Consider the following 243,793-nt stretch of genomic DNA (forward strand, 5'->3'; position numbering starts at 1 on the left):
ATGTTAAATATTAGAAGAGTGGTATACAAATATATTCAACCCAGATGGGAGGGTCTGACATAGAATATCTGCCCAGACAGTTGTCTAACAATTTCAAAAATAACTGTCATATTTGTCAGTAAGTTTTTTTCAATAAATTTGGAACAGTCCAGTCAGCCATTCCAGCTTTAATTGGACAGATGTGAATGTGATCAGCATTTACTTTGGATGCTGTATTGACTTCTTTTGTTTTGTTGACATAGATGTTGCTACAAAAACAACAGAAAGGAATATGGTGTCTCCAGACACTCTGATTTGGCAATCTAATAGGAAAGGGCAGCTAGCTGATATAAGGCAGGTGGGTCAGAATTGCCTCTTTGTGTGGAATGTTTTGGTTTTATTAAATTAAATGTCTGAAAGAGTTGCTAGCTAGGAACAATATCTTTCAGTTCATATTCTATAAATTATGTAATGAATTAAAATCAGACAATTAGTGTAAGAAACATACATTTAATAGGTATACATATTATAGATACACAAATCATACTTAACCTAAATATGGTTGATACTTAGTTTTTAATAGTTATCTAAAATGAAGTGTTATTTTAATTTGCAAATGAAATTGTGTTGTTTGCAGTGATTAATTTGACAACATTATTAGCAAAATAATAACATAACTAATAATTAGGTATCAAGCTGCGCCACATTCTAAAGTGAAAAAAGCTAGATATTGTGGAAAACAAGTAAAACAAAAAATAATGGAAAAGGTCAGGGAGGATCTGTGGAGAGGGAAACAGAATTAATGTTTCAGATTGATTACCTTTCTTCAGAACCATTCAATTAATTCAAACTGTGATACTTTTTCAGGTGAGCCAAGAATTAAGCAGATCTCTGTAATTAAATTGGATATGTGGGATCATCTGAAACAAATTATTAATTGACCCACTGTGTCACACAACCCGTAAACTTTGGAAAATAAATTATTTATAATATGCATTATTGTAATGCCTTTTAATTAACACACAGTGCCTAAATATTCTCTTTTCCAGGAGAGTAATATGACAAGTAGTCAAATGATAATTGACCTTACAAAAGGCGATGAACAATCAAAGTAGGAAAAGAGGTACATCTGGCTTTTTTATGATTCAAAGCAGTAACTGAAAATTGATTTCTTATCTGGGGAATGTTGTCTTCTAATTTGTTGGTCTATTTTAATGTGAAAAATGCATAATTGAGTAAATAAATAATGTGAATATTCATATGATAAATCTGCTCCACACAAGCAACAAAAAATGTCATTGCTCATAGTTAATCAAGCGCATGTAATTTCAAACATGATGTTTTGTTTGAGGGCAGATGTGTAACAATATGTATTGCCCAGCTTAAAGTCATATATTCTATGCAAATTGCACAAAGTCATGTTTCCCCAACATCTTCATGCCTTCTGAACTGCTAGTAAATGATGAGGTCACTGCAGTGGTGAGGAATGATATGGGCTCAGAAGCTCAAGATGGAGAATCAGTCTGGATAGAGATAGAACTATTCAGGGTAAGAAGTCATTGGTGGGAGCAATACATATTACTAACAGTAACTATACTATAGGCAGACAATAAATCATGAAATAATAGACATGAAAGATACTACAATAATTATGGATGATTTTAAGCACTCTGAATTGAACAAATCAAATTGACAAGGGCAGCCTTGTAGATTTATTTGTAGAGTGTGTTCAGGATAGCTTATTAGAGCAATACAGTCAGGAAGTCAACCAGGGAGCAAACTATTTTAATCTGATATTATGTAAAGAAGAGGATTAATTAATGATCTCATCATAAAGGATCCCCCAGGAAAGAGTGATCATAGCATGTTAGAATTTCAAGGCCATTTTGTGAGTGAGAAACGTATGTCTGAAGCAAGTGTCCTAAAGTGAAATAAAAGCATTTACGATGCTATGATAACCGAGTTGAGATTTCTGAAATAACTATCTCAACGTTTACAATGTTGATCTACTGTTTTATTCTTTAATCTATTTTCCCAGTCCACTTCAGCTAACTCTGTTATCATTCTATTGTAAATGCTTTTATTTCAGTTTAGGACACTCATCAACCCTGCAAAGTTCTCTGTAAAAGTACCTGGGTTCTGGTGCCATTAGCAAAGAGCTGTCCCACATGCTAGTCAAACTATTGCCTCATGTAGATATGCTAATGAAATCATACCTTTTTGCCAATATCCCAGACTGTTTCATCATCATCCCTTGATATCTTGTGCCCCACTGGCAATATAATAGATTAAGGCTATGTTGTTGTGGCTTTGGGAGCCCTCAATCTTGACTCCAAACCCATGAATTCTCATGGTAGTAGGTCAACCATGGACAATGATTATCATCTATTACTCTACTTCAATTAAAAAACTATTTGGAAGAAGTAATGTGAGAAGCAAGAACACAGAATGTATATTAGGTAAGAGATTTCAATATCTATTGCCAAGTGATTCCATAGTACCTTATTGGCTAAGTTCCAAAGAACAGAGCTGCAATACTGTGTCTGTGGCAGTAATGAAAGAACTAAGAGGTGATATGAGATACAGTATTGGTAAGAATGACCACCACACCAGCTTTGTAGAGACAAAATCCTATCTGCACACGGCATCCTTCGAATTGTATGGCACTATCATCATGTTAAATGAGATTGTTTCAGAGCAGTAATAGTAGTTCAAAGGTGTTGTACACAAATGCAGTAGAATTATATTCCACCACCATCTGTAATTTCTTAACCTGTCATATCTCTCACTCTACCAATCAGTCTTTAATCGAGAGCACACAAGCAATGAATCAAATTTAATTTCTGCAGTACTGCCACATCAATCATGAATGGTGGTGAACAACTAAATAGCTAATAAGAAGAGGTTGCTGCAAAAACATTCCCATCCTTAACAATGGTGGGGTCCACCATTTTAGTGCAAAAGTCACGGTAGAAATATTTCAAGCATCTTTGCGAGCCAAAATACTGAGTGGATGATCCATCTTGGCTTTTTCCTGAGAGCATTACAGAAGCTAATTCATTCACTCCCCATGATATCAAGAAATGGCCGATGGTACTGAATACAGAAAAGACTCAAGTTAGACTTATCCACAATCAAGTACTTAAGTCTTGATTCCAGGGCTAGCCATGTTTCTGTCCAAGGTATTCTGGTAAAGTTACAATAATGGCATATGCAAAATTGCTCAAGTTAGACTTGTCCACAAAAAAGGTGGTCAAATGCAAGCCTCCTAATCAATGTGTTCTCAGTGCAGCAGACCATATGATTGCACTATCTTTAGACTGATGACGTCGCAGTCACATTGCTCTGGAAATGATTACATATTACCCAGTGTGAGGTTGATTACTTCTCACAATTCTAATCCCATACTGTAGTAATGGTTATCATGTCCACCACTGAGGGAAGGACCCCCATGAAAGGCAGAGATATACAACAGAAGTCGCATGCTGAGATGAAACATATGCTCTTACATTGTCACTTCTCCAGGAACCACTGGTTTTGTAGAGGATAGAAAGCAACATAATTAAGTTAGGGAATGTTAATGAAAATTGATGGTTTTTGCAGACAAACATCACACTGCATTGATCAGATCCATTTGTGATCCGAATGAAATGCAATGCTTCTGCCAATGAACTGTCAATGCATCCATTGTACGTCTTGAAATGATCAACTGTTGTAACTTACAATGAACCTCATTTAGGGTTTCAGAAGGAATTTTTCACTATTAATGATTGTGGAATTTTATTGGCTTGAAAAATTAGCACATCAATGTATCTTCTGAAATGAGCACAATTTTACCTCCTGCCCATGGTCCACAACCCACCCTGAGCCATGGCCATAATGATGCTTCCAATAATGGAGTGTTGCCAGTAGTGTCATTGCTGAAGCACCCATTGAATGAGCATCTCAACAGCTAAGTGCTGAAAAAAAGCACAATGAACTTTGGAAGGTTTTTGAGTGAGCTGTAAAGAGTACTAAAAATGTCCAGTCAGGTTTCCCAGTATCAACAAGAAAGCCAACAAAATAGTGAAAATTTTAAAAAACTGCAGTTGCTGGAAATCTGAAATAAAAACAAAAAATGCTGGAAATACTCAGTGGATTAGGTTGCATGAAGATTCTTCGACCTGAAACATTAACTCTGTTTGACTTCCCACAGATATGGATTGACCTGCTGAGTATTTCCAGCACGTTGTTTTTATTTTAGAAAACTAACAGACCAGCACAATGGGTTCTTAGTTGTACACCAAAATAAATTGTGTTTGGAAGTGCCAGTTCCATTTCACATCTGGTACAATTGCACTTGGAAATATCTCCAGTGAAATCTACTTTGGGTCCGCAATCCAAGGTCTAGGCTAGTGTCTCCATATAAAGTATTCTGCTGAAAAGAAGACTCAGTTTTCCAGAGCAGATCTTTTTTGGAACTGTTTAAGAATTAAGTTGTCAAGATGTTCTCTGTAGAAAATAATGAGTGTTGATTTGGCTGCCCCACCCTTTGGACATTTTCAATCAGACTGATTAATCTCACTGATACGTAACCAAAGAAGGTGTGTTTTTCTAGGAATAACCCTTGTCATCACCCTGTAGGCTGTTGGAAAATTAAGCTAAATCTTGGACAGAAATGTTTCACACCTATCCCACTATATTGCAACAAGAGATAAATTCTTAGAAGAAGCCATTTGATCTGTTATGCCTGTCAGCTTTCTGAAATCACCACCAATTATGTAGAATCATAGAGAGATACAGCACAGCTCACAGATTCCTCAACAAATATCAACCACCATTCAGTCCAATTTAACTTTCCTTTCCCCGTAATCATGCAGATTTTTCTTTTGAAATAGCTGCCAATGAATCTGATTTCATACTACAACTAACAATGATTCCAAATCAATATATTGAATAAGAAATGCTCTCATCCTCTCCCTCTGCCTATCCTCTTCTTCAGGAGTTGAATGGAGATAGGAGATACCACATATTTCAGTTTGTTACTGGAAACACAAGAGACTGTAGATGCTGGAATCTGGAGCAAAAAGCAAGCTGCTGGAGGAACTCAGTGGATCAGGCAGCACCTGTAGAGAGAAATGGACAGTCAATGTTTCGGGTCGAGACCCTTCATCTGGACTGATCGAGTAGACGGGAGATAGCCAGTATAAAGAGGTGAGGGGCAAGGGTGGGACAAGAGCTGGCAAGCAATGCGGATCTAGATGAAGAGGAGTTGATTGGCAGATGGAGTCGGGGAGAAGGGGAGGATGGAGATATGATTGAGGCTGGGAGGTGACTGGTAGTGGCATCATGTTGTAGGTGGCAGAAATGTCAAAGAAGGCATCCAGCATATCATTCTTCAATATTTCCACCAGCTACAACATGATCCTACCACCAGTCACATCTTCCCCTCCCTACCCCTTTCTGCTTTCCACATGGACCACTCTCTATGTGATTCCCTTCACTCATCCCTCCACACCCATCCTTCCCCCTCTTCCGCTACATCAGTGAAACCAAGTGTAGACTAGGTAACCACTTTGCTGAGCATCTGCGCTCCATCCGCCATGGCCATCTGGAGCTTTGGGTTGCAGGCCATTTTAATTCCCATTCCCATTCACACACCAACTCCTTGTCCTCTGCCTCCTCCACTGCAAGGGTGAGGCCAGACACAAACTAGAAGAACAGCAACTCATATTCCGCCTGGGTAGTCTACAACCTAATGGTATGAACATCAAATTCTCCAATTTCAGGTAATCTGCTCCCCATCTGTCCTTTTCACTTTCTTTCTGATCTACCCAGGCCCTCTCGCATACACCCTTCATTGCAAGCATCCCAGCCCCTCATCTCCCAGTTTCTTTCCCCTCTGCCACCTACTTCATTTGCCCATCAGCCACACACTCCTCCCAAGTGGATCCCATCCCCCCCACTGTTCCCATCTTCATCCCATGCCTCCCTTATTTGGTTCCTCTTCACCTTCCTTTCTTATCAGATTCCATAACCTGCACCCTTTGTTGCCTTTACCTCCCAGCCTCTATCACCATCTCTATCACTATCTCCACCCTTCCCTTCCCCATCTGTGTCCATCTGCCAATCAACCCTTCCTCACCTGCATTCACCTATTGCTTGCCAGCTCTTGCCCCATCCCCCCTCCTCCTCACCTCTTTATATTTATACTAGGTATCTCCCATCTATACTTTTGGTCCAGATGAAGGGTCTTGACACAAAACATTGTCACTCCATTTCCCTCTAAAGATGCTGCCTGACCCACTGAGTTTCTCCAGCAGTTCATTTATTCTTCATCAATTTATCACTTACAGATCTCACTGAAATGTAATTTTGATCAGTGGGGAGCATTAGATGCAAACATTGGCACACCTTGTGTCCATAGTTCATTGCACTTGCTGCATCTAAAGAAGTTAAAAGGCTCTGAAATTGAGAGGCTTTGGTGCTGATATTCCTTTGAGGTTGTTCTGTTTTACCAAAACTTTGGTGGTAAACTAGAAGAGATTTTTCAAAATGTAAAGGGAATGATATCAACTGAGGTCAAAAAATGAAAGCAGAGTGGGAAGATAAACTTCTGGGTTGTTTGAACCCATGGATGTGTTACAAAAACAAGCAGAGATCACCCTTTCAACTGTTGCATGATATTTGAAATTTTTAAAAAAGGAACAAAGATGGAATATGATTGAAATACTGCATACTAGAACACTTGTGAATTCAAATAAATAACTTCATATAATTCTATATTTATGTAGGTTACCATTCAATCTGTAGTTCCTACTACAATATGTAAGACAATTTCAACATCAGATCTACCTTCTGAAGCTGATAACTCAAGCCCTCCCAGAAGCCAGCACTAAATCCAACACGTATGAAAAAGAAATTGCACTCTCTTGTAATGTTACAGATGTTGGACAGACACAGTTACGGGATATATCCAAACCATAAAGACCGTAGAAGTACCTATCACAATGGAAAATATTTGAAAAGGCAAAACCTCTTCCTCTTCCAGTCACTTGCACTTTGTTTCAGTTTGTACTTGAAAGCAAATATTATTCTATTAGTTCAAGCAAAAGACATTGTCGTTTTGGCCTTTTTTGTGAATCACAAGCTATTTGTTTATTAGAACCTAAGGACTATGCTGAAGAAATACCTATCAATAGTCTTTAATTGTTGTATTGATTATGCGAAAATACTAAAAGCAGTAGCAACTCTACTGTGAACTGTTCTTGATGGATTAATTACTGAGCAAATCTGGGTCTTCTTCTAACTCTAAGTTAGTTAAAGGCAAGTGTGTTTTGATATTTGTCAATGTGGTGTTCATTTTTGAATAGAAGTAAATTTGTGTTTATATCTGAACATAAAACTCATCCCATTAAACTTGAAATATAGTTTCTACTTCTTGGTTAAGCGTTATTGCAACCAAATAACTTTCCCAAGTTATGTGTGCATTAAAATGTCAGATACCAAAGTGCTACCTATTTAATGTTACTACTTTATATATTTTAGTTTATTCAGGAATCAAGGATTAAACTCATACCAAGATTTTTTTTTGATCACCTTTTGCATTGTGTTATCTGCAACCACAAGGATAGACAAAAGCTTTCAGCCCTCTAATTGGCATTGATGAAGAAAACATGTGGGAATACCTCAGGGTATTTCTCTTACGACCTTTTCTCAATGTTTTTGGCTAACTATTGAAAAATCCTATTGGTTACGTCTCCATCATTGACATTTTTCCTTAATATATTGGCCATTATAGCCTTATAATTACATAGAACATTACAGCACAGTACAGGCCCTTCGGCCCACAATGTTGTGCCAACATTTTATCCTGCTCTAAGATCTATCTAACCCTTCCCTCCCACATAGCCCTCCATTTCTCTATCATTTATGTGTCTATCTAAGAGTCTCTTAAGTGTCCCCGAAGTACCTGCCCCCACAACCTCTGCCGGCAGTGCATTCCACGCACCCACCATTCTCTGCATTAAAAAAACTCACCCCTGACATCCCCCTTGTATCTTCCTCCAATTACCTTAAAATTATGCCCCCTCGTGTTAGCCATTGTCACCCTGGGAAAAAGTCTCTTGACTGTCCACTCGATCTATGCCTCATCATCTTGTACACTTCTATCAGATCACCTCTCATCCTTCTTCTCTCCAAAGAGGAAAGCCGTAGCTCACTCAACCTATCCTCATAATTAGTTTCCTATTTTGTTTATTGTGCAACTTGGTTTTCCTGGTACTTTGGGAACATTTGAAATTTGAAAGCTACATTCCAAGAAGAGGGCATCCTGGAGGCCCTAAAACCTATCAGTGGATTTTTTTTTTAAATATAAAATTCAATAGTTTTAAATTACAAAGTACAATAAAATAATTCTGATGAATTGTAGGCATTAAATATAATGGGACCTTAAAATTCTAGGTACTGTCAAGAGGAAACAAATTAGATTTTACCATACAGACCATCCCCATGTTACAAATGCTCAACCTGTGGACACCCCTACATATGAACAACCTCCTATAATATCACTAAATTCAAAATTCCAAGTACATACATCCGTTCCTATGAATGGCAGAACTAGTTTCCTCTTTCTCTCTCCACTTTTAATAATTGTTCCTTCTAATCAGTCTTATGTGCTTTTGTTGCCATTCGTTACAATACTGTGGAGGTTTGGTTAACATAACAAGTGATTTTTGTGTATTTTCTGACTAATGAACAAAATCAACTTAAGGACATCAGCAAAAATGGAATCCATTATCCAGGGACGGCTTTAGTTCATTAGACATTGAACAGTCCAATCTGAACACCTGAATGAGCAGTTATAAACTACAAAATACCACTTCCATCAAATAGGTCATTAAAAATGTTTTATTAGTTTTAATTAACAGAAATTTTGTACACTTTAGAATAAGTAGGAAAAGTAATTATGAAGTACTATGTTTATATTTTTGCAGACACTTATAGTAGATTTTGTTTGGAAAAGCTAGAAATTGAGTCACTTAAAGTTGCTCATCCACTTTAGCAAGAGGCTAAATTTTGTAAATATAATCAAGTCTGTAGTTCATCACATGGCCATTCTGACAGACAATGTTGTGTGTTTGTGTAAAAATCGAGATACGAGCAAAGATATGATGAAGCCCATGTGAGGTGTGAACAGTTCAGAAAATACTGTTACAACAGAGTCTAAGTTGGAAACCAGGTTTCTGCATTTTAATCCAAAGTGCCTAAATATTCCTTTTTTTTATATTTTATATATAAGAGGATGTATTAAAATACACGTGAAATCAATTGTGCTAATGTAAACTGAAGACTTTTAATTTGCCTTTCACATAATGACAGGATCCAGAACAGTTGAAATGTTAATCTGAAAGTTGTAAATGTGATTTGTAACAACAAATTTAGTTGATTGTTAGAAAGTAATTGCATGAAGTATGCTACCGTAGGAGTCTGTTACATTATGCAAGTTGGCAGTTCTTTTCATTTATTTTGCAATTAAATATTATCCACTTTCTCTATTTCTCATACTATTGGTCCAACTTATAATTTACAATCTTGCATAAAAATGCAAGGGATCATGAAAAACATTTCATACAACTGTTTAAAAATTGCTCATGCAATGTGTCATGCTGTTGCTAACCTAGAAAAATAGAGAAAAAAATAAGTCTGACCAAATATTCAAGTGTGTTAAGTTTGCCTTTCTGCCTGTAATTTGGAGCACTTTTAAAAATTGCAGGATGGTTTAATAGCTAGTAGTTGTAAAGGCATTACTTGTACAAATGTACAAAACCCTGTTTTATTTTGAACCATACAGCTGATTAAACCACAGTTCTTATTGAAGAAAACTGTGAAAATGATTCCATTGGTCTTCAAGTTACATTCTTTATAAATTTAAGCCATTTAACATAAACTAGACAGTATTTATCAGATTTTCTTCCATTGCAGCATGACTAGAACTTTCATTCCAGTAGTAAAAATCACTTTAGCAAATTGTTGTGCTTTGTAAATTGTGCATGACCTATCTCAAATGATGTAATTTATGTTCATAGAATATTAGAGGACCATATTCCATTATTTTTCTTATTGATAAATGTTACTCTGGACACGTTAATATTCTTATGTTTTAAACAATGTGTTGGTGGAAATAGCTGTGGCACTTATGGAATAAATATAATTATCTTTCATTTCATCCACTACATCTTTTAAGAATCATATTGCTGGCTCAGGAAGGCAGTTTGGTTGTCAATATATCTCGAGTTGGTTAATACTATTTTTTTAAGTGAATACTTGGGTAAATTATTGTCACTTCCCCTTTCCACTGTTTGTTTTCTCACCTCTCCAGTTCTGATGAATGATCACTGACATAAAATGTTAATTTTCTCTCTCCATAGATGCTGCCTGACCTACAGACTATTCCCAGCATTTCGTGTGTCTTTTTTTAAAAAGAATAATAGTTTGCATGGTCATCATCAACCAATCTGTCATAAACAGCAGACCATGACAGCACTAGCAAGAGTAGCCACCTCTTCTTCCTTATGAAAACTAATAATTCACCATAAGGCAATGCTCCATTAGCTAGTGTTACACTACTGTTGGTTGTTGTTATACAGGTAAATGGACATCTATGAGGCATTTTAGGAGCCTAGCTAAAACATAATTTATATCTTCAACACTGACTCGTATCAGCATCATGGCACATCTAACATAAATACTAACTGAATAGCATCTGCATAAGGCTACAGCCAGCTAAGTGGCCCTACAATGAACAGATCTCTATAGCGTTCACAAACCCTACTAAGTCCAGTTAACAATGTTGGTGGTCAGTAAACAACCAATAAGGATATATAAATATCCCTATCCTGAGCATTAGTGGTGCACATCTGAAGGCAAGGGGGAACCTAAAATGTTTATAAATGTCTTCAGATCATATGCAGTTCTAAAAGCTACTTTCCAGCCAACTCAGGCTACACCAGTGATGCATTGAGACTAACATCCATCTAAAGTAGAAGAAAGCATAGGTCTTGGCTTTTGCAAAAAGGCAGCAAAATCTAAGCCAGCCAAACAACATCCTATCAAGCACCTCCTAAACATTTAAAGGCATTGAATGTACTATCAAGCAATGACAATTTATCAGCAACAATGCCCTGTAGATCCCCACCCTCCAAAAAGAAATCAAAGATCAGTTGTATTTCCACCAGAATCACATGGCTATAGATTTAATTACAACTGAAAACAGACATGGGTATAAGATTAATGGCAGAGTAGCAGCTGTTCTTAAAATGTGATGAGCATTCAAATAAGCCTGAAGAAATCAAATCCCAGATTGATGTCCTTAATTTAGGGTTACAGCAATGAGGACAAAGAAACTTGGAAGGTACAGGGAAAAAAAAGTACTGGAAGGATTCAAGAGAGGGGGCATTCCAATTAAGTCTATAGATTTGGGTAGTTCTCACAATAAAGATGAGGTAATAGGACTTCCCAATTGATCTGTGAAATTGCCAGCACATACAGTATATGATGAGCAAAATGCTGTAGTTTAGGATTCCATTCCATTGCCTGGGACTTTCATTGATGTTGCATTAAAGTTATGACCAAGAAATTCTATTCCCTTAGCAGCAAATTTTTTTTGAAACAGATCGTGAAATATTTCAAGAAAGAAAATAAAGATTCTGACTTAAAGTTCCATTCCAGATCTTAAGAGTTTCCAAAGCAGTTTTCCCTGAAGGACCTTATGTAGACACCATTATAATTTAAGATACATGGCTGTCAATTTCTGCACTGACGATGAATGCGAAGTTAATTACTTCACACCATGTGATAATGACTAATTATGAATATCATTAAAACAGATTGTGATTAGTATTGCTAGGAATCCAGGAATAATACTTGCTTTTCTTCAAAATGGTGCCATATGATCTTATACAATGACCAAGAGGGCTATTCATTTCTCAATCAAAAGAACAAACTCAATATAACACTTGCAGTCTTGAAATTGGCCCAGATTTTTGTCTCTCTGAGGAGGTGCTTGAACTTGCAACATTTTGACTCCAAAGTAAGAATGTTAGCCCAAAACCTGTAACTGACATTCCAAAGAGTTCTCTAACTTAAATATTCTCAAAAGGACTTGGGGGGAAAAAAAACATTGGCTCCAAATATTAATTATCCACAGATACTACCCAATCCAAGTACTCATGGTATTTTCAGTTTTACTTCAGATTTCCAGCATCCACAGTATTTTGCTTCTGATTAAATATTCACAACTACAGGTGATTTGTTAAAACACAGGTATCTTATACTAAAGATTTAGTGTTTCCTCTCAGGGCATGAGAGGAGAGTAACAAAAATGGGATTAATGTAGGATCATGTGAATGGATGGTTGATCTGGACTGGGGAGGGTGGGGGTGCTAAAGGGCTCATTTCTGTACTATAGGAATATTTGACTTGTGGCTGGATTCCTCTTTTATGGGGATTAGAAAGATGGTAGATGTGGATTTAAATACAAAGTTTGTAACAGCAGGACATCCAAAACACTTCAAAGCTATTTAATGTTTAAAAGTGTGCATACTTTGGATTCTCTGACTTGTGTTTCCCTTGACATCAGATGACTGAACACATGTTGATGCACACATGTAGACCACGAGGAGGCAAGAGCCAAGAACATCGCACTTCAGACAGGCTGGACTCATTTCTGTTATATATCAGGGGCTCACAAATATTTGGACAGTATAAACAAATTAGTAATTTGCTAGGCAGTACTTTATTACACATACAAAATACAGATAATTATCAATTATTTCTTATATTTTGGATTTCTATACCAACAGAGTCTATATTACATTATTGTAGAATCATGGTAACAACACTAAACAAAAATGCCAAGTTAAAAACAATCCCACTACTATTAAGACACTCAACCTGGCAATTTTTTTTTTAAACTATATATTGAAAAGGGGAAGAAAATATTTTCTAAAAAAATGTCTTTGAAAACAAACTCTAATCAATATGGTAGATTACATCCAAAGGAAGAAGTAACTAATTGAAACTAATATTTAAAAACCCTAACTCTTTATGGCCTTCTTAATCCATCGGATCCAGGTTCACCACATACAAGAGGACTGTTGGACTATATACAAGATCACGATTTCAACTGTTTTATTTAAAATATAGGATCTACATACATAATTACGTTTTTCAGTTTTAAAATTCTGCTCTCTTTTGTTTGAAATCAGTTCTAGATCATTTGTCAACTATTAAAGTATTTAACAATGCAAAAAATCAAAGAAATTTGTGCTAAAATCCATGAAATGCAAACTTTGAAACAAATCTAATTCGTGTAATAAACCACATCATTCAACGACAGAAGATAAATTGACTCGGGAGCTATGGCCAGTAAGTCTAATTATTGCAAATCTTTCAATGTTCACAATGCAGAAATATATCTAGAAAGTGTCCCACCCCTTACAATCTTTTCAGTAATTTTTATCCCTCTGTCTCATAAGTTCAGCAGAAAATGGGTTAAATTGTTATCTGTGACATTGCATGAGAAAAGCCATTTTATTATGCACGAGGTATAAATGCAAATTTATATTGGGTATGAGTATTAACTTGTTTCACTGTGCACAATATCACTAGAGTAAAAAGCACTGATAACAAATTAGCATGCAATAAATACATTACAAAAATAAGACCTTAATATATTGTGGTAGAGAAAACACCAACTTCAGAACTAGTGGTTACTCCAACACCACTCAAATAAGATGTCCTTTAAGTGGAACTTCAAAAAAAAATTTTGTTTGTAGGCTATTAGAATTTTATTTAGGACTGACTAATATCAAAAAGCACTCCTTTATTACTTCATTGCTTATGCAATGGAACCCAGTTGCAAAAATGAAATCGTGAACCTATGAAAACGACTGTGGTGTCCTCCACAAACCTGTGCAATTGCTGTTAACAAATTACCAGTTCTCTTATTGCTTCCATTGACTGCTGCTGAGTTATCAAAAAAAATGTACCCCTAACATTTCATATAAAAGGAAATAATTGCTCACTAAACTATAAATATGACTACGCTGGCAGTTTTAAGTCATGGCTTTCATAGACAATACATTAAAGAAAATATTTGAAAAAGCAAGTTATTAACTAGTTATTTGACAGTACGTTCATTCTGCCACTAGAAGTCACAACAATGTGTTGCAACCATTTTACACTGTTGTAACAATGGTCATTATTCTGGAAGTGGATCTGTAGTGGCATTTCCTACATTGAGTTATTAAGATTTATTTGCAAGTTAAAATTGATTTGTTAAGTAATATTCAGTTCTCTGGAATGGAAGTTCTTTGAGAGACAAGATATTCCTTTGCTAGGAGGTTGAATGCAAGGTTTCAGTGCAATTATATTATTTTCAATTTATGTTGATCCTAATTCTCTGATTATAAAAACAAGTGCGGGAATGGAAAACATTGAGAGCAAAAAGCAGCTGTGCAACAAGTTCTGTCTGATGTTTGGATTTCAAAGCCTCTGCAATCATAATGCAGTCCAGCTAATCAGGAAGAAAACAAGCAGCACCAACATACTAATGCTGAATTCAAGTATTCGTTTACAGCAGTATTTTCTGTTTCCACAAATGCTAGGGTGGTCAAGACTCTTTTGTCAAGGGTTTCTTATTTAGTTTCTGGGAAAACCTCATGTTTGATTTAGCTTAATAATGGGGGAAATCTCTGCTGGCAGTGCTCAGGTCAGTGTTTTATAGAGTCAGTAATAATCACAGTAAATTGATTAAAAGTATCCCGATTACTAAAATGCAAAGGTTTAAAAATTACTCCTGGGACATCTAGCAGCAGAAAATCTATAACTGAGAATTTTGTGTTGCAGGATGCAAGTTTTTCAGTGGGTGATACATAAAACAATTCCTCCCAAGCACAAAAGGAATCTGCACACACAAAAAGCCTAGTTTTCACATCTGTGGAATCAGAAATGAACTTTAAAATCAGTCTGATGCCATGAATCTCAGATGGGAAGAATTATAAAATAAAAATTTCAATACAGCTTTGCTTCACCTACTTATATTATGCCAAAAATTAAATTAAATCAGATCAACCCATTACTATTTCACTTAGAAATGACTTTGCAGTGTTTCAGGAAATCAGATACTCACTTCCAGTGGTTTACACTTCAGGAGATGGTTTATATAATGCCAATAAATAACATGTACAAATAGGCCACGACATCAAATGTATTCTTTCTCCAAGGTCAAAGACTATCAATTCTAAGCATTTACATTAATTTTCCCATTAGCCAACATAAAAAGATACTCAATAACTTGAAAGGGGAGGGTGTGGTCTTATGTTTTTTTATGAGTCTCTGCCCAGAATGTAATTATTTCCATTTACTTACTTTTCATATTTTCTTATGACTTAGGAGGCAGCTATTTGACCCATCAAGTCCATGCTTACTCTCAGAATGTTCCCATCAGTCCCATTCCTCCAGTTATTTTCCCGGTAACCCATTGTCTCTTACAACATATCTGTACAGGCAACTCCCGTATTACAGTAGTGGAAATTTGCCCATACAAAATTCACACATCACTACCCAAAAATTTGAGGTATGAAAATTCGCTCCAAACAAAATTTGTGAATAAAAGTAAATAAGTAGAACAAAATTTATTTTTTCCCATCTCGCATTTCTTGACAGATGACACAGCTTTGCATTATGGAAAATTGCAATAGGGACTTTTTCTAGGAATGCATCTCCACCCCTCACCAATAACGCAGGGGCTACCTGTATATAGTTTTCTGCTATAGACAAATATAAAGTACTTTTCTAAGCATTTTTTTTGTTACTGTAGACTTCAAACCTTTCAGGGTATTTTATCCTAAATGACTGATATGTAGTTTTAAGAATTTGTATATCCAGTAAAATTGTAATTTTGGTAAGTAAAAATGTCTAGCTAAGGTAAGCCAACTCTGAGAAGACTTGGGAAACAAGTACGAGGCCACTAGCTTAACAAAAAAAAAACCATCTTGTGAACAACATGGAGCTCATTTTATTGAAGCTTTAAATGCTTAAACCACCTCCTGCATGTGTAAACATTTCATATTGACTGGCTGTAACAATAATACAGAAAAGGTGCCTGCCACTGGAAAAGAAAACTTTTCAATTTATCTTAACATAGACTAAAGAATAATGTTTACTCCTGATTAAAACTGTGCCAAACTGATCTTTAAAGAACTTGTAACTACTAAAAAGGCTTCAAAACAGTTGCAAAATTAGCTATTATGTTTTTGCTTTATTTGATAATTACTGTACAAAAAGGTTTATTTTATTTGCAGGAGATCATTATGAAATTCACCCAGAAACAAAACTTCTCTGCAGTGGTACACGAAGGGGTTAGGTCAATCCAAGCCTCTATTTACGTTTTCGTAAAACGATGTACATCACACCACTGATAAAAGTGAGAGCAAAAGCGATCCAGGCTAGAATGAAGGAATATCCATAGTCTCCTGCATGCATATTTTGATGGAAGTTTTGTTCCTGGTCTGTGTAGATGGAGGCTGCGATCATTACACAGAGACCTACAAAATAAGAGAAAATTATTTGTCACTGGGATTCATTCTCCAACACAGACTTGTGGCCTTCCAGGAAGAAATCACTGATTAATTTTTTTTGCAGGCAACTAAATGTAAAAGCTCAACCAGGGTTCAGTGGAAGGAAAAGTTCATTTTCTTTTTATATGTTGTCTTTATCTCTACATTTTCACATGTGATGCAATGCTGCAAATTTAACATCAACCCATTTTGCTGAGACATTTTGACATCCTTATTGCTAATTATTGGACTGTTAACAAGTAATAAACAATTTACATTTTAATAGAAATTCTACTTAAGAAATATATAAAAGACACTTTAAACTTTATTTACATAGCACAGTAACTTTAAGCTTTATTTACACAGGGAAAATAGACAAAAGTGCAGACAGGAAAGGTGACCAAAGTATTGAACAAAGAAATATTTTGTCCAGCTTTTAAAAAGGTGAAGAGGAAGGGAAAAAACAGTCACTTAGGCAGAGAATGTCTGAATGACTGGCAAGGCATCTGTAGATGTTACAGATGGAGCTAAAGAACACACAGGAGACCACATTCAGAGAACAACAAAAGGTGTGGGGGGAGACACAAAGTTATGACAGATTAAGGAACTTGAAGAGGAAGATATGAATCTTAGATTCAACACTTCTTGACCCAAGACCAGTGGAGGTCAGTGATAGCTTGGGTAGGATAAAGGACTTGGTGTCTATGAAGGGAGAGAGGAGCAAGCCAGAAAATCTGAAAGGTAACAAAAATGAATGAAAGAGAGGAAAGGCAGGTAGTGATGCACAAGGTGGCAGCGGACTTAGTATTGGATAGAATGTGATTGGGCAAATTCAGTGTCAATTTGGACTTTCAGATTGACACAGTCCAGCTGTAAAGGTATTGATATTGGGCCTTATCATAAACCAGAAGGCTTCAGCCTTCTCAAATAAAAACAGCAAAAGCTGGAACTACTCAGCAAGTCAGCATCTGTGGAAAGAAAAGTTCCAGATCAAAGACCCTTCATCAGAACTGAGAGACAGAAAAAGCAAATAGCTGGTCTAGGTAGCTGAGAAGCTGAAAGAGAGCAATGGATGAAACAAAGGGAATATGTGCCATAGGGTGAAATGATGAAGCCATTAAATGGACAGTTAAGCTCCTTTGTGTAACGTGTTGCTAAGGTTGTGAAATCTAGATGATGTATATTCTGGTTTACTGAGATAAAGGACCAGGGACCCAGACTTTGCGACCAACAAGCCACAAAGGGAGCAGTCCCTTAGAAAAGCTAAAATAGGAGCCTTCTCATGTTCACTTCGAGGAAGTGACTTCTCACTAGAGTGCCTGATGAGAATCACATTAATCTGACATTGCAGGGGTAAAAGGCAAGTGGCAGAAAGATGCAGCAGCAGAGATCAGCATCAGTGGCAGAGATGAGCGACACGGTAGTGTAGCGGTTAGCATAACACTATTACAGCGCCAGTGACCCGGGTTCAATTCCTGCCGCTGTCTGTAAAGGAGTTTGTATGTCCTCCCCATGTTTGCATGGGTTTCCTCTGGGTGCTCCGGTTTCCTCCCACATTCCAAAGATGTACGTGTTAGGAAGTTGTGGGCATGCTATGTTGGTGCTGGAAACGTGGCAACACTTGCGAGCTGCCCCCAAAACACCCGTGCAAAAGATGCATATCACTGTGTGTTTCAATATACATATGACTAATAAAGATATCTTATATACCTGAAAGCTGACATCATGCCCGTAACTGATGTCTTAAATGTTTCATATCCCTGGAGGTCTCATGAAGGCAAGTATGCAGAAGAGAAGAGGATCCCAAGAGTGATGCAGCAGCAGGAGTGGGATCAAAGAAGGGGATGCACAACACTGGATCATCTACAAATACAGAGTGGTCCAGCCAAACCGGAGAGGTTGAGAAGGACAAGCAGGGACCCCACTTCATGATCACAAATCAGAAAGGACATCATTAGTGATCCATTCAGTCTGTCTTCCACCCTTCTAATAGCTGAGCTTTCAAGCAAGCACTTTTATTGTACATACGCATGAACACACTTACTAGAAAGTAGTTGAAGGGTTCCAGCAATGTAAAATCGCTGACCCTTCTGCAGCCGGAACAGTTGAACAACAAACACAATGAATGAAATACAGCAGAAGATCACCGACAGACACATGGTCGCCTGTATTGCCTTGATGCAATCTGCAGAAGAGAAGATAAAAGTAATCACAGGGATTGGCTTTTGGCCCAAAATTGTAAGAGAATCTCAGACACAAATCTAATTCTTGATCTTAAAAAGTCCTCACCATTTTTCTTTACTACTTGTTAAATTGTTGGCAATTTTAGAAGTGCATTTCAGATTTCCACACCACACACACCCCTCCCAACCCCATCTTTGGGTTCTCCACACAATCCTTCATCTCAGCAAGTAAAGGCAAAACATCAACACCAATGCATAGGCACCCACCTAATCTGCCAACTAGTTAATTTATTTATTTATTTACAGCATGCTAACAGGCCCTTACGGCCCAACGAGTCCTCGCCGCCCATTTTAAACCCAAATTAACCTACCCATACGTCTTTGGAATGTGGGAGGAAACCGGAGCACCCAGAGGAAACCCATGCAGACATGGGAGAACGTACAAACTCCTTACAGACAGCGATGGGAATCGAACCCCGATCACTGGCTCTGTAGTAGCGTCGCACTAACCGCTATACTACCGTGCTGCCCACTGTTAATGCCCCTGTTACTTTCTCTGCCAATATGTGGGAAAGTCTTTAGCTTAGCAACTCCCCAGGAAGTCTACTCTACCTTTAAAACAAACCAATTAAAAAGCTGGATGTAACCCAAATCCAATCATTAGCTTCTCTTCTGTATGGAGTGCTACGGAAAATGCAAACCTTCCTTTGCTTGTTATCTGGCAGGTAGATGATTCATGTTCCTTCTCAGTTTGGGATGACTAGCTGAGATTGACACGAGATAAATTGGCCATCTTGTATTGTTTAGTAAAGCATTTGTATCATTTAGTATACCCCAAACTTCCTTTACAGTCCAGATGTTCTTGGGGCAAAACAGAGTAGAACTCTTATGCCACATCTCCACCCCATTTAACCAGGATAAGAGTTTACTTGGGCAGAGGGATATCAAAGAAAGACAGTACTGTAGGAATGGTATCATCTGCTAGAAATATCAACAATTCCATCCCTGGTAGCCAACCAAACCAGCAACATGATTTATAGAGTGTTTTTAGCAAACTAACCAAGGTAGTTCATAGGTTATGAAAACTGAACAAGTCACACAAGGAGACTAAAAAAGGACAGACTGTGAAAGACACAGGTTTTCAGGAGGACTTTTGAAGGAAGAGAGAGTGACAAATGCTCGGAGGGAGTGAGGGAATTCCAGAGTTAAGGGAGGGATATGATCAAATAGATGTTTAAGATCGAGGGAAGGGCAAACCAGGAACCAATGCTAACACAGGAGTGCTGAAAGAACAGGAAATGTGTGCTCAATAGAGCTTTTGGAGAACAGAAGATGGCAGTCTAGCCAGGAGAGCACTGGAATAAAGTCTAGAGGAAACAGAAGCACGGATGGTGGTTTGAGTAACACAGGAGCAGGGGAACTGACTGATTCAGGCAATGCAGAGAGATGGAAAAAGAGGGATTGGTGATTTGTGGAAGCTTCTCTCTGGTAAAACGAGGTTGTAAGAATCTGGTTTGGCCTCACCTAAGGGAGGGTAGGGAGGACACAATGGGCACCTAAAGAACAATGTGGATGGCAGGGTCCAAAGACATGGAGTTGTTTTTTTAAAAAATACAGCCCACCTAGGGCAGGAAAGGTCAGTTCCAATGCAATCTTAAGTAAACTTCCAGACCCAAGGAATTACATTGGGGTCAGAGACAATTGTCTGGCACAGATGACCCCCTCTGCCATTGTTACAATGGCAATATTTGCATGGGGATTTCTGGCCCCTCACGCCTCTAGGGTCACATGAGAATAGTGGCCAAGCAAAAGAGGTACCAGACTGAAACCAGCACCAATCCTACCGCAATACAACAGTGCTTTAAAAAATATTTTAAAATGTTAAAACTTTCCAGTTTAATTATTTCTTCTCATCACCACTCCGGCCGAGAACCTTAAGATTAAGTCTATTCAGGCATTTGTGTCATGTTGTGCAAACACTTACCTCCATAACCAGAAATATATTCGTCGTTGCATACAGATCCATTGTAGTAGCACGTTTGCCATATATCAGTGCTGCTGATGTCATTTTTCCACCAGGCCTATGGCAAATGAAATATTTTGGAAAATTAAGTAAATGGATGAAATGCATTTCCCTTCAAATGTTGTTTGTAGTTTGAAACTGGAATACCTGAAATTTCTGTTCTGTCTTTACTAGTTATTTAGATTTCACAGCCTCATTTTAAGCATTTATTTTGTTGGTCAATCTAAATTATTAAACAGCAGTGAAGGAGGCCATTCAACTCATCACACCTACATCATTGGCCATATGGTAATGTTAGCCTAATAATCCCAAACCCCACCCCATCCTATAACCCAATTTATGTTATGTTGCAGCTTTATAAAACTCTAGTTAGGCCACATCTGGAACATTGCATTCAATTCTGGTCACCCCATTGTAGGAAGGATATGGAGGCTTTGGAGAGGGTGCAGAGGAGGTTTACCAGGATGCTGCCTGGATTAGAGGGCATGTGCTGTAAGGAAAGGTTAGACAAACTTGGATTGTTTTCTCTGGAGTGGCAGTGGCTGAGGGGAGACCTGATAGAAGTTTATGAGATTATGAGAAGCATAGGTATTCAGCTGGTACCTTGTTTCCCCAGGGTCGAAATACCGGTCACTAGAGGGCATGCATTTAAGATGAGAGGGGGCAATTTCAAAGGAGATGTACATGGCAAGTTTCTTTCTAAAATATATAGAGAGAGTGATGGATGCCTGAAATGCACTGCCAGGGGTGGTAGTGGAGACAAATACAATAGAGGCACTTGAGAGGGTCTTAGATAGGCACATGAATGTGCAGAGAATGAAGGGATATGGACATTATGTAGGCAGAAGGCAAAAGGCCTGTTCCTGTGTTGAACTGTTCTATATTCTATTATCCAAATAGTGACTGAAAGTTTCCCTTGAATCTATTTTTATCTGAATCTACTTCTTTGGTTACTGAGAAATGGTTCACCCAAGTTACTCTATCAACACCATAAGTGGGTAGAAATATTGTAGGATTCCCAGACATAGGGTCCAAGAACCAAATGATTTCAGTAGGGATTCTAGACCTGTACACTGGGAAATGAGAGGGAAGGGAAGTTACCTTAAAACTAAAATAATGTTTTTAATCATTGGCATTTTCTGATTTTTAGGCATTTTAGTTTTTTTTAAATTATTTGCTTCAGTTTTAATAGTTTGTGTATTCAGAAATATTTAAAATTATAAGCACCAAATTGCTTTGACAGGTGAAAGCACCACGTGCAGCTTTGACTCCATCAGAGGGTGTCAGGCTTGTTTTTGAGATGAGGGTGGGGGGCACGGTGAGCCGACACATTAAAGAGCCTGAGGCCAAGTTGCCATGCAGACCTCACCAGCTAAATTCAAGGGTGCAGAAAGCCAGCAGGATTTTCCCCCTGAATCCAGTCCAGGTAAGTGCAATCATGCTGCACAAATCCCAGCCTGTGATTTTGAAAACCTCTGTCAGAAGTGCTCTTAATCATCACTTCTCCATGGAAGAGAACCCAGAGTCTCCATAATCAATGCTGCCCCCATCCCTGGCACCATGTTAGAAACCCTCCTCAGCACACTCTCTAATACCCAAGCACCTTAAAGTACAATCCCCAGAAGTCAACAAAATACTCCAGATGAGGCCTAAATGTTTTTAAAAGGTTTGTTTTTATATATATATATATATATATATATATATATATATATATATATATATATATATATATATATATATACACACACACACACACACACACACCTTAAGTCAGGGATGTCATATGTTTTATTTAAAATATAGCCAGTTCTCATTTTAAAAAATTAACTTGCATCACATCTCCGATTCCTTGCACCCTTTTAACATTTAATACTTATTGCCCTTCTCTCCAAAATAAAATCACTTCAAATTTCTCTGCATTAAAGTTATCATCTTTTGGCTGCTGATTCCATCAGTTTATTTGTCCTGAAATTTATTCACCATTTAACTGATTTCCCTGTTTTGTATCATACTACATGATGGCATCTTCAAATCTAAGTCATTACAATACATCAAAGAGACCAATGATCCCAGTACCACTCTTTGGGAACACAATGATAATTTCCCACCGGTCCAGAAATAATCCATTCACCTCTTCACCACTTTCCATTCCTTAAACAATTTCATATCTACAGTGTTGTCCATTTAATCCCATTGACTTTAAATTTTTCTTACAAACTAACTTTGAGTCATTCCATGTCAGAGACAATTATTTTATGTGATTCTAGACTACACCTTAGAGCCAAAGGTTAGAATCACATAAATTAAAAGGCATAGAAAATTACATAATAAGCTTTCCAAAACAAAATCGTACAAACTAAGAACAGATGTTAGCCACTGGCACTCTCCCCCAACATCTGCTCTGCCATTTTTTTTAAATCTACCTCTGCCTTAAATATATTCAAAGACTCTCTTTATTGAAAGGATAACAAAAGTAGAGTTTCAAAGACGTACTAAAAAAAAACAATTCTGAGAAGTTTATTTCACATAACTAAACTATTCCAAACTACATCATCAATTACATTACATATTGCTGTTTGACAACACAGAGGCTGGCTTGGTAAAGCACTGAATTCATTGAAACTTAGAAGAGTGAGAGGAGACCGGATTGAAACAAGAAGGATGCTGTGGTAAGGAAGTCTTGATAAAGCAGTTGTGAAGAGGATATTTTCTCCTGTGGGATATAGAACTAAAAAAAAGTGTTTAAAAATAAGTGGTTGCCCACTTGAGACAGACAAGACAAACCTTTGAGGGTTGAGTGTCTTTGGAACTCTACTTCCATTGTCCTTTGATCAAGAAAGTCTTTGAATTTTTTTTATTATCATCTATCTCTGCCTTAAAAAAAGAACAATTTTATTGAATGGTGGAGCACAATCAAGAAACCTTGTCTTGCTCCTAATTCATATTTGTAGACTCAACCATTTCAGATTATACTGTAAAGGACACAGTTTGTCCAAGAACATAAATAGCTACTACTAAAATCCATTCATTTTAAAATATAACAATAATGGCTGACATTACATAGTCAGTTAGGCAAACCACATGTTGCAAAGTGTTTTGCTTATGTTTGCAAAAGCTAAGCCGAATGGGCACATCTAAAAATACTTATAATCATCCATAGGGAAGATGTAACCAAACTTTGTATCATCCTTCCTTGATAACCATTTTCTTGCTTAACGTTTGATTGTTTTCTTCAAGCCTCTATGAAGAGTCCAGAGATGTTAGCCTTTTGTGTAAATAGGAGTTGTTACTGCTATATCTGGAAGACAAACTCAAACTCTTAAGGAGGGAAGTTCAGCCAGAGTTCTTTCCACATGAAGTACAGCTCATCTCATCCCTTCCACAACATCCACAAGTATTGGCTTTCTGATCTGCAATTTACCAAAAATCTGGTAAATTATGTCACATGCACCTCTGCAGAACTAAAAAGTCTCGGGAAAGTCTACTCACATTATCTATTGTGGCAATGAACAGCAGTGCTGCTGTTGCTATGTGGAAGGCAAGAATAAATCCCAGAAGCACCAACATCTTAACTTGTTACTTCAAGGTACAAACGTTTGCTGAAAAAACAAAAAAGGACAAATTAAGTTTTCACAATTATTCTTTTATACATAGCAATAAACAAACTATGTGTGGTGCAGCATGATTGAAAATACAAGCTCGCAGAATTCATGAGAAAATATTTGTGGAAGGAACAGACATTAAATTTGGATCCAAACACATATGGCATAACCATTAATTTAAATATTTCTCACATAATATGCCTGTTTAACCATTTTTAAATCTAGACAGTCAGTTCTTCCATTCACAGCCCCATTCAACCCAGCAAAAGAAATAAGCTGGAACTCTGGTAAGGTGATGTTTAACCGATTAGATGCAAAACTTCCCTACCAATTTAAAAATTAACTCTGGTGAACCAATTTTTCTTAATGGTGATGATGGAGACAGATCAACTCATCTTTGCCTCCTTCAGGTATGCAGAGAATGTTATCCTTTGTGCTCCTGGTTTTTTTTTAAATCTAATAACACAATCAGAACTCCAAAAGTAGACTCTGGCTGCTAACTGAACTAGGATTGGCACTGGGTAATTAAGAGCCATGGTTCTTCCTCTAACTGGTTGTCACAATGATGTCACAAGTGTTTAGTATGAAATATAACATCTCACCAGAACATTGGACCTCTTGGTGGGCAATATACTAAATTACTATCAACTTGGAAAACGGAAGCTCATCAGCAACAAAATTTTCTTCCAGGTCTTGTTGGGAATCTACTTTTCAGTTCAAATGTAATTGCTCAGAGTTCAGTTGTTCCCTAAATACAAAAATACTTTAACCTATGACCCACATTTCATTTTTGGAATGTTCAACAACATCCAGCTAGTTTTAAATGTTTGAAGAGGAATTTTTTACTTCATCTATAAATGAATGCAAGTTATTCAAATGAGTAAGAAATAAAGTTTTGGTAAGTGTTGCATGAACAGTGGAAAATATTTTTAAATTATTCAATTCAAACTTTTGCAAATTAAAATTTACTTAGTATTTCAGATTGAATCGCTAAAAATTGAGAATTCAAACCCTCTCAAATAAATTACAACCTCTGTGTCCCACACTTACATAACATCCTTGTTGAGGGACTTCAATGATAACAAGATAAATTTGCAAATCCCTGTTGGACAGGTGCAAACTCAAATCATCACCAAAATGAATAGAATTACAAGTAAGTGGCTCTATATTTTAGCACTACTCTAAATAAATGTCAGTAATCAGTTTGAAATAATACTTCAGTCACAGAATCCAAGAATTTCAATTCAAAATTAGTAAATTTAAAATGGACTTTCAGGATATAGCCCTTGCCTACATATTTAAAATTATAATCTGCTCATGTTAGTAATCCCAGTATGCAAAACTGCAACCTCTCTCATTGCTCTCAAAGATCATGGTTGATTTGAAGCATGCAGTTTAGAGCACAAGTAAATCAAGTCACTAACAGTAACTCCTCCCTCCCAACTATGAACAATTGTCCCTTTTGTTCACAAACTGCTAAGAACGTATTCAACACTCAGTCAAAATCTAAACCACTTTGTACCTCCTACACAAGCTCTCTCACCACCCCACCCACAAATCCAGACCCTGGAACAAATCCCCTTCCTCCACCCAAAACAAAAACAAAACAAAAGCATTGACAAAGATCTGAATGTCAATGAGCATAAAGCAAATGTCACTAAAGATTCAACTGATCCACAATCAAATGTTGCGCTGATGGATCCTTTTCTAACCAGCTCTGGGTGTGGTCCACAGTAAAATATGCAAACTAAACTGACTCATTCCTGCTGCAGTGCCAAGTGCTCCTTCAATGTGTGCGGGTGTTCTTCATTATATCCTCCACCAACTCAATTAGAAATAGAACAAAAGAGAGTCAGACTGAAGAGCTATTTGAAGATTTATTTTATGGAAAAGAGCCAATATCACACCAGTCTGTTACAAGAGATAAAACTGGTTTTACAAACACCTATGAAATGTTGGATTATTTTATAAAGGTTCCAAAGGTTTACATGTTAGAATGCAGACCCACAAACTTACTTCCCAGTTCAAAGACATGCAGATAAAGTGTTTGTTGCCAGCACTAGCAACAAGTTGGAGGCAGGGTATGCAGGACACACACACACACACACACACACACACCACTTAAAGAGCAGACAAAACTAATTAAATAGCCTGTACCAGAAGGGGAGGAGGTAAAATGGTCTCCAGGAAATTAAGGATGGTTACATATACCTTTAGAGTCAGAGTCCTACAGTGTGAAGCAGGTCCCAGGTCTGTGTTGGTCAAGTTCCTCATAATATTAATCCCATTTTCTACAACTTGGCCTGCACCCTTGTAAACCATGACATTTCAAGTGCTCATCTAAATACTTCTTAAATGAGGGATTACCCGCCTTCACCACACCCTCAAGCAGTGCATTCCAGAAGTTATTGGTATTGGTTTATTATCGTCACTTGTACCGAGGTAGTGAAAAACTTGTCTTGCATACCGTTCATACAGATCAATTCATTACACAGTGCAGATACATTGAGTTATTACAGAGTGCATTGAGGTAGTACAGTGTTAAAAACAATAACAGAGTAAAGTGTCACAGCTACAGGGAAATGCATTGCAGGTAGACAATAAGGTGCAAGGTCATAACAAGGTAGATTGTGAGGTCAAGAGTCCATCTCATCGTATGAGGGAACCGTTCAATAGTCTTATCACAGTAGGATAGAAGCTGACCTTGAGCCTGGTGGTATGTGCACTCAGGCTCCTGTATCTTCTGCCTGATGGGAGAGGAGAGAAAGAGACAATGACCCCGGTAGGTGGGGTCTTTGATTATGCTGGCTGCTTCACCAAGGCAGCAAGAAGTATAGACAGAGTCCATGGAGGGGAGGCTGGTTTTTGTGACGCACTGGGCTGTGTCCAAAATAAGTACATAAATACGGCAATATGGTCAACAATCTTGAATGACAGGGTTATTACCCAATCGTCTCCACTCTGGCTGGTCATAGTTGCCACTATACACAGCCTCAGCTGAAGTTGTTTGCATATTTGGCCCTCTAGTGCACTTCAGTTAGATTGCCAATTCTCATGGTACCTTACAGCATAAAAGCAGAAAGATAAGTCCCAACAACATCAGAGCTGGGATGAATTTAATAATTTAAAGTCAATGCCAGATATTTGCTATCTTTTCATCATTGTAGCATCAGCATGCCAAGCACAATAAAGATAGAACAGACAGAACATGAACAAAACTGTAATAAAAGGATCTGAAAAGGTGCGCAGCATTCCTTCAGTGGTAAACCCTACTTTTAAGGCTGCAGATTAATGAAAATGTTAAGCACCATGCGATTCCACTATGATCTATGTGTACTTTATGCCATAAACTAAATTTACTAGCTTATACAGGCACTCAAGGGTATCTCTAATTGGCAAAGCTCCAAATGGCTTGAGAACTGATAGAATATTTCATTGATTCCACTTATACAGATATTGCTGCACAAAAATTTTATTACAGAAATCTCACTTCCCATCCATCCAGATCTCAACTGGCACAGTGGTGTAGCAGTTAGCCTAATGCTTTACAGCGCCAGCGACCGAGTTCAATTCCGGCCACTGTCTGGAAGGGGTTTGTACGTTCTCCCAGTGTCTGCGTGGGTTTCCTCCAGGTGCTCCGGTTTCCTCCCACATTCCAAAAGACGTACAGTTTAGGAAGTTGTGGACGTGCTATGTTGGCGCCAGAAGCGTGGCGACACTTGTGGGCTGCCCCCAGGACACTATGCAAAAGATGTATTTCACTGTGTGTTTCGATGTACATGTGACTAATAAAGATATCTTATCTTATCATCCCCATTCTGCATGTAGATCCCCCCCAACAATAGTCTTCCAATGATTACTCAAGGTCTTTCTGACCTGTGCAAATACTTTAGCTAAAGTCTGACTCACTCATCATGATATGATCAGCACACAGGCCATTGTATGCCGTTTTGCTATTTGGCAAATAACTACATACTATTAACTAATTGAGGCAAGGTGGTTTTTCACACCACCATACCCTGCTTGCCATTCCTCTTGGCAGCTATGGAATCCAAATTCAGTAGTTAAGCAAATTCACTTATCAATAACAGCAAAGCTACCAGATTCTGTAAAAACCTATTGTCTTTGTGGAAAAGAAATCTGGTCCTTTTGAGAGTCCAGACCCACAGCATGGTGTGGGACTGTTAACTGCCCTTCTCTAATGGAGAGCAAGTCACTTAGCTCAAGCGTAACTAAGAATGGGGAATTAATGCAGCCCTTGCCACCAACATGAATGAATCCAAATCAAAAGCCGGAACCACAAGAGACTGTAGATGCTGGAATCTGAAGCAAAAACAAAACCAAACTGCTGGAGCAACTCAGCAACTTTCCCTCCATAGATGCTGCTCGACCTGCTGAGTTCCTCCAACAGTTTTGCTCTTAAAACTAAAGCTTTGACTCCCTCCTCCTCCTCCCAACCAACCCTACTTCCTTCACCACCCACCCCCCCCCCCCGCCGCCCTCCCCATCCTGCTTCATCAAGCATGTCTAGAGGACAGAGTACATCAGAAGACAAATCTACAGCACCACTCTTGGCGAAGTCAAGAAAGCAATTGAATGGCATTGGTTGGATTACAATCAAATGAATGAATGGATATAGAAGAATCTGGAGGATGTGTGTGCATTGGTCTAAAGAGTCACACAACACTGCATCACCAAATTAGATAAGAAACATTTTTTCTTGACAGCAGTCACATAGATGATCTAAACCATGAAAAACAAGAATCCATAATATATGCAGTAGTTTAGGATTGACAGGGTATAGTTGCATAAAAGCAGACCAGACGAGGAGGTAGAATAAAAACATGACTACTCACACACACACAGTCATCAGTTTTAAAACTAGTTGTCTGTTCTTTAGTGGCAAGTTTTGGCTCTATGGTCAGCTGAGTGTTGGGCAGCAAAATGTGCAAATAATAACAACAAGGAGAATTGCTTCCATATTTAACTTGCAAACATTGAAATAAGCTCTGCAACTGCCATTTTGAAACATTCCCATTTCAAAATAATGTGAGCAGAGCAGACATATGGGATTACACTGCACAGTTCAATTTGAAATTAATGTTTACAGCATTTCACTTCAGTAATTCAATGTTTAGCCTTAGGTTTATTACACATTTTTAGCTGGAATACGCCAACACACAGCAATTCTGGCCTTTGGACAAACCATATGGCCAAGATTACAGGGCCAAACCTTTTGCACACAATTACTGTAATAGATGAGGCTCCACTAAAACCTTACATCAACCAGAATCTATATTTGGATTTGATTCTTGCTTTCCCTCTTTCTGGACAAGATGGATTTCTTCAAACGCTTCTTACCATGTGGCAACCAACAACATGCGTAACCTTTAGTAGTTCAACTTACAAGACAGGAATGGCAGGTTACCAAAACCAGGATTTTCTAATCTTGCATTTGGTGCGTGTAATATTAATTGTCAGCAAATGATTGTTACCTTAAGGTCGTCACTTCTTAAGGATTGTATTTTGTGACTAACTACTCTCAGCGCTGCAATGTTTTTGGAAGTACCACATTCAGTGTGTTAAGAGCCCTCGAATAAACTACACACACCTTGTTCAAGCTCTTGTGTTTTCCTTTATCAGTCTGTACACTCTGTAATGAATTACAGGAGGTTAAGAACCCACTGAGCCATAGTAATCGAGTTGTACAGCACAGAAACAGGCCCTTCAGCCCAACTCTTCCATCCTCACCAAGTCGACTACCTTAGCTAGTCCCATTTGCCTTCAGTTGGCCCATATCCCTCTAAACCTTTCCTCTCCATGTACCTTTCCAAATGTCTTTTAAACATAATAATTGTACCCATCTCTACCACTTCCCACTCAAACACTTCACACTGCACTTTAAATGTGAATGGAAAGGTAGATCATGATCTGGCAAATGGAATCCTCCAGTCTTGGAACTGAATCAATCAAAACTGGCCAAATGTAGGCAAATGAAAAGAGATCCAAATAAGTTCAAGTTGGATATATTTTCAATTTGTAGGAATTTTAAGAGTGGTAGCACACCCAGTCAACAAAACCATCTTTGTTATTTAAGAGAGTTAAATAGCATTAAATGACAGCAATGACAACCTGCCAAGAGCTATCTATTTACACTGTGGATACAGTACTTGAAAACTGCACCTCTTGCACCAGGTTTGTGGTACAACAGTATGTTTAATAACCTGACGGTCAGTCGGTGTTGATAGCTTGAATTTCCTTTACATTGTCAACCAAACATCCTTTGCAGTGCATCATCCTAAGGACTGTTCCTACGGGTTGCAAAGTCATTACTCTATTAGAGGGAATAGTCATACTCTAGAACAGTTTCCTCCACACAACTGTTAGAAGATAAAATCAGTAGCAGATGAAACAAATGTTAGAAATACACAGTGATGTGTCAGGAGGAACAATGTTACACAATATTCTCTCTCCCACATCTCCCAGACACAAGAGATCTCAAGTTACTGGTGTAAAGTGAATGTGTCTATAGATCACCTTTCAGCCTTGTGGTTTCCTGGGGAAAGCATGTGGTGTACTGGAATCCAGAGCTGAAGTGAGATGACCAGAGAGAGCAGAAAACATACTCCTACTTAATCAGTAACAAGTGTTCCTTTACAGCATGCTTGTTATAATGCCACCCATTAAGCTTGAGAGTTAGTTGTGGCGAATTTATCCTGGAGCAATTCCAGTTTCACTAACCACAGAAACTGTTGCTTGCATTCCATCTACCTGTACTTCACAATGCCAACCTTGCCAGTGCACCCTGAATATGTCATGCATTGTACCACCAAGTTAGATCATGGTTGGCCCTGCCCACACTTCCTCTGCCCATACTCTCCCTTCCTCAGCACTGCACCACCTCAACCCTCTCTCTCCTTCACCTCTGAAAGTCCACCGGCCCAATCAAACAAGGCCTCATTAATCACAGCCATCCCGCAAGAAATTGGGCTTCAGGAGCACCACAGCCCCGGCCTTTGAACACCCTGACGGTCATTGTTGCCATTTACCTGTCATTCAAAATAGACAAGAGCACAGAGTTTCTAGGGCACCAATTACTGTTTTCCTATATTGCAATGATGACTCTTCATGATGCCCATGAAAGATATTGGAAAGTGAAGCCAAAATTCAAACAGGGTCTGCACAGAGAAGGGGAAGGAGTCAAAGTATTATGGGAAAAAGGAGAAGGATCACTTGTACTGCAATCCCAGAAATAGGCTGGAACAGGAACAGAATCAAAAGGAAAATACAGTAATGGGAGGACACTTGCATGACTCTGTTTTCTCCCTCTATTATCTAAACCATTGAAAAGATATCATGGCTTTTTCTCTCATACTCTGCTGGACTACATTTAGGATAATGTGATTGGCCTCAGCACTTGTTATTTTAGAAAGGACAGGCATGTGGAGGACAATCAAGGTTTTCATTCCTCTACCTCTGTCCAATCACCTCTGGAAGGTGTATTTTGCACAAGGACAGGATCCATTTTGCATACAACATAGTTGATTAAATAGATGTATGGATTCATGAATACACAACTGGGCAAAACACCAGAGGGAGTAGGCAATTCAACTCCACCATCCACAGGCTACTCTGACAGCACCTCCCAAACTCTATACTGCTAAGAAGGAAAAGGACAACGGATGTGTGAAAGCACCATCACCCACAGGCTTCCCTCCAAGTCACACTCTAAGCCGCACTGTCACAGTCCTCCTGCATCCTGACTTGGAAATATATCCCCAGTCCTTCATTGTCATTGGGAAAGATCCCAGAATCTCTTATCAACACTGTGGGAATACCATCCCCACTCTAACTGCAGTGGTTCAAGAGATGGCCCTCCACCTCCAAGGGCAGATAAGAATTGGCAGTAAATGCTGGCCTTGCCAACAACACCCACATCCCAAGAAATGAATAGGTTAAAAATAAGTAGCAGCTCATAGCTGACCTACATTTTATCTCCATCAATGGTTTCCTGTGCCTTACAACAACGAAAATCTACATTACTAAATCTAAACTTAATGGAAATGAGAAAGAGAAATTTGGAATATTGGTTTTAATTAGCTAATGTTACAAGTTGGGAAAGATGGAGATACTCTGAGAATTTGGCACTCATGTGATCAGACCAGCAAAACACTGCTGTTACAGAACACAGCAGAATGTTTGTGCTTAGAATGGTAATTAAATCTAATTTTACACAACAGTTCAATTTGAAAAAAACAACATAGAACGGAGAAGAGTTTTGAGCTTTTTACAGAGCTCTGCCCACTCACTCACTGAACTTATAAAACATACATCAGCAGATTCTGACACAACCAATCTGACAGCCAGATAGACTTGAGGGGAGAAAGGCTGCGGAACACTAGAAAACATCTTCTCAGGATGAAAATAAATCTTTCAAACCTTGCATGTGAAGAAACTGTCCCAGCAGTAATTGCCAGATGAGCGTCAGTTAGATGCCAATTTTTTTTACTTTGGAACATTCATTTTTATTTTTGGTTTGAGCACAAGGGTCAGTACACATGTGGGTGGGTGGGGAAAAGGATTGTGCCCTTTTAAACTTCAATGTACTGCTACAGGATGCTTTGTATCTTTCATTGTATCCCCTTTACCTTTAGAATTAACATTTACAGCTAGACTTTGCAAAACTGATTTCAAATGAAATAAGGGCAAGGACCCCAAAGCTTTCAACAATTTTGTTATACTTAATGGTGAATAAGGAGAGTTGGAGACACAAATTTTGAAGGCAATGCTCAAATGAGGAATGTCAAATTTGCCACGTGGCTTAGGTTTTGCATTGAATTGTTTCTACAAACTTAGACAGGTTAAATCATGTCATTGTTGTTCAATGGAAATGTAAGGAATTAATCACAGTTTCAAGATTCAACTCCACTTGGAAAATTACTGATCAAGTGTGTGGGGCTGTCCTAAGATGGAGCAAAACTGTCTTATATTCACTGGAGTTTGGAAGCAGAGGTGATATTTTTGAGACATACAAGATGTCCAAAGGGATTGAACTGAGAGGCTGTTCCCCCAGGCTGGAGAATCTGGAAGTAGGGATCATAGTCATAGGAGGAGGGATTAGCCATTTTGGATACAGACGGTGAAACTTCCTTGCTCAGAGGACTATAAATCTTTGGGAATATCTATAGCAGAAGACTCTAGATGCTCAATCCTCAAGGATTTTCAAGAAAAAGATCAATTTTTTTTTAATAAAACACTTGGGGGAAAAAATCGAGGCATGGAGAGAACCAGCGAGATGGAGAAAGCTGCAGGTGGGTGAAGCTGGGATAACTGATCAACCATGACATTACAAAGTTGTGGAACAGGCTTGAGAGACCACTCAGCCAACCCCTGCACTTATTTCTTGTGTCCTTCTGAAATAACCCACAGTTTATCACTGTTTACTCTCTTCAACAGTGTATGATAGATTGTGCATCCACTGACTGATGGGGTTGCTTCTGTGCAATTTTTACCTAGCAGCTTAACATTTTGCAATGTACTATTCAGAAAATTCAGGAACATAAATTACAAGGATCAGCCATTCAGTCCTGCAATCCTGCTCCACCATTTAAATAATTCATGGCTTTTCTGTACCTTAACTCCAGCTACTAGTCCTAGTTCCATATCTCTTGGTTACTCTTACTTGACAACTTATTATTTGACCCCCAGCTTCTCAACATCATCCAAGCACTGGCTCTAAATAGGCTACATCTTGGGAAAAAAAATACATTGCATACATTTTGCAGTAGGAAGTCCCTTCATGGGTTGAAGTCAATAGTTAAGTTTATTTAATTTTTTTTCCAATAAATTTTATAATCAAGGCATGTTTGCACAGCTTCCCCTGCCCAGACCCCTCTTTCCTATTTAACCAAGCAAAGGATTTTACAAAACTATCCAAACCTTGTCTTGCAAGGTAGCCAAGTACAAGCTAATAACACATGGTGTAACCCTAAATGTTGCATCTGTGGGTTTCTTTAGTGTCGCTACAAATTCGCCTGATGAACTGCTGCAACATCTCCCAAAGATCAACTGTGTCTTTCTGAACCTTTGGAACGTGGCAACTGGATTTAGTTTGTCCAAGCTTACCATATGCAGGTTTTACTTCTGAAGAAGAAATTAAGTTGCCAACCATATTTCCCGTGGTTTCTGAAATACACCTTCTACTCATTGAAACATACTTTGCAAATCTTCAATCTCATGTTTCCTCAGATAGGCTCTTGACAGCCATAGACTTATTGTCACATAGCCAGTTTGTTCAAGTGGCAACCTTAAATACTTGTCCACAAGGGTTCACCTTAGCAGAAAAAATATAGAACAACAGAACATTTTCTAAATAGCAAGGGGTTTTTTTTTTACACTGTTATTGCTCTTCAGAGTGACCCAAGTCTCCTTGGACACAAAAATCAAATTTGACATGTAGGCACAGCAAGTAATTCAGAAGGCAAACAGCACATTGGCCTTTACTGCATGAAGTTTTCAGTGCAAGAGAGAAGATATCTTGCTCCAATTACACAAGACCCGAATGGCAATGCATCTGAAATACTGTGTCCAGGTCTAGTCTCCCGACCTAAAAAACAATAAACTTGCAATATAGGAACATAGTGAATGTTCCCAGGAACCAATCCGGTGACGTACAGAGGTGGTGGGGAGGGGAGAGGGTACACATACGAGGAAAGATTCAGACTGAGCACACATTCTTCAGTTTAGAAGAATGAGAGGTAATCTCGTTGACACATACTAAATTCCAAGCATATATGCAGAGATGATGTTTTCCAAAGCTGGGCTACCTAGTGTGGTAGAAGGTAATGAGCTTCTGGAAAGAGAGAACTGTGACTGAATATCTTGGGATATGGAATTAGCACAGGAAAGTTTCGTTGAGGTAAATTTTTCAGCCATTTTACTGAATGGCCAAGCTGGTGAGATGACTAAATGGCCTACCATTTCTTAGATCCTTATCTTGCAACAGTAAACTGGAGCTCATAAAGCACAAAATCTTACCTTATTAATTGGCTCATACACCAGAGCAAGCAGCAGAGGAACATTATTTGCAAAGACTGATTTTAAACTAGCCTTCTGCACGATTATACCCACAGCACCCAATTTCTGCTGGGAGCAAACTCTTACTTAATATAAATGTTTCTGTCGATAATATTACAGTGTTCATGCATCCCAAAATGTCCCCAGCCTGATTAAGTAGGTTAATTTACCACTGAAAACTTCCCTTCATGTGTAGATTGGTGATGGAATCTGGGGGAGTTGATGAGAATGTGGGAAGAATAAAACTCCCCACATTAAACTCTATTTGCCAGTCTTTTGCCCACTCAGATCCTATTGCAGAATCACAGTATCCTTATCACAACATGCCCTTTCACCTATTTTCATACCATTGACAAATTTGGAAACCTTAGGCACTTATGTAAATAGTGAACAATTATGACCAAGAACTAATCCCTGAAGTACTCCACTAGTTACTTCCTTCCAATCTGAAAAAGACTCCTTTATTCCAACTGTTTTCTAGGAGGCAGTCAGTTTTCAATTCATTTTAACATACTTCCTCTGATACCACTGGCTTTAAATTTGGCACCAGCCTCTTATGTGGTATTTTGGAAATCCAAATACACTACATCTACAGGTTCCCCTCTGTCAACTCTCCATGTTACATCCTCAGAGTTTGAGCAAATTTGTCAAATGTGATTTAACTTCCATAAAACTATGCTGACTAGGTTTAATCATAATCAGTTTCCCTAAATGATTAGCTATTTCCCCTTTGATTACTGAGTATCTTGGCAATAATAGCTGTTAAACTGACTGGCCTGTAGTTGCCTGCCTTCTGTCCTTCTTTGAACAAGGGAGTCACATTGGGTCTCTGTTTCTGTGCTGTGTGATTCTATGACCCAATGAATGTCCTTGCCCAACGACGACAGAATTAAACAGATAAAATTGATTAAGAGCTGTTAAATATCCTGCCTAGAATCCTGCTGCATGAAGCTTACTTACTCATTGGGTTATGGGCCTTGTGACTTTTCTTTTGTTTTATTGGCTAGGCTGGAATTCTTGCTCGAGATGTTTTCTCCATGCAGGCTGTTAGATCAAGTAGTTCACTGGGTTCTCAGCTTCTTTTACTGGTACTAGAAAATACACAAAAATACCATGTCCCCTCATCCTTCCTCTCTAGAGCCCCATCAAGAAAGCAAACAACAATATATAATTCATGTTAAGAAGAATCATGGATATCCTCAGATGGTGCTTTTAACATAAAAATTATCAAAAGCGATCAATTCCATAATCTTGAACTGCTCCCTTTTCATTTATTCCTTCAGCAGTACCTCATCAGAAAATATCAGCTCCGGTTATTAGCTTTTTTAATGACACAAAATTACCTTTCTCAACACCTTGAATAAACAGGAAGTTGATATAGAAGGATACCACTATGCAAATTTGACAGATCAAATCAAATTTTATTCCCCAACTATTGTAATAGATTCTTTAATTAAAGTGTTTTTTTTCTGTTTACTATCAGTGAAATAGTGAAGAATCAGGTAGGGAATATTGATCCTTTCCAAACTAGGGTACCGTCCCTTTAAAAAAAAACCTCCTTACCATTTCAGTCAGTATGAACAGAATACAACTTGTGATATACACGACTAGCTTCATGCAATACTAATCATTAGTATGGTCACAAGATTTTTACATATCCCATCCATATGAAAAAACAGCAACAGTTACCCAAGAGTGCATAGAGTCGTTTTGGAGCAGATTCTAACCAAACACCATGTGATGTTTTCAAAATTCTTGTTTTTTTTTATAATCAATTTTACTGAAAATACCAAAAATGAAGCAGCAGACAACAGCAGCAAAGAACCAGTGCCAGTGTTCCTGAAGCATGAAAATGTTTTTGGAACTGCAAGCACAACAGTAATAGTGGCACACTCAGCGCAATAAAACATCCATTTACCTCATTACCCTTTCTTCATTTTATTTGCCGTCTGAAGATCCTTCCCTTCTCATCACTAATCTATGGCTGGTAAGTGTTCTCGCCTACACAATTAGTGCAAGAGAAACATCTCCTGCTTGTGAGTACCAAACTTCCATCTAGATGACCTTCATTCTTTTATACATGGCATTGAGTTGTTGAACACAAACTGCACGCTTTAACATATTACATTCTATTTATTCAATATTTATCATAGAAATATGGAAACCTATAGTGAAAATCTTATTAAAATTTAGTCCAATTTTCCAAGTAACCTCTGGTGATATTGAAGCAGACTGTTTGCATGCCACAATAAATACCAGTTGAGCCATATAAGCACAGGGCAATGACCACATCCCTTTGATATTCAGCAATATTACCATCCCTACATCCCATCAACATTTTCAGTCAGTACTGACCAGACTCTTCACTGGTTGGATGAGGGATTGGTTATTTTGTGACTCACCTTCAGAATCCCTAAAATCTCCCACCATCTACAAAGCATATATCAAGGAACTATCAATGAGTGAACACTTTCTATTTGCTTGAATGAGTATAGCTGCAAAACACTTAAGTTTGAAACCATCCAGGGCAAAGCAAACTACTTTACAGATGCTCCTTAAATAATTCTTCCCATCACCACTGATCACCAAAGTTACAGTGTGAACCATCTACAAGATACACTGCAGATCTCTGCAACAGCACCTTCCAAATAACCCAAGCCCAACAGGTATGCTGGTTTCAAGTTTCCCTCTGAGTCATGCATCCCCTTGATGTAGAAATATATTCACTGTTGTTTCACCGTTGCTTGGTCCAAATTCCTGGAACTCCCTACCTAATCACCCTATGGGAGTACCTTTTGAAGGTATAATTGTATCATTGTGGAGTCAGTGCATCACAGAGATTAGGGCTAAATGGGTGTACAGTAAAGACCAAATATAAATTCTGAGAAACATTACTGTGAACAGAACCCAAAAAATTGATGCAGACAGTAAACTCTCTCAAGCAAACTAGATTAATGACCTTCCTGCCATGGTGAAATTATAACCATCACAGAATGAAAGCTCAGACACTAACTTTCATTGTTTAAACTAGTGCCTCCAGTTATGAAGTGCCTGATCTCCGTGCATTGAGATTTCCACTGAACTCATGCATATGAAAGACTTCGTTTTAGTATAACTCCCGAAAACAGCTCAGATTTCAGATAGTGACATTTGTTTTTACAGACTATTGCAGTCAGGCCTATGCCAAACTAGGTTTATAATCTAAAGAAACAGCAAGTTTAGTAGATTGAAGTTCAACTGCAGTTCAAGAACATCTCAGAATCACTAGTGCCAATGTGTTTGACTGAACACAGACAGCGAATTGCAACTCTTGTTTTCTCAGTTGTAAAGTTCAGTGAAGTTGGCCTCTTTCAAGTTTTACATGCAATGCAGTACACATCAAATTTTCCACTGAAGTTTAAAAAGCTATAGAGAGACCAGGAAAATGTATTTCTGGGTTTTAATGTCACTTCAGCAATGTCCCAAGACCAAAATTCAAAGATCAATGAATTAAGAGCTTTTTTTCTCCTGAAATATCAGTTTATAATCAAGACAGTAGATGCTGTTTTTCCAAAGAGAAAAGCTTTTGCTGGGTTGCTGGATATGAATGCAAAGTCTCACAAAAGTAGTCAGATCACAAGGTTTAACCTCTCTCCAGTGTGTACAGCACCACTTTCAGTGCAATCCCCCAAATGCTGCCCCATGAGAAGATGTTTCCCATCCCCAGAGGCCTTTTAAACTGGTTACACTCAAGTTGATAACTACCCTTTGAAATGGTCAATGGTTGAAGTCTGAATTCACATATGGGGAAAATTGAATGACAATAAGAAATAGATGGAGTAGGAGGTTACTGACCCCCTCATGCTTGTTCCACCATTTAATTAGATCAAGGACCACAAATTTCCTTCCTGAGAGGATATTCAGATGCATCAGTTTTTTAAAAAAATGATGGCTTCTTAGTCAATATTATAGACAGTTTTTTTAATTAATTGTTTACCAAACTCAAAATTCCCATCTGCTGTTTAGAGATTTAAAGTCGTGGTTTGAGCTTACTAGTCCAATAACTTGATCAGAAAGCGACCATTCCCCAAAATATAGCCCCAAACCAAGAACCACTGTTCCAGATGATTTATAAAACATTAGGTGCTACCTTAGAAACTTGCACAATTCTTCTGCAAACTATGAGTTGCCATAGTAACACAGGAACCACAATATTGTACGCATGACCACAACCCCACCCAACGTAGAACAGAGTCATTTCATACTTCATGTGGGTGAATTTACTACTGGGCTATCCCATATAAATGGGTAACCCCCAGTTTCACGTCACAGATGATAAATGACAAGGCAACCAAAAATGCAGTGTAATATAATATTTTAATCCCAAAATAGCAATATACTAATAGATAAATGATCTACAAATCTGTTGCTGCGTTACAATGCTTGCAAACCTACAGTAGTGGATGTGGCCATCTTTCGCAGTGATTGATAGAGGTTTATTGCAACAACAAATTTGAGATTACCTGGAATTTTAGACAAAGGGGCCTGGCTAGTAACAGTAACCACAAAACTACTGCTTTGTTGTAAAGAAAAACCAAAGCCTGGCAACCCAACCCGAGACTAGCAACAATAACTGGATCACATGAATGTGCTCTTGGATGACTCCGGCTGGTATAGAGGGAGGGACAGGCTGGGAAAGCCACTTTGGCACTCCTGGCACTAGGCAAGTCATAGACAATAAATTATCAGCTGCATCTAGACAGGAAGGGAACCTGCATAAGATAGGCACCAAGCCTCAAAAGGATTTGGAAAGCATTTCCATCAAGCAAATTATAAATCATATCTTTTCACTATTCTCTGGTCTATCCCTAAAGGCATCCATAGCTCAGTCAGCAATTCCAACCATTGCAGCCTACAGACACTGAATATTACTCTTATTCAGCTTACTGGAATCGTATAGCAAGGGAGACATTGGAAACCACAGCTCTTCCCTTCCTCAGCCAAGGTAACAGAAATTAATCCCTTAGGTGAAAAAGAAAGTGGAATCTGGAATTCAGGTATATTATGCAAGTGAACTATTTTACACAGTATTAATTCCCCTGAATAGACCTTTTAGCACCAATTTATTTGTGGACGAACTCAATGCATTCATAAATCTTGTTATGTGTACCCCACCTTCACATTCAACCTCAATTGTTGCATGTGATTATGCATTAGTGTTTCCATCTTCATCCAGATGTATAGTAGAAAACATGGTTGCCCTGAATTTCATCCCTTCATTATAGCCCCTGAAATTTACATCACTGGCTTCAAAGAACTGAACATTAGGGTCACAGTATAATGCACAGACATGAATATATAACACACTTGGCATCAAGAATGAATTTCTAAGGCTGGCGTCTTTCTGAATAAAATCCTGCCAAAACTGGATTCTTATGAATAGTTTTCCTACATGCTACTAAGTCTGTTTACCCCCAACTCATGGACACTAATAGCATCAGTGGCAGGCACAAAAGAAAGGATTAATTGTGCTTGGACCTATTTTCATTTCCCCCCCAAGTTCAGCACCACTATGGAATACCCTGCAGCAATGATAGATTACCATTAAAATAATGCTTTCCTTCAAACCCTCTAACAAAGTTCTTGCTTCTTTGAAAGGGTAGCCCCAACTTATTTTTATTTTAAGTTTAGTAACTCACCTTGTGCTCAAATGGAATAGCAACATCACAGAAGTACATTTATCTAGCTGAAAGGTTTCCCGCAAGAAGCTTGCTTGCAGATATGCTACACTGCTCAAATCCAGCCCACTTTTGCTCCCAAATTATGCTCACCTCTACACAGATACTCATTCCCCCTTCACCCCACCACTATGCCACCTCCAAAACCATCTCAATCCCATTCTGCAATTGACTTTTGCACCTTGGGATAACATTTTAATTGTGATTATCTTGTGTAATGCCAGTTGCAAGTATGGATACATTTGTGGTACAAATATAACCAAATGCAAATAGTAAAGCATGCAGAGTATGCCGTACAAGTAATTAATAGTTAACTGCTAGAAAGTGTGATCAAACCCTCATGCTTCGAAGTTTTATAATAAACAGTTCTAGAAAAATTCACTCCACGATGATAGAAGAGCAAAATGCAGAAATTGGGAAAGAGTGCCCGTGGGGGGGGGGGGGGCGTTGCAAAGTTTCTGAGATAGAAAAGAATGGAAGAATATGTTGAGATGATGAAACTCAGTCAACAGAATTAGAGATAGAACGTGAGGAACTCGTTGAATGGTCAGTTTCCATACTTGCAATGTCAGCTTATAGGTTGGCACCTACAGTAGGAGGTAAAGGTCATTTGATAAACTGTGCTATAGCACAGAGTTCCTGCATAGTTTTTTTGGCAAATCAGTTACAGATCAGCACCAGTAGAGTTCACATCACCTGAAGGAAAAGAGGAAAATAACAAAGAACACAGTTTTAAAAGCTTGCTCTAGAGCATCATATGCTTTTTCTAAAATAGTTTATCAGTTCCTAAGAGTTCCTTCCTAAGTTCCTATGAGCACCCTTCCTAAGAGTTTCCATAAATATCCATGCTAATGAAAGATGTTCATTGGAAGCATTAATCCAATTATCTGGTCATTTGTTTCATTGCTGTTTGTCAGAGTTTGCACGACAGAAAGTTGCCACTGCGTTTCTTATATTGCAGCAATGTAGTACTTCAAATGTATTAACATGCTTTGGGCTAACCTTAAAGTATGAAAAGGTGCCATATAAACATACATATTTCCTTTTGCTTGAACCCTCTATAGAAGGTGCTAAACCTGCTTTGTGTTTGCAGTATTTTCCGTTTTAAATATTGTTGCTAGGCATTTGAGATTCTACCCACAGCATCTGTGTTGTTCACAATCCATCTGCGTTTTCATCACATGTACCTAAATCAGAGAGCGTGTATATATAAACACCATCACCTTTTCTGAACATTCCAAAGCACTTTACCACCAGTAACACTCGAGTGAAAAACAGAAGCTGTAGTCATATAACCAGGGTTGGATTCAATTAACAGTTCAATGAGTGCAGTTTTCTATTGCTGCAAAAAAAAAAGCACCAAGAGATTTATGTAAATAATTTTTTTATTAGCAGATGGGAGTCTGTCATTTCCCAGGAGATCTACAATGTCAAGTGTGGGTGGTTTTCAAGGCAATGAATTACTGAGGAATAAGCACCAGTGCACAAAAATAGGCCATTCAGCCCAAATCCATGCTGGCATTTTATGGTCTACTTGAACTTCTTCTCACTTTCCCCATCTAAATCTATAACACAGCACTCCATTCCCTTCTCCCTCATACACCTTCAGCCTCCTCTAATGTATCATTCACTTCAACCACTTTCTATGATAGCAAGTTCCACATTCTTACCATTCCTTGAGTACAACAGTTTCTTCTGGACTCCCTATTGGATTAGTAAAGACTATCTTGTATTTCTGTTCTAATTGTGCTCTTCCCTACAACTGGATTTTTTTTTCCTCTGCATCCACTCTATCAAAATCTCTCATTAAGTGATCTCTGCCAGATCAGCCTTTAGCCACCTTTGCTCAACAGAAAAGAGGCCCAGTCTATCTATCTCTTCCTTCTATGTGAATGCTTGCATTTTCATTCTGGTAACCCTCTCTGGCACTCTTTATCTACCATATAAATACAGCAACCTTAACTGCATGCAATACCCAAAGTATGATCTAACCAAAATTCAATACAGGTGTAGCATGGTTTCTCTTTCAGTTTTATCCCTCTGGAAGTAAACCCTAGTGCTTGGTTTGTCTTTTTTTTTAATGAAGCTTTGATAATCTGTTGTGCAACTGTTGGTAATTAGCATATTTGAACTCTAAGATTCCATTGTTCCTATACCCCACCTGGATTTACACCTCCAAGAAATAATTGACCATTCTATTCCTCCTGCTATGATATACTACCTCACATTTTAGTTTTGAGCCTCATTTGGCCATTATTTGCCCTTTCTGCATGCTTTTACTGTAATTTGCTGCACATCACCCCCCCCCCCCCAGTACTGACCACCAGCAGCCCTGTCCTCCCCTCCCCCCCCCAACTCCACTCCCCTCAGCCAGCACCACATTTGTGATTATGTTTTTGATTCCAGAGTCTAAAGTGTTAATGAAAATGATGAACAGCAGCGGTCCAAGTTCTGATCCTTGTGGAATTCACTACCCACCCTCTTCCACTGTGGAAAGCTATCCTTTCCTCCCACTCTTTGCTTTCTGTCCAAAAGCCAGCTAGCAACCCATTCTGCTGCTTGTCCCTCAAGTCCACAGTCATTAGTCTATTGTGGGGCTCCATATCAAAGGCCTTTTGAAAATGTAAATGAATTACATTTAATGCATTACCACCTACTCTCTTTGTTATCTCTGCAAAAAATCCAATAAAATTGGTCAGGACAGATTTCCCTTTTTGAAATTCATGCTGTCTTTGTATCCATTTCCTCTATTTGTAGGGATTTCACAACTCCTCTACCACCACCATTAGACCATGATATGTTTGATCAGCTTTCTTAAAAATAGGTATTATGTTAGATATCTGCTAATTTTCTGGCATTAGGCTTTTTCTTAAAATATTAAATATGTGTAGCATTGCCTCACCTATCTTTTCCATAGATTATTAGAGAGAGAGAGAGAGAGAGAGAGAGAGAGAGAGAGAGATGAATGAGGACTAAAGATTTTGCAAATCTTGTCTTTCAATCAAACCATTGTTGAAATTACATCAGTCATATTGATTGAGACCTCTCTAATATTAGCTACAGACCATAATAAATCTAGAATGTTAAAATAAATTTCAGATACAAATTAGACATTGAAGCTTTTCTCAAATTCTCCCTACCAGCAAAGCACCAACACTAAAGATGTAATAAGAACAATTAGTTGCCCACTTTCAAAAGTTAATTTCCACCCTCGAAGCAAACATTGAAATGATGGAACCGCTGAAGTGGGATGCACTGGCCACACAACCTGCTGCCTACCATAATCGGCTGAAGTGAAGCAGAGAAGTTTCCTAAATTGTGTTTGCGTTTTATTTTCACTGGAGGAGGTGTCAGACGATGGTCTCCTGACGGAATTTGGTATTTGCTTCCTAACCTTCCACAGCAGCAACACTGGATCTAGCATCAACATTAAACCATTTCCACTAACAGGACAATAGCATATTTTAAATATTGAACTAAATGACCACTTAAAAGCTACAGCTCAAACCTAATTCTCTATCACCTCTATTTCATAACAAAATCATACTTTGCTCCTAGCCACCAACTCCTGCCTATTAAGAGTAGAAATTGCTTTTGCTCTGATGCATGTATAATGTAAAAAGAGGCAGGGAGGGGAAGATTGCCCAATGTGAGGATTAACATTGCTGATAAACAAAATATACACACATTATTTGCACTTGGACAAGTAAAATTGCCTTCAAATGACCACAAACTGCATCCAGAGTTGTTAAATTAGATTCAGTTTCCTTTGTGAAGTCAGCTACACCCAGTATGGTTTGATTAAAAATCATCCAGGTTTCTTTTGCATCAGACATGTGGTTCTACAGAGAGCAGTCTAAACCAGTTCAACAAAGCCAGTGTATCTCCTTACTACAGAGGATGCGTTCCCATGAACAAGAGTGCTAAAAGGAGTCATTACAGCATCCTACACAGAGGTGTATTGACACAAGCACACTACAAATCTGGGAACCTGGCACAAGTCCAGCAATGAAAACACCCCACGGCTCAGTGTGGAGAGCCACCTGTTAAGCTCGTCGAATCTCTGGGCTAGGGAGAACAGTGCAGAGGAACAGAGAGGAGGAGATAGCAGCTCCCATCACATTCAACAGGAGGCGACGAGGAAGACCCCAGAACCTGGGCAGTCTGTCAGTTGTCAACACATGAAACAGGTGCTGGCAGTCCCCAGCAAATGGCCCGCCCTCATCCTGAGCCCTCCATTCAGCAGTGAGCAGCCACACTGCTCGTCCTGACCTGCCTGACACCAGCTTCACAAGCATCCTCTCCCAAGTGTGCCATAGTGACTCAGCACTCTGCAGGGAACCAGTGTACTGAAACTCTATGCATGGGATTTGTGCTATTATAGAATGGAAATCCAAAACCAAGTGAAGGGTGCCTTCTGCACCAGGCAGCTCAGAAAGACATGGATCTTTACTAATGGGAAGAGCAGTACAATCCTATCTGGGTGGCCAAACACTCCACTGATTCTCAAACACAACAAATGTCAGGCCACAAGATCCATGCCATTGGACTGGGCTCAAATTATCATCATCATGATAGTTTCCCTTGTGAAGCCTCACTGGAGTTTAGAAGAATGAGAGGTGATCTTATTAAGAGATGGGATGTTCAGGGGCTTTGACAGGGCATGTGCCTTTCAAAGGGGAAGCTAACCCCAATGGAATGGCTCATCCATTTAGGGCAAATGAGAAATTCCTTCCACAAGGATTGTGAATATTTGGAATTCTCTACCCAAGGATGGTAACAGCTGTCACTAAAAATATTCCATGTCAAATAAACAGATTTTTGGACAATCCAGTGTCAAGGTTTATGGAGATCAGGCAGGAAAGTGGAATTGAGGCAAAGAGATGGACCAGTCTTACCAGACTACATGGCCTACTCCAGCTTCAATATCTTAGACTGAATGACTGGGTCTAACAAATTAAAATGTTGCAAATGGAATTGATGAGGTTGAAGCATGTTGGTAAAGCAGTGCAAGAGAAGGCTTAACCTTTGACCCCCACACCTGGCATTGCCTTGACATCAGGCACTAGAGAGGGAGGCCCACAGATAAGTGGATCTCCATTGTATTTGCAGCAGAAGCTCACCAAGATAACCAAAAGTTCAACCAAGACTCAGACACTCCCAGGGTATTCCGATTATTCTTTAGGAAAGACCAAAAATTCTCCACTACTCAATCCCGCCGCCCCCTCCCCCCAATAAAGGCAAAGATCCCAGAAGATTAGAGGTGGCCCTCAATAGATACCAGGCATACCAACCCATACCTACAATGAAATAGAAGGGAATATCCAAGGACAGCAGGCACGGTAGTGTAGCAGTTAGCGTAACGCTATTACAGTGCCAGCGACTCGGGTTCAATTCCGGCCACTGTCCGTAAGGAGTTTGTACGTTCTTCCCATGTCTGTGTGGGTTTCCTCCAGGTGCTCCAGTTTCCTCCCAATTCCAAAAGATGTACGGGTTAGGAAGTTGTGGGCATGCTATGTTGGCACCAGAAGCGTGGCGACACTTGCGGGCTGCCCCCAGAACATTTAAGATAATAAGGTTTCTTTATTAGTCACACGTACATCAAAACACACAGTGAAATGCATCTTTTGCTTTACTGAGAATGTGCTAGGGGTAGCCTGCAAGTGTCACCACTCCTCTGGCGCCAACATAGCATGCCCACAGCTCCTAACCTTTGGAATGTGGGAGTAAACCGGAGCACCCGGAGGAAACCCACACAGTCACAGGGAGAATGTACAAACTCCTTACAGACAGCGGTGGAAATTGAACCCGAATCACTGGTGCCGTAACAGCATTACTCTAAGTGCTACACTATTTCACTGTGTGTTTTGATGTACATGTGACTAATAAAGATATCTATCTCTCTATCCTTAAGAGGAGGATTGTGTTCAATGGTTGCCTCCACTTTAAAAAAGAACAAAGAACAAGGCATAGTGGGGGGGGGGGGGGGGGTGGGGTGGAAGACACAGGAATCTGTTTGCCGATTGGCTGACAACATGGGCGATGATAATCCACTGATGTGGCCCACACAGTGGCTTGCCCTCTCTGCCCTCCCCCAAGCCACTAACTTCGGGGGAGGGGAGAGAGGGGAGGGGAGAGAGGGGAGGGGAGAGAGGGGAGGGGAGAGAGGGGAGGGGAGAGAGGGGAGGGGAGAGAGGGAGGGGGAAAGAGGGGATGGGGGGAGGATGGGGAGGGGAGAGAAGGGGGGAGAGAGAGGGGAGGGGAGAGAGGGGAGGGGAGAGAGGGGGAGGGGCGAGCGAGGGAGGGGAGGGGGAGAGAGAGGGAGGGGAAGGGAGAGAGAGGGAGGGGAGGGGAGAGAGGGGAGGGGAGGGGAGAGAGGGGAGGGGAGGGGAGGGGAGAGGAGTCAACAATGGAGCCCCAAAGTTGACATTTGCCACTTGTGGTCCCACAAATGAGATAAAGACCAAGATTGAACAGCGGGACATGAACGAAGAGGAAGGAGGCTGCTTTGGAAGCTAAACAGCAGCTTCGACTAATTGGGTCGAATGGTTTGGTTTCCGTGCTTGAATTGATGGGACCTACAGCAGTTTTGTCAGCCCCATGACAAAAATACCACCTACTTTGAAGCGGTCACATATTCTTCTGCACCCCCGGGCAGAACTTCGCATTGAAGACCTCTGGGGTACTTTTAGACCAACAGATAAAATTTCATAAATAATGGAGTGTTTACTCCCGCCCACAATCTGCTCCCGCAACAGAAGCCCCAGCAGAACGAGCTCTCCTTGAGGGCCAGGTTAATGCGACCGTGCGGGAGGAACACCCGCACAGGAGATAACTCCCGGGATGCTCTTCAGTGCGAGATCGCAAGAAATGGCTTATAAACATCTGATCGAAATGTAGTATCGAGTCTCGAAACACAAATGAGAGAAAGCATCGGCACGGTCTTTCCCCCGTGTTTGAGATGGGTCCGTTCCAGCGAGGACACTTTAATCCAACAGTGCCGTGTTGGCAGCCCGCGTTGGCTTGTATAACGACGTCAAACTCTGCTGCAAGGCAAACTCCTGGCGTCTTTTATTTTCTTTCAAATGTTAACAGTCAGTTTAATCACACAAGGCATTGTTTTGCTTTATATATAAAAGAAAAGTAAATTTGACAAAGGTTTGGCAATAACCACACCCTCTCAGAAAAAAATAATCGGCTATTTGAAAGGAAGTTCCCTACTGAAAACAATCTTAGACTGTTTTAAAGCAACCCAGCTTTAAAAAACTGGACAAGATAGTAGCTCTCGGATTCGCCCTTTTAAGGCGGATTACTTGCAAAGATATCCTTCAGGCAAGTAGTTTGAGGGATAAAGTACAACCAGTGTAGGGAGAGGGCGGTGATGTCGCTTAGTTCTGGGATGGTCTCCTCCAGGGGCCGCTACACCCACTGATTTAAATATCCACAGCGCCTGTTCCAAGGGGACTGCTGATAGTTTAAAAAGATGTCTGCAACTCATTTTTGAAGAAAATCTCCAAATTGTATATGTACAGCCCAACTCTTACCGAACCACCTCTTGGGTCTGCAAGTAACTAAAATACCACAGCCGAGAGAAATTTTGAACTTTTTTTTAAACACCAAAACGAGCTCTGGTCAAAAAATCTGTTCTGAAGTACAAGTCCCCGTGTTTCCTACATATTAAAAATGAAAATCATAAATCACAGACAACCTTTGCTAATTGGAAACATTTCTCCACTCCGATCCCAACAAAATGTGCTCTATTTCCTTCCTCTAGAAGAACAAATTTCAATCCACCTTTAAGTATCCTCACAAAAAAACTTTTTAAAATTAGTAATCCCGAATACCAGTTTAATTTGCAAAGTTTCAAGTTACTTACATAAAATGCAGCGAAAGGAAGAGAGTGCAGACGTGAGTCCGAGCGTGGAACTGTGAATGTGAATGGGTTGTACAGATGTGCGCTTTGAGAGTCTGGCTTCCAAGGCGTCTCCTTGTATGTCAGTTTATAGGGCGGGGTGAGTCGATTTCATTTGTAAATTTCAGCCGCATCAGTGTTTCCCAACCGGCCCCGTCACACCCAGCGACCAAGAACTGCTCATCGGTCTATTCGTTCTCCAAGCGGCTATGAATAAATCTTTTAGCTTGACATTGTTCTTCTGGAATGGATTGGGAATCTTTGCTCTGTTAAATTGAAGTTTTTTTGGGGGGGTGGGTAGGAAGAAATATTTTGGGTCTTTTACGCGAATTCCCATCTGTCAGCCATAAGGAGATATTAAGGGAGATGACGGGGAGAGGGAAGTTCTGGGGTTGGTTGGTGACAGTGGTGGTGGAGGGGCAGTTGGAATTACCCCTACCAAACAACTACTGCACACCTAAGACACATTCATGTCCACCTGTGTATATTAGCTGTTTAATGTGCCCTCAAAAAAGTTAAATTTCTGTGTGTACTTACATGGTCAAAGAGGAAGATTTTAAGGAGTGTGTCTTAAGAAAGAAACAGAGAGATTCATGGAGCGATTCCCAGACCTGGGGTCTTGGTGGCTGATAGGTGGTAGGGTGGTTAAATTCGAGGATGGGAGAATAAAGAGATTGGGGAACCTGGGAGTTCTCTCCGAGGAAGATCAAATAGAGGCATAAAAGAGTCTTGGGGAAAATAAAGGAGAAGCACTTATTGGTAGGAGTGTAGATATCCATTAATTGGCAAATGAGTCCAGGGGAGATAAAAATATCATGATACATGTAAACGATACTATTTTTATCAGTTGCTACCAGTTTCTTGTGAGATTCAATTGAATTGATTTCAATGGATCCGGTTCAGAAGCAGAGTACAATAGCAGCCATGGCATTAAATGTATTGCCATATACATTAGCATACAATAGCAGCCATTGGATATTTAACACAAATGACCACTTCTACCCTTATGTCTTTAACCATGTTAATTCCAAGATACTGAGTGTGTTGTAACAATTTCAGCTTTTCATTAGTTCTTAAGATGATCTCCACTCCTGCAGGAAGCTTGGAGACACAAGAGACTGCAGATGCTGGAATCTTTCCTCCCACAGATGCTACCTGACCCACTGAGTTCCTCCAGCAGATTGTTTGTTCCTGCAGGAAGCTTGCGACATTGCAGAAAGAAAGATTGAGAGAAGTGTTGAGGCAATAATGCACCCTTGTTTGACACCAGTCTTCCCGAAGAACTATTCAGTTGTAGATTTGTCAGTTAATATCACAGCTTGCATACCATTGTGGAGCAAGTGTAAGATGGAGACAAATTTCAATGGGTAGTCCCTCCTAATTGATAGAGTCAAAGGAATTGGTGAGGTTGTAAATGGCTTTGCCAAAACCAGTGCTGCTCCCTGCTGCTAGGGGTTGTCGCACTGTGAGGATCATGTCCACTGTACCATTGTCTGGGTAGAATCCACAAAGTGATTCATGGAGAAGCTCTGGAGTGTTACTGTTGTAAGGCCAAATGATTTCACAGTGCTATAAAAGGGGGATTTTTGTTCTCATGTAGATCCGAAGAGGTTGACTGTTAACCAAAATAGTTTTCTGCAAGAGTGGGGCAGAACATCCAACCTGCCCTTTACCAGCTCCTTAGAGAAGGTTGAACCTCAACAACCATGTCAAACCTCCACCGGACTCTGGGGGTCTGGCAAATCCCATGCTGCACTGTTCTCATTGCCATGCGTGCAGGAGGTCACAAGGCCATCCTGTGTGCACTGATGATGGTAGTCTTAAAGGCACACCTGCAAAGAACCTGTTTTTCAATTCATCGCAGCCAACACCTGAAATACAGGTGAGAGTGAGATCTTGCATAAAAATTGGGACGAATGAAGTTGTTCCACATTAAGCATTCAAAGTTTCCCGTAGTTAATCACCAGCAAAATGAGAAGAGTTTCAAGAACTGTAGAAACATAGAAAATAGGGGCGAGAATTGTCTCCTCTTGCCCCTTTGCCTCTGCTCCACCATTCAACAAGGTCATGGCTGATTATCCACTTCAGTACCTTATTCCCACCTTCTCCCATATCCCTTGATCCCTTTGGAAGTAAGAAATATATCTACCTCCTCTGGATACATTCAATGACTTAGTCTCCACTGCCTTCTGCGGTAGAGACATCCACAGGCTCACCGCCCAGTGAGTGAAAACATTTCTCCTCATCTCATTTCTAAATGATATAAACCACATCCTAAGTCTGTGATGTCTAGTTCTGGGCTCTCCAGCCTCAAAAATATCTTTCCTCCTTGTCTGACTGGATCTGTAAGAATTTTATTGGTTTCAATGAGATCCCCTCTCATTCCTTTATATTCTAGTGACCCAGTCTATGCTTTTATATCAGTCCAGACATCCAGGAATCAGTCTAGTAAAACTCTGTTGCATTCCCTCAATGGTAAGAACATCCTTCCTCAGATAAGGAGACTAGAACTGCACACAGTACTTTAGACGAGGTCCCACTGAGGCCCAGTTCAGCTCGACAAGATGGCGCCAGAGTATGGCAACTCTTTGCAAGCTGCTCTCTGCAGAGATCTACTCTATTAAATCTAAATTCTAAGACTTTAAGGATTACTAATAATGATCTTTGAAATCTACTAACAGGTCTGGCGATCTTCTGACCTCCTGGAGACCTTGTTGTCTGCCTGCACTGCACTTTCTCTGGAACAGTAACATTTTATTCTGCATTCTGTTATTGCTTTTTCTCTTGTACTACCTCGACCTACTGATGTGGTGAAATGAACTATATGGATGGCAAGCAAGACAAAATTTTCACTGTATCTCGGTACATGTGACAATAATAAACCAATTACCAATTACAGCCAGACATCTTTTCTCTTGTATTCAAATCCTTTTGCAATGAGTGCCAGCATATCACCTGACTTCTTGTTTGCTGCACCTGAACACTTTCTTTCAAGTGACTCGTGTACAAGGACACCAAGGTCTTGTTGCAGCTTTCCTTTTCCCAACCTGTCGCTATTCAGATAATAATCTGTTCTTAGAATCAAAGCTGATAACTTCATTTATATACATATTAAACTGCATCTGCCATGCATTTGCCCACTCATCCAACTTGACTAAATCAGGCCTCTTTTCAGCTTCCTCATAGCTCATACAAATCTCTTCCCCCCAGTTTTCTATTGTCTGCAAGCTTGGAGAGGTTACATTTAGTTCACTCATCTAAATCATTGATACATATTTTGAATATGTATGTAGTGAATCGCTGGGGCCCAAGCACTGATCCATCTGGTACCATCCTGAAACATCCAGCGGAGCTCCCATTGTAGTGATTACATTCGAGGAGCAATCACTGTTATTTAAGCAAATTCACCATCAGTTTTGTGGACAGGTTGATGCCACAAACGTTAATGTAATGAATGTTCGATGCATTTATTTTGGTCGCATGGGATGAGAAAACAATATTAAGCCTGGGCACTGGGAGAAGTTCCAGCCCTTCTGCAGACAAGGCCACTTTCACTTAAAGGTTCACAGGGTCCCAGGATAAAGCAGCAGATAAAAGAGAATAAAACAGGTATACTGCCTTGGATACTGTTGGGAGGGGGGGAGGGAAATGACCTACCAGGGGAAAACTGTGGTGCAGAAGGGAAGAGGGGGAGAAGAGGAGAGTGGTAGTGATAGGGGATTCAATAGTATTGGTATTGGAATTGGTTTATTATTGTTGCTTATACTGAGGTACAGTGAAAAACTTGTCTTCCATACCATTCGTACAGATCAATTCATTATACAGTTGAGGTAGTACAGAGTGCATTGAGGTAGTACAGGGTAAAAACAATAACAGAATACAAAGTAAAATGTCACAGCTACAGGTAAGTGCATTGCAGGTAGACAATAAGGTGCACGGTCAAACAAGGTAGATTGTGAGGTCAAGAGTCCGTCTCATCATATAAGGGAATATTGTTGCGTGCAGTTCTGGTCACCCACCTATAGGAAGGATATAAGTAAGATTGAAGGAGTGCAGAGGAGATTTACTAGAATATTTCCGGGTCTTCAGGAGTTGAGTTACAGGGAAAGATTGAACAGGTTAGGACTTTATTTCTTGGAGCATAGAAGAATGAGGGGAGATTTGATAGAGGTTTACAAAATTGTGAGGGGCGTAGACAGAGTTAATGTGAGTAGGCTCTTTCCACCTAGATTAGGAGAGATAAGTACGAGAGGACATGGCTTTAGGGTGAAAGGGGAAAGGTTTAAGGGGAACATTAGGGGGAACTTCTTCACTCAGAGAGTGGTGGGAGTGTGGAACGGGCTGCCATCTGATGTAGTAAATGTGGGCTCACTCTTAAGTTTTAAGAATAAATTGGATAGATACATGGATGGGAGAGGTCTGGAGGGTTATGGACTGGGTGCAGGTAAGTGGGACAAGCAGAATAACGTTTCAGCACAGACTAGAAGGGTCGAATGGCCTGTTTTCTGCGCTGTAGTGTTCTATGGTTCTATGGAACCATTCACAGGCAGGAGATTCTGTGGACATGAAAGAGACTCCTGGATGGTATGTTGCCTCCCAGGTGCCAGAGATGAGGTCCTGAAGAGGGAATATAGGGAGCTAGGTAGGAAGCTGAAAAGCAGGACCTCAAGGGTAGTAATCTCTGGATTCCTGCCTGTGCCACACACCAGTGAGAGTAAGAATAGGTTGATTTGGCAGATGAATGTGTGACTGAGGAGTTGGTGCAGGGGGCAGGGTTTCAGATTTGTGGATCATTGGGATCTCTTCTGGGGAAGGTACGACCTGTACAAAAAGGATGGGTTACACCTGAACTAGAAGGGGACCAATACTGGCACCTCCTTAGTGTAAAGTGGATAGATGGGGCAAAGTTTGTTAGGTGTGTCCAGGAAGGATTCCTGACACGGTATTTGGACAGGCCAACTGGAGGAGAGGCCATACTGGACCTGGTACTAGACAATGAGCCTGATCAGGGTTCAGATCTCTCGGTGGGAGAGCATTTTGGAGACAGTGACCATAACTCCTTGACCTTTACCATATCCTTGGAGAGGGATAGGAGCAGACGATATGGGAAAGTATTTAATTGGGGGAGGGGGAATTATGATGCTACTAGGCAGGAACTTGGGAGTATAAATTGGGAACAGATGTTCTTGGGGAAGTGCACAACGGAAATGTGGAGGTTGTTTAGGGAGTACTTACCTGGGGTTCGGGATAGGTTTGTCCCATTGAGGCAGGGTAAGGATGGTAGAGTGAAGGAACCATGGTTGACAAGAGATGTAGAACATCTTCTCAAGAGGAAGAAAGAAGCTTACCTAAGGTTCAGAAAACAAGGATCAGACAGAGCTCTGGAGAGTTGCAAGGTAGCCAGGAGGGAGCTTAAGAATGGAATTAGGAGAGCTAGAACAGGGCATGAGAAGGCCTTACTGAGTAGGATTAAGGAAAACCCCAAGACATTCTACACGGATGTGAAGAATAAGAGGATCACTAGAGTGAGGGTAGGACCGTTCAGGGATAAAAGAGGAAACATGTGCCTGGAGTCAGAAGAGGTAGGGGAGGTCCTTAATGAATACTTTGCTTCAGTATTCACCAGTGAGAGAGACCGTGACATTTGTGAGACTGATACGCTGGGGCATGTCGACATGAGGAAAGAGGATGTGCTGAAACTTTTGAAAAACATTGGGATAGATAAGTCTCCAAGGCCGGACGGGATATATCCAAGGTTATTATGGGAAGTGAGGGAAGAGATTGCTGTGCCTTTGGTGATGATCTTTGCGTCCTCACTGGCCACGGGAGTAGTGCCAGATGATTGGAGGGTGGCAAATGTTTTTCCTTTGTTCAAGAAAGGGAGTAGGGATAACCCTGGGAATTACAGACCAGTGAGTCTTACTTCAGTGGTGAGCAAATTACTGGAGAAGATTCTTAGAGGCAGGATTTATGGACATTTGGAGAAGCACTGGCTGATTAGGGACAGTCAGCATGGCTTTGTGAGGGTCAGGTCGTGCCTCTCAAGCCTGATTGAATTCTTTGAGGATGTGACAAAGCACAGTGATGAAGGTAGAGCAGTGGATGTGGTGTACATGGATTTTAGTAAGGCGTTTGATCAGGTTCCTCATGGAAGGCTCATTCAGAAAGTCAGGAGACATGGGATCCAAGGAAACCTGGCTATGTAGATTCAGAATTAGCTCACCCATAAGAGACAGAGAGTGGTGGTAGATGGAGTGTATTCTGCCTGGAGGTTACTGACCAGTGGTGTTCCGCAGGGATCTGTTCTGGGACCCCTGCTCTTTGTGATTTTTATAAATGACTTGGATGAGGATGTGGAAGGGTGGATTAGTAAGTCTGCAGATGACACTAAGGTTGGTGGTGTTGTAGATAGTGTAGAAGGTTGCTGCAGGTTACAACAGGATATTGATAGGATGCAGAGCTGGGCTGAGAAGTGGCAGATGGAGTTCAAACCGGAAAAGTGTGAAGTGATACACTTTGGAAGATCGAATTTGAAGGCAGAATACAAGGTTAATGGCAGGACTCTTAGCAGTGTGGAGGAACAGAAGGATCTTGGGGTCCACATTCATAGATCCCTCAAGGTTATTGTGCAGATTGATAGGGTTGTTAAGAAGGTATATGGAGTGTTGGCCTTCATTAATCGGGGTACTGAGTTCAAGAGCTGTGAGGTAATGTGGCAGCTCCATAAAACTCTGGTTAGACCACACTTGGAGTATTGTGTTCAGTTCTGGTTGTCTCATTATAGGAAGGATATGGAAGCTTTAGAGAGGGTGCAGAGGAGATTTACCAGGATGCTGCCTGGATTGGAGAGCATGTCTTATGAAGACAGGTTGAGTGAGCTGGGGCTTTTCTCTTTGGAGAGGAGGAGGATGAGAGGTGACTTGATAGAGGTGTACAAGGTGATAAGAGACATAGATCGAGTGGACAGTCAGAGACTTTTTCCCAGGGTGAAAATGGCTAACACGAGGGGGCATAATTTTCAAGTGATTGAAGGAAGGTATGGGGGGACGTCAGAGGTAATTTTTTTTTCACACAGTTGTGGGCGCATGGAACGCACTACCCGCAGAGGTGAAGGAGGCAGATACATTAGGGACATTTAAGACACTCTTAGAAAGGCATGTGAATGATAGAAAAATGGAGGGCTTTGTGGGAGGGAAGGGTTAGATAGATCTTAGAGCAGGATAAAATATATGCACAACATCGTGTGCCAAAGGGCCTGTACTGTGTTGTTAAAGCAAATGTTCTATGTTAAAGCAAATGCATCTCAGTAGCTTGGCAATGTTGTCCTATTTGCAAACTTTGGGTTGAAAGTATGATATGAATTTTTCAACTTGGTATATCTGCAATAACTAATTAAGTAATGAGATTATTTATATTTGAGTGGAAGCTGCAATGAGAATATTTCAGAATATTCTGAGATACTGACAATTAGTGTCAAGAAGCTATTTTTGCTGATATTGGTGCTTCATATATTTATATAGCTTTCAACTGTCACTATGTTGGTGAATGTATTATCCTATTTATTTTCAGAAGACAAATGCGCCTGATAAGATAGTGTTACAGAGGAATGTCATCTGCATGTGTCAGCTGACATTAATGATGGTCTACCAATATTAGCAATGGTCTTTCCTAAGGTTGGAGGTTTATCTCCCTCCAGTCCACGTCCAAAACTGCCGGCTCAATACAGTTTCAGACTGAAGGAAGGAGAAGCTGCCATTCACCAACTTTGGCAGGATGTTCTCATGGTTTCAGAAAGTGGTGGTTGCAACAATAAATAACTGCTCTTAGCTTTTGTTTAACCTCTTTACATTCCTTAGTGCTGCAGTTACATAATTCAAAGTAAATTAAGTCATACAAAATCTTTGAATCCCTTCTCATCATAAAATTCCAAACAGTTGAATTATTTTCTGATACCAGGCAAAATGCAATCAAATGGAGCAGTTGTTCTGGCCAGGAGCAGAGCAGTATGCAGTGTGACAATCTGAGTGACTCTTATTTCAGATTCAATTTTTTTCCCCCAGCTCTCACTCATGTATATCTTTCATTAAAAACTATATTGAATTTTGAATACTTTAGGATTAAGATTTCTCCCTGAATTCCCTTTTAATAATATTCACCATGTTTTTAAAATCATCTATGTTTTTTCCCTGTTTTGACTCTTCTCATCAGTTTTGCCCCTTCTGCTGTCTGAATGTTAAAGTCATGATGGGATATAGTTCTTCCGCTATGGAATCATACAAGAATTCAGAAGGAAATTTCATTGTGCCCATGTCTGCTCTTTGCTATGAAAACCAATCCAGTGCCAAAATCCTGCTCTCTCCTTATATCTTTGAATCATTCTCTGTTCCAGGTAACTATTCCTGTTTTCCCTTAAAAGGTGCAAAGGTCTGAACCTCAATCTCCTTCTCTCCACTGTGGCAATTCTTAATCTCTGGATGAAGACATTTTGCTTAATCCTTCTCAGTGACTCGTAAATTGACAGCTTCTCTTGGTGGATGTGGTGCTTCATATAACGTACAGTCTGCTTTTGACCTACATGCTTGAAGTGAGTGAGCAATGACAATCTAATCCCTCCCCAAAATATGTTATGTTCCTGTATGCACTTCCACTAGAATTCACTAGATATGATTTTTTTTTTATCTAGTCCATAACTTTAGAGTCCCAGGGCTCCTGCAATGGCAATGTGGCTAAAATGGTTGAGGTTAACAAGCCATACAGAAGTGTCTCATCTGTGTACTTGAGCTCTTCATTACATTACAAACCTGAACTATTCTATACAAGGGCCTTGCTTTTTACTCTGTTTCTTAATGAAAAGAAATAGCTGGCCAGTATCCAATCTAGAGTTGAATTTTCTAATTTCCAAAGAACTTAGTTTACTGTGAAGCACTCTAGGATGTCCAATAGCCAAAAGGCACTATATAAATCCAACTTTAAAGTAAGGGTTTTCGCATCTAACCATCTCTTGGCACACAAGCTGTACATTCAGCAGCCCCTGAGAAAGTTGAAAAATATTGGCTTCAGATGAGGCCTCTAATAACACAAAAGAATGCATTTAATTTTTCTTTTAAATTATTTCAATAAGAATGCTAGAAACCAAGCCTGCTCTAAATCCATGCAGGTTCTTGGGGTTACATGATCTGCTGGATAAAGGAAAAGAGAATATTTTCTCATACACATGTGCTGCAACGCAATCTCTCAAGCCAGGTACAATTGCTACAAAACCATGAGAAGACCAGCCAAATGGAATGAAAAGTGTAACAACAGCAGAAAAGCTATTTTCTTTCACTCAGAAACCTGAATAAAAGCAGCAAAAAATGACAGATAAAAACACAAAAAATGATTGTTTAACTGTGAGGAGGCATTGACGTACAAAGGATAAAAACAACAAGAAGGATCTATTGAAGAATGCAGAGAACCAACCACAATATAGGCATCAAAAGTGCTCAGTTCGCATCAAATGCAGTCAATCTGGACTAATTCCAACTGCTAGGTGACAAACTGTGAAACCTCCTGATTTTGGGAGAATTATGGAATTCTCACTCTCTCTTCCTCTTTCATCTCTCTCTGCCTCATCTCTCTCTCTCTTTATCATGTCTCCCTTTCCCTTTCATATCTCTCCAGGCATCTGCTAATCGTCAATTCTGCTTCCCTTGTGTGGAAAATACTTCCATTTGCAGAAAAGACTGTCAGAGAACTGATAAAGAAAAAATATATACTCATTACCAGCTGGCCATTAAACTAAATTAATCCATTTCCTTTTACATAGCATAATCCACATTGAAGATTTAAAGAACTCTTTTAAATGCCCTGTCTAACACTGCACCATGCAATGATAATCATCTGGATGTCTTGCAGATGCATTAAAAAAACTTTGTATTGGTTGGTTGTATCATTAAACAAACCACCTGTTGATTTAACAAGGCAGCCTAGTGAACTGATGATGCTCGAAAGAATATTATAAACTTGAACTGGACAAAATTCATCTTTCTTAATTTAACGCAGACATACCCAGTCCTGGTCTTTCTTATGAATTTCGTTTCCTCTGTTTATTCATCGTAAGATGCTTGGGTGAGTCGCTGTCTGCTGTATTTTATTTTAGCCGTCAACTATTTTCTTTCTCCTACAGGTGATGTGTAGCATTTATTGCTCATCCCTACCTGCTTGTGAGAAGATGGGGACACCCAGTTGGGATTGACTTGAACATACAAATGCCAGACAGACAGCACTGGGGAAATTAAACCTGGGTCCGTGGAGATGTGAGGCAGCTGCACTACCTGAGTTGATAGTGCAGCTGGTAAACGGTTATCAACCTGAAATGTTGACTCTGTTTCTTTCTCCTTTGATGTTGTCGGAGCTGCTGAATATATCCAGCATGTTCTGCTTTTATTTTAGATGCTCAATATCCACAGTATTTTGCTTCATTATATTTTAAATGAGTTAATGACAGCACCAAAATGGCAAATACAGTGTTTTGCCTTACTAAACTCCAGGCTAAAAATAAGATATGGATTCAGCAAAGCTTTGGAATTACTTTAGATTTTGCCATTTAAATTCAGGTGGAGATTATAGTTTGTTCTCTTTTTCATAAAGCTCAGGGGTACACAGCGTTCTTAAAAGTGTATCATCAAGATGAGATACTGAGATCATTACATTTATCGACATGACTGTGTGGTGATGGTCCTTGCTTTTTGACTCATTACTGTGTCTGGTGATGTTACGTCATATACACAGCCCCTGTTAATCTGGACAGCTGCAAAACAAGGCAAATGGAGCAATGCGTGTGTCAAGTCCGATCATGGTCTTGCCCTTCTCTGTAACTGCAGGCCAGCAAAGCTCACTGCAATCCTCCAATTCTATCCTCTTGCACATCACTCAACCATTATTCATCAAAGCTTCAATTGTCTGGGGCCCGAGCTCTGGAACTGTCTCCCAAAATCTTTCTGCCTCTCAACTACTTTATGATCTCCTGTGATGCTCGTGGCAACCTATCTCTTTGGCTGAGGGTTTGGTCACCTGTCTGTTTATGTGGCTGATTTAAATTTTGTTTGATTATAACTCTATGAAAGATCTTAGAACATTTACCATTTTAAAGTCACTATTTAAATGCAAGTTGTAGCTGGTGTCAAGTGCAAGTTATAGAACGGTATTGTCATTAACTTTTGTAGTTTATACATAACTGGTTTAAAATGTTTGCAGATTTCAAGCAGAATCTGGTCTTCAAGCTGTTTTAATCACCTGTTGATTCCACAAACCCTACAAAAGTTTCTTCATTTCCTCAACTGATTATGGTTTTATAAAGTGCAGTGAATGAATTGCATTAGCAGGAATGCAGCTGCTGAATGCAGTGGAAATGGTCTCAATTTTGTGGAAATAGTTTTGAATAGTGGTTGGATAAAAGCTTTCTGAATCAACCACGTACAGTGGGAATGGGCTCCGCACAAGTTAAATACTGACCCTACATGCTGTGATTGGTTAAAGGTAAAGAAAGCAATGAACTACATCAAATTACTCTCCAGATTACTGAAACAATAGTGGGGATTAATGGAGGAGTCAAAGGTCTGAGCCACCTGCACAAAGTATAGCAAAAATCACTATTACCCATAAGTGTAGTGATGTTCACTATACTTTTGCAGATGACTCAGACCTTTAGTGATCTGGTCACTGCTTTGCAGTGAGCCTTGGCTTCCTCATACATGACTCCTCCATTAAAACTGGCTATTGCTTCAGTTACCTGGAGAGTAATTTGATGTAGTTCATTGCCTTCTTTACCAATCACACCATGTAGGGTCAGCATGTAAAGCTCATCCCTATCTGCCTTTAAATTGAGTGACATGCGATGCCATTACAGAAGGCAATTAAGAGTCAATCACACTGTAGACGAAGGGCAGCAGATCTCCTTTCTTAATTGACATTACTGACCAATTTTTTTCTAAAATAACAATCCAGTATTTCATGCTCACCATTACGGACTTAAGAATTTATTCTCCAGCTGCTGTGGCAGGATTTGAATTCACTTCTCTTGATAATTCTAGGATTTGAGATAACTAGTCTGTAAATGTCACATTCCTGGGTCTCCTGTGCCTCATGCTCCACTGTCACATGCCCATCAGAACATCTTCTACACTGCTGTCAAATAAAAATATCTTCCATTCACATGGACTTCCTTATCGGGAGACCACAGTCAGTACGGATCAGTAGTAACATCTCCTCCTCACTGACAATCAACACAGGCGCACCTCAAGGATGTGTGCTTAGCCCACTGCTCTACTGTCTCTACACTCGTGACTGTGTGACTTGGCACAGCTCAAACGCCATCTATAAATTCGCCGATGACACCACTGTTGTTGGCAGAATCTCAGATGGCGACAAGGAGGCGTACAGGAGTGAGATAGATCAGTTGTTTGGGTGGTGTCGCAACAACAACCTCACACTCAACATCAGCAAGACCAAGGAATTGATTGTGAACTTCAGGAAGGGGAAGTTGGGAGAACACACACCGGTCCTCATTGAGGGGTCAGCGGTGGAAAAGATGAGCAGCTTCAAGTTCCTGGGCGTCAATATCTATCTTGGGCCCAACACATTGATGCAATCATGCAGAAGGCACACCAGTGGCTCTACTTCATTAGGAGTTTGAGGAGATTTCGTATGTCACCAAAGAATCTTGCAAATTCCTGCAGGTGTACGGTGGAGAGCATTCTGACTGGCTGCATCACCGCCTGGTACGGAGGCTCCAATGTGCAGGATTGAAAGAGGCTGTAGAGGGCTGTAGACTCAGCCAGCTCTATCACGAGCACAACCCTCCCTGCCATCGAGGATATCTTCAAGAGGCAGTGCCTCGAGAAGGCAGCATCATCATTAAGGACCCTCACCATCTGCGACATGCCCTCTTCACTTTACTACCATTGGGGAGAAGGTACAGGAGCCTGAAGACCCACACTCAACGTTTCAGGAACAGCTTTTTCCCTCTTGCCATCAGATTTCTGAACAGTCCATGAACATTACCTCATTATTCCTCTTTTGCACTATCTATTTTTGTAACTTACAGTAATTTTTATGTCTTTATGTCTCGCACTGTACTGCTGCCGCAAAACAACAAATTTCACGACATATGATTCTGACATTCTGATTCTGACATTCGAATCACCTCTGTCACTATGGTAGTGAAAATTCAAATCATAATCTTTGTTCACCTACTTCAAGATTTGGAATAAATTCCAGACCTTTCACTTTGTCTTTCAGCTATTTGCCTTTGACAAAACATTTAACACACAAATGTTGCATATTTTTTAATATATCATTTTTGAACAGGCTTACATCATTTCTTTGTTTAAGGAGTAACATGCCCAGAATAGCACCAAACATGACAAATTATCAGTTGGCACCATTTCCCAACAGAGCGTTGCGTTTCTCTCACATCAGCTTTCTCACTAAGATTAAGGAGCTTAGCAATGCAAGGCACTTGTTTACTTTTAGTGTCTTTTTACTTTATTTTAGCATTATTTTCTCCCTCCGACTCATCACTGTGCTTGTGAGTGTGAAATATATCTAAATAGTTGTGTAAGTAAAAGTGTAACTGGACTAATAGTTTAAACACTGATTAATTTGTTTAACAATTAATTACAATACAAAGGGCTTCTCGGCAAATACACCAAACCATTCTGGCATTATTTCCTAAATTAGAAATACTATCGATGCTTCTGCCACTTGTTAAAAAATACATTATTGCTGGGTCTAATTGTGATACAGGAAAGAAGAAAACCTTCCATTTATAAAAAACACTTCATACCAAATTAATTACTTTGAAATGAGTCCTGTTCATGCAGGAGTCAATTTACAAACATCAGCGGATAAAATAGCAGTGAGATGAATGGCCAATTTATTTATTTTGGACAGCATTGAATGGAAAATAGGAGCATGAATTGTCTGTTCAGCCTGCAAGTCTTTCAACTCCATTTTACTCACCATTGATCCTTGAGTAATATGATTATCTAACAAAGATATATCACAGTTCTGAATTTTTCAATTTGGCCTGGCTTCAATAGTTATTAAGGGAGCCAGTCTAAGAGAATAATGTCTGTCAGAAATCATGGAATCCTCCTGCCCTTTCTGTTTTGAGGAGTGCAGTCAGGAGCATCCATGAAGGACCATCTCAAACAGTACAGGTGCTCACTGTCCTGCATTGAAGTGTTAATATACATTCTACATTTAAGCCCTAGTTGTGGAGATTAAGCCACAACCTTTTGAATGAGTGAACTACCAAATGAGTCGAAAGAATACTTAATAAATTTTCAATGACATGCAGAAATCCACCAATGATTTTAACCAGTGATAGCATTCACAGGTTGATATGAAATCTTGTATAGAACACCAAAATTCTCAGAATGGCCCATACGTCCATTACAAATCTCCCATATTGGTTGTATTAAGCATATATTTATGCTCGGAAACATGAGTATTGGATCTAATTTCATGCCTAACAATTGCAAAAGGGACAACCAGCTCTATTGACAATATGACACCACATTGGAAAAGACTACTGGTTATGATTTTAAACAGCCACTACTCCACCATCTCCCAGAATGCTATTCCAGTACTATTCCACCAATGACTCCACACCTTAGAACATCTTACCCTGCGAGTACTATAGTGGTTAGCATAATGCTATTACAGCGCCAGCAACCCAGGTTCAATTCCCGCCGCTGTCTGTAAGGAGTTTGTATGTTCTCCCCGTATCTGTGTGGGTTTCCTCCGGGTGCTCCGGTTTCCTCCCACATTCCAAAGACGTACAGGTTAGGAGCTGTGGTCATGCAATGTTGGTGCCAAAAGAGTGGCAACACTTGCAAGCTGCCCCCAGCACATTCTCAGTAATGCAAAAAGACGCATTTCACTGTGTGTTTCGATGTACGTGTGACTAATAAATAAATATCTATATCTATCATCTTGTATCCACATCCGTTATTTTCACTCCCGTTGACTGTTCTTATTGAATGAATGCTTCTGCTGCCCAGACTGAGCCATACTAATGGCCCCAGGTGACAACAAATTATCCATTGCCTGAGCTTCATATTGTTTTAATTGATCTGATCACTGCAATTGAAGGTTAGCTGTGTTTGTAATCAATTAACTTATCTGATGCAATCTTCTGACATTGATTGAACTCTTCTCAAGATATCTCAGCTTGAATGTTGAGGGAAAACATGATTTATACCAGGAGCTGGTGGTGTTATCTTTTTCACACATTTTAACCTTTACATTATGAACAATATTGTCAATCTTTCACCTTCCCTGCAGTTTTCCCAGGCACTTGGGATCAGTTTGGGCTTGTCTGTTGCTATTTCAAATTCTTCCACCCTCATTTACTTTGGCTGTGGACAAGCTTGGAGTTGTTTGCTGAACGCAGAGCAGAACTGACTTCTGCTGCACTGTTCAATAATTCTAAAGTCCTATCTGGCCCAAATATCAGTAACTGATTTGTATAAATGCTCCTGTCTTGCAGCCTTCTTTAAAGAAAACTTAGTGAAGAGGCAAACTGATGACCTGTAGTGATCAGACTGAACCACTGAAACACATTTATAAAAATGTGTGAAAGTGTGCCACATAGTGATTACATGAACAGCCCTAAACGGTATGAAGTCAGATTTTTTTCTTGTCTCTGTACCTGTACTGAACTAGTAATCCAGAGGCCCAGACTGACAATCCAGAGTCCTGAGTTCAATTCCCACCACAGCAGCTTTGAAAGTTAAATTCTGGAACTTTAAAAGTACCAGTCATTTGTAATAATGATGAAAAACTACCAGAAATCCTTAGGGAAGGAAATCCACTGTCCTTACCTGATCTGTCCTGTATGTGATTCCAAACCCACCAGTCCAGTTGACTATAAAATGCCATCTGTAAGTGTCCAGAATCCACTCAGTTCGAGGGCAGTCAGGGATGGGCAGTGAATGCTGACGTCACTAATAATGCCAGTTCAATAAAATGAATAGATATAAAGATCAGATTGGCACAGGGTCTTGGCCAGAAGTAATTCAACCACCTGCTTGCTTGGTCTCAACCAGCAAATGAGTCTGAAGGTAGGACCTCATCGCAAGTTCTCCTCACCCTTCAGAAACTTCAACCCTGTTTGAGGGGGCCAGAAATTAAGTTTGATTGATCCGACTGGATGGTAGCCAGCATTTCAGGGAACTACATTCTTGTAGCAGAATGATGGAACATTATGCTACAAATAACTATAAGAAACATTGATAGAGCGTCCAGATTCCTGGTGGTCCGTAATGCAGGTGGTGGGCAGAAGGAGGGAAATCTCCTTCTACCCAGCAGGCAGATGTCTCTCTGAAGACAGACCTGGCCAACCAGTCTCCAGGACATGACTGAAATAAGTTCAGTGATGTGACCTGGGTTGTCAATGTGTGGGGTGACACACTAACGCAGTGAGTAGAACTGCTGCCTCACAGTTCCAGTGACCCAGGTTCAACCCTGGCCTCCAGTGCTTCCTGCGTGGAGTTTGCATGCTCCCTCTGTGACCACATGGGTTTCCTTCAGGTGCTCCAGCTTCCACCCAAAAGACGTGCAGGCTGTTGAGTTAATTGGCTACTCTAAACCATGTAGATGAGCAGTAAAATCTGGACGGAGATGATGGGAAAGTGGGGGGAATAAAATTAGTATAGAATGAGTGTAAGATGTGTGCTTAATGTTCAGTGTGGAACTAGTGGGTCAAAGGACCTGTTTCCATGTTGTGTGACTCGATGTATGACTCTGTGCAACAATAAGGAATGTTTATTTATCAGGAAGGGAAGAATGATTCACAAGTGGCAGATTCATGTAGCTGGTGCAGCAGAGGTTTTGGTCAATTGTGACTTCCAGGATGTTTAAGGTGGGGCGGTTGGTGATGATCATGCCATTGAATGAAAAATCTAGATGGTCAGTGTCCCTCCTGTTAGTTACAGTCACTGCCTGACAGTTGCCATGATTACCCTATGCACGATTATTGTCTAGGTCTTGTTGCAAACTGGAAGATGTTACTGATGTCACCTACAGTGACCTGAAAGGAGCCTGAAGCTTTAAAGTTTATTTTTACATCTGTTAATAGGATGTAGATATTATTGACATGGTCACATTTATCGCTCGTCATTAATCACTCAGGACAAAGTGGGGAAGAACCACCTTCTTCAACCTCTGTAGTCCCAAAGGTGAACGTACTCCCACAGTGCTGTTGGGTAGGGAGTTACAAGATTTGGGTCCAGTGACGATGAAGGAATGGTGATATATTTTTAAACCCGGTATGGTATGTGAGTACGTGGTGGCAATCCAATGTGCCTGCTGCCTTTGTCCTTGCCCTTCACGAGTTTCAAATGTTTGGGCTGTGGTCACAGTGAACCTTGTAAATGGAAAACGCATTATCCTAGTGAAGGGATGCAGGGACTTTGAGAGCTGCAGCCGGTGCAGTCTGTGTCCCAGTGCAAAATCTCCACTGGTCCAAGACCTTACATCAGAACTATTGAAAAGTCATTGATCTGAACAGTTTAATCTCTTTCTCTCATCAAGGCTATTGAGTATTTCCAGCTTCTCCTGTTTTTATTTCAGATTTGCAGCAGCTGCAGTTTCTGCTTTACAACACATTAAGATGTTGTCCTTCATGCAGGAGCAATGTTCCCTGAACACCTGGTGTAGGTATGGCCAACTTCTTGCTGCTTCACCTCTTCCTATTTGCATTTATATTGTGCATTTAACTCAGTAACATTTCCCACCCTACCTCAGAGAAATGTCAAAGATTGGCACTGATCCAAAGAACAGTATATGACTAAAAGCTCAGTCAAAGAGAGAAATTTTAAAGAACATTTTATGCGAGCAGGAGAGTGGGAAAGGTGTAGGAAGGGAATTCCGGAGCCTATGGTCTAAGTATCAGAATCAGGATTATTATCACTGACTTATTTGTCGTGAGATTTGTTGTTTTGCGGTAGCAGTGCAGCACAAAGATATAAAATCACTATAAATCACAAAGTAAATAAATAATGCAAAAGAAAGGAATAACGAGGTAGTGTTTTTGGGTTTCATGGACTGTTGAGAAATCTGATGGCGGAGGGGAAGAAGCTGTTCTTGAATCGTTGAGTGTAGGTCTTCAGGCTCCTGTACCTCCTCCCCGATGGTAGTAACAGGAAGACGGCGTGTTCCAGATGGTGAGGGTCCTTAGTGATGGATGCTGCTTTCTTGAGGCCCCGCCTCTTGAAGATGTCCTCGATGATGGGTAGGGTTGTGCCCGTGATAGAGCTGGCTGAGTCTATAACCCTCTGCAGCATTTGAGCCTCCATACCAGGCTGTGATGCAACCCGTCAGAATGCTCTCCACTGTACATCAATAGAAATTTGTAAGAGTCTTTGATGACATATTGAATCAGAGGCAAGGGAAACCGTGAATGCCTTTGAGTCCTTACCAGACAATACAATACAACTCAGAAGCTAGAGTTATGTTTTTGCAGTCAGAGTATAAGCCAAAAATTCCATCAAAATTATCCAGTAACCCCAGTAGGGTAGGTTGCTGGACCAGTATCCATAGGTTGGACTAATAATGCCAAGACACAGGTTTGAATCCCACCACTGCAGCTGCAGAATTTAAATTCAGGAAATTAAATAAACCTGAAATAAAAATCAGTAATGGTGAATGGTTTAAAAAGAAAACATCTGGTTCTTCATTGTGCTTCAGGATAGGAAATCTGCTGTCCATAGATCAGTCTGGTCTGTATGAAACTGCAATGTGTTTGGAATCATCTAGCAAACTACTTATTTCAGGGCAGTTTGGAATGGGCACTAAATGCTGGCCCAGCCGGTGACACACACATGTTATAGTTATATAAAAACATTTCAAACCAGCAACAAATCTCCAAGGAGAGGACAAGGCCTGTAAATAGCAGTGGTGAAAACTCTTCCAGACTGTTACAAATCTAATAAATTCTTCGGCTCTTGATAACAGCTAAAATATAAATCCACAGACTGATGTCAGCAAGATAATTCCACATGAAGTACTCTCACTGTCGGTTCCAGTGCTGGAGTTGGCTATGGAAATACATTTCACAAAAGCAAAATATGACGGACGCTGAAAATCTGAAACAAAAAAACAGAGAATGCTCAGTAGGTCAACCAGCATTCGTGGAGAGAGAGAAGCAGAGTTAATGGTCCAGAGTATTATCGACCAGGTCCTTATCTGTGGTTGCACTGACCTTTTGTAGGCCCACAGGTCGAATTGAGCTCCATGCCTCACTAACTGTAGGTGTCCTGTGAGACCAAGTGACCTGTGAGTGACAACCTGGCCGCAGGTGGTGGACTCCAAAGCCCCGCCCCCAGTGATGACCATCCTTGATTGTCTTTGGACAACACATAACCCAAAGGCCTTATCAATTGTTTGTAAATGTCATTGACAATCAGATGAATTTTAATAATATTTGGATTAGATATAAACAATTTTAAAGAATTAGAAAGTTATATATCTATTTAAGAACGTATTTAATTGAGATAGGTATAATATAAATTAGTAATACTAATCGACATACAGAAAATAAAACCAAACACCATTTATCTTTTTCATCCAGTTTGGCAGCCCCATTCCAATGAATGAAGTCAAATTAGATACTTCAGCCATATCAGGCTAAGGGGCCAGATATAAGTCACTACTGATCTCTGCCATTGGACTTGGTGCCTCCAGTGGTGGAGAGGGAGGTCAGATCCACTGATATCTGACCTCCGGCCTGTTCCTGATTCCCATGCTACCATGCACAGGCAGAGGGACAAGGATATGCTGACCTACAAGGGCCGGTTCTCTTCCAAACCACCAGCAGAAAGTAAGTTTACTTCAGTCCCAAGTTTCAAGTCAGTGAAGCAAATGGAAGGTATGAAACTGATGCAATAAAAATACATTTAACCAGATACTCATGTTGAACAAACTAAAGATGGTATGTGCACTGTGGGCTGCCACAGAGGAAGTTTACTTTCACAAAGGCATCCAAGAGATAGAGCCTCGAGCAAATTTCATTGTGGATTTACCCTGGATGAAACTTGTATAAAACCAAATGTATTTTTTAAATTCTACTCTTGTAGCAGAGACATCATTTTTAGTCTGATGAAAATCAAATGTTCCAAACCCTCTCAAAAATAAGAATGGCACAATTTTACTGCTATTTCTTAATGACTTGTGGATCAGGTGCCTAATTGTTCAAAGTGATAATGTCTCCTGCATGGAATCAAGGAATATGAGGATTGGGTACAAAACTAGAATGAAGGTAGAAAATCAAAGCATGATCAAGAAGTCACATGGTCTCCTCCAGCACCTGGTTCTTATTTTCTTATGTTCTCACTGGCATGTAATTCCCTTCATTTGGATTCAACTCCTCTTGTGCAAAATAGTTTACGGTTAATATCCAAAAGCGTTCTCAATTATACACTGCTTTATTTCCTGTTAGTGAACAATCTGCGTTGAATGTTCTTTTTTATTTCTGTGTTGGAATGGGAATGCTAACTACATGGAACATAGAACAGTACAGCACAGGAACAGGCCCTTCAGCCCACGATGTCTGTGCTGACTGTCATGCCAATTTAAACTAATTCTCCGCCACTTCAGCCATCTCCAATGGGATCCCGCCACCAAGCATATCTTCCCCTCCCCACCCCTTTCTGCCTCTCGCAGGGACCATTCTCTCTGCGACTCTCATTCACTCCTACCCCCCCCACCCATCCGGTTCCCACCCCGGGAACGTTCTACTGCCCCCGCCCTAGGTGCAACACCTGCCCGTACACCACCTCCATCACCTCCATCCAGGGACCCAAACAGTCCTTTCAGGTGAGACAGAGATTCACCTGCACCTCCCCTAATATCATCTACCGCGTTCGGTGCTCCAAGTATGGTCTCCTCTACATTGGTGAGACCAACGCAGACTAGGTGACCATTTCTCAGAACATCTGCACTCCGTCCGTAACCGCGATCTGCGTCTCCATGTTGCCAGTCACTTCAACTCCCCCTCCCACTCCTTCACAGATATGTCAGTCCTCGGCCTCCTCCACTGCCAGGGGAATTCCAAGCGCAAACTGGAGGAACAGCACCTCATTTTCCATCTTGGAACCTTGCAGCCTAACGGCATGAACATTGAATTCCCCCACTTTAGGTAGTCTCCCCCCCTCCCCACCACACTCCTTCTCTTCTTCCCTTTCCAAGTCTTTTTTCTTTTCTCTCCTTACCCTTGACCCATCCCCCGGTGGATCTGCCCTCCTCTCCTTCCCCGCACCTGCCTATCACTATCACTGCATCTACCTATCACCACCCTGCCCACCCCGCCTCCCCTCTTTTGTCCACCTATCACTGCTCTGCTTTTCCCTCCCATATACTGGGCTCCCCCTTTTCCTATCTTCAGTCCTGAAGAAGGGTCCTGACCTGTAACGTTGACCGCCTGCTTTTCTCCACGGATGCTGCCTGGCCTGCTGAGTTCCTCCAGCATCATTGTGTTTTTCATCCAGATTCCAGCATCTGCAGTCCTTTGGTTCTCTTAAACTAATCCCACCTGCCTGCACATGGTTTACATCCCTCCATCACCATCCTGTTCATCTACTTGCCTAAATGTCTCTTAAATGTTGCTATGGTATCTGCTTCCATCACCTCCCCTGGCAGCTCGTCCCAGACACCTACCACTCCCTGCAAAAAATTTACCATGCACATCTCCTTTAAACTTTCCCCTCTCACCTTCACCCTGTGCCCTCTAGTATTTGACAATCCCACCCTAGGAAAAAGACCCTGTCTATCCTATCTATGCCTCTCATAATTTTATAAACTATCATGTCACACCTCTGCTTCTGACGCTCCAAAGAAAACGATCCACAGTTGTCCAACCTCTCTAATCCAGGCAACATCCTGGTGAACCTCTTTTCCTTTCGCCAAAGACTCCACATCCTTCCAGTAATTAAAACTTTAGTTATACAGCACGGTAACAGGCCCTTCCAGCCCAATGAGTCCGCGCCACCTATTTTAAACCCATGTTAACCTACCCATACGTCTTTAGAATGTGGGAGGAAACCGGAGCACCTGGAGGAAACCCACACAGTCACGGGGAGAACGTACAATGTGGCAACTGGAACTGCACACAATACTCCAAATACTCCACAATACTCCACTGTCGGACCTGCTGTGTAACCTGGCCCTGCCTGTTAGACTGATTTGATCAAACCTCCCTAATCATTCCACCAGCTGACATGCTGCTCTGGTCACCACCCCCTGCCACAGTCGTCTAACCCCTCCCGAATAGCGCTAGCAAATGTCCCTGCAAGGATATTGGTGCTCCTCCAGTCTAGGTACAACCTAAGCTTCTTGTACAGGTCCCACCTGCCTCGGAATAGATCTTGATGATCCGGGAATCCGAAGCCCTCCCTCCTACACCAGCTCTTTAGTACTGCCTTCCAATTTCTTTCCTCAATAGCATGTAGCACAGGGAGAAACCAACTGTCGAAGTCCTGCTTTATAACTTTCTACCAAACTTCCTAAATACTGTTTACAGGACCTCATCTCTCCTCCTGCCTATGTCCTTGGTACCAATATGGATCATGACCTCTGGCTACTGACACTCCCCTTTCAGAATATCCTCTGCTCACTCAGAGACATCAGGGAGGCAACATACCATCCTGTAGTCTTGCTCATGGCCACGGAAACGCCCGTCTGTGCCTCTGGCCAGAGAGCTCCCTATCACTACTGCTCGCCTGCAGTTTGACCCTCCTGCTATACAAGAGAGCCTCTCATGGTGTCATTGGTCTGGTTGCTGCTGTTGCTTTGCCCCGAGACCATTCCCTCACAACAGTATCCAAAACAGTAAACTTGTTAGAACAGGGGATGACCACAGGGGACTCCTACATTACCTGCCTTCCCTTCCTGCCGACTGAATCTGTGGTGTGACCACCTCCATGAAACTCCAACCTATGATACTTTAGGCCTCCTGTCTCCTCCTCAGTGAGTCCAACTGCCTCTCCTACTGATCCATGCAGTCTGAGAGGAACTGCAGCTGGACGTACCTCCTGCAAATGTAGTCATCAGGGACACTTGACTGCTCCCCAATCTCCTGCACCTCACGGGATTAATTTCCTCCTTCAGAAAATTCAGAGCTCAAACTCCTTTACTACGTATGTGAGCAATTTGTGGGTTACTGTTAGTTATCCTATTGATTACTTTCGGGGAGCGAAGCAACCTATTCACTGTGAGCCACAATTATACGGAAACACTGCCGCTATGTAACTAAAAATAACCAGGTGCAGTCAGTTATTGTGTGCTGCATTAGTCAGGGGTTCCATAAGAATAATGTTTAATAAAGTATTGGCTTGAGATGGTAATGTGGTATGTTGTGTGAATCATATTTGTGCCATTAAGTATGAACAGAAAATGTTAGAGTTACTGAGCAACAGTTGTGGCAAAAGAAACAGTTCATGTTTCAACCCCACCCCATCCCCTCCCCCCCCGACTTTTCATCAGAGCTAGGAAAATGAGGCGTGTTTTAAGTTGCAGAGAAGTGGGAGGGGTGGAGAGAATGAAAGGAAGGTTTGGGATAGGGTGGGGACCAAGAGGGACTGAAAGACACAAGTGGTGGTGACTAAGAGAGGGTGTGTGAAGGTTTATGCCAAGAAGCAGCAAGGTACAAATTCAGCTCTACTTCTCACATTGGGCTTACATTCCTTTCTTTCATTAATTTTGGTGTTTTAGATGCATTTTAAGAAATACCGTAAGAACATAAGCCTGATCCTCCATTCACTTGGTTCATGGCTGATCTGATTTTAGTCCACATCCCCCCCCTCCTGCCCATTCCCCATAACCCTTGGCCCCCTAAAGTCCAAAAGTCTACCTCAGTCTTCAATACATTCAATGACTCAGCCTCCACAGTCCTTTGGGATAGAAAATTCCAAAGGCCACAACAATCTAAAAGAAGAAATTCCTTCTCATCTCAATCTTCAATGGGTGACTCTTTATTTTGAAATTTTGGCCCCTAGTTCAAGATTCCTCCAAAAAAGGAAACATCCTCTTGGCTTTTACTCTGGCAGGCCCTCACAAAATCTTAGGGTTTTCAGGAAGGTCACTTCTCACTCTTCTGAACTGCAATGAGTACAGGCCTAACTTACTCAATGTTTCCTCATAACAGCACCTTCATCCCAGGAATGAGTGGTGAACCTTCTCTAAATTACTTCTTAAAAAAATAGTAGAAAATAACATTGTTAGAAAACACCCAGAACTCTGATCCATGTTTAACAATATTGAGATGATTTATGCCCTTCAATAACCCTAAAAGGTATGGACACAATGGGCCGAATGTCCTCCTTCTTTGCAATGTATTTCTATAATTCCCTACTATGCAGCAGGTGTACACTTTACACTCAGAGACATAGCGCCTGGAATTACTGCAGTGGGACCTTGTGTAACCCAGATATTTGGAAGCAAGTCGCTAAGTTACCTCATCTTCCTAGTGTTTAACAAGGGTGAGATGGATGGACAGATGAGTCCTTGCGTACCATCCCTAACCAGCTGTGATGGTAAAGCCTAGGAGTATTCACTGGCTAGCTGAGAAAAACTGCCTTTGTTGGGCAAATTGGAAGACACACCAGAAGAACACAGGCATGGTTCCTTGTACCGAGCCTCAAGGGGATCCAGGCACCAGAAGCAAGGAAGCTAATCAATCATTGAGCAAAGGAGGGGTGGATGGGTTGAAGAAAACTTATTTGTGTCATTCTATTATATCCATCAAATGTCCTGGTATGGGCAGATGGGTTTATATTAGGCTATAACATCATACACTGTATTCTCCACCGTTCATGCTTCAATAGCACTAGTTTCTGCTTATTTCAGAGGAATCTGATGGGAGGGCAAGTGGGTTGCTTGGGTTGGTTCTGTGCACTTTAATTGAGTAAGCAAGGATCAAGGCAATACCCTGATTTGTGCAATTTCATGTCATTGGCAGAGGCAGAATTCTAATTGCTCAGCCACCAAGCTGCTTAAACCATTGCTGGTTGTTGGAGAAGCTGGCAGATGCATGGGGCAAAGTTACAAATGCTCGTGGAAGTACCATGGGTCAAGATGCAGGCAAAATGGATAGACCTACTCCAGAGCCTAACACAACAGATTAAACTGCAGAGGAAGATCTAAAACATGACATTTCCCAAGAAAAGATGGAGGAAATTGAAGGATAAACATTGGAGGTGGTGAGACTGGGTAGTGAGTCAAGTCTAACATGATCTGGTTTCTTGTTTGAAAAAACAACAAGATGCTGGAGGAACTCGGCAGGTCAGGCAGCATCTGTGGAGAAAAGCAGACGGTCAATGTTTCGGGTCAGGACTGACCTGCTGAGTTCCTCTAGCATCTTGTTTTTTCGTCTAGATTCTAGCATCTGCAATCCTTTGTTTCTCTGGTCTCTTGTTTACAAGCTTTAGAGTTGATGTTGTATGTTATGAAATACAGAAAGGTTAGTAGAAAACATCAAAATAATGGGTCCATGTTTCTTACTGCTGGGACAATCTGCTCCCTTCAATAACCCTAGTGGGATACATAAAATATAGAACAGTACAGCACAGGAACAGGCCCTATGGCCCATGATGTCTGTGCTGAACACGATGCCAAATTAAACTAAATCTCTTCTGCCCGAACATGATCTATATTCCTCCATTCCCTGCATATTCCTGTGTCTATCTAAAAGCCTCTTAAACACTACTATGGGTATCTGCTTCCACCACCACCTCTGGCAGCCTGTCCCAGGCACCGGCCACTCTGAGTGTAAAAACATTGCCCTAACCATCTCCCTTTAATGTTTCTCCTCTCACCTTAAATGCATGTCCTTTAGTATTTGACCTTCCTACCCTGAGAAAAAGATTCTCACTGTCAACCATAATTTTATAAACTTCTATCAGATCTCCCCTCAGCCTCCAAAGCTCCAGAGAAGCCAACTCACATTTGTTCAAGCTCTCATTATGGTTCATACCCTCTAATCCAGGCTGCATCCTGTTAAACCTCTTCTCTACCCTTTCCAAAGCCCCCATATCCTTCCACGGTAGTGTAGCGGTTAGTGTAACGCTATTACAGCGCCAGCAACCTGGGTTCAATTCCAGCCGCTGTCTGTATGGAGTTTGTACATTCTCCCCGTGTCTGCGTGGGTTTCCTCTGGGTGCTCCGGTTTCCTCCCACATTCCAAAGATGTACAGGTTAGGAAGTTGTGGGCATGCTATTGTTGGCGCCAGAAGTGTGACAACGCTTGCGGGCTGCCCCCAGAGCACTCTACGCAAAAGATGCATTTCACTGTGTGTTTCGATGTACATGTGACTAATAACGATATCTCATCTTATCTATAATGGGGCAACAAGAATTGCACGCAATACTCTAAGTGCAGCCTAACCAAAGTTTTATATACAGTAGCTGCAACATGATTTCCTTACTTTTATACTCAATGCCCCAACCAATGAAGGCAAGCATGCTATCTGCCTTCTTTATCACCCTACCTACTTGTGTGGCCACTTTCAGGGAGCTATGGACTTGGACCCCAAGATCCCTCCGTACATCAATGCTGTTAAGAATCCTGCCATTTATTGCATATTTTCCCCTTACTTTTGACATCCCAAAGTGCAAAACCTCACACCTGCCTTGATTAAACTCCATCTGTCATTTCCCTGCCCATATCTGTAACTGATCTATATTCTGCTGTATCCTTTGACAATCTTGATGCAATCATGAAGAAGGCACGCCAGCAGCTCTACTTCATTAGGAGTTTGAAGAGATTTGGTATGTCACCAATGACTCTTACAAATTTCTACAGATGTATAGTGGAGAGCATTCTGACTGGTTGCACCACCACCTGGTATGGAGGTTTCAATGTGCAGGATCGAAAGAGGCTGCAGAGGGTTGTAGACTCAGCCAGCTCCATCACAGGCTCAACCCCACCCCCCACTCCCCACCATTGAGGACATCTTCAAGAGGTGGTGCCTCAGGAAGTCAGCATCCATTATTAAGGACCCTCACCATCTGGGACATGCCCTCTTCACGTTACTACCGTCAGGGAGGAGGTTCAGGATCCTGAAGACATATTCTCAACTTTTCAGGAACAGCTCCTTCCCCTCTGCCATCAGATTTCTGAACAGTTCATGCACCCATGAACACTGCCTCATTATTCCTCTTTTGCATTACTTATTTACTTTTGTAGAACATAGAACATAGAACACTACAGCACAGCACAGACCCCGCGGCCCACAATGTTGTGCCAACATTTCATCCTGCTCTAAGATCTATCGAACCCTTCCCTCCCACATAGCCCTCCATTTTTCTATCATTCATGTGAAGAGCACGGTAGTGCAGCGGTTAGCATAACACTATTACAGCACCAGCGACCCAGGTTCTATTCCGGCCGCTGTCTGTATGGAGTTTGTATGTTCTCCCTGTGTCTGCATGGGTTTCCTCCGGGTGCTCCGGTTTCCTCCCACATTCTAAAGACGTACAGGTTAGGAGCTGTGGGCATGCTATGTTGGCACCGGAAGAGTGGCAACACTTGCGGGCTGCCCCCAGCACATTCTCAGTAATGCAAAAAGACGCATTTCACTGTGTGTTTTGATGTATTTCGAAATGTGTTTTGACTAATAAATAAATATCTAAATGTCTGTTTTAAAGGTCCCCAATGAATCTGCCTCCACCACCTCTGCTGGCAGAGTGTTCCACGCACCCACCACTTTCTGTGTAAAAACCTTACCCCTGACGTTCCCCCCATACCTTCCTCCAATCACCTGAAAATTATGCCCCCTCGTGTTAGCCATTTTGCCTGGGACAAAGTCTCTGACTGTCCACTCAATCTACACCTCTAATCATCTTGTACGTCAAGTCACATTTCATCCTCCTTCGCTCCAATGAGAAAAGCCTTAGCTCGCTCAACCTATCCTCATAAGACATGCTCTCCAATCCAGGCAGCATCCTGGTAAATCTCCTCTGCACCCTCTCTAAAGTTTCCACATCCTTCCTATAATGAGGTGACTAGAACTTAACACAATACTCCAAGTGTAGTCTAACCAGAGTTTTGTAGAGCTGCAACATTACTTCATGGCTCTTGAACTCAATACCCCAACTAGTGAAGGCCAACACAATCTTCTTAACAACCCTATCAACCTGCGCGGCAGCCTTGAGGGATCTATGGACATGGACCCCAAGATCCTCCACACTGCTAAGAGTCCTGCCATTAACCTTGTATTCTGCCTTCAAATTCGATCTTCCAAAGTGTATCACTTCACACTTTTCTGGATTGAACTCCATCTGCCACTGCTCAGCCTCACTCTGCATCCTATCAATGTCCTGTTGTAATCTACAGCAACCTTCTACACTATCCACAACACCACCAACCTTCGTGTCATCTGCAGACTTACTAACCCACCCTTCCACATCCTCATCCAAGTCATCTATAAAAATCACAAAGAGCAGGGGTCCCAAAACAAGATCCCTGTGGAACGCCACTGGTCATCGACCTCCAGGCAGAATACGCTCCATCTACCACCACCCTCTGTCAGAGCCAATTCTGAATCCACACAGCCAAGTTTCCCTGGATCCCATGCCTCCTGACTTTCTGAATCAGCCTTCCATGAGAAACCTGATCAAATGCCTTACTAAAATCCATGTACACCACATCCACTGCTCTACCTTCATCAATGTGCTTTGTCACATCCTCAAAGAATTCAATCAGGCTTGTGAGGCACGACCTGCCCTTTACAGAGTCATGCTGACTGTCCATAATCAGCCTATGTTTCTCTAAATGCCCATAAATCCTGTCTCTAAGAATCTTCTCCAGTAATTTGCCCACCACTGAAGTAAGACTCACTGGTCTGTAATTCCCAGGGTTATCCCTACTCCCTTTCTTGAACAAAGGAACAACATTTGCCACCTTCCAATCATCTAGCACTACTCCTGTGGCCAATGAGGATGCAAAGATCATTGTCAAAGGAGCAACAATCTTTTCCTTCGCATCCCATAATAACCTTGGATATATCCTGTCCGGCCCTGGTGACTTATCTATCCTAATGTTTACCAAAAGTCCCAGCACACCCTCTTTCTTCACGTTGACATGCTCTAGCATATCAGCCTGTGGTACGCCATCCTCACAAATGTCAATGTCTCTCTCATTGGTGAATTAACTTTTAGTGATTTTTATGTCTTGCACTGTACTGCTGCCACAAAACAACAAATTTCAAGATATATGTCAGTGATAATAAACCTGATTCTGATTCTTCTTCACTGTCCAGAACTCCACTAATCATTGTGTTGTCTGCAAACCTAAGGTATGATATCATGGGCTGAATGGGATCTTTCTAAGCCACACATCTCTATGTTTCCCTATATTTCTGGTAACTGCATGAGTAGTAATAATAATTGTCTCAGTAGTAGACCTTCTGTTGGGAAAGTGTGTCAGGCTGCATGTTGAAACTGGCTCCCAATGAACTCAGGTGCTGAGGACTGTAAGAGCAGAGTTCTGCAGATCAGGAAGTGCGTTCAGTGGCTGGCTTGACTGCTTATGCTTTGAAGTCAGTCAGAGGGAGTGTCATTCTGGGGCTGTGGAGGGAATAATTTGCTATTACTCAATGGGGCTTCAATGAAGGAAGCATATGATTTTGAGCAAGTGTTGGTTCTGTTGCAGTAGGCTGTAACTTAGGAAAAAGCGACCGTAGTGTTTTCTTTTGAAACCATGGAGATTAGTTCTTTTTGAATCAGTTTTGGCAGACAGCGTAAGAAGAGGTTTTTTTTTAATCTCCTGTTACCCACATTGCTGTTGCTGGGCGTACAATGTATTTCCACAGACTTAAGCAATTCTTTGACAGCACTGCCTGGAGCATTTTCAGGTACGGTGTGTCTGTGGTAATACGTTAAATGCAGCAAAAGCTTGGTGCTGAGGTGTGGATGGGAAAGGTTTAGAGGGATATGGGCGAGACGCTGGCAGATGGGCACCTTGGTCAACATGAACGAGTTGGGCTGAAGGGCCTGTTCCTGTGCTATATTGGAATTGGAATTGGAATTGGTTTATTATTGTCACTTGTACCGAGGTACAGTGAAAAACTCATCTTGCATCTCGTTCATACAGATCAATTCATTACAACAGTGCATTGAGGTAGTACAGGGTAAAACAATAATAGAATGCAGAATAAAGTGCAACAGCTACAGAGAAAATGCAGTGCAGGTAGACAATAAGGTGCAATGTCATAATGAGGTAGATTGTGAGGTCAAGAATCCATCTTATCATACTATTGAATAGTTATAGAACAGCCGAATAGAAGTTGTCCTTGAGCCTGGTGGTACGTGCTTTTCAGGCTTTTGTATCTTCTACCTGACGGGAGAGGAGAGAATAGAGTGGGTGGTGTCTTTGCTGGCTTCTTTACCAAGGCAGCAATAAGTATGGAGTCCATGGAGGGGAGGCTGGTTTCCGTGATGTGCTGAGCTGTGTCCACAACTCTCTGCAGTTTCTTGCGGCCCTGGGCACAGCAGTTGCCATACCAAGCCACGATGCATCCAGATTGGATGCTTTCTATGTTGCATCGATAAAAGTCGCTGAGTGTCAAGTAATAAATATATTACTCTATGATTCTACTTTATGTCTTGGTGGTAGACTGGAGATGCACACCTGCACAGACCAGGTGTTCTGCAATGCCATCTGCTCAATGTGCCAATGTGTTTTCTTCAAGCAGGGAACACTGAAGATGGTTAGAACTGTTTATAAACATGAACAGTGCCTTGCTTCCTACAGGGTGCCTTCCATCAGTTGCAACACTGAAGGTATTTCTTCAATGCATGTTTAGGTCATGGCACTCACTAAATCAGTGTGAGCTGCCTGGTTGCCAAGTTTCCATCACTGCCAGTAGTGTACACAATGTGTGTGTTAAACACATGAAGTGGTACAACATTTTGACCAAACTATAGTCGTGGCGTAGATTAAGCAGCTGGGCTTTTGACTGTGAGTCACCAGTGAGTCACAACTGCAAACATCGTCCAGTAAAAATAACATATTTAAAAAAACATCATTTTGCAAAGATTACTCACAATTGCTTAACAGGATTAACTGCACTCCTAAAGATCTTTTTTTAGAAAAGAAAGAGCAGTAATTCTGTATTTTAGTTGTTAGCAACCACAACTTGGTCACATGCTTTGACCAAGCAGATGTCAGGTTTCCCATCTCTTTGGCCTCACTTTAGGGAGAGCTTTTCAGTCTTTTTCTGAGCAACACACAAATGCACTTTAATTTACAGGAGGGTTCCTCCTTTTCTCCCAGTTGGAAGTGGCTCGCTATGTTCTCCCCTCCTACTTGTATTGTGGGGAATATGATACAATATAGGTTTGGAACTTTGGCCTTCCCAATACATTCCCTGGTCCCATCCCTACACAGGTAGCCACTGTAACCCTGGAACAATTTCCACCTTGAAAACAGGGTGTTGTGGGGGATTGGGAATAACTTGATGGTTTCCCAGTGTGATTCCCGGAGCCCACCTGGGAAGTCAGTCATTCCTGTATGCAGGATCAACACTGCATCCAAAAATGTCTGCCGATTAAACAGGAAAGAAGGTCTTCTTTGGATCCTTACTATTTGCTGTATTTATGGCTACTCCTAACTCTACCCCAGGCATCCCACCATTACTTATCTATGGTTCTGGGAGGAGGGAGTAACAGAAGCAGGAGATGTAAGGTTTGGGTCCCTGGGACCCACTACACGCCTCAGACTGCTCCAGGCAGCTACAATCCTACAATGGGGTGGAGCAGACAAAAACAATCATCATGTGAAACGTTTTGAGACATTTTGATGATTAAAACTTGGTGTAAGTACAATTTTTTTAAGTACATCATGCCTCTCATCCACACAAATGCCCTCAGGCAAAACTGTATCTCTTTAGAAATCAGACACCATTGCCAACTATTCTGCATCTAAATCATACCTTACAAAAATTGTTTTTGTGTACAGAGATGGGAATGAGTTTTCCTTCTACTGCTCTGCATCCCACTGGTCATTGTATTACAGCTCTCTGAAATGTGCACAGAACCCCTGAAGTTGTTTTTGAATGTTAGTGAAAATATTAATTATTTTGCAATATTGCATCAGAATAATCAGGTATCCAAAGGCAGGGAGATCTCTGTCACAGCTGAAATGGAATGCCATATTCAAACCTTGGATCACATTTGAAGCTTGGATTTCAGCCTATCGGAGTCACTGACACAATCTCTCTGTCCTGTGGTGCAGTTCTGGCTTTTCAGCTGAGTCGACTGGGGTTCAAAGATGTGAAATTAAAATGGAACTTTCTTGGAAAAGCTGGGTAGCATCTGCCTGACCTGCTGAGTTTTTTGCAGCATTTTTTCATTATACTTCAGATTTCCAGCATCAACAGTTTTTATTTGATTTTCAAAGTTCTAAATCTGTCACCACTTCAACCTTTGGGAACATTCAGGTCTGACAACATTCCAATCAATCTGAGTTGAGCCCCAATGCTGAATTTTAATCTGTAGAACCTGGTTTGGGTCCAAGTGGTGGGATTGGGATTGAGATGACAGGAACACATCACTGAACCAGGTTCCAGCCCATTGTGTACATTAGGCTTTGTGAACCCAATCCCTTCAGGAAAAAGAGTTTTCAATAATGTGGGGAGAATGTGGGATTAGTATAAATGAGTGTTTAAAGCCCAATACATGGGCACATCCCTCCCCACCATTGGAAGTATCTCAAGAAGGCAACATCTAACACCAAGGATCCCCACCATCCGGGCCATGCCATCTTTTCATGGCTACCATCAGGCAGGAGGTACAGAAGCCTGCAGTCCCACACCACCAGGTTCAAGAACAACTACTTCTCTTCAACCATTTGGTTCTTGAACCAACCGGCAAAACCCTAATCGCTACCTCAGTAGAGCAACACCATGATCACTTTGATTACTTTGCACTACAATGGACATTTTTTTGGTTCTCATTGTGTACGTTCTTGTAAAAAATTGGGTATAATTTATGTTTAATTTATGTTTTTCTTGTGAATGCTGCTTATCTAATGGTATGTTTTTCATTGCAGCTGTGCATACATGCACGTGCACATGACAGTAAACTCGACTTTGACTTTGAAAGGTCAGCACGGACTCAGTGGGCTGAAGAACCTGTTTCATTCCTGTATATCTCTATGAGTCTCTGACAAAGATGCTCATTACCACATGCCCTCCCACCTATTTTCACCCACCTGTGTAAGGATTGGACCACATCAGTGTGTCAGGAAGGCAAAGTCACAAACCAATGATGCAACTCCACACAGTACGTATTGGGAGATGAGTTGAGCAAAAGTACTGTGAGCAAGCTCAGTCGCACTAGCAGGTAAGAGAGCAGCTGGGAGCACCAACTAGCACTGGCACATTTCCCTCAGCATAATTCAGCTCTCACAACTGCTTTTGCTGGCAGGTTCCAAAAGCTCTGGGAAACCTGTGAAGCTAAAGTTAAATTGTAGAATTGGTGCTGAGATCACACTGAGTCTGGTGAATCCCTGCAATTCACAACTCCAGAGGGTGGTGGAGACTAATCACTGGAGGTGCTTATGGAGGAGGTAGATTTGCTCAAAGGTATGACAGATACAGGGTGAACCACAAATTAACTCGGTGAGTTTGATAGGCAGGATTAGAGAAGCAAGTGGAGTGTCTGTGGTTTTCATTTGTGTCAGGGACAGAGATAAAGCTGGAAGAATATATTCAAGAGACTGAGAGAGCTTTAGATATTAAAAGAAGCAAGGGATATGGCTTTAGTGCAGGAAAGTGGCACTGAGGTAAAAGGAGAACTGTCATCATATTGAATGATAAGGCAGGTACCAGGGCCTAATGGGTCCACTCTTGGTTCTATTTCTTATGTTCTAGGTTTCATAGGCAACCGGACCCATCCATCTCTATGAGAGACCCAACAGTTCACTTCCCCCATAAACTAGAAGGTCCTTCTTACATATCTGCCCAACTCCTGTTGCCTTGCCTCAATGCAAAACAACAGAGGTACTTCACACACACGTCCTGGTCTAATGTGTAGCAATATTGATCCATATTTTTATATTTGCTTCCTCAATCAACAAGGTGGCTTTAAATGTACTGTCCTTCTCATCTTCCTCAGATATGTGATAGGCACTGTTAAGTATTCCCATATCTACATCCTCATTACTTCAAAACCTTCTCTTGACCAGCATGTCTGCCCAGTGCATGGGCACTCTCCAACTTCTTCCTGTTCCCACCATCATCCTCAGGTGCTGCATGCATCTTCACACACAGTTCTCATTCATGACATTTCATGAAAGCCACTTACAAACCTTGCTAGGATTAATCTCTGAAAGCACATCAATGTTATTGCAAACCAATTCTGAAATTTGATCCTCTGCAGTCTGTGAGCCAAGTGCTCCCACTCCACTTCCCTGCAATGTGTCTCATTCTATGTGATCCCTTCTACTTCCACGTTTTGCCTAAGTTGTAGCAGTGTGTGATTTAGTAGGGTTGGTGCCACGTTGTCTGCTTTCACATGTTCTACTGTGATCATAAAAATTTGAAGTGATTCTGATGAATGTGCTTGGCATCAATCTATTTTCTGTTCATATGAGGTTTGAGACAAACATACAGGCTGGAGACGTTTGAAAGTTTGGACTCTGTGAGGTTCTTTAATATGTTCCATATTCATTCAATACTTACAGATAGCCTAGAGAGAGAAACTTGCACTGTGGTGACCTGCTCTTTATAAGCTTTACAATTGTTCCTCAATAAAGCCTCAAGTGCAGAAGTTACCTTGTTAAACTCCAAAGGGGTAATTTTGACATTAGGTGATTAAGTAAAATGAGCAACAATGAATTGATCTTTCAGTCCTCCAGCTAATTGCAATTGGATCCTGATGATATCTAAAGGACTTGATCTGCAACAAAAGGAGTCCCCTCCTTCCTGGCCATCTTGGACTGAGATTGGGAGAGAGAAGGAAGGCAGTGAGATCAGAGTGGGTATGGCAGTCATTCTATGCCAACTGACAACCCAAACTGCCACCCTCCTCCTCCACCTCCAGGTTTCTGAAAATGTAAAATAGGAAGTCCCAATTGGCCTTTAAGTTTGCACCAAAAATAAATTGCATGTTTCAGACATTGGTTAAGGAACAGCAAAGAGAATTCAGTGGGACCTCTGTGTAATGTCAGTTTAATGAATGATATAAGGCAATGATATTGATGTTGTTAAACTTTCAGGGACTTCATGAAAGATGTGGTATAAATGCTATTTTTTTCTTCAGAATCAAATGCAAACAGTCTGCTCCATGGAGTTAGAAAGCAATATTATAATCTGCCCAGAGAAATTAGGGTGAAAATTTGTTCACACAACTCCAAAAAGAATAGTGCAATGCTGTTGAAAATCAGCATAACTCAAAGTAAGGTACATTGTTTATATATTTCTGGGAGTCTTTGTTCTGTCAGGAGTTCACATCATTTTTTGACGTTCTTTTTATCCTCCCAGCACTTTCATTCCCACATAACTCCCCCCTCCCCCTCCCACCACCCCCAAATGATGTTAACAGTCAGGCAGCAGGCAAAATTCACCAGCTTCAAACCTTTCAACTAACTACTTTGAAAAATATCATTTTTATTTATTCAGAGAACAACCACATTTTGTCAACCCATTCTCACTGAAGCTGTGCTATTTAAAGAGCCAATACAAACATTGTTCTTCGTCCTCATTAAGATCTGTGACATCCTGCAACCTCAAATACAACCTCATATGTATGGCTTGACTGTTTTACCCATGGAGTTTAGAGATATATTTACTCTCATCTTCCTAACAAAATATTCAGATCCTTCTGAGACCTTGGAACAACTCTCCGGTTTCCCACCATGTCCCAAACTCCAACCCCACCACTGCAATAACTGTCCCATAATTTCAGCATCCATTCATTCATTATTCAAACTTTACTGTAGATGGAAGGATATTGCTTATGTAGTGCTACATCTCTTTAACAACTACTTAACAAGACCATACCTGTTGGTCTACTTGCTGACAACTGCTGGAACCTGCAGCAAGTCAATAGGGAACACTGTGCTTACACCAAATGTGTTGCAGTGCAGCATTGCATTAGGGAACTCAGTAACATTCTTCTGTGAACCTTACAATTGAAACTCTCAATTTTTATGGGATTTTCACAAGCAATATTTGTGTGACCTAACACCAAAAAAAAATAACAACTCCTAGGCTGATTTGTCATCCACACAAAAATATTGAATTTCAGGAGAGTACAATTGATTCATTTAGACTAGTCAGCTGATTATTTTTCATCCAGAAACATTTTATGAGCTGAAATTGCTTCTGCCCACTTCTTTTCAAATTAAAATCTGATCATGCAAACACTGTTTGATTTGTAGAATCAGTCATGGCAGAATATTTTATAAAGGTCTGTCATTTTGTCATTACTTCTCCCTCTGCCTTGCTGTCTCAATACAACCCAAGTATTCTTCTCCAAGCTAATTTTTTCTTAACTGAATCAGTAGAGTGTGATGCTAGCATTGTCCTCCCAGTGGGGTTGCTCTAGCAGCCTGAACTTCCTGACCACCCTTTCAATTCTCCTTTCTCTGGTCTTTTCCTGCACCCAGTCTTTACCTGACGGAAAGGTAGTACTCCAAGAGCCAGAACAGAGACCAAGATGTTGTATAACACAGACTGTAAGCTATCACAGACTCAACCTCAAGCAGAGGTAAGTGTGTTACTAATTGGCACAAGTAGTCTGACTCAAGGAAGGTGGGAGTTAAGCCAACTAACTCGGTTACAGTTGTTCATTACAGGTGGGTTCAACTCGAGCAAAATAAGAATATATCAACTTGATGTTTTTGAGTTGAACACCACAGTCCCTGGGGAGGAAGCAGATCAGATCAACCATGGGACATGGTCATATGTTGGAAATATTGCTAACCAATTGGGTCTATGGACCGGCTGTTAAATTATCAGCTCTCTAAGCAACATAACAGATTAATCTTGCCAGTTTATTTACCTCAGATACTGATCTTCAGTATAACAATAAATATCCATCAAATACTCATAGACAGACAGCACAGAACCATGCTCATTGGCCCACCAAGATAGGGCTGTCCGTCAAGCATCTATTTACACTAGTCCTATTTTATTCTCCCCACATTCTCGCTAACTCGCCCCCAGATTTTACCAATCATTTACACAGTGGGGGAAGTTAACTTACCAGCCGCGTCTTTGGGATGTAGAGGAAACCAGAGCACATGGAGGAAATGCATGCGGTTACAGGGAGAACACCACAGGCCGCATCAGAGTGCAGGACTGAACCCAGTTCACTGGAGCTGTGAGGTAGCAGCTCCGCTAGATGCACCACTGTACTGCCCTACTGAATTTGGGTGAATATTGAATCATGATATTAGATTTAACTGGACAGATGGTAAGGCTATGGTGTGACTCAATGAGCAGCACTCTCGCGGCAAGTCAGAAGCTCTACTCCTGTGCAACTTAAAGTGACACACCTTATCCATACCTTTTGGGGGTATCTATTACATAAGATATTGGTGGGATCAGCACAGCTGCAATGATGGACCAGATATTTGATCATTGTTCAGGTGAATGAATCTATATTTTTAGTGAAGGGAGCTGGTGAGGTGGGTTGGGACGGGGGAATCACTGGCCCACCGCAAATTTATCTTCAGTTCTTTATCTTCATCACCATGGTCTGCAGGTTACTGATGGAGAATCAGGGTGCTTGTTCCCACAGTTCACTCTAAGCCAGACCACATGGCTGAGTACTGTCACTTTAAGAGTTACTGCCATGATGGCACATTTGGCCTGACGTCCAAACAAATGCTTGGTTAACTGTGCAAAATATCACTAATTAGTCACATAGACACAGAAAGCTTTACAAGAGATGTACCTACACAAGCCTTTCCACCAGGGTACTGGAGAAAACTGGCATGGAGCCTAGATGCGATGCTATTTTTAAGCAAGTTTTCATATGCATGCAATTCACTGGCCCATTACTATTAATTATTTCTTATTCAAATTGCTACAACCAGTTATTACTACTAATTATTTGCATAAAATGTTTAATTATGAAGATTGATAGTTATGACAGTGGTCAATGAACAATTGTTAGTGCACGATGACAAAGGCATATGACATGCTTGCCTTCGTTAGACAGGGCATTCAGTACAAGAGTTGGGACATTATGTTACAGCTGTACAATATGTTAGTGAAACCGCACCTGAAATATTGTGTAGTGTTCTGGTCACCATACTATAGGAAGGATGTAATTAAGCAACAGAAGTTGCAGAAAAGATACACAAGGATGTTGGCGGGACTGGAGGGCTTGCGTTATAAGGAGAGATTGGATAGGCTGGAACTGTTTTCCCTGGATTGAAGGAGACTGATGGGTGACATATAGAGGTTATAAAACCATGAGGGGCATAGACAAGGTGAATGATCACAGTTTTTTTCTCAGGATAGGTGAGGCTAAAACTAGAGGGCATAGATTTGAGGTAAGAGGGGAGAGATTTAAAGGGAACCTGAAGGGCAAGTTTTTCACACAGAGGGTGGTGGGTTTATGGAATGAGCTGCCAGAGGAAGTGGTAGAACTCGGAACCAGACTTAAGGACAACTTCTACCCCACTGTGATAAGACTATTGAACAGTTCCCTTATACAATGGGACGGTCTATAACCTCACGATCTACCTTGTTGTGACCTTGCACCTTATTACACTGCACTTTCTCTGTAGCTGTGACACGTTACTCTGTACCTTTATTATTTTTACCTGTACTACATCAATACACTCTGTATTAGCTCAATGTAACTGCACCGTGTAATGAATTGACCTGTACGATTGGTTTGTAAGACAAGCTTTTCACTGTACCTCAGTACAAGTGACAATAATAAACCAATACCAATACCAAAACTACACTTAAAAGACATTTAGACAGGTTCATGGGTTGGAAAGGTTCAGAGGGATATGGGCCAAATGCAGGCAAATGGGACTGGGTCAGGAATGCACCTTGGTCGGCATGGATGAGTCAGCTGAAGGGCCTGGTTCCGTGCTGTACAACTCTGTGACTTTATGACTCTATGATATTCTGATTAACTTTGATTTGGCAAGAAAGGGCTAATTCTTTCCATAGCCTGTGGAAATCCTAATTGAGGTTTGATAAAGTGAACTCCTATTTAGTCAGAACTGAATGACATAAGAGAGTTTGGCAAGTCAAATATGAGCATCACTTACTCATGTAATGTGCTGAGTAATAAATTCATAAGGTTCCTTATTGAGGAGTTTAAGACAACTCTGGAGTATCTGATTGCTTAATAAGTGTTGGCCAAGTTAATTACGCCCAGTTTTCTTATTTCCTCGTATTGCTTCGTACCATTGTCTTTCTGCTTGGCTACTATTTCTTCCCCCTTAGCTCTCTCTCACATCTCTTCCCCCATTTTCCCCTGCCCCATCACTAATACAATTTACATCTCTCATACAAATTGCTACTAAAATTTTCTCATCACATGTGCAGATGTTTTTTTTTGCTGTGTTTAAGTGAAATTTCTTTCTTTAAGTTAAACTTCCGTGAACTTTCTTCCTGCTTGGAATTAATGGTCCAAAACTCCACTGCAGAAACTTGGCAGAGAAAATTACATTTGAACATCAATTTCTGACACACTGCCAGCTCACTATGCTCTCATTCATTCTGAATCACTGGCACTGAATAATATGCTGGAACGTCAGATCTGATTGTAACAGGGTGGTACATACCACATGCCACATTTATTCCATTATTTCAAACCCTTTTTTTGTTGTAAAAGCATCATTCTGGGATTGATTAGGTTCCTGGTCCTATTTTCAATCCCTGAAGGAATTGGGAAAATATGTGCTTGACTTGTGCTCTGTTTATTCATAAGGATCGGAGTCGCATGTGATTATGTTGTGCATGTTGTTCTTTTGCATGGCCATGGGGGGCAAAAGTGGTATGATATGAAAAAGAAAAGAAAGTTTTGCAATTATATGGGGCTGCATGAGTTAAGGGCATCCCAGATGGCTTGACAGCCAATGAGGTGAAGTCATGCACAAAGGCAGTGCAGTGGTGTTCACACTTAGACACAAGGGTAGTGCAGTGTATGATCCATACAATGAGCAGCTTTCAGCCAGCGTTTCCTGAGGCTCCACCGCCCCCCTCCGCCCCCACCCCCCCCCAGACACCTTCATTGTCCTTGAAGACTTGCTGGCTGTTAAAGACCTTTACATTACTCTTAAATGTCTGATAGTGAGAGATATTTACAAACATTTCAGATAGATGTAAACAATGAAAAAGAAAAAGATAAATGTAATCAAAAAAACCATAAAATACTAATAAATAAAGCCAAAGGCCAGATGCAAACTGTATCTGGCCCTTCTGTCCAGTAGGAGAGTAGTCCTTCACTGAACCCAGTGGTGAGTTCAGCAGTGGAGCTGGGGATCACATACAACAGTGTCTGACTTGCAGCTCATCTCAGCGTGGATATCTGAAGGAAACCCGACCACAAATGGTTTTCATCAGTTTGATTCGGCCCTTTGGGTAAAATGCTGGAAGGCTGACGTTGTACGCTATTGTAATAATACACAAAAAGTGCTGGAGGAAATCAGCAGGTCAGGCAGCATCCATGGAGGGAAATAAGCAGTCGACGTTTTGCGCTGAGACCTTTCACCAGGACCGGAAAGGAAGAGGGCAGAAGCCAGAATAAGAATGGGTGAAGGGCGAGGACCACACGCAGGCAGGGGATAGGTGGTGGATGGTGAGAGAGGGAAGGTAGTGGATGGGGGAGGGGAGAAGATGTAATAAGAGGCAAAGAGGCAAAGGGCTGAAAAAGAAGGAATCTGGTAGGAGAGGCAGTGGACCATGGAATAAAGGATGAGGGAGGGGAGGAGAGGAGATGGGAAGGTCGTCAAGGTGGGGGAAGGGAGTCATAGGAATAAGGGAAGACAAAGGAGTGGGGAGGAAAAGAAAAAGAAGGGGAGGGGTTACCGGAAATTAGAGAAATTGATGTTGAGGCCATAAGGTTGGAGACTCCCAAGGCGGAATATGAGGTGTTGTTCCTCCAACCTGCGTCTGGTCTCAACGTGGCAGTAGAGGAGGCCATGGATAGATATGTCAGTATGGGAGTGGGATGTGGAATTGAAGTGGGTGGCCACCGGGAGGTCCTGGCTGTTGCGGCGGACGGAGCGAAGATGCTCGACGAAGCAGTCACCCAATCTGCGTCGGGTCTCAGCAATGCATAGGAGGCTGCACCGGGAGCACCGGATGCAATAAATGACACCCACAGACTCACAGGTGAAGCGCTGCCTCACCTGGAAGGATTGTCTGAGACTCTGAATGGTGGTGAGGGAGGAGGTGTAGGGACAGGTGTAGCACTTGGTGCGGTTGCAGGCATAAATGCCAGGGGGGTTATCGGTGGGGAGGGACGAGTGGACAATGGAATCTCTGAGAGAGCGGTCCCTTCAGAAAGTGGAGAGAGGAGGTGAGGGGAAGATGTGCCTAGTGGTAGGATCCCGTTGGAGGTGACAGAAGTTGCGGAGAATGATGTGTTGGATACAGAGGCTCGTGGGGTGGTAGGTGAGGACAAAGGGAACCCTTTCCCTGTTATGTCGGTGGGGGGAGGGGCTGAGGGCAGACGTGCGGGAAGTGGAGGAGATATGGGCAAGGGCAGCATTGATGGTGATGTAAGGGAAACCCCGGTTGCACCATTGTAGTATATTTGTATTTTGCCCGGTGATCACTAATTTATATCCCTATCCTGATGAGAATGGAACATGCAGAGATTAAAATGACCTAGTCACATAGGTGGGTCCTTGGTTGTTTGTGTGATAAGCCATTTTAACAGGCATATTTTGGACAACGAATGAGATCCTCAAACTAGGTGAATGAGGGCTCAACTGAAATTCAGAGGTTGGGGGGGGGGGGTGGAGGCAGTCATTCAATCATTGATTGTATTTGAATCATGATGGGAACACTGGATGTGAAGGAGCATTAAACTTAGAGAGGAGGGTTTAAAAGTAAGTAAGCTTATTTTTATAAACATTTCTTTGTAGGTGAAGTAATATTTTGGTTTTTGATTGGATGTCAAAAGGTAGCCCAGGATCCACATGTGTGTATAAACACACACACACACACACACACACACACACACTCGTGCATACATACACATGTGCATACATACACATGTGCATACATACACACAATGACAGAACGTTTTGATGCAGGAATCCATTCCACTCATCCTCTATGTGAGAGCTTCCCAGCCTAATTCCGACACGAGGCTGTAGCTCTGGAGTCATGGTGCTTCCAGTACACATCTAAGTAACTTTTAATTATTTCGAGTGTTTCCTCTTCTCCCCACTCTTTCAGGCACTGGATTCTCGCCCCTACCACCCTCTGATGAAAAATGCTTCCTCATCTTTCCACTAATCCTTCTACCAATCATGCCCCCTGGCATTTGACTCTCCTGCTAATGGCTGGAGCGTCAGGTTGACAAACCTAGCGCTCACCTGCTCACCCCTTGCTAGCTCCTCATGCCGAGCTAACCTTTCAGATTTTCTTTCTAGTTGATGAAATGAATGGGCATTAATAGTTGTTGAGCTGAGACCAGTGCTATGGAGGCTGCATTCATCTATATTCCTACTGCAAGGAAGGTGGCAGAGATTCTTAAAGGCCAGCTCAGACCATTGGTTGAATACTTATTGAAACAGCATCAGACATAATAGTCTCTGTGTTTCTGCAGTGATGTCTTCTCTTGGCTGCAAGGCTTCTTTCAATGGATGATGCCTCTCTTTAAGTGTCTACATTGACAGTTCTTCATCTTTATGAGACAGGTGTATGTCATGGCTTGAACATATGGTTGTCGAGGTAATTGCAGGTCTCTTTGTAATGTCACTTGATCTTCTCTTGCATTGAATTCTGTGGTAAGGGAACCACTGGAAGTTATAAGACCATAAGTTATAGGAGCAGAATTAGGCCATTCGGCCCATCAGGTCTGCTCCACCATTCACTAATGGCTGATTTTCTTTTTCAAACCTATTCTCCCGCCTTCTCCCTGTAACCTTTAACCCCCTTACTAATCAAGAATCTGTCAGTCTCTGTCTTGAATACACCCAGTGACTTGACCTCCACAGCCCTCTGTGGCAGAAATTCCACAGATTCATCACCCTCCGGCTGAAGAAATACCTCCTCATCTGAGTTTTAAAGGGACATCCCTTCACTCTGAAGCTGTGCCTTCGAATCCTAGGTTCTCCTAGTAATGGAAACATCCTCTCCATATCCACTCTATCCAGGCCTTTCAGTAGGTTTCAATGAGATCCCCCCTCATCCTTCTGAACTCCATCGAGTACAGGCCCAGAGCCATGCTTATCTCCATGCTTTGTACAGTTTGAGAATCCAACCCATCTGGTGATAGCTTCATGGTTCTAACATTGTTTCATTCCTATCCAACCAGCCCTATAACCTTGCAAGCTCTCCACAATTCATCAATTCTAGCTTCTAATAGGGCCCTGAGTTCTCTCACTCGTCCATTTTGGCAGTGCCCTCATCCAATTGGATTTTGAACCCCAGAATTCCTTCTGTAAACCTTTCTGCCTCTCTATCTTGCTCTTCTTTTTTAAGACACTCCTTAAAATCTATATCAATTGTACTGATTTCTTAACCTTCATCAGTGGCAAACTTTGTTTAAGAATCCTCTCATGGAACACCTTGCTGTTTTGTCATGTTGAAGATAGTTAAATGTAAGGTAATGTCTTCATTGAGTGTGATTGAGATGAAGAAACAGGCTATTCCAGAAAGGCTAGTAATCTTTCTCATATTCTGTGTGAGCACAGGCACTGCTGCACTGCCCTTTATGTGCCTTTATAGTACTCATACTCTTCAAAGGAATTTTAATTTGAAAATCCTGAGGTGTCTGGAATAGAATGTGTTGATTTTTGAAACAGGCCAATTATGATCATTGAAGATATTGTTGTCTCTGTACAGCAAAGTATCAGCATAAACTCATCTTCTATCATTTGCACTAAATCAACACCTTTCATAAGGTAATTGCACAAATTAAACAAACACAGATGCTCCATGGTTTGCGTTCTTCAGGGTTTTGTAACATCTGGACTGAGGCTCCACAGGTACAGGCACTGCCAAGTCTAGGAGATTACAGTGCCAGGAAATGAGTCATCTTTTCCAAATACTGGAAGGCATTTTGTATTTAGAGTAAGAAATTCATACCACCTCTCTGTAGGCGTGCAAATATATAGGCAGTTTCATGGCCTTTTCATAGCAGCTTTAATCTCTGCAGCCACAGAGTAGCTCCACTTGATTTTGCCTCTTGTAGTTTATACTGAGAGACATTGTTTATGGTGACAAAGTATTAAAGGTGAGAGGCATGTTCATATTGAAGGCTGATGTTTATGGTGAGGGGTATTGTTTATAGTGAGAGATGTGTTTATGGTGTTTTTGGTGAGAGACGGTGCTTATGATAAGTGTATGTTTATATTGAGGGGCTGTGTTTATGGTCTGGGGCAATGTTTATGCTGAGCCGCAGTGCTAATGGTGCAAGGTGAGATGTGATCATGAGGAGTCGCATGTTTGCAGTGACTGGCATGTTCCTGATGAAGGAATGTGTTCATTATGAGGAGGTGTGTATGGTGAGATGCAGTAACAGGAGAGCTGCACTCCTATCAAACACAGCGACAGTCATCTGTACCTTGTGTTACATAATTAAGCTATGTAGTTAGAGTCTCATATTGGACAGGAGATCCCATATTTAAATAGTAAATGGGCTACCCTACTCAATACCAATTCAGGACATGCTTTGACCCATCTATTTTCTGATCTGGGGACCCAAAATGCAAAGCTTGAGCCCTCGACTGGTACCCAAACTAATGAACTGACCCAATAGTCATAACGGTCACTGTCAGCTCACCAATGAACTCCAGTCAATTTAATCTTGGAGTGTTCCTCCCAGCAAGAACTTCTGGGAGGGACAGAAAACTATAACATGGCAGTCGATTATATAACACTGTGGAAGGACCAAGAAGCCTTGCAGTGTTATAAACTGAAAATAATCAATTAAATGTTACAGTAGAGAAGAATTCATACTTCCAAGATATATGGTTAGTATTCATCAGTCATTTTAATAAGCTGCCTTCAGCATCTGCTGTAAAACACTCAGAGGAAACAGCCAGAGAACTCTTTGCATTGAAGAATGGATGCACATTTTTGCAACAAAATAAGACTTGTTCTTTGTTTGTCTGAGGTGCCATATTCCGTTGCATTAGCTTTGCTACTGGGTAACCTTTGTTCATCCAGCTCTGCACAACTGCCATTAAGAAAAAGTGCGCAGACCTTGGAATTGATTTCCTTCAGGCTACTGTAACGTTTTGCTGGGATTGGAACAATGGAATGAGAGAGGTGATTCTAAAGTACTGATCTTTTTTACTGGTTTCAACACCCTCAACTGCTCTTTCTTTCCTTTGAAGTAAGAGGCCAATGCTTCAGCCTCCAGTTACATAAACCCTACTAAAGTTTCTTGGGAAAAGGAGGTGGAAAAGGACTGAAATCTGCAGGAAGGGAACTCATCCCAGATAGATGGATTCGCTCTATTCTCCTGAAAGGCAGAAATAAATTTGAATGTAAATGATTCCCACAAATATTCAGTTGGCGACACAGATCACAATGAATAGAACTGGTTTTGCTGATGCAATGTTTACTTTAGCTGCCTGTAGAGACAGTAACTGAAGCTTCACTAATGTTATTACAGAGTGTTCCATTAGGAGAGGCTGTAGTACCCTTATTCACACTTTTTTGCAGAAGGGTTGCTGACAAAATGGTATTTATTGTCTCTCCCCAGTTGCCAGTTGAACCATCTTCTTGAATCTGTCCCCGCAATGAATCTGCTACTGAATCTGGAAGTTTTGACTCCTTGACTACAAAGAAATGACAGTTTATCCAGGTCAGGATGTTGTCTCCATACACATGCAGCCCATGCCTTCTGGTTAGCTTAGTCCAGAAGGAGGTGCTGCCAAAGGAGACTTGGTGAGCTGTTGCTGGATGTCCTGTAGTGCATAGTGTGGCAGAGATAGAGAGGGTGTATATGGAGATTCACAAATGCAGCAGCAATCAAACTAACCAGGCTAATGAAGAGTACTCCACCACACACCTTTCTCATGCCTTGTGGCTGGGGAGGAGCCTTGGGGAAGCAGGAGACAAGCCACTTGCCACAGAATACCCAGCCTCCGAGCTACTCTAATAGGCACAATGTTTCTGTGGCCGGTCAAAAAAAGGATGTAAACCCACATGTGGTTAAAATGCCAAGAAAAGAACCACATAAGTGAATTTACTTTCCCTGAGACCAGTGGAATTGATTAGTGCTCAAGTCTAGCAGCATGACGACCAATACTGTAGGTTTACAACACAAGAATTGGAAGGAAGTTACAGGGAAATGACATAGAGTTATTGTTATTGACTGGCTAGTTAGGTGCAACTTATAAAGCTGTACCACAATGGAGTCATTCTAAACCCAGAGATTTAGTTTCAGCACGGCATTCCTTTTAGCTTTTCTTTACTAAAATGCATGGTCTAATATGAAGAATAAATGGGTTTTCATTATTATCATCCCATTCATAATATCCATAATCAAACTAGCTTCTTATCAAGTTATAATACCCATCCTTTCACAGGAATGAAAAATAAGATGCGCTGACCTTGATTTTCAGATCAGCTTTGCCCCAAATAAACACAAAGCCTTTATTGAATCCAACCATAAGTCGGGGTAGAAACCACAGCATCAGTTCTCCACTCATCCCGAGTTGCCTTGAGTTAGGGGTTTCCTCAACACAGTAAGTCTTTTCCACCATGGTGTTACCGTAACTTTGACTTGGTGACAACGAATGCTTTGGGTCCATTCATCTTTTGAATTTGGCAAAGGCACAGGTTTATAGATATTGTGTCAGAGCACAGCGGGTAATTGTAAAAGGCTAAAATTATGTTGTATTAAAGTTAGCTAAGGGTGGGTCTTTATGTACTGCAACATCCTGATGAATAGTGAATGAGGTTTATGCAGTGAGATGACATCAGAAAATGCCAAATGTCATCTCCCAATTGAGGCACACACTCTGATTGTGAACATTCTTGTTAAACCACCAATTTTCTTTATTTTATTTTGCCACAATAGTCAAGCCTTGTTTTCTGAAACAAACCAAAGCATGCAGTTATCTGAAGCCCATAGGCTTCATTGTTTTAATTCATTTATGTTACTTTCTTTTTATTTTTGCAACCACAGTTGCAAGGTTTCTTCTCTGGCAGTGGGCGGGCACAATAATGGCCTGCATTCAGTTGAGTGCAGCCAATTAGGCGTGGTGTGTTGGGAAGGGTTCTGCGCATCCCCATGCATTTTTCCTGATCAATGAAGAGGGAGTTGGCCTTCACCGCGATGTCATACTCCAGGACAGACTTCGTTTGCACCAAGAGTTGCAGAGCATTTTGAGACTCCTGTAGACGTTGTTTCAGTGTCTGTATGGTCGCATCGATAGTGTACACTTCACAGACCAACCTGGACAGGAAAAGAAATAACAGAGTAAACTGTGGGTAACGCAATGAATGATTTTCACCATCTTGTTTCATGGGGAGGGTGAAAAGTATGGATAAATTCACTGTTTGTGCCTCTCAATAAGGGAACTTATTGGAGGTATACAAAATTATGAGGGGTATAGATAGTGTGAATGCATACAGGCTTTTTCCCCTAAGGTTGGGTGAGACTTGAACCAGAGGACATAGGTTTAGGGTGAAAGGTGAAATATATAAGGGGAATCTGAGGGGGAACTTCTTCACTCAGAGGGTGATGTGAGTGTGGAACGAGCTGCCAGTGGAAGTGGTAGAAGCAGGTACAATTGTAACATTTAAGAGAAGTTTGGATAAGTACAAGGATGGGAGGGGTTTGGAGGGATATGGTCCGGGTGCAGCTAGATGGGACTAGGCATGGTTGGCATGGACTAGCTGAAGGGGCTGTTTCTGTGCTGTAGTGCTCTAGGACTCTATAAAACATTAAAAGTGTAACATGATGGTCTTGATTCTCTAACCCATGTGATTTGAGTGCATCTCCAAACTAGATGAACAATAGGTTCGAATGTTCAATTCCATGTGCAAAATCCCAACAATACGCATGTCAGTGCATATATGGAAATGCAATATTCCTTTTCATACTTCAATAATTCATTAAAAGGACACAGTCACTAGAATCAAGCAATTTACCAAAGCATACACTGAATATGAATTCTGCGCATTAAAGGGTAACAGTATCAGTGTTATTTTTTATTTTTAAAAAACCTCAACATTATTGAATACTTCTTTGTTTACTTCCTGCAGTGTGTATGTTGCCAACAATGAATGCTGCACTTCCAAGACTGAATTTTTACAGGGGCCAGTTCTTACCTGTCTATGTTCTCAACTTACTTGAAATGTGACAAGATGGGATTTTAAATTTTTGATAAATGGGTGTTAGTTGCTATCAAGTTAATTGGTTACAGAAGACACAAGTGGATGGAGATTCCTCTAAGTTTCTGTAAACCTGTGAAAACTTTGAGAAAAAAGAAATGTGCCTTTAAGGGAACTGAAATGATGTTTTCTTGATGATCAAGACCAAAAACTCTGAAGTTCAACAGGCACTCCCCCAATCTCCAGACACAGCCTTGCTAGGAGGCTGCTGGAGAAAATTTTATAAGTGAATGTTTGCATGGTTTCCTGGAGACTTTTGTCCATCTGCAGCAGGAGTTATAGGGGCCATTTAACACCAAGCTGTTGTAGATAATCTCAGGTGATGTAAATTCATTAAATATCACAACAGTTACTTTTGTATGGAAGACATTCAGTTGGGAATATTCATCCATGATAGTATTTCATGTCTTAGTCTGTCAGTCAAACTGTTCATACTTTCCAAGAAAATCAATTATTATTTCACTGGGTTTCTCTGTGGCAGACAGAACAAATAACTCAATCAGACATTCCTTCTCATGCCTTGCAGCACACAAACTGAAGCAAATGTCTTTTTAAGGTGAACTAATAATTAAAAATAATGGGTTAAAGCAATGTTGAAATATGGGATTTTAGGATAACATGTTGAGAATCTGTACGGTCTTATTGGCAGCAGTTGTTCCTAGTTTCCAGAGGTTGAAATGAACTGAGTTGATTACCATCTAGAGAGGGCAAAGACAAATCAATGTTTGGTTGTGACTCTCCATCAATGTTTAGTCCTGAAGACCTATTCGGATAAAGTGAACGCATCTTCAGAAGCTACTTAGTTTTATTGGAGCTATGTGTGGAAAAAGTTGCCCTTCGGGTACCTTTTTAAATCTTTCCCCTCTCACCTTAAACCTATGTCGTCTAGTTTTAGATTCCCCGACCCTGGGAAAAATACTGCGTCAATCCATCTTCTCTGTGCCCCTCATGATTTTATGAACCTCTATAAGATCATCCTCGGCCTCCTTCACTCCAGGGAAAACAATCCCAGCCTATCCAGTCCTTCCTTAATACTCAAGCCCTCCAGTCCCAGAAAAATCCTCGTGAAACTTTTCTGCACCCTCTCTAGCTTAATCACATCCTTCCTAATAGTATGTTGACCAGCACTGTACACAATATTCCATGTGTGGTTTCACCAACATCTTGTGTAGCTGTAACATGACATCCCAACTCTTGTACTCACTGCCCCATCCAATGAAGATAAGTGTGCAATACACCTTCTTCACCACCTCATCTACTTGTGTTGTCACTTTCAGGGAACTATGTATTTGTGCCCCTAGGTCTCTCTACTCTATATACTCCCCAGGACTCTGTCATTCACAGTGTATGTCCTGCCCTGGTTTAACTTCCCAAAATGTATCACTCCTCACCTGTCCAAGTTAACTTCCATCTGCCATTCCTTGGCCCAGTTCCCCAGTTGACCTAGATCATGTCATAGCCTTAGTCAACCTTTTTCATTGTCTACCACACCACCAGTTTTGGGTGTCATCCTCAAAATTACTAATCATACCAACTGCATTCTCATCCAAAATGTTAATATAGATGACAAATAACTGTGGACCCAGCAACAATCCCTGTGGCACACCACTGGTACCAGGCCTCCAGTCTGAAAAACAACGCTCCACTACCACCCTCTGACTCCTGCCACCAAACCAATTTTGAATCCAATTGACTATCTCACCCTGGATCCCATGTAATCTAAACTTCTGGACCGGCCCACCATGCGGACCTTGTCAAAGGTCTTGCTAAAGTCCATGTAGACAACGTCTACTGCCCTGCCCTAGTTAATCCTCTTGATCACTTCAAAAAACCTCAGTCAAATTCATGAGACATTATTTCCCACGCACAATGCTGTGCTGACAATCCCTAATCAGTCCTTGCCTTTTCAAATGCAGGTCGATCCCATCGCTCAGTATCCCCCTCCAGTAACTTTCCCACCATTGATGTTAGGCTCACCGACCTGTAGCTCCATTGCTTTCCTTGCAGCCCTTCTTGAATAAATAACACAATATTAGCCACCCTCCAGTCTTCCAGTACTTCACCCTTGGCTAACAATGATACAGCTATCTCTGCCAGGGCCCCAGCAATTTCTTCCCTGCCTTCTCACAATGTCCAAGATACACTTGGTCAGGCCTTACAGATAAATCTCCTTTATGCCCTATAAGACCCCCAGCACCACCTCCTTTGTAATGTGGATATGCTTCACTACTCCCTTTCCTGAATTCCTTAATTTTCATTACCTTCTCCATGATAAATACAGATAAGAAATATTCATTTAAGACCTTGCCCATCTCCTGTGGCTCCACACGAGACAACCACATTGATCCTTAAAGGGGCCTATTCTCTCCCTAGTTAACCTTTTGCTCTTAACATTCTTATAGAATCTCTTGGGATCCTCCTTTACCTTATCTTCCAAAACTATTTCATGTCTTTATTTTGCCCTCCTGATTTCCCACTCAGGTATATTTCTAGGGGTTCCCATGTCCTCCTTGCGGTATAGATCTTGTGGATTTAGGAGATGCCATCAGAGTGGCCTAGTAGAGTAACTGCAGCCACATCGTGCCATTCTTGGAGTGAATAAATTTTTAGGGTGATATATGGAAAGCTCATTGAGTGGTTCATTTGTCCTGGATGATGTCTAGTATTGTTGAACAACTCCAGACAAGTTAAAAGTATTCCTTCACCCACTTGCCTTGTACGTTACAGCTGATGGAAAGATTTTGGGGCTTCAGGTGAATCACTTGCCACAGGTTACCCATCTATTCTGATAGCTGCAGTATTTGTGTGGCTGGTCCAGTTGAATATCTGGTCAATAGTGCCACCCCGCCCAGGATGTTGATCATGCAAGACTTGACAATAGGAATGTTGCTGAAAGATGATTAAAGTCTCCTCTGTTGCAAATGGTCATTGTCTAAGTCATGTTGTAGGCAGACATTGGCTGCTTCATTTGCTAAGGAGTTGGCAAAGGAATCTAATCTGTGCATGCATAATTGAATATGCCCACTTCAGACTTTGATGGATGGAAAATCATTAACAAAGCAAATGAAGATGTTTGGACTTGGGCCTCTGCCCTGAAGATCAGGTGTGATGAAGTCATGGGCTGGGATGATTGACATTATTGACCTCCAACAGCTACGACCACACCTGGGTAGAGAGGACTGGACAGTGGTGATTGATGAACACAATGCCTTGTTTTAGTTTGTTCACACTCTGGAAAAAAATAATGTACTGAATGTTTGTAGTCTTCCAGATTTTATTACTAGTTAAAAACAACCTTTGCAGAAAGCTAGAACAGGTTGGTTGGGCTCTTTAAAGAGGTAGATGAATTACCTCTACCACGGTAGACATGTTAATTACCAAGAATACAGATCTGACAGGTAATATTGATTATATGGATGCAGAAGTGAGGCAGTTAAATGTTTGTCCAATTAAAGGCTCCTACAGCCAAGAATTTTCACAGTGGGCCTTGTCAGAAAATGGAAATATGACTGGAAGCAGCTTTCTGTGAAATTATACTATGTATACAACTGTACATTTTTTGGAGAGTCCATAGTTTCCATATTTCCTTTCAACATAGAAGGAGGCCATTCACCCCATCGAGTCTATGCCAGCTCACCAGCATAACGGCATGCTTGCCTTCATCGGTCAGGGCATTGAGTATATAAGTCAGGAAGTCATGTTGCAGATATATAAAACTTTGGTTAGGCCACATTTGGAGTATTGTGTGCAGTTCTGATCACCACATTACAGGAAAGATGTGGAAGTTTTGGAAAGGGTGCAGAAGAGGTTCACCAGGATGTTACCTGGATTGTAGAGTATAAGCTATAAGGGGATGTTAAACAGACTTGGGTTGTTTTCTCTGGAGCATCAGCGGCCGAGGGGCAACCTGATAGAACTATATAAAATTATGAGAGGCATAGACAGGGTAGACAGTTGGAGTCTTTTTCCCCAAGAGTAGAAGTGTTAAATACTAGAGAGCACAGGTTTAAGGTGAGAGGGGAAGCTTAAAGGAGGTTTACGTGGCAAGCTTTTCTTTACGCAGAGTGGTAGGCCGCTGGAACACACTGCCAGGGGAAGTGGTGGAAGCAGATACAATAGCAGAGTTCAAGAGGCATTTAGACAGACCCATGAACAGGCAGGGAATGGAGGGATATATGCCAGATGCAGGCAGATGTGCAGTTAAATTGACATCATGGTCAGCACAGACATGGTGGGCCGAAGGGCCTGTTCCTGTGCTGTATTGTTCTGTATTATTTAAAGCATCTTTTTGTCACATTTTTTAAAATGCCTTAGCTTGAATTCAAGTGGAGAGAATGTAACGGTTTTCTTGGGGCAAAGCTCCCCAATAGCTTCCTGCTCTGTCCGGAAGCTAGTAAGTTGGTGGGAGCACACTTGGAACATTCAATTTCATAAACATATTGCATTCAGATGCTGCTCCGTGAAGTGTCCAAATGGAGAACAACAAGCAGAGAATTATAATTCAATTGCAACAACTTCACAGGATAAGAAAGTTCTATAATCTAATGAAATCTGTCATGCATACTCTTGAATACATATATTTCCAGAAAGAATGTAACAAGAACCAGCCAAGCTCATAGCCAGGAAAGGCCACTGCTCACAAGGAGGGAAGTAGGTTAGTGTTAATTACTAACTAGCTGTGTCTTTCCTGTATAAGGAACAAAAATGGAAGGGTATTGAGGTTAAATAACATGTGAACAGCAAGATAAAAACAATATTGATTTCTCCCAAGTTCCCATGTAATGTTGAGCTACACAAAATCTGTACCTACTCATTACTTGTCCTGGGGTATCATAAAACATTGAGCATCATGGCAGTTCACATTTCCTGTTCCCAGTTTATCCAATGAGTTAGTGGTGGCTCTATGGTAATACCTACTGTTTAGGAAAGAAGGTTATGGGTTCAAGTTCCAGTCCAGCACTTTCTGACAAAGGGGCTTCAGCCTGAAGCAGTATCCCTGTTTCTCTTTCCAGAGATGCAGGCTGACCTGAATATTTCCAGCATTTAGTGTTTTTATTTTAGATTTCCAGCATCTGCATTTTTTAAAAATTTTCATCTGCTTTGATTTCTTAGCCTGTGTTAAGTTAACAGTCATGGGCACTAGAATCATATTTAGTGCATCCTTACCAAGAAAGGGAAAAATAAACTTGCATGCTTGTTGTTGTTCACTAATAAGTGGTGCATATGGGAGTGTACATGTATATGTTTCAATACAGGACCAGAATCAACAAATTACTAAGAAGAACATTTAGATATCTCCCCATTGCAGCCTAATGACAACAGGCTCAGAGTGCTTGTGGAAACTTGTCATGACCTTTTGTACGAGGCAGAAAGGGAGAAATGGATGAGGAAAAAAATATTTAAAATTCTGAAAAGAAGTCACAAGAACCATACATCTCCTTGTCCGCTCTCTGATGTTTCACTATTGACATTTTGATTCCATGCTGGGGTCAGAGGAAAGTTAGATTTTTTATTTGCTGTGTCAAACAGGCTGAAAGGCTCTTCTTTATCTGAATCCATCTTGTGATATATTTACTGGCAGAAGTTGAAAGAAAAGAATTGCATCCAATAAGCCTTAATTTCTGAAAAATCCCAGCATCACATGGATGAATTTTCATTCCATGCACTAGCCATCGTATGCCCTACCATTTCCAATTTATAGCTAATGACAGAAAAGATTTTACTGAACACTGGATTGAGAGAGGCCAATAATAAAGCTTTTCATTAAAAAATCTGACTTTCTCCTTTTTCCTGGGGCCACTTATCATCCTCTGCCAAGTTGTGGAAGATTTGGACCAGCAGTTAGCCAGTAGGAAATGCTTCAGATTTCTTTGGGGATAATAGTCTTTCTCTGAAGGAAAAATGATCCAATCTACAAAATGGATATGGATATGCTGAGTGTTGATTACCCCTGCCTGCTCTTTGAGGGATATACCAATTGATATATTTAATTTAGGCTGCGTGTGCATGTTATTTTATCTAATGAGTCTAACCTGACATTCACTCTAATAAGGTGCAAAAGGAATAGATATTTTAGAATAATTTTTCTGATATAATTCAAGTTAATTTCAGTCCTTTCTCCTATTGGACAGTGGAGGAAATGTTTCATTTATCAGACAAATAGCCCAAGCACTATCAAAAATAAACCAGCTGCAAAAGAAACCTCCCAAGAGTTAAGTTGAGCAGAATTCTTTATGAAGAGCTGTAAAGAATAATATACAGACCCCTGCAATAGCAGCAGAGACACTGAGGAGCAGATCGGGAGGCAGATTTTGGAAAGGTGCAAAAATAACAGGGTTGTTTTCATGGATGATTTCAATTTCCCTAATATTGATTGGCACCTCCTTCGTGTAAAGGGGATAGATGGGGCAGAGTTTGTTGGGTGTGTCCAGGAAGGATTTGGAGACAGTGACTATAACTCCTTGACCTCTACCATAGCCTTAGAGAGGGATAGGAGCAGACAATATGGGAAAGTATTTAATTGGGGGAGGGGGAATTATGATGCTATTAGGCAGGAACTTGGGAGTGTAAATTGGGAACAGATGTTCTTGGGGAAGTGCACAATGGAAATGTGAAGGTTGTTTAGGGAGTACTTGCCTGGGGTTCTGGACAGATTTGTCCCATTGAGGCAGGGTAAGGATGGTAGAGTGAAGGAACCGTGGTTGTCAAGAGATGTAGAATATCTTGTCAAGAGGAAGAAAGAAGCTTACCTAAGATTTAGAAAGCAAGGATCAGACATGGCCCTGGAGAGTTACAAGGTAGCCAGAAGGGAGCTTAAGAATGGACTTTGAGAAAGCTAGAAGGGGCCATGAGAAGACCTTGACAAGCAGGATTAAAGAAAACCCCAAGGCATTCAACTCCTATGTGAAGAATAGGAGGATGACTAGAGGGAGGGTAGGACCAATCAGGGATAAAAGAGGAAACCTGTGCCTGGAATCGGAAGAGGTAGGGGAGGTCCTTAATGAATACTTTGCTTCAGTATTCACCAGTGAGAGAGATGTTGACAATTGTGAGGATGGTGTACAACCAGAGGCAGGCGTGGTAGTGTAGCGGTCAGCGTAACGCTTTACAGCGCCAGAGACCCGGGTTCAATTCCGGCCGCTGTCTGTAAGGAGTTTGTACATTCTCCCTGTGTCTGCGTGGGTTTCCTCTGGGTGCTCCAGATTCCTCCCACATTCCAAAGACGTACGGGTTAGGAAGTTGTGGGCATGCTACGTTAACGCCGGAAGCATGGTGACACTTGCGGGCTGCCCCCAGAACACTCTACGCAAAAGATGCATTTCACTGTGTTTCGATATACATGTGACTAATAAAGATATCTTATCTTATTTTATCTTACAGCAATGTAGAATTGCAGCATGGTGCAATGCTATCTAAACTGAGGATTGCATATTTTTGTCAGTCAGGCTGATCTTTCTGTAAACTGTGAAAATGGTAAGGAGTACTGGATGAGAATAAGTTAGGCAGAACTCTGCACCATCGGTCTAATGATTGTAATTTTTTTAGGATATCATTGTGTTAAAACTGTTGTAGGTTTGAAGCAAGAAGCATCACAACAGTTCTGTTTTCCGTTACTCCCTCTCTGTACTTCGTTCATCCAAAACTCACTTTGAGTCCTGTTTACTCTTCAGCCCTTTGACTTTCATTGTTGTCAGTCGCATAACGCTACAGTTCTAAAACATTTACAAATACCCCCATTACTTCACCCCCTCCAGTTTTTTCTCTGACACCTGTTCCAGACCTACATTCCTTTGATATCCCTACGTTTCTCAAATTCTGACTTTCCCCATTTCCACTCTTATTGATTTGGCTGTGCCTTTAACTGCCTGTGGTCTAAACTCTGAAGTTCCCCACCTAAGCTTTGGTACCTCAAATCAGATTATCTCCCTTAAGATATTTCTTTAAGCTTATCCCTTTAACCAACTGCACTATTATTACCTCACGTTGTTTGGTGTCAATTTTTGTTTGATAAACTTTTGTACAACAACAAATAGCATTTTACTATACCAAGGATGTTTTGTTTTAATGCAATAGCAGTTTCTATTTGTATAGCACTTTTATTGTAACAAAATAGATAAGTCACCGGACGGGATATATCCAAGGTTATTACGGGAAGTGAGGGAAGAGATTGCTGCGCCTTTGGTGATGATCTTTGCATCCTCACTGGCCACAGGAGTAGTGCCAGATGACTGGAGGGTGGCAAATGTTGTTCCTTTGTTCAAGAAAGGGAGTAGGGATAACCCTGGGAATTACAGACCAGTGAGTCTTACTTCAGTGGTGGGCAAATTACTGGAGAATATTCTTAGAGACGGGATTTATGGGCATTTGGAGAAGCATAGGCTGATTAGGGACAGTCAGCAATGCTTTGTGAGGGGCAGGTTGTGCCTCATGAGCCTGATTGAATTCTTTGAACATGTGACAAAGCACATTGATGAAGGTAGACCAGTGGATGTGGTGTACATGGATTTTAGTAAGGCATTTGATAAGGTTCCTCATGGAAGGCTCATTCAGAAAGTCAGGAGATATGGGATCCAGGGAAACTTGGCTGTGTGGATTCAGAATTGGCTTGCTCATAGAAGACAGAGGGTGGTGGTAGATGGAGCGTATTCTGCCTGGAGGTCGGTGACCAGTGGTGTTCCGCAGGGATCCATTCTGGGACCCCTGCTCTTTGCGATTTTTATAAATGACTTGGATGAGGATGTGGAAAGGTGGGTTAGTAAGTTTGCTGTTAATACAAAGGTTGGTGGTGTTGTGGATAGTGTAGAAGGTTGCTGCAGGTTACAACAGGATATTGATAGAATGCAGACCAGGGCTGAGAAGTGGCAGATAGAGTTCAACCCAGACAAATGTGAAGTGATACGCTTTGGGAGATCGAATTTGAAGGCAGAATACAAGGTTAATGGCAGGACTCTTAACAGTGTGGAGGAGCAGAGGGACCTTGGGGCCACGTCCATAGATCCCTCAAGGTTGCTGCACAGGTTGATAGGGTCGTTAAGAAGGGCCATGGTGTGTTGGCCTTCATTAGTTGGGGTATTGAGTTCACAAGGCGCGAGGTAATGTTGCAGCTCTATAAAACTCTGGTTAGACCACACTTGGAGTATTGAGTTCAGTTCTGGTGGCCTCATTATAGGAAGGATGTGAATGCTTTAGAGAGGTGCAGAGGAGAGTTACCAGGATGCTGTCTGGATTGGAGAGCATGTCTTATGAGGATAGGTTAAGTGAGCTAAGGCTTTTCTCTTTGGAGCAACAGAGGATGAGATGCAACTTGATAGAGGTGTACAAGATGATTAGAGGTGTAGATTGAGTGAACAGATTGAGTGAGACCTTTTCCCAGGGTGAAAATGGCTAACACGAGAGGGCAGAAGTTTAAGGTGATTGGAGGAAGGTATGGGGGGGATGTCAGAGGTATTTTTTTTACACACAGGGAGTGGTGGGTGTGTGGAATGCACTGCCGGCAGAGGTGGAGGCAGATACATTAGGGGACATTTAAGAGACTCTTAGATAGGCACATGAATGATAGAAAAATGGAGGGCTATGTGGGAGGGAAGGGTTAGATAGATCTGCGAGCAAGATAAAATGTCGGCACAACATCATGTGCCGAAGGGCCTGTACTATGCTGTAATGTTCTATGTTCTAGGTGTTTCCCACCTTCAGTTTAATATGTGGAGGTGCACAAGAAACTAGTTTGTTATTAGATAGGGTGGTAAAGGTGGCAATATGGCATGTTTGCCTTCATGAATTGCAGCACAGAATATAGACATTGGGACATTAAATTGCAATTTTATAGAACACTGGTTAGACCTCACTTGGAGTATTGTGTGCCGTTTTAGTCGCCATACTGTAGGAAGGATGTGGATGTGCTGGAGAGAGTTCAGAGGAGATTTACCAGGATCCATAGCGACACAAGAGATTCTGCAGATGCTGGAATCTGGAGCAACACATGGAGTCCTGATGAAGGGTCTCGACCTGACCCGAAACGTCGCCTGTTTATTTCTCTCCGTAGATGCTGCCTGACCTGCTGAGTTTCTCCAGCATTTTGAGAGATTTACCAGGATGTTACCTGGATTGGAGGACTCTAGTTATGGGGAGAGATTGGATGGGGTGTATGTTTTCCTTGGAGTGAAGGAGGCTGAGGGGTGACCGGACAAAGCTATATAAAATTATAAAATATATTCTCTTCTTTATATCCAGACTCTTTTTCCCATGGTAGGAATATCAGAAAAAGAGAGGGCAGAGGAAGGAGTTTTAAAAGGGATTTGAAAGGAAAATTCTCTTCTTTTATTTTATTTTACACACAGTGATGAATATCTGTAACTCACTCCAGAGGAGGTAATGGATTAAGATACAATTGCTACATTTAAGAGACATTTAGACAGCCACTTAAATAGGCAAGGATTAAAAGGATACAGATCTAATGTGGGCAAATGTGATTAGTGTGGATGGACACAAGTCGGCATGGACATAATGGGCTGAAGGGCCCCGTATCTGTGTTGTACAAACCCATGACTAATGATTCTATTTGGCTGAAATCAAAATCCATTGTAGACACAATACAAACTGGTGCCAGTGTGTGCCTCAGAAAATCTTGGAGGGGAACAGGAGCTGGCGACTGCAGGCGTAAATGGGATTAATTAGGGAACCATGAATACAAAAGGTTGTACATTGATTGATACAAAGTGGCTGTAAAAAGCTGCCTTTGAGTCCAATGTTATAACCTCACAAGTGAGAGTGATGACAATTCAGGAGAAATAGATTTCTGATTCACAGAAGTTTGTACAGGTTCTGCAGACCAAGGCTGTTCACTGTTCAGTAAACAGCATTATTGGGTGGAAGCAGTTTATGTTGAGCTTGTAGGAATGAGTCTGGAACATTTGGAAGGCTGAACTATGCAAGAGTTCACTGGACTCTAAGGAGAATGGAAGCTTAAGTTCTATTAATTCAAATAAGTAGGAGGTCAAATTTTATCTTCACTTCCATCCAGTTCCAGGGAGCATTATCCCCCCATTAAACAATGACTTACACTCAAATGTACTGTATCGGCTTTAACTTGCTTTGGGAAGCTCTAATGCTGTGAAAGGCAATGTAAAAATGCTAGTTCTTTCATTGTCAATCAGCCACATTCCTTGCCTGTTCCAAATGTCATTATGTACTGGGGATTGCAGTGCAGAAAGGGAACTAATAGGCACGTATGAAAGATTAATTTTCAGCCTGTTATTCACCATCCTTTTTCCACTAGGCACAAAGATTTGAGTTGCCTCCGATGCACAACTGGTGCTCACAGCCTGCTGATAATAATCAAACAAGGCAGGCAGAACCAATTCACTGCAGTCCTGCGACTGACCCCACGTCTACACTGATCTGTTATACAGTGCATGACAAGCCCCAGTCCAAATTCTAGCCTCATGGTTCCAAGGGAGAACCTTAGTGAGCTGCAGCACAGTGTTAACACAGCTCATGCAGCGACTGCCTTACAGCACCAGAGACCCAAGTTCAATCCTAACCTCGGCTGCTGTCAGTGTGCAGTTTGTACATTCTCCCTGTGACTGGGTGGGTTTCCTCTGGGTCCTGCAGTTTCCTCCCATATCCCAAAGACGTGGGTTTGTAGGTTAATTGACTAAAGTAAATTTCCCCTAGTGTGTCGGTGAGTGGTAGAATCTGGGGGCAGTTGATGAGGATGTGGGGCTTAACACAGAATTGGTGTAAATGTGCCTTGGTGATCAGGCCATGGAAGTGAATAGGCAGAGGAAGAGAACCAACATGCCAGTAATTTCCCAGTACATACTTATCCCTAGAAATAGGAACTTGTACTTTCAACTCAATGGTGTTCCATCCTCCATCACCAAAACACATTCATCCTCAATGGTCAGTACTTTGATTTTGAGTTTCACCCTTTGATCAGGAAGCCAACAATGAGGTGTTCAGCTGTCACTGATTCATCAGTTCAGGAATCTGTTTAAATAGTGAGGGCTAGAAGAAGGAGGTAATTTATTTTGTAGTCAAGGCGATATTTATCTATGCCAATGATATTGCCTTGACTACATGAGCAAACTCTGTCCAGAACACTGAAGGCACACTGACTTCTAGCAATGACAGACTAGTTTTACAAACGGAGACTGCGGGCAAAGCTAACTAAGTCCATCATCTCAGCTTTCCACCTTGACAGCTGCAAGGCACATAACAATGCCATCATCTAAGGAGAAAAGGTGTGTTCTGGACTCAACATTGAGTCCAGATGAAGGGTCTCAACCCGAAATATCGACTGTCCATTTCCCTCTGCTGCCTGACCCAATAATGAGACAGTGTTAAAATAAATTCTGGTTCAGTGGTTGCTAGTCCTTTCAAACATCCCCCTATTTCCATTAGACGGAGCAAAGCAACTTGTATAAACTGCAGCACAGAGTTCCCCGTTGCAGAGGCCTTCTGAACCTCCCAAAATGACATAATCCCCAGAGAGAGAAATCCAGCACCATCTCTCCACAACATTGAGGAATCCTGCACGAAAGCTTGGGCAGAAAACATCTTCATAAACAAACACATCATATCTGACCCAACAACTGGGCTTCAACCTGCTACATAGCATGCAGGCAACCCAAAACATTGTAAAGGGCTGGTCATGACCAATGTGGCCACCTGATGCAGAGGTGGCACCTTGAAGCTTCACCTGGCTATGGAACTGATCGAACCATTGGGCATATAATGACACTCTTTCCCTCACGCAAGTTGTTAGAGATTATTCTGGAGTTATGAAATTATGGATAGCATAATTATGGATTAATTAAAATGAGAACTAGTTTTTAGGAAATAAAATCTGTTCACAATTTAACTTTAACTGATGCTTTGGGGGTCATTGAAACCAATCATTGGGTTTGGGACATTGTGATACTGTACCATTGAAACTACGCAGAGGAGGACAATCGTCGTCGTGGTTATCCCTCGAGGTCGAGGATGATGGTCTTCGTTCCGTTGATCTATTTATGGGCTCTCAAGTGGCTTATGAGTCCAATCTTGGCTTGGAAAGTTCTTCTGCATTCAGGACAGGTAGTTCCAGACGGCAGATCGGGCTTCGGTTGTTGCTGCCTCTCTTTCCATTTTCTTCTCTTTTCCTCTAATTCTGTACATCTGTTGGCTTCGAAGGTTGCTGTTCCTTCTCGGATGATGGTTTGCCAGAGTTTCCTGTCCTTGGCATTGGTTTCCCAATTGTTGATGTCGATGTTACATTTCTTCATGTTGGCTTTTAAGACGTCTTTGAATCTCTTCTGTTGTCCGCCTCTTTTACGTTTGCCTACTTTAAGCTGGGAGTAGAAGATTTGTTTCGGCAGACGTTTGTCTTTCATCTGAACAACATGACCGCTCCATCTTGGTTGGTTCTTGATAACGTAGGTTTCAATAGATGAATAGATGAATTCAATAGATGAATGTTCATGTTAATTGGTGGTCATTGAAAACTTCAGGATGAGATCAGGGAAGGCATTAAGTGGCCATCTCCTGTATTAACACATTGTTAGAGGCATATCCCTGGGTGAGGAAGTTGTGGGCATGCTATGTTGGCACCGGAAGCATGATGACACTTGCGGGCTGCCCTCAGAATACTCTACGCAAAAGATGCATTTCACTGTGTGCTTCGATGCACATGTGACTGATAAAGGTATCGTCTTATCTTATCTTAATGCACAGTTCAGGACAGGTCTGTTTTGTCACTTAATATTCTGGCTAGTTGCATATTCAGGGAGCCATCCCTCAACAAATGGGGTATATTTTGGGTGTCTGGAGTTTGTACTCAGAGGCTTTCGGAACAGGCATGAGTACTGAATATTCAAAGGGGTTCGGCTGGTTGGGATGTGCTCCCATTGTAAATATATAATTCTGCAAAGTTACCTGACTATATTCAAAACATTAAAGTTAAGTAGGTGATTATAGCCATTGAAACTGTAGTTAATCCTCTATTGTTATCTTTCATTCTCTTAGACTCTCTCTCTCCAGAAGATCTGCTGTGTGAATAAAGACTTCGAAATAAGATATTAGATATTTATTTATTAGTCACATGTACATCAAAATACACAGCGAAATATGTCTTTTTGCGTTGTTAAGAATGTGCTGGGGGCGGCCCGCAAGTGTCGCCACTCTTCCGGCGCCAACATAGCATGCCCACAGCTCCTAACCTGTACGTCTTTGGAATGTGGGAGGAAACCAGAGCACCTGGAAATCTCCCAGTTACAGCTTCAGTGTGGCTCAGTTTAGTCCGTCACAACACAAGTGACAATTTGGGATTACACTTACTCTCTGACAAGGTGCAAAACTGGTTAAAGGATCTGAATTTAAAACTACAATGACACTTTCTGCTTCTGTAGAAATACCAAAGGAGAGGAAGATCCCAGAGAAAGCAGAGTAATTGGTATGCTTTTCCCTTGGCCTATTCCAGCTGAACCAGTGCAAATTATTAGATCCGAAGGTTCAACATCCATTCAATACTGCAGATAAAAGTAATGATTGAATGGCTCTAAAGTAGGATATTGGTTGCAATATTAGAAAGAGCAAAGAAAGATGTAGGATAATAGAAGAGTGAAAATTGAAGTGAAGGGGCAATATGGTCAGAGAAAGAGGAAGATAATAGAAGCAAATTGTTCTTAAACTTTGTTAAAATTGTAGCCTTTTCTCTCCTTGCTCAATTAATTATGAAATTCAATACTGGTAATACTCAGAAAGCATTACAGCTCTTTTGTGCTGTCAGAACTCAAGGTAGTTCAATAGCAGTGGATGCTTATAGTTTGCAAATCCATTTCACACTCACTTACTCAAGTAACTGCTCAGCCAAACCCTAAACTCCAAACTCCACTTGCATTGTAAATACTTTGCAGCACACCAATTACTCTTTTTGTTTAAAATCATGATGGAGTGAGCTGAGGGTTAGGCCGGTATTTGACAGGGATCACTGCTGCCTGATAGACCTGAGTTTTGTGCCAAGTTTCAGGTCTTGATCTTCCAATGGCCTCTTTCTCAAATCAACTAAAGTGTGTTTTGGTGCACTGAAGGCAGTGATGAATTTTGTCATCGATGTGCAGCTTCGCCAATGAGCGATGCCTGAGATATGGAAAGTGTGCCATGTTTTTCAGGGTCTCACAGTGAACATTTATTGTCAGAAAGCATTGTGGGGCAGGTTGGTAGAGGATCTTGGTCCAGGGGATTTGATTACAAGGCCCGTCCATTCATATGTTTTGCTGAACAAGTCAATGACGTCTTACAGCATGACCTACAAGCACGTGCAAACACTAGCTTGTTCTGCACACTTAGGTGTTGAGGTTCAGGTGACCTTGGTTCCGGAGTGTAATCCCTATGGTTGAACATTTCTCATTAGATCTGGATTAACTCCACTCCCATGGGAAGCTTGTTAGAAGCAAGGTACAGTATTGCAGCAAGAAAGAATGAGAAAAGTGCTGGCATAGTGATGCAGCCGCCTTTAACATTAGGAGCTCATGAAAGACTTTGTCTGTATCAATCAGGAGACTCCCTTCAGAAATTCATCTACAGCCACACCTGCCTGCCAAGTGCCCAAACCAGCCACTGTCCACTTATTCCCCAGAACAAATGACTGACATCATCGTCGACTAACCAGGGACTATAGATACCTTCAGATTCTTTTAGACTTGTGATTCTTGGCTAGTTGGTGTAGTTGTGACTTTTTTTTATAAACTATATTGACTTCCTTGCCATTACTGAGTCCCAGCTAGTGGTTAAAAATATCTGTGATTAATTCTCTGGAGTAGAAGAATGGTACAGCTCGGAAGAGTTGTATATCCGGTAAGAAGGTTGCCACACTTTCAACACTTATTGTTGGAGAACATTGAGTGCTAATTGAGAAGACTTGGTAGCCACTAGGGGATAATGAAAGGAAGTGTCTAAATGTCGTAACAGACCTTGCTGACAATGCATATATCATTACAAATGAAGACTGGTGCTTTCAAGGGTGTTGAAATAGATTCCAGCCAGAGAACTATCTCATGGAATTCAAATGAGAGTTGGCAGCATATGGGAAGACCTGAATGGAAAAGTCCATCAGAACAACATACAAAAGAGGACAGAAAGTGTTAAAGTCACAGGGGAGTATGGTCATGATGCCTGACCGTATTCATCATTGGTCGTCTAATGACAGACATGATACGTGTGACTGGAACAATCTTTGAATATTTAGGAAAATACACATTGCTGGACAGAAGTGACTCACCTGTGTTGAGGCTGATCGCAACACAGCTCCATGTTGGGCCTCTTGATTCTCTCCTCCAAACGGGTCTGTGCCACCTTCATGGGAGCTTCCTTTTGCCTAATGGCCATCTTCAGCTCCTCAATGGTGCATTCCATTTGGAATATCTCTTGCAGAACCTAGAGAACAAAGCAGAGATCATGTCCCATACCACCTGGCTGCTCACTAAAACACCTCAACCAAGAACAAATATCGGTTTATCCATGGTCCTAGGTAATTCATTTCAGCAGAGAATTAGTCGAACAATCTCTGTAACTCCATTCCAACAATCATTTCCTTTATTTCTACACACTAGCAGGTTTTTACAGAAGGCACCAGTCCCATCACTGTTGGAAGTTGTGGGTTCAAGACCCCACTTCAAGTACTTGAACACAAAACCGAGTACATTCCAATGCAGTAGTGAGGGAATGTGCCTGTTTGTTCTCTCATTTGAACATTTGAAATTCCCTGGATTTGCTCTTGGCTCATACTTATCCGTGATCCAACATTACAAAGATCAGAAATATCTGAAGCAATTTATAATTTTCAGAAGTGCTACAATTCACTGCAATGTAATTAACAGTATAGCCCTTGGGATATTCTCAGAAGCCACAAACAGTGTTTGCAAAGTGCCATTTCTTTCAGTTTAAGTTTTACAGAGCTGTGGCAAAATGTCAATGGTTACAGTATACACTGTATCATGTAAGTGCATCTATATCCTGCCAGCACTTTTCTGATCAACATAAAGAGACAATCTTCAGGAAATTGTCCTGGTGTTAAGCTACTGCTGGACTAGAGCAAATTGATGCCAATTTTCCTCCACACTTCTCCTGAGGCAAATTTAATTGTTGGGTGCAATGCAGGCGAACAATGGATGAAAGCCTGTCAGGTTAGTTCTCAATCCTATTTGTATTTGACACACATTTTCAGTGACAGGTCAGGTGGTAATAGCCACTTCATTGTGCCTGCAGCAAGTATTTCATTTAAATTTGATTTAAGGTAGCTGAATTGACATCATTATGGACTACAACAGTTCAGTTTCACTACTGCTGGCTGCTAGCCAATGTAGGCTGTTTCTCTATTTATAAACTGCATGCTCATTGAAATGAAGTTCAAATAAACATGCAGCAACCTGATAAGAGATATATGTGAGGATTTCTAGCTGGTTGGAGGTACTCATGTTTAGCCAGTAATTTTCAGGTGTGTTTCCTAATTGGTTACTTGGGAGTGCTAATTGCCCAGTCACTACAGAATATGACATCTTTTCACCTCTCTGTTTCTTTAAACCTTTTCCACCTCTCTGAGGTTAGTTCTGTACCTCTGCTGACCATCTTCCTTCAACTGAACAACATTTCCATTTATGTAGCATCTGTAACACAACAAACAGAATGTCCTGATGCCAGAGTTTTGACCCAAAACATCAACAATTCCTTTCCTCTCAAAGATGCTGTTTGACCCCGAGTTTTTCCAGCAGATTGCTTGTTGCAAACGGAATGTAATGCTTTTTGCAAGGAGATTAACAAACAGAAAATTGACACTGAGCCACAGACAGAGATATTGAGTCAGATTGTGCTGGACACTGCCAGCACCTTACACATCCTCCCCTGCAATTTTGGTGGCTGCATTAAACTTTAACCTCGCTCCTGCAACTGTGCAACACAGCAGGGTTGTCCATTGTGGAGGTGAGGCCTTGGGCAGTGGATCTTGAGGTTCTCTCTGGAACATTCTCACAGAGGAGAATGATCTGAGCTGATGGGCCAGATGGCCAAAAGCTAAGTGTTACGGAGTATCTGAAGGGAAGAAAAAGGCAGCAAAGTTTAGGGAGAGAATACTAGTGGTTGGGGCAGATACTTCTAAACACAGTTGGAAGTAAAAAAAAGAATTAATTTACCAACTTTAAATTAAAAATACACTTGGTTTTTATAAATCAAATTAGAATAATTTACCCTCACCTACCATTTCCATTCAGTCTGGCAACCACCATTTCAGAGGAATGGGACTGGGCTAGATACACTAGATATAGCTGGCTAAGAGTACAGGGTTTAGAAATCAAGTGTTTGTAGCTCCTCAGCTCAGCAAGACTAAGTGCTGTTGCTTGAGATGGTGCCAAGACCAGTGGGGGAGTTGGAGTTCAGATGCACTGGGATCTGACCTTCAATGCATTCTGTCCTCCCGTCCTCCAATGCACAGGACAAAGTCAGGAACATGCTGACCCAAAAAATGCTCTTAGCCAGCTGTTGCCTCTGCAACCATCAGCTGAAGAGGATTACGATTTCAGACATTAGGCAGGATGGCTATAAACTAGGTCAAAGGGGTTGGTTTTAAGAAGTAGCTTAAAGGTCGGAAGATGTAGCAAGGTTTAGGGAGAGAAAGTACCACAGGTTCGGACAGGTGAAGATGTTGCCAACAATAGTGAAGTGATTAAAGTGGTGAATACTCAGAACTTCAGAAATGGAGTAATGCCGACGTCACAGAGGTAGTAGATCTGAAGGGGATTACAAAGATGGGGAGGGGCTAGACCAATGAGGAATCTGAAACACAGCTACAGCTGGGAACTCTACATGGCAAATCAAATATGTGAAGAATTATCCAAGCACTGGAGCAAACTCCACTGACCCCTAAACTGACAAGCATATTTACTTCCTGCCACCATTTACCCCTTATGCTATTCCAACAATAGCAAAATTAACTAATTTTTTGTGGTTGGATTATATATGAAAATAGATGATTGTGTATTTTTTGTGGCCTTTGTGGAAAGAGCCTAGATCTTAATGCAAAGGATACTGAATTTCTCCCCATCCCTGTTTCTGTTTACCACTGTAGAGTTTAATGAACAACTCCTGGCAGCACAATACAGCCCAAATTCCACATTGGCATTCCTGCTACACAAAAACAGAACACAGAGAAAGATAAAAAGAACAATCAAACATCAATTGCCCAGTTTATCAGTGGGCCTGGCCCACTCCTAAATCTGACAATGTCTCTTTTATTTTACCTGGTGCCCATTTCAGTTGTATCCCCAACAGGCCTGGAAGTCATCAGCCTCTGAATACACCTCCAATGGAAACACAAGAGACTGCAGATGCTGGAATTTGCAGTTTGAGTCCTGATGCAGGGTTTCGACCCAAAACGTTGACAATTCCTCCCCCCCCCCCCCCCCCAACAGATGCTGCTCGACCCGCTGGGTTCCTCCAGAAGGTTGTTTGTTGCTCTATACTTCCAGTGGAGGTCAGGAAAGGGAAATCACAATCTGAAATTTGTTGGCCAATCCTTAATTTTTCGATTCAAATAAAAAGGCATAATGGCTTTGAATGTTTGGGAGAAATTCGAACCCAGCAGGGTGCAAATAGTCAGTGGCAAGACGACACATCCCAATGATCTTCTTGATGCACACCACCCAATCATTTCCTTGGATCCAAAGCTGAATTTTGCCCCTTTGTTTCACAGAATTAATAGAGGTGGGGAATGGTGGGATTCCTGCCATCAAGCACAGATCACACATAATCTAGAGTTAAATATTTAAAGGGTGAAAGATGGAAGAGCTGGTAAACTGGAAGAGTGAGATTAAATGGGCTGAAAGATTCATCTCCCAATCATACCTTCACTCTGCTGGAAGAGCTTTGCACAGATCCAGAAAGCTGTTAATTGAGTTTCTCAATACCTGGAAGATCAAATATTTCATCAAACTCTGCCATACCCCACGAAACTCTTGAAGTTACATTGGTCACTGTTTTCCTCATTTGCACTGCAGTGATACGAAAATGGAGACACAAGAGACTCTGCACATGCTGGAATCTGGAGCAACACACAAAAAAATGCCGGAGGAATTCAGCAGATCAGGCAGCATCTATGGAGGGAAATAAACAGTTGACATTCCAACAGAGGACTGATGAAGGGTCTTGACCCAAAATGTCCCTCCATAGATGCTGCCTGACCTGCCGAGTTCTTCCAGCATTTTGTGCGTGATAAGAAATGTCAGACTCTGTTCTACGTTCTCAGTAGATATCTTTGCTGGCCCTCAGAACAACTTCTTGATGTTGTTTTGTCGTGGTGCATTTGTTTTGCTGGACTGGTCATTTGGCCATGCTGCTCCTTGACTGCCCAGGTTTCAGCCTCAGTCAGACCACACAGAAAGAACAAGAGTAAAATAACAGAGTAAGTTCATTCCTGCAACTCCCTGTGGCCAATTACAGTGTGCAACTGTTGAATGCCTCACACCATATCATCTGGCTTCTCTCTCATTCACTGAATTATATATAGTCATTGTGGGGATAGGCAAAAGAAAAACGAATAATCTGTATGAGGAAAATCCGGTGAAATAATGGTATTAGGCGCAAGGCTTCTTTCATATCCAGAACCTCGCTGAAACAATACATGTTGGGATACTTCTGACCTTTAAACTGCATAATCTTAATTGGATTGATCAGTCTGGAAATTCACTCTCACAGCAGTTGTGCAGTTGAAAACAGACTTATCCCAGACTAATGCAATATTGTGGACATTTCTGCAGCCAAAAGAATCCTTCGGGAAATTCAACTCCTGACTTTTTATACGGATGTGTTGCTGTGAGCACTTTTTATCCAACATAATGCTTCCCCTTGTTACATCGACAGCCCCACAACACACAGAATTCACCTGCAGTGATATTTTCAACCCCACTGGTTTGATAAAATACTAAGACCATTTTAGAGTCATCAAGTCACAGCAGTTCAGCACAGAAACAGGCCCTTCAGCCCACACATCCAGATTACCAGAAATACACTTGCCAATTTCTTTTCCATTCATTTAAATAGGATGAAGATGAGGTGAATCCTGTAGAGTAGATGTGATCTCCCCTGACAGATTATTACCTGGCGGGCAGCAGTAGGAATTTACCTTCGTACATTGTCAATCTCACTTTGAGCACAAGAGCATAAGGAACCTCTTTTACGAAGTTAATAATCTCCTAGTTCTTAAATCTCCAGTAGGGTGGGGGAGCTTTCTTAGCTTCTACTTTGTCAGGCCTTCCAACAAATATATCTTTCATGAGATCACTACGTTTTCTACTAAACTCCACAGAGTAAGAGGAATTAACCTGGTGAAAAGTTGTTGCATCCACTCTCAAGCAAGGATAGTATTTCTTTGGGCAAGTCTCATTTCAGGCAACATCTTTTCACATTATAAATTATATTTTGTTACTATGTAAGAGGCCATTTGGCCCATCAGATCTATGCTGGCTCTCAGAGTAATCGCATTCCTCCCATTCTCTCAATTTATTTGACCGTAACATATTCCCCCTCACATGCCTGTCAACTCCACCATGTTTCTCCTACTACCCACTTACACTAAAGATAATTTGTGGTAACAAATTAATCTACCAACTAACATCCTTTGGATGTGGGAAAACACCTACATGGTTGGAGGGAGAATGTGCTAACTCCACACAAACAGGTTGCTGGAGCTGTGAGGCACCTGCCCTACCTGCGTGCACCATTGTGACCTCTTGCATCATATATGCAGCGTCACGGATGACTGTTTCCACTGGGTTTGAGGTTCTGTGCAAATGGCAACTCTTTAATTTTGTACTGATGGGCAGATCTGCCTGGTTTCTGCATGGTTGAAGGGACTGATATCTGAACTGAAGACACTGTTTAAGGACAGGATCAACAGACGTTCCTCAGATAACTCGCCATTCAACTTGGTGAAAAAAAGTGTTTATTCTTCCAAACTTCATTAAAGAGTCCACTTTAAATAAATGTTTATTTTCTTTGCTAGCTGTATTATTTACCCACAAGCAGAGAACAAAAAACTGATTGTGGATTAACTAACAGATTCTATAAAGCATTGAAAGGAACAAACATGCAGGATAATTGATCGCATTGTCAAAATTAGCACATGAATAGGGTTGAATAATGGCACATGCTATTGTTCCCAATGTCACAATTAAAACAGATAAAACTTCTGCTTAAAGGACGATGTAGGAAATAAATAGTTGTCAGTGACCTGTGTGAAAAGAACCTCAGTTTCCAAGTCCTCATTTTAACATTCGTTTATCATTTATAATTGATTATAGTAAATGTCCTTGGCATCAGAAACAATGCTCGTAACACTTCAAAGTCCAACATAAATCAACATAGCCAATTCTCATAAAACAAGAGATGTTTCTCCGGGAATGAAGCCATGCACGAGGAACTGTATAACCAGGGAAGTATTTTTTTTAATATCAGAATTATTGATAGAAGCAAAGATGTACATGTTCAGGCAGAGAAAAGACCTTCTCCAATGTCTACGAGTCTCCATAAATTTAGCTGTTTGATCAAATCGGTCCCAAAAACATTGAGATTTGTGCACTAATAAATGTTGCGAACAGAAATGCCAGAGAAGGGGGAAAGTGTTATGACCAAGAACTGGGAATATATCAGCAGTACTGACTTTGTAGCATAATACAAAATAGCAAATGTGTTTTGATAAAAGGGATTATCTACACACAGAACTGTGAAATTAGACTCCATCAGTCACACCAACTGGACTTATCTGTCTGTAGTCCATTCGATTTTTCATTTCCAAGGTTAAGTCTTGCAAGAGTGAGGGCAGGTTTGACACTGGAACAGGTTGTGACTGAGAGAAAAGTCAAGGCATTCAAGAGAGTGACTAGGCTGAAATAACAAACAGGAGGGGGGCCGTCAGCACCCAATAGTTTTGATATGGAGTCATGAGAAGCACTCCTTCACCTTAAACATCCACAATCAGTTTACTTTTAACCTACACCTTTCTTTGGTGGTGGCTTGTAGCAATCCTTTTAAGGACCACTGGTTAGTCCAAATGTAGACTTGGTTTTCCTGAATGCAGCCACCCTAATGGCACCCTGAGCCATTTTAGTAACAGGGCCACCAAACAGATAGTATTGCAAATGCCTTTCAAGGGCAGGCCCCAGATACTCGTTCTGATACCTCTACCAATGTGGCAGTGATGCTCTCGAATTCAGAATGTATACACATACACTACACATCATAGTGCGATAGTGAATTATTGGGTTCCTATTTTACACCTGTAAAACAAGCACAGCATCATCAGACATCTTGTCCACGATATGAACTTAGCACTGGGCTAGAAATGACCTTTTGTGTCCCAGGATCAAAAGGAGGAAGTACCATTACGGTAACCTGTACCTGCATTCACCACCACTGAGGTTTATAATTGCAGGGTTGTGTCAGGAGAGCATAGAATTGGCATTACCCACTCAGATGTGCTAAATTTAGAAAATAATGCCTCAATTCAGGAACACAATATATTAATTGCTGGGTAGGTGTAGCCCCAATAACACCCAAGAAACGAGGAATTTGGTTGAATGATGAATCCACTACAAAACTCAATATATCCATTTCCCTCTCCCCTTCCCAGCACCAGGACTTTTAGTTTCTCTGGATATACTACAACAAGGCCAGAACTACCACTTGTTACCTCAAATATCAAGGACATGAGTAGAACCGTGAAAAAAAATACAGCATCATTTCCATCAAGTTACATCCTGGTACAGCATCATTTCTTCATTAACACCTGGATAGAACCCTGAAATTCTCTGACCCAACAACACTGAGCAGTTCAAGGAGGCTCAAAATTACCATGGATAGGTAAAACTGCATTCTCCAAACACCCCACATTTCTCAGACACATATATGTTTTCAGTTTACATCCCTTACCTTTGCCAGGTGCATCTGTAACTTTTTCTTGGCATCACCAATTTCAAAGATGCGATGTGTAAATGCAAGATTGACATTGTTAAATTGCTTCCACAATTCCTCCGACGTGGCAGCCAGAAGCTTTTCAAGCTCGTCTCGCAGTCTCGATGAAGCTGCCCGCTCACACTGTGAACGTAAAATGTTGTCTTCTGTATACTTCAACCAGGAAGCAGGGGTTGAGATCCTAACAAAATACACACACGAATTGCTTTATATAAAATTCAAGTTAGACTGAATTTAAAGCCTTATTTTTAAAAAAACAGGCTTTATTAATATTTACAGATCTAATCAATCAGATATTCTATATTTTTATCCACAGAGTTCAAATCATCAGTACATGTAAGTTCCACTATAGGTTTTCTTGTACTTGACATAAACAGTTAAATGAAGTGTACCACTTAAGCCCAGAGAGACAGAGGAATCTTTGAGTCAGCAGGCATACAGTAAGCGACAGAAGTGTTGTTTATCTTTGTGGTAAGAGAATATAAGTTTACAAACTCTGTTCCTCCACAACCACAGTTAATGATTCAGAATGTTAAAATGGAGGCAGGCGTGTTCATCCAAACAAGCTCTTTAACTCTTCCTGTGTAATGTATCATAGCAAGTGTGCTGGTGCACTCAGCCTGCTTAGTGTCTGCACCATGCCAAACCATTTAAGTAGGAGCTGGAACATGCTCATGATGATTTCCTCATTGTATTTATAGATCAGAGATGTGGATGGCATAACTCCTTTAGTACCACCACATCAAGAGCTGCAGAGTTGAATCTGCTACTCTATGTGTAGAGAAGGGGAATGGATATCAAATATACCAATACGTTCCTGCTGGATGTCTCTGCCAAATGTTTAAGGCGGCCAGCTGCTCTTGATTGGAAAATGATGTTTAGGACAGGAAATTTTTTAAAAAATTTATTACATTCCTTCTGTGGTTTTCTTCTTCAAAAACATGACACCACAAGCTTGATGTTTCTTTTGTGTTGGAAGTTGAGGCCACAGGCTCTTCTGTGGTCATTACTAACGGTGAGGTCATTCGACAAGAGGTAAACATACATCACAACAAGACAGTAATGTTCGTTTAGAATACTGCTTGGTAAAAATCACTGCTAAAAGAAAACCATCCACTGCAGAGCTAATCGAACCCATGCCTGAATGCAGTTAATTTGTACCGACAACCTGTAATGAAAGAGGAACTTGAGACAATCAAGTGAAGAAACAACTATTCTGCCTATTTTGTAGCCCTTCACAATTGTCTTTATTAAAAACATGTATGTTCGCTAATAGTTTTTTCCAGCACCGACCATTCTAATGTTTTTATTGGAGGCGAGATGGCATTGCTGATGGAAAGATTTATCTAGCGGTGGTGCCTGAGCCAAACAGACAGCACAGCTCAATTTACTCCTTTTTTCTCTTTCACAGTTTCAGGGCAAATTCCAGAGAAAAGTGCAACAGCAGGTCTGTACTTACTTTGGAAACCCCTTCCTGTCTCCATTCTTAGAGAAATCAGAAAATTATTACAACAGCTGTAGGCAAACAATAACCCAGTCAGCGATGGATAGACTGCCATTGGTTTCAGACTGTTGTAGAACTAGCATGTTGCAAGGAAAGATGAATCAAGTTAATTTATTAAATATCTTTAAGTGCTAATGTGCTCTGAATGTATAGATCTCCCCTCAGTACAACCTCACAGTCACCACGCTTCCCAATATTCCATCTAAGTGTCCACTTTCATGAGAAAGCATTGGCAGAAAATAGCTGCAGTGGTGAGGATGGAAGGACATCAACAGACTACATTCTGGGCCAACATTCACAATGAGCACCACCATCAATCATCAATGGACAGTCCAGCCTTGGAATTCCCAGGACTGTGAGTCACATGATTGGATTTTACTAAAATGCATGCTTTACAGTTGAGAGTTCTTCAATGACAGGTCTGACTCCGTGGGTAGCTCTTTTACTAGAGTTAAGAGATTATGGCTTCAAATTTCACTCCAGAGGTTCAAGTTTAAAAATCTAGCCTGAGACGTCAGTTTAGTACTAAGGGAGTAATGTACTATTGGGGATGCTTTTTGAGATAGAAAAGGCCTTGGTTTACTGCTCTCTTGGATGGATATAAAAGAAAACTATTTCAAAGAGCAGGGGAGTTATTCTGATATCCAGGCTGATATTTATTCCTCATTCAACATCAATAAAGCATACTTCTGGTTATTATTACATTGGTGGAACTTTGCTCCAGACATGTTGGCTGCTGTGCTTCCTGCAAAGCTGACTACAATTGATAAGTAGTTAATTGGTTGTAAAGCATTTGGGATGATGTGAAAGTTGTTCATTTATTCCAGTATATCTTTAAATGCAAGATCACTCTTGGAACAACTTCTGACCGGTAAATAGCCAGCAGCAATCATCAATAGCCAGTCCAATCTCAGAAGAATTGCACCCTTCCACAGTTTATCTTGAATACTTATATTAATGCTTTCACTTTGGATGGACGGATACCACACCTGCCACAAATCTGACTTCTTTCATGTACAGGTTCAAGGTGACTTTTGGAGGGATTGTGCATTCTTCGACATTTTAGATGCTGCAAATGTTCTGAATCTCCTTGTGTCGGACAGAGGTTCAAGAGCACAGGAAAGAAATTTCAAGAGCAGAAAGCACTCCTTTAGAAACAGTAAAAATGGATTGGCTTTCCCCACACACAATAGTTGAGTAGTATTTCGCAACCCCAGGTAAATCATCCTTATGTAAATACTTTTGAAGCTTGATCTCATTTGCTATTGAAAGGCATTACACAGATCTCCTTTCTTAACACCTTTATTTAGAATAGTCACATTATTTGGAATCTGCCAATCTCAAAATATAATTTGTCCTTATCAGTGAAGAAAAAAATGATTTCTCAGCTTTGAAGCCCAATATTCCACGGTATGATTTAGGGGACATAAAATGGGGTCACACTAGAAGTATGCAAGGTATCATTTGAGTTGTGTGATACTTAAATGGCGCAATGACATCAGATCTTCTAAGAGAGCAAGTTGCCAACTGATAAACATCTTTTTTGTGCATGGTTTGTGTGGGCGTAATCTTAGGGCCACATAGTGTAAGTGGGCTTCTTATAGTGCAACTCTGTTCTGCTTTGTCGGTATAATTTCTGTTCTCATTATTGCAGCTCTATAACATTCTTTGCAAGAGTCTCTGCCAGTTTTGCATTGTTTTTATTCATTGCATATTAATTGTTTCATTATTTTTTCCCTGGCCATTGTCAATTAACCTGTAGGCTTTGCACCGCCCTGCCAGAATCTCACCTATTGGCTGCGGTCATTGGAACTCAAGCACTTGGCTTATTGCCGTGTAGTTGTATCAGTAAAGCTCACAACCTGGGAATTCAAAATGAGACTTGAGTTGCTGCATACAAAGTTGAACATTTCTGTTTCTTCAGAGATTCTGAATGAGTTGTGCAGACAAGGATAAGGTTCAATATTGGCCAGCAAATGCAGGTGAAAAGAGCATTCAAGATGTTTTTTTAAGCAATTGTCACTACTTAAGACTCTGCATTTACAGGTGTATGTACAAGAACCTGGATGAGTCAGAGATCTGCCTTTGTTGTCTGTGCTTTACAAGATATTCGAGCTCAGAGTTCTTCCATCCGCCAACAGACAGCATCTGAAACAGGATGTCTGTTTGCAAAGAGGGGGATTGCAGACATGAAGCTTTCACACTACACATTTTCCAAGTTCATCATAGAGATGCATACCAATCAGGCAATTTGTACTGAACATGTCAGAAAGATATGATCTGAGACAACATTTACAAAGAGGCAACTGCATATGAAAAAGAAGGCATTAACTGGACAGTTGGGGATAGAAATATGCCATTGTCTGGTTTAGGCATGAAAAGAGCACTGTAGTCACAATGTGCACTCACACTGAGTACTATAAGGACAGGCCTAAAAATTCAGCCTCTGACTTCAAATAAATTATCTGCTCATCTTTGTTGCATTTTCATCTCCATCAATCTCACCAGCAGAGTCTTCAGTTGAGATCTGGACCATTGTGTCCTTCAAAGCTCTGTAAAGTGGGTGACATAAGGTTTAGGTTTCAACCTGAGCTTTCACTGAGTAACACAGTGTCTGGGTGCAAGTTCATCACCACAGTTTTGGTCTTCATCTCCAAGGTCTACCTAAACAAGTTTGTGGTGAATAACATTCAAGTGAACAAATTATTATGCACATCAGTAGGCATTAAGAAACCAAAATTATGCCTCATTGTGTGGAAGTCAAGAGCATCAGCAGCTCTGTTGGTGAAGAAACACAGACCAGCATTAACTGCTGCAGCCATGATTGGTGATTCCACTGAAAAACCCCAAACATTAGTGAAGGACCTTTGACCAGGAGTCTGTACCCTTGTTTACAAAGACAGGTATGCCATCTGCAGCTGCAATATGAGTGCCAACAAATTTTATACAATGGGAAAATGTGAACAATAGCAATGCCAGTTTAGGTTTTGTGCCATTGTTGGTATGCAACGTGAGAAACTGGGAAAATTCCTCCTCAGATGTAGTCACGTCCAAGTTGCCTGGATGTAGATATATTGACCTTTTGGGTGAAGACTTTCCACACAGGTCTACACTGTTCTCTGCACTAAGGAAAGCCTTCAGCTCTGAATGAGATCAGTCTCTTCTGATGTACTTTTGTACCAGTGCATCTGACTAGTCATCATTAAAGGAAATAGCTTTGTTCACACATCTCACCTGTAGTATTGTGAACAAATTGATCATTATGTTCTGTTATCACAACTTCCCTTTTAACGGCAAGCTGTTTATTTACGAGATTATGTACATTAGGGGCCAATTAGATTGAGTGCTGTGAAAAGTTCTCCCTTCTCCTATCCATCAGCGAGATGGCTTCAAAGTAAAACTGTGGATAGACGATTCTGGCATGGACTTGATGCATCTTGACATTACACACTGGGAACAAGAAGTCTGCAGTCTATTGCACGTCTCCAAGTGAACCATCAGGAGAATTTCAATGAAAATAGAAAGCTGGAGAGATGCAATATAGTCTGCCAATCTGCCATCACTACAAAATGTCAAAATCCACTCCATAAAAACAAAATCATCAGAAAAATTTCCAGGGTATATTGTTCTATTTTACCATGGACTCAGTTTTTGCCCTTTCCCATCAACCATCTCCTTTCAACAATCCACGTGAAACAATATGTTTAATGGGGTTTCACTGCTCAAGCCTTACTTATTTCATGTCCTTCGGCTAACTTCTAATGCGTTAATCTTAAGTATCAACTCTCCAAAGAATCACATTGGGCTATTGCACTTACGTAGCATTCACTTGCTCAATTCCACAGTAATAGTTGATACCATCTGATGTGTTCTTCAACTGATGTGCTTTATCATCAATCCAGTACGCTGAACATTTATCACATAGGTCTCTTTCCAGTTCATGCTGAGCAGCCCTGTTATTTCTGTATTAATAAAAAGAGAAACTTCATATTTGCAAGGTTACTTCAGAGAAGGTGATTCCAGCAAAGATCCACCCTACCTGCTGCTGCTGAGGTTAGTAGTTGAGAGGTTAAGATGTGGTTGAGAGGTTAGATGTGAGAAGACCTTTCAGTTTGCTGATTCAATGCCACAATTGCTCTGCTCATGAATGGTCAGATTCACAATAGGCAGAAAAGCTAGTCAAACAACAGGCAACTCCTATTTTATTTTGGGTGTTGTCAGAAATTTAAAGTAGCTGGTGAGCCATCTTCATAGAAATATACAGCACAGAAACGTCTCTTATGTCCCACCCCGTCTGTGCCGACTCTGATGTCCATCTACGCTGACCCCATTTGCCTACATTAGGCCCATATTCCTTTACTCCTTTCCTATCCAAGCACCTGTCCAAATGCCTTTTAATCATAATAGTATCTGCCTCCACTACCTTATCTGGCAACTTGTTCCAAATATTCACCATCCTGTGTGAAAAACCCCTCAGATCTCCTTTAAAATTTCTCCCCTCTCACCTACAACCTATGTCCTTTTGTTCCAGACTTCCCTGTCCTGGGGAAAAGATTCTGACCATCTACCCTAGCTATGGCCCTCTTAATTTTATAAACCTCCGTGTGGCCACCCCTCAGCCTCCGATATTGCAGTGAGAATAAACCCAGCCTATCTAACCTCTCCTTATAACTACAGCCCTCCATTCCAGGTAGCATCGTGGTGAATCTCTTTTGCACTCTCTCCACTGCCGTCTTTTTGAACTGCTGCAGTTATACGTAACAGTGGCTTGTTAGCCCATGTCAGTGGGTTCCCAAACATTATTCCTGTGGATCGGGAGTCAATATACAGGCTAGATCAAGCGAGGATGATAGATTTCCTTCTCTGAAGGATATTTGTGAATAAAATGGGCTTTTAACAACATGGTCATCATCATTGATACCAATTCCAGATTATTTGATCAACTGAATTTAAATTCCCTGGGGTGGAATCTGAACTCAACTTTCCAGGCCTTTAGTCCTCTTTACTATGTTCCTGGCTCAGTTAAATGTTTCCTTTACATGTTCACTTAAGGAAAGATGACAAAATAAAGGACACATTTAGTGAGAAAAGTGGCTGCACTGAAGAATCTGAAATTAATGCAAGATATGGGCAAAAAAGAACATACAAGTAGAAGGGAAATACTGAGACTGGCCTCAGCATGTGGGACTGAAGGAAAGGTTTGGATATGATTAATGCTCAGTATTTTATGTTCCCAGCCAAAAGTTGCAAAAACCATATGTTCTACTATAATAAAACTCTCCTCATTCACAATGTACTATAACCTATGCATTAGTCAAAATAAAAGACTTAGAAAGGTTGCCAGCCAATAATGAACATAATGTTTATCTGACCATGTGTTTTAATTTACCAGTGACTGCTGTGGCACAAGGCAGAAGCAAAGGGTAAAACAAATACCCTATTCTGTGGATACCCACAAGAATCCCAAATTTCAATTAAAATGCGTAACTGAACCAGCAATAGCAGAATGTTTTCATGGATTCTAAATGCGAGGGCCTGCAGACATGCACAAAGGAATAGGGACCTTCAAATGATAATGCGGCACATATTCACTCTCCGGTCCTGCCTTGTGCCATTGTCAACCCAGGGCCTTACCCGTAGCTGCAATAGAATCTAAGTGTATGGAAACACACATCCACCCCTTGGTGGTGTTCTCCAAATCTTTACTGATCAAATGTAATGAAATAATGCAATGAATGCAGCCAAAAAAACGATTGCAAAAAATCAGCCCTGGATGCACCCACAAATGAAATGTAATACATTAATTAATTAATCTTTCCAAATTAATTACTGTTATTAAACAAGTTGGCAACCACAGCTCTTTTGGTGGATTAACTTAATTCATGTACATGTTCATTAATTCCATTGGAATGGAAGGGAATCAGTGGACACAATCGGATTGCCAATTGTGACCGCTGCAAGTTATTTACCAGCCTCCTGGGATGGAAGAACATTCATCAACAAGCTAACCAAAGTCAACTGGAGGCCTGCTTTCCTAAAATACCTTTAAAACCAACTAGTAAGGTCCCAAACCTCTCCACTTAAAAGGTACATGAAACAACTTCCAGAATATTGATCGAATGTCTTGTTGCATTTTCATCTTTGACCAGATGCCCTCACTGATAGATCACTTCAGTAGTTCTTAATTGTATTCCAAATAGCACTTGATCATCATCAGTTCCAGTCCTTATATTCCTCAATTCTGCTACTGAATAGATAAACATATCTTTTTTTTAAGAAGCATATTAGTGCGACATTAATTAGGCAGGAGTCTATTCTGCATGCAACGTCCATTACACATTTAACATCAAATCTTGTTTTAAGAACACACACAAAAAAAAGCAGGATGGGCTACTCTGTGCTGAAAGCCTGCTCTGCTATTTAAAAAGGACATGGATAACTCAACTCCATTTTCTCACCCTATCTTTTTGCCATCCAAAAATCCGTTATGCTCATGTTTAAATGCACTCAACAACTGAATTCACCAGTAGAGGTATTATTAATTACTAGTACTTTGGGGTCTTATAGACCCAAAGCTTTCTGTTATAAGGCTCAATTTGCCTCTTTTCATGACTCCATCCATGTACAAGGGGAGTGAATGTACTTGACAGGAAACATGTCCTGAAACTCATTTGTTCTCATGCACATTAATGTACTTTTCTGTTGGGTATGGTACCAGTGAAGGATCAGATGAGAGGTCATTATCCGACGTAAAGCCATGGGAGCACACATTCCGGTCTTTCGACCTAGAAATCCAGGCCTCATTCTTACCCAGCTCCAGACCTTTTGCTGGCAAGCTTCCTGGTGTTAGTGGTTGGGAGGTGTCAAAAATCCAAGAAGTGACCCACAGACAAGTCCTTCAAGAACAACAAGATGGGTGCATGGCAGTTGGGATTAGGGAGGGTGTAGAAAGGGATAAGAGAGAATGAAGGGAGAAAAGAGGAGATGATGGGGAGTGGAGCATGATGAAAACCTAGCCTGATCCATGCAGACTGACTGGAGGGTGGGGAATTCCTCATACCTAAACCTAGAAGGCATAGGGTTAGGGTAAGGGGTGGGAGGTCTAGAGCAGATCTGAGGAAGAACTTTTTCACCCAGATGCTGGCTGAAATTTGGAATGAACTGTCTGAGTGGGAGGTGGAGGCAGGTACTCACAACATTTAAGAACTAGATGAGCACTTGAACTGTCAAGGCACAAAAGACTATGGACCAAAAGCTGGTAAATGGGATTAATGTAGATAGGTACTTGATGGTCGGCATGGACATGGTGGGTTGATGGGCCTGTTTCTGTTCTGTATGATGCTATTTAATGGTCCCATGGTGTTAGCCTGCTGCCTTAATGGTATTAAATGGGCTCAGCAGGGCCAGGTCTGCTCCAACACATTCCACACTCAGATTAACCAGTTACCCAATTGGTAGCAACAGGCAGTAGATACTATCTGCTACTGGCTAGGTCACTATGGTAGAAGGTTCGGAGGTCCTTCAGGTCCCAATCAGCAGTACCATGTGGCACAGTGGCGCAACAGGTAGTGCAGCTGCCTCACAGCACCAGACCCAGGTTCAGTTCTGATGTCCTGTGCTGTCTGTCTGGAATTTGCAGTTCTCCCGGTTTCCTCCCACATCCTAAAAATGTGCGGGTTGGTAGGTGAATTGGCTGCTATATATTGCTCCCAGTATATGTGGCTAGTGGGAGAATCAGGAAAGGGGAGTGTGGTGTTAATGGGCACCTGTGAGGTAATAGGTTGCAGAATAATGAGTGGGCAAGGGGGATAAATGGGATTGCACTGAAAGTTGGCACTGATCAGGCTGGCACCTTTCACATCCACAATTGGAAGACAGAGTCAGAAAACTACGGTATAGAAGTCATTCAGACCACCATGTTCAGGAAGATAAAAGAGAAAGCAAAACATAAAAATAAGCAATTTAATTTTTTGTTTTAATTATAAATGAACGAAACTTTTTCCTATATATATATATGTGTATACACACACACACACACACACACACACACAGAGTGTGATAGGCATAAACATAATGATTGATTACATCAGATGAACTTTTATTCAAAATTACAGCAGTATAGCAAATTCAAAAATTACTTACGCAAGTTGTTCAGTGGCTCTCTCTATGCCTCTTTTCAATCTTTCTTGAATGCACTTGATTATTCTCATTTCCTTTTAACAAATAACAACACAAAACTAGAAGTATTTTCTAATGTTGGTGATTGTGACCTGCCTTCTGGTACAGTGCCAGCAGCTCCAGCAAGATTGGAGCAATAGGAAGGTGACAGGCCTTAGATACACCAAGCTCCAGCCTACATAACAAACTTATGATTCACCCGGTCTAGAAAGCTCTTCCTGCCCCTTGAGAGGCCAGTGATGCAAAGGGAATGAGCCCAGGGCAAAATTTCCCAGGAATTCATTATGTCCAAAATGATGGAAGTTTGGAGTCAAACGAATGAGAAAAATTGGTTTCCATACAGGCTCAGATGGACCTCAGTGTGAAGGGTCTGGACTAGGAAACAAGCTTGACACCTGAACTACTGATAAAAATGTCATTTACATTGTTTTATTTCTGACCCTTCCAAAGTGGGTACAGACCCCAAGAATGGGAAAATGGGTACCAGCAAATAATGAGTTTTTGTCATTTCATAGCAGAGCAGAGCACGATGCAATGCACAATGTACCTTGGCTATTGGACCCTGTGAATACACTAGCATTCCCTCCCATCTGTCACCCTTCCAGACTGACATATGGGAGATAGTGGGAAGGAAAAGCAATAAAGTCCCTGAAATGGATGTGATGCTCAAAATACTCAACAGTTCAGGCAGTACTTGTGGAGAAAGAACGATTAATATTTGAGGTTATAACATTTATGCTCTGATAAAACATTACTCTATTTCTCTCTCTCCATAAATGCCATCTAACCTGCTGAGTATGTCCACCAGCCTCATTTTATTTCAGGTTTCCAGCTTCTGCAATATTTTGCTTTTGTAATAAAGGCCCCAAGTTTCCCAGTGAAGGAGACAGTCTTGTAGCAGCCTCCTTCTGCCATCTTGGGCTCAGCATTTATCTACTCAAGGCATCAATCTTGGCACTTCAGCATTCAGAAATGGGTTCACTGGTTATTCCCTTGACATTCCACTCATGGATTTGGCTTTAATTTCTGCTATTGATGGAGAACGCCATCTTACATTCAATGCTCGGAATGCACTGGTCTGCATATTTCAGGGTTCTTGCACAAGCCTTTGCCCTGGTTTTACGACCAGAACATGAAGTTAATTTTGGGTTACCTCATTCATGTTGAGTTTTGCCAAAGCCAGCTTTTAAAACTGGTAGCAAAAATCAAAGAACACCAAGGGGGTAATCAACGTGACCACATCCGAGTGGCAGCAGGTTAAAAGTTACAAAGCTTCAGCTGAGCAACTTTTCACGTCATACGCGTTAAGGGATTTAGTCTCAGTTTTACAAACAACCCTTGCTGACATCAGCCTATTTGTTAACAATGTGCAGAAAAAAAGCCACATTTGCTGATAATTTCACACTGATTAGTGAATACCCCTGGGCTACAAGATCCCAATAATCAACAAATGGATTTGGACAGTTCTTAAACCAGTTCAAGCAGCTTCCACCATTGAAAAACAATATGCATTGTTCATTAGTGAGGAGTTATTGGCAGTAATCTTCAGGCTTCTGAGATCTATGATTTATTTCACTCAGACCCTTCAACTGTGGGACTGCACTACAAGTCAGCACTAACCATTCATTATCACCCTGCAATACAGTACTCTGACACACACACTTTTGAGAAGATCATTGTTCTAAAACTTTAGGGTTTTAGGGTTCACCAGATCTCAAGCCTACATTCTGATACAGACTGCGACAGGGTTCCAAAATCAAAATCGATTTAAAAAGCCTTGCAATATCAGGCTACGTAATAGGGGTTGTTGCTCAGTGGGATCATGGGGATGGTGTTTTCTGGCTACTGGTGAAATGTAGGTACAGCTGCAGCGGTCAACAGACAATAAACACCAACTTGATTTTGCTTTAATGCCCAATGGTATCCAATAACTCACCTCAAGTAGCTGTGTTTCCACTTCATCATGAACCAGATCAATGCCCATCCTCTTTTCACGGTGATATAAACATTCTTGAACCATCTGAAATAAGCCACAAAGAATATCCTCAAGTTATTCATATTAAACTTACGGAGCATTTTTATGGACTTACCATAAATGTGTTGAAATTATATTAAGCATGATAGGTTTGGTCAGGAGAAGTTAAAATCCTAGGAGGATGCATATAGGAATGGTAAGCACATCATTAGTTTCACTCCCATCATTTATAGGAGCCCATTTGGTAGTTTAATGTGTAACATGTTGGGAAAACAGCATACAGACATATATAGACGTGTTTTATTGGCTGTGAAGTGCTTTGAGATGTTCTGAAAATAATTATGTAACTGCATACTTTATGGAAAATAATATCCAGATGAAACTATTGGGATAAAAATTCCTCCTCTGTTGGTTCTGCTAAACCTATGATGTAGTAATGCATGCACACTGAAATCTGCTTCTACTAAATTTACTTCCATTGACTTTAATTGAACCAAATTTCAGAAGCATAGTAGTTCAAAGGCACATTTGCCCATTTAATGCGGGGAACAGAGAATGAATTTTAGATTTATGCTTGATATTCATTGCAAATGGATACAACAATCTCAGTTTGTAATTTTAGTCCATGAGAAAAACAAATGTTTTCCATGTTTATTTAACTCATATTTTTTGTATGTTTTGAGCAGCACCATAGAAGATCTAAAAAATGAGTGTCAGCCTTGACACAAAGGTAGCATTTTAGGTCATGGGTTCCAGCCCCACTCTAGAGACTTAAGCACAAATTCCAATGGCACTTCATTGCAAAAATGAGGGGGTGTTGCATTGTCAGCTTTCAGAGGGGAAATTAAATAAGGCCTGATGGAAACCGTTCAAAGAAGAAAATAAGAGCTAGCAGAACAAGAGACAATTTAACTAATGTTCCAGGGAAGCCAAAGGATTAAACTTTGAACCCTGCAAAATTGAATCTCAGGCAGTAATTCTAGAATTATCAGAGGTTTTCAATAAACACCACTGCCAGATAAAACTATAGTCTGTCAAAATGCAGATAATTTCATTGCTAAGGTAAAACAGAAAATGTTGGAAATGCTCAACTAATCAGACAGCATCTGTGAGGAGACAAACAGACTTAACATTCATGAATTTACAAAATGTGCAGATTGCAGAGCAGAGGCATTAGCCAAAAGAAGAAAAGGAAAAGAATAATCATGACCTCAAAGATAAGGTAGGGGTGTTTGGCAGTGTTCACAACTACTTGAGGGAGAATTTATAGACATGAGAATGAGGGGCCAAGGCAGAGTTAGCATGAGGATTAAGTTTCTTATTTAAAGAAATCCACCCTCAGCCGGTCTCCACAGCCTTGCACCTTCTCAGGCATGAAGTAAGGAAGTGGTGCCCAAGCAAGCATTAAACACCATTAGATACCATGCTGAATACCCAGCTGCCTCAACACAAGTATATTTGATCTAAAAGAAAAATTGTGAACTTTGTGAACTTGCAGAAAGTTCCAATTGTACTTATTGATCTTGGTTTTTAAATTGAAATTGGATTGCACAACCCACTTAAACACTGCATTGGGAGAAAATTCAGTCAATTATCTCCCAATACAGCTCTCCACATTTTCTGCAAATGTCTTACCATCTGAATTTCACTTTGGAGGGAAGCCAACTGACCAAATTTGTTTCTTTATATTGATTATTAATGGTCTTCTCTCAAGTGGCACTTAAGTACTTAAAAATAAAGTTCATATCTTTCCTGTCCCTGGATTAAAGCTTTTGAGAAAATCAAAAATGTGCAAAGAACAACTGCTGAAAAAAGTGAAAGACACACATAGTTTAACAAACCACCTATCTTCATCAACATAGTGGGCAACACACCACTTCCCCCAAAAAACTCTGTCTACTAACATTAATGCATCAGTGGTTTTCCGATAGATGAGCAGTCCTCAAGAAAGTCCCATGAACTAAAATATCTCCAAACCCACACAGTGTATTAATTGTACAAGGTAGCTCTTAGGGACGTGGATTCTACGGAGATGGGCACCTCTACAGCCAAGATGAGAAATTCCAATATCAGTCTGTCATTATTTATGGTATTTCAGTGATAATCCTCACTTGTGGCTTATGCTAATTCTGATAATAAACCGAGTTCTTAAATATCTGATACAAGATCAATGCAATGTCATCTTCAATCAGTCGTACTCATCTTCTCCAAGCCAGAATGTTGTGGTATCATTCATCAATCTGGGACTTGATCATATAAAATTAGTCAGATACTTTAGGGCAGTACAGAGGGAGTGTTACTCTATTACAACCAATGCTTATCAAATGAGATGCTAAGTGAAATCTGCCTACTCAGATACATTTGAACTTGGAAAATAACCAATGTGTTCCTAATATTGCATCTTTCTACTAGCCTTATGAACATAACATTGTTTAAAAACCATGGGTGGAAAAAAAAACAAAAAACTGTAGATGTTGGAAATATGAAATTAAAAATGAAGAGAAAAACAGCAGGCCAGGCAGCACCCGTGGTAAGAGAAACAATTAATGTTTTGGGTCCGAAACCCTTCATCAGGACTCTGCTTTCCAATCCTTCTCTGTTTTTATTTTATGTTAAAAAGACTTTGACCAATAGTCCGATTTTCTCTCCGACAACGTGCTGATTAATATAGGATCTGTGCACCAGAGCCACAGGGCACGAAGAAGGGATAAGCTCTAACTTAAAGTAATGATCACTGACATGGCCAATGGGGAGGATCCACATTCTTTGGAGCTTTTTATCTTCCTTCTACCACATCACTGAGTCACAGGAATGGGTCCAGAATTTACCACTTTTAGATGGGTAACAAAGAGTTAAAACAGATAAGATTAAAAATTGGAAAAAAAAGTCAAAGATGAAAAAAAATGGAATTTATGGAGGTCAAAGAGTGCAGATCAATTAATTTTGTGCTTGATTTATGTATTACAGAAATGAAGCTACTCTTTGGAATAAAACATTTATTACTGCTAACTTAGTGCATTTCAGAAACTGTAAGCCAATTATTTTTTTAACATGAAATTAGTGTGGGCAAACTTGTTTTCCTGCTACTCCATTCTTTGGCTTAATTAGTATGTTAATGACTACTACCAGGACTTGGCCCAGCACAGCAGCTATTTATATCCTTTGCAAGTTGTTGGAGTAAGCATTACTTTTATTTACTATTTATTTTTCTTAGCGCTAACTTCTGATGTTTGACATGCAACCTTCCATGAATACATGCTGATTATTTCCTTTACATGTTCAGAATGGTCTTGTATATCTTCCTCACATTTCCATTATTCATCCATAACCCACTGCCTTCCCTTGGCCTGGCAGCAAAGGAAAGAATGTGTCCTCTGAAGTTTTAATCATGTGTTTATGCTCTTCACCATCATCCCATTATCAATTACTCTCTCTCCCTTCTGCCCCAGCACAGACCATCACACTTCTTAAAACCCATTTTCTCCACACCACAAGTTAATTGTTGAAGTAGCTTGGGATGAGTAGGCCTACGTCAATGACCTGGGAACTCCTATAATTATGGCCTGGGACTGAGACTTTTTTAATTCATTCCTTTTTTTTTCCATGGGGGGAGGGGGTGGTGGGAAGAGAGTTCTGGGCAGCACTGGCAAGACCAGCATTTATTGCCCATCCTCAACTGCCCCTTGAGAAGGTAGTGGTGACAACTGAGTGGCTTGCTAGACCATTTCGAAGAGCATTCAGAAGTTAAACACAAGGGGGTGGGTCTGGAGTGACATATTGTCCAGACCAGATAAGAATGGCAGATTTCTTCCCCTCAAGGACAGTGGACCAGATTGTTTCTTTCAAAAAATCTGGTAGTTTCTGTGGTCTACATTACCAAGTATAGTTGTAGCTGTTTTTTTCCCAAATTCCATGATTACTGATTAATTTGAATTCCACAACTCCCATGGTGAGATTTGAACCTGGGTTTCTGAAATATTAGTTTAGGTCTCTGGGTTACTAATCTGCAAACAATTGCTGTGCTAACCACAACTCTGGGCTGGGTACGACTCCAACCAATGAGGAACTGAAGTTTCGCATTGCACCCCTGCATACATGTACTTGTGCATATGACAATAAACTTGAATTTGACTTTCAATTTGCTTTCTTTCCCAGATCAAAGACCCCAGATGTCCATATTGGCTATATAAATTCTTCATCAATTCGCTCTCTCTATTGTTTCATGCATGAACTCAAACACTTTCTTCAGACACACAAAGAAAAACAGAGAAATAAAGGACTGCAGATGCTGGAATCTAGATGAAAAACACAATGATGCTGGAGGAACTCAGCAGGCCAGGCAGCATCCGTGGAGAAAAACAGGTGGAGCGATCTACATCTCCCCGTTGCCAGTCACTTCAAATCCCCCTCTCACACTATCACTGATATGAGAGTCCTCGGCCTCCTCCACTGCCAGGAGAATTCCAAGCGCAAACTGGAAGAACAGCACCTCATTTTCCGTCTTGGAACCTTGCAGACTAACGGCACGAACATTGAATTCTCCCAATTTAGGTAGTCCCCACCCCCACCATGCTTCTCTTCTTCCCTTTCCTAGCCTCTTTTTTTTCAACCTTATTTTTCTTTCTGTCCTTACCTTTGACCCATCCCCACTGGTGGATCTGCTCTCCCCCTCCTCCCCCACACCTGCCTTTCACTATCTCTTACCTGCATCTACCTATCACCACCTTGTGCCCACCCCGCCTCCCCTCTTTTGTCCACCTATCACTGCTCTGTTTTTCCCTCCCATATACTGGGCTTCCCCTTTTCCTATCTTCAGTCCTGAAGAAGGGTCCTGACTCGAGACGTTGACCGCCTGCTTTCCTCCATGGATGCTGCCTGGCCTGCTGAGTTCTTCCAGCATCATCATGTTTTTCATCTTTCTTCAGACATGATTTGCCTGCAACAAATCCATGTCGGCTACAATTTCTTACTCACTCTTTTACAAATGTAAATTACTCTCACCCCAGATTGGGATCGCTGGATATCTTTCCACCAATTGCATTGCCAACCAGCATATACCAAGACGCATAAACTCTCTAACAACATATGGAACCCTCCAATTCTCGAGTATGACTCCTTTATCCAAAGAGATGTGAAAGCTCAGCTGTCACATGAATTGGTAGATGCGAGTTCAATTGTAACACTTAAGAGAAGTTTGGATAGGTACATGAATGGGAGAGTTATGGAGGGCTATGGTCCGGGTGCGGGTAGATGGGACTAGGCAGAAAACCAGGCCGGCATGGACTAGATGGGCCAAAGGGCCTGTTTCTGTGCTGTAGTGCTCTATGACTCTATCACCTACCTTACTTTCATCAACAGCTTAGATGTATCCCATCTAGAGTGGGTGACTTTCCTGGAGTACTGCCACCATTCAAAGACCTTTTTTTTTAAACCCTACCCAATTTTACCAGCACCTCTACTGTGACATTAGCACCATCCGCTACCTTTGCGAAGATAGAACCTCAGCCATTCCCACAGCTTCTAGAAGATGTTTTTTCCTCTTTCATTCCCGATCAGCCTCATCTTTCCTTTGATAATCTGTATGTTTATAAAGAACTTTAACATCCCATATTCTTCCAAGATCATACCATCACCCAAAATTTCTGCAAGAGAAGCCATCTGTTTCCTGTGGAACAGCTGGCACCTTACCCCAGTGCAGAAGATCAGGACTCCCATCTAGGCATATTTGAACACATCAATCACAAACCTCCACACAGCCAGTAGAGACCAGCGCACTCTGATGCAGCAATACAGTCAGCAGTTACACAGGGGAACCTGATGTCTGAACCAGTGCCAGGTTAAACCTGGTGTAGATTCAATGCTTCCAATCATTTCAATGGGGACGAATGGGGGAGGATTAATTAATTTATAATTTAATTGTATTAATTTAAATGGGTTTAAACGCACATTTTTTTAAAAATTAGTAACTAATAGTACTTTTAATTTTAGTAGTTTTTAAATGTTTATGAATGTGATGTCAGAGACATTGACACTCAAGCCCCTTGACAGCCAGCGAGTTAACTGGCTGTCAAAGCAATTCAGTAGGATTGGTGAAAGGAAGACCTGGCATTGTGCAGGATCATGCTGATTGGGTCAAACCTGGATTCTTGTGCCAGAGAACCCTTTAAAAATAAGAATGGGTTTAGTGGGTAGGCCACCAGTGACCTTGAGCAGAGAAATTTCCTTCTATTGTTCACTTTTCTCACTGTTCAGTTATTCCTGTATCTCACTTTTCAGTTATCCTGTACATTTTCTGGGTTCTGCTTATTTTTCTACCATTTTATGAATCTGACATTTAACACAAGCCAATTTTTGTGATTTGATCATTGTCTCCATTCACCTAGGGAGCTCTAGTCATGTTTGCCTTTCTTCTCACTCTAAGAATGAGCTTCGTCTGTACCCAAAGTATCTTCTCCTTGAAGATCTCTCATTGCTCAATTATTGTGTCATGACGGTGCCTGGAGGGTGACAGAATACTCTCCATTTGCCTGGATGAATGCGGCTCCAACAACACTCAAGTAGGTCGGCACCATTCAGGACAAAGCAACCCACTTGACTGGCACCCTGTCCTTCAGTGTAAATACTTATTCCCTTCATCAGTGGTGTTCCCTGGCTGCATTGTGTGGTGTCCACAAAATGCACAATAGTTATTCATTTAGACTTCTCTGACAAGACATCCCAAATCCACAATCTCCTTCATCAAGAAAGGCTGCAGATGCAAGTTCCCTTCCAAGTCATCCAATATCATGACTTGGAAATATACCACTATCCTTTCATCACTTGGTCTAAATCCAGATATTTCCTACATAACAGTGCCATGGAAGTACCTTCACCAGAAGAACTGCAGTGGTGTAAGATGGCAGCTTAGCACTACCTCTTTAAGGGCAATTAGGGATGTGCAATAAATATTGGTCTTGCCAGTGACACCTGCATCACACAGGAAAACTAAATATAAAATCAAATTAACTTCAGAGCTGAATAATGTTCTCTTTTAGTGACCAAGGGACAACACATCATATACATTCTAAACAGGAGAATCTCAAAAGGGATTGGATATCACAGTTGCATTACTCTTCCTTTATTTTTAATTGGCTCAGATCTTTCCATCAGACAATAATAAAGACTTCTGCTTAAAATATGTGGACATATGTAACTTAAAATAGGCATATTAAAAAGTTCAATTTTTTTCTTTTACACTGGAAATCCATAAAAATGTGCATTCCAAAGTCACCACTGATTGAATCAAATTAATTAGAATAGTCAGTCAAAATCAAATCAAGTTAGCCATAGAATAGTGAGCAGCTGGGTAACCAAGAGAGGATGGTAATGTGACAGTTCAAACTGCATCACTAACTGGAAAACAAAATTCAAGCATTTCGAATCAATAGCTGAAAGCTGTAAATTTAACTTACAAACCAAAGGGCCTGTTTCTGCGCTGTATTATTCTATGACTCTATGACTAATCACTCCAAGCTGCATTTTCTAAAATTTGATATATCCAGCTTCAGAAAATTAGGTTTATAACCATCCTACAATATCTATTTTAATAATCAATAATCTCAGATTCAAAACTGCCAAAATTAAGCATGTGCTGAATGCTATTAGTGTATAATATATATAGTGAGGAATTAATAATGATTATGTCATTTTCCACTCTTTTCTACAGTGGGTATCATCATTTCTCTGACCTGGAGGTGTGCATCTGTCTCTTCCAATGCTTTCTCCACTCTTCTCTTCACTTGACCAAGAGCATGGATCTCCATGATCATTTGGTCAAGCTCATGATCGAGCTCTGACTTCCAGAAGCTGATGTCCTCTACCCTCTGCCCAATGTTGGCACTGGTGTCATTCTGTATCTTCCTTGTAAGCTGAGCTTTGTCCTGGATGAGCCTTGAGGTGTCCTCCCTGAGCTTCTCAGCACTGTGCCTGGAACAATCGGATTGCTTGTAGTTGTTGTGGTTGGCCTCCAACCATTCACCTGGGGTGTATCTGCTGAAAAGGGCTATGCGATTAGAGGTTCCTGGGGAGCATGGATCCATTGAAGGGCATGGGTCTATCACAGAGCAAGGATTCACTACTGGGCAGTTTATTGGTGGTCGTGGAGTAATTGCCGGACATGAATGCATCACAGGGTACGAAGGCACGGGGCAGTTGATAATGGGACCCCCGCTCACCGTTGCGCAGGAGGTCATTGGTGGATACGAGGTCATCACAGGGTACTGCCTCCCACACAGGTTCTTAGTATAGGGTGCAAGAGTGGTGTTGACACCTGCAACCTTGTAATAGGTGCTCGGTCTCCATGGCAAGTTAACGCTACTGCACCTGGTTTCCAGATCTGTTGTACAACATCTGCCATACATGGTGGCTACAGTGCCTACAAAATAAATGGACTCCTATTAGCTTGGAACTATGATAAACAGTTTTTGATTTGAACAGAAGACTAAGGCATCGAAACCTTGATTTTTTTTAAATAAAGCAGAAAAAAGCTATTCACGTCAAACTACAAAGCGCTATGCAATATCTAGTCAACCCAACTAAAAGGTTAGTGCATCGGATCTTGAGCACATATAATTAATGACATAATATGGTTATCATAAAACTTTCTTACGACGCATTATGACATGCACGACATCATAAAGCTAGCTATTATAAAGTGGTCCATCATGTAGCTCTCGAAATAACCAAGACATACATTACTGACATCATCCTTGCAATTAAAACGGTAGCGGGTCTTGTCTATGGGACGCCTGAGGTGAATTGCACCCATCGCGGGTAGCAGCGTGGAACGTGTGTTATTTTTGTTAAGAAACAAAAATATTGCACTGAAACATAAAAGGGGTGTCCGTGCCTCACGGAGAACCACTTCCGAGTTAACGGCTTCTTGTAACCCCTGAGCTCACACGCGTTTTGCTGCATCTTAGTTTATCCCAGTCCCATGTAAGAGAGCAGCGCTGCCGCTTGTGCTTGCGCTCCGCAGCGCGCATCTCAATGCAACTGTGCACTGGATCAGGGCACCAGGCGGTTGCCAGGGACGCCGCAACATCCCGGACCCTTAGCAACGGAGTCAGCTGCTGGTGCAGAGGTTGTGCGCTGGGGGCTGAGAGGCCTCCAGGAACCGAAACCAGCCCGAAAACATCGCCTACTCGAGTCAGGGGTCCATCTTGCTCCTCCATGTTGACGCCTGCTGTGGTGATTGCAGCCTATGAGAGATGACTTGATTCCAATCAGATGATTGATGCAAAGGGGTAAATGTGCGTCATCCATCCTACTTAATCATACATTAAACCTTCCCCCCCCCCACCCCACCCCATCCCCTTTTTAATCTTGAGCATTTTGCAACAGTCACATTGCAGCTTCTGGGCAACATTTTGAAGTATTCACTGCATGTATTTTGTGGGATTTCTGATCCCCTCCCCACAGTTTAAGGTGCACATCTACTGCATTTTCTGCCTGACGTGTTTTTCTGTTTATCTCCTGTTACCACTCCAGCTTAGTCTAAACGTCACCGCCCTCTCCCTCCAACCTGCTCCTCTAAGATTCCATTGCTCTCCAAGTACAATTCAGAGTTCAATTAAGAGGCGACCCTATCCCAGACTCCCTTGTAACGTGAAAGTGCTCTATTCGCTAAAAAGGAAAGAAGCTATAACTGCAGCAATCATTTCAGCCGCCTCTATTTACCCGGGCCGGGGGAGCTAAAGGTTATTTAGGAAAGGTTGCAATGTCAATTCTTATTTCACGTGAAAAAGTATCATAAAAACCATTGCCCTAAAATACTAATCTGATGGCACAGTGTAATAATAGGTAAGTGATGGTCAGTATCTTTCCTGATAAAGCGATCTTGTTTGAATTAGTAAATGAATTGAACAGCCTATGCGGATCTTCGAATTCACTTAATATGAAGCGTGCCCGGTTCTCAAGGATATCATCAATTATTATCGTGTAATCAACACCTCCTTCCTCACCCCACCACACGCACAAAACACAATTACAATAATCTTTTTGTAATACTTGGTCTTTATCACACAGAAATAACGTTTGTGCCAACTTTTACTTCCAGAGGAGCTCTGAATACAGATATGGCTGAGTTCAGCCATTTCCCACTCTGTTCCCCTTTTCCTTCATATCTTTCTAATACCCAACCAACAGAGTCAGCACACAGCAGAGACTGGTAGAGTTAACATTTCAGAAACATGCTAATCACAACAGCGCAGACGTTAGACACAAAGGTTAATTGAAAATTAGAATCAAAGAAAGCTTGTAGAGAATGGATTAGTTTGACTGTAAACTCTGAGATTATGGTGGAATGTTTTCATGGATTGATCCTGATCAGAGCCCTGGAAAAAGCATGTTAGGTCATTACCCACAATGTCTTCTGCAAAACATATCCGATTTGGTTACGCATTTTATCTTCAAAAGTTTGACCAAATAGTCACAGAAATTTCTTCTGTGTGGAAAGATCACATCCAGCATTTTCAGATTGCAGACAAACTGGATTAACTCCTTCCACTGCCAGTAGGATCATGGCAATGGGCCAGAAATTATTGCCTGTGGAACAATGAAGTGTGAATGCCTAAATTGAGTCTTTTCAAATTCTGCATAGCTGTGTGGGTCCAAGTGAATTTGGCCGGCCTAGATCAAAGTGTATAACCATTCTGGACACAGCTTTGTTTAGTGTAACTGCAGGGCTCTTTTGATGCCACCATATAGTCGATAATAGTTGGCTATTCCTGTCTTTAGGTGGCTGATTTACAATGCCTAACAAAGAAACCTGATGTACAAAAACAAAATCCTGATGCAATTACACGAATAGGTGTTAATCTAATTCACTTTCTGAAAGGCAAAGTTATGACCGCCCTGGACGTAGTATTTGCCTTCACACTGGGGGGAGGTTATTAGGAGGAGGACTTTCATGTTACCTCTGTACATGCTAACTTTCCTTTCTCCAAAACATCAAAAGCATCTTGGCTTATTTAATGATTAAGTTTTCTCTTTGTGGTTCCATGCAAAGATTTGGCAGATTGCATGTACTAATTTGGAGACAGCCCTCTGAGTTTCAATGTCATCCTCAGAACAGTCAGCGTCCAGTTTCTCATATCTTCTATCAATAGTCCCCTCTGTTTACTTTGATGATGTCCAGGTGTGCCAAGCAGACTGAGGTCCTTCTGCTTATTGGTAACCTTGTGGTGATGACAATGATGGCATCTGCAGTCAGCACTGCAACCTAACTATTCATCATAACTTACAATTTCTATCTCATCAGTACAAGACTATTATTAGGATAGCATATCCATAGACATTTTGTCCTTTGTTCTGTAACTTTATAAAGATGCTATTTGGTGCAGAAAAGCAGCAAGTCTTCTGTATTTCCATTGGCTTCACTTCTAATAATGTGGCTTGATTATCTGTGGTAGTAAATATGGTTCTTACAATTCCTGTAGGCGCTTTGAATTCTCTTAGGAAAAAGATATTGACATTGCAGTAATGTACCTGCAAACACTGTTGCTGGCAGTGTAGTCATCAGTTCTTTGTAATCGAGTCTGGAGTATCAGTTGGCGTACATGTCACCAAGTTCCAAAGATGACCATGGCAATTCATGAAATGAGCAAGGACTGTCGATCCTCACTAAATGCTGTGAATAATATATGAGGGATTTCTGCTGTTGAACACTGATTCCTTTCTAGATGATACAATGGTGCAGTCATCTACGGCATTTCTCTGGTTGCCAGACTCTGCGATCTACTGTTATCCAGAAGATATGATATGCAGCTGTTTAGCCTCTATGGTTGACTGAATCAAGGTGCCAGACTCATATAGTGATCTTAGCTTCCTGGCTCCCAATCTTGGCTTCTTGTCCTTATGATGGTTTTATTTTTCCAATGTTCCCCCAAGTCAGCTGTCCTTCAGAAAGGACCCCTGGACCTGTGGTCCTCCTTTAGATCTTGTCAGTCTTCGCCATGTGCAAGATTCATTGAGAATGGGTGATGCAGAAGGAGCTGTGAAGTTGATTCCATCATAAGTTGCCTTCGCCAAGGGCAGAATCAGCAGATATTTGTGGAAAAAAAAGATTGCAGGAATAATATAAAAGAGAGATTTTCTGAATAGGTAAAGACAGAGGTAGATAAAATCTTGCAGGCAGGGTCACCAGTGAACAAAGGAAAAACTGGTGGCCATGTTGTTATTCCATGAAAGATTTAGTGCCATAAGGAGCAGAAAGCATGAGGAATATTGAGCACTGGAAATAAGGGAAAAAATAGAGTAACAGGCTAAAAATGGAAACAGCAGAAAGAAGTAAAGGATAGAAAAGGAAGAAAAGAAACTAAGTATAGAAAAGCTAAGCTGAAAAAGAAAATCAGAATACATGGCAAACACTGGGAAGAGGAAGCACCTTGAAGGTAAGCAGTAAATTATATTTTATAGTATGGCTTTGGATGAAAAAAAATTTCTGCAAACAGAAAAATGAAATAATATATACTAAAAGAAATATATAGTTTAATATTTCTACATTTCTTCTTGGACTATTTTCACAAGTGTCTATTGGAAACCTAAACTAAAATTGAACAAAATAAATATAAAACAAGAGAATAATCTGGAGAAAAATCTGTTTAAGCACAAGAACATATACTGACCAGATAGACAACTCAGTAATGTTAGTAGTCACTTATCAATTATGGCAGTCTCAGAAGTGGAGATACTTCTCATGTGCCATTGCTGACTTTGATATTCTATAGTTACAGTACACTCAGTGCTATGTAACCCAAGCTGCTGAAGCAGCTTTATGATGTTACTTTGTCTTTATGATGTCATACCCAATGGACGTCTAATATTTTTATCTTAATTTCCATGGGTATTTCATTTCTGATATTATGTCAGATCAACCACAATCGAATCAAATAGGTCTGAGAGGCTGCCTTATCTACTTTTATTTCTTTTTCCCAAAGGATAAACAGAAATACTCCTTGAAGATGTAAATTGGGGATAAAATTACTCTGAATATTAGTGCACGTATCTTACTTGATATGGTTGTTTTATGCTTGAGCTAATTTTGTCCATACTCACATAATTGATTGTGGGGTAGAGAAAAGCAATGACAAAGCACAGGCTCAAAGCATCAATTTAAGGATTTACCAAAAGTGACATTTTAATTTCAAACAGATAAGTAGAAATGGCTCCTTCTTATGAGCTGGAATTTTAACCATGGAGGCAGTGAAGAAGTGTGGATAAAGAACACAAATGGCAAGGAGAAATAGGAAGAATGTGTTTTCATACAGTGCTCTTCGCATCTTCAAGCCATTTGAAAGCATTTTGTCACTAACTAAATATTTCTAAGCTGTAAACACTGCTATTAAAACATGGTAGCTAATTTATGCACAAGATCATGTAATTAATATCAATAAATGATCAGTTACTCTGTTTTTGATAATGTTGAATGAGGGATAAATGTTGGCCAGGACATCAGAGGAACTCCCCTGCTATTGAACAAATAGTGCTATGTGTCCTTTTGTGCCCATTTGAATAACAAACTTGATTTAACATATTGTCCCATAGAGAAAATCTCTGTTAACGCAGCACACTGTCAGTACTGTGCTAAAGAGTCAGAAAATTATGCATATACACAAACAGAGCAAGAAGTTGCAGACTGCCTTAGTGGTCATTCATCTTAGCACAGCACTCATCTTCATTTACTTAACAGACATAGAACAATACAGCACAGGAACAGGCCCTTCAGCCTACAATGTTGTGCCAAACTAATTAATCTAATGATGCCTAATTAAACTAATCCCTTCTGCCTGCACAGTGTCCATATCCCTCCATTCTCTGCATGTGCCTATCTTAGAGCCTCTTAGACACTTCTATCGTGTCTGCCTCCACCATCACCCCTGGCAGCACATTCCAGGCACCCACCACTCTCTGTGTGTAAAAATAAACTTGCCCCGCACATCTCCTTTGAACTCTGCCCCTCTCAACTTAAATGCATTCCTTCTAGTATTAGACATTTCGACCCTGGGAAAAAGATACCAGCTGTCTACTCTATCTATACCTCCCATAATTTTATAAACTTCTATCAGGTCTCCCCTCAACCTCTGCCACTCCAGAGAAAACAACCTTAGTTTGTTCAACCTCTCATTATGCCACATGCCCTCTAATCCAGGCAGCATCCTGGTAAACCTCTTCTGCACCCTCTCCAAAGCTTCCACATCTTTCCTCTAATGGGGCAACCAGAATTGAATGCAATACTCCAGATGTGGCCTAACCAAAGTTATAAAGCTGCAACATAACTTCCTGACTCTTGAACTCAATGCCTTGACTAATAGAGGCAAGCACCCTTCTTTACCACCCTATCAACTTGTGTGGGCACTTTCAGGGAACTATGGACTTGGACCCAAAGATCCCTCTGTACATCAATGTTGTTAAGATGGAGGGACAAATATGGCAATAAACTGGTTTTAACCATTCAGCATTAGATTTTACAGGACCACATAAAGACCATGATCAGGTTCTGCTTTGAAAACTGTAAACCCTCCACTCTCCCCAGTTCTAAGGAAGGGTTATTGACCTGAAACGTTAACTGGGTTGCCTTTCCATAGATGTTACTTGGCAGGCTGAGCTCTTCCAGCATTTCTGCTTTTGTTTCAGATTCTCGCACCTGTCGGTTTATTTGTTTTCCATCAGGTTCTATTGTCTGCCAAAACAGCCATCCCTCTGTATTAAAATGGAGTGCAGTGACACCCTCTGCCTGATATCTTTATTCAACTACCAAGTACTTAAACACTTCCAGCTGTTCCCTTCAACTTCACATCTAGTAACAAGTACAAGAAGCTCACAGTGCAGTTGCTGCAAAGCTTGAGACCATCTATTTAGCTGTTATTGCTGCAACACCACCGCCCCCCACTCCCCATTTCATCTTCTATAACGAGCCAGACTTTTCCCTCTGCTTCCCCTTCTTGGCCCTGAACACAAACCTTTCTCTGCTTTCTCCCTTCATGCCCTTTCCATGTTCATCTTATCTCACCACTTCTTCTCTCACTATGATATTACTAAAGTTCTCTTCCTGGCTACAGTGCTAGCTGACCTACCTTCAAGTATTGTTCCTCTTTGTTCCATGTCCTCTATAACCCATCCCTGACCCTTCCCCAGCTGATGTCAACACCATCCCTTGTGACTGTGATTGTCGTGCATTTCCTCTTCCTGTATTTCTTGTCCTCCTGGCAACTTTTGAGATGGTTGAATGACACCATCCTGCTTCAAAACTTCTACCAAACCAAACCATCCTCTTTCAAAGCTTCTCCTCCATTGACAGATTAAGTGGTGTGGCATTACTCAGTTCCACTCAGCTAATCAATTAATGTCAGATAATGGGTTCTATTCTAGCCCACAGACCATTAGCCCTGAAAATACCCAAATCTTTGTCTCTCTATTCTTCAGTTATATGTTGCTTCTTGGTGACATCATCTATAGACATGTCACCAGGTTGCATTTGTCTTACCCAACCACCAACTCTGCCCACCTCTCCACTGCCTCTATGTTGTCAGTCTGTTTGGCTGGCAACTGGTCTTGTTTGAGTCATAATTTTCACCAAACTGAAAGGATCGCATTCATTAATATCAGTCCTAACCACAAACCCCATTTTACTCACCAAATGTTCTAGCCTCTTATCCACTGTCTTGGCCGAATTGGTCTCAACCCTAACATTGTATTTGACCCTGAACTAAGATTTCAAACCCATTTTCAAAGCCCATCTACATCCATCTCCATTGTATCACCTGCCAATGTTCCTCCTTCCCTTCAGTCTGCTGCTAAATCTCTCCTCAGTGTTTTTGTTTCATCAAGAATCCACTATTCAACTCTAAGCCACACTCCCTCTTCTACACTGTTTGTAAACATTATCCAAAACTCTGCAGCATGTCTCCTAAACCCTTTCATCATGTACATTAGCTCATGGTCCACGAATACCACAAATTTAAAATTCTTTTCCTCAGCTTCCATGACCACACCCATCTCTATCTCTGTAATGCTCCAATAATTACCGAGAGAAATGGAGAATATTCTTGCAGAATTGAGAATTTGATGGTGGAAAGTTTAAGCATTTGAAAAGACATTGGTAGGTGGGTTACAGAATTGAATATTTATACTTTAGGCATTTTGGTACTATTGTAGAACATGTAGGTGGACTACGTTACAGCCAACTATTCTCAACTGTAGTTGATTTGGTTTACAAGGTTATGTTAGCTGTTCTGCATCATAAAGCACATAGAATTATGGAAAATGTATGTCAGGGGCCAATCAGCCCATTGAGTCTGTGCCAGTTGAAAAAGAGCTAGTCAACAAATCCAATGCTTGATCACAGCACTTCAAGCACACATCCAAGTATTTTTTAAATGTGGTGATTGTTTCTATCTCTCCATCCTTTCAGGCAGTGAGTTCCAGATCCCAATCACCTTCTGGGTGACAAGATTTTTCCTTCATCTCCCCTGTAATCCAATTACTTTAGAATTATGCTCTTTCATATTTCACCTCTCAGGTAATGAAAATCGGTCCGTCCTGTTTACTCTATTTAGATCACTCATTATTTTATACATCTCAACTCTAAATGTATTTCCTTCATCTACTTCCCCTTTCTTTTGCACCTTCCTGCATCTTTGGTCCAGCATCTCTCCCTTTCAACGCCTTTGCTTTTCTCCTAGCCTCTCCATTTTGGGGGGCTCATTTCCTTCACTCCTGTGCTTTGCAGGAATTCCTTGCAGTTGTAGTTCTTGGGACTCAGCCTATTAACCTGCTGCTCACCATCTGTTATCCAGTCACCAGTCAATGGTGTTCCAATCCATTGATCAAAATCCTAGCAGGGTACAGTGCTGCCACAAGCACAATGCATTTCCAGTTTTCTTGATAACTATTGTTTGCTCCAGTACAAAACTTTAATTGTAATCAGCAACTGGGTGCAGTTCCCTATGTAAATATGCTGTTTGATTTTAATAATTTTGAACAGCAAGCACAGGGTATACAGGGATTTGGATAAGGGACAGTCAGGTCACAAGTATAACCAAACAAAATGGACATATTTTGGAATCTTTGGATGCATTTTTATAATATAATATTTTTATGACCTGAAATTCAATTCAGCAGAAGATAGATCCAAGGAAATCAACTACTCAGCCTACAGACAAGCATTGAGGAAGAGAATGCCTTTTCCTAAGTGCATGGTTAAGTAATTTCAGAGATTTTGTAAATCTGCTGTGAATTTATCTCAGCAAGAGGGATTGTCTGGCTTATTTTGTTACTTTCTCTGAAGAGTATGAAATCAATTCTGATTTATTGTAGGCTGCAGTCTGGTGAAAGGCTATTGAACTGAAACATAAACTCTGTTTCTCAAACCATAATCTATTGAGTGTTTCCAGTATTTTTTGTCTTTATTGAGAATTTGACAATCCAAAGTATTTTGCTTTACATTCCATTTATTCATAAGTGAAGGTAAAAAAAAACCTTGTTCTGAGGACTCTTTGTTCTGGGTGCCTTCTTTCAGAAGATGGCTGGTGATATAGAGAGGGAAATGTGTTCAAAAGGAGGGAGCTATCCAGTTCCCTCCACAAATGGTATCCATGCTAGAATTATGTTATGTGACAAGATAGCAGGCAACATCAGTAATCTCCTAATTGTCGTTTAGAGAGAGGCTGATTTGAAGTCAAAGATAATAATAGGGGAGACCTGGTTTCTATTTAACAATTGTATACTTCTTTAAAAATCACAGTGAATTATTCTCAAGAGTTTACTTCTCCACCCCCCCCCCCCCCCCACCCACCCACTCCCACCCCGAGGACCTTCCACTGTCCCCGCCATAGGTGCAACACCATCTCCATCCAGGGACTCAAAGAGTCCTTTCAGGTGAGACAGAAATTCACCTGCACCTCCCTTAAATATCGTCTACTACATTCAGTGCTCCAAGTGTGGCCTCCTCTACATTGGTGAGACCAAACGCAGACTAGGTGACCGTTTTGCAGAACACCTGCGCTCTGTTTGTAACCGCGATCTGCATCTCCCCGTTGCCAGTCACTTCAACTCCCCCTCCCACACTATCACTGATATGTCCGTTGTTGGCCTCCTCCACTGCCAGGAGAATTCCAAGAGCAAAATGGAGGAACAGCACCTCATTTTCTGTCTTTGAACATTGCAGCCTAATGGCATGAATATTGGATTCTCCCACTTTAAGTAATCCCCACACCCCTTCCCCACCCCCACAGTCCCCCAACCTTGCCTCTTCTTTTCATCTCTTTCCTAGCCTCTCTTTTATCTACCCCCGTTTTTTCCTCTTCTTACTTTTGACCCACCCCCCGGTGGATCTGCTCTCCCCTCCTCCCCCCTCACCTGCCTATCGCTATCTCTCACCTGCATCTACCTATCACCACCTTGTGCCCACCCCACCTCCCCTCTTTTGTCCACCTATCACTGCTCTGCTTTTCCCTCCTATATATTGGGCTTCCCCTGTTCCTATCTTCAGTCCTGAAGAAGGGTCCTGACCCGTAACGCTGACCGCCTGCTTCTCTCCACAGATGCTGCCTGGCCTGCCGAGTTCCTCCAGCATCATTGTGTTTTTCATCTAGATTCCAGCATCTGCAGTCCTTTGTTTCTCTATTCTCAACAGTTATTGATTTGCTTTTCAAGGTTGAGTTATATAAATTATTCTCATCAGTGAGCGCATGGAATGGTATAAACTTTATGACATACGAGGTCCATCAGCCCATTATGTCCTTGCTATTTCAAATAGAGTTCCTGAAAAAGAAGAGGTGACCAATTGTTTTCCAATTTTATGCACCAGTTGACTCAGACCCAAATCTTCTACCACCAATGATAGAGAAATAGGGAGGGAAGGGTTAGATAGATCTTAGAGCAGGATAAAATGTCAACACAACATTGTGGGCCGAAGGGCCTGTACTGTGCTGTAGTGTTCTATGTTCTATTGTCATTTAAGTATTCTCATGGGAGTTTTACTATCCTTCACATTGCTTGTTTCTGATTGACAGTCAGTAAATACTGCCAAGATACCATCAACCAAAACCACAAGCCCTCATGTATCTATTTGGTAACAATTGCAGGAAATGCATCCGGTTCAACAGACTGTTAGATGAATCCCATCTGCTACAAGGACACCTGTAGCCAGCAGGTAGTTTGTGTTGGTGTACACAGTGATTCAACAGTCAGCTGTGCATGAAATTTGGTTTCATCCTCTTAAAGTTGAGGTGCATTACCAATCAATTCTGCTATTGGACTGGAGTGACACAGAGGACTACCATCATCAGTTTCTCAGAACTTAAATGAGGTTGGGAACAAAGTCATTTGTGGTTGGTCCACAGACTCTAGCCTGTACCCTCAGTTTCCGTAATTTTAATTTTTCCATGTTCATTCCTTTGGCATTAAAAAGAATGGGTTCAAAAGTGTTTTTAGTCTTGAAGCAGCTGTTAGGTTTTGGTTATTCAATTAAATTTGATTTGTACACATTTTTCATTCTCATTAGCAGTACGATATTTGTATCTGTCCTAATTGGCACCTGTTAATGAAAAGATGTCATAAAATTAGAAACTAAAGAACACATTTTCAATTGTGCTTTAAACCCTGCAGTAGCCATTCAAGTCCAACCTATATCAATAATGGATAACCTGCACATAATTATTCCGAGTGACCTCTACCCAATATGTTTATTGGGAAAGTTAAGGATTGCAGTGATGATCTTTGATGGTTTGAACACAGAACATAGAACATTACATCACAATACGGGCCCTTCGGCCCACAATGTTGTGCCAACCTTTTAGCCTACTCTAAGATCAATCTAACCATTCACTCCCAGATACCCCGCCATTTTTCTATCATCCATGTGCCTATCTAAGAGTCTTTTAAATATTCCTAATGTATCTGCCTCTACCAGCACCCCTAGCAGTGCGTTCCACGCACTCACCACTCTGTGTAAAAAAAAAACTTATCTTGGATACGTCCCCTGTAGTTTCATCCATTCACCTTAAAATTATGTCCCCTCGTGTTAGCCATTTCCGCCTTGGGAAAAAGTCTCTGGCTGTCCACTTGATCAATGCCTCTTATCATCTTGTACACCTCTATCACGTCACCTCTCATCCTCCTTCTCTCCAAAGAGAAAAGCCCTAGCTCACTCAACCAATCCTCATCAGACATTCTCTCCAATCCAGACAACATCCTGGTAAATCTCCTCTGCACACTCTCTAAAGCTTCTACATCCTTCCTATAGTGACGTGACCAGAATTGAACACAATATTCTAAGTGTGGTCTAACCAGGGTTTTACAGAGCTGCAATATTACCTTGTAGCTCTTGAACTCAATCCCCTGACCAATGAAGGCCAACACACCATATGCCTTCTTAACAACCCTATCAACCTGTGCAGCAACCTTGAGGGATCTGTGGACTTGGACCCAAGATCCCTCTGTTCCTCCACACTGCTAAGAATCCTGCCATTACCCCTGTATTCTGCCTTCGAATTCGACCTTTCAAAGTGAATCACTTCACACTTTTCCGGGTTGAACTCCAGCTGCCACTTCTCAGCCCAGCTTTGCATCCTATACCATTGTAACCCTCAACAACCTTTTACACTATCCACAACACCACCGTGTCATCTGCAAACTTACTAACCCACCCTTCCACTTCCTCACCCAAGTTATTTATAAAAATCACAAAGAGCAGGGGTCCCAGAACAGATCTCTGTGGAACACCACTGATTACCAACCTCCAGGCAGAACACGCTCCACTTACAACCACCCTCTGCCTCTATGGACAAGCCAATTCTGAATCCACACAGCCAAATTTCCCTGGATCCTATGCCTCCTGACCTTCTGAATGAGCCTATCATGGGGAACCTTACCAAACGCCTTACTAAAGTCCACGTACACCACACCCACTGCTCTACCCTCAACAATGTGTTTTGTCACATCCTCAAAGAATTCAGTCGGGCTCGTGAGGCATGACCTGCCCCTCACAAAGCCATGCTGACTATCCCTAATCAGACTGTGCTTCTCCAAATGCCCATAAATCCTGTCCCTAAGAATCTTTTCCAATAATTTGCCCACCACTGAAGTAAGACTCACTGGTCTATAATTCCCAGGGTTGTCCCTACTCCCTTTCTTGAACAAAGGAACAACATTTGCGACCCTCCAATCATCTGGCACTACTGTGGCCAGTGAGGACACAAAGATCATTGCCATGGGCTCAGAAATCTCTTCTGTTGCTTCCCGTAGTATCCTGGGATATATCCCGTCTGGCCCCGGGGACTTATCTATCCTAATGTTTTTCAAAAGTTCCAGCACATCCTTCCTGGACACACCTACCAAATTCCACCCCATCCACACCTTTTGCACTCAAGAGGTGCCGATCTATATTAGGGAAGTTGAAATCACCTATGACAACAACCATGTTATTTGTGCACCTTTCCAAAATCTGCCTCCCAATCTGTTCCTCAGTGTCTCTGTTGCTACTGGGGGGTCCATAGAATACTCCCAATAGAGTGAATGCTCCCTTCCTGTTTCTGACCTCCACCCAGAAGTAGACAATCCCTCCAGGACATCTTCCCTTTCTGCAGCTGTGATACTATCCCTGGTCAGCAAAACCACTCCCCCACCTCTTTTACCTCCCTCCCTGTCCCTTTTGAAACATCTAAACCCTGGAACATCCAGCAGCCATTCCTGCCCTTGTGACAGCTAAGTCTCTGTAATGGCCACATCATCATCGTTCCTTGTACTGACCCATGCTCTAAGTTCATCACCCTTGTTCCTAATACTTCTTACATTAAAATAGACACACTACAACCCATCAAACTGACTGCAATTTTGCCCTATCAACTGCCTCACAGTCTCTCTACACGCTGCATCAACCTGTGCACCAAATGCTGCATCCTCTGACCTAACACTCGGTTCCCATCCCCCTGCCAAACTCGTTTAAACCCTCCGCAACAGCTCTAGCAAACGTGCCCGCAAGCATATTAGTCCCCCTCCAGTTCAGGTGTAACCCGTCCCTTTTGTACACATCATATCTTCCTCAGAAGAGATCCCAATGATCGACAAATCTGAATCCCTGCCCCCTGAACTAATTTCTCAGCCACACATTCATCCGCCAAATCAACCTATTCTTAACCTCATCGGCATGTGGCACAGGCAGTAATCCAGAGGTTACTACCCTTGAGGTCCTGCTTTTCAGCTTCCTACCTAGTTCCCCATATTCACTTTTCAGGACCTCATCCATTTTCCTAGCTACATCGTTGGTACCAATGCTCACTCTCTCCCTTTAGAATGCTGTGGACCTGACCTGAGACGTCCCTGACCCTGGCAGCTGGGAGGCAACATACCATCTGGGAGTCTCTTTCACGTCCACAGAAGCTCCTGTCTGCTCCCCCAACTATAGAGTCCCCTTTCACTATTGCTCTCCTCTTCTACCCCCTTCCCTTCTGAGCCACAGAGCCAGACTCAGTACCAGCGACCTGACCACTAATTTTCTCTTGATGTGGCAAACTGAACTTGTATTAATCAAAAGTGAAGCAAGCTCAAATTCACAATTCCAACAAGCCATTGCCATTCCATCAGTAATTTCACTACCAACAGATATAAATAAATAGCTGAATGGCTAAATCAATGGTGCACAATCTACCAAATGTTAAACCAGTAAATTGCATTTAAATGTGGAGGTAATTTTAAAAGGAGAGTGTGGATAAAATAATAAGATATGGTTTTCTTGGTATTTCTTTAAGAATCAGAGGGCAGTTAGAGGTAAAGGGTTTGTAGGAGCGTCAGCGATTTGTTTCCATCAGACTCAGCGCATCGCGAAGCGAAAGAATTGTTAATAAAAGTGGTTGAAGTTCATTTCAACGTCGATGGAAAAGCACTTATTCAGATCCCGGGTATCTAACTCTGTCAAATCTCAGCAAACGGATGTTATTTAACCAAACGATCTGAGTGTTCTGCCTTGAGGTACCAGTTGTAACATACGGTTGCATGTGATGCCGCGTTGGACCTCTGTCGCCACGGCTGGGCTGAGCTGCAACCCGTTCGGCCAACGGAACGTTTGTCCACAGCGTTCGCGGAAGCCGGTGGAAGTCGTGGTTGCACCGAGAAACCGGAAGTGCGGCTCCGGGTGGGATGGACGGGATGGCGGACGTTCCGAGCAACGCACCGGCACGTGAGTGTGGGGAGGGAGCGGAGCGTCGACGGCGGGAGGTCAGCGGGGGGGCCGGGGCTGGCTAATGGGTCTCTCAGTGACCCGTGGGGGGCTCCCAGACTGACCAGTGACTGACCCGGGGGGAGCTCCCAGACTGACCAGTGACTGACCCGGGGGGAGCTCCCAGACTGACCAGTGACTGACCCGGGGGGAGCTCCCAGACTGACCAGTGACTGACCCGGGGGGAGCTCCCAGGGTGACCAGTGACTGACCCGGGGGGGAGCTCCCAGGGTGACCAGTGACTGACCCGGGGGGAGCTCCCAGGGTGACCAGTGACTGACCCGGGGGGGAGCTCCCAGGGTGACCAGTGACTGACCCGGGGGGAGCTCCCAGGGTGACCAGTGACTGACCCGGGGGGAGCTCCCAGGGTGACCAGTGACTGACCGGGGGAGCTCCCAGACTGACCAGTGACTGACCTGGGGGGAGCTCCCAGACTGACCAGTGACTGACCCAAGGGAGGCTCCCAGACTGACCAGTGACTGACCCGGGGGGAGCTCCCAGACTGACCAGTGACTGACCCGGGAGGAGCTCCCAGACTGACCAGTGACTGACCCGGGGGGAGCTCCTAGAGACCAGTGACTGACCCGGGGGGAGCTCCTAGAGACCAGTGACTGACCTGGGGGGAGCTCCCAGACTGACCAGTGACTGACCCGGGGGGAGCTCCCAGGGTGACCAGTGACTGACCCGGGGGGGAGCTCCCAGGGTGACCAGTGACTGACCCGGGGGGAGCTCCCAGGGTGACCAGTGACTGACCGGGGGAGCTCCTAGAGACCAGTGACTGACCCGGGGGGAGCTCCCAGGGTGACCAGTGACTGACCCGGGGGGAGCTCCCAGGGTGACCAGTGACTGACCGGGGGAGCTCCCAGACTGACCAGTGACTGACCCGGGGGGAGCTCCCAGGGTGACCAGTGACTGACCCGGGGGGAGCTCCCAGGGTGACCAGTGACTGACCGGGGGAGCTCCCAGACTGACCAGTGACTGACCTGGGGGGAGCTCCCAGACTGACCAGTGACTGACCCAAGGGAGGCTCCCAGACTGACCAGTGACTGACCCGGGGGGAGCTCCCAGACTGACCAGTGACTGACCCGGGAGGAGCTCCCAGACTGACCAGTGACTGACCCGGGGGCAGCTCCTAGAGACCAGTGACTGACCCGGGGGGAGCTCCTGGAGACCAGTGACTGACCCGGGGGGAGCTCCCAGGGTGACCAGTGACTGACCCGGGGGGAGCTCCCAGGGTGACCAGTGACTGACCCGGGGGAGCTCCCAGACTGACCAGTGACTGACCCGGGAGGAGCTCCCAGACTGACCAGTGACTGACCCGGGGGGAGCTCCTAGAGACCAGTGACTGACCCGGGGGGAGCTCCTAGAGACCAGTGACTGACCCGGGGGGAGCTCCCAGGGTGACCAGTGACTGACCCGGGGGGAGCTCCCAGGGTGACCAGTGACTGACCGGGGGAGCTCCCAGACTGACCAGTGACTGACCCGGGGGGAGCTCCCAGACTGACCAGTGACTGACCTGGGGGGAGCCCATGGATGACCAGTGAGTGAGGATTACCCAGTCAGTGGCGATATCCCCAATGTGATTTTGGGGATCTTCTTATGATGACCATTGACTGGCCTGGGAGAATCTGTTTCTGGACTTGGTAATTTTAGTGTCCTCCTATTTTGTACCTTCATAAACAAGATTAAAGTTCTGCTTTTCCTAGCTCACATTGACTTTCTTGTGTTGCTTTACTTTTGAAACTCTATTTCCATTTGCCCTTGTGTTGTCAGCCATGAACCCACCAGACTGTGGTTAAAACCCAACTAGTTCATTGATATTTGGAGCATACATCTGCAGATGCTGGAAATACAAAACAAAAATAGTAAATATAAATAGATCCCTTTCAAATGCTGAGAGGGGAGGGGAAAATGGAATCCCACTGAAGATGGTGGAAATAATGGAGGATGATCTCTTGAATGTGGAGACTGGTGGGATGGAAGCTGAGGACAAGAGGAACCCTGTGCTTGTTTTGGCTAGTATGAGAGGCAATGAAATCAGCTGCGATCGGCATTGCTTGGAGGGAGATCTGCCATCCTTTTCTATTCCGTCTTAGAACCACTCTTGACGAGACCAAGGGATTGCAGACACTGGAATCTGGGGCCAAAAGCAAACTGCTGGAGGAACTCAGTGGAATCTGATAAGCATTCCCTGAAAGTGGCGTCACAGGTAGACAGGATGGTGAAGAAGGCGTTTGGCACGCTGACCTTCATCAGTCAGGCCGCTAAGTACAGAACTGGGATGTTATGTAGCAGTTGTACAAGATTTTGGTGAAGCAGCACTTGGAATATTGTGTTCAATTTTGGTCACCCTGCTATAGGCTCGATGCCATTAAGCTGGAAAGAGTGCTGAAAAGATTTACGAGAATGTTGCTCTACAGAGAGAGGTTGGGCAGGCCTTGGAGCGTGTGAGACTGAGGGATGATCTTGCAGAGGTGTATAAAATCATGAGGGGCATAGATAGGGTGAATGCACAGTCTTTTTCCCAGTGTTGGGGAATCAAGAGGACATAGATTTAAGGTGAGGTGAGAAAGATTTAATAGGAACCTGAGGAGCAACTTTTTCACACAGAGGATGGTACAATAGTGGAACAAGCTGCCAGAGCAACTGATTGAGGCAGGTACAATAACAACATTTAAAAGACATTTGGACAGGTATGTGGATAGGAAAGATAGAGAGGGATATGGGTCAAACGTGGGCCAATGAGACCAGATGGGGTGGGGGGAATCTGGTGGGTTTAGAATAGGTGGGCGAGTCAGGATTGAGTGAAGAAGCTGGAGAGAAAGAAATGGGGTTGAGAGGGAGGGAGCAATTCAGACAAAGAGGATAGTGCTGGGTTGAAGAAGTTTGGAGAGATTAAAGGCTATTGAGGGGGTAAAATGAGAAAGGGCAAGTTGATGGAGATTGAAAGATGATTGGGAGAAAAGGGTGCATAAAATAAATAATTTAAAAACTTTTATTAACATTTTCCAATATACTTGTGCAATAATTATATGCTCTCCTTCTCTCTATAAAGGACATTCTAATGCCACTACTATTCCATTCCAATTGAAAGGTGCAATTGTGACAAGTTTATCAAGATAGTTTATAATAAATGGGGTCAAAGGAATTTATCATGGAAATATAAGAATGTATCTAAATGTGTGAACTCAAAACTTATTCTTGCCTTTTCATGTACAATGCCAAGAAAGACTGGCTGTTTTATTCCTTGTCAATCATGGTCATTTGGTAGTTTTTGACTCGTGCATAACTGACCTAAAATCATCTTTGAATCTCTTCAATGAGTTGCACATGATGTAAGATATTTGTGCTAATTCTGAACAGCATTTTAAACAATTAGTAATGGACAACCTTGCACAAGGCATAGCAAACTTCTTCCATATTTTTGACCTGTTTAGTATTTTGATTCTAGCAGTGTGGTATAGAATGTCAATCAATTCCATATTGTAATGATGTTCATACACTATGACGCAGAAGGAACTCATTCAGCCCATTAAATCCATGCTGGGTCCAAGTTGAGTAATCCTATTAGTCCAATTCCATTAATCCAATTTCCCTTGTCTTATCTCCCTGTAACCATGCAACATATTCTCTCACATCCCCACCAACTCCCCCTTTGCTTTTTTGCCACTTACCTACGCTAAAGGGCAATTTATTATAGCCAATTAAGCCAATATACCTTTGGCATGTCAGGGGAAACCCATGTGGTCACTGGGAGAGTGTGTAAACTCCACATAATGATTATGTATATTAATGTCTGTTTCATTTTAGATTGTCCAGGGACAGCCAGTGAAGATGCTGGTAAGGCTTCTGCCTGCCAGGGTTGTCCTAATCAGGCATTATGTGCTTCCGGTGCCTCAAAAGCTCCAGATCCAGGTATATTTTCCAGTGTATTTTTAACTATCAAAGTCATTGATGTGGTTCTTGCCTAAATGTGAAACACCTCAACTTTGTTTTAACACTCCAGCCATTCAGGAGATTAAGGAGAAAATGATATCTGTTAAACATAAAATCCTGGTTTTGTCTGGAAAAGGAGGGGTTGGCAAGAGCACTTTCAGTGCCCACCTAGCTCATGGGATAGCAAGTGATGACACCAAGCAGGTAAGGAATTACAGTTTTACACTTCCCCCTTTTCTCTTTTGCGGTTTGACAGTGTTGAGGTAACGAGTGAAAGAACTAATTTTGAATGTACTTGTCGCCTTCAGAAATGTAATTATAAGGCCACCATCACAAAATAATTTTTTGCATGTGTAAAAATATTCCCATGGATTTAAATAATATTTAAATTGGAACGTTATTTCCTCAAGTCTTTAAAAGAAAAATGCAATAGACGTCAGTATATTCTGGCTATTATTACCCTTTCATGTTGCTGTATAATAATGGTTCAGCTGTATCAATGTCCCTGCTATTCAAGAATTTATTGTGATGATTGCATTGTCATCCTTCCTGTCAGGTTTCCCCCTCAGTAATGCCTCCTTTCTTGGCTCTCACCATTTGCTGGCACAAACTGGCACAGTGGCAATGTGCACCAAACGTACCTTAGTCCGTCCCCTGATCCCTTTCCATCTTTAGAGCAAATTACCTTGTTTTACTACCTTGTCTCGTTTAAATTTTGTTTCTCTGTTGTCTAGTCAGGTACCATGCCAGTTTTTCACCACGATAGCTTTGCTGCTTTCCTTCCTCAGCTCTAAAACGAGTAATTCACCACTCTCAGCTCATCATGCTTTCTCTGTGGAATTTGCTGCCCACCTATCCTCTGTTAATCTCTTCTTCCATATGAGCTCCCATCCCATGTACATCATCACCCTTTGATCTTCGCCATCTCATATCTCTATTTCCTTCATGTCAATTACAGATAAGCCTTTCTCCAATCATTTTCTTGTACCCTTATATACCCTTTCCCCTTCCTAACTGCAATTCCTTGTGTCCACCGCTGTTGAGGAAAAGATGCCTGCTCTATAAAATTCCTGACTTTCTAACCTTTATCACAACATCTCCCAGCCATAGGTCCATTCACTTATAGAAACATTAAAACTTTATTCATTTTAACCACAACTATCCTCCCTAGCACGGGTCTCATCTTCAAACCCTTTATTTAAATGGACACACATATTTTTGCCAGACAGCTGGAGTATCGTAACTACTTGTATCGTAACTGAAAGTCCTGTTCACTCATCACCCCTGTTCTTGATTACATCACTTTTTAAAATTCTGATCCTTATTTCCAAATTTCTATGTGGTGTTGCTCCTACCTTTATCCATAGAGTGCTCTTTCTTTTTAACCCTCCTCACCCTCGCCCCCAAGCAATTTGTGTTCCTCCAGTACCAACCACTTGTCCATCCTTATCTTTAGTTGCTCCACTGTTGCCTTGCTTTCAGCTGCTTTGGCCCTAAGTATTGTAATTCCCTCCCTAACCTCTCCATGTAATCCTCTCCCTCTAACTCCTATTAAAGTCATCTTTAAATCTACCTTCTTGACTAAATTTTAGGTAACCTGGCCTAATGTCTCGTGGCTCAACATTAATTTTTGTTGCTTACATTTTTGTGAAGTACCTTGAAAGGTTTACTGAGTTAGATAAATTGTGTACATTCAGGTTGCTGTAGTATAATTACAGGTTGAAGCTCTGGTCTGGCGTTCTGTGGTCCAGCAACTCGCATGGTTCAGCACATTTGGAATGTGTAGTACGAATTTGTAATTATTAACTAGTTCTAACTAAGATCTAAAATTAACTAAGGTTTCTGTTTATCTTAACCTACCAGTGCAACTTATGTGATCTCGGCCAACTTATGGAAATTTCAGGTTATGGATACTTCTCAGAATCCTTACATAACCCAGGGAGTGTCTATAAAGAACAGTTCTCCTGCTGAGAGGAAAAGATCAGGAGGCAATTTCTGTGTTCCTGCATTTTCTGTGGTCTGGCACCGGTCAGGTCCTGAGGATGCCGGACAAGAGAGTTTTAGCCTGAAATAATTTTAAATCTGAGATTATTAACCAATTGTGTTAAGAGATGTGGAGTTAAGGGTGTTGATAGAGCTAGGATACAGATCAGCCATGACTTAGTTGAATATTGGAACGTCCTTGAAGAGCCTGCCCAATGCCGACGTTCCTGTCAGTGGATTCTTCGTCATTAGTGAACGTTGTTCTTTTTAAATGCTTTTAACTCTCTTAATTGGTGGTATTGTTTAAAACATTGACTCTGGCCTTGGCAGGTGTGAAATGGTTCGGTATGAGTACTCCGGGAATTCTTGCTTCCAAATTAAAAGTTCTGATGAAAGGCCAATGACCTGAAATGTCATCTCTTGTTCGGAATTACCTTACTCTAGGGTGACATTGTATCTCTTGCCTTTCTTGATATTGTTGTTCCCTCAACAAATTAATATCTATTCTAGACAAGAATGCACGGATGAGGAAATCAGCAGATGGAGAAGGGATACGAGTTACAAAACAGCTGAGCTCTGGAGATGGGAAAAGTGCGATTCTAGTCACTGATGACATGGAACAGGAAGGCCACCTTCAGAGCTACAGAGCAAACAAGCCTCTCCATCTCTCAGTTCACGTTGAACGTGCACCCAGGAAACTAGGGTCAGGGTGATGGAAGTCAAAAAATTATTGACTTACAATATTGAGCAACAGTTTAATGTATTCAGGCCTTGATGCATGATGAGTAATTGGACAGTACTGTCAATGACAGTTGCAGACAGTGAGAATGAATTTCACACGTGTGTGAAAGCTGACCCAATATTTTTGGATTATTGAGTGTTAATATGTAAAAGATAAAATGGAAGGAACCAAAGCTGAGAACCTGGGGCATGCCTCTGATAATAATCTTGAGGGATGGGAACGTGAGGGATCTTTAGTAATTGTACTGGAACAGATAGGAAGAAACCCAGGAGAACACAGTACCAAAAGGAAGACAATAGACAAAAATGAAGAGTCCAAGGCAGCAGAAAGGCAAGGAGCAAATGGTCTTGGTCACAAAGCATGCTTGCAACACTGATAGGGTCAGTTTCACTATGGTAGGTGGATCAAAAACTAGGCATGGTAGTGTAGTGGTTAGCGTAACGCTATTACAGCGCCAGCGACCCGGGTTCAATTCCGGCTGCTGTCTGCAAGGAGTTTGTACGTTCTCCCTGTGTCTGCGTGGGTTTCCTCTGGGTGCTCCAGTTTCCTCCCACATTCCAAAGACGTACGGGTTAGGAAGTTGTGGGCATGCTATGTTGGCGCTGGAAGCATGGCGACACTTGCGGGCTGCCCCCAGTACACTCTATGCTAAAGATGCATTTCACTGTGTGTTTCGATGTACATGTGACTAATAAAGATCTCCCTCTGAAAGTGTGTATTAGGAAAACTGGGTGACTGCAATTTATCTTGAGTCCTCTGGAGTATAGAGCACAAGTATATACCTTTTAGAAGGGCTGACAATGTTTTGAAGAGGGGTGAGCAAATATCAACAATGGTCACATACAAGTAACTGATTGGGTAGTTGGTGAATTAGAAGGGCAAGGGCCTTCAACAGGAGAATGCATTTGCTAATTCTCCTGGTATCAGAGAAAAAGAGAAGTGAAGAAAGGCGAACTGAGGGGTAAGGAAGCCAGGGAATCAGAAGGAATGAAAAGAGACTGGACAATTGGGTGCTATCAATTTTTATCTTATTTAGAAACCTCAACATTGAAATTTGAATCTGTTGTTTCCATTGATCTCACAATTCCTTTGAATGCTGGGTGTGCAGGAGAACTATTTTGGTTGCTCTCATCCAGCTCTGATGCTGCGATAAGTTAACCAGCGAGTCACTGCTTGAGAACGATTGAAAAGCACAATGCTTGCGCTTGCAATGTGGGATTAGTCGGGATTTAATCATATCCAACAAAGGGGTTAAAATAGATGAAAAATGTGCTTTCCCAGGCACCAACACTTAAGAAGGTGTTCGCAGCAGGGGGTCAACAGTCCCATTGGGACTTGAGATTTCACAGTCTTCAAAAATATGAACTCTGAGGGTGTTATTCATATGATGTCGTTTCCTAGATCTGTCTCTTTCTCACGGTGACAGTAGAGCCAGAGGGAAATCTTGCTTGTCAGGGGAGATGGTACATTTTGTAGGTTCTACTTCTGCCTGATTTGTTGAGTGCTTAGCTTTAAATATTGTTTCTTTACAGAGGCTGTCCTTTTTTTTATTTGCTATTTCAGGCAGCCAGGTATAAAATGTGTGGCTGTTATAAGCTGGTCTTCATTGTGAGAATTGAAAGGGTGGCTGACTGTGAGGTAGCAGCTCTCACTCCATTGTTACAGTCCGTACTGGGTGAAATACACAATGAATACCTGATGTAGTTAATTTTATTGTTTGACGGGCTTGTAAACAACATAAACCTCAGAGTGATGATCTGGAATTTCCTTATGTAATCTGCACAATGTTGTTGCCAGTCAGTCTTTGCATCCTTCCACATTAGAGACATTTAATGATCAAATTGGAGATGCATAGGGACAAGAAATGTCTGTGGAGTTTTTGTTTTGGGGTGGATACTTAAGTAACTGGTATTAAAGCAACAGTAACATCCACCACCACTACCAACTAAAGTTTGTGGTCTCATCTTACTTAATGATGCACAGAATTTCTAAAGCAAAAGGATTGCTGATAATGTCGTCTGCCAATGAAAGAGTAAGGGAAATATTTGGAGAGATGACGGCATGGGAAAACTATTCTTGTCAAATGGCATTGTCATACAACAGATTAACATCAGAAGATGGCAATTGGCCATGACTATAATTTTCCAAACAATTTGGATTAATCCATAGTTACTTCTAAAATGGTCCATTTACTTGTCTGTGTTTGATATGTGTGCAGTAAGAAGACTTTGTTGTACAAAAAGGTCAAGGCCAGATGGTTATATAGTTAGATTTTTTATGACTTTGGCAAAAATCAGCCAGATAAATTACATTGGACTTTGGCACTGTTGGAGCTGCTCTCTGGAAGAAAGACGGCCGCAGTTTAGGAAGGTGCCACACCACCATCTTCTGAAGGGCAGTTATGGAATGGCAATAAATTCTGGCAAGTGTAAAATCCTAAAAATTAAATAAAAACAAATTTTCAGAATAGCAAATAAATAAATAGATGTATATTTCAAGCATATATCTAATTTTAAGCATATATCAAGTTAAATTTATGCTCCAGGAGAATCATTGAATTTTTGAAATACTGGGTAGGGTGTGTCAAAAGCAAAAAAAAACTGAGAATCTCTTCCCTTAGAAGTATCTGTAGTAAACGCAGATTTGGTATCTCAGCACAAAAAGAAGCCTCTGCCTCCTCTTCACCCCCATGTGATCATGACATTGTCATCTGAACTAGTTCCAAAATTGCAAACTAAACAATACAGTAAATTTGAATGATTCATCAGCATGAACGTTTAAGAAAGAATTTCCATTTAAAGTGAAATCATTCTCACCATTGCTCCAGAATTTGGATTTACCCTTCTTTCAAAAAGCACCGTTAATGCCAGCAAGCCATGTTTGTGAGTAACGCAATTTCATGAGCCCCCATACTCTCCACCCTTTTTCATGACTTACCAGACTTGACAACAGTTTGCTAAGAAAGAAATCTCAGCAAACTATTTCAGTAATTTGTGCTGGGGGAGTAATGGGGAAGATACAATGGTGCAGATTTGTTCCAAAGCATTTTGTGGTATTAGTGAAGGAGGACAAAGAAAAAATAGTCACAGCCAGTTCTTATCAAACAATAATAAGCACTTTGTTGGGAAATGTAGGAAGCTTCCATCGAATTTTGCTACACAGGGTCTAAGATTTTCTGTTCTGGTTATTTATTGTGTAGCTCTTATGGAGCTGTGGAAAATTCTACAGTAAATCTTGTTCATTCAGTCTGTTTTGTTGGAAACTAAAATAATACTTCTGTGGAATTTCACTGAATTTTACAGCACAGAGAAAGGTCAGTCAGCTCAGATGTCTATTGCTGGTGTGAAAGAATTTACAGCACGGATGTAAGCCATTTGGCCCATTGTGCCTATTCCTGCTATAAAAGAGCTATTTAGATTAATCCCATTTTCCAGCTCTCACTTTGCAGCTTTATAAGGTCATTGGACCTCAAGTGGTGTTCCAGATTTTTAAAAAAATTGATGAGTATTTCTGCCTCCACATCTCTTTCAGGCATTGAGTTCCAAATCCCCACCACTTTTCAGATGAATAATATCTTCCGCTTATTACCATAAATCTGTTCCCTTCTTGTTATTGGCATCTCTGCTAATAGAAAAACATCTTTTCTATTCATCCTATCTCAGACTCTCATAATTATATCATTTCTATTAAATTTTCCCTTTCTCTGCCTCTAAAGAAAACCTGTATCTATCCAATCTTTTCTCAACCAATGTGAGTTTGTTGCACGTGATCTTTCTTCCACACTCTCACTCTGATATTATATTCTTTTCATCTTCTTATTTAGCTTTCCACTAAATGCATCTATTACAGATACCTTAACTGCATCATTTAACAAACAATATGCTGCTATTGGCATATTTAACCAGAAAACCAGTTTCAAGTGCTTTGCCAGTAATGATACTTCAGGTCCCCTTTCATGGATTAATTATAACATGTGACTTGCTGGGGATCAAACAGGTATTTGGCTGATAGTGGGTGAGATTGAAGCTGCAGCCAATTTATACCTTGCCCTACTTTCCCATTAGGGTTAGAGTCATAGAGCCATACAGCATGGAAACAGGACTTTCGGCCCAACTCATCCATGCTGACCATGATGTCCATCTGAGCTTGTCCCAGTTGCCTGTGTTTGGCCCATATCCCTCTAAATCTTCTGTATCCATGTACCTGTCTAAACGTCTATGTTATTGTAACCATGTTTGCTGTGTTTTATTCTTAATGTGTGATCAGAAAATTTTGTTTTTAGGAACATTCTGATCTAACAGTTTACTTAAGGACAAATCAAATCTTGGAACTTCCTCTTAATTAACAGCTGTGTGAGATTTAGTATAGGGAGCTTGTGACCATGTTGCAGACTTTTGGTGTGGTCATGTATCCTGTAACAAATCAAAAAAATTGGGGTTCCTCATTCATTACATCTGGTAAAGATAACAGGATAAGTTCTTTTGGAGTCATGAGTAAAAATTGAAAACCTCCCTGGAGGTCTCTCAATACCACTGTTTGGAGTTAGAGCTGGAATGAGTGTCCCCACTTTTTACTTTTAAGGAGCCCAATGCTTATTTCAGCCAGGCACCCTGAGTATATTGAAGTCACCCAAGCGAATTTAGCTGATGTTCTCTTGCTCTAGGATGCATACAATAAATCAATGTTCAAAATCTGAGAGCATATTCCTCCTCCTAGCCTTGTGAAACAAATAACAGTAAGTTGAATTTCTCACATTGCTTTTCTGGCATTCTTAACCTTATTACACTGAATGACATTTTACAGGGACACCTGTTCAATTATCTAAACAGTGCCATTACTAATGTATGAAAGGTGCCAACAGTTTGTGGCAAGGAAGAGGTTTCTCAAATTTCCTTATAACATAGAAGGAAGCCATTTGGCACGTATGCCTGAGTTCTGATTCACCACAAATTACTGGATGATTTGCTACTAGCTTTGCAAGAACTAAAGAAATGGCCTTCACAGCATGAGCCTCTCCATTCTCCTTTGAAATTACTAAATTTGAGTTGTTAATACAAATCACCATTCAAAGCTGTTAATTTACATCAAGGGATGAAATGTGTACCCTGCATTGACACCACATTGTAGAAGAGTTCAGGAAAAGATGAAGAATGATTCATGTCACAGTCACTGTTACTGACTCAATTTATGACTCCACATACCATTTGATCTTGGAGCCCCAGAAACAAGATGATGGTACATTATCCTGTAAGGAGTAGGTTGTTTTTATGAACATAGATTATAATATTTTTAAAAAGCCTTTAGTCTTCCTTTTACTGTTTTCTCTTAATCTAATTCAATCATTCTATTTCCTCTTATTTCTAATTTTTGACTCTCTAATTCACTCTATTTCATTTGCTGTCAATTATTCTGTAGTTATAACTCATTAAACCTGATGTTCACCTGGTCCCATTACCCTGTGGAAAGAACTTAAGAAGAAACTGGATTAGGCCATTCGGCCCCTCTTACCTGCTGCACCATACAATAAGATCAAGGCTGATCTTTTACCTCAGTGCCACTTTCCTACACTTGATTTTCTTAATATCTAAAATTCTGTTAATCTCCGTTTTGAACATTGTCAATAAGTAAGTCTCTCAGTCCTCTTGGGCAGGGAATTCCAAAGATTCATAACCTTCTGGTGTAAGAAGTTTGTTTTTGGTTCTGTCAAGTATGGCTGACTCCTTATTTTGAGTCTAAGCCTTGGTTCTAGACACTGCAGCCAGGGGAAACATCATCCCTACTTCTGCCCTTGCAAGAATTTTGTATGTTTTAATGAGATCACCTCTCATTCTTCTAATATCAAGAGAGCATAAATGCAAGCACAGAGCCATGGAGCACGGAAATAGTTCTAGGACTCTGTTTTTGTTTTTACTTTCTTTGGCCCACTGAATCTCACCATTTGAAAAAATACTCTGCCTTTTCATTTTTTTTTCTACCAGAGTGGATGGCCTCGTATTTTTCCATATTATAATCTATCTACCATGCCCTAGCTCATTTACTTAGCCTTTCTATAAATCCTTGAAGCTTCTGTGTATCCTCACTACCCAATCTGTCACCCAGTTTAGAATCATGAACAGACTTGGGGATATGATACTTGCAACTCTCATTCAAATCATTGATGTAGATTGTGAACAGCAAGGGTCCCAATCAAACAATGACTAATTTAGTCCAAGTGACTGTTTTCTGTCCCATAGCCAATCCCCAATCTCATGTGCTGTAATTTTGTCCAATAACCTCTTGTAGGCACCTTGTTGAAGGCCTTCCAAATATACCACATCCACTCATTCCCCTTATTTATTGTAGTTGGAAAAAAGCTAATAGATTTATCAAGTATGATTTACCTTTCGGACATCAAAGTTGTATTTGCGCAGTTCTGTTGTTATTATTTCTATACTCTACTATTGCTTCCTTAACAATAGATTCTAGTATTTTTCCTATTACTGATCTTAGTCAACTACTGTTGACGTTGCCATGTTGCTATCAGCTTGCATTTATAGCAATTTGCTTTACAAAAATATTAAGGATCAGATTTTTAACAAATCTATTTCTTGATGTTTGCTGTGAAATATGTAGCTCAGCAATCTATAGGCCAATATTTTGTCATGTGCAGCTGTCTTAGGTTCAGACTTTAAATTGTAAAACTAACCAGTTTTATAATTTTTTTTCTGTTTATAGTTGTTGGAGACTATAAAACTACTTTCAGTGCTAACTGCTTAAAGACACCTATAGATAAGAAAAATGGAACGTGTGCCAAGCAGAAATGTACATTGGCCGACAATACGTTCCTCAATAGAAATGGCATCCACGGAGACAGAAATGGTTAATGTTTTCAATCAATAACCTTTTGTGAGAACTGAATTCACACACCAAAATGTGAAAGTCCATCAGCCTGAAATGTTAGCTCTCTCTCCGGAGACGTTACCTGATCTGCTTGGTATTTCCAGCATATTGTGCTCTTAGTTTCATATTTCCTTCATCTGTTGTATTTTGTCTTTGACCTATTGCCACTTGTTAACTATGGGTATTGTGCTGTTAATGGTTTTAACCAAAGGCATTGGCTGACTTGAATTTGGACTCGTGCACAGATTTTCAGCATAACACATTCTGACTGTGGTTTTTCAAGAAAGGATTGTAGCACTTGGGAGCTAGCCTATAGAATAAGGAAAGTGTTTGTGATGTGATTCTAGCTGCTGTTTTGCCACTACTAGTAAGGTCTGAGAAAAAGTTATCTCCTTGTTGGGAGGTGGATCGGCATTGTGTTTTGTTGCTTGGGGTGATGCAAATGTCTGAAATAGTAAACAGAATTAGAGAGAAATGAAACTGATTAAAAATTATATTCTGCGGCTAGTATTTGTTTGAAGGGAAGCTGCAAAAGTACATATTCCATTTTTCCTCTACCACAGTCAACTTTAAATAATATGATTTTCAAAGCTGTGATAGCTCCTGACTTAGATTAGTTATTTTCCCAGACTACTGCTCCCCCTCAACATCTGCAAATCATTAACAAAAAGGGTGTAGTTGACTCTGCGGATCAACAGTTCTGTTCAGCTTTCTACTGTGTGTGTCTTTCATCAGTGAACAAGTTTTGAATTAGCTGTCTTTATTTTAACAATCTAGCCTTATGTTTCATTGTCTTTGGGTTTAGGGTATTTCCAGTGTATAATTCTTAGGACCCTTGAGCAACATCAGATATTTAAGCCATCTATTAAACCGTGGAAAACTTCCTGATAGACTATGGAATGTGATGCTTGATTAAATTTAAAGTCACGTTTATGTCTGTTAAACTAAGGGTATCTTCATCCATGAAACTTCTGTTAAGAGTCCAACATGAGCTAGTAAGGTCACCGATCAGACTGATCAAAATGGAGTTGCTTAAATAACCTGTTTCTAAAATATAATTCCCAATTGTTAATAGAGATCATATGAGAAGTGGTTAGCAGTATGGATCAGTTAAAGGAATAGTATTTCTTAAGTGTCACTCTAATGTCAATCCATAGTTATTAGAATGCTGCAATAGTAGTCTATATCCAAATAATATAAAATTATGAAAAGCTTCAATAAAAATGATCACTAGACTGCTCCCTGCATGATAAAGTTGTAGGCACAGACTTTTTATCATATGTTTCACCTAAGCAAATGATAGATGGGACAAACCAGTTAGAAATATCCTGTATGCAAGATTCTCCCTTTTTCTTAAAAAAGGGATGGAATTTAAGGAATGTGTTAAACCATTTATATAAAAAAAAGTCTCCTCTTCAGATGTATCAAAATTGTAATATGGCCTACTGTGCCCTGCAATACTACACTATACTTGAATCTGTGCTAGGAAAATGAAGGTGTATTAGGTTCAGCAATATACCTGATGAGAGTGGAATGAAGTTAATTTCAATGCAATCCCAATCAAAGTCAGAATAGTTTAAATCTGTTACTCCATGTATGATGATGATTCATTTTGAATTGTTATTTACTCAGCAACAAGATGGGTGAGGATGATGTGCTTCAAAAATATCCATGATCAGAAATAAGATGAGATAAAATATCTTTATTAGCCACATGTACAGTGAAATGCATCTTTTGCGTAGCATGTTCTTGGGGCAGCCCGTTTCCGGCGCCAACATAGCATGCCCTCAACTTCCTAACCCGTACGTCTTTGGAATGTGGGAGGAAACCGGAGCACCTGGAGGAAACGCATGCAGTCACGGGGAGAACGTACAAACATCTTACAGACAGTGGCCAGAATTATACCCGGGTCACTGGTGCTGTAGTAGCGTTACACTAACTGCTACACTACCATGTCTGTCCCTGCCCTTGGCTGTTTGCTTCAGGTTTTAACCACAAAATCGGGAATCCACTTCTGATCACAGCAACAATCATATGCACTCCCAGACAGTAATAGGTTTGGAATCCTGTTTTATTTTTGTTAATGCTTTTGTTATCTTACCTGCCCACCACCTTAAAACTTACACAAGTATCAGAGATCAGTGGTGGAAAATGCTGGATAATGCTTCTGCTCTCTGTACCACATCTATGGCTTCTCCTTGAGATCTGTTTGTCTGAGGGAAGTTCTTTGGACTGGAGAAATAGATTTTTGTTTCTGCAGTTTTGATTTTAGGGAGGAATCTTGCAATCAGCAGCAAGGGCAAATGTGGGGCCAAGTTGCAGAGCTGGAAGGTCAGTTGTATGTACACTTCTACCCTTTCATCCTTGTAACACCGAAGTATAGTTGATGCAAAGTACACTGCAGTAAGTTTTGTCGCAGTGATGGCCTTTCAAAATATTGTATTTACTAGTCATACAAGAAGAAAATTCTCCATGTCTTAACGAATCTAACTTAGTATACTTCATTATGCCAATTTTACTTGAGAGGAAGTGATTTTTCTTTTTTATCAGCACAATAATCTGTTGGATATGAAAGGATGATATGCACTGAATTCTGTGTAATTCAAAGTATCAAGTTATTGATTAATTATAAACAGTCCATATTTTGAACATTTTAAAAAATAATTGTCAAGTTATAATTGTCAGAATTAGCAATAGTACAGACATTGAAACTATCAGAGTTGGCCATCATTACTCTGGGAATCTGGGCATAGTCTGGCTCTAATTTTGGTAACTGACAATAATCCTTTCTCTTCAGTTTGGATATTTTTTTGTCATAGATTAATCTTGTCATATCTATAATTTGCTCATCTCAAATTTTAGAATCTGTATTTGAACTGATCGGAAAAGTGAACTTTAAAACCATTTTATATTATGATCCTACCTTGTGACCGAGTTTCTCAGGCAGTATTTGGATTTTGTCAGTGCTTATACTTTGATGCCAGTTTACAGTGTGATTAGTATTGGTTTATTTTTGTCACTTGTACCGAGGTACAGTGGAAAAACTTGTCTTGCATACCGTTTGTACAGAGCAATTCATTACACAGTGCATTGAGGTAGTACAGGGTAAAAACAATAACAGAATACAGAATAAAGTGTCACAGCTACAGGGAAGTGCATTGCAGGTAGACAGTAAGGTGCAAAGTCATAACAAGGTAGATTGTGAGGTCAAGAGTCCATCTCATCGTATGACGGAACTGTTCAATAGTCCCATGATGCTGGCTTTGCATTAAACCATTTGGATCATTGAAAGGAAATGCAATTACATGTAATGTGCCTCTGGATATCTAAAACCACCCTGTTCCAAGCAGGGATGTATAAATGTTTGCTCACATGGCATTGCCTTTTTCATCGGTACATGTATAAATATTAATTTTTTTGCTAAGGTATTACACAATTGCGTAGATTTCCAGGTCAAATTATGCCACTCTGGAAATTGAAAACGGACACCCTGCGGCAAACAATGCACTTTATTTCAGACAGCCACATTATGGTGTCAATTGTACTGTAATGTTCATACAGAGGAAATTATATAACATTGATTTAAAAGCATATCTGTTGTTAGTCACTTACATCCCAAGCAGAATTTCATGGTGGTGCTTGCCCTGCAACAGATGATATAAAGGAGTCCTTCTAAAGCAGGTTCCAATCCAGTGCTGACAACCCAATCAAGTTAGGTCCCCTTTTATTTATTTAAATTACCTGCTCTCCTCTGGGCCCCCTGTCTTCCCTCAACACCACTGAATGCTGTTGGCCAACCCACACCCCGGCCTTGGACTGATAGCACAAAGGAACAGTCTTGCATCATGCAAGGTTGTTTCAGTAGCATCTGATACTTCGGACCTTGGGTGCTACTGTATCTGCAGACAGTGGTCCGTGACTGAAACAATGGTGGGCTGTGCTATACAGTGACTAATTAATGCACCATTTGAGGTACTGAAGAATTCCGGGCAGTTGTTTTTTTTTAAAAGTGCAGTTGCTGTTATTGTCATATCAGAAAACATGGGAGCTATTCCAGAACAACAATTGAATTAATAACAAGACAAAACATTTTTTGATTTATTGAGGGGGGATGTTAGTACACCAAAGAATTTTCTCATATTCAAAAAGTGCCAGGGGACAGTTTATGTCTCATAATTAAGCAGATTTGGCTGAGTTGATTGCAAAGTAGCACTGCCTCAGTGTAAAACTGTAAAGGTAACCTGGATTTTGTGTCAAAAAGTGAGGTTTAACCCCATATCATTTACACTTAAACGAAAGGGATTTTGCTTTAAATCAATGTACTTACTTTATCTGATGCCAGATATTGAGTTGCATCTTAGCAGATGATCCTTGGGAGAGTAGCTAAATGTACCATTTACCAAAATTGACCATGCACTTTACACTGCCAGCCTCTTCAATTGAACAAAACTCAAACTCATCTTCTCTTCTTAGACATTCCCTCAGGATTGAGCATGACTTGCTTCCACTATAGTTCTTTGGGTCTGAGATGATCAAAGAAGCCAATACAGGATCCACAGAATCTGCCAAAGGAGGGCACATTGAGGTGACAGTGAAAATAAAAGAAACTGCAGATGCTGGAAATCTGATACAAAATATAAAATGTTGGAAATACTCAACAGGTCAGGCAGTGTCTCTGGAACCGGAGATGCAAGAGACTACAGATGCTGGAATCTGGAGCAGAAAACAAACTGCTGGAGGAACTCAGTGAGTCAGGCAGCATCTGTGGAAGGAAACGGACAGTCAATGTTTTGGGTCAAGTCCCTTCATCTGGACTGAAAGAATAGAGGGGAGATAGCCAGTATAAAAGGGGGAGGGGGTGGGGCAAGAGCTGGCAAATGATAGGTCGATCCAGGTGAAGAGAAGTGATTGGCAGATGGAGTCAGGTGGGGGAGGGAAGGGTGGAAATAGCAACAGCGGGTGATAGGTGGAGGGTTGCAGATGATGGAAACTGATGGGGAAGGTGAATCGTGGAACAAAAGGGAGGTTGGGTGGGCAGATGGGATTAGTGGGAGGAGGGAACCCATTGGGAGGAGTTTGAGGGTGATAGGCAGATGGAATAGGTGGGGAAGGGAAATGAAACCGGATGATAGGGGGCTGAGGCTGGGATGGGAGGATTGAGTGGGTGTAGGAGGACCTGGGTAGGTCAGAAGGAGAGTGAAAGGGACAGAGGGGGAGCAGGTTACCTGAAAATGGAGAATACAATGTTCACGCCATCTGGTTGTAGACCACCCAGGTGGAATATGAGGTGCTGTTCCTCCAGTTTGCATTGGGCCTCACCCTGGCAGTGGAGGAGGCCAAGGACAGACAGGTCAGAATGGGAAGGGGAACTAAAATGGCTTGCAACCAGGAGCTCCAAATGGCCATTGTAGACAGAGCACAGGTGCTCAGCAAAGCAGTCACCTAGTCTGTGCTTGGTCTCACTGACATGATGGAGGCCACATTGAAAGCCCCAAATGCACCAGACAAGGTTGGAAGAGGTGCATGTGATTCTCTGTCTCACCTGGAATGGCTGGTTAGGTCCCTGGATGGGGTGAGAGAGGAGGTGTAGAGAAAGGTTATTACACCTCCCTTGGTTACAGGGGAAAATGCTTGGGGAAGGGGAGGGATGGGTGGGGAGCGGTGAGCGGATCATGGAGAGTCATCATGGGTAGGAGATTTAGGGAGGATTTAAGGAAGAATTTCTTCACCCAGAGGATGGATGAAATCTGGAATATTCTTCCTGAGGGGGTGGTGGAGCCAGGTACTTGTGCAGCATTTAAGAAGTATTTTGATAAGCATTTGAAGTGTCATGGCATAAAAGGCTACAGGTTGAGCGCTGGAAAATGGGATTAATATAGATAGATATTTGATGTCGATTCAGAGGGCCGAAAAGCCTGTTTCTATGCTGTCTGACTACATGGATGTGATTCCATGACATTGTAGGCCGTTTGTTGTGGAATTTGAGGCAGCCTGTATTTCAGTGATTGGACAAAGCCATTTGTTAGAAAACAAAATGTTGCATGTTGTCGTTCATTAAGTATACCTTGTGTTCAGGCTAAGTTTTCTGCACAATTTTTAAAAATTCACTTGTAAATTAATTCATCGTTGAAGTCATGGAAGAAATACTAGGAGCAACACAACTTTATTAAACCCTTGGTAAGTGTGCATGAGCAGTCTTTACATTTTGATGACCTTTGATATTTTGTGAAGTGAATGTCTATATCTACTTTTATGATGTGTAGACCTTCAACAATACCTATATTTGTGGTGTGCAGAGCGGTTTTATGTTATAAAATGGGTATCTGAACGGGGTGATCCCTGTTGAAGGTGATAGTAATATATGTCATAGGACATGAGAATATACTGACAAGTTGAGGGCACTGATGAACTGTGGCTGCTATTGTTGAGGAATAATGAACATAATTGGCACATTGCTATCTATTAAAATTTGGATCAATTTCTGAGAATTAACTGGAAAGGGATCTCTAAATCTACCATTCTATAAATTGCTTACATTTACTCCAAAGACATTTAACTGAGCGAGATGAGGGTGGGGTCTAGTTCAGTTGTAACTGCTTTCATGGGATTTGTTTTTAAAATGGGTGAATGTTCACTCTTTTGAGGGCTGCAAAGGATACAGTGGAATCTTTTTTTCATGTGATTGATGTTTTTGTCCACAAACAGAAAGCTCAAGAGAAATTGAAAGTTAGGTGATTTTTCCCTTTATCATTTCTTCACTAAATATCACTGATAAACTAGGAACACATGCTTGGTTGACTGAGCTTGTTCAGAATGTTACTTACTGGCCTGATGTGGGTTTTGCACTATATTAACGCTAGTTCTTTTTTAAAATTCCATCTTGGTGCGTAGGCACCACTGGCTGGGCCGATGCTTATTGCCCTTATTAGGCTTTTTCAGAGTCAAACAGTCAGCCAAACTCATTTGAAGTCACAAATAGACCAGACCAGGTAAGGAAGGCAGATTTTCTTCCCTGAAGAATACCAGTGAATTGAGTGGATTTTTAGCGAAATCCAGTACTTTCATGGTTTCATTCCAGATTTATTTATTCAGTTAATCAAAATTTAGTTCCTTAGTTTCCAAGGTGGGATTTTAACGTATGGTTCCAAATTATTGGTGTAAACCTCTGGATTCTTGGTTTAGTCATATAACCACTATAATACCATACACTATAGACTCCCATATAATTACTGAGTGTACTGATTAATTTGTAGTTCAAGTGCACAGAAAGACCACATGACTGTACCAGAAGCAATAAATTGAAATAGAGCACATTTATTGCTGAAGTGTACATTTTTGTCTTACTGGGAATGACGTAACTTTTGAAGTGTAATCACTATTGCAAATGATGGATTAGTGGACCTACGTTATCTGGGGTCAGAATTTACCCTTCATGCCATGTCACTTCTGTTCTAAACTGGCCAGTCCCTTTATGTCCATTCTTTCCACAAAATGTGTTTGCATTAATTACAGGTTAAACTGAGCTGCAGAAAAAGACTATTTTGAATTTTTAATGTTCTGTATATTTCCATTTGCATTTTTAAACAACTTTCCCAGGAAAACATTAAAACAGTGGTGAAATCAGGAGCAAAATCAATTATTTTTGAAATGATTTGTGATTTTTTTTTGTTGCTTTCTTCAAATGCATACCCTGCCAGGTGACCAATGGTGGTAGCTGGTGGCTCTCTTCTGTGATACAGTTTCCAAGATAGAGGAAAAACAGAAAAGCATCACAAACTGTTGTCTTCTCATTGTGTCCAAAGCTGTAGATGCTCTGCAGTTGACATAGAAGTCACATAGCCTGTGGTTATCATGTGATCTTGCAGTTTGTGATTAAGAATTTTAACCTTATTTTGTAAGTATAGATAATCTACAATTATCTTTTAGTTGTACATTAATATACTTCAGTTTTTTTGTTTTACATGCAAGTGAATTATTTAGTTAATTTTGAAAACCACAAGCAGACCAATTGACAAAACTAATGAACTGAAAAGTGGAAGGAAATCAGTAAAATCTAATCTTATTAATAGAATACATTGTATTATACATGAAGCTTGGTTAGTAAACAAAACTGCTGAATTCTTTCAATTTTAAATATTTCACATTGCTATTCTTGTGATACACCAAGGAAGACTGAAGTCTCAAGATAAACAAATCTGCACATGGGGTGTGTTTCCTTCGGAAGCTGGTGGAGTCACCACTGTTGTTGGATGAATCACAGGTAGTAATGACTCAGCATACAGGAGTGAGATAGGACACCTAGTTGAGTGGTTGCCACAACAACTTCTCGCTCAATGCCAGTAAAACCAAAGAACTGATTGTTGACTTCAGGAAGGGGAAGGAGGGCGAATGTGCGCCACTCTACAGCAGCTTTAAATTCCTGGATTTTAACATATCAGATGACCTGTCCTGGGCCCAGCACATAGACTCAATCACCAGGAAGGTGTGCCAGTGTCTTTTCTTTCTTAGAAGGTTAAGGAGGTTCGGCATGTTACCTCTCTAACAAACTTCTACAGATGGACTATTGATATTATCCTGACTGGTTGCATCATGGTCTGGTACAGCAATTCTAATGGGCAGGAACATAAGAAGCTGCAGAGAGTCGTGGACTCAGCCCAATATATCACTGGCACATGCCTCCCCACCGTCGGTAATATCTACAGGAGATGCTGTCTCAAGAAGTCAATATCGATCATCAAACTTGTGCATATGATAATAAACTTGGCTGTGACTTTTGACTTTGTGTAGGAAGGATCCTTGCAACAGCCAAAAGAAAGCTACTGCTATTCTCTGAAAGTATTCTGGATTTGAATCTATTTCCCTAAGGAAAAGGACCCTGACGATCTCAACTCCTCCCCCCATCTCATTCTTCTGCCTCCTATCTAATACCTCAATTATAGTTTCATTTTAATTAGAATTTAGTTTCAATGGGATGCCATGAAAATTTAAAGAATGTTTATTCAACTCAGTTCTGGTTAACTTTTTCATGTCTTGCAATCTGGCATCAGTGAGCAGGAAAGACTAAAATAGTGAATTTCGTCATTCCTTCAATAAAGCACGTATTGGTATAGTATGTGGCTTTGTTGGTTGAGTAGCATCACTGTCACTTGACCAGTTGTCAAATTATGTGTCATGCTGGCGATAAAGGTTTCCCCTCATAGTTACATCTTTAGTAAAACAATGAATCACTGAAGCCTGAAAAAGGGAAGTACTTCATTAGAAAGTGCTGTCTGCAAAAGCTCCTTCCCATTTTAAGTTGCCATGGATATGAGCTAACAAATTAACACTCAGCCTCTTTTTTTTAAGGATGACACACCCTTTATTCAGCTATGCTGTCTTTCTAGCTCTGGTATTGCTGGTGTCCTGTAACAACATGTAAATAGGAATAGGTTGTAGGTGGGTGTGTCTTTAATCTTTATTTGTTAGCTTTGTGTTCATTTAGTATACTTTTATTTTGACTAACGTACGGTGGGAAACTACTTTTAATTCATACAAAACTCTTCTGTCATTAGTCTGGGAGAGAGAGAAAATACATTAACAGATGCGGCTAGTGAACCCTGAAACTAAAGCCTTGGATGATCTAAACAGCTTTGAATCACGTGAATATTTTTCAGGCACTCTCTATACACAAGTGGCCATTCAAGTAAAAGGTCTCGTGTCATCCTGATGCATTCAGCGCCATCTGTTGTCCAAACTACACAGCTGTCTCTCAACATGCTGCTGAGCTGATTGCCCAATTTATCCTCCCTTTTGTGCACACATAGGTGGTTTAGAACAGAAGAACAAGAACCCTGGTCTATTCCCTTCTCTTCTCCCCTCATTGAGTTTTTGATGTTCAAAGCTGTAGATGCCCAACAGTTGACACGCAACTGCTACTGGGCTAGAACTCTGCTGGCTACTGGAATTGGAAGTGTCTGGGTTTCTGTTTGCAAGTTTATTTAAGGGCTCTGTTCTCCACCACTTCAGCAATCGGGGTAGTGATAAAGGGCTTGTACTGATCGCAATTGACATTCCTGGTATTAACCTCCAAATATCCTTGAAATTGTTCTGGGAAATTTACTTTTTAAAGAGTTTCCTTACCTTTTACCTATTAAGCCTTGAGAGTTAACATAAATGATAGCCTTGAGCTAATATTCCGTAGGTACTCACAGGATTGTGTTGTAAAATGGTGCTCTGTGTCAATGATTGAAGCCCATTTTGACAGTGGTTGTGTTTGTACATGCCCTGCATAAAGATAAGTGGAAAAGGAGCCCATTTTATGATCCTTGATAACAAATACTTCTAGTAAATGTCTTATGACATCTTGGTGTTGCCAGCGCCATCTGGTGTTCAAGTTCCCTTTGAGAAAGATTTGCAGACTTACTGAAGAATAATTACAGTTACACAGTCATGGGAAAATTCACACGTTTCATTATTGGTGTTGCTTAATCAGCATGTGTGATAATGGCTTATCTTCAGAATTGAGGCTGAGCTGGATGGAACTAACAAATCGCATTGAAATGTTTTGTAGTTACATTTTTTTCACTGAATATTATCACATCCCAGGTGCCCGTCCTAACTAGGCTTTTAGGAGGTTCCCAATTTAGGTGGGAGGAGGGGAGGAGAGTTGATCAAATACTCATGGGCAAGTTCGTCACTTTGCTTTGACTGCATTCTAGTGCATCCTGCACCAAGTTCTTCAATCCAATTATGACATGTTTGTAGTTGTAACTACAGAACAAACAATGCTACATTGGCATGTTGAAGTAATACTGTTCTTGGAGATTCTGAGTTAGGAAGCTTATGATTTACATTCTTGGCATGTTTTGGTTGGCAGGTTGCTCTTCTGGATGTTGATATCTGCGGTCCATCAATTCCAAAAATGATGGGAGTAGAAGGTGAGCAGGTAAGCATGAAATTCCATAGTTATAAGTAGTTGGGCATATTCTAATCAACATTGATTCAACTTCACAGCATCCTAAAATTGTAGTGATAGCTTGCTAATTATAAATTAAATTGAGCTAGACTTTTGAATACTTTCTTTCCTAAACAGTGGGTTACTACAGTAATGATCCTAATGAACTGAAGTGACTGTGAAAGATATGGTTTAATTAACCTAATCTACTTTTACTTGATAAGTATATGTTATAAAATTACCCTAAAGAGTCAGTGACTGGGCTTGGGTCAGTTTGGATTGATATGTAGCAAAACGAGTGAATAGATTGGGATAACTTTATTTTTGGGGGAAGCTCTTTTGGCACACTTTGAACAAGGATGAAGTAATTGTACTGGAACAGACAAAGGCTCAAAAAGAAGAGCTTGCATTCATATAGCACTGATCATGACTTCAGAGTGTCCCAGAGTGGATACACTTCTGAAGTAATGTAGTGGGTGACTGGTTAATTGAACCTTTTCGACTCGAGCTTTGCATCCTCACAAAAGGGGAAGGTGATATGAAAGATGAAAAGAACATTAGGGAAAGAATCATAATCGACAAAGGGAAGTTCTAAAAGATCAGCATCATTGAAAGTTGCTAAGTCATCTCATCCATACTCTGTGTGCAGAAGCAAAATAGAAATAGTAGAGGTACTGTTTATATTCTTGTACTCCCCATGGGATGCAGGAGTAATGCCAGAGGATTGCTAATATTGTAATAGTTTTCAAGGAAAAGGAGTGGAAAGTACGGGACAATCAGCCTAACTTCATTGATGGGGAACTTAGTGAAGACTGTAACTGGGGACAAAATAAACTTTGTAAGGAAAGGCATGGGTTAATCAAGTGGGTCAGCAGGGATTTGTTAAAGGCAAACAGTGTCAGACTGACTTGAATGCTTTGATGGAGTAACAAAGAAGCTGACCAAAGTAGTGCAAAATCAGATGAAATATCTATGTGGACTCAGATAGCATTTGACAAAATGTCATACGGGAAGCCCCTGGGACTAAGGGGCAAGTGTCACTATACACTGTTGAGATGATGTGTGGGTGCTTTTCATACTGAGAGGAAGTTTGTACTGCTCTTTATCTCAAGGGTCATTTTTCAATCCATAATCCTTTGAGATGTTTATAAAGGACCCAAACTTGGGCTTAGCAATTAACCATATAAACTTTGTAGTTGATACCAAACTTGACAAAGTGGATGAAGGTAATTGTGGGCTTCAAGATGACTGACTGGGTGGTGAAATGGGGAACAGCAAGACAGATGAAGTTCAGTGCTGAGAAAGACGACAGTGAAAAGAACATAAACTAGAAATGCGGCATATTTGAAAAGTCTAATTAAGCAAAGACACCTTGATATCCATGTGTGTAAATCCTTAATGGTGGCAAGGCAAGATGATAAGATGTTTGCAAGTGTTACTTAATTGAATTTGTACTTTGAGATGTAGAATATAAAAACAAATTTATGAATCTCAGGTTTGGCTTCAGCTGGAGTATTTTAGGTCATTCTGGGCTGCACGCTTCAGAACAGAGGTGGGGGGATTTAGAAAAGGTGTCAAGAGATTTACGAGGATATTACCAGGGATGAGAGATTTCACTGAAGATGAGAAGTAGGAAAAGTTAAGCATGTTCTACTTGAAAAAGCTGCTTAAAAGGTAATGTAAAAGGGTTTTCAAGGTAATGAGAGGTTTTGAAAAATAGAAAAAAGTTATTACATCTAACTAGTGGATCAATGATCAGAAGTGGATGGCTCTGCCTAAAGAGGCAGTGGAATGATTAAGCCGATTGGAAAGTACTCTCCTGTGCTTAGAAGAATGAGAAGTGATTTCACTGCAATGTACGAAATATATGCCACGATGATGTTTCCCATGGCTGGGGTATCTAAAACCATTAGTCTCAGTCTTAAAATAAGGGATTGGCCATTCAGGACAGAGATGAGAAGAAATTGCTGATCCTCAGAAGGTCGTGAACCTTCAGAATTCTGTACCCAAACAGGCTGTGGGACCTCAGTCACTGAGTATATTTGAGGAAGAGATTGATAGATTTTTGTTTGTATTAAGGGCATTGAGGGATATGGGGTTAGTGTAGGAAAGTGGCAGTGAGATGGAAATTCCGCTGTGCTCTTATTGAATGGTGAAACAGACACGAGGGGCTGAATGGTTACTCTTGCTTCTATTTCTTATGTTCCTATGCTCTGTCTCTTTAACAAATTCAACTTTAACTCATGAATCCATTTATATAGAACAGTACAGCATAGGAACAGGCGATATTGTGCCAAACTAATTAAACTAATGACGCCTAATTAAGCTAATCCCTTTTGCCTGCGGATAGTCCATATTTCTCCATTCTCTGGATATACATGTGCCTATCTAAGAGCCTCTTAAATGCCTCTATCATACCTGCCTCCACCATCACCCCTAGCAGTGTTTTGTTAAACAAAGATGAGGAAATCTATCTGTTTAATGACAAATACATTTATTTTGTCTCAATTAATTCCCACAGGTATGATTAAATTCACTGTTAAATGGTGTTGCACATCCGGAAAACATTGCTGCTTATTCCTTTCAGAGTGGAATTGCTTTGTTTGACCGTAAGGAAACAGTTCATTTGCATCTGGGAGCCTTTTTAGTTCTTTCTGTTGGAAATGTTAAACTTACAGCATGGCAGGCATGGTAGTGTAGCGGCTAGCGTAACACTTTACAGTGCCAGTGACCCTGGTTCAATTCCAGCCACTGTCTGTAAGGACTTTGTACGTTTTCCCCGTGTCTGCGTGGGTTTCCTCTGAGTGCTCCGGTTTCCTCCCACATTCCAAAGATGTACGGATTAGGAAGTTGAGGGCATGCTGTATTGGCGCCGGAAGCGTGGCGACACTTATGGGCTGCCCCCAGAACACTCTACGCAAGAGGCGCATTTCACTGTGTATTTCGATATACATGTGACTAATAAAGATATCTTATTTTACAGCAATGTAGAATTGCAGCTTGGTGCAATGTTACCTAAACTGAGGATTGCATATTTCTGTCAGTCGGGCTGATCTTCCTGTAATTCACATTAACAGTGCTGGATTTCAGAGCTATTGAACACTAATGATATCAAGGAAGCTATGAGGGAATAAAGCTTCAAATTAACAAGGGTGCACCGGAATCTTTCAATGCAAATGCTTAAATTTCTACGTCCTCCATTTCCTCCTATTGGTGGACCAGCTCCCCTCCCTGGTATATCCTACACAGTTATTAGTCATCCTTTGACTCTTTGCTTGAGTGGCTGTTTTTATTTAATAGATCGTGAAAGATTGTTGCCTGTGACAGTTGTCGCAGATAGCCAATCCTGTTCTACCCATCTTCCCCACAGATGCACTTCTCATAGGGAAGGGGCTTTTGGTTCACATTCGTGAATGAGAACCCCTGCCTATTTCTTTCTTACAAACCAAAAGCACCCCCATCATTGAGAACCAACCCAGCAAAGATTGAGGAAGAAACCTGGCACTTCCTGATGAAAAACACTATGATGCTGGAGGAACTCAGCAGGCCAGGCAGCATCCGTAGAGAAAAGCAGGCGGTCAACGTTTTGGGTCAGGACCCTTCTTCAGGACTTCTCTGGCACTTCCTGATCTTTGGGTGAGGTTTTGTGAGGCATTTCTGGATACTTGCTGCCAAAAGACTATGTAGGAGAAACAATGAGCTGCTAGTTTCGTTACTGCTTCTTGGTCCATTTGGCTGCCTTGGCAGAGATCAAGAACTGAACAATCATTGAAGCATGCATAAAGAATCAGGTCATTGTGTTAAGAAGATAAACAGGTTGAGTAATCAAATAAGATGAATACATTGAGGAAAACTAAGGACTTGTTATTGTAATTAACTAATATACTGGATTAAGGAGACAAGACAAAAAAAGTCCTTTTATCTATGAAACGTGAGTTTCATACCAGCCATATAAAGGAGAACAAAGTTTCTTTCACTTCTCGTTATGAACAGTCTGCAGAAATTTAGTTGAAATACTTTCACTTAAGTGTAAGTTCAGAGCACGAAATGGCCCATAACTTGGCACTGAATTGCTTTGGACTTCTGAAACATTAAGCGTGAATGCTTCTGCTGAGTTGTTGTAGAGAGCAACATCAATGATTAAGAAATAGAAGCATGGGTCAGCCATTCACCCCTAGGTGCCAGCTGTCCCACTCAGTAAGATCATGGCTGATCATCTATTTCATTGCCAGTTTCCTGCACTGGCCCCCAGATCCTGGATTTCCTTACCTCACATTATCCTTTGACTGAAGCATCCTTTTCAACCTTGGCTGCCTACAGAGATTCATCTTGCAGTTTGCATCTGTATCATAGTGGCATGCAAGCTGTGATCTTAACCAAAGGATCCACAACAGATCCAAGGCAGTTCGTTATTTATCACTGAGAAGTTAGGGCACCATTTGGTATTTATCCACTGAGATCTGAGAGCATGTTTGGTACTTATCACAGATTTAAGGGTATTTGTTACAGAGATCTGACAACAAGGTTCAAATTTAGCACACCTCTGAGGGCAAGGAGAAAGCACGCCTTGCACAAAGAGAGATGGTTATGGTGTCAGATGTCAGTCATCCTAGACCCAGCCAATCACCGCAGGCATTCCTCAGGCACTGTCACAGGCCAAACCGTCTACAGCTGCTTCATCAATGACCTTCCTTCCATCTTAAGGTCAGAACTTGGGATGTTCACTGATGATTGCACAACATTTAATTCCATTTGCAACTCCTCAGCAAATGAAGCAGTCCACGCCTAGATGCAGCAAGACTTGGACAACATTCATACATGGGCTGATCAGTGGTTTGTAACATCTGTGCCACAGAAGTGCCAGGCAATGACCATTTCCAACTCTACCCTTGAAATGGAATGCAATCACCATCCTTGAGTCCCCCACCATCATTATGCTGTGGTCACCACTGACCAGAAACTCAACTGAACTGAGTATCTTTTCTTGGGCAATTAAGGATGGACAAAAAATATTGGCCTTGCCAGTGACGTCCAGATTTCAAAAATAAATAAAAATCAGTGAAGGCAGAGAGCGATGATGGAATTTACCAAATGGTCAGTGCACCTGCACACCCTTTGGTCATCTGAGAAAAGGAGTATTTTAAGATCAAGACCTTAAACCTGGCATGAAACTCGTGATCTCCTGCCCTCATGTATGCTTTTGAAGTGTGGATAACCTACAGCAAGCACTTTAAAGTATAAGAAAGATTCCAGCAACTCTCTCTGTAAAATCTTCCAAATCCATTGCAGGATAAATGAACCCAGACCAATATCCCCAATGTTGAGGCATTTATTGCACTCAGTCAGCTCTAATGGGCAGACCATGTCATTCATATGTCCAACACCAGACTTCTGAAAAGCTCAGAAAATTTGATACTATCCAGAACAATATAACTTGCTGATGGCACCCCATCCATCACCAGCGCAATCTGGCTGCAGTGTGTATCCTTTGCAAGATGCATTGTAAAACCCATTTTGACAATGTCTTCCAAACCTGCAACATCTGTGACAAAGGCAGCAACACCATCTCGACATGGATACACATTCCTACTCATTCATTGTTGTTAAATCTTGAATCTCTCCACCCAATACGTTTATGACGCCGACAATGATGACTCGAAGGCGGCTCACCTCCACCATCTTGGGAACAAAGGTGATGCCCGCATCACCTGTGGCTGGTGGATGAATTTTTTGAAACGTTCTGGTTCCTCTTCAAGTTCACCCTTTCAGAGTATCTCCCATTAGAGCAATTCACTGTGCCCTAACTAAATCCTTTGCCTTCCAATTGCCTTTCTTGGTAACACTCTAATTGATGATCATATGCTGAGTAAGGTAAAGCTTTCTGGTGCCTGGTTGCAACTTCTTTTTGTTTGGTGATCCCAAGGCCTGGTAAATATGAAAATATTTTTCTGGTTCTGTTATTTCTGTTCTGTTCAGTTTCACATTATCCTCTGCTAGGCTCTCTCTCGCACATCCCTTTGAGACTTCACATTTATCAAGAGAGCTGGAGATCAACCAGTCCACTGCCTTAATAGAAAGGTAATCTGGTTTGCCCAGACCACAGGACCTTAGTTGCAGCATGACATCTGGAAGATTTGAACTTACTTGATGAATAAATATGGACTCTTAGCAGTGTGGAGGAACAGAGGGATTTTGGGGTCCACATCCATAGATCCCTCAAGGTTGCCGCGCAGGTCGATAGGGTTGTTAAGAAGGCGTATAGAGTGTTGGCCTTCATTAGTCGGGGTATTGAGTTCAAGAGCCGCGAGGTGATGTTGCAGCTCTGGTTAGACCACATTTGGAGTATTGTGTTCAGTTCTGGTCGCCTCATTATAGGAAGGATGTGGAAGCTTTGGAGAGGGTGCAGAGTTGATTTACCAGGATGTTACCTGGATTGAAGAGCATGTCTTATGAGGATAGGTTGAGTGAGCTAGAGCTTTTCTCTGGAGAGAAGGAGGATGAGAAGTGACTTGATAGAGGTGTACAAGATGATTAGAGGTGTAGATTGAGTGGACAATCAGAGACTTTTTCCCAGGGCAACAATGGCTAACACGAGGGGACGTAATTTTAAGGTGGTTGGAGGAAGATATAAGGGGGATGTCAGAGTGTGGTGGGTGCATTGGAACGCATTGCCAGCAGAGGTTGTGGGGGCAGATACATTAGGGACATTTAAGAGACTCTTAGATAGACACATGAATGATAGAAAAAGGGGGGCTATGTGGGAAGGAAGGGTTAGATAGATATTATAGCAGGATAAAATGTCAGCACAACATTATGGGCCGAAGGGCCTGTACTGTGCTGTAGCGTTCTATGTTCTATAACCCGGCATTCTGTTTTGTTATTCCCACCTCAAAGCCTAGGCCCTGTAGTTTTTGTTTCCCTTTCCCTGGGAAAAAGACTTTGTGATTTCACCCTATCTATGCCCCTCATGATTTTATACAGCTTTATAATATCACCCTTCAGTCTCCTAGACTCCAATCAATAAAGCTCTCGCTTGCCCAATCTCCCCCTATAACTCAGGCCCTTGAGTCCTGGCAACATTATCATAAATCTTCTTTTCACTCTTTCCAGCTTAATCATATCTTTCGTAGAACAGGGTAACCAAAACTGTGTACTCTAAACACCAGACGCTCCAGGTGTGGCCTCACCATTCGCTTTGTACAATTACACCATCCCAACTCCTATACTCAGAGCCTGACTGATGAAGCCCAGCATGTCAAATGCCTTATTCACCACCCTGTCAACCTTTGATGCTACTTTCATTCTTGGCCTAGTCATTCCTGTAAACTTCTGCACACCTAGTATCTTGCTTGTTCTGAGAGGCAGTCACTCTGTGTATAAAAGTGGCATCGTCTGGTTTCCTCTCTAAGTTAGATACCGTCCTGATACGACATGTACCACCCTTGCCTCATTATTGCTGGGTTAAATTGCTTGAAACTATGGTAGTGTCACCACAGGAGTTATGCCAGTGATTCAAATAATCTCAGAATCTGCCATCCTGATTCTCTCTCCATCTCAGGACCACTATGAATGAGCAACATGTACCTTTCTGGCATCACTCGTGTGCCAAGAGTAGAAAAAACATTAGTGACAGCTTGTTTGAATATGTGCACTTTATTCAGAAGCCCAAAGGGCAAACTTCACTATCGTGAATTCTTCCCAATTTAATCATTTGCTGAAGGAATGTTATCCTGCTATTGTACCAATCAGGACTAACCAACTTTGTTGTAAACTGGAAACTTTTTCTTCAATTTACTTTAGATTGCACAGGAATGCACTATTTCTATATTTTGCTTGTCTCTGATTGATTAAATTGGGAAGAATTCTTGACAGTGAAGCTTGCTCTTTGGGCTTCTGACTGAAGTGACACATATTTAAACAATTATCGCAAATGTTTCTTCTTTTGTGAAAGTTTGTGCTTGAAATGTTCTGTGTTACACTGGTATCATGTTCATGGACAGTGGTATCTGCTTCCACACCTCTGACAGAGCTGCAGTGTGCTAGTCCATTAGGGCATTTATATGGCGAGTGTTGGTTAATCTATTCTTTCATTACATATTTACTCTCTTCACTACCTTCAAGGAAGCTTCTCTTTCGTAACCACAGCTAGTATCAGTAGTGTAATACATAGGGGAAAGTGGACATTACCCAATAACATATTTTAAGGAGTCCCCAGTTGGATCAAGGAGAAATAAAGTTACTGAATCACAAGCATGAATTACAGCAGCACAAATCTTTATTTTCCATATAGTCCCAAACTTATTTAAATTTTTTTTTATATATCAGTCCCAATGATTTAAAAACAAATAATTAAACTTTTTCTGTCCCTTTGTTCTTATAGGTACACCAGAGTGGGTCAGGATGGTCTCCTGTGGTATGTATTTCTTCATTTCAAAGCTAATAGGTGAAAGGGCAGAGCTTTCGATACGACAGGGTGGAAAGGCAGAGCCCCTGATGCAATGGGTGAAAGGGCAAAATTTGGCTGATTAAACCCATAATCAACCAATCTTTCTCATTGTACAACACCCTTATTGTCAAGGGAACCAGAAGGTTAGAGGGATCTGGGGGTTCATATCCACAGATCACTGAAAGTTGCCACACAGGTGGATAGGGTAGTTAAGAAAGCTGATGGGATGTTAGCTTTCATAAGTCATGGGATAGAGTTTAAGAGCTGCGAAGTAATGATGCAGCTTTACAAAACTCTGGTTAGACCACACTTAGAGTACTGTGTCCAGTTCTGGTCACCTCATTATAGGAAGGATGTGGAGGCATTGGAAAGGGTGCAGAGGAGATTTACCAGGATGCTGCCTGGAATAGAGAGTATGGATTATGAGGAGAGACTAAAGGAGCTAGGGCTTTACTCATTGGAGAGAAGGAGGATGAGGGGAGACATGATAGAGGTATACAAGATATTAAGAGGAATAGATAGAGTGGACAGCCAGCGCCTCTTTCCCAGGGCACCAGTGCTCAATACAAGAGGGCATGGCTTTAAGGTAATGGGTGGGAAGTTCAAGGGAGACGTCAGAGGGAGGTTTTTCACCCAGAGAGTGGTTGATGCATGGAGTGCACTGCCTGGGGTGGTGGTGGAGGCTGATATGTTGGTCAAGTTCAAGAGATTGTTAGATAAGCATATGGAGGAATTTAAGATGGAGGGATATGTGGGAGGAAGGGTTTAGATAGTCTTAGGAGTGGTTTGAAGGTCGGCACAACATAGTGGGCCGAAGGGCCTGTATTGTGCTGTATTGTTCTATGGTTCTGAGGTCTTGGAACTCCTTTCTTATTAGTCTGCTAAGAGTTAATGTCGTTATAGTCCAGTGGCACAAGTCCATTGACTAACAACAGATTCACATTTAGTTGGTTATGCTGCTCAGTGCAGGATGTGGAAGACTGAAAAAAAATCATATTCTAGGAAAAGGTAAGAGTTTTTGCTTCCTCACATCTCATTACGAGGGAACCTTGAGGCATTTGATAATGATTCTGGTTGAAAACAATGGCATCCACAAGACTGGCAAAATTTTCAATTAAAATCATAAATGCTATTCATAGTGAATTTCTAAATGAGTCAAAGTTCCCAGAGAGTTCATTAGCCACCTCCCTTTCCCATTTGTTGACGCTCAGTTGCTTCAAATACATGCACCCACACAAGCTCTATATTTGACTCCCTTTGTAAGAAAGAGGCCACCTTATAACTTGTGTGCATCATTTCTCCCATTTTATGAAGTGATTGGTTTTCTCTGCACAAAATGATTACAGTGATGTGCTATCTCTTTTGTCTTCCACAGTATGTAGAAGAAAACCTGGGTGTAATGTCTGTAGGATTTTTGCTCAGCAGTCTTGATGATGCTATCATTTGGAGAGGACCCAAGAAAAATGGTTGGTATTCTATTGTTGACTTAATCCTTTCTGACTTAACTAATGCCCTTTCTGACATTAAAATCCTAACAGATTTCCAAATGTGTATCAACCAAGGGAGTAATTTATTTAATAAAAGCAGAAAATACTGAAAACACTCAGCAGGTCAGGCAGCATTTACGTTTCTGTTCAATGTCCCTTTGCCAAAATAATTCCTTTCATCATTAATGCAATATTTCAATGTTTAAATAAGAAAATACAAGAACCATGATATGGTGAGGTGAGCCTTCAGTCAAGCTAATAAATTAATTTAGCATTGAAGAACTCTAGTGTGCTGTGATGTCCACTCTTAATATTGCCACTCAAGTAACAGAGAAATTGAGTGAGGTCGAATAAATTCTAGATGAGCAGTGAAGGGGAACCCAAAGATCAAATTTTCCTAAGAGATTCATTGGCGAAGGTTTAAAAGTCAGTTGTGTGCCCAATTTCACTGACAGGAAACAATGGTTTTGGATTAAAAAAAGATTTTCAACCCTCTTTTTAAACCAGTTGCATTTGTGGGATTTGGAGTGTAAACAGGAAGCTAACTTTGCACATACTGAGCGTTGTTATTTTCAGTTTAGGAAATGCTCCAAGACTGGTGTGTTCGATATTCAGTTAACCTGGAAATCATGCTTATTTGAAGTGGGATTTTTTAAAGCAGTCCAGTCTCTGGAAACTGTTAATCATTTCAGAAGGTACCAAACTTGTGGTTTCCTGATGTAATTTCAGACATGAGACTAAGTGTAAAAAGCAGAATTACTTGGTAATTCTGACATCTGTTACTAGCCTGATATTTTTAGAATTAATGTAACGTTATTGACCTGAAACAATAACTCTGCTTTTCTTTCTAAACACAATGACAAACATGCTGAGTATTTTCAGCAATTTCTCAGCTTTTATTTTCAGTGTTATCATCAGATTACTTCTTTCGGGATTCATATTTCTCCAGAGCTTTCTCTCTGCTTAGATTATTGGCATTTCATATCAGCATCATGATTCTTATCTGCAGCGGCTGGAATGGCTCCCATGTGCCACAATGATTGTGCAGTATTAAATGTGTGACCGGACTAGATCCCAATATATCAAAGTCATGACTTCCTCTGACTTGCCTGTATGATCAGTTCTTCATGGCTTCTAATTGTTACCCAACATTTAGTAGTTATTGGAAGCTTTCGCCTTGTGCTGCTTGTGGTAACTCAGAGGACATTACAGCACAGGAGTTGGACATTTAACCCATCAGTTCTGCACAGATATTATTTAATTCCTGAGACATTTGGTTTAATCACTCACTCCTACAAACTTCATATATATATCCTTTAGCATTTATCTTTTTATGCAATTGTCTAGTTTTAAAAACAAGTTTAGAAATTTAACATTTTGTGAGAAGGAATTCTAAATTGGAAACACCAAGTAAAAACAACTTTACTGTGCTCAGTTCTGGTCGCCTCACTACAGAAAGGATGTGGAAGCCATAGAGGGTGCAGAGGAGATTTACAAGGATGTTGCCTGGATAAGGGAGCATACCTTAGGAAAGCAGGTTGAGTGAACTCGGCCTTTTCTCCTTGGAGCGACGGAGGATGAGAGGTGACCTGATAGAGGTGTATAAGATGATAAGAGGCATTGATCGTGTGGATAGTCAGATGCTTTCTCCCAGGGCTGAAATGGTTGCCACAAGAGGACACAGGTTTAAGGTGCTGGGGAGTAGGTACAGAGGAGATGTCAGGGGTAAGTTTTTTTTTTACTCAGACAGTGGTGAGTGCGTGGAATGGGCTGCCGGCAACGGTGGTGGAGGCGGATGTGATAGGGTCTTTTATGAGACTTTTGGATAGGTACATGGAGCTTAGAAAAATAGAGGGCTATGGGTAAGCCTAGTAATTTCTAAGGTACGGACATGTTTGGCACAACTTTGTGGGCTGAAGGGCCTGTATGCACTGTAGGTTTTCTATGTTTTTCCCGTAATTCTTTTATTGATTATTTAAAATTTGTGCTCTCCCATTACCATCTCCCTCACCAGTAGAGAGTCCATCACTATTTACCTTTTTGTATTTCTTCCAGAAATCATTTACTGGGTCGTCCCTTAACCTGTCCATTCTACGTGGAAGGACCTCTCTCCATACTAATGGCTTTATGTATCCGTCTTTCTGTACTTTTTATGCTTCTTTTAAGAGGGTGCTCAAACTATCCACATTGCTCCATTTACTAGTCAAGTAAACAATTGTGCAAACTGTTTGCCTCCTAATAAAAACCAATAGCTGCAATATGGAACTGACTTGATGTCCTGGCTTGTAAAGATCACTCACCAAATATCAACTAAACTTGTAATATCAAGTTGTTTATACATAAATCAATCAGATCTTCAAGCTTTAAAAAGACGATCATCTTGGTAGTAAAGAAGCATATTGTGCATATGTGGCATACTTCTGACATTATAAAACGAGCCATTTGATTAATCGCATCATTTATTAAAGTCAGCATTGAAATCATAGTAATATTCACAGTTTCTTTCCCATTCAACAACTAGATCTCCCCGGATTACTGTCATGATCTCTGATCCAGCTGTGTGGAAGTGTTATCCAGAGATGGTTTTCATACTGACCTTCTGCTGCTTTACAGTGGCAAAGCACCTAGCCACTGCTAAGTGTTTCCCAGCAGTTCGGTGGTTTTATTTGAGAAGCAAGCTTGTGAGGAATGATGAGTGCGAATCCAATGGTCACAGTGGTTTACTTTTCATTGTGTTTCAGCATACTATGACAGTTTGTTGACAAGATTATTTTACTTCCCATTTTCTTAGGCAAGCACTTACTGACAAGTTGTTGATTGGCTCTTCTAGGTTTGATCAAACAATTTCTGCGAGATGTGGACTGGGGAGAAGTGGACTATTTGATTGTTGATACACCACCCGGTACCTCAGATGAACATCTCTCTATTGTACAGTACTTGAGTGCCACACAGGTCGATGGAGCTGTGATCGTCACCACTCCCCAGGTAGGTTGCATTGTGTAAAGAGAAAGTCAGAGCTGCCTACACTCCGGGATTGTCCAGGCATCAAAAATTAATTGCTGCCTTACAGTGGGGGGAGAGAAACACGTGGGCTTTGAAAATTATGGTACTTTTTTCCCTAGTTTCGTTCATATTAATTGCAATGGTTGGGGTGTGCTTTTCACTGGGCTGGGTGATATGGACAGATCCTATGATGAAACAGCAGTTGAAGTCGTACAGGATACATGTGGAATTCCACAGTCAGTGATCAGTCAGAAAATGATTTTCTAAAACAATAGTAAAAAAAACCAAGGATGCTGGAAATGCAAAGTAAAGAGCAGAATTGCGAGAAGAGCTCAGCAGGTCAGGCACATGTTGGAGACCAGAAATCAGTTGCGGTTAATGTGTTAAGTTGACATTTATCAAATGAACTTGGTATCATCAGATACACTCACCTCCCTATCACTGCACGTACATGCACACTGGGTTTTTTGACCACTTGAGTGTAAGTTGTGTAACACTTTGCAGCAAGATCTTTTATTGATCTGAGATGTGTTTAGAATCTTTTTCCAATTTCTTCAAAGTAATTTGATCTTGAGAAATAGCTTAAAGGACCTTGGCGATGAGCATACAAATCATTTGAAATCTGACAAAAGGAATTCTGAATTGTTTGCTATTAGCAATGAATGTCTTTAGAATTTAATTTGTACTCAACCATACTGTAATGTTTGTTTTTTTTGACAGGAAGTTTCACTACAAGATGTTAGAAAGGAAATCAACTTCTGCCAGAAAGTGAAACTGCCTATAATTGGAGTTGTAGAAAATATGAGTGGTTTTGTGTGCCCGAAATGTCAGGTGAGGTGTTTCTTTCAAAATGGGTAAAATTAACATCTTAAAAAGTGCAAGTTTTCCTCTTTGCTTATTCCAGTTCTTGCTGCATTAAGTCACAATTTAGAGTTCAGGCAAGTGACTTGCTCTGGGTCTTTTGAAGATGTTACACTTAAGATACTGTATATATATCTTATTTCTCTCAAATTTATGAGCAACATAGGTTCTTTCTTCAGGAGAGTGACCTAATTTCCAGTGCTAGCATTGGAGATGGCAGTGTTTTAATAGAAATCATTGTCTATAGTTTTAATCTCTGCATAAATTAAAACTGGGCAAGGTAGCAGTATCAAAGGGCAAACCCTTAAGAACTTCAGAAATTAAATGTGATATATTTGTTGCAATAAGTATTTGTAAAAATACTTTTTATTTAAGGCTGATAGATGGGTTTGTTAATAATGAAGGAGGTGGGGAGATGTGGAATAATTTTTAGAAGAAAATTTATGACTGCCTTTATCCTAGTTTGGTGTTGAAGCAGTAGCTTTTGTTGCCAATCAACGCAAGTGGGTGTATAACTCCATAGATCCATGTGCAGGAAAGGCCTGAGGAATGAGAACCCATCCAAAAGGGCTGAATTTGCAAAAACTGCAGGATAAATCAAGTGTTGAACTAGTTTCATTTGCTTTTAATCTCTGATGTAAACATTGGAAGACCCTTGTTGTTTACTCTGTGTTCTTTATGCTTACAGCACGAATCCCAAATTTTCCCACCAACCACAGGAGGTGCCATGAAGATGTGCAAAGATTTAAACATTCCCTTTCTTGGTAAACTACCCTTGGATCCCAGGATAGGTATGTCCTAGAGGAATCACACAAAGAACTTCCCTGAATATCTGAAGTGCAGTGATGACTGGCAAGCAAATACTGCTGTTTTCTTATTAGTAGCTGCCATAACTTCAAGCCTACAGCAAAACCAGTCTCTGATTAGCTGAAGGCAATATATAAGCCTTTTGCAAAATATTTTGTTTCCTCTCCACTGCCAATCATGAATTGTGATTGATCTTGTAAGCCTGTTTGCTTTAAGACACAAATTGAGGTTTCTAATTAGCTGAGGTTGCAGTGAGGTGAATTGAACTCTTCTCAACAATGAATTTCTAATTCAAGAGACTTCCGGTGAGAAGTAACACTTAATCAGCTCAGTATGACCATGATGTTTGGTCTTCCTTCAGCCACATAACTAATTAATTATGTGTAATAGAGATCGCAAGATGGCATATGTTCAAAATTTATCTGCTTCAACTTCTGTTTTGGTAGGTGTATGCTATCCTTTTACTGACTAATGACGGCACTCGATCTCTAAAAATTGGTCTTCAACAAAACCAGACATGACCACAGTTACAAAATCTACCTTTCCTCCCAAGGATGCTACAGATACCAAATGCTATGTCTCAAAATTCTCATGAATTATATTAAAGTCCTAGAGTAACACAGCACAGAAACGGGCCCTACTGCCCAACTCATCTATGCCGAACATGGTGCCCACCACACTAATGCCATTTGCCGCGTTTGGCCTGTGGCCCTCTAAAGCCCCTCCTATCCATGTGCTTATCCGAATGTCTTTTAAGTTGTATTATTGTACCTGCCTCAACCACTTCTACTGGTAGCTCATTTCCATATACGCACCATCCTCTGCATGAAGAAGTTGCCCCTCGGGTCACTTTTAAATCTTTCACCTGTCACCTTAAACATAAGCCCTCGAGCTTTTAGTTTTCCTACCCTGGGAAAAAGACTATGTGCATTCAATCTAACTATACCCCTCATGATTTTATACAGCTCTATAAAGTCCCCCTCAGTCTCTTACATTCCGACGAATAAAGTCCTAGCCTGCCCAATCTCTCCTCATGACTCAGGCCCTAATCCTGACGGCATCTTCATAAATCTTCTCCGTATTCTTGTGTACAAAATAGACTCTTGTTTACCTGACAAAAATAAATGAGAATTAAATCTTTTGCAGCTTTCCTTACTGAATAACTAATTGAGAAACAAATTTATTCTTGATCAAACTGTTACTTTACAGCATACCAAATCTTGTAACTCAAAAATTCCTGTCTGCATAATTGCTACAATGTGCAGATTATATAGGAGCAGGATTAGGACATCTAGTCCCTCAATACATTAGGTTACATCATGAATGATTAGTATCTCAAACTCCATTTGCCTGTCTTGATTCCTTGTCCCTTAATAGCCATATCAGCTTTCTTCCAAATTCTCAATCTTTAGAGAAACCTTTATGATCCACCACGCTTTCCAAATTACTTTGCTGTTTAAACACAAAATTAAATGGAAAAATAGGTTGGAAATGTATAGCTTAACTGACAAATAAATTATGTGTGCTATAGTTCAATAATAACTGCAAAACACCTTTTCCAAAGATTACATTAGGTAATCAACTAGCATATATAGTTTTTTATAAATTTATAAACCCCATTTCTTTTAGGTTAATAGACCAAAAAATTTTTTTTTAAAATGCAGAGTTAAAATTGTGAAAAATACTGATCCTTGAACTCTTCATTCTAGTTTCAAATTCAGTTCAAACTGTCCACATGCAAGTATCTGTATGGAGTGCTGCTTGAGGACAATATTTCATACAAAGTTGGCATTTTCACTCAACAAGCTAAAATGTGAAATGAAGAAAGATCACACTTCTTATCTAGTGCTCTTTTAATGCAGGAAATGAGGCAAATTGTTTTGTCAGGGTAGCAGAAGGCTTGTTCTATTACGTTCCTAAATATTGTGAAATAAATCTCTTATTTGCACTTCTTTTAAATGCAAATGAGGTAGATCTGCTGCCTCCATTTCCCTGGAAAAATAGGAGGGGGATTAGGACATCCAGTCCCTCATTACATTAGGTTACATCATGAATGATTAGTATCTCAAACTCCACTTGCTTGTCTTGATTCCTTGTCCCTTAATAGCCATACCTAACAAAAATGCCACTCACTCTTGAGCATTTTGACCCAGCATGTATATATTTTGTTCCAGGGGATGAGTTTCAGATTTTTGTTATTTGTGTGAAAAAAAAATTCTAATTTCATTGGCATGCCTATGATTTTAGAATTATCTCCTTGATCTGGAATCCCTCACCAACGGGACTAGTTTTCCCACATCTACCCTATTGAAGCTGTTCATTATTTTAAATGTAACAAACAATCTGCTGGAGGAACTCAGTGGGTTGAGCGGCATCCGCAGAGGGGAAAGGAATTGTCAATGTTTCGGGTCAAAACCCTGCATCAGTTCTGAGAGTGGAGAGGTGAGACGGCCAGTATAAAGAAGGGGAGCGGTGAGACAGGCAGCCAAGGTGATTGGTGGACAGGGGAGGGGTGTAAGATGACAGGCAGGGTGTACCAGGTAGGGGAGGGGAGCAGGGGTGGAGTTGGGAGACGGTGGCAGGTGAATGACAGCTGGAGACAAAGGGAGAGAGAAAATATTGAGAGGCAGATGGAGCAAGGTGGGGGAAGGGGAGTGTAAAGATTAAATGTTTCAATTAGATCAATGCTCAACACAAGTGAGTAAAGCCAAATTCCACCTGTTCTCATAATTAAATCTATAAACCAATCTAATGGTCTAGGGAACATGCTCTAATCCTCATCTGGAACCAATATATCTTTCCTGATGTTCTGTACTCAGAATTGAGATGGTATTCCAGGTGACCAAGATTGTATACACAAACCATTGTTTCCTTACCTTGAACTTCAATCCCCTTGAGATGAAAAATGACATGTATTAGCTTTTCTGATTACTTGCATTTAATGATTTGTGTAAAATTAAACTTAAATCCCCTGGCTCACATTGCTTGGTCCATAGTTCAAAAATTGTGAAAACAGAATCAAAGTACTTTGACAAATTTGCCATTTTCTTCTTGTCCATTATATGGCCTCATTTGCTTTTGCCTTTAATGGGATTAGATTCCTTTTTTATCACTTTCTCTCTAGCCCATTAACAATTGTTGCCTGTTCAATAAATTCCTTTGGAGGACTGTATGTGGCTAGTAGCTCTGAGATCTGAAGCATAGCGACTTGAGGTTCCTTTACACAAAAATGAATAGTGAATGTTCATTATAGTTACCAGTAAAAGTTTACATCTGCACATCTAATTCCTAAAGTTGCTTCTAGATAATCAGAGACAAATAAGCTTTTTAAAAGGGATATAGCTCCAACAGTCTTCCAATGTCTGTTTCTCCTATTTTTAAGCCTCTTATGCATCCTCAATTTTCATTGCCCCTGTAGGTGGATTGGCCATCAGATGCTTGAGCACAAAGCTTGGGAATTCTTTGTGAAAAGATGCAGGTTGTCTGCTGGTACTGATCTAAATCTGGATCACAGGTCAGAACACATTAATGTGGATGGTGACCTTTTTGGGGACCTGAGAACAAATGAAGCAATATCCCCTTCTGAAAGACACAACAAGTTTTAAATGACAGAGCATTTATTCAAAATAGAAGTGAAATTGTTTCATCTAAATCCCTGCACTTCACAAAATTAGAGGCTAGTGGTTGTTTGTGAAATGTTTTACTTGAATCATTTTCAGATGCATTTTAATTTCATTACAGGGAAGAGTTGTGATGAAGGCAAATCATTCTTATCAGAAATTCCTGATTCTTCTGCATGTATTGCCTACAAGGATATAGTTAAACGTAAGTAATGCTTATTTTCAGAATATATAAGGACTCCCGAGATCATAATTTGCCCTGGGGTGTATTAGCTACATGACAATGGCATCAACTCAATGTATCCATCTCATTTTGGACTACACTGATCCTTCAGTGAAGCTGAATATTAATTTTGTATTGTATTTATGTGGATCAGTGGTGAGTGCATAATTCCCCCTACTATTTGACCAACCAGTACAAATCGTCAACTGATCATCACACGGTATTGTTGTGTGATAAGTTCCCTTGTCTGGAATTGCCTTCTAATTAGGAGTTTGTTCAAAAACAAAAAAAAATGAAAGGAAACTTGCCTGGGGACAGAACCATTGTAGGAAGGTGGATAAACATATTCCTACAGGACTCATTGTTTTGTATATAAAATTATAGGTTTAGAGAATGTCCAAGAATTGTCACACCAGCTCACTATGCAGGATGGTCTTCCTGAGCATGAATAATGAAATGGAAAGAATAGGTTAAGTGTTTTAACCAAACTTTCCTGAGCTCGTGCCAGCAGCTAGGCTCCTTATTCCACTGCCAACACACATCAGAAAATCACAGGTAACCTGAGATCTGATACTTCACCACTCACACAAACCTTACCCCCTAACTGAGTAGCACAGTAGTACACAGTGTTATTGTTGATCTTCTGGACCCATGTAATCTGTCGGCATAACAAATTGTGGATATTACTGATCCAAGATTATGTGCTGAGTGAATATGGCTGTGTTACTGACTCTTCTTCAACGCTTGTGATACCTGTTTTGAAATTCCAAAACAAATATAAATGAGAATCACAAAATCCAAAAACATATTTTCATTTGTAGAATAGTTAATAATGACCCCAACATCGGCAGTCCCATTCCCTCCCTTATCCCCTCTCCTGGGCACACAGAGGACACATAAAACTGGTAATTATAGATACTAATCAGTTTTCAATGGCAATTGCTTTATCCTTGACAATTGAACCTTCTCTACAAGACTGGGAAGCTGGTCCAATAACTCAAATGTTTTTTTATTTGTTTGGCAGCCTGATAAAAATAATTACACTGTGAATCTAAATTACTGAATACCCCATTACTGATAACATGCAGGTGTTTGGTTTCTGTCTTCATCTCATATTCCTCTGTGCCTTTATAACTGCTTTTACAATGGCATCCTAGTCCATTGGTACAACATAAAGTTTAACATCAGCAGTACCTGCAGTGGCCAAAAATTCTTTTTCTCAGTTGCTAAACCCATGAAGTAAGGATTGTTCATGTCATCCAGGTCTTTTGGTTTGCTCTGAGGTTAATTGGCAGATGATTGACATGGTTAAAACATCTCAGGTTTTTGAACCTGCTGATTTTCCGCTCTGCAGAGTAAATTTCATCTGCTGTGCATTTGTAGAATTTGGATATACTCATGCCACTCATCCAGATTTGAAGTGTCTTCCAGATAAATCTTCCCTACAGATCTCAGTAGATGAGAACATGTCGCAATTTAAACTGCAAAACTAAAGTTGGACTAAAGCTGTCAATGCGCATTTACTTCACAAGTCTTTCGGCTTAGTCTATCAAATCTTCTTTTGTTAAAGCTGTGCTTGGGTTTTCTTCAACCATATTATATTATACCAGGCAAAGAGCACCTTCTCTAATCCCGGATATTTTGTGCATTGCATCTATTTAGTACTGGTATTCCAATTTCCACTCATATTCTTCGATTCTTTTCAGCAGTCTTCATCCAGCTGATCAGCATATTTGACATCAAATTCAGCTTGCATGTTCTTCCCCCATCAAGTGCTTTCAATGCCTTGTATGTTGTTTCCAGTTTTTTTTACCATGGTTAGTCATTATTTTCATTTACACTTTAAGCATTAACTCCAAACTTCCCCCAAAGTAAATCAGCCTTAATTGAAGCTAACACTGACATATTGAATGTACATCCATACTCTGTACACCCAAGCCTATTCCATTTCTTCAGTACATCTTGTTATGCCTACTGTGACAGTAATAACTGAAGTGTGCTGCCCAACTTAACTAACATGGGACAAAACTTAAATGTCCCAATATGTGGGTTGTTCCAAATGTAAAACATCAGGTGGAAACAGACTGGTTGTCAACTTATTAGGTTATCCCTCTACTTCTCATAAGGTGCAAAGGTAGAGAAATAGCTCAGGACTTTGTATGGTCAACATGGGTTTGAAATAACTAGATAGCACTGTATCAAGTTTATCTGGGAACAACAGTGGGATCTAGTAGTTTGTGCACCTTTAGTCCTATTAGATTTTGTAATACCTGTCCCTCATAGCGATCATTTTCAGCTTTTCCATTCTGAGTTTGCCTGGGATATCTTCACAACAAATATAAAAGATTACTTGTACTTCATTCCATTTTACATTTTGTGCCTTAAATTTCTCAAGTTGTTACAGTGTGCACTACTTTCTCTCTGAAACAGGAATCCAGGAACACTGTGATGCACATAGTTCTGAAGTGGAAAAAATTGCCTAATGTGACCTCAAGAAATTTCTCTGGAAAATGCTGAGTGAATTTGACTGACTTGCATCCATCAGTGAAGGGAATCAAATGAATTCACTTGGACTAATTTTCCCAATCCTTGTAGGTAATCTCTGACATTTAAGTCCTGTTGCCATCTGACTCTATTCCTGTACAAAGTTATGCTTTTTAATGTCAATGTAAGTGGCTTATGGAAATAAATGTTAAGATTTGTAGCAGTGTCTGATTTTGCATAATGCACAATAGGCAACAGTGGTGAAATAAGAGATTTGTGATTGGGTCATTTAATGATAGAAGGAGGAGTTAAATAAAGAAACTATGTTTGGCTGCATGCCAACAGCTAGTGGAGGATAAGGACAATTGACAAAATTGTCCTTGTGTCCCACTAAATCAATGCATTCTTTCTTTAGGCACCATTCTAAGAATGGCCCAGTAAATAAGAATTTGTTATCCTTTTTAGATATTTTAAATTTAAGATTAAATCTGTTTTTTGTTGAATTTGTAACTTAATTTACATTGGGGGAAAAATAAAGTCCATCAGTGGATGCCATGCAGTTGGATACAAGAGATATTGTCTTCACTTAAATGTTTTCTGTTGCAGCACAGTGTTGTTGTTAAGTATTTGCCTGTAATACTGCAAAAGGCACTGGGTTCACTCAGTACTACCCACTCCTGCAATAATGAAAATTTGGAACATTGCACAGGAGTTTTTGTTTTTGAGTGACCTGCATATTCTGGCAAATATGTACTTTTAAACGTTCAAAATTGTGCAGATCAAACCTAAATTACTTTGAGATGGAAATAAATTAGATTGCCTTTCTTCACCAACACCCCCCCCCCCCCCCCCAACCCAATTTCAGTTTATTTCTTTTAACTAAAGTGTTGATCGGGTATTTAAGTTTCTGTATATGTAAAGTTATTGAAGTGTATGAAACTGAGTGGCTAGTATAAGGGAAATAAGTTCCCTAACAGTAACAATGGAACAGATTTAGGGTTTCTGGTAGAATTTTAAGGGAATTGATGTATTTTTGTTTCCTCATTGAAAGAACAGTGAGGTCTGGAACTGTGCCTGAAAAAGATTATGGAGGTCTGTAAAATTACAATATATTTGAGTCCAAGTGTGCAATGACAAGCTTGAATTATGCAAGATGAGACAATAACAATGTAAAGGATTAGTGTATTATACACTGAAGTTGTCAACTTCAACTGTAAGCAAGGCACTGTACTTCCAAAACAATATTTTCCAAAATTTACAACATAAATAAACTATCTTCAACTGAAATGTTTACTCATAGCATCCACAGATTAGATATAGTTCTTCTCACAACATACGCAATGGCAACTGCTTAGAAATACATCCACTTGGTTGATGCAGTACTTGCAAATCTTCAGCACTGACAAAATTTATCTTAAGTATTTTCTTTCCCCATTGTTGGCGTTCCAAGATGTCTGGGAGGAAAAGAGAAATCTTTAGTAATAATGACTGGACATTTGCAATATAATGGGCAATTGCTGTTCTAAAATTTAAAAACTCATGTTTTGTTTTAGGTTTTCAGCCAGGAATTCTCACTCAAAATGAATTGGGAATCTTTTCATACCAGGTCTGACTGGTGTTGGATTGGAATGGCAGGGAACATGGGGAATGTGCGTAGAGTCCAGCAATGGAGCAAAGTGACACATGCACCAGTATTTATCACTCAATGCCCCTTGGACTTCCATGGGGAAGACTCACAGCCAGTATGATTTGGCCCATTGTTGGTGCTTGTGTATTTGAAGACAGATCAGGGACTTCCAGAATTCTCTCACATACTTGCATATTCTTTACTAAAGTGTTTTGCTTTGCTGACTTGAGCTTCTTCACATGGGGGAACAACAGTGGTGGTTGTCCTAAATTACAGGAAATGGTAGATGGTTGGTCAATCTAGCTTAGTTCCTGGATTTCAAATTCAATCATCTAACCAATTGCATTAGATTGTCTTTTTGTAAATAAATAGTATTTGTCATCCTGTGTAAAAAAAACTAAGTACAGTATAAATGTTCCAAGGTATGGGCAGAAATAAAATGAATATCATTGTTGAGCTAAGATTGCCTTCAAGGAGCCAGATAAGCGAGTATTAGTTTTAGAAACAAGGGCTCTGTGTGTGGAGGTAACTAGTTAGAGAGCTTGGGCCAGGAATCAGTGTCCTAACATTTTTATAAATGATGTGGAACAGGTTACCAATGTCACCTCATCACAAACTCGTGTTGAATGGAGAGAAGCAGAAGTACATGAATTAAGGAAATAAGCATTTAATAAAGATGTTAGCCTTGTTCACAAACACTTCACCCTTGAGTACAAACAGCAAATGCATTTCTTCGACTCTTAAGATATCTTTCAGTCACATGTACATTGAAACACAGTGGAATGTGTCATTTGCATAGTGTTCTGGGGGCAGCCCACAGGTGTCGCCACATTTCTGGTGTCAACATAGCATGCCCACAACTTCCTAACTTGTACATCTTTTGGAAAGTGGGAGGAAACCCACACAGACACGGGGCAAACATACAAACTCCTTACAGACAGTGGCTGGAATTGAACCCGGGTCACTGGTGCTGTAAAGTGTTATGCTAACTGCTACACTACCGTGCCTGCCCTATCCTTGCTGTTTCCATTCTGGTCCCCAGATCTCCTCTAGCAGTTTCTACCTATTACCTCTCCTTGCTCACCTTCCAAAAGCTACCTGCTACTTCATTCATCTGGTTCCCACTGGAATCTAGTCATACCATCACCCTTTGTACCATGAATTTTAAGGATGTTGTTGTTTGGAAACAGTCTTTGAAGCTGGTTTTCATTCAGAAACTATTTTCTGGATGTGCCAGAGGGAGAAAGCAAGTGGCATTTTAAAGAGCTGAAGTTAACATGATCCATTAAACAGAAGAAATGTGGTTAAAAGTTTGTACTTATTTAAATTACATTGATTTACTCCATATTTGAATTAAATAACCAGGTTTGGCATGTAATTAAAAATGAAGAATTCAATACTTTAGTAACATCAAAGGCAAATACAAACCTTGGGGCTTTTGGTGCAAAAACATTCATTTTCCACATGCAATGTAAAATCAGTTTATCACCTTAGTTTCATGTGATTGAAGAAGCAATGTACCTACAAGGGGAATTAATCTTGCAGAGAACACAGGCAAGATTTTCAGTTACTGTCCTACTGTCAGAGCACTGCAACTTGAAGGTTACACATTACACTCTTTTCATTTATTCCTATAAGATTTTTAATCAACTTCCATGATTCAAGTTGAAATTGGGAGAATCTGGAGAGATGTACAAGCTGCCGGGCTAATGAGAGGATGCAGTGTTATGAGCCAGGTTACTATTTGGTGTATGTCCCTTTAAGTCACCTGGACAGTAGAGTAGTAGTGTGTATGTGGTGTCATCACAACAGCAAGATAACAATGTGCTGGCTGGTTTTTTTTGTTCAGTGAGTCGAAGGGGCGAGAGGGTGGGTATAAAACTGTTGCCAGATACTTCCATTGTAATGCACAGTAATACAAGTTCCTGCTGGAAATTTCTATCAGTATTTATTATTATGAAACAGATCACAAACAGACCATGCAAAATATCCCTTTAAAAATTTTATTAAGTCTTTGGGAGAAAAGTGCAAAGTGATGTTGATAAGAAAATACAAGAATCTATGAGAATAAGCAATGTTAGCCCGGAAATTCACTGGCAGCCTGAAAATTCACAGCACTGTGCACCTGCCACTATTTTTAAGGCCCTTGTACATTTTCCTTCACATTTTGTGTGAAGCACAATCTCATGCCAGTCCTGGAGCATGAATTTAGGTTGGTTCAGGGTCACAACTCACAGTCCATTAGACGTAGAAACTGGTGTAATTTAGATAGTGCAGCTGCCTATCTGTCCAAATCTCACAGTGTGGTAATAGTGAGATATTTTAAAGTGATAGTTGAGCTATAAATATTGCTAGAACAGTGAGGAGAACTCTGACTGTTTAAATTTACAAGCTTTTACATCAACCCCAGTGTGCAGTCTGACTGATGTCATCCCACTGACTTGTTCAACTAAGATCTTGAATCTACATGATTGTTCCTTACCTTAACATCAGTGGCAGGACAGCATTATTTAAAATGAAAAAAGAAATTCATGAGAAGACAAAGATAACTACAGTGCATTTAACAAGCACATTAGTCATTCTAATACTTGAACTTCTATCAATAATTATAAATGCAATGTTAAAACAATGTCAAGTACAGCAATGAATACGTTCAGAGTTCAAGATTTGTTCAAATCTGAATCATCCTCTCTTTAGAACAAGATATTTTTGGACTTCCACTCCATCTCCAAGTCTATTCCCCTCAAGTTCTTGAACATGTCATCACCACAGAAATCCAAGTCCATTTCTGCTGTGCCATGTCTGAATCTTTCTTACTAGGTTTTCAACCATATCACAGCATTAAAAGGGCTTCAACCAAAATCTCAACTTATATCTTCTATCCTATGATTGTGCTCCTTATTTCCTCCAACATCCTGTTGCCTTTGACATGATCAACCACATTATCTTCCACAAATCTCTTGTATTGACCAGCTGAATAGCTTTGCCCTTACTGGTTTTACTCTTGGCTACAGCCATAGGAGGTGGTTCTGTAACAGCTTCTCTTCCTGCTCCTGCATTCTCATCTCTGAAATCTCATTACTATCTCTCCACTGCTGACTCCTATTTGTCATCTACACTCTGGTCCTTCAGTCAAAGGCTAGATTCCACATGGGCTCTTGGCTACAGCCAATTCTTTCACACCACCACTTTTCTTGACTTGACTGTTGCCTCTGTTATCAAACTACTTATCCAACATTCAATTCTGAATGAGCCAAAATTTACATGAAGTTTCCTATAATACAACAATAGCTTCGCTTCAAGAATAGTTCATTGAAATAAAGTAAAGCATATCCTGTGGTTGGGAAAAATGCTATTTGTATGCAAGTCTTTTCCAATCAGCCCATCTTGTCTGTGCTACTGATAAAATATGCAAAATAATTGAAATTTCTTCCACTAGACACTAGGAAGACGCAAGGCAAAATTGTTCAACCCGACATAAACCTTGTTGTTTAGCCATCAATTCCCCTGGCCCACCTCCTTCAAGCATTCTCAGCACAAGGACTGAACCAGGTCATTCACAATCTCTATACGTGGCCCCGCTAAACTTTTGACTTCATCAAAATTTCCTATCTCCAACTCATAATATTACACATATTTGCCTTGCCTCAGTCCATCTCCTGGCTATCCTTGTGTCATTCATGCTTCATAAACTTCAGCATATTCAATACTGCTTGAACTCAAGTTATACCAAGTGCCATTCACTCATCATCCTATACTCCCTTAAATGGTTCTTCAAATTTCTTCCCTTCACCAGCTTTACAATCCTCTGAAGAATTCAGCATTCCTCCAGACACAGTTGGTTACTTGTTTCCTTTTCATCCTTCCACATCTCTGTCACTTGCTCTGGAGTATTCTATCAGTCCCTTCTACTTCGCTCACTCCATCTTCAAGATGCTCCTTAAAAACATACTGCTTTGACTGAACACCTACTTCGGTGTAAGTTTTTAAGTTCTGTTTTGCTTTCCAATATGGAACTACCTACAACGTTTTTTAAAAAAAAAACTAATTAAATGTTTTAAATGTTATCAATTTTAGCATTACTTCTGAAATAAAAGTATTGTCACCATTTGTTGTGATTTTTATTGACAAAATGTATTGATTATAAATTTTAGTTGCACTGTAAAATATGCAAGGCAAGGACAAATCTCACTGAAGCAAACTTGTGCAAATGAGAATTTTTAACATTCTAATAGCTTTCCTCAAACTTTAAAGGCATGTCTTTGATTTTGCTATAAACTATTCGCTTCCCACTGAAAGTCAACTGGACACTAGAGGAAATTCATTTAACAATTTATGTTACTTCTTTTTAAAAAAATCTTTATCAAGTGTAATTGTTCATCTGATTCACCTTACTTTTCTCTACGACACTGGGAGGGTGACATGAATGCTATCAGCTGCATTACCTGTAGTTTATAGCTCTCCAAATATGATGTCCGACTGTAACAAATAACCAGGTGTTAGAGGCAAAAACCAAACAAATTAAAAAGCAAATTCACATGCTGATGTAAATATCCTCCGTCATTTTTAAAAAAAAATTTTTTTAAGAAAACATGGCGAACCACAGCAGAAACCTACATGCTGTCATCAATGGCTCCACCAGCGAGGCATCTTTTACAAACCTTTTTTGATGGCAGCCTGCAAATAATAGTTTAAGGGGCATCATTAAGGCCATATGTATGTCTGGCATTCGCCAGTACATGAAAGTCTGTAATACCTATTTCAGATGAAGATCAGGGATGCCTTTTTGTCATTATCAATGATTGTTGATGACACTCAGAGCCTACCACGAGTATACACTTCCCACCAGGTATACTGCAGTCACCCATTTAGCACCAAAAAAACAGTGCGTATGATAGAAGGGGCTTGTACCCCTTCTAAGGACCTCTCCTAACTTCTTCTTAAATATTTTAATTAATTGCTGTCCATAAGGCAGTGAAATGTTCCTTGTAACCACTGTTTTTACACAGAACTCTTGATTCATTCTTACCTACTTTTAGTGCGCATAAAAATATTTTACATGGGAATTTTGTGCATCTAAATGCTGCCAGTAACTGAACACATGGTAATGGTTACTTCAACTTCTTTTCTAAATCTCTGAATGTGATGACAAACCACAAGAGACAGAAACAGCAAATCTGCAGCCTGTAATTTCACATATGGAAGTTGTGGAAACCCTGGGGTAGATACCATAAACAAGTACTGGAGATGAGAAAACAGAAGCTCCAATTCTGAGAAAACTCCTAGCATTCCTCTGGATTCTACCTTTACTCAGCAAAGCACAGCATGAACCTATGTAACGTGAAAATCCTTACGCCATGACCTATGTCCATGGTAGAGAGTGGTTTGAGATCTGCTTGCATTATCTTCGTGATGATGATGACCTGATGGATTAATGTCCCCATAAGTACAGCTTCTCAAGCAAGTACAGGCATTGGTTTATTATTGTCACTTGTACTGAGGTACAGTGAAAAACTTGTCTTGCATACTGATCATACAGGTCAATTCATTACACAGTGTAGTTACATTGAGTTAGTACAGAGCCCATTGACATAGTACAGGTAAAAACAATAACAGTACAGAGTAAAGTGTCACAGCTACAGAGAAAGTGCAGTGCAATAAGGTGCAATGTCACAAACCACTCTCTGGGTGAAAAAGTTGCTCCTTAAGTTCCTATTAAATCTCTCCCCTCTCACCTTAAATCTATGCCCTCTAGTTCTTGATTCCCCAACCCTGGGAAAAAGACTGTGCAGATTCACCCTATCTATGCCGCTCATAATTTTATATGGTCAAACCTCTGGCATTCAGGGAGTATTTGAAACTTCTTTTGGGATTGGGGAATTTTCTGTGCAGTTTCCGTGTGTGCGTGTGCAACATGTTCTGCCTGGAAACTGTCATCTCTCACAAAAAAAAGTGAAGGAGAATAAGGTAACAGCTTCAAGGATATCGCATGTAACCATGCATCGAGTGTCCCTGAAGCTGCTTACTTGCCCTTTCCTCCTTTCACTGAGATGCTTGACACGCTTTGTAGGTTTTCCTTTTTCTACTCCTGGTGCTATAGTGAGTTTCCCATATGGATATAAACTAAATGTTTAGAATTTTTTTCCCAGCTATCCAAGCCTAAGAGTTTAAAGTTAAGTTGGAAGCTACTAGTGTCTTTAAGCTGACCTCCATTTCCAGATCACCAGCTATCAACCGTGAATACTCAACTTTCACCAAGTGAACAAAGGAAACCTGGAATGGGTAGAAGTGAAAATCCTGTGCATGGTATATCACAACATTATTGTTCATGCATCTGTTGCAAACAATGAGGTTTTATTTTTAGAAACAGTAATTTAAGTCCTGATCAAGAATCCAATGGCAAATTTCTACTTAATTTTTTGATCAATAATGCCAAAAAACTAATTTAAACTGAAAAAATCTGTCTATGCAGTGTAAATTTCATCATTCTAAGCATTGACATTTTTCACTTTGGTAAATACAAACCTTTAAAAGGCATTTCTAATTTAAACCGTGATTGTGAAATGATGTGTTAATGGAGTTGGGTTTAAATATAAATAAAACTACTTTTTATTATTAAGTAACTCCAATGCCTGCAATCTTGCTTAAATCACTACTTTGGCTGCATCAATTTAACTTGTTGAATATCCCCAATCAGGAACATTGAACCTTTGAGAAGAGAGCCATCAGTAAGTACATTAGTAGGCTGCACTGAATTCCACAGAAACACAAACTCCAATTTGCAAAGTAACAACATATCCAAGTGCAATTACTTCTACATTTTAAGCTATTTCTTTTTGTATCCCTCCTCTTCACTTCCCACTTCATTCTCCACTTCCTCCAAAGTTTACTGATTTGGATACATCAATCCTTTACATATTCCCAGGCCCAGAGAAGCAGTAAACACTGATTTATGGATATCAGCTAAAAGCTTAGAAACCCTTGCCAGTTGCCCAAGGCTGGGAGTTCAAAGTGAAGTTGAAAACGTTATGCAAAACGGCACAGCTTTGTGGCCGAATTGTGTTGTAGGTTTTCTATAAAACCACATAATAAAAACATAAGCAGTATGAACATGGGGAAGTCAGATCAAAGCAGCTCAATTGTCCAACAGACTTTTGTATGAACATCTATATTCTAAATTGGCCAAGAGACTATTAAAAGAATAACAGCACTATTGTATTTCTATGAGCAAACTATTTCTGCTGAATAGACATGTAGTCTCTAAACTTGCTAAGCAGACTGGTGTCTTTAGGAAGAGTTCATAAAATCACACTCAGAAGTTGAAGATGAGCATTATTTAACTAAAATAATCTTGCATCTCTATATTGGGTTTGAAGATTACATTTGTAGCACATTCGGGGAATAGTCCAAGTACAAAATCTCTGCAAATGGCTCTTGAATCATCTGATACTTAGATAAATTAACATATTTAGGAATTACCTGGAAAGTGATCATGAAAATCTATTTGCACTGTTAGAAACTGAGCAAAGCATTGCCACTACAAGTGATAACAACATTCACTACAATTAGCATATTGATAGTACCTTAAATAACCCTATTTCCCAAAAGAGAATGATGTCCCCAGCTCACTGCTAAGCAGGTGAGAAGTGCATCTCATTGTGCTTGCAGTTAGGTTACATAGCTCTCCTCCCACATAGCCACCTATATGATTGACAATCTAAAGCCATAATTTATTGTCAAATATAACTTATTAATATATAATAAATATAACTTACTGCAAACATAAATGTATGCAGTTAAGAACCTCATTTATAGATGCAATTTTCCAACTACACCTATAGATGGGAACTGAACTCCATATATTTACATATTTTATCTGTAAGTCAACATAATTCATTTTGTCGAATCTCACAGAATAAAAAGTCACGTGAATCTGAGCTTAAGTTTAGGCCTATAACTCTCATGCTAGATATGTTTGATTGAAACTTTACAGAATTGTTTTCTATAAGTATTTCTTGAAGTGTCATTGTTTAAAAGAACCTTATGTAAACAAGTTTCTTCCATATAAATAATGTTTGTTTTACTGTACATGTTCTCAATCTTACCCTCTGAAAAAGTTGTTGGCCCAGATATGTCGATGCTGCTCTTGTGATGTTCTTGCTGCCTCCAAGTTTGCAGCGGATATATCCATACAGATTAGCTGCTTGCAAGGAAAGTCCTGCTATTACCAAGGCCTACAAGACAAGTAAATTACTGGGCTAAAGATAACTATGTAGGCTAATTCACAATAAGCAGACACATTCATAAAACGTATGCATTCACTTAACAGCAACAATACATTTTTGGAAATACATGAATATCACATGGTGCAACACTGCCAGGATTTTTCTAAAATTATTTTCTTAACTCAAACTTTTAACAATGTCATGACTTCCTAGAAAATCATAGCAAATCTGCTATTCAAAAAACTGGAATTAAAGAATTACACTAGATATTATCTTCTTAGTGTGTTAAGTTTGATGGCAATTATTAAATTATTTGGTTGTATTCAATAAATAAAACCAGTATTAGTGCATGTTCTTTGCAATACCAAACATATTACGAACATGCAGTAGAGTCAAATTCTTAGTGTTTAGCATAAGTAAATTAGTTGATAATTACACTTTATGAGGTTTCCCTTTCTGAATATTCTCAATTAATAATATAATCATAATATCAAAAATAAATTGCTGTTGAACAACACCATAAAGAAAGATTCAAGCATTTAGCCTTGAGTTCTTTTTTTTTGAGGTGCAATGGATAAAGAATGAGCCTTTTTGGAACTAAAGACCACACCGACCACAACACAGGAAAGGCCAGGTGAGAAGATAATAATAATTTAATTCCCAACATTTAATCACATACTAACAGGTTCCAAGAGTTCCTGCTTAGTATGTGAATGGAACCTGTAAACATGCATTAATTAATTAATAATCCAAGAGGATAGAAATAGTTTATTCCAAGCACCAAGCCAAGCAGCCTAGAGACAAAAGTGAAAATTTGAGATTGCAATGTAAAAAGCAATGACAAATCCATTAAAGCAGGTAAGATGAGTTAACTGTATTGTAGCATTAATCTAAAAATAACCAATACATGTTGGCACATCATGCAAGCAGCACAATACTAACACTATAAATGGTACAACACACCAAAACTCCAAGTGGATTGAATTTCAAAGGTAGAAGTAGCCTCCAATCTTGATAAGTCTGACTGAGCTCATCTCCTGGTGACTGTACATAGTGAGGATTGCAATATGATTAATCCATAAAACAGAGGGACAGAATTAGGCCATTCAGCCCTTTGAATCTGCTCCGCCATTCGATTATGGCTGATTTATTATTTCCTCTCAACCCCATTCTCCTGCCTTCTCCCCATAACCTTTGACACCCTTACTAATCAAGAACCTATCAACCTCCACTTTAAATATACCCAATGACTTGGCCTCCACAGTTGTCTGTGGCAATGAACGCCAGATTCACCACCCTCTGGCTAAAGAAATTTCTCCTAATTTCTGTTCTAAAGGGATGTCCTTTTATTCTGAGGCTATGCCCTCTGGTCCTAGACTCTCCCACTACTGGAAACATCCTCTCCACATCCACTCTATCCAGGCCTTCCAATATTCATTAGGTTTCAATGAGATCCCTCCTCATCCTTCTAAACTCCAGTGAGTACAGGTCCAGAGGCATCAAATACTCCTCGTACATTAACCCTTTTATCCCTGGGATCATTCTCATAAACCTCCTCTGGACCTTCTCCAACGCCACCATATCCCAAAACTGCTCACAATATGCCAAATGTGGTCTGACCAATGCCAAATGCATTGAAGTGATGTTTTCCTGTGATAATGGACTATCCTACAAAAACCCAATAGCATTTTAGAACATATATCCAGGTTGCAAAGACCTTGATACCAGAATGGGAAAGGCTATGGTTCCTGGGAAAAATGTGAAATAACCAGTACCCAATGCAAGTGTACACACCGTTGTTTACAAAATTACTTTTCTTGCCAGAAGGCATAAGGCCAATGCCAAAGGATTCTGGCCTGTGTTATCATGGAGGAAGCATCCAAATACCATTTGCCCCTCTTAACAATGGCACCTTCACCAAAAAATAATTGACATAACTACCATGGGCACAGTAAGGTGACATTTGCACATAGCAACTCAGTGTTCATCTTGCAATGATTATTACTAGTTGAAACACTGTTGCAAGTACTTTAAAATATCCCAGTTGCTGGAAGATGCCAGAGCTAGGATGATGTTTGGGGGCGCAAAGGTAATTGTTAATAGTATTTACAGTGCTGCACTGTCAAAGAAGCAGTCATCACGATGAGAATTTAAACTGGAGAACCCATCTGTCCTTAGATGAGTGTGAAAGATTCCATGACACTTTGTGAACATGTGCAGGGAAGTTCTCTCCAATGTAGGGTCCACTCTTTTGTTCTTCAACCAATGTCACTTCAACCCATTTTTCCTGATCATTATCGTATTGCTGTTGGAACTTTGTGTGCAAATTTATTTACAGTAAATATACATTGTAGCAGTGATTACATTTCAAAAGAATTTCGTTAGCTACAAAATATTTTGGGTCTTTCCAAGTGTGGTGTAATACTGCACATGCCATCAAGCATTTTGACTACTTCCAGCACCAGCAAGTGCCAGAGAATTTAGAACAGGTCTGTGGGGGGTGTGCTTTACAAATCACCAGAAAGAAGAAGAATTTGAAAGTAAAGAGTGAAGGCGAAAGACTTTGCTAGAATCAAGTACGAAAAGGACTGCTGTTAATCCACTTTAGGATATTTACAAGTCTTGAATTATTCAGTTTTATATTTTGGTTCATTTTCAGAAGGTTTTTTTTGGTCATTATCAGTGTTTGATAAAAATTCTATCAAATAATCACAATTAAATCTGATTGGTCCATTGTCAATATACATTAGCCACATTTTGAAATCCATATTCTTAAAGAAAAATACATGGTTAACATAAAATATATTCCCAACACATAGTTCCTTTACAGTATGAATTCTCTCTGCAGGTATTCAAAGTTTTATCATTATCAATGAAAAAAATACAAGCCTTACGTATCTGATAAAGAAAGAATACTTCTATGAATTCTGTATTTTCAAAGAAAGCCACATTTTAATCTGTTATGTCTTTCTGGCTTGTCTCCAGTCCTTGGATGTCACCACAAGATATTTGCTATGAGTATATCTGAATGAGTAACATCTTTTTCAAAGCCCATAAAATTACATCAAGTTGATATCCCAAATAGAAATTAATAAATAATACGTAAAACTAGTGTGACAAGCACTAGACAATGCAAGGTTGCTCAAAAACTGAGTACACTGAATTCATAATTTCAGACCGTTCTAGCTGATGAAGAACATTACCACTGGCTTGAGACCAACTAAAGGCTGGGAACAGTAGGGAGGGAACTCAAAACCATTTAACCAGTAGATATAAGCATTTGTGGCAACGAGGCCTGGCTAAATTTTCAGGAAGGATCCTCCTTGCAGAAAACAAAGAAAATAGCAACTTCTTTTAGCCAACTAAATAAATAAGTTATAATTTCCTACTGCATTTCTGTTTAAAAATGCTTACCAGCCACTTAAGCTTCAGGGAAAACAAAGTACTGAAAAGAAACACTGTCCAAATCAGGGGACAGACAATTAGTCCAAGCCAGAAGATCTGAGCCTCTGCCTCAGTAGATGTAGCTCTATTCTTAGCAGTAGTCTGTGAGTAAACAGAAAGACAACATACCCTTTATTATAATTTAATTATTCAAACAAAAAAAAATGCAAGAATGAGGGGAGCATGAGAGATGGGAGGAAAAATTGCGGTTAAGAGTTAGGGTGATGAGGATAATGGATTGGGGGGGGAGGGGAAGAATGTAATAACTCACACTAACTGGACACAATTCTTTTTTTTTGAAAACATGGCCACGATTATCAGGCTTTTAGTGACATTATAGAAATGCTTCAAGTCATGCTGATTAAAAACTGGATGCATGTTAATTCTGTGAGAATCAGTTCCTTGAGATGATTTTTAAAAAGGGTCAAGAGGTATTGTTATACTCTAGTGAACACTTGGTACTTTCTAAAGACTTACGATTTGTACATTAAGATAGCTAAAAGGAAATGGAAGGACTGCTTTAATTGATATAACTCTATTCTTAGCAGTAGCCTGCAAAGAAACAAGATGACTTTTTTTGTTAGTGTTTAACTTTATATGAAAAATGGGCAACAACCTAGCTTTAGAAATGAACGTATTGCTTATAATGGTGACTCTAGAATGGAACCTTGTTTTCTACTAGATAGAGATTTATTACAGAGTGCTCCACTGCAAAAAGCAAGGACTGGGCTTAGAGTTGCTCTTGATGGAAAAACACAGCACAGATCACATATGCATATTTCATCAGCTTTAAGGCTGAGGGAGCAGCAACGACGATATTTTGAGTCCACAACATCACTCACTGTCTCTCCCCATTTAACTCCAGACAATCCTGAAAGCTTATATCCAGATCTACAAGATGACTCTGACTAAACAAGAGGGAATATACTACTACTCTGTCAGCAGCCTGTACAGTTTTAACCAGCATTAGCTGTGGCTCTGCCAAATATCACCTCAACTCTGGATTTACACAAGTGGTGATATACACACACACACACACACACACACACACAAGTAGAAGCTCCTCAAAGAGCAAATGAATGAAGAGGATTCTCATCTGCTCTCATTAAGTGATTTGAACACAGTGATTGATGTTGCATGTTTGTCTGGACAAAAAAGGAATCCTGAAGTTTAATTGCACAATATGAAAAGGAAGCTGAAAATTGGGTTAATAAAAGAAAACTATAAATATAACTGGAAAAAATGGCAATGAATACTCTCAGCAATATAAACAATTCTTTCAACTAAGAACAATTTGGGCAAGTAATTATTACTCCCATTGCACTGAATGGTTTTCTTGTGTTGAAATTATCTACCTTCCTAGCTTCAAAAAGCCAATGACTTTTTCCATCTTCGTCAATCTGGTTCCACCATCGCAAACCAACCAAAAGCCTTCCCGTAACATTCTGCAATCAAAACATTACAAATGTACATTGGTTAAAGGTAAACAAAAAATAATGAAACTAAAGTGTAGGTAAGCAGCCAGAAGGAACTACCCACTGGATAACCTAACAAAGGAATTAAGCCTTTTCAGTGTAATCAAGTATTGAGGCAGCTAGAAATGCTTGTTCTGTGTCCAATATGTCCAAGCCCTATATTGGATTATAACCATAAATCTAAGCCTATAATGCCATGCAGAACTGATGAAATGCTCCATGTCAAGACTATCAGAGCTTTGTAGGTTTTATCCTTCCTATCTGGGAATTTTCTGGTTCAGCAGATCATAATTATCAGATGGATGTAAAAGCAGAATGAACTGCCCTGTCCAATTACTGCTCAACCAACGAAGGCAAAAATCTACTCAAGCCTCTCTGCTTGATCCAATATTTTGTACAGACACTCTCAGCATACAAACTAAATGGCAGGAGTAGTTTTTAAACCAACAATTCTTTAAATTTCTAACTTAGAAAGCAAAAGGCTCTAAGTATGTTATGATGGTTTGGGGAAAGATAAATAAAAGGAAGAAACAGACAAGAATTCAGAGTGCGAAATTTGGAAAAATAATGGCAAGCCTGTTAGAGGAGAATCTTTAAAAGGCTTGATGGAGTGTAAGATGCAGAGGTGAAAGAAAAACAGTGGTGTGGAGGATCGAATGCACAGATTGACAGATGGAATCAAAACTACACGCGAGCTGAACAGGGCACAGGAAATCCAGTTTTGATCAAGCATGCACACGAAGGCATTTGGTTCAGTGGTGACAACATGCAGATAAGAGTTTTAATCATGATAAGGATACAAATGGGTGGAGTTATGGAGATAGCACACTTGATGACTAAGAGGCAAGGTTTGAGCAGGGCTCCAAAGTTTTTCAGTAAATAGTTCAGACAAAGCATATACTTGGGGACAAGGATGGAATTAGTGACATGGGAGGGTATTTTACGCTGTTCAATTAGAGAATTTTTGACTCTGCCTTAGTAACACTGCAGTAAGGGAACTGGTACAGATGTACCAGTATTCCAGGAAGTGAGATTTTTTTTTGCTTACAGGAAACAGCAATAAATTTAGCATGAAATTAAGGCTGGGGAGCATATGGGCTCCAAATTAGAGCACATTAGTGCCTATGATGTGCCTTTCCAGGGTCAGACAAATTAGCAATTCCATACAGTTGGGCAACATTAGAGGTATGATGGAGACTGGTGATCAGGAACATTAGTTAGAGAGGTCAAAAGTTGGAGAGAATATCAGAGTTGAGAGCAGCCTTTCAGAAAGTACTTTTGGATTAGATGAATGTTTGGAGAAAATGGGGAAAGAAAAGGGCAGGGCAGTGTGGGGGGGGGTGGTGGAAAGAGAAAGACAGCTTAGCAAAATGGGTTGTGATAACTGACAATGCTAAAAGTAAGTTAACTGATGGATAACAAAGTAGGGTAGCTTCCTCTTATTATTTGTGGAATTTTGATATGCACAGAATAACTGCTGCATTGCCTGCAAAACACCACTGCATTTCAAAGTATGTGCACTACTCTGGCATGTTTGAGGGATAATGATAAGGTGTAATGCATGTCTTTGCTTTCTCTAATGAAACAACTGCAAGCAACTAACAATTTAACTTTTTAAGTTCAAGAAAGAAGTCCAAGATCAGCAGTTTGAAAAAATGCTGCAAGCAATCATTAAGTAGTAACAAGTAACTTAACGAATGCCTTTTGAGACAGTCACAAAGTGCTCTGCGTTAAAAACAACTCACTCTCATTTTCAGAAATGAATTTTGTGTTGTCAATATGAGATTGTAATGAATAAAAATCTTGAACAGAGTAAATTTTTTTAAAAATTCTCATCTAACAAAAATCATTGGAACACATGGAATTAAATTCTATGATAATAACATATGTATTTATTGTTGAGTTCTAAAGACAAAAATAACTTGTTTCTATCCCCTCAAGAAATAATCAACCATTATCATTGATTAATGTAGTTCATTGACTGGCCTATAGGTGGTAAACTTGCAATACAGAAATTTAACTTTTAAATCTTGGTTCCATCAAATGCTATCATCCCACCAAGGAATGGAATGTCATCTGGTGACCACCCAAGTGCCAAACAAACCATTAAAGTTGCAGGAAGCTCAAGCAACAGATTTATCTGTGAACAATAAGAAGTTAGGTTTGCCTGAGTATTTACTGTTTTGGCTGTAATTTCTATTTGAATAGAAGCAGAAATCATTGCACGCTGTTGGTCTCAATTTGCAGGACTTTCTCTCAGACATTTAACATGCCCACACATGTTCAGACTATGTGAAACAAATTAGACAACAATAGAAAACATCCAGTTACTACGATTTGGGGGAGAAGGTGGAAGAGTGATGATGGTAAATATTTACAAAAGGCACACCCTTCCTGGTCCATTCAAATCACAGATTTTTGGCTGTCGGGACATATTTCTCAGTCAGAGTCAGAGAGATACAGAACAGGCCCTTCAGCCCACTGAGTCTGTGCCATTCATCAACCACCCATTTACAATAATCCAACATTAATCCCATTTTTTTTATTCTCCCCACATTCCCATCAACTCCCCCCAGATTCCACCATTCACCTACACATCAGGTACAATTTACAGTGGCCAATTAACCCATCAACTATCCTTTCAGGCACAAGAGTAAAGCTTCCAGATGACAAGCCGGATTCCCATCATGAAAAAAATTTAACTTAATGAGCCTGATCCCCAAACACTTCTGTCTAAAAATCCACATACAGAAAAATCTAAGTAAGGTACTCTACTGTCCATGATGAACAATCTAACTTTCACCTTTGTATTTGTCTATTAGTTTTACCAATTTCCTATAACAATTGGGTTACGTCTAACTGAGAAGTAATTAGACAATGATTTCCTTCTTCATAAATGCAAGTTAATTTACACCATACAAAATTGTAAACATATAAACTGAGACCTAAAGTCGCCAGGTACAAGTTTCTTACCTTTACTGACCAGAAATCACAGGACAAGAGGAGGAGTATTGTCACAAAGCAGGCAACAAAGCTTCTGCTAAACCAGTCACAGAAGAGGTAAGTAATGATGGCACTTACACGAAAAAAAAGGTGAAAAAATGTAGCAAGTGGATGCCTGAAAAAAATTAAATACATTAAGATATTAATAGTAGCAATTTAAAGAATAAATTTGAGAAATATATTCCAATATTTGACAATCATGATAATTTAGTTTAGCAGGAAGGACTATTATTCCATATTAGGTCCCACTCATTAAATATAAGATATCAATCTAGTTAAGAGTGGCCATGGGAGTTACAGATGCAAGACCAGAGCAGGAATTTTACTTTCAGTAGTGCTTGCCAATCAGAGTAATGAGGAATGTGTAAAACAGGACTTCTACTGAACCAAAGCAAAAACATTAGGAAAACATGCTGATCAAACAATCCCTGCAGAGAGAGAAAGTGCATGTTATTACTATTTCTGTTATTTAATCACAGAATTAAAGATGTAGACAACCAAAACTCCAATAACTCTGTTTTATTTCTCTGTTTGATGGTTTACAACTAACCACCTACATAATGTCAACATTTTCTATATTGATATTTTATTATTTCTAAAACTTAGCATTCAACAAGTTCTTATGTCCACATTACTTATGGATCATTTGCCTTAGTTAAATAGTCCAAGCTACTGAAGTGCGTTTGCTAATCCACCGCCATTCTCAAGTAGATTGATATCCTATAAATTTATCTGGGACCTAATTTATGAATTTGCCAGAGATCAGCCAACAGTTGCCATCCAATGGTATCTTTTGCCATTAGAGAATGAATTTCAACATTATCACTTATAGTAGTTTTATGTAAACATTGTTCAATAGCTACACTAATAAATGATGTTTACTTGACATCATTAAAACGGTTCTTAATTTAGTGATATTGTACTTCTAGGTTTACAGTTTTATCTAGATTATGCCCCGGTCAACATACAACATATTGATCACCATAACTTAAACAATAAAACTACATCAATCAAAATACTTTTATGCAAGTTAAATATGCAAGGTCAAAAAGACATGGTTTTCAAAAGTGTTGATCTGCACCATTTCATTTCAGTGGTGATGGCAATGCAAGTCAGATTTATTTTGAAGCAGTTCATTATTAAGAAAAAAATGTAGAGATATGTTCTGTTGGCATATGCTTTAAAAATAAAACAGTAGGCATATTATCTAGCAGGAAGTTTAATGTTTGACAGGAAATTATTTGACACAATGTAACATTCCTCTGTAATAATCATTACTAATTCTAAAATCACATATAGCCAGACAGAATAGAGATGACTAGACAAGTCCCCTATCAATTAGTCTTGTTGACTATACTGCTGTAAATGAGATGGTTATATGTACAAAATTTATATGCAACTATCCTCCACTCACTGCAGAAATTACCCTCTTTTGGGGAAGTTGCCATAGTTTCTGTCTCTCCAGCTCTTTGGACTTGGCCGACTATGCTGTACAGTAGTCTGCTTGCTGGAAGACGCATGTTCTATAAAACTTCTAATTCATTAATTGACACTGTATTGTCCATGTCAATCTATAGTTTTAAATAGGTTGACTATTACTTTACAATAGTCAGCAAAACAATTTTCCAATAATAAATTATGCACTCAGAAAATTAAGCTCCTAAACATGCAGACTAATTCCAAGTGAAGAGAGATACAGTTGCTCAAACCAGCTACCCTTTGTTTCTAGTGAACACCAGTTCTCCCTTACATGAAGGGATTGAAAAAAAGTGAATTCAACCAAGCAGCATCACAAGATCTAATATGCTACTTGAATCTTGGTTATACAATTGCCAGTTTCATTAAATTTGTGGTCAATGATTGTCTAAGATAATAAAAGCTCGTGATGGAAACTAAATCACCTCAGAGACAAAGTGAGTGATTTTGGCCAAGCAGTTTCCTCAAGTAAACTTAGTGGGGACATTATCAGAGATTGGAGGAGGAGCTAAACAAATTTTCCCTAAATAGAAATCATGTAGCTTTTTTTTCCACTATGATTCAACAGGTTAGGATTAAAATTGGCTAATTTATGCTTGCCACATTTATAAAAACTTACCTCCTCTTTGACAAATTGGCAGTAGAAAAATTACTGGATTATGGTGGAATACACCAGAGAAGCTCTGTTAGATTGCCTGCTTAGCAATAGCACTCAACTATAAGCAATTAACGCACATTTACATTAATGTGTTTATTACATGTAAAGTGGCAGCTGTGACCATAGTGACTACATTCAACAGTAATTCAATGGCTTCACAGTGTTTTGGGATATTGCAAGGACAAAGAGAGTATTACATAAAAGATAAACTTATGTTTTAATTCTCATTGTGTATACTTGCCCATAAAGAATTGTCAAGAGGAAGGAAAACCCAGCTTCAGTCAGTCCCATCAAAAATTTCTACTTGCTATCTTGTGGAGGCTAATCCGACTACACTGCAAACAATTTGGTTGCACACATTCACATTCCACCATTAATCATTATCCACTTCCTCACTTCGCCCACTGCCTAAAAAAAATGAAATTCAAAGAAATTCATGATGAGTTTGCAACATAATGGGCATTAAATGTTGTTTTTCAAAAAGTTTTTCTGCTCCGGGAAAACCAGTTCACCTTCTCCTTGCTACCCCAGTCTTTTCACATCCAAAACAATCCAGTTTCCTCACATCGCCATTCAATTTAAAACTGCATTCGATTTCATCTCATTTGCAGGAATCTCATATTTCTCATTTCAGATTTGCACATTACAAAGATTCCAATCAACTTAGACAGAGGAGGAGGGTTATGACAGTTGAAGGAAACTGTGCCAACACTTGAGACATAAATAAAAGTTACTATACTAAAAATCCAGTTAGTAAGGGTTTCTCTGCTATGTGATAACTAATTTTTCATTTCACACATCAGCTGGTAAAGGAGTCTTTAAGAGGAAGTTTGTAAGTATAGGAGGAAGAAATCAACAGATGTTATAACAGAGTCTAACAATGTATGGTACAATGCTCAACTGGAGCAGAAACACCTGTTTAGAACAAATACGTCAAATGGCCCATTTCTGTACAGCAAAGCGTGGGGAGAGGAAACAAAGTTCTGCTGAATAACCAATGATCACTATGTGATTGAATACTGAGATAGATATAATAGATAAGGATGTACTGGGTATTTTTTTTTAGAAAAGAGAGAGATTATAAACCAACAGTCAACATGATTAAAGTTAACAGGCTTTTATACCAGTCTGGATTTTTCAATCACCAGCAGAACTCCCTGCTTACCTCAAGAAAAACTTCCTATAAATATGAAAGAATACCCCCCCCCCAACCTTCTGAACACAGAGCATTTTTCTGTTTTTTACTCCCCATTCCCAATGCCAATTGCTGTCATGCACCTGTTCTCTGGCACCCAGCAACAGAATCAGCAAGGTCAAGAACCCAGAAAAATTCTCAGACAAAAAGGGGGGGAAAAATGCAACTTCTAGTTTACTATTAATCCAATACTACATTATTAAAACCTGGTTAACCTGGCCAACAACGGTGTTCCCTTGACAAGCTGGTCTAACTTTTTTTCCTCACAATACTACATGAAATGAAGTCATCCCATGCACATGTGGAAATCACTTTGAGAAGCACCCGATTGAGTTAGTGAAATGAAGTGACCCAGAAAAGATCATAAATGTACTTCATTTCAGATAAAGTCAATTTTCAAAAGTGTAATAAAAAAAACAATTGCAGATGCTAGACATCTGAAATGAACACAAAGTGCTGGATATACTCAACGTAAGTAGAGAGAGAAACAGGAGGTCCTGAAGAAAGCTCATCAATCTGAAACGTTACCTATTTCTCTTTTGACAAGCCAACAGGTCTGCTGGGTATTTCCAACTTTTTTTTATTTCAAAAGCATTATGATGGAAAAGTTACACTAATTCTAGGTCATTATACTCTGATGTGCTAATCCACAGGAATTATAATCCACATCAAAAAAATTACTTTTTTTTTTAAATACTCCAGAAGTTGCTGTCAATTTCACAATGTAATGCCTGAAAATAGTGAATGAATCATCTTATTGGAAATTAACATTTAATCTTCTCGATAACATTACAGCATTCCCAAAGTTAATGGAAAAAGAAAACAACATTCATCCCTGCCTCCAGCATTGTTGAGATTAGCCAATTTAATTTCTTCTTACATTCCATGGTTTGACGGAAATTGGCACTAGAAATAAAAAGGCTGCTGGACTGGTTTCAAGGTTTATTTGCATAGTTCAAATATTACTCAAGGTCAAACATGTTACAGTAGAGTGGCACTTCTGCACAATAAATGTGCTGTACACCACTTCTTAATAACAAAAAAAAAGTAACAATTAGACAATGACAATTGATGACCATGAAACAGTTAATCTCAGATGGTGAAATAAGGGATGCACATTTTCAGAAAGCTTTGACAGCTATTTTAGGATACCATTGTGCAGCACCTCAGGGTTGAAGAGCAAAGGTTCACTTGCCATTCCACTGACACCCTGCTTTCAGGTTTCCTGGGCAGATATAAACACTTTGGAGGAAGAGGTCATACTGGATTGCTTTACATACTCATTTGCCACTTGAAAAACGGTGAGGTCAGAGGAATATGTAGCCCAGCAAGACAAGGAAGAATGAGAGAAGACCAGGTGGTGATTAATATGCATAACAAGGAAGAAAAAAGACAAGTCAAATATATACCAAAGATTGGTATTGGTACATTATTGTCACTTGTACCAAGGTACAGTGAAAAGCTTGTCTTACAAACCAGTCATACAGGTCAATTCATTACACAGTGCAGTTATATTGAGTTAGTACAGGTAAAAATAGTAACAGTACAGAGTAAAGTGTCACAGCTACAGAGAAAGTGCAGTGTAATAAGGTGCAAGGTCACAACAAGGTAGATCCTGAGGTCATCGTCCATCTCACTGTATAAGGGAACTGTTCAATAGTCTTATCACAGTGGGGTAGAAGCTGTCCTTAAGTCTAGTGGTACGTGCCATCAGGCTCCTGTATCTTCTACCCAATGGAAGAGGAGAGAAGAGAGAATGTCCGGGTGGGTGGGGTCTTTGATTGTGCTGGCTGCTTCACCAAGACAATGAGAGGTAAAGACAGAGTCCAAAGAGGGGAGGCTGGTATCCATAATGCACTGGGCTGTCAGCCCATAAAGTAGAAGGACCAAATGAAGTGACAAACCCCAATGTTATCATTCATGATTGTGAACAAAAATGTTTTACTCAACTAAATTCATGTGGGAAACTTGTCTATTACAAGATCATGAATTAAAGAAAGCATTCAATTTGAAACAACTGTTCCATTTTAAAATTCCACACGTATATTCAATAACATTCATCCTTCAATGGAGATTCCATTTCAGAGCAGGAAGGAAACTAATTTTTCCAGATATGAGACAGGAGATTTTCAGACCACATTACCAATTTCTGTAATAAAAACAGAAAGTGCTAGAAATGCCTAGCAGGTTATGCCACATCTGTGGAGAAAGTAAGGGAGTTAACATTTTGGGGACAATGACCATTTATCAGTCCCTGCCTGACTTGCTGTGTATTGCCGGCAGTTTCTTTTTATTTCAGATTTCAAGCATTTGTAGATATTGGTTTTAAATATTTTTAAAAATGATCTGATTCTCCAAGATTCATCGGAATTACTTTTAGCTTATTAATTTCCCAGGATACAGGCAACACTGGCAGCGCCAGCATTTATTCCCCATCCCTGGGAGCTACCTTGATGAACTGGTGTATCCTTCTGAAGGTACACCCACAATGCTACTGGGTAGGAAGTTCCAGGATTTGGACCCAGTGACACTGAAGGAACTCCACTATATTTCCATGTCAGGAAGGTGTGAGACTTGAAGAGAACCTGCAGGTGATATAAATACAGAAACTGCTGGATCCACTCAGCCAGACAGGCAGCACTTGTGGAAAGAGAACCAGAGTTAACATTTCAGGTTAAAGACCATTGGTCAAAACAGGAATGGAGAGAAAATAAGTTATTTTCTCTCTCCTGCAGAGGATTTCTAGCGTTTCAGATTATCAGCACCTGCAGTTGGATTTTCAAACTGCAGGTGATGTCATTCTCACCTGCCTGCTACCCTTGTCCTTGGTGGGTTTGGGAAGTTCTGCTGGAGTAGACTACACGAGTAACCACAGTGCATGTTGCTGCTCAAACACACTGCAAGCACAGTGCACCAAATAACTTCACCAATTCCAATGCTGGTGAACTTTCCTGCATTCCCTCTCTCTGGCAGGCATTTCCCTTCTTGGGTAAGGAGACCAAGACTGCACACAATGCTTCTGGTGTAGTCTCATCAAAACTCTGGTATGACTGTAGCAGAACCTTCTTGCTCCTGTACTCAAAGCCTCTTGCAATGAAGGTCTACATACCACTTGCCTTCTTAATTGCTTGCTACACTTGTATGTTTGCTTTCATTGTATTGTCCCTTATATCAATTATCACTCTGCCATTGTTTTTCCTACCAAAGTGAATATCTTTTATCCACATTATACTGCACCTGCCAAATATCTTCCCACTTACTCAACTTTGTCTGATTCACCTTGATGCTTCACTGTATCCTCCTTTCAACTTTACAATCACATCTGGTTTCAACTTAGAAATATTGCATTTGGTTTCACTTTTTAAGAGCAATTATCTAAAGACTTGGGGACACTTTTTTTTGCATTCCATTACCCAAATATCTAAGTGCGATTCTTTCTTTTTTTAAAGCAACCCTTAAGTACCATTTCCTTAAGAAACATTTATCTTGCTGTATTAAATATCTTTAAGAAATTAATTTGAATGCATTCACTGCAATATCTCTTGAAGTAACTTTAATAAATTTCAGATATTTGCAACATCTTTTTTTCCTGATTCTGAGCATTCACCTTTCTTCCCTTTACTAATTGAAAGTTATTGTACACCTATGAAGGTTTTCCTTATCACCTCCTTCATTCACCTTGAACAGTCAACCCTTTTGACATTTAATTTCTCTGCTTTCCACACCATCCTTGACCTCCCCTGTTATTCTCTTCTACCCTAGCTTCTTCACTTACATCTTTTATTTATTCATTTTGCAGGTGGTGGAGGGAAGGAATGATTATGGTGGTGGATGAGGAACAAATCAAGTGAGCTGCTTTGTTCTGGACAGTGTCAAGCTTAAAGTGTTGTTGGAGCTGCAATCACTTAGGTAAATAAGAGTATTCCAACACGCATCTGACTTGTGGCTACTTTTGCTGGATGCCAGTGTTCTCAGTCATTTCTTGAAATCAAAAGGAATGAATCAAATCGGCTGGAGGTTGGCTTCTGTAATGGTGGGGATCTCAGGAGAGAGATAGATCATCCATTTGGCACTTCCGGCCAAATGTGGTCATGAATGCTTCGGGACATCTTTAACACTTGCATGCTGAGCCATCATCGAGGATGAGAATGTTCTTGGAGCTTCTTCCTCCCATTAGCTTTTAATTATACAATTCCAAGTTTGTTGTCATATGCACAAGCACACATACACACAGGTGGAACGAAAAACTTAATTGCAGCAGCATCACAGGCAAACAGGATCAGATACACAATATTCACAAGAAAAACAAAATTATACAAGAAGAAACACAATTAGAACAAAATAAAAGTCCATTGAAGTGCAAAGTGATCATAGTGCTGCTACACTGAAGTAGTGATTAGGGTTGTGCAGGCTTGTTCAAGAACTGAATAGTTGAAGGGAAGTAGCTGTTCCTGAACCTGGTGGCGTGGGACCTCAGACATCTGTACCTCCTGCCCAATGGTAGCTGCAAGAAGATGGCATGGGCTGGATGGTGGGGATCTTTGATGATAGATGTTGCCTCTTTGAAGCAGCACCTCAAGTAGATACTCCCGATGATGAGAAGGGATGTGCCTATGATGTATTGGGCCAAGTCCACTACTCTCTGCAGTTTCTTACGTTCCTGCACATTTGAATTGCCATACCAGAGCATGATGCAACCAGTCAGGATACTTACATCTGTAGAACCGTACACCATCACCATTCACAATAAGATGTGGCAGAGCTGCAGAACTTTGACCTGATCCATTATTTGAAAAATTATTTAGATCTGTTAACTTCATACTGATTTTGGGGTTTCAGAATCATGTAGTCCTGTGTTGCAGCTTCAATAGGCTGACAGCTGGTTCTGCCACTGGCATGTCCTTCTGCATTCTATATTGATAGTAATGGTGGAGTGATTGAAATGTTGGGCCAAGTTTACAGATTGTGGTAATGTACCTTTCTGACACTGTCCATAGTACTTCAATGGATAACCAGTCTTGCAATGTCACTGTTCTGGGTGCATTCCATTTAGTAAGACAAATCAATTGAAGCCTCCTGTAGTTGTTACTTCTACCCCAATGTTGTCATGGACAGATCATCTACCACAAGTAGATTGTGGAGGATGAGGACATAGATTTATCCCTCGTGCTGATTAACTCAGGACCTGCTGGAGACTCAGCTCTCAGGACTCTGTTTGGTCAGTGATGGTGCTACATAGTGATAGACATTAATGGTCCCCATGTACAGTAAATATGTACACTTGCCATTTTCAGTACTTCTTCCAACATTGAAATTAGAGGAGGGTAGTAGACATCATTCAAAAGTAGTTTCCTTTCTCATGTTTAACCCAATGTTTCCTTTCTCATGTTTAACATATGGAGTAAATGCCAGGGACTCCTAGGGGACACTCTCTCCAACATGTGCCACTGTGCCACCATCCCTGGTAAATTTGTCTTGCCAAAAGAATAGGACCTGCCCTAGGATTATGAATGAGGCATGACTATGCAACTGTACTGTTGCATGACTAGTCTGTGGACAATTCTACCAATTTCAATACCCCATGTACAGATATTTGCCAGAAGTGACCTTGCCATGTCCAAATTTGATGCCAAAGTTAATGTCAGGTGGTCCATCCAATTTTATTTTTAAGATGGTGTGGTAACCACAATAACTGGGTGAATTGTTAAGACATGCACAAGCTGCTGAAGGAACTTAGCAGGTCAGGCGGAGGGGAAATGGACAGTCAACATTTCAGGCCAAGGCCCTTCATCTGGCTGACCCTAAACCACCTGATGCTGCTGCCTGACCCACTGAGTTCCTCCAGCACCTTGTGTGTTGCTCCAAATTCCAGCATCTGGAGACTCTTGTGTCTCCAAATTGTTAGGCCATTTCACAAGCACAGCGGAGTCACATACCAGTCTCAGCCTGAGCAACCCGAGGCTCTGGAGTCATATACTGGCAAACAAGATTGGCCCAGAAGGACGTTTTAAAGACATCCGATGGTTTTGTGGTCACCGTTACGAATGAGTAGCTTGCTCTTGTCATTCTGATTTAAAATGCACAGTTTGCCATGGTGGGACATGAACTCGGGGCCCCTGGTTTATGAGTGTAACTGCTGTGGGGCCGCCGCCAGCACCTTTACCTGATCCTGTTCTTCCTCAGAGCCAGCTCCTCCTCCTCGGCGCCGAAATCCAGGGACACGTCCTCGGTGTCGTCCACCAGCGCCTGCGGACAACAGAGAGAGCTTGCTTTTAATGAATGGACGAAACCAGGGAGCCGAGGCTGCCCGTCAGCTGCACGGATCGGCCAGGCCGGGCCGGGCCCGACCCTCCTTACCTGCCTCATGATGGTTGCTCGGCAGCGGCCCCGCTACGTTCCCAATGGCTGGTACGGCCGTCAAATGTATCCGAGCGAATGCCGCTCGGAGCAAGCCTTCTCTTTAGTTCCAGGCGTTGCATCACTCAATTCAACCCCCCGCCTGCTTACCCCGCAATTGTAAAGGCGCAAGTTCTAGCCGCTGATTAAGATCATCAAAGAAACGACGAGCCTCGGGGAATTAGAATCAATTTTCTCATTTTCTTGAAGCAGAGGAATAGCTGATATTTTCCTGGTACACATGGCTCCGGTAGGCTGTGTTCAGTGGGTGGCGACATAACTCATTTTAGCACTTTCAACTCTGGGTCAAAGGATTGATTTCAAGCCCTGCTCCATCCACTAACTCGCCAGCCTTCCCAGTGCAGTACCGCGGGAGTGCTGCAGGTGAGAGCATTTTCTCCCATGGAAATAAAAAAGAATTCCCAAGCATTATTTTGAAGAAAGGTGGAGAGGTTTAGGAAACGAATTCCAAAACTTACCAAAAAACATTCCAAAAATTCCAGAACTTCCGAAGCCGGCTGGCAATGAAGTACGGGTTGGCGGAACGCAGAATTCTTAGGAAGTTGTAAGGCTGGAGGAAGTGTAAGAAGTATGGAGATGCAAAAGTCTGGGGGAAATTAAACAAAATAGAAACTTAAAATGGAGGTTTCGTTGGACAAAGTCAATGTAGGGGTGAAAATATTGATACAGGTACATGTCTTCTTGTTCCACAATATGTGCAATGGTTATGGTATCCAATCAATGCAATCAAGAATGAATTTCTATCCCATTGCAATGCAGGCAGTTTCCAAACCAGGGCGATAACTGCCTTCAATCCCATCAACATCAACGTAAAGCCAAGAGTGTCTTATAAATATCTTTTGGAAGTCCATCTAACTGAAACTCATATACATTCCCCTGACGACTGCCTTAGTTGCATTTTGTCCAAACATGCCCAATGTATTACAAATTTATGTTGACTTTCTCTGCTAATCTAAATTTTTTCAAGATGTTGGGAGACTATTACTGGGCTGGATCATGCTTGATCTGGCCTCCCACCCGGACTCGGCAGCCACACAAATAGAGGGGCAAAGATATGGTGAATGCACATAGTCTTTTTCCCAGGGTTGAGGAATTGAGAACTAGAAGGTATAGGTTTAAGGTGAAAAGGAAAAGATTAAAAGGAACCCGAGGGGCAACTTTTTCATACAGAGGGTGGTAGAGAAAGTGGCTGAGGCATGTACAATAACAACATTCAAAAGACATTTAGACAGGTGCCTGGATAGAAAAAGATTAGAAGGATATGGACCAAACACAGGCAAATAGGACTAGCTTAGATGGGTATCTTGGTCAGCATAGACATTGGGTCGAAGGGCTGAAGGGCCTGTTTCTGTGATGTATGACTCTATGACAAATCTCCTAGCAGCACCTACCTGCTGAGGTCCTGAGAATGTGTATAATGAAGGGTTAGGAGAGTAAAAGATTGTGAGCCCTGAAACGAGAATTAAAGGGTACATCACTGTGGCTGTAGTAGACTGCTTGAAATAGCTGTGCTTGGCTTTGCAGTGCCTTTCTTCAGAGATTTTGCTTGCTTCAGCTAGTTTTCTTAAGCCTTGAGGTGTGATAATACCAAGTGCAATCAGTTCCTGTCTCAGCAAGTCTGCACAATTGACCCTTGCTCCACTAAACTGACCCTGAGCCCACCATGAGAAACCTTATGTATACAAAGATAACTGGTGGAACAAGATGGTCTGAAAAGATTAAGGAACTATAGCTTTATTAACTTTTTTTAAGTAAATTCCTTTGTCGGTAACCAATCACGATGTAGAAAATAAGTGCCATGCTGCCTGACTAGTGCATGATCATTCCTTGTATGGTATTTGTTTGCACCTCTGAAAAAGTATAAGAATGTATGTAGATCAATGTATCTCAGAGACGACCTGGTCTGGGACGTAGGTGCCTGGCTTGGTGCTCTCTCCTCGGATCAAGTAATAAAGAGATTGAACAAGAACAGTGGTCTTTCGAGTCTTCTCTCCAACCGAATTTGACAGTCCATGCAAGATTCTTTTCACAGGAGGTCTTCACTTTATGACTCTCCCCCAAGGTAGAGCAGGATACACTTTCTGACCAGTCTCAGCCTGAGCAACCTGAGGCTCTGGTGCTCCCAATGCCACCTTGACAGCCTTCACCAAGTGATCACAATGAAAGATATTTTTACATATTAGGATACTTTTAAAACTGTATAAATGAATTACAGAATTTTGTAAAAAAAAGTAACTAAAATCATAATACATAGAGTTAAAACTGTATTAATTAAATACTTAAATAAAGAGTGAAATAAAAACAAACAAAAAATTTAACCTTACTTACCTTCTTAATTAAGGTTGGCATTGCCCTCAACTGAAGGGGGCTCCCACATGTATGACAGCCATGGCTGATGTAAAGCTGAGAGGCCGGATGTAAAGTGCGAACTGGCCATTGCCAGTCAGTATGATCTGCAACCACTGCTGGACTTAGTGGTCATAGAGTCATGCAGCATGGAAACAGGCCCTTCAGCCCACCAAGTCCACACTGACTACACTAATTCCTTTTTCTTTTCCCCAAATTCTGCCAAAGGGGAAGTTCATTGTGGGCAATTAAACTACACACCTTTGAGATGTGGAGGAAACTGGATCACCCAACTGGAGAACGTGCAAACTCCACACAGACAGCACCAAAGATCAGGATTGAACAATGGTCGGAATTGGTTTATTATTATTGTCACTTGTACCAAGGTACACTGAAAAACTTGTCTTACATACCATTCATATAGATCAATTCGTTACACAGTGCATTGAGGCACTACAAGGTAAAACAATACGGAACGCAGAATAAAGTGTCACAGCTACAGAGAACGTGCAGTGCAGGTAGACAATAAGGTGCAAGATCATAACAAGGTAGACTGTGAAATCAAGAGTCCATCTTATCGTACTAGGGAATCATTCAATAGTCTTAGAATTAGAGGGTACAGGTTTAAAACAGAGATGAGGAGAAATTTCTTTAGCCAGAGGGTAGTGAATTTATGGAATTCTTTGCCACGTACAGCAGTGGAGGCCAGATCATTGGAGGCATTTAAGGAGGAGATAGATATGTATCTAATTAGTCAAGGTATCAAGGGATATGGGGATAAGGCCAGAAATTGGGGCTGGAAAGGAATAGTTTTTTTCTCCTTTAGCTCATGGAGCAGACTTTTTCCCCCATTTCTTGTTTCTTTTTTCTTTTTCCCTTTCTTTTCTTTGGAGCAGACTCGACGGGCCAAATGGCCTACTTCTGCTCCCTTGTCTTGTGATCTTATAACAGCGGGATAGAAGCTGTCCTTGATCCTGGTGGTACATACTTTCAGGCTTTTGTGTCTTCTACGCAATGGATGAGAGAAGAAGAGAGAATGTCTGGGGTGGGTGGGGGTCTTTGATTACGCTGGCTGCTTTACCAAGGCAGCGAGAAGTGTAGACAGAGTCCATGGAGGGGAGGCTGGTTTCTGTGATGTGCTGAACTGTGTCCACAACTCCCTGCAGTTTCCATACCAAGCCGTGATGCATCCAGATAGGATGCTTTCTATGGTGCATTGATAAATATTGGTGAGTGTCAAAGGGGACATGCCAGATTTCTTTAGCCTCCTGAGGAAGTAGAGGCGCTGGTGAGCTTTCTTGTCTGTGGTGTCTACATGGTTAGACCAGGAAGGGTATTAGTGATGTTCACTCCTAGGAACTTGAAGCTCTCAACCCTCTCAACCTCAGCACTGTTGATGTAGACGGGAACAGCTCTTTTGTTTTGCTGACATTGAGGGAAAGGTTGTTGTCATGACACCATGTTACTAAGCTCGCTATCTCCTTCCTGTACTCCAACTCATTGTTATTTGAGATATGGCCCACTACGGTGGTATCATTTGCAAACTTGTAGATGGAGTTAGAGCAGACTCAGGCCATGAAGCCATGAGTGTATAGGGACTACAGTAGGGAGCTGAGGATGCAGCTTTGTGGGGCACCAATGTTGAGAATAATCATTGCAGCCTATCCTCACTGATTGTGGTCTGTTGGTCAGGAAGTCAAGGATCCTGTTGCAGAGGGAGGTGTTGAGTCCCAGGTCTTGGAGTTTGGTGATGAGTTTGCTTGGAATTATAGTAATGAAGGCAGAGCTGTAGTCAATAAACAATAGTGTAACGTAGGTGTCTTTACTGTCCAGATACTTCAGAGATGAATGTAGGGAGATGGCATCCGTCATAGACCTGTTTCGGCGTTAGGCATCTTTTCTCAGTGAATTACAGTAGGTTGAGGTTCTCTGGGAGGTTGTAGTTAATGCATGCCATGACCAGCCTCTCAAAGCACTTCAACATGGTGGATGTCAGAGCCACTGGTCTGTAGTCATTAAGGCATTTTACCTTGTTTTTCTTAGGCACAGGGATGATAATGGTATCCTTAAAGCAGGTGGGAACCTCAGATTGAAGCAGGGAGAGGTTAAAGATGTCTGCAGATACCCCCACCAGCTGATCTGCACAGGATCTGAGGACAAGGCCAGGGACACCATCAGGGCCAGATTCTTTCCATGGGTTCACTGTTTGGAAGTCCAATCTTACATCCTCAACGGTGACCGTGGGTTCAGGTGCATTGGAGGCTGTCGTCGTGGTGACATACCAATCCACTTCTGTTCAAAACGTGCATAAAATGCATTAAGCTCATTGAGAAGGGATGTGCTGTTGTCGGCAATGCTGCCTGACTTTGTTTTGTAGCCCGTTATAGCATGTAAACCCTGCCACAACTGACGGCTGGTCTGGGACTCAATTTTGGACTGGTATTGTCTCTTGGCATCTCTGATAGCTTTACAGAGGCCATGTCTTAATTTCTTGTATAGGTCAGGGTTACCTGATTTGAATGCTGCAGTCCTCAACTTCAGTAGGGAGTGGATCTCCCGGTTCATCCATGGTTTCCGGTTTGGGCACACCTGGATTGTCCTCTTTGGTACACAGTCCTCAACACACTTACTGATAAAGTCCATGACGGTGATGACATGCTCATCTAGGCTGGCAGCTGAGTCTTTGAACATGAACCAGTCTACTGACTCAAAGCAGTCATGTAGAAGCCTCAGACCAGCACTGTATGACTTTCTGTACTGGATCCTCCCATTTCGGCTTCTGTTTGTATGCAGGGAGAAGGAGCACAACCTGGAGGTCTGACTTACCAAAGTGAGAGCGGGGGGTGGCTCGGTAGGTGTCTTTCATGGTCGTATAGCAATGGTCAAGGGTGTTTCGGCCCCTGGTGGGACAGAAGACATGCTGGTAGTGTTTTGATGATGTGCTGGTAGTGTTTTGGTAACGCACCGTTGAAGTTGGACTAGATGAAGTCACTGGCAGTGATGAAGAGGGCCTCAGGGTATCCAATAGCAGCAGCTCACAGGCAGCAGCTCTACCAGCTGTGTCCATCTGCCGCCCCCTGTCCAGAAATACAGAGCAGGAGGTCAGATGCGCTGTCATGTGGCTCCTCCAATGTCCAAATTGCAATGCATAGGAACAAAAGTCAAAAGACGTGTTGGACATCAAAGGATGGATGAGCAGAGGTTTCCCCTTCTCTGCTGTTTAAAAGTTGTTTTTCTCTCTCCATTCTCCAAGGCCCCTTAGTATTTCCAGCATTTCCCATTTTAATTCTTTAATCTTCTGAAGTTCTTTTGATTCAAATACTGTTCCTTTAGATTGACTGGTTATGTAGAATTGTTGAATTTCATGTTGAGTTTTGAGGGTTGTAAGGTGGCTAGATGGAAGATGAGATGTTGTTTGTCAAGCTTACCTTCAATCTTTGCAAGAATAGTGTAAAAAGCTATTGTCAGAGTGGGAGTGGGACAAAGCATTAAAGTAACAGGTGACTAGAAGCTCAGGGTCATCCCTGTGGACTGAATGGAGGTGATTCCCAAAGTGGTCACCCAATCAGTATTTGTAAATGAGACCACATTGTGAGCACGGAAGATTGTACACTGGATTGGAAGAAGTGCAAGTGAGTCGCTGGAAGGAATGTTTAGGTCACTGGATCGTAGGAAGAGCAAAAGGTTTTACATTTCCTGCAGTTGTGCAGGAAGGTGCCGTGAGAAGAGAAGTGGGTGTTGGTGAAGATGAATGAGGGAAGCAGGAAGCTGCAGAGTCCCTTCTGAATGCTGAAAGGGGAGAGGGGAGCGAGATGTGACTGGTGGTGGCATCCCGTTGAAGGGTACGGAAATTACAGAGGACGATCCACTGAACATGGAGGCTGGTAGGGTGATAGGCGAGGACAAGGGGAACTCTATCCTTGCTCCGGGTGGGAGATGATGGCAGAGAGCAGAAGTGTAGGAAATGTAATAGACACAGTCGAAAACCCTGCCAACTGTGGCAGTGGGAACACCATAGCTGAGGGAAAAGGAAATCACTTCCGAAGCATTGATGTGAAAGGTACAATGATAAAGGTACATTAGGACAGATACGATGGAGCCAGAGAAAGTAGATGAATGGAATGGGGTCTCAGTGGGAATCCGGGTGAAAGGGGTTAAACACAAGATAGTAGTAAGAGTTCATGAGCTTTTAGTGGTTCTTAGAGGTTACTCTTACAGCAACAATGTATCCCAAGTGGACCAGATGACATCCATTTTGCATTCAGCTAGACTTTCCATTGACTATTCCTTATCCATTTTTAGCCGATCCAGACTCCCAATGAGTCTGAATGCAGTCAAAGTGTTGGAGGGAGTCAGATGTGTCACAGGTGCAAGTGCAATGAGACTGCATGAAGGGAGAGTGAAAGGAGTCAAAATGGGAAAAAGTAAGTTCTGTGATACGAAAACAGTCTGAAACGGTGGGTCTACCAGGACTTTCTTGCCAGTGGATATTGGAAGGAGCGAGAAGCTGGATTGCAGAGATAAGAGACTGTAAAGCTGGAGGGTATGGAGGCATGATTTCTGGAGGAAGTGAGGTTACTGACTGTCTGGAGGATAAAGCACTAATTTTTAATGGCATAGCCATAGTCCAAGGGGGAGTAACAGGAGGTGGTATTCAGCCTATGCCAGATAGAGATCAGCTTGCTGAAGAACAACTGCACTGCTCTTGTGAGCAGGTTTGATGACAAAGTAGGGGTTGGTCCTTAAGGAATATGATTACAGTCATTAAAAGGATTATATGAAGGGGAAAAATAATATTCTCACCTACTTCCTTTAAAAACTTTGGATGGAAATTACCTGGTTCTGCAGAATTGTGACCATAATCCATTATTTTCTTCATCACTGTAAATTTGCTCATGTGAATTTTGTTCAGTCCCTGACAGTTGTTCAATATCAGTTTCTTTGGGAGGTCAAAGTGCAATCCTGCAGGAGCCTGCTGAGTCCAAGTATGCTATTTTCCCTAAGTTATGTCAGAATCAGTTCTTCAAAAGTACTTCCTCCCTAGTAGCTCTTTGGGCTGTCCTGTGTTGCAAAAGGAGCTTTATAAATGAGGAGTTTTACTTTTAATGCCATGGTGCAAATTAAACAGTACTACTTTGGCAGCAAATGGTAGATCATGCTGTTGCCTGCAGAGAAATTCAGATTGCATCCACATATGCATTTGCAACCCTAAGAGAAAGCATTGAATCATGTGTGATTAAAGACCACCTGAGGTCATTACCACTAATGAAAAAAATTCCCCTGCAACTGCAAACTAACTTTTGCAGTCAACTGTCAACTGTGTTGCCAACTTGTGGCAAGAATTTGTAAAAAAATTAGTAGGCGTGTTTGATCTGAGGAGAATCACCTTAAACCACATAACTTTTATTTATACTTCTTAAAATCATTTCATATCTCCCACTAAAAGTGTTGTGGTTCCTGTAATAAATTAGCTGCTTCCCTTCTTCAGTCATCAGTCATGATTCTTCAGTGAAGTCTGGGGAGGATGTGGAGTACTTGGCTCTGATGGATGAGGGTGAGAGGAGATGCCTCACTCCCACACACACACCAGGGTTGTGGTGTGGGACTGCCTCTCACTCACGCGGTTAAATGACTCCCCAAACCCTCAGTGGGCAGTCAATTGTGCCCACCATTTTTCTTGCACTCACAAGAGTCACTGACCCAGGTACGCACAGCAATCCGTTCACACCACTGTCTCTCTGGGGCATCTCTCTCTCTTTCCTTGAATATCCAGAACAGAATCAGTGTGGATGAGAGAGAGAGAGAGAGAGAGAGAGAGAGAGAGAGGGAGGATGAGTGAAAGAGACACTTGGTACTGATGGTCCAGGCAAAAACAAAACGGCGATAGAGCCTTAATTTTATATAAAAATATAGAGCCTTAATAGCCAAGGGCTTGAGCAGCGGCCGGTAGTAGAATATCGGACACTAAAATGTTCGCACAATGTTGAGAAGATATTAAAGGTCCTTTCTCACGAAATATTATCTTTCTGGGGACAAGACAAACACGTAAAAAACTAAATACAACTTGAATGTCTAATGAGTAAAACTGGATTGGGCACTTTTATTGAATTGGCGACCGACTTGGACAATTTGGGGATTTCCTTCAACCGCTTTGGATGTAGGGGATTTCATTTCTATTACAACAGTGCAGAAGTATTACCAGGCCAATAAGTGTAGAACAATAGCCTAAGAGGGCGTTTGCTGCTGCTGGAACCGCCTCACAGGGTTACCAATGATTTATACAGTCAGCGTGAAAAAGTTTGGAAGCATCGGATAGCACGTAGCATGAACATTGGGTGCTGCAGCGGAAAAGTAAGACTGGTTTTGGAATGACTATAATGGGTTGTTTGTATTACAATTATTCATCTCAAAATTAATGGCTACTAAATATGAAAAGTGCAGTACATCCCCGAATCATATCGGTAAAACAGCTTTTGAAAATGTGCATTTCAGGCAAGTGAAATATTTAATAACGAAAACGCGAATGAGCAAAGGGGGTGTTAATGGTAGTTTCTAACGAGGCAAGTCTTTACAGGTGAGTTGCTTAGAGATGAAGGAGTTGGTGAAGGAAACGATCCAGTTTATCGTGTGGAAAATTGGGACCGTGCATTTAGTAAGTCATTTCCTAACCTGCCTGGGATACGGACACCGGTGTTTTAAGCGATTTGAAAGAGTGTACTTGCTCCTGTTTGCGGATGCTGAAATTAAAACCCATCCAGCGTTATCCATTAGTGATAATGATTACGAGCTTGAGACAAAAAGGAAGAAATTGGTGCTTGATCCATCTTTTTCCGATCCAACGAAAGTGGTTTATTAACGGATCGGGTAAAACATATTTCCACAATCTTTTTAAAGCTTGTGGCAAAGGTTCAGAAAAATGACTTTTTAAACTAATTTATAGAACATGGATACTACTGACAAGACCAGTGTTTCTTGCCCATGCCTTATTGTCCTTAAGATGCTGTCCAGCACCTTCCTGAACCATTTCAGTTCGTTCTGGTTAAGAGAGTCTCACGGTGGGGTTTGGGTCCAGTGACATTGAAGGAATGCCAATATATCTCCAAATCAGAATGCTGTGTGTCTTGGAAGGTGTAAACTTTGTATTATACCTAATGTTGGTCCATGGACGATAAATGTTCCTTTGATGTGGCCACCCCATTTATTGTTCCATGTGAATAATTGCTGGGCTGTGTTGCCACAGTGTTGGGTGAAGAAAGTTCCAGAAGGTGGTTGAAGGAAAGCAAGCACAAGGGTGCCAGCTGGTTCTGTAAACTGTTCATGAATAAAGTACCTTGTTGATGGTCTTTCCAGACATTAGAGAGTGAAGAGGAAGATATTGAGACAGAAGGAAACCTGCAGGTAGTGGTGTTATAGTTACAGGAAAGAGACGCAAATACAACAGATGGTCCAATAATTCTTGACACATAGCTGTTTATAACTTACAGTTTGAAATTAAAATTTATTTGTGCCAATTAATTTCCTAAAAATGCTCAACTTTAAAAGTTGATACTCTCTAATTTTTTTTGTTCCTGGTTTACCCTGTTATTGTGTACATTTCAAAACCCTTTACTCAAATCAATGGTGTATAAGATTATGAGGGGCATAGATAGAGTGGACAGCCAGCAGCTTTCCCCCGGGGCGGCAATGGCCAATACCAGAGGACATCAGTTTAAGGTCAGAAGAGAAAAGATGTCAGAGGTAGGTTTTTTACACAGAGAGTGGTGGGTGCCTGGAACGCACTGCCAGGGGTGGTGGTAGAGGCTGATACAACAGAGACATTTAAAAGACTCTTAGATAGGCACATGGATGTAAGAAAAATGGAGGGTTATGGGCTGTGTCAGAGAGAAGGATCAGATTGAGCATAGGGTAGGTTTATATAGGTCAGTACAACATCATGGCCTGAAGGGCCCATACTGTGCTGTAGTGTTCTATGTTCCGCATGTTAAATGTGGACTGAAGTATCTGTGATTCATTTTTCCTTAATAGCCTATCAGTTAATACAGAATTCAAGGAGGAAAAAAAATCAGGAGATTCATTCCTGATCCACCTGTTGCACACTTCCAGGTAACTGATTTGAATGGGGATTAGTAACAAAATGGAAACAATAACTGTGCCTTCTTACAGAACTATTGCATGAATATGGATGATTACCAATTTTAAAGTTTCAGCTTGCAATAATAGACTGGTCAGTCTCACTTATAAGCAAGACCTCATTGCAGCAGCTAATAGACAGGGTTCCTGCCCTTGTATGTTATAGGTAGGAATTTCCATTCAAATAGGTATTTTCCCTTATGGAGAGATGGATTCACTAGGAAGAGTTTTCAGTGAACATCATTCAACATCTTCCCTGTATCCATTATTGGATGTACTTGGGAATAAGTGATCCTGAAAGAGAAGGCAGTGGAAAAGAGTTGTAGTAGAAACATAAATGGGAACAATGTGGTGGGAATAAGGATGAGGAGTGAAATAGCTGGGAATGAAGAATGAAGCTGGGAACAAGAATTAGGGAAAAAGTGCAGAGGGATTTGCTTCAGGAGGAAGTGAGGGTGAGAACAAGATTTTTGGTTTAGAGCAGAGGTGAAGTGTCAGCACCTAGTGAGAGTTGCAACATTTATTATGGGGAGGGGTGGGAAGACCACCAGCATTTACTGAGGAGATGTTGCAGGGAGATAAAGTATCACCCTGAAGCAGGAGAAAGGTTCTGCCTGCTGCATGGGGGTGAGGGTGGGGGAGGGAATGGAAGAGTTGAAATAAAGGATAAGTTGGGAGAACAAAGAAATGCTTGTTTGGATTGAGGAGTTAGAGAGAAGAGTGCATGTAGGCTGGATGAACTGAATGTTGAGAGTGTATCAGTTTGAAAGGCTGGCAGGTTAGATAGGCTACAGTATCTCTGTGAACATTAGGCAAGGAGTGAGTCTGATTATGGGAAAGTGATGATATAACTTTTGAGGAAGTGATATTTTGTACAGTTAGTTTAAAATCCATTTCTTTCTTTTTATTTTCCTTCAGATTAAATGTATGATTGTAAAGCACTAGAGTTAGCCTGAATGCAGTATTGGTATTGGTTTATTATTGTCACTTGTATCGAGGTACAGTGAAAAGTTTGTCTTACAAATCGATCGTACAGGTCAATTCATTAAGTAGTGCAGTTACATTGATTTAGTACAGAGTGCATTGATGTAGTACAGGTAAAAACAATAACAGTACAGAGTAAAGTGTCACAGCTACAGAGAAAACACAGCTACAGTTCTTGGAAAGTAAAGGTTCAAAGTTTTTTTTAAGGCTGTAAACCCGTAGCAGATTGTGAAATGGACCATCAAGGCTGTGCCTCCAATATTTGCAATTTTCTCCAGAGGTTTTCATTTATGTATGATATAATGCTCTAAATATTTGATGCACCCAGAGCTGTCTCAAAATATGTACAATTTAGAGTCATAGAGTCATACAGCATGGAATCAGGCCTGTTGGTCCACTGAATCCATGCTGATCATCAAACACTCAGTTGCACTAATCCTCCATTAATCCCATTTTATTCTACCCTACATTTGCATCACAATCCTTCCACCCAGCTTCCACCACTCACCTACACATAGAGGCAATTTACAGTAGCCAATTGACCCACCAACCTGCATGTGATTGGATGTGGAATGAAATAAGAGCAACTGAAGGAAACCCATGTGATCACAGGGAAAAAGTGCCAAGTCCAGACAGATAGCACAGGAGGTCAGATTGAACTGTGTGATGGCTGCACCACTGTGTTTCACATATCAGAAGCATATAACCATGGGCATTCTTTATATCTGCTTTTTGGGGATGGTATCATGGACAAAAATGGAGGAAGTGCTGCATTGTCAGCATTCATGTCTCTCAGATAACTCTATGGCCCTAAGATCCCAAGGTATTATTTTGAAGAAGAGCAGGGAAGTTACTGCCAATACTTTATTGCTCGCCTGTCAATATTTATACCCCAACTCATTGCTATAATAAACAAGTTATCTGGTCATTATCACATTGTTCTTTGTGGAAGGCTGTGCAGAATTTGGGTTGTGAGTTTCCTGTAATAACAGCTTGCCCTTCAAATCACACAGCATCTGTTCTTCATTGTCTCCGGGTCTAAATCCTGGAGGTCCCTATTCCAAAAGCACTGTGGGAGTACTGCAGTTCAAGAAGGCAGTTCACCAGGTCCTTCTGAACTGCAATCAGGACTGAGCAAAAGATGGTGGCACTCCAGTGATACCCACTGCTTACAAATAAGTAAATAAATACGTAGGCATGAAAGAAAAAGGTAGATAGGTAAAAAATATAAAATGGTGGACTATGCTGTTCACTGACTTTAAATTGCTTTTGCAATAGCTTGAAAGGGGCATGAAAGGCACTATAAAATGTCTTCTCTTGTGCCCACACAGGGCATACAGTTTGCATGCCACTCTTACAACTCAAGTGGTTTTGGGTTCAGTTCACTTCTTGATTTCTTTCTGGCTTCTAGCCAGCACAACATTTGTTAAATGTTGCAGTAAACTCACTTCTGCTAAAGAATATAACATATTCTAGCACATTAAAAAAGTGTCAAATATTCTTAGGGTCTCATCATACAATATACCATTCCTATAGCAGCCATGTAGCACTGCTCGAGAACTGTTTATGTGTGGCATAGGGAGGAAGATGTACAAAAATGGGAGAAAATGTATATGTGAAAGGTGAAACTTTATGAAAGACATTTTACAATTTTGATCTAATTAAAAGAAAAAAGTATTGTATAAGCAGAAAGTTGCACAAAATGTGGCTTTGTAAGAAAAAAGTGATCAAATCCTTTTATATCATCATATTCCATGTTAAAACCCTTTCCTCTTTTTTTTGACTTAGTTAGCAATAATTGTTTCAAAATAGAGAAGCTTTGGTGTAGTACGTATAATTGGTGACTGTGAAAAACAAAATCACCCTGAGCTAAACAGGGAACAGGAAATGAAGTCTGAACTCTATGGATTCCTTTAATACTTAACATTACATTTAAATTTCACAAATCTGTAAAACTATGTACAGTCCTCCTATGGATACCCTGTTCACAGCTCAGATTGTCAGTATTCTATTGCACTAACTCACCAAACAGTACAATCTTTTCCATTTCATTATCAACACTCCCTTCAGCCGAAGGTGTACATTTACTTGCTGTTTTGTAGATGATACAATATTTGTCTTATATCATTTTAACATGTAATATAAGTGATCTATTCTCCCACTGCACCTTATAATGCAGTCCCTGTAAATCTTTTTGGAGCTTTGTTGTAATATTACCGAATCAACAAAATCTAAATCAGGAGATTCCATTATTATTGTCTTTTAATGCAAGATTAGTTGCTTTCAGTTCTGGATTTAATTAATCTGGACAGTTTGCAGTATTTTCTAATTTCAACTGTTGATTTAGGTTGTTGTGTAAGTTTCCTATCTACTCTAAAAACACTCAGGAACACGTTTGAGATATTTTCTATCAGTCTGTCAAAAGTTGTCTTGTATCTTTGTTGATTTGTCATTGTCCTGGTCTAAACTTTTCATTCTTCTTGGTGGAGTCTTAGTAAATATTGAGTGCATTTAGTAAATTGTTTCAGTGATAATGATTAAATGATACTGGGGATGCCTCCTCTCCTGTCCATTATGCAGTGTTATCTGATCCTTAATGCCCACCTGAGGGAGTAAATGGAGCCTTGGCCTAGTGTCTCACCTCAAGGACAGCATCTCTGAAAGGTGCAGAATTCCCTAAGTGTTGCATGGAATGTCAGCCTAGATTCAAGTAACTTGAATTGGATCCAAAGCTTGTGATTCTGAGGTGAGAGTGCACCCAAAACAATTCTACTTACTGTCTTAAAGTGCAAATGCACCCTTACCAATAACCTGATAATTCAAATGTAATGGTCTGCAGTGATAAAAAGATTGGATCCAA

The 243,793-nt window shown here is 40.7% G+C and overlaps 4 protein-coding genes across 10 annotated transcripts; 1 reads left to right on the forward strand and 3 right to left on the reverse strand.

The window, feature by feature from the left end:
• Positions 1-12,735: 12,735 nt before the first annotated feature.
• On the reverse strand, positions 12,736-49,211 carry emp2 (epithelial membrane protein 2). The gene is made up of 5 exons (XM_052022084.1): positions 49,058-49,211; positions 24,276-24,385; positions 20,748-20,844; positions 18,625-18,765; positions 12,736-16,568 (listed from the first exon to the last, which is right to left on the reverse strand). Exons 2-5 carry the CDS (start codon positions 24,351-24,353, stop codon positions 16,402-16,404), a joined length of 483 nt encoding a protein of 160 aa, XP_051878044.1. The 5' UTR covers positions 24,354-24,385; positions 49,058-49,211; the 3' UTR covers positions 12,736-16,401.
• Positions 49,212-96,320: 47,109 nt separating this feature from the next.
• Positions 96,321-142,617, reverse strand: LOC127573065 (tektin-3-like). 2 transcript variants are annotated; one of them, XM_052020874.1, is made up of 8 exons: positions 142,478-142,617; positions 141,023-141,708; positions 133,257-133,340; positions 131,285-131,355; positions 126,961-127,104; positions 121,597-121,819; positions 113,903-114,057; positions 96,321-96,703 (listed from the first exon to the last, which is right to left on the reverse strand). In XM_052020874.1, exons 1-8 carry the CDS (start codon positions 142,596-142,598, stop codon positions 96,400-96,402), a joined length of 1,788 nt encoding a protein of 595 aa, XP_051876834.1. In that variant the 5' UTR covers positions 142,599-142,617; the 3' UTR covers positions 96,321-96,399. The 2 variants fall into 2 exon arrangements, with proteins under 2 accessions (XP_051876834.1, XP_051876835.1); XM_052020875.1 differs by lacking the exon at positions 142,478-142,617 and adding an exon at positions 142,027-142,157.
• Positions 142,618-156,299: 13,682 nt separating this feature from the next.
• On the forward strand, positions 156,300-203,240 carry nubp1 (nucleotide binding protein 1 (MinD homolog, E. coli)). Its single transcript, XM_052020876.1, has 11 exons — positions 156,300-156,510; positions 160,360-160,464; positions 160,556-160,689; positions 180,945-181,013; positions 189,403-189,435; positions 190,844-190,934; positions 193,786-193,940; positions 194,679-194,789; positions 195,508-195,610; positions 199,368-199,451; positions 201,900-203,240. The coding sequence occupies exons 1-11, from the start codon at positions 156,471-156,473 to the stop codon at positions 201,950-201,952; spliced, it is 978 nt and encodes a 325-aa protein (XP_051876836.1). The 5' UTR covers positions 156,300-156,470; the 3' UTR covers positions 201,953-203,240.
• Positions 203,119-229,776, reverse strand: LOC127573067 (Golgi apparatus membrane protein TVP23 homolog A-like). 6 transcript variants are annotated; one of them, XM_052020881.1, is made up of 8 exons: positions 229,564-229,776; positions 229,220-229,302; positions 222,103-222,269; positions 219,698-219,842; positions 216,605-216,694; positions 215,220-215,351; positions 211,686-211,814; positions 203,119-203,407 (listed from the first exon to the last, which is right to left on the reverse strand). In XM_052020881.1, exons 3-8 carry the CDS (start codon positions 222,150-222,152, stop codon positions 203,363-203,365), a joined length of 591 nt encoding a protein of 196 aa, XP_051876841.1. In that variant the 5' UTR covers positions 222,153-222,269; positions 229,220-229,302; positions 229,564-229,776; the 3' UTR covers positions 203,119-203,362. The 6 variants fall into 6 exon arrangements, with proteins under 6 accessions (XP_051876841.1, XP_051876838.1, XP_051876839.1 ...); XM_052020878.1 differs by lacking the exons at positions 222,103-222,269; positions 229,564-229,776 and adding exons at positions 208,026-208,059; positions 229,414-229,553; XM_052020879.1 differs by lacking the exon at positions 229,564-229,776 and adding an exon at positions 229,414-229,456.
• Positions 229,777-243,793: the final 14,017 nt, after the last annotated feature.

This window comes from Pristis pectinata, chromosome 8 (genome assembly GCF_009764475.1).
Source record: "Pristis pectinata isolate sPriPec2 chromosome 8, sPriPec2.1.pri, whole genome shotgun sequence".
Lineage (NCBI taxonomy): Eukaryota > Metazoa > Chordata > Chondrichthyes > Rhinopristiformes > Pristidae > Pristis > Pristis pectinata.

Bases quoted from the DNA above. Each gene is read 5' to 3' on its own strand.
- LOC127573067 (XM_052020877.1), bottom strand. The intron at 219,843-229,219 runs GTAAAGGTGCTG...AATTTTTTTCAG, and splicing joins CTGAGGAAGAACAGGATCAG to GCATCCACTTGCTACATTTT. The intron at 215,352-216,604 runs GTAGATAATTTC...GTTTACTCACAG, and splicing joins GGCTTTTTGAAGCTAGGAAG to ACTACTGCTAAGAATAGAGC.
- emp2 (XM_052022084.1), bottom strand. From the start codon at position 24,353: ATGTTGGTGCTTCTGGGATTTATTCTTGCCTTCCACATAGCAACAGCA. The intron at 20,845-24,275 runs GTGAGTAGACTT...CATTTGCCATAG, and splicing joins TCATTGCCACAATAGATAAT to GCCTGGTGGAAAAATGACAT. The intron at 18,766-20,747 runs GTAAGTGTTTGC...TCTCTTCTGCAG, and splicing joins ATATATTTCTGGTTATGGAG to ATTGCATCAAGGCAATACAG.
- LOC127573065 (XM_052020874.1), bottom strand. From the start codon at position 142,598: ATGGATGACGCACATTTACCCCTTTGCATCAATCATCTGATTGGAATC. The intron at 133,341-141,022 runs GTCAGAGAAATG...GGCTTATTTCAG, and splicing joins AGACAGATGCACACCTCCAG to ATGGTTCAAGAATGTTTATA. The intron at 114,058-121,596 runs GTAAGGGATGTA...TTTGTTCTCTAG, and splicing joins TACAGATGCACCTGGCAAAG to GTTCTGCAAGAGATATTCCA.
- nubp1 (XM_052020876.1), top strand. From the start codon at position 156,471: ATGGACGGGATGGCGGACGTTCCGAGCAACGCACCGGCAC. The intron at 160,690-180,944 runs GTAAGGAATTAC...TTTGGTTGGCAG, and splicing joins CAAGTGATGACACCAAGCAG to GTTGCTCTTCTGGATGTTGA. The intron at 199,452-201,899 runs GTAAGTAATGCT...TCTCTGAAACAG, and splicing joins CTACAAGGATATAGTTAAAC to GAATCCAGGAACACTGTGAT.